The 288,358-nt window shown below is 45.9% G+C and overlaps 1 protein-coding gene across 1 annotated transcript; it reads left to right on the top strand.

The window, feature by feature from the left end:
• Window positions 1–10,392: 10,392 nt before the first annotated feature.
• Window positions 10,393–179,601, top strand: KBTBD2 (kelch repeat and BTB domain containing 2). The gene is made up of 4 exons (XM_078688246.1): window positions 10,393–10,553; window positions 82,935–83,465; window positions 165,818–165,983; window positions 176,860–179,601. The coding sequence occupies exons 2-4, from the start codon at window positions 83,296–83,298 to the stop codon at window positions 178,393–178,395; spliced, it is 1,872 nt and encodes a 623-aa protein (XP_078544372.1). The 5' UTR covers window positions 10,393–10,553; window positions 82,935–83,295; the 3' UTR covers window positions 178,396–179,601.
• The last annotated feature ends 108,757 nt before the right edge of the window (window positions 179,602–288,358 follow it).

Raw genomic sequence — 288,358 nt, forward strand, 5'->3', positions numbered from 1 at the left:
GAGGACGAAGCTCCGAAGAGAACATAACCAGCCGTGTTGGAAGGAGGCACACACATCGGTGAGGGGAAGAAACGGAAGCAACTGCCGCCGTGTGATGCATTGGAAACAATCATCAACGTGCGTGAGAGGGGGGAACAAAGCGCAGGAAAAGCGGAGCGCTTACGAGGACGCGAGGGAAAGAGAGCGGGAAAGCTCAAGGGCGGCAAATAAATCCCAGAAAAACAAAACCATTAATAATTTGCACCAATAAGTTCACATAAAGTCAAACAATAACCAGAAACAAATAGAAGGCACTTATCTGACTGAGAGCAGGAAGAAAAGAGGGCTGTTCGCAGTCAGTACTGATGTTATACCTATGACTGCGCTCTCATTGGTTTATGGTTTTTTGACTTTGTGTGTTCCCATTGGCCAGCGGTTCGCTCTGCCCTCTAGGAACTGTAGTTTTTGTACTTATCTTGGCTGCTATTTAAATAAATGCAAGATAAGAAAGCATAATAGGAGCCTCCGGTCTTGCCAAAAAATGACCTACAACCATCTTTCAAAAAAAAGGTCTGCATGCGGTCTGACTTAAGTGTTTTTTCTTCCCATTGTATGTTTGCTGGGAAATTTCCTGACTTGAATATGTAACAGGAAATCGGTCAAGCAGAGAACGTTCCAATTGTAGTCTGTGTGGCGTGACTTCTAGAAGTCACAAACACAGGAAAAACCTGCACTTGAAGGAAATGTGTGTGTTATTTGGGTGGGACATAACGGAAAAGCAGGAAGCTTTTTCTATTGTTAACATTATATTGAAGTTTTGGATGTTCGCCAAAATTATTATTATTAGACTAGACTCGCAGTGTGTGTAATTTGAGACTGACTTGTGCTTTTCTTATAGCACGGTCACTCTCCCACTGTATTAGTTTGAGCATATGCAACAAATGTTTGTACTCCCTCTGTTGCAGATGTGATGATTAAATGATTTTCACTGCTTAAAGGATTTTCCCCACACCACAACTGCTACTCAATTCAAATATCCTATGTATGTTACTAGCACAATGTCGATCTCTTGAAACGTTCAGACATTGCGGACTATAAATGTTTTCATCTTTTAAACGCCCTAGAGTTATACTGATGCAAACCACAAATGAAGTAGTTCACACTAGCCTCCTTGTGGTACTTATTATGTCGTCTAACTTCCATTTCCAAACGTGCGCAAGGTAATATTTTATTACACCTATTGTAAGGCACTATGTGTGGTACTTCAGAGTCTGGCAGCGCTGAAAGCGCTGAAATAAAAATGTTAAAAGTGCCAAGTGGAAGCCTGCTAGTTTAAGTTTATCGATTATGGGAACGAAGCCGAACGTTGAGCATCCAATTGAGACTATGTGAGTGATAACCTAGGCACAGGTGTTGGAGTGAGGAGCTCGCCTAGAATGCGAAATATCTGAAAAACTGCCAATCGAACCGTACTTCCGAGGCTCCAAATAAGGAAGTTATAATTTAAGATATAGAACAATGCAAGCTATAAGGACGTGTTTGACTACCTGGCTCATCATTTCGTTTTATCATTTTTTCTAGAATTAAAAATTGCCAGAACCAGACGTAACTGAGGCGCAATCTGAGAGCGAGCCGCAGGTCTTCCTAGGCGATTTCAATCTCCACTGGGGCTCTGTGGAAGACTCGGCTGCCAACAAGCTTGCAACCTTTCTCTAACCTAACGATCTTGCACAGCACTGCTCGAAAATTACACATGCCAAGGGCTCAATTCTGGACCTTGTGATTTCCAAATCAGACCAGATTACCACTGCTTCACCCATCCGTGTTGACTGGTCTGACCATTTTCTCATTCCCTTCTGTTTTCACCTCTCTCACATTTTAACTCTTGGCCAACCCAAAAGAGCCTCTACGTGGTTCCGCAACACAAAAAACATTGATCTTGAGACTCTATGTGATTCTGGTATGGAGTCTCTTCCTAGTCTAGACCCCAATACAGATGTCAACGATCTCACTCCCCTTTGCCTCTCAATCCTTGCAGTTGAAATCGACAAGGTTGCTCCACTCCAAAGCAAAAGGAAAAGACCCACCCCATCAGCTCCTTGGTTCAACAAAGCTCTCTATGACGAAAGGAAAAACCTTAGAATCTTGGAGAAGCACTGGAGACAATCTCCATCCAACCCCAACCTCTCTCTTTTACATTCCGCAAGATCCATATACCACAAGCACATCTTCCAGGAAAAAACATCACATTTCAGATCCCTCCTCGATTCAGCTAAAAACAGACCCAAAAAACTTTTCAACCTCATCAAAAACCCTAATTGTTCTCCCCAAACCATCAAGCCTGAGGATGCTTCTAAGAAATCAACTGAGTTCGCTATATTCTTCGATCAAAAGGTAAAATCTCTGGTGGAACAGGTCAACCACCCCACCCCCATCGAGGAGCGAAAATCCGTAGTCACTTGGCAGAACTTTGCCGCCATCTCAGAGGTTGATCTCCTCAAATGCATCCGCGAAACCAAACCCTCCAACCATTCCTCCGACCCCATTCCCAGTGGCATCGCCATTGATTTCTATACTAACACTCTCTCCTACTGGACCAGGCTAGTCAATCTCTTCCTCAGTCAAGGATCCCTCCCAATTGTCCTCAAAACAGGACAGGTTACCCCCTTCTAAAAAAAAACCTCTGCAGATGCAATTGACCTCAATAACTTCCACCCCATCACCAATCTCCCTTTTCTTTCAAATATCACAGAAAAATGTTTTGCAAAACAACTCTCCCAACACATTATGGACAATAATCTCTTCGACATGTTCCATTCGGGCTTTATTCAAAACTGCAGCACAGAAACAACCCTGCTGCAAGTGATCGATGATGCGCTGCATATTCTCGACTCGGGGGAATCGTGCCTTCTGATTCTTCTTGACCTCTCTGCAGCTTTTGACACTGTTAATCACAACACCCTCCTTAACATTCTTCAACAGAGAATGGGCGTAGAAGGCACAGTACTCAAATGGTTTGCCTCTTTCCTCTCGGACAGATCCCAAATGATCAAGATTGCAAACAGTCTCTCTTCTCCACTGGTGGTTGGTCAAGGTGTCCCTCAAGGTTCTATCCTTGCTCCCACTCTGTTCAATCTCTATCTGGAATCATTAGGGAACCTTTTAAGCAAATCTGGAATCCTCTTCCATCTCTATGCGGATGACACCCAAATCTACCTCAAGGTGTCTTCCTGTCATGATCTCTCACTACTCAGCTCTACTCTCAATACTATTCACAACTGGATGTTAGTTCACCAACTCATTCTCAATCCCTCCAAAACAGAATTCCTCCTCTTATCTAGCTCTCTCTCTCCGCCTCCTGTTCAATCCTGGATGGATCAATCAAATCTACTCAACAGTAAACCCATCATTGTGGACTGCGCTAAATCCTTAGGTGTCATACTTGACAAAAGACTCAACCTAATCTCACACATCAACTGTATGGCCAAGAGCGCACGTTATCAACTGCGCCTTTTATGGGGGATTCGTCGGTTCTTCCCGGAGAAGGACCTAAAAATCTTGGTCCAATCACTAGTTCTCTCTAGACTGGATTGTTGTAATTCTCTTCTGACTGGCCTTCCCAAATCTCACCTCTCCCCCCTCAAATCCGTCCTCCATTCAACAGCTCGCTTCATTACAGGGTCCGAACGTAGTGACCACATCACTCCTATCCTGTCTTCTCTCCGATGGCTTCCCATCGAGGCTAGAGCTATCTACAAAACAGCGTGCATCCCTCACAAAGCTTTGCACTCTTCCTCGCCTCGCTATCTGGCGAATAAACTCAAACTGTCTGGAGGCTCAAGACCTTCTCGGAATGCGAAAAAGTTCCTTCTTGAACCCCCCTCCTTCAAAAGGGAAAAATTGTTGGCACAATCGTTCTCAGGTAATGCAGTGAGAATCAAAAATTTGCTAGCATTCGCGCCAAGAATTTTCAATTCTATTAAGGACACGGAGGCGAGGATTATGCTTCTCAATCTTTACTGCAAAAACACAGCAGCCAATGAAAATGCATATTTTCATCATAACAGTATAACAAAACTACATTTCCCATGATGCACATATGTATAGGCACGCCCCCACAGTCCATAAGAACCCTTAGCGTGCTGCCATCTTCCTCTTTCTTTGAAGCGAACAAGTCCAAACGATAACTTGAATAATTGTACAACTCCTCCAACGTGGAAGAAAATATGGTCCTCAAGAATATGCTCCTGACAGCCGTCTTCGTCTAGTCAGACTTCTTTTCTGATCCTGAAACAAAGGAAATGAAACCACCGTAATCACTGAATATATGGGTGGGCAAGCTTGTTACACTTAACCAAGCCGGGTGGGATAATCCTCGCCTCCGTGTCCTTAATAGAATTGAAAGTTCTTGGCGCGAATGCTAGCAAATTTTTGATTCTATTACAGGACCGGAGGCTTCAGATTATGCTAGTTTAACGCTCTTTAAAAACCACAGAAGTAATATCACCCACCGGCTTATAATAAAAAGTCTTAAATGTCGACTCAGAGGACCAATCTGCACAACGCATAATGTCCTGAATGTTAGAACCCAACATGAATGTTTTTGAAGCCATTGCGCCTCTCGCAGAATGAGCACCAAATATTTGTGTGTCAATACCAGCTTCTTGCATTATGAATCGAAGCCATCTGGCAATGGTGGCGGCTGCCACAGGTTTATAAGGTTTCTGCAGTGCAATCAACAATTGACTACAACCCTGAGGCCTTAAGGCCCTCGTGCATTCCTCATATGTCTTTAAACATTGTACCACACATAATTTTTCATTTTCTGGAAAAGCATTATAATTAACATATCTTGACAATGTTTTAGTACGACCTGTAATATGAAATGAAACCCCTTCAGGGGTAAATACTCTACCTGTAACGTCAAGCGCTCTGACATCCGAGGAACGTCTGCACGACGACAGGCAAAGCAGCATGGCCATCTTGGCAGATAGCTACTTCCTAGATAGGAGTGCATTAATAGGCCATTTGTTGAATAAAGATATCACTAAGGAAACGTCCCACAGACCCCTATATTTGGAAACGTCCCACAGACCCCTATATTTGGGCTGGGGAGGGTTGGCAACCCTAATACCTTTAAGCAATTTGCATACTACCAGGTGCATACCTACCGGTACTCCTGAAGAGGCCCCAGCAACAGCGATTCCGACTCCGGAAGTAACCTTGGAAGATCGCAACTCCATTGTAACAATTTGAGGAACCACGACTGGGACGTACACCACGGCGTCACCATGACCAACTCCGCCCGTTGCCTGATGACCTGCGTCATCACTCTGGGGATCAGCAAGAACGGGGGAAACGCATACTGTATCGCATTCGACCAGTCCTGCAGAAAGGCATCTGTCGCCTTCGCCAATAGATCCGGCCTCCAGCTGAAAAACTGGGGAATCTGGTAAGTGAGTCTGGAGGCAAAGAGGTCCGTCTGGAATGGACCCCAAATCTTCTGAAGCCACTGGAAGACTTCGGGATGCAACTTCCAGTCGCTGAAGTCCCTGAGGTGCCTGGAGCTCCAATCCGCCACCTGATTGGACTGACCCGGAATGCATTCTGCCATCACTGAGATCTGATTCGTGAGACCGTAATGCCAAAAATATTTGGCAATCTGCACAAGAAGAGACTATCTCGTGCCGCCCAACTTGTTGATGTATCTCACCGCTGACACATTGTCCATGCGGAGGAGGATACAACATGAGGTCTGCCTCGGGGATAGCGTCTGAATTGCGAACGACCCTGCAAGCAGTTCTAAGCAATTGATGTACAAGTAAAGTTCTTGCGAAGACCATCTGCCGCCCGTGGAGATGTCCTCGCAGCGTGCGCCCCAGCCCCATCGGCTGGCGTCTGACTCGATTACCACCTCTGGCTGAGATCCGAAGATTGCTCTGCCGTTCCAGGCGTCCACATGGCCTAGCCACCACTGTAGCTCTGACCTGACTTCCCGAGACAGTGGGATGACGTCCGAATAGGACAGTCCCTTCTGGAGATGTTTGATTTTTAGGCGTTGAAGGGCCCTGTAATGAAGAGGGCCCGGGAATATCGCTTGAATAGATGAGGCCAATATCCCCACTACTCTTGCTATCGCCCTGAGCGTGACTGTTTGACTGTTCAATAACTTTAGGATCTCCTTCTTGAGGTCCTTCAGTTTCGTCTTTGGAAGGCACAGTTGGGCCGACTGTGAGTCTATCGTGAATCCGAGGAAGTCTATTTTCTGAGTTGGCATAATCACCGACTTCTTCGGATTGATAACAAAACCTAGGCTCTGAAGCAGCGATGTCGTAAGGACGAGGTGCTGCCTGAGTGTTGCTCGATTCTGTGCCATGATCAAGATGTCGTTGAGGTATATTATGAGCCATATACCCCTTTCTCTGAGGTGGGCCACCACTGGTTTCATCACCTTGGTGAAGCACCAAGGAGCTGAGGAGAGCCCGAAAGGAAGAGCCAAATATTCGTAGCATCGGCCGTTCTAGCTGAACTAGAGGAACCTGCGATGCGGCGGGAAGATTGGAATGGATAGGTATGCGTCCTTGAGATCTAACCTGACCATCCAATCTTCTTCCTGCAGCAAATCTGCTAGAAGATGGATACCTTCCATCTTGAAATGGTTGTACGTTAGGAATTGGTTGAATTCTTTGAGATTCAGAACCAGTCTGTTTCCACCTCCTTTCTTCTGTACAATAAAGATGTTGCTGCAGAAGCCGTGAGGCCCCCTGGATGGTGCTATCGCGTGCTTCCGTAGCAACTCTGCAATCTCCTCATCTATAAAACTGTGATCTTGTTGGGAAAAATGGAGATTTGCTGGGGGACTTGACTGAAATGGACGAGAGTAAAACTCTAACTGAAAACCCTGTACGGTTTGCAAAACCCAGGAGTCTTGAGTTAGCTCCTGCCACTGACGTAGACAGTGTTGAGTGCGACCCCCCCAAAGAAGGAAGAGAAAGGTCTACAACGCTCACCTGTGGGCTGCTGGGCCTTGAAGTTCGCCCTGGTGTTGCCGGACTGGAAACGCCCTCTGTTGAACCTGGTGAACCTGCGGGATGGGTAGAAGGTACCTCCATGAGTGAAATCATAGTCATTTCTTCCGCGACCGAAGTCGCCTCTCTGGGAACCTTGGTGACCACCACGGCCTGACGAGCGGCCCCCGCTTCGCCCGGCCCGATTAAAAACACCCTGGTTGAACACTCGTTTTATCCCAGATTGCGCTTTATCGAGGGTAGTAAAGGTACCGACATACTTTGCAACGTCCTTGACGAAGCGCTCCCCAAAGAGCTGTCCCGCCGCAAGGGGTCCGGGTTCTGCTTCCGCCAGCTCCATAAGGTTGCTGTCCATCCGGATCAGAAGTGACTTCCGTCTTTCCGATGAGATTGCGCAATTTGCGTTGCCTATGAGGCATATAGCCCGTTGGGTCCAACCTGTCAAAATATCAGGATCTATCGAGAGAGAGGACTCCTTGGCTGCCAAGGCCATTTCCAGGATTTTGGCCAAAGGGCCCACAACATCCAGCAGTTTATCCTGGCATCCCCGCCAGGCGCGGTCGATGCCACGTTTGGGGTCCTTTGAGAATTTTCGAGCTGTTTCCTGATAGGGCGCAGAGCCCCCGCTAAAGCCTGTTGAACAGTCTAGTGAATGCTTTGGACATCTCAGTCCAGTCCTCTGTGAACAGTCTGCGGGACCGTGGTCTCCATAGCCCTGTTCACAGAGGACTGGACTGAGACGTCCAAAGCATTCACTAGGTTGTCCTCTAACACAGCCTCCTGCTGTCCGTCATATGTCTCCTCCTCAGCATACTCTTCTGGGTATTGCTCCCAATCATCCATTATTAGGGGTGGCTTTAAGTATGAACAATCTAAGTAAATACCACTGAACTTATCAGTATATGCCAGACTCTTTCACAGCCACAAGGAGGGTAATGGGGGTGGGGGGGTCAGCCCACCAGCACACAGAAATATTCACTACAGATCCCCTCAGCAAAGCTGTATTCCAAGGGGTCAGAGACCCAGGCCAATGCAGTAATATAAAGAGTGTGTGCCCACTCTCATCAGGCCAGAATTTTACAACCTGGGACAGGCGTTTTCTGGATCAGAGCGATCACCGTGAAAAAACGCGTTTGAAGTGTGGGAAAATTCGCGCTGCTAACGCGCTGCCCAAACGCGACTGAAATCCGCCCACAAGATAGCCCAATTTCAGCGCGTCGCCGCCGAGAGCCACCCGGCCTTTACAGCGTCATCGGGCGATGAGGGGAGCCCTTGTGCATGCGCGAGAAGCGCGCGACTGATGTGGGAAGGCCAAACAAACCCCGGGAACAAAAAGCTCACTGAAATTACGGTGACGGTCTACCCCCGGTCAGCGACCGTAGCATCAACACCCCTGAAAACGGCACGAACCTCACACATAAGCCACAGAGGAATGAAAAGAAAGCGGGCTGACGAGACGCGTTTCCAACTCCGCGCTCGCCCACTAATGCACCATTCCCTCGAAACAACAGTAATACCATACAATGAAGATAAAGGCAATTTCAAAGAAATACCCAATCCATTTAAAATTAGATTCAAAGACAATCTGAAGCCTCCGGTCCTGTAATAGAATCTGGAACTCGCTTCCTCCTTTGCTCCGTGCCATCACCTCCATCCAGATCTTCAAAGCGGACCTCAAATCTCTTTTATTCCAAATACACTTTCAGAACTAATTCCCTCCTTCTCAGACCCCACCAGGAAGTTCTTTAGTCATTGTGAATTTGTCACAAATATTTTTATTTTTGTTTGTACATCCTGTGCTTCTGCGTTTGAAATTCTGTTCCTTTTGCCTGCGTTGTTTTGATTCTATGGCCTGCTATTGTTCGCCAGGAAGTTCTTTAGTCATTGTATAATTTGTCATATTTATTCTTATTTTTGCTTGTACAGTCTGTGTCTGCTGTGCTTGAGATTGTGTGCCTTTTGCCTGCGTCGCTCCGATTCTATGGCCTGCTATTTTTGTTTGTTTAATTCCTGCAACAGTTCTCTCGTGTAACGTAACTGGTTCTATTGTACAGTGCTCTCACACCTTCGGGTAAAGCCCGCGCTTTATAAAAATGCATTAAATAAAATAAAATAAAACCCAAGCACGGTCAGTCTCGGTCTTGTCCGGTCACTGTGAAGCAGCGACAACCTACCCGATTATTCCTTCGCAACTGTGATTTCATATATACGTGGTTGACCAACCAACGAGAAAACTGATAAGCTCGGCGTGATTGGCAGTTGTGCTCCTACTGGTGATTCATATGTTCCTACTACCGCTTTAAGACACTCGCCTACGCGCCATTCATAAAAACGTTTACACTTCCTGCACGGAAGATCTTGGAAAGTAGCCAATTTGATGTAAATCAAACTCGAAAGTGCACTGGTCATTGAAATAAAAAACGGATCTCGTAACGGAAGTCGCTTTTAGGCTGGTTTTGGACACATTACAATAAAGGTCGCTTCAGGTCAATATGAACAAAATCAGAACCAGATATGGGTTTTAACAGAAATAATGGCCACACCTGAGGTTGTTTTAACGAGCGTTTGTTTGTAGATCTGAGAAAAAACGGTAAATATTATTTTAGTACACATTTTTTAAACCAAGTTTCGTTATTACACAAACATGCCAATCGCAGAAATGTATATTCTTCATGGCGAAACCTGCGGGTTACAACCACATTTTCAAGATGGTAATTTTTTTTGCGCTGTGCATTGGACTTCCCTGGGTTCCCTTTCCATGTTATCACAGCCAGCATCTTTCATTTTGGCAGTGGTGCCAGTATATCTTCAAGATACTGAGTTTATTATAAGACCAGATTGCTGGCTTCACCAGCTATGGTCACCTTCGGGTCAGTCACTTTTTATACGATCTGTAGCGATCAACCTATATGAGCATCCCGAGACATTTTGACTGACCTTATGATGGCCACCACCAAATAGAAACCGCATAAGCCCCGCAGGCAAGGTTACTTATAAAACACGTATGTATAAAGCACAAGACGGAGAGTATCAGACCCATTCCCTCCTATTTCCAAACGTCATCGCTGACAAGTATATTTTTTTAAATAACGAAAATAAACATCACCGTCTAGCCTCTATGAATGCTTTCTAGGACAAGAACGCAAGCGTGATAAGCGCCTACAAATATGACAACACGTAAAAAGGTGAGGTAGGCGCTTGTGTACTACGCCTTCTCGGAGAGACCAACGCGAGGCGCAGGTACCCGTGACAAAGGTGCTGGGAAAGGTGGCGGGTTTAAGGTTCCCACGCTGAGCTCGTCCGTTTACACACACAGTGCGGGGAGGGGCCGGAAGAAGGAGGGAGGAGGGGCTGTCACAGAGGGGAAGCGAAGGCCTCTGCGCCAGAGGAAGAAGGGGGAACTTGCGCGCGCATAGAGCGTGAGTCACTTCCCTCCGTCGCCTAACCATTGATTCCTCCGCCCCCAGCCCCTTCAACCTCCGGGCTCAGCAACGATACACGGAGCAGCGACGCCTCGGACCGGCAGCATCAGCGGCCTAGCGCGCGGTGAGTTGTTCCGCCAAGCGCGTCCTTGCTCCTCTTTAGGGAGACCGACTTCGAGGCACATACTCTCCCATCAGTTTCTTGAGGGGGGGGGGTATGTTTGTTGACCAGGCTGGAGTGCAGTCTTCTTTATACAGTTAATCTTGTTTTATTTCTATTTCTGCGCTGGTGAATGCCTTGTTTCCTGGTATATGCTGCTTACTCAATGACTACAGGGGGCTCCACCCGCAGCCCCTTTAGGAGGAGCCTAGAGCGTGGGCGTTCAGTGTGACTTGTGTTTGTTTGAATGCGAAAGGGTGGTCAGTCTTTGGAGGAAAGCAATCGGGTTGCGGAGTTGTGTGCGTGGTCGGGAAGTAAACAGTGTTTTAGTGGAAAACGGAGTCTTTATTTCTTCTCCCTTCAGGGAAGTAGCAGGATGGGGCGTACTGTCCCGGCCTCAGCAGTTTAGTGTGGGTCGTTTTCCACATCCTCAAAAGTTGCTCACGGATGTAGCGCCGAAAGGCGGACCAGTTTACCACATTACTACACCACCGAGGCAGCGGCAAACTCTATCAGATTATATATTCTTTAGGTCTGGTTAATTGGTGCACTGAGCCTTCTGATAATCTTGATTAGGCACCATTCTCCACTGTAGTAATTTTGACAACCGATCTGCATAACTTTGTTTTATTTGCACTATCTATAAAACTAGAACACATATATTGTGTAAGTTAGTTAACCATTTTCTGTCGCAGTCTTCTAAAGTAAGTTAGTGTATTGAAGTTTACTGTGAGGGTGATACTTGAATGGAAGTAAGGAAGAGTATGTAAATATATTAAGGGTGTGGTAAGAGTAATCTCAGCGAAGAGGTCATGGGCTATTAGGATGTCAGAAGTTAATTAAGTGATTGGTCTGAATTTTTGTTGAGAGGTGGAAGTACCCCCATCAAGTTTAAGAGATAAGGTTTTACAACATCATGGAGGATAAATTGATGTTATCAAAAATAAAGGTTAAAGACGACCAATATTGGTGGCCTGGTATGAATTCTTGCTTTGAAAGGTCAGTTTATGACTGTTTTGAGTGTTGTGATGCTGATAAATCCCAAGTTACTCTCCAGCCTCTGTTAAACCTCACAGCATATTCTGTTTGCCTTGGCGAGCTTTGGGGATTGGCGTTTTAGGGCCTACACTCGGGGCCGGTTCCAGGATTTGCGGGGCCCTGTGCCAAAAGGTAATGTGCGAGGCCCCTCTAAATTTCTTAAGTGACCCCTTGAGCCCATTCAGAGACACTGCGGGAGGCTCTTTGTCCAGCATTTTAGCGCCTCCACAAATTTAACTTTCAGCCCACTAGCAATTCTCACACCTTCTGCCTGATAGGTGTGAGAATTGCTTGTGGGCTGAAAGTTAAAACCGTGGGGGCGCTAAAATCCTGGACAAAGGGCCTCCTGCAGTGTCTTTGAATGGTCTCCTTGCAATTGGTACAAGAGGAAACGTCTCCCTCCCCTAGGCCTCCAGACACCATCCCTGAGAGGCCCGGGGAGGGCCCCTCCTCCTAATTGCAAGGAGACACCTTTCTTTCAGTTGCATTGACAGGGAAACAACAGGACAAGCGATCGGTGCGGGGCCCCATGGTGGTAGGCTTAGTGCGAGGCCCTGGGCAGCTGCAGACACTGCCCATGCCTAGCGCTGGCCCTGCCTACACTTGATATTTATGAGTATCCAAGTATGTAATCCTGCTATTAGATTTTTGTTTCCAAAGTGTCCTTTGCATTGCGAACATTTTGGCTGATATGGGGTTGATGTTCCTATGTGGGCTTTACAAAAGTGAAGGGTTAATAAAGTCATTCTGGGGATGTAATTAGGTAGCAATCAAGTTGAAGTGGTGCATCGGATTTGACTGAAAGATGAAGTGTCTTGTTGTGGTTCCGATATGAGCAAACCTGTCAAATTATGGGTTCTTTGGCAGTCGCTGCTTGCATGACTTGAAGGTGAGAGGGCGGGTGGAGGGGTCGCGGCGGGGTTCATGCGGGGGGGTGGGGGAGATTTAGAAAAAAATAAACAAAGAAAAGTACCTTATCGGGTCCCGCGCCACCTCCGCTCCTGGCCAGGTCCCGCGTTTTCCTGCTGCTTTCCTGCTCTCCTGCCTCTGACAGGAACAGGAAGCAGGCAGCCTCCCTGCCTTCCCCTAAGCCAATCGCAACGATGCAATGGTAGCATTGTGATTGGTGGGGACAGCGCCCATCCGGGCGCCTATGGGTAGGCCATTTTCTCTATGTAGGCTGCATGCAGCTTATATAGAGAAAATGCAGAGTGCGCATGACTGGTTTGGTAAGCCCCAGAGGGCCGACCAAACAGTCAGGGCCCACAGCATTGGGCAAGCCATTCCTCCCCATTTCGCCTGCCCCACTGAGGCATACCCTTCTGCTTTCTCGCAGAGCAAAAAGCAGAAACATAAAATGGTATTTTAATGTTTCTGCTTCTCGCACTGCGAGAAAGCAGTAGGGCGATGCTCCTCCGCCCTAATGAAGGAGCCACCCAGATTTTGCATTATGATTTGCCAAATTTAAAGCCTCAAAAGAAAAATTTGTGGTATAAAAAAGCAGAATTTGCGATATTTTAGCAACAGGCTCTAAATGTGCCTTTCACAGAAATACTGTGGCCCATATTTAGAGTCCGCAAACCAGCACTATAGAGCTGAGAAGAGGGGTATATTACACTAGAGGTAGTTCAGATTTCAGTGTCAATGCTTCACACTCTCTGGCACTATCCTGCCATCTTGCTTCCAGTTTTAAAGAGCTGAATGCCAATATTCCTTGTAAGGTTAGCCAATGCCGGAAGTTGACTTACCCATTGTCCCATGCTGTATGTTGTGAGTGGAAGAAAATGTGTATGATGCAACAGTTCAGTTGATTCAGAGAACTGGTTGAGATCTCCCTTTAAATATTTAATTTTTACGAATTAAAAAAGGTCGTTGCTATCTCAGGCCTAAAAATGATAGTTTTTCGGTCTGATGTTAGTCATTAGCTTTTGATTTTACTCAAAGTATGTGTGATATATTTATGGAAGTTTTAATGCCAGCGCTCTTCAATTGGTCTGTTGTCATGCACATTCCCATACCCTCGTACACTACAGCTTCTTTAATGTGGCAATGAGTTAGACCACTTCAGCCATTGGGTAAGTTCACTGTGTGTGCTTTTTCACAAAGAGCACATCCGCCCTCAAAGTAGTTCCTTTCAGTGCCAGCGCTATCAGAATGGTTTTTGGTTAATAGCTATGTATCCGATAGAGACATCTAGCTGCAGATTCCTTAACTTTTGATTTCTCCCCAGGTGCCAGACTGGAGCCGGAAAATTTTCATCAGTCCCTTTGCCGCCGGGGGACGACTCCTCTTGACTCTGTGATGTCAACTCCAGTTGTGACGTCTGTGGAGTCATATAAGTCCTCCCCGGCGCACGGAGGTCAGTTTCTTCTTTTCCGCGCTGCAACGCAGATCCAGAAAAGCGGATCCTCAGGCCGTTTTTCCTAGCCAATTTCGACAGTTTTTTGCCGGATTTCAGTTTCGATGCTTCACACTCTGGCACTATCCTGCCATCTTGCTTCCCAGTTTTAAAGAGCTGAATGCTATGATCGATCATCCGACTTCGACATTGATTTCGGCTGTAACAGTGTGCCTTTCTCCAATGTCATTGCCGTTAGGCCCTGTGGGTCCTGTTCTCGACAAATGTCGGTATGGATCCACATACCGTTTTGTGGTGTTTGGGAGAACATCACGACTCCAAGGATTGCAGCTCCTGCAGAGGCTAAAAGAGTAGGCGCTCAAGGAACACTGTATGAAGTTGCTGGCAGCATGTCTGTTGCGGTCCTCGGAGACTTTGCGGTCTCTGTTGTCTTGTCATGTGTAGGTCAGTTCGCAAAGCTGTTCTAGGAGCCAGAGTCATTCTCCAGGACATTGTACTTCAGAAACGTTCGAGGGTAAGCGCAGGCGTATGAAGTCCCAGCTTCCCCTGACTTCACTGCATGGAGATTCAGTCTCCCACAGCTCCTCGCGCTCACCAGTTGAGGAGGCCGTTTGCGACTCCACCTTGTGTCTCCCCGTCTTTTCGGGAGCAGGGGCTGCGATGGCCCAGATGAGAGAGTATTATAACTCTCTACATCTCACCTTTGGGGACCCACCTTCCACTAAAGCACTCATTGGCCTCAAGGAGGTAGGGGGAACACACGTCGGTGTGTTGGTTGACCGTTGGTTTGGCGTCGGCCGACTCTGCTACGATGCACGTGCACAGCCCTTCGGGGGACTTCACCTTCGGCGTCCATGATTGATTAGCCAAATTCGACATTGACTTCGGCTGTGCTGATCAGTCTCACTCCTTCCAGTCGTCGTTGAATCGCTACCTCCTCAGTGTTGGAAATTTGCCATTTTCAATTCCTCCTCAAGTTGAGACTTTCGGGAGTCGCCTCGTGGCAGGTGATGCAAGGGAGTCACAGCTGATTCAAGTTCCTCCTTTGCAGATGTGTTGAGGAGAGTAGCTGCAGTTTTGGACTTGTCGTTGCCTACGGCGGAGAATTCCACCAACCCTTTGATTGATATCCCTTATCAAGGACAGTCTGGGGAAGAGCCTGTTCTTCCATACAGCAAGACCCTGTTTGATATATTGTTCGATACTTGGGCCAAGCCTTACACAGGGGACTCGGTGGACTGTGCTATATCTTGCAGGCATCTGTCTGCTCCAGGAGATTCAGTTTGTCTCCTTAAACCACTCATAGCCTGGTAGTGCAGGCAGCTACAGCCTCTCAAGATATGTATTCTTCACCTAAGACTCCACTAAAGAGGCACTCCAGGAGTCAAGATGCATGTGGTAAGCACATCTTTAGTTCTGCTTTAAGATCTACCAACACATCTTGTGTTTTAGGACGTTTTCCCCACGCTCTGTGAGATACCTTGCAGACTATGTTGCCATCACCACTGGATAACATCCTTCTTGATGTTGAAAGCTTGATTAGAGATGGGCAACAGGCACCTAAGCTAATAATCGGGTGCGGCATGGATACTACTGATTCGGTAGGCCGGGCTATGGCACCTTTGTTGGCGCTTCAGCGTCATGCATAGTTAAGATTAAGAACTTAAGGTTCTTCAGAGGCTGTGCAGGTGACTTTAGTCGATATGCCCTTTAACGGCGCCTATCTTTTGAGCTCAGACCGATTCAGCATTGAGGCCCTACCATGATAACAGAAGTGATACAGAGTCTTAGTTACTCTTTCTCTGATATGTTCTTTAATTGTGAGCCAGTATTAAAGTACTCAAAGAGCTTAACTTGTTAGGACATTGATGGGTCCTTCTTTTGATTACACCTGGTTCGTGTTTCTGTGCAGATGTTATTGTTTCACTGCCGTTTGTAACAGTTTAAGTGGTATAATGATACCTGAGGTATATTTTTTCTCTTTTTCCTCTGATAGTTGGCTTCATGCTCAGTTGGCCATTTGCAGTTGATGTGCCTTCCAGTTAGTAAGTTTACCTTTTCACTTCTTTCAAAGCAGTTTGGTATGCAGGTGTGCATTACTGCTGATGTGCAGTATTTCTTATAGAGACATATTTCTTATGCCAAATTTGAGACCTTGTAAACAGAGTGTATACTTGTTTTTTTAGGTCTCGCCTAGCGATGCAGCGTATGCGCTGTCGCTTTGGCGAGATCTATTGTTGTCGATTTAAGCTTTGGAAGGGGTACAGGAGATGTGCACATGCCCGGTCAGGCGACGTGCACAGGTCTCTTCCAAAGGGGGACAGGAGATGTGCATGCGCCTGGACAGGCAATGTGCAAGTGTCACTCATGGCAACAGCTTTTTAAATTTTATTTAAGTGAAAACATGATGGCAACAGCTTGTTTAGGTTTCTCAGAAGGAAAGTAATTTGTACCGAATGGGAAAGCGGCAGTTAGTGGCTCCGGTGGGCAGCGGTATTAAAAGTAGCAGCGCCCGCGAGCCGGGCGGCTGCGGGTGGAGGCTGCCAGCGGGAGCGGCAGGTAATTGGAATGTCTTCGTGCATGGAGTGCCGGCACCAAAGCAGGGCGCAGCCGTGGGGGAAGCGCTACGCACCCCCTTCCTTCCCTGACAGCCACAGACTCTCAGAGTGCTATTTAAGGAAGCTGGTTTTCCATATTCATCGGTCTCATAAACATCGGACATCTTGTGTGCCAGGCAGGAGGCTGACATCCAGCCAGTGATGCCACAGCGTGGACAGCCCCCGGGCATCCACTCCTGCGATTCCACGTCATTCATAAACCGAGTCGGTGGTGACTTGCTGTGCCTCGGTCAAAGTCCAGAGTTTAATTCAGTACCTTCAACTCAAGCTAGAGGCCAGTGCTCTAACCCGCACTACTCTTCCTCATCCTGTCCCACGATTCCAACGTGATCACTGCTGATCCCAGCACTGCCTCCCCCGGAAGCATCGGCGATCTGAAACCTCTGCTGCAGACCCCAGCAGTGCCTCCCACGCCAGGCACTGCAGACAGGTCCCAGCAGTGCTTTCATTGCAACCACTGCAAACATCCCACTGGTGCCTGCACTGCAATCACTGCAGATCCCATTACTACTTTAATTGTAAGCACTGCCGTTCCAAACAGTGACTTTACTGAGAGCAATGCAGGTTCCAGCAGCGCATCCACTGCAAGCGCTGCAGACAGATCGCAGCGCTGCAGTCAGCGTTGACACAAATAACAGAGATGTTCTAGAACAGCAGACATCCTTTGCGAGGGGACACCGGAAACATTAATGTCGAGTCCCGAAGGCCCAATCTGGATTCTTGTGTCCAGATTATTTCTGGCAGCAGCGCAAGGGTTGCTATTTCACTATGTCCGTTCTCGAAGTGTCACCATGAATGTTGCGCCCCGTTTTTTTGGCCCTTGTATAGAGTTCTGCGCCCATTTCTGGAAACTCCTCCAATTTGAGGTGCATGTACAGTGCTGGAGGCCACTTCTCCAGAAACAAAGGGTCCCTAAGTAGAACTGCCAATATACTGCAAGCTCTGCCCCGGAAGTATTACACATTGACCCCTACGAGGCGTCATCATTATGCACCAATGGACAGCAGTAAACATGTCTGCAGGGAGTGGCACTGGCAAGAAAGACGCACAGCAATTATACACTGACAATTTAAACAAGCATTTGCAGTGCAATAGGTCTCGCATTTACATGAGTTTTACCTATTGGCATTGTAAAGGACAATGACTGACTTTCATTTATGTTTTCGTTTTTAAAATGTAAATTAAAGGCATTGTCATTTACAATGCTAATAGCTTAAACCCGCGTAAATGCGAGACCTATGAATTGCAAATGCCTGTTTACGAATACTTTGAATTTCCTCTTCAGTACAATTTTGATCTCTTGTTACTTTAACGCAGTCCTTTTTGCTACTTTAGCGGGGTGCACTTTGCATTGTGTTAAAGTGGTGCATGGATGGCCTTTGTGTTAGCCAAAAATTATCCATGCTTCCCGGTGAGGGGGTTATGTCTGCTTTATTATGTGATGCATTCCTTACCTGCACTTAGAAATGTGTTCCCTGGTGCCCTTTTTTGTTGGTCATTAGGTTTGCAATTCAAGGTGTCTGATTTGTGGTGTTCTGGATACTCCAAGTCTTAGTCTCCCCTATTCTTGAAGGTGAAATTTACTCCTGTTCAATTTTGGAACATGGTTGTCCCGTGTGCTCTGCTTCTAAGGTTTTTTGTGATGCAGTGTCTGAATATTTACCTTAAAGTGGTTTACAACCATGTCTTCGATGGTTGAAAGATTTCTGTTTTTATCAGAAGAGCAGGTTTGCTTCTTGATCTTTCTTCACTTTAGAAACCTCCTGGATATTTCCATGCCCCTTCGGCTATTGATAGTCATACATTTCTTGCCAGGAGGTTGGATGTTTTGTCTCATTGGAGACATTTTCTCTATTAGACGTTTGTTATTTTCTGTGCCTTATAGACCTTTAAGGGATCATAGTGTGAACATATGGTCGGGTGCTTCGTGTGTTTTTATAGAACCAGTTATACGTATTTGAGCGCTTGTCTGCCTTACAATCAGATTGGATTTGAGCTTATATGCCTTGTGGACCAAACTGGGTTCACTTTTTGTGTATTTTCCAGGGATTTGTTTTATTTTATTCATCGTGAACGTCTAGGAGGCCAAGTGTGGTCGTAAGTGCTTGCTACTGGCAAGGGCTTATTTTCATGTGGGTTTTATTTAGGTAGTACCAGCCTATTAGGATACTTTTGACAGGCAGTATTATTTTAATGCTAAGTCGCTCAAGCTTTTTATTGAGGGTGTGATATCTATCTTGATATTATATTGTATTTTTTTTCGTACCGGTTTTTCAGTTCCGTTTATCTGTGTGTGTATGCATAGTTTACAGGTGTGTGTTGCATATGTGTTTACACATAGAAAGATATAGCTCTGCTATATGTAATAAAGTTATATAATAATCTTAAAAAGAAAAAATGTTATGAGACGTGATTGCCTCTCTCCTCACTGTAAGTTTTTCGTCAGGATCTATATGTATGCTTGGAATGTGGATATATAGATCTGGGTACAATGGATCAATATTTATAGCAGATTCATATCTGTTTAATTGCCATCTTTTCGTCATTGCGGGTATTATGCATTGTGTGAACGCTGGTAGAAATTTTGTTTAACAAAAAAAAAGAGGGTTTCTTTGTTTTGGAAATTGACTTGCCGTTTATCTGTTTTAATGCTTTGGTTGATCTTCACGGCCTTGCAATGAATAGGTTTATTCATCTTGGTTTTAATGGGAATGGGTTTTGGAAGCCCTCCGTTTTTGGAATTATCAGGACAGATTTCCTGCAGGTATTTCTTTACTGATGAGAATGCGGGTTTCATGGCCTTCATTTTGCTTTTAGTCCAAGGACTCACTTACCCTTTGGGGATTAGATGCGATTGTTTGACTATTGTCCGATGTCTTCTGATGGGGTACTTTCCGGTTTCACTTGAGACTTTGGTTTACTTGTGCCTGCGGGGTTGTTCTTATTTACATTGTCTATGGTCATTGCCATAGGTTTCATGGAGAGCCGTGCTCTGTCTTGTTTAATTCCTACATAAGTCTGGTCTGTGTCAATTTCGACCAGCTGGTTCACTCTGAGAGCTTTGATAGGATCAGTTCGTCCACCCTTCTCCATGTGGGTATAGCAGTGTGATTTGTTTAAAAAGTTAGACATCTAGCCACACATTCCTTATCAGATGAACAAGTTACTTAACTTCTGTAACATATTATCTGGTAGAGACCTAGTCTAGCCGCAGATTCCTTAACACTTGCCCATCCTCACCGCTCTGCGAGCAATATGCACTGTGAGGGTTATACCCCTTTTCAATACTGGTTTTATATACTAGTGATCCACGTTTCACATAATTGTGCAATTCAACAGACCAATTGGTCTTACTACTTAAATATTGACTTGGTATTGCCATACCTTTAATTTCCAATTGCTTCATCACAATGTTGGGTCTTTTCTTATGGGCCTTGTCTGGGTATTATTATACCATTTATTTCTATTTTAAAGATACATTGATATTTTTGTCACACTGTGTCCACAGCCAGTTTCTATAGTGGCTACGCATTTTGGTGCATAAGGCTTAACAGAAGAAACTGACGTTCGCATGTTGGAGGGGATTTATACGACTTCACCACTCAACGTCCCCACAAAGTCATAAGCCGCCGTCCTCTGGCGCCTGCGGAAAATTCAGAAGGTAAGTAATCTGCGGCTAGACTATGTCGCTACCAGATAATAACTTTCCGAAGGCAAGTAACTTGTTCTTCCAGTGCATTAGTGTATATTTTCGTACAGATTAAATAATTTTGCACCTTGCAGTGAAAAGACCTATGAAACGACCTCTGAGTAGGTAGCATTTTGTAATTTGGCTGGTGGAATAGGACAGATTTCTGCACAATAAATGTTGCAGGAATATAATGCAGGCACTGGTAAAAGCAAATGGGTATATTGTGCTAACATCTGCAAATTGAATTTCATTGTGCATATATTTGCATGGGGTATCATTATAGCCCTTGTGTTGGCTTTGGCAATGTTTGTACAGTGTGTGTGTATATATATCGATACAAAAGGGGGGATGATGGACGGAGCGTTTGAGCAAATCAAACACTCACCCCCAGTCAACTGATCTGGGTTTAATCCATCACCATTCTTTAGCCCACTCAGCCACCCCAGTTCAGACATGGCCATTATGCAAATCAGTCTGACCCTGTGCCCCATGGGAACAGTCCAGCCCGAACTGCCAAGCCATGTCTTCCCTGGACCGGAAACAAGCATCCTGGGACCGGTTTCGGATTCATAATCCTCATCAGCCAGGCTATCTTGAATCCAGTGGCCAAGTGAGCAAGGGACTCACGTCTGAGCATACCCTGCCACACTTAGGGCGAACAAAGCGATACAAAAGGGTATGATGGACGGAGCGTTTGAGCAAATCAAACACTCACCCCCAGTCAACTGATCTGTGTATATATAGCGTCATGTGATCAAGGCTGAGGGACGGCCGAAACGCAACTAGATTTTGTGGGGAAATAAATAACTAAACTAAGCACAACTTGGGTCTGCGCTCGCTCTTTCAAGAAGGTGTGTGTGTGTGTATGTATATGTATATGTATATATATATATATATATATATATATATATATATATATATATATATTCATACAATTAATCCGTTCCTCAAAACAGACGTACTCGGACACCTCCAGTTGCGATTATTCACCAGGAAACAACGCGTTTCACCTTACGGCTTGATCACGTTTCAGCTGTTGTCATGTAAAGTGCTCATTTTTATCCTACATCCAAAATCGACATGGGACTCTCACCCCATACGTGTGGAATATAGTCTGTAAACATGGCCGCCATTTTACAAAGATAAATGAATCATTGTAACTTCTAAGTTGGCACATAAATAGACATGATTAATTCACAATATCTTTAAATTAGGCTAAAAAAATATATACGAACTCTAACGCACAAAAATAATGCTTAGGTTCGAAAACTGAACATAAACCACCTAAATAATACCAATTGCTTCGGACTAATGACATTTCTCACGATTCATGACTTTTTATATATTTCAAACTGTAGTGTGTCCGCCTGCATTTCAATAAAGTTTTTTTCAAATTGGACACAATGTAACTTTATCGGTCTTTCAAATGCCATTCTGCCGATACTAGACATAGTGCATTGTAAGTGGCGAAAACATTGTGAGAAACGTTCCAGAAAGTGTTCAGGTCCAGGTGGGCTTTTATCATATGTCCATTATATGAGCCAATGCTGCCCAAGTGGGCACAAGTTCGTGGTCTCCACTTTTCAAACCCATACTAGATTTTCAAAGTAATAGCCATGACCAGACTGAAGCCAAATATAACCTGAAAATTAAAAACAGTAAAATCAGAATGCAAAGTTGAGACAACTTCATATATACAGCATTTTCATTCAATAAGGTGTACCGCCAATTCCTCATTTGAATTTAATCCATTTGGAGTCATACAGTCAAAATCAATTATATACCGTGACTCCATTTTTCGTAAGGTCAACTCTCAGTTGCCCCCTCTGATTCCCAAATCAACCATGTCTATTACTACCATCCTCAACAGATTGTCATTTTGAAAATGGCAGTCAAAGAAATGACGTGCTACAGGGTACTGTGGATTGTTCTTTTTAATTAAACGTACATGCTCCATCAGGCGTTTCTTCGCTCGATGTATTGTACTGCCCACTTACCATTTGTCGCATGGGCAGACCAACACATAAACGCAGTAGGTAGTATTACAAGTCAATGATTTGGGAATTACAAACTTTATCTGAATTAGGGATACTCAGTCTCACAATCTCTACTCTTACGGCATGTCTTACAGCTTCTACGTGAAGAAATAACAGCAGTTAAACCCATATACCACGTCGGGATGGGTGTAGAATGTATATAAAAGACAATTCCCAACAGGTATCGATTCAAGGCACTTCAAATAATGTATGCAATCAGCATTACAAAAACAAGAAACAAGGAGACTCGTGCAATTTAAGAGCTTGTAATTCACTAGTTCTTAAGGGGTGTTTCATATAAAATTACAGATATGCAGCACTGTACAGAGGGAATCCTGTGACAACCCGAAAACACTTGGTGAATAGTGATATATACAGCTTGGTGAAAGGTGATGGTGCAAGTGCTGAACGTGAACAGCGTGAAATGGCGCAAAGTGACAAAAATATATACAGTGTAGGCTCAGCAGGGATTGGTTTTGGTCACTTTAGTCATAAATTAAACATTTTTCAGGAGCCAAGTGTAAAATGCGCCATGAAGTTGCGCTGTAATGTCGACGGCGTTTCGATCCCAGTGAGTCGGGATCTTCTTCAGGACCAGTTTATCGGGTCGTGGTGGTGCTTGTCTGCATGATGGCAGGCCGCTTGTGGTCATGGGTAGAGGTCGATATGACAGCGGGTTCCGTTTTAAAGCGAGCCGATGGCTGCGGTGTTCCTGGGTCCAAAGGCGGGGGCAATTGGAAGAAGATCTGGATATAAGGCTCGAACCGGCGTGGACAGATTATGGATAGACAGCGCCTGAATAAATCTGGGTGGCTGTATGCAGGGGTAGCTAGGGGCGGTCGGGTAGCTCGAAATGAATTGGAGCAGTTCCGTGAAACTGCTCCAATTCATTTCGAGCTACCCGACCGCCCCTAGCTACCCCTGCATACAGCCGCCCAGATTTATTCAGGCACTGTCTATCCATAATCTGTCCACGCCGGTTGACAGTACTGATGACAGTACTTAGGTTGTTTGTTCAGTGATAATATGAAGTCTCTTGACAGCTGAATAGTAGTGGTTACCTGGGCAATATGTCTGGCCCCTGGCCCGTCCTTAGCGCGGACGGGCTGGACTATGGCTGGACTATGGCTGGACTATGGCTGGACTATGGCTGGACTATGGCTGGACTATGGCTGGACTATGGCGCAGGGACGGCGCGGACGGTGCGCGTATCCGCTGCGCTTATTTGGCGACATCTGGTTATGTAGAGCACGGGCTCTGTCAGCTCCGCCTCCACACCCTCGCCCAATCACTGCACAAGACTGGGAGGGAACCCGGAAGAAGGTACCGCCCTGCGCCCTCCACAACAAACAAGCCTAGCGCTTGCGGTGGAACGGGGCTACAGAGGCGAAAGTGAGCAGTAAAATCGTTTTTAAAAGTAAGTGCCTCAGTGAATTTTTAAAAACAAAATACAAGAAACAAATGGCATTAAAACATTCCAGGTCACGCTGCAGTAGGTCAGGGTGCGCGCGTCATCCTGTGTAAAAAATATTTCTAATGTAAAAATAGTTTGTAAATAATTATCCTGCACCTTCATCAGTCTTGTGATGTTGTGTCCTAGGAGATATATATATTTTTTGTTTTAAACATGCTTGGTACTTTTTTGTTCGAGCCTAGCGCATGCGCTGCTCTATGGAAGGCTTAATGTAATCAGTATAAACTTTTCAGTGTGGCTCAGATTCGCCCCCCCCCCCCACCCCCCCGCATTTGGTTGGCTGTTGCCTGTCATTGTGTTTTTGTACCCTGCCAATGGTTAAACGCGGGCAAATGTCTCCTGGACGTTTCTATAGACCAATTTGGTTATGTTGTTTGTCTGCTGTTCTTTGCAACAATTGGGCATGAGGCATAGGAAGGAGCGCACGTGGCTCGGAGCAAGCCTTCCCCCCCTCAAATGCTATTCACTTGTTGGAGGCTCGTGGGAACATCAGCGCCCTTTGTAAAGGGTAGCTAATCACAAACACAACGAAGATTCCGATGGCTAGCATACAAGGTTGTGGCAAAGTACACCGGGTTAGTAGTGTCATGGTCGTTTTTTACACAACAATTCCAAACAAGCATTCGCATAGCCAATAGGTCTCGCCTCTGGGACCTTATAAGTGTTTAGCCATGCAACACTTGATGTTGTTGCACAAAGGATATTGTGTTGGTGCTCTCATTGACAGTGCCGGCAGGGACAATACGTGGTGCAAATGACAGTGGACTCTTGATGAGGGCCCTGGCACTTATATTTTTACAAACTAAGTACTGACGGAGACGCACCTAAATGGTTGCACATGTATTGCAGTAAGAGTAGTTGGAGCGCAACCAAACCGCTCAAAATGAAAACTACATACTAAAAACATACTTAATTCGAGACCGCGCCAAACTAAAACAAAAAAGCAATGTCTGGTAAACCAAGAAACAATGCAGCATAAGGCCGGTAAACCATGAAACCATGCCCCATTGAGATGTATGAGGGGCGATTGATCCTTGTATAAGGTCACCGAAGAATTATGGATATGAGGCATTACATTTAATTAAAAATCAACAGTGCTTTAAGTATACTTAAATAATTGAGACTTATTTAAGACCATTATTTACAACAAGGGGTGGTGATGGACAGAGTCTCTGAATTAAGCAGAGTACTCTCACCCAGTCAAGAGATCAGGGCTAGATCCAACACCGTTTTTTAGCTCATTGCACCATCCCAGTTTCAGAACCTGGCTGTATGCAAATTAGTCTGTCCCTGGCCCAGTGCATCATGGGAACAGGGCAGACCAGACTACAAAAGCCAATTCTTACACTGGGAAGGAAACAAGCTTCCGGGGACCGGTTTCTGGCATTTCAGCCGTCTTCGGCCCGGCTTGCTTGAATCCTGATGGTGCAATGAGCAAGGGACTCACATCTGAGTATACCCTTCCACGCTTAGGGTGGACAAAATTATTTACAACAAGGGGTGGTGATGGACAGAGTCTCTGAATTAAGCAGAGTACTCTCACCCAGTCAAGAGATCAGGGCTAGATCCAACACCGTTTTTTAGCTCATTGCACCATCCCAGTTTCAGAACCTGGCTGTATGCAAATTAGTCTGTCCCTGGCCCAGTGCATCATGGGAACAGGGCAGACCAGACTACAAAAGCCAATTCTTACACTGGGAAGGAAACAAGCTTCCGGGGACCGGTTTCTGGCATTTCAGCCGTCTTCGGCCCGGCTTGCTTGAATCCTGATGGTGCAATGAGCAAGGGACTCACATCTGAGTATACACTTCCACGCTTAGGGTGGACAAGTCTTCAGGGACTGGTCCACAAACCGAGGGGGTCATAACACGTTCAAGAATGCGAATGTAATAAAGGCACAATGTCAATTAATAAGAGCAGCCTTCAGGCAGAGTGAACAAAACCTTGGTGTTTCTTATTTAAAAATCTAAACACGGTATTAGCACAAAGTCTAAGGGAGGCTGAGAATTATGGAAGGTAAACGCGGACGAAGTGCGAAATCTGCAACAAAAACGTACTTGCTGCTCGTAAAATCACAGCCGAAAAATGTTTAATCTGAAATAAATATTTTTCCATTATGGAAACACCTAATTTAACCAAACAAAATTTGTTACTTTACTAGGTTTGGATAAACATAAGGTGAGCTAAGAGTAGCTCCTGAGCATACTAGTTGAAGAACCCTGATATAAGGACTTCTTCGATATCATAATCCTTTAACCTGCTTAGTTACCATAAAGCCAGAACTGCTATCAGCTTCTTTGTGCCTCTGGATTTCTGTGCCATAGATGTCAATAAGCTGCGTTGGACCTAAGCAGTTTGACTTTTTGCTATTTACTGTTTGTCTAGGATTATCGGACTGCTTTTGACCGCTTGTGCTAGTGTAAGCTGTGCAGCCGAGGAGTGCAGTGTTGAATGTCCAGAGTTGTGCTAGATCCATATATCCAGTTCAGGCTTTCAAACTTGCTCTCAAGTAGCAAAGGTTACTAGAAGCCGAAGCAGCAATAAAGCGAATGCTGCTAGAATATTGCTGCTTTCTTCTGTCTGTGATTGGTGCGGTAATTCTCTTACAAGCCCTGCAGTGCCTGCTGTGATGCTGGAGAGCACGGCTTTCGGGAGCTAGTGGTGTACTCCTTGAAGGCCATTCCTGGCCTTAGAAGTTACTCGATGTGTTGAAGCGCCCCAGTTCATAAAAGGGTTGTGGTTGTGGTATTGAAGTGGTTTGCTTTTGCTGTTCCTCTTTTGTTGATTAGTTCTTTGTAAGGCAAACAGATGGCGAATGTATCCTGGAATTCTTGCGCATTCCGTAAATAAGACAACAGACAACTCAAAATTGCTACATAAGACCTGTGGTCATTAATGATTGGTCATGACACACTGATGTCCTGCTGAAATTTTGCTGGCAATACAAGTGCCCCTCCCTTTTGTCATGAAACGTATTTGACTAAAAATGATGCCTTTTGATCGCACAATTTCATGCAGTCACAAGTTCAACATATTTGCTTTTCAGGAAACCTGGTTTACTGGACCAGTTAGGCTTTGCTTTCTTGATTTAAAGCATTTTTAGTCTGATATAGAGAGGTCGACTGGAACTGGATTATTAATTGGCATGTCCGCCTCTCTGACCATGTCTAGTAGGCAAGTTATTTTTTAACATCTCGGTGCTCCTGGCAGTTCGGATTTCTTTCACAGTTGATTAAGAGTATAGTAACATCATATCTTAAATTGTAGTGTATACTGCTTCTTTCTATTCAGTTGCCAAAAACAAAACTGTACAGGTGGAGAACGCATAGTATTCATCGAGTAGAATTGCCATTAAGTCTTTTGCATCTTGAGTTATTTTGAGCAGCAGCTTCAGTGCCAATGTGCAGGCTCCATTTATAATCTACTGATTGAGAAATATAAAGAGGAGGGCATTGCACCCTTGCCATTATTTTGAAATCCAAAATCCGATTTTAGTGACCATGGTGCTGGGGTGAGCGTTCTTTGCCATTAAGGTATATGTTCATTAAGTGCAGTTGCCTTGAGTCAGTGTCAGTTTTCTGTATACCTGATTGTCTGAAGAGGCACCAGTATGTCCACTGCGCATTAGTGTTCTATAAATTAATAAAAATGCACGTGGGGTTAAGTAATACGTCTCAGAACATTTGTTATTGCCATGGATAGGTAGGAGCCTGGAAACATCTGATAACATTACCTAGTCATGTGATATTGCAACTTATAGCTAGAATTATATGTCCCCTCTAATGATTAGAACACTGAGAATGTGTGCAGGATTCTGAGGTTAGTTCGTGTCAGTTGAATGGCAGTGATTTGGGAAAATAAAGAACATTCCTACTCAATATCTGTGGTGTAATATGGTATCAGGATGTTATATTTTGTGGATGAGGTCCAGAGGGACAGAGTAGTCTGTCTGTTGTCATATAAGTCATAAATCTTGGGCTGACAAAAAAAACTGTGGATCATCTGCATTGCCACGCATAAAGAAAGAAAGGTGATCGCTGTCAGTGAAGTGGCAGTGGCGCACACTCTTATTCAAGGAGCCCTCGAAAAGGAGATGAAGGGTAATTTCTTCAATTTAAAATGTATACTCTGCAAACAGGAGATCACGATAACTCTGAGGCAGTGGCCATCTTATAGTACGGCATTTTAGCAGTTCCCCACAGAATTCAATGGGAGTAGCTATTTTGAAACCAGGCAATTGGATATAGGTCATGTAATTAAGCCATTTTGAAGCCAGACTCTTGGCCATTCTTTAACAATTCAAATTAATAAAGAAAACCTATAAATAAAATAATGTACAAACATATATACTCGCACACAAGTTGGTAAACAAGGAAACTAAATCAACATCAATTACTAAAATGGATAAAATACATTTAATGGAAGAGGAAGAAAGGGTTTGTAGCACATTAATTTGCGAGACAAATGCAATTTAACATGACAGAACAACAAACGGTTGCACCTAAGTGGGAAAGATGGAAAAGGAGGTGTGAACATTCTTTAAAAGCCACATGCAAAAACATTCGGTTGAGCAAGCAAGGGACTTACTACTCAATCTAGTAGGTGATGAAGTAGACGACCTAATTGTGACTTTCTCTGAACAGGAGTCAAACCTATATAGAGATAGAAGCCTCATAAAATGTCTCAATGAACAATGTGACCAGCATAGAAACATAGATTTCAAAAGATACAATTCAATATGGCGTGTCAAGGTGAGGAAGAATCTATGAATGATAGTCGTAGAGTTAAGAAAACTTGTAACATTTTGTAAATTTGAAAGGATTATGAGAAAGCGATAAGGTTCCGAATAGTTGAACTTTTTAACTCCACAGAGTTAAGAAAAATATTAAAGACATACGATTTACCCAAAATTCTTAAAATGGCTCAAACGGATACGAGCAAAGACCAATACTGCTAATGTTGAGCAAGGGGAATTAAAATAATAGAGCAAGTAAGAGAGGTGTCAAAAAACTTTGAAAGTGAGACAGGAAAATTTGAGAGTGAGAAGAAAGGAAAGAAACAACGTTACAAATGTCGATTGCAAATTCCACATGAGGAAACTTATCATTAGTGTCAGGGCAACAGTGGCAGAAATGCAGATAGTTCAATCATTTTGCAAGTGTGTGTAATGCAAAATCAGAAAGCTTGGAAAAAGGAAATGTTAGAGACTGGAAGAAGCAAGGGAACAGTAGATGTGTAAGATAAATGGGAAATCACAAACAGTACTCCAGACAGGATTTGATTACGGAAGAAAATCAGATGGAAAGGATGCATGATGCTGAAGTGCATGAAAACGTAGAGGCTGGCCAAATTTGTCTGATTCAAGGGACCATATTAAACGTTTCCAGTTGACATTTTCTTGCAGGCCAGTATAAGGTTCCATTTGTTCTAGATAATGGCACAACTTATAATGTCTGTTTCAGAATTTGGTAAACTGCCTTACAAACCAACACTGAATCTGTCGGGGGTTAATGTTTTTCAATGGGGAGCGAGGCATTTGGTAGCCAGCATGGGAAAATTCAAGGATAATATTGCTTACGGAAATGTTACTTGTGAACAGGTAATTCATGTTCTACAAAGAGAAGTAACTGGAACCTTGTTTGCTAAGTAACATTGCAGCACAAGTGATGATTCTCTGAGGTGGCTGATGCTGTACCTGTGACACACGGGAGCAGCGTGGGATGGACAGGGAAGCCTCAATGCAGCGGGCGTGCACCAGTCTGCTCATGAGCGCCCGGGTGCTTTTCCCCTGGTGGGAAAGACTTGTCCTGCGGGGTCAACTTTTATGACGACCCCCCCTTCCCATTTCGCCTTTTGGAGTTACACCCCATTGCTGAGAAGCCCACATCTTCTAAGTGCAGGTGGCTGTGAGGCCTTGAACGTGTCCAAAATTACGGGTGCTGGGACCTGCGAGTGCCGGGGGCATCGAAGCGATGAAGTTACTGAAGGCTGCATAACTGGAAGCGGGTGCGCAGTCAACACCTGGACACCCTTTTTGTCTCAGACTGGTGACAGGCGGGCGGCGCGGGACAGACCTGGAGTCCGCGCTACCACTGGCCCACTCTGCTGTAGTTCTATACCAGGTAAGTGTGGAGTCTTCAGACACAGCATACAACTGTAGCAGATTAGCACAGGGTGTACACTACGGCCCCTACAGACAACCTTCAGGGCTGTAGCAAGTTCCCCTGATGTCAGCTAGCAGGGGAGTTCGGGTTGCAGTGAGGCCTACCTGGCAGCAGCATTGAGTGGATCTGCTGAGCAACTCACCAAGGCGTTAAGGTGTCTACACTAACCTAGGGGCAAATGTGAAGTGTGCTTTGCTTTGAGGCAGCCCTGAGACAATTGTATCTAACATCTGGTTTGTCCATGCATCAGAACCCCCCCCCCAGCCACCCCCACAACATGAGATTTTTCCCCTAGACCTAGGCGCCATCTGTGCCTGTGACTCCGATTGTCCTCTTCAAAGAACCACCTCCACCCTCTCCGGAGTACTGACTAGAAGCTGTCATGGTGGCGCACCAGAGCAAAAAGGATGCTAATAATACGGACATTCTTTCTAAATCAGTCTTTATGAGATCTGACCAGGCCAGAGACCCTGCATCTCCTCAGAGACCCCCTCCATTATAATCTTAGGAGAGCCACATGAATGACGATGCCCCAGTTATCCTCTGGTTCTTGGAAACCCTTTTCCTCCTGCTGCTAGATGACATAGCGGCACAGCAGGAAGTAGCGAGGGATATCAAAGAAGTCTGATGTGAGATGGGAGATATGGGACCCATGATGGACGCCTTGGACCAGAAAGGTGATTCGAAAAAGGAAGAGCTCAAGGCTGATTGAAGTGAGCTGACAGAGCTCGGTGACCCCAATCCAGACCTCCAATTTCCCATGGAGGACATGGTGAACAGGTCACGTAGATCCAACATTCGAATCAAAAGCGTTCCGCTGCATGTAGATTCTGGAAAACTGGAAGAGTATGTCTTTTATTTTGCTACATAGTACCAAAACTCACTGACAAAGCAATAGTCCTTGAACACACCCACAGAGCAGGCCGCCCCTCAAATGCCTCTGTTACCGCCCAGGACATATTGACCTGTCTACACTACTGTCCCCAGAAATAAATGATAATGTCTGTAATTAGAGACCAGGGGTCGGTCATCTTTGAAGGGACAAAAGTTTGGATCTACCAATACTTATCCCTCCCCTACTGTGCAACGGCGCAGATCGCTAAAGTCGGCCACCATATTCCTCAGGGAGAATGGAATCCAATATAAATATGGTCATCCATTCCACCGTATATTTGTCTGGAATGACGAGACATGTGGTGTGCAATCTTTTTTTTTTTTTTTTTCTTTCTTTTTTTTCCCCAAAAACCTTTATTAACATCAAAAGGAGAGACAAGTCGAGGCCTACAACCAAGCCGGCCGGCCGCAATGTGCGAAGCAAGCAGAGGTCTCAAGACAAACATTACAGAATCAGTCCGCACAGAGCAGAGGCCGTACAATCGTAGAAGGGAAGAAGAAACGTAAGAATCAAAGGGCTAAGACACAGGAGTAAATAGGCTTAATTTTATAATATGGGGAAAAAGGCGCATGACAGGCTCACTTTCAATGTGGGGACATCCGATATCTCGTAACCAACCTCAACAGTTATAAGGGGGCACGGAGACGCAGCACAGGGGGGACAAAACAATGTATTCGAGAAAATCAGGATATGTGAGACATACTCGGCCCCAGAGCATTATCCTCGTAACATGCCCGCCACCCAAGACACAACCAAGCCAAAACAGAGGGATCGGAAAAACAGTGCATCAAAACCAGCCCGTCATGATAACCTCTAGGAAACGGGGAGGAAAAGGGGAAGGGGAAGGGAAAGGAAAGGGGAGGGAGGACAAGAAAAACAATGAAAAAAAGGGAGGGAAGGAAATAGAAAAACGAAAGGAAGATGACACGCCGACACAGGCCCCCCGTGGCGGGAAAATAGGAGACAACAGGAGTAGCAGCACAAGTGAGGGTAAGGCGATCGAGGAGAAAGGCAGCCTAGACACAGCAGGAGAATTAACGACGCCACACACCCCACCCGAAACACCCCACAGGAGGTCAGGACAGACGCGGCCTCACGAAAAAGAGACACAAAAGGGCCATAGAACTAGAAAACAAACAAAAAGTAGAACCCAACCCACCCGTCCCACCCTGCACCCCTGTAGAAGGCTATGGCCTACCCTTCAAACAGCGTGCCTGTCGCCCTAAACCAGAACCCGAAATATAGCAAGAAGAAAGAAAGAAGGAAGAACAAGAAAAAGGAGGAACAGAAGCAGAAAGAAGAATACAGGAGGGAGGAGCAGGATAACAACAATCAGAGTGGTCGGCCGCCGCCCTCCGCCCAACCAGACAAGCACAGCCAATAACAGACCAGGACGACACCCCATCCTGCGCCACAAAACATAACGAGAAGGGGCCCTTCCACGTTTATATGGTTAGAAACAATTGTGCTACCAAATCGTATACCAGAAATCCAACAGGAGTTGTACATATCACCCCCAACCCTTTCGAGCGACAAACCCCACCCACCACATGTCAATGTAAAACCAAGTACTAAATACGAGATCAGCATGTAATCGAGTAAAATGGTGACCAGCATAACTACATGGGGGGTAGACAGGTCCGAAAGGGAGCAGAAGTCCAAACAGAAAGTGTAGAAGCATCAACAATCGCAATACGAGTAATGAAAAACAGGAGTTCAGTTTCACCACTGGAGCGGGCGGGGTGGTTTCTGGTATCGACACAGGCAAAGTCATCGGAGCAGGCACAGGATGCAGTCCACCGGTAGTTCCAGATAGTAATGTCGAACAGGGCCGCGGCACAGCGTCCAAGTCCCCGGGGCCCGAACCCCGAAAAACAGGGCGCCCCAAAGTCACCGGCACACTACACGATCTTCGATCAGTGGTGGAAACACTCAAGTCAATCGTGGGGGGTGAGGCAATGGAGTCAGTGAAACAGGAGGGCGATAAGAAGAAACGGCCTCCCAAAATGGCGGCAGATCGTGGCGGACCCACCGAGACGCCCGGGGCCAGGGATGCGTGCAGGGATCTCAGGGCTGCCAGGATATCTCTGACCGTTGGCTCACGCCCACCGGATCCAATCCCCGCACAATTAGGCAACACAAGCCCGCTGCCACCGGGTGATCCTTGTTCAAGAGGGCCGGCCGCCATTTAGTGAATCAGCCCAATCGCCGCCCACCAAGTTCCCCGGAAAAAACAGTTCGAAAATGTAGGACTTTACAAGCTCCGGGGGTCCCAGCAAGGGCGGCCCGATGCCAAAAGGATGTTTTCGCCCAACACGGGTCTCCGCCAGCACCGGCACCGGCGCCCCAAATAAGCGGAGTCCGGGCACCGAGGACCAGGGCCGCCGGACAAAGCAGCGGCGGGGGGAGACCCCTTCACAGAATCAGGTCCTGGGGCTTCTCACCCACATCGGCCGCGCGGCCACCAGGACCGGCCCGGGTCGGGATCTTCGCACAACCGCTCCCATCACTGGTTCTCGCTCTCGGCCGGGGCCGAGAGCCGACGGATCACACCGGCTAGGTCCCGGTCTAAGTCTCGCGGCGGCCCCGATCTCGCAGAGGCCACAACTCCGGAGCCGCTGCACATCGAGACCCCTGGGCCAGATGGTAAGTACAAACAAGTCGTTCTGTTTCCAATTCCATAAAAATGTGTCGTCCCCGGACAGGATAGAAGACAGGATAGGCAATCAGGACGGAGGGCTGCGGGAGCCGAGCTAAAGGGCGACCATTACGCTCGCGAGCTAGGCTCCTCTGGTGTGCAATCTTGATGAAGCCCATCCGATTTTTGGGGATGGAACACTTGCTAGAAGGTCCTCAAGGCGGTCAGTCACCCAGTGCGGAGGAAGAACTGCAAATCTTCAGATGCTGATATTCGTAGGGATAGGTCTACATTGTTATAGCCGCTACATCATCGGGAACTCTTCAGATCACACCTCAGACTAATATGGCCAATTAGTATTGCGACCGCACCACCTCCATGTGGGAAGTAGACTATCTACATTGCCTGACACAGGGACATCCTTATCCCTTTTTCACCTGCAGCCGACGGAACCCCCTACGCTGCTGCCTACTCACAATAGTATCACCCCTTGGTGTAGATTTCCGTTATCCTGTTGCTCCCATACTTGTGTACTCACACCAGCGACATAGACCCTGACAACATAACTTGCTTTACTCGGACAACTAGAGCAATTGGTCTCCCTAGTTTGTCTGTTATCCCACTTACGCTAGGTTCGACACTCAGCCCATTCTGCTGACTCGCCCACAAATAAATTGCCTTTCTGCCAGGTTAGGTGGGCCTCCCCGTACAGTGCCATCTAGGTCCCACTGACTCACCAATAAATCTGACGCCATGGTCCAGGTTGAAAGACTCCAATTGTGATGTTTGTCCTTGCGTCAGCCACTACACATACACAGACATTGGGTTGGTTGCCCTGCCGAACCATGCCTAGATTTCAGTTACCCTGCACACACCCAGCGCAAGCACGTTGCCATACCTGTGGTGTCTCAACCCCAAATTATTGGCCTTCGAGCCACCATTACAGAAATCTGGAACACCATACAGGCTTACCTTACTACCAATGATAACCCAGATAATGCCGTAGCACTACTTTAGGAAACTCTAAAGGCAGTGGTGAGGAGTGCTTTTTTAGCTAAAGCCGCAAATCACAATAAAGATAGACAAGACAAGCGTACTGCATTGGAGGAGCAAGTGCTGGCCCTAGAGGATACTCACAGACAATCCGGTTCACATAATATAAGGCACCAACTAACATTAGCCAGGAAGCAACATTAAGCCCTAGCTATAGATTCAGCATTATATGCCCTCCTTCGCACTAAGCAGAAGTATTATGCAGAGGGCAATATGGCAGGGTGGCTACTCGCTCATCGCCTGAAGGCCCAAAACGAGCTCCATAGGGTTGCAGAGATTCAGGGTAAGCTTGGCTCTAGTGAACGCTATGACAAAGAAATGGCAGCAACATTTGAACGCTTCTATGCTGGCTTATACTCAGTGGAACAGCTGGCTTATACTCAGTGGAACAGCTAAGTCCCACAGAGGCCACTGACTACATAAGGCATTCTCCCCTGACCGGTCTACCCGCTAGCAATGCTCTCAGTCTAGAACAGGACATAACAGTGGACGAAGCCCGTAGGACCATAGGGAAATTTTAGCTAGACAAGGTGCCTGTACAGGATGGTCTCACTTCTGATTTCTATAAAATGTTTACTGTGCACTTAGTGCCCATCTTGACCCGCCTGTAGAACTCATTTAGTGAACAGTGTACCCTCACTGACACAATGAAGGCAGCCAACATCACGGTCCTCTTTAAACCTGAGAAAGACACACTGCTCCTCATTCAGACCCATCTCACTTCTAAATATAGATGCTAAAATCTTTACCAGTATAGTAGGTGCTCACTTGGGCCCATCAGTTTTGGATCAGGCTATGCTTATTCATGGGAGAAGCTGCAGTGATATTACTAAGCGGATCCCGTGTCCCGACCGACCCTGAAAACGTTTTTCACCGAGTGTACTGGCTTTTTCTCCGGTTGGTTCTTCAAAGGACGGGTCTGGGTCGTGCTTCTGAAAATGGATGTGGTCCAGCTATGCGGGCCCTACTGCTTCAGGGAGGGACAATTGGTTGCTGTCCAAGCCCTTCCCCATTTTAAGGAGGACACCTCTGGGATGCCCTCTGCTCCCACTTTTATTTGTCCTCTCCATGGAGCCCCTCGCCGAGCAGATCCGTGTACTCCCTCAAATTGAGTGTATAATCATGGGAAACCAGGTTAACAAACTGGCTCTATAAGTTGATGACGTCCTAGTGGCCATCACTCAACCCTGAATTTCCTTACCACAGAAGGTGCAGGAACTAGAAACATTTGTTAGGGTCTTTGGCTTTAAGATTAATGTGCGGTAATCCCAGGCCCTCAACCTCACCATACCACTGAATGAGAGGACCCACCTGGAGAGCCTCTTTGCCTTTCCTTGGGCAACTCTGGGGTACAATACCTGAGTATCCAAATGTATCCTAGTATAGAGCAAGCATTGGCATAGCCAATAGGTCTCGCCTTTGGGACCTTTAAATAGTTTAGCTGTGCAGCACATTATCCTGGGTGCTGCGCCGCCAAAGATTGAAATGTTCCCTTTGAAACAGGTCAGCTTTTTTTTTAACTTTCTGACAGTCTGCCAATGGAAGACCCATTTTTGAAGGTGTTGCCGACAGTTATTATACAGTCCCAGAACGAAGGTTACAGTATGTGTTGATTAAGGAAATTAACTCTGACCTAGTTGGAAAATTCCCCAGAAGAGAGCACTGTGTCCCAAAAACTTGAATTCCCAATGTGATTTCAACGTGAGAATATTTTATTTGTTTGCAATTCTAAAAAAGGAATTTATAGCTGATCATGAAAGGACTTGTCCATGAGTTAACTTGAACTGTGTAGCAGAAGATATTGTCCAAAGTCTTTAATAACTAAGATGGAGTGTGTTTTGGACGAACTTAGATTGTCCCCGCAAAGCCAGTGCAGAAGTCAAAATACTGGTAAGAATGACCTAGTACATAACAAGAGTAAGCACACACCCTTTCCCTGTTTAGATTCACCCTTAAACAGGTTCTACGTGTAAGAAAGGAGCGGAATCAGTGCAAAGTGTACAGAGTTCAACTACAGGTCAGAGGACACTGGCCGCGGCAGTGAGAGCTGCTAATAAAGGAAGTCATGAGTGCCAATTACGTGTCGTATCTTCTCTATGGAATCATGGGGGCTGTGGTACCTACCAGGATTGCGACGCGTATGGGGAGCGCGTCTTGTTCCAGCAAGGATTCATGGGCACTGTGGTCCCACAGATGGGTAAGGAATGTTTGAAATCGCAGTTAAAGCGAGCTTCTGCAGCGTTTATACAAATAGCGATTAGAGGCCAAGAAAACAGTCACTGATGCTAACACAAAGGGTATTCAACATCATTAGTATGTTGTAGCAAGGATCCATGGGAAATGTGGTGCGCATGCCACAAGATTAGTGCAAAGTGCTTTGTTGTTGGGGAACGAACTCAAGCAGCGGCAATCCACAAAAAAGTTGTAAATACTAAACAATGAATGTGTGAAATGGATAAGCACAAAGCGCTTTGTCAGGGAACTAACGCAAGCAGTGGCAATCCCCAAAACAAGCTGTAAATGCTAAACAGGATAAGCTCGTTGTCGGGGAACGATAACCAGCTACTACAAGCCACTCAAAAAAGTGCTCACAGAGTATCCTAAATAAAAGTAATGGCACATGTGACTGGGCAGCCCTCATAGGGGGTTACAAAACACCAAAAGAAGGGCCTATTAAGCATATTCACCGAACAAAAGTATGCATTTACGAAGGGCAGTAATAGGCACCAATGAAAAGGATGCGAGGTGCTCAAAGCCCAGATGGTAGATACAGAATCTCTAGAAGAGACTGGACATGCGCTGCCTAGGCGAGACCTGAAAAAACAGCGAAACACACTTATGCATCCAATCCTATCGGGTGGGAGGGGTGTGTGAAGGGTAGGCTTAGGAGGGCTGGTCCATATCATGGCTTGGTTAGATAGCGACCATCAAGAAGAAAAAACAAATCAAATAATATCACAAACAACAACACAAATACAAAAGAGCAGTCATAAAGTTATACAATAAGGATGAAAGCAAACGTGGTCCACAAATAATCGTGAACCGCTCGGTTGGGCACACTACACTGGAGCTAGAATCTGAGGTGTCTACTGAGGGACTGATCTCAGGGAGCATGGGACTACAGTGATTGATTGTCAACAACGAATGGAGAGGTATCTTTAAAAGGGGTGCATATCCAACCTCTACTTTCGTTCCAGGGGGCTCATATTTTTGTCCACTTGCCCGGACAACCTCTGCTTTCATACACCGCTCTTTCAGCCTGCATGCACCAGTCCACGTCAGACTCCCATTCCGAACACTTCAAATCCACTTCCCCTTTCCACGTTCTCGCGATGTTGCGTTTAGCAACCATGCAACCCAGGGAGACCCCCAGTCGCTCCGGCCTGGTCAGGTCAGTGGCATCCCATATATTCGAAAGACATAGCCTCTGGGTAGCCTCAATCTCATTACAGCAAATCAAGGATAAGGCTGAGATGATCTCCCCCCCCCCCCCAATAACTCCAAAGCGTTGGACATTCCCACCATTGATGCAAATAGGTGCCAACCTGGCCACATCCACGTGGGCATACTGGAGAATTAAGCAGACCCATTTTAACCAAGACGGAGCTCGATTAGTAAATTCTAAGCAGCAATTTCAGCAAAGCGAGGACCTCCCGCCACTCCTCCTCGACCATATCCCCCACGTCTGCCTGCCATTTTGTACGGACTTTCACAAGAAGGTCAGGTGAATTATTAAGGATTTTTCGGTAGGTTAGAGAGATGGCCTTATCTGGAAGGTAGTCATCTAGGAGTCTATCTTCCAAAGGGGAGGACACCGGTAGCTCGTCTCCCTTGGAAAGCGCCTTCGACAAGGCGCTGCGCACCTGAAGATAACGGAAAGCTTCGTTCTCATGCAGGTGACATTTCTGCTGCAGCTCACTAAACGGCACTAGTCCACCCGCAACCCACAAATCACCCAACTTGGACAGTCCAATCAGGTCCCACTTATCAAACCCTAGCTGACTCCAAAGCAGGCTCAAGCGACCGGAATCAAACAGTGGTGTCGCTTGCGTAAGTCTACCCTTCCATCCGAGGGCTGAATTTGCCACGTGCCAGATGCACAGTCGTAGAGATCGGAGTGGATTTAGGTTCCAATTTTGATTCCCCATACAATGCACTCAAGTATGTACCAGGCAGCATATTGTGCCTGCTCATCCGATATGCAGGGTCGGTAATGGGCCGATGCATCCAGTGATTGAGAACATTAAGTTGTGAAGCCCAGTAGTAGGTTCTGATGGCTGGTAGCGCTATGCCGCCATAATGCCAGCTCTTGGTGAGTTTGGCGAGTGCGATTCGGGGTGGTCCATCGCTCCATAACAGGATGCGAACTTCAGAGTTTATGGAGGCAAATAATTGAGGCGGGACTAAGTGTGGTGTATTCTGTACCCCATACAGAAAGCGGGGGAGCGCCATCATTTTGTAGTGGGCTGCCCTCCAAGAGCGTTAGAGGAAGGGTCTTCCAATGCTGTACATCAGCTTTGAGGTGCTGGAGGGAGTGCAGCAGATTACGTTGATGGAAGACCTCCGCATCTGCCATGATATAAATACCCAAATATTGAAAGCCCTCCATCACAACTTTGGCCCTACAGCCCGGTGGGAGTCTGGTGGGGTGAATGCTGAGGATATATATCAGGGACCTATCCCAGTTAATGATATAGCCGGAATATTTTTGAAAAAGAGTAAATCTATAGAGTACGTAATGAATCGGCAATCTGGGCCTAGCCAAATAAAGCAAAATATTGTCCGCATAGAGGGACACTTTCTCCATCCAATCCGCTGACAAATTAAGCCCCCGAATGGTGGGATCTCCCCTGAGACAAATGGCAAGAGGCTCAAGCGCTAGGGCAAATAACAAGGGAGATAAAGGGCACCCCGTCTCGTGCCCCGCCCCAACTAAAAAACCACTGACCTACTACCATTCACCGCAATTCTCGCCAGGGGTTCAGAGTAGAGGAGACGCACCCATGACAAACAAGCATTGGCATAGCCAATAGGTCTCGCCTTTGGAACCTTATAAGTGGACTACTGTTAACAAGTAGGCAGACCTATTACATTGCAAATGCTTGTACTTGCAGAGTCCAAGGTAGATAGATGTGAGACACATTCCACAGTTGTCTCGGGAGGAGGTGGGACTTACGTGTGTAAAGAAGAGCACATGGTTGTTTGAGGAGGAGCAGGCCTCACAGGGAGTGAGGGAGAGCACACGGTTGTATGAGGAGGAGCTGGGCCTCCCAGGGAGTGAGGGAGAACAGTTGTCTGCGAAGGAGTCGGGCCTCACAGGGAGTGAAGAAGAGCCGTTTTTTGACGCCCTAGGAGTACAGGCGTCTCTAGCCATCTATGCTTGTGTATGCACACCCCTTTGCCTATGCTTAATTTATGCTTGTAGTGGCGGCGGGTGGCCACCTGCACTCATGCTCCCGGCCATACAAGAGTGAGTACATTGGCAAAACAGAAGCTGTCTTCACGTGCTGTGCCTCCTGTTAAGCGCTCTGTGAACCCTGCGATTCCGCTGCGCTCAGCTTCTTGTTTCCCTAATTGAAAGATTACTAGTTAATTACTCTCCGAGCCTGATGCTCGACCTAAAAATCAGACGAGGTGGAGGGAGGGGACAATAAAAGTCTGCGATGTGGAAAGCCACAATTAAAACCGCTGCACTCGATACTTGTGTCCCTAATTGTAAGATTTACTTATTTATTACTCTCCGAGCCTGATGCTCGACCTAAATATCAGACGAGGTGGAGGGAGGGGCTGATAAAGTCCGCAATGAGCCCGATTTGAGTCGAAAGTAACAATTAAAAAAAAAAAAAATCACTGTTGGTTTGCGAATGTTGGAAAGTTAAAAATGATTTATCACTAATACCTAATGAAAAAAAAACAAGTCTGCCAATTCAGGGGCCATGCGCAGGAATACTTTCATTTATTTCAGGGAGATGGTGGCTATTCCAGTTACCACGTAAATAGCTGTTCTATTGCTGGAAAATATACCCCCCCCCCCCCGCACTACAACTCCAGTGGTATCTAGTGGTTCGTTTGAGGGAAAGAAACAGAGGCTTCAGTCATACGTCACCGCTTCCGCCTTCAATCTGGCAGGATCCGCCTGCAACCTGCTGGCCAGTATTCAGAGAGCAGCTTGTGACGTCATCGAGGGTGTGACTGCGCGGAATGTTTACCTGTGCGAGGACGTTCTCATCTGTGCACGTGACACCTCGCTTTATTTGCAGCAGGCGGGCTCGTGCTATTGGCGCGCCTGTGAAATGTTTGGCACTTTGCAAATTTCCATAGCAAAAAAGTGGCGCGCACGTCACGCCTGTGTTGGCACAATCGTAGCTCCTCCCACGGCCTATTGGTGTCGATTACGCGCTTGGTGCGCGTAATAGACACCAATAGGCCATGGGAGGAGCTATGCGCGTGCTTTGGGCCAATTGCGTGCAGCCTTTTGCAATAAGACGCAAGCAAAGGCCAATGGGGTAACACTATACAAAAAAGCACACGCACGAGCGTTTCACAGTCCAAAGTGACTGCTGAAACCCCGTTTTTCCATTACAAAATGCCTCGCGCTGCGCGAAGTACTGCTACGCAGTGCAACGCTAGGCGCGAGACCTAAAAACGATCACCAAAACCATCTCTCTCCAACGTGGCGAAGAGGAAAGTCCATTCATTCGATTATATCAAACGCCATTTTGGCGTCCAAGGCCATAATAAGAGTCCTCCTGTATAGTGGTAGCTCACCCCAAACAAACTGCGCCCTATGGTGCGTTTTAAGTTGGGAAATTAATTCTCTTTCAATACTGAGGGTCCCTGAGGGCCAAATATCCCAACGGTTATTTCCAGTGTGCGCCAGGGAGCTGTGTTGCAGACAGGGTGTTCAGAAGCCATGCCCCTTTTTACACCTCTCTCCAACGCAGCTCTGTGGCGCTTACTGGAGGTACCTAGTGGGCTAGTTTGACCCTAGGGACCCTTAGGACTGAAGGGGCTTAATCTCTCAACTTAGAACGGTGCCAGGGTGTGTTTACACAATGGTGAAGGGAGGGGATGGGGCCTGACGTGATGTGTGGAAACACGCCCTGTTGCGGGTTTTAAGTTGGGGAAAAAATTCCACTTCAAACCTGAGGGACCGTGGGGGCCAAGTAGCCCACCAGGTGCTTCCAGGAAGCACCACTGCGCTGTGTTGCAGAGAAGTGGTGTAGGCCGTGTCCCTTTTTAGGCCGAGCTGGAGTTAGCATCCAAAGGATGCGTCCAGCTGGAGACCTAATGTTGCCTGTCTCGGGGGAAGGAAGGACAAGAGGGTGCCACGCGCTTCTCTTGTCCTGGATTTCACTGCGTGCACGCGCACCCACACTCACGCATGCGCACATCACAGCCACACGCATACACAGCCACACGCATACACAGGCACACACACACACACACCCCCCCCCCGTCGCCGCCGCACCTACACACACACTAGCGCACCTACACGCACACACAGAGACCCCCCACACACACACACCAGCGCACCTACACACACGCACGCACACATACAAAGACCCCCCTCATCCCCCCGCCGCCGTCATCGCACACATACACACACACACACACACACACACCAGCACCGAACCCCACTCACCGGCTACGCAGGATTTCTCTTCTCTGGGGCGGCCCCGGGGCTCTCCCTAGCTCACGGGAGCCCCGGGCCGCGGGAGGACTCTGGCTGCCCACCGGGATGGAGCAAAGAAGCAATCATAGCCCAGCAGCAGGCGGGACTTCCTTCTTTCTTCTGGCCCGGCCCACGTCTTCTCTCCCGTTGCCTGGCTTCCTGCCTCAGGGGTCCGCCAATGGCAGCGCGGCCCCGAGCAGGGAGGCGGGCACAGCATATCCTCGTTTAATCAACGTGTTCAGTTATTACAGTTGGTACAGAACATATAACAGATTACGGCTGTCTCTCTCGACGGAGGGTGGCGGGCCGAATATCATGTGTATGACCTGGGCTCGCGCTGGAAAATTCACTTATCATCGGTCTTACCACAGGTGTTGTACAAAATAACATCTCTTCACGCCGCATACATGCAGTGATTAAGGGAATGTGAGCTGCAGAAGAGGGAGGAGCAGTAGGCGGAGTGCGTGCACCTGCAGGTACGGGGGCAGCATACAGCTTTCCTGGCAGCGGTGTGGAAGCTGGTCCGTCATTACTGCGGTGTCCGCGGGTCTGTGGTGGTATAAGCGTATGTAAGTAGCAACACGACCTACAGTGATGTCATTGTCTTCAGAGACACGGATGCCTGCAGTGTTTGTGGCAGCATCAATGTCTGCGGCGACAGCGTTCTATGACAGCTTGTCCTATAGAGACATCACTGCCTTAAGTGACATCACTCGTCTACAGTTTGTTTAGTATCTGTGGTGTCATAAGGGTATGTCGAGACTCTATTACCTACAGTTTTGGCACCGCTTTCTGCAGTACCTTCGGTATGAACAGAGATATAAGTGCATGTAGCGTCAATACAGTCTATAGTGGCGTCACTTTCGGTGTCATCGTCGCCTGCAGTGTCTGTAGCAGTATCATGAGCGTTTATAAGGACACTTTACCTGTAGTCATCACATTACGTCTTCAGTGACTTCCTAGTACGCAGCGATGATCTTGCCTGTAGTGGCATCACTTCCTGTAGTAGAATAACTCTCTTCAGTGGCGTCATCGCCTACAGTAATGTTATTACCTGTAGTGTGCTATCACTGACGGCAATGGCACAAATGTCTCTCACAGGGTTAATATGTTCAGAGGCACCATTTGGTAGTGACATTATCGTCAACAATGGCATCCCTGTCTGCTCTGACATCTCTGATGACCATGAAATCACTGTATTGCACGAGGGCACCTGTTCGTTGTAACATGGCAGTGGTATCACAAGCTATAGTGACATCATGGCCACCAGTGTCCTCACAGCCTTCAGTGACATCAGTGTGCATGGGGGTTAGGGGAGCAACGTCACTCTTTGAAATATGACAGAATCGGCAGGTAATGGCAGTCCATGCAGAGATGTTACCCTGAGATGAAAAGAGTTAAACCAAGCATTTGCAATGCAATAGGTCTCGCATTTATGCGATTTTGAGCTATTGGCTTTCCAACTAACAATGCCTTTTATATTTTTTTAAACATAAATAAAAGGCATTGTCATTTACAGTGCTATTAGCTTAAACTAGGGAAACTGCGAGACCTATTGCATTGCAAATGCTTGTTACATCTCTCTGCTACGCAGCTCTGTGCCGCTTACTGGATGTACTACGAATTACGATTTACTCACCTGTTATCAGAAGAGAACCCGGTGCCGCATCTCTTAGCGCAGCACAGAACCTGAAAAGTAATTCTAACCATACTTACCAGTAACTTGTATTTCCTTCCATAGGAATCCATAGTCTGGTTTTCACCAGAAAAGTTTCTAAGTGTTGATTTTCACAAACTACAAATATTCCTTAAAAATCGCCTGTATGACTTAAACACATTCTTTCAACTGTTTACAGGAAATGCGTCCGTGCTGGATCCAGGATCCACCACTGAGTAAGAAAAAGTAACGAGAACACTACTTACCTGCGAAGTGAATTTCCTCCCATAGGATAACATTGGTAATTCTATGTGAAAAAGTTTGTCAACTTTTAAAATACAATAATATTCCTTAAAAATCACTACTGTAACCAAACACAACGCTTTTACTTAACTATTTACAGGAGATGTCCAAGGACTGAATCTAGGATCCAGTCGTATGGTTAGAAAAGTAATCCATAAAGTAACTAATTGCATTTAACAAGAAATTCACATTGAGCTCAATGTTGCATTGTATTTGAAATTGTGTTGCCCATTGTAACAACTGTAAGTACTGTACTTAAGTCTATTGCCTATTTCCAAAGTATTTAAACTAGAGTAATTCATTCTGAGAAGGTATATTTTGTAATGTAATATATAATGTAATTATAATGTAATTTAAAAAATAAAATATCTAAAAATAGTGTAAAAAAATGTAGTACATCAGTAGCAAAAAAATAAATATAACAATTAATACATTTAAAAATAGTCATTTACAAAACCTTTGAAATTCACTGAAAAAAACCATAGGTTTCAGAGATGTTATAGTTAGGAATTAGCATTTAAAAAACCTTCGAAATTCACTGAAAAAGCATAGCTCATCGAGCCTCTGATGACGAGCAAACGGCTCAGAAACGCGTCAGGCGAAGAACGACTGAGAGCTGACACCGGCATACTGATGTGTCTTCTACCCGCTGGATTGCCTGAGGGCATAGTATTTTTCAATGAATACGCGGCGGCCCCGCCGCGGAGGCATGCACCACCCGAGTACTGGGGGGTCACGGGACTTTGAATCACCGAAGCCTGATGTGAAGCGGTACCAAGGGATTAATGGACACATAGTATTCTGGGGCCCATACAGGGCTGTATATTTTTAAGCTGTGGCGCTCCCATCCAGGGAATCAACACAATGCAGCGTTCACACTCATTTGAGTTTTTTTCAATCCACAATTAACAGTGGGAGTGTTGAGCGCCAAGGACAGTCGAGCCTCAGATGACGAGCAAACGTCTCAAACGCGTCAGGCGAAGAACGACTGAGAGCTGACACCGGCATACTGATGTGTCTTTTACCCGCTGGATTGCGGTGCCGCTCGTGTGCTGCCTCGCCTGAGGGCATGGTGTTTTTTTCTACATATATATTGCATCATCCATCGCTGTGATCTGTACCTGTTTGTGCTCGTGTTCTCATCGGGATCCTTGTGCTGCAGGACTGTGGAGTTCGATTTAATAGGACGGTTTGGCTGATTCCGCCCTGTACAGACCCACTCTTCGTTTCGCTGGCTGGTGGACTATTGGCCGATTATCGCTTTGCGATTAGTTTCTTTGGACCCGGAAGGAGTTTCCCATTATCCAGCCCCCCGCGACCGGAAGTGTTTGAGGATTGCAACGCGGCGTGGCTCGCTGAAGGATAGGCGTTGTGGAGGTCTGCTGGGAGTCTGAGGACCTGAGTGATTCTCCCCGACATCGTCTAAGGTGAGCCGTTTGCCGCACATTGCTGCCCTTTGGTCATTTGCGGGTTGAAGAGAAAGAGGGAACGAGAGCTGTATAACCGTTGGCGTGTTAGACATTACTCGTGAGGTTTTACGTACAAGTGCTACACAACATTATTCCGATATATAAGATGGGGATGGCAGCTGACATATTCAGAGACAGAGAGCAAGCAGCTGACGCTCCTTTTTTTTTTTTTATTTGCCGGCTATCTCTAATGGAGGAAAAGCTTAAGGGAAGGTGATTGAATCAGACGTTGTAAAAACTAAATTGAAGAGGCTAGAAAAATTGCTCCGAACGGAGCTTACAAAGTGGTGGGAGAAGAAGAGTTTGGAAAAATACAAGGAAGTGGGGAGAGTGCCCCGAGGTTTGAGGGTACTAATAGCACCCTCATTCGAGAATCCCAACCCCCTTATGTTGAAGGAGTGGGCCCATAACAATTTAGAAGCCTCAATGAACATGGTGTGTATGCTGGCGAAGTACGCAGAAATTGACAGGATAGAATTATTGGCCCAAATAGAAGCGCTTAACTTGGAACTAGATGCTATGGAACAACAAGAAGCAATCACTAAAGGGCGGGAAGATATACAGAAACGCCTGGTAAAACAGGAAAGCGTAATTAAAACACGCAAAGCTTTCAAGTTTGTAAGGGATAAATCCGACTATGAAAATGGCAAAATATTTACTTTTTCAAGGAAATTTGATTCGGTAAAAAGACTAGCCTTAACCAACACGGCGCCCATAATTCAAACACCGGTACAAAAGGGGGTGGTGATGGACGGAGCATCTGAATCAATCAAACACTCACACCCAGTCAAGAGATCTGGGTTTAATCCATCACCGTTCTTTATCCCACTCTGCCACCCCAGTTCAGACATGGCTATATGCAAATCAGTCTGACCCTGTGCCTCATGGGAACAGTCCAGCCCGAACTGCCAAGCCATGTCTTCCCTGGACGGGAAACAAGCTTCCGAGGACCAGTTTCTGGCATTCCAGCCGTCTTCAGCCCGGCTTGCTTGAATCCAGTGGCAAAGTGAGCAAGGGACTCGCGTCTGAGCATACCCTGCCACACTTATGGCGGCCAAAAGCGGTACAAAAGGGGGTGGTGATGGACGGAGCATCTGAATCAATCAATCAAACACTCACACTCAGTCAAGAGATCTGGGTTTAATCCATCACCGTTCTTTAGCCCACTCTGCCACCCCAGTTCAGACATGGCTATATGCAAATCAGTCTGACCCTGTGCCTCATGGGAACAGTCCAGCCCGAACTGCCAAGCCGTGTCTTCCCTGGACCGGAAACAAGCTTCCGAGGACCGGTTTCTGGCATTCCAGCCGTCTTCAGCCCGGCTTGCTTGAATCCAGTGGCAAAGTGAGCAAGGGACTCACGTCTGAGCATACACCACTGGAGTCAAGCTATCCAGGCTGAATGAAGGCTGATAGCCAGAAACCGGTCCTTGGATGCTTGATTCCGGTCTGGGAAAGACATGGCTTGGTAGTTCGGACTGGACTGTTCCCATGAGGCACAGGGTCAGAGCTGATTTTCATATAGCCAGTGTCTAACCCAGGGTGGTGTGGAGTGCAAAAAAACGATGGATTTAGGCCCAGATCCTTGTACTGGGGTGAATGTATGACATTGTTCTACATTCTGTCCATCAACTGTTTTTTGCATAATTCAAACACCAGCAACTCAACCTACCATTGCCCCTGCTTTATCAGAAACGGATTTAAGTTCTGTATACAGCAGCAGCACAGGTTCTGAAGATGAAAATAATGTTCAACAAGCTGATGTCAGCAGCTTTACTCCATCAGAGGAATTGGGGTTTATGGTGGAAGATCGATGCAACACTTTGCGTTCCAGGGGCACACAACAAGTGAAAGGCACCACAGACGCAACAAATGCCGCAAGGAGAGGAGGAAGCGCCGGCGGCTTCATGAAAAAGAAAAGAGCGAAGGGGAATCCTCAATGAATGTAGTGAGGTGTATTGTTCCCCTCACACCACATCAATTAGTGAAACATCGAATATGGAAGAGGAAGAAAAAAATGATGAAAGCAATGAAAAAATTGAAAAAGAAAAAATAGAATAAAATGTTAAAACAAATAATGAAAACACAGTGATTAATTTAACAGACCTGGACCTAAATATTGTGGAAAATCAGCTTTTGGCCTTGGGTCTCTCCTTTTGCCCTAAAAAGTTTCCAGTATGTCCAATCCAGGATTGATGTTTTAAAATTTATTCGAAAACTCAAACTCTTGAAATTTCATATGATGAATAAAAAGTGATCATGCCACTAATATTTTACAAGAATCTCAACCTAGTAGGACTTTTACTATATCCGATACCACGGCCTTGAGAACTGCACACTCTCTTTTAGACTTGGAGGATGAGACTGTTGATAATACTCAAGCAGTGCTGAAGTCCATGGGAATTACGAGTGGCAGTGCTGCGAAAAGTCCTTTTTGTCCTCGATCTACATTTGTCCCAATGATGTCTAGGGACGCCATTGACATTTTTTGTGATCGAATGATTGAGGATTTGAAGAAGTTGAATCATGTTGTGGCAAAAAATCAAAAGCATAGGAGCTACAAAGACAAACAGTATTCTAATCTCATGCGTAAAATCAACAATCATGGAAACATTATAGTGAATAAGGCTGACAAAGGTGGAAATGTTGTTCTATGGCCACAGAGGCTGAGAGACCGCTCAATAATCCATTTTGTTACAGGAAGGCCTCTTTTAACCCCTTCCATGCTCATGACGAGCTCAGCTCGTCCTGCAGTACAGTGCTCCTGTGCTCATGACGAGCTGAGCTCGTCATGACCACACCCGTTTTTATTGCTGTCCAGCACAGGAGGGGAAAGCAGCGATGTGGTTAATGAACTGAACAAAGTGAAACAATTAGTCCACGCTAACTTGACACAGTGGAAAAGAGAAGGGTTAAGTAGCAAAAAGGAGTTTGAATTTTTAAAGAAAGATCACCCGATAACTCCCACACTTTATTTGCTGCCTAAAATCCACAAAGGTATTTCTCCTATACCGGGGCGACCGATTATCTCAGCTCAGAATGGGTTATTGGAGGCAATATCTAAGTATGTGGACTTTTTTTTCACGGTTTTATGGAGGCTCTTCCGACTTACATAAGAGACACGAATGACTTTTTGAATAAATTGAATGGAATCATTTGGAAACCTGAGTATCGGTTCCTGGTAATGGACATTTCATCTCTCTATACGTCTATAAATTATAGTGATGGTCTAAGAGCGATTGAATATTTTTTGTGTGATAAGGACATTAGATTCTATGAACACAGTAAGATGTTGATCAAAATGATTGATTTATGCCTGAAAAATAATTATTTTCTATTCAACAACGAGGTGTATCAGCAGCTGTGGGGTGTGGCCATGGGAGCCTGCTTCTCCCCTAGTTACGCGTGTTTACACGTGGGCTGGTGGGAGAATCATGTTCTGGGCCAACCCCGGGTTGTCTGAATGAAACAGAGACGGGGATCATCAACATGTGGCAGTTCATAGATGATGTCTTTATAATTTGGCAGGGTTGTAAGGCTTCTGCTGAAGACTTTGTTAAAGAGATTAATAGCAACGCATTGAATCTGGAGTTTACAGCCACTATAAGTAGTATCAAAGTTGATTTTCTTGATGTTGAAGTGTATATTGCCAATGAGGTTAATGCACAGAAAGGTCACGGCAGGGAATTCTATTTTACATGCCCAGAGTAATCATCCTCGCAATTTAATTAAAAGTATTCCATATGGGGAATTTTTAAGAATTCAGAGAATCTCTAATAATGAGGCGGACTTGAACATCTGTCTGGAGGAGTCTTTTCAAAGATTCTTAGTCGGGGGTTATGATAAAAAATTAACTGACCAATTCCATGAGGAAAGTGATGGCCAAAACCCCTATTGCCTCTGCAAACACTGCGGTCACTACCATTATGCCAGCAGGAATAGAGGAAAGTGGGGCTGAGAAAACTAAAATCAGGCTTATCACTACTTTCAATTGCCAGGAACGCAAAATTAGACAAATTGTTAAATCCAACTGGCCGATCCTTATGACAGATATCACATTAGCCCCCCTACTGGAGGATAATCCAGCTATAACATTTCGAAGAGCACCATCAATGAGGGATGCCTTGGTTAAACCAAGTCCTGAAGTTACTATTAAATCGAATTGGTTATCCAATAGAACTGGATTTTTTAAATGCAGCTCCTGTAGAACATGCAAATTCGGAGTGAATACCACAGAGTATCAAGAAGCATTTTCAGAGACTATTAGATTAACAAATCTATACACATGCAAGACAGATCATGCAGTTTGTCTTACAGTGTACTTGTAATCTACAGTACATTGGAAGTACGAAACTTCAGGTGTTTAACCGAATCTTACAACATTTACGGGCAATAGTCAACTCAGATTCTAGTTATACAGTGGCGCGTCATTTCAAATTAGTTCACAACAACAATCTTAATGATTTGAAATATTTTGTTATTGACGCAGTGCCTGTCTCCAAGAGAGGAGGAGATAGAGAAAAAAGATTAAGACAGTTGGAGAGCCACTATATAATACTTCTTAACAGCAAAATCCTGAATGGCCACAACATGGGGGAGAACCTACATAACTTTCTGTAACATGTCTGATTACATCCTGGAAACTTATTTAGGTTTTTGGGGATAATAATGAAGGTCCTTTTTGATTAGCTTCTTCTTTATTGCAATAATATTATATAGCTTTTAGACCTCAGCTTTTATCAATATGTTATTAGCACGATTTTATAATGGTTTTACCGATTTTTATGGTTTTACCTATTTAATGCGTGCTGAGGATGATACTGTTTTGATTGGAAGGGGGCGTTGCAATTAGAAATTAATTGAACATTTTAAAGTTTAAAGGCTATACTTTAAAACATGATTTTTTAAAGAAGCTTTGATGAAATGTATAAATTACCTGTAAAGAATTACCGGCTAGGGTCTGTTATCCTATATCACTGTATGCACTTTCTCCCAAAAACTTTCCTGCTGCTATTTTAAAGCAACATCGATGATTTAGCCGAGTTTACATCATATTGCACTTTATTGCACTTGGCACTTTACACATTATTATACGTATGCTGTTACTGTTTTGATATTCTTGCTCATTATATTTTGATTCACGAGTATGTACAATTAATTTTTGCACTCATTATATGTTATGTGGTTTTAATTATATTGTGTGTGATACCTTTTAAGAAATCCCTCCTAATTACATGTTATACCCAACACTTTTCTTAGGGCACTTGCCCTTAATTGTTGAAACTGCTATACTAGTCCAGCTCTTCGATCTTTTTGGGCTGCATATGAGTTAATAATCCAGGGTGTATAAGAGCGATGATTTTTCCTCTGGATTAGCAGTAAGAGTTATTGTCAGATTAACAATTTCATTAATGATGTAATGATTATATTGTATTGTCTGGCAAACCTATAAGATGAAGTATTGTGGGAATATGAATAAGTATGTTTTTCATTTCTATGATGGGTAGGAGGTGGAGTTACGAAAGGTGTGCACAGTATTTAAACCGCATGCGTCTCTGGGTATGTTATGTGATCATGCTGCTACCCATCTTGGAATAAAGCACTTCTTTTTTGCATCATCCATCTCTGTGGTCTGTACCTGTTTGTGCTCGTGTTCTCATCGGGATCCTTGTGCTGCAGGACTGTGGAGTTCGAGATATATATATGAAGTATGTAAAGCTCCAAAAGTCCGCAAGCACAGCAGGTAAAGCCACACGAACAAACAGGAACCAGCAAGACCCTGGATGGTGCAATATTTGTTTTATTTAGATTTTAAGCCCAGCACCAGTCCGCCATGACGCGTTTCGGCTAGAGATAGCCTTGATCACATGACGACGTCATGGAGGCTGACCACCCATTTAAAGTGCAATAGTGCCATCACATGTAATGGATAGTGAAAAAATACTGTTACAATTTTTTCACAAAAGTTTGATTGCTGCATAAATGCCGTTATTTGCACAAAAAATACAAATCAGTAATTTAAAAATTAATACCTGTAAAATACATATTTCAAACCTGAATGTAAAACCTCATTGACCATAAAGTAATAGTGTACGTTAATGGCAACATTATATCAATATACAGTAAAAACCTCTAAAATTAGTATAAAAGTTAAAACCTATAAATATTCACATATAAATATTGCCATTTTAAAGTCCATCAAAATGAAGCACCCTTCGTATAATAAGTGGGGCAGCAGTGGATAAATGCAACAGGATGACAAGTAATCCTAATTGTCACACATTGATATCTAATCAAGGGAAATAATGCCCAAGTGGGCTGTACACTGGCACTGAGGTAGATGATAAAATTGAATATGTGCAAATATGCGTAATTAGTGCAAACATGTCAAGATGGCAATAAAGTGCTACCAAGAAAAAGTGCAAAATTGTTAAATCAATAGATTTAAAAAACAGTTACAAAAAAGGTCAGAAAGGGTCCAGGATGCATGTTAAAATTACAATACCCTGGCCTAAACTCAAAACTCAAAAATTGCAGAACAAGCATAGTACTGATGCGAAAGTGCAATGTGCATATCACAGAATAGACCGTTGCTATAGATAGGTGTGGCAGTCCTCCCCAGTATTAAGCCCTTGCGGTGTCTTGGTGTCTATATCTATATCTATCTGGTCTTTAGGCTCCTTCCGAATGCTTGCAGTGTGGAGCTTCGTCAGGTGCTGAGGGGGAGGGAGTTTGTTCCAGGTTTTGGCCTTAATGTAGGAGAAGGATCTGCCTCCCATTCTGGCTCTTTGGATATGGGGGATTTCGGCCAAGGCTAGGTGAGCCGAGGTTTCTCTTGGGGGGGGGGGGGGGGGGGGGGCGCGTAGGAGGAGAGTCTTTCGTTGAGGTATTGGGACCTGGTGTTGTGGAGGGCTTTGTAGGCATGTGTGAGCAGCTTGAAGGTCACTTTTTTGACGGCGAGCCAGTGGAGGTCTCGTAGGTGCTGGGTAATGTGGTCTTGTCGTGCGACGAAAATAAATACTTAACCGTTTTCTTTTTTCTTTTAGTAAGTAAGTACAAAACAAAATCTGAATTTTATGACTTAAAATGAAAGAGTTTATTTGGTGAGTACATATTTTAAATTTAGGGGCATCAAACCATGGTTAGGAATGTCATATTATTATTCAAAGTCCCCATTGGGTGAATGTCGCCTACAATTAGTAAGTACATTATCAAAGGGCAGCCCACTTTAAATGTAGTTCCAAGTTCACTGGGTATGTTTTCAAAGTAGCTAAACCCCAAGTGGGTGAATCGTTCGCATCCTAATTCATATCCACACCTCCTAATCACTTTTATTAAGTCATGCTCCAAGTGGGCGACCATGCAGTTGTTATACACACAACTCTTTGTCTAATTGATTTCACCCTGCGGGAGTTCTAAACACACTATTATCATTCAAACGTTCATGTTTAAGTACCCAACTATATTATTCTTTTAAATCGAACATAATGAAATTAAAGACCACCTAGAAATCATAATATTCCATATACATGGAAAGTGATACTAACATAGTGTCAAAACCTAAAGTTACACATAATAAAGTTTCTTTAAACGAATGAAAAAAGATACATTATAATGTAACCATGAGATTAATTCATTATCTTAAATAAAGGCACTCTACTCATGGCTACTGCAGGACAGTGAGGATATTTTACAAATGCACATATAAATCTTCATCTGAATCAATCCATTCGGAATTCTGCTATTTAAGACTACTATATATCACAATTCTAGTCTCTTTAATTGTAGCTTCCTTTTCCCGCCTCTGGAATTATTTGGGATTTAGTCTAGAACATAATAGACCAGTTCATTTGCATTGCCTCTATGATCATGTATATGATGGGCAACTGAGTAGCTATTGTCCTTATTGGCTATAGTTCATAGGTGTTGTATTCTGACATTGACCATATGGATAGTACTCCCTGCGTTCATTTTCGGACACGAACATTGTAGCACATAGACCACATACTCACTTCTGCAGTTCACGTCTTTGTGTATGGTTATAAGAGTATTGTTAGGGGTGTCTGGATTTCCTTGGTGTTTTGCCTGTAATGACCGGCTTTGCATCTATGGCATTTCTGAAATCCCGAACTTCCCCTTAACCATGTCTCCTCTTGGCTCTTTTGCGAGCGATTCAGCACTAGTTAATTTCGCCTGTCTGAATGACATTAAAGGGAATTCTAGGTATGTTTTGAACAATAACAGGGTCACTTCTAATGAGTTTCCAATGCTTGGATAGAGTGCCCCTAAGTTTTTGATGATAAACAGAGTATCCAGTAATCAATCTGGTTTGACCAGGGTCTCCTACAGCTGAGACTTTTTCAGAGTTTTGAACTGTAGATCCTCACTTTTTAGCATTTGCTTTCTCCTTAACTATATGTAAGACTGGCTTATTATACCCTCTCATTCGGAGTCTTTCATTTAGCTCATCCTGTATCCCTTTTCAGTGTCTCTTCATCACTACAATTGAGTCTCATGCGAAGAGTCTCCGCATAGGGAATGCTGTTTTTTAGTTTGGTCGGGTGGTAGCTACTTGAATGCAGTATAGAGTTCCCTGATGTAGGCTTCCTAAATGTTTTTGTGTGAGTTGCATTGTCCTTCACATATAGATCTAGATCTAGAAAATGTACCTCTTACGTACTTATTTTAGTAGTAAAGGAGAGGTTCAAATTGTTATTTTGTTTAATTTATCTGCAAATTATCTTGTGGTTTCAGGTGTTTCTTTCCATAAAATAAACAGGTCATCATTTCCCTACCCAGTTCCTGAGGCGGAAAGCTCACACTCTAGCGCACAGCCGACCTGAACGCTGTCACGCTTTTTCATCTTTCTCAGCGGCCGCCATCAGACCAGGCGTGCACGCTGACCACGCCCACTTTAGGCCACGCCCCCCGATCGCGCTACTAAAGCGCTGACTGCTAGCGCTTCTGCACATTTCCCTACCCAGTTCCTGAGGCGGAAAGCCGGGAGCTGGAGGTACTATTGTATTGCTAAATAATCTGTGTTTTGAAAAGGAAAACTTTACATCTTAATCGCTTTTAAACTGTGTGGTGTCACTTACTGTTGTGCTTTTAAAACCTTGAAATACCGCCAGCAACTGCTCACACTCTAGCGCACAGCCGACCTGAACGCTGTCACGCTTTTTTCATCTTTCTCAGCGGCCGCCATCAGACCAGGCGTGCACGCTGACCACGCCCACTTTAGGCCATGCCCCCCGATCGCGCTACTAAAGCGCTGACTGCTAGCGCTTCTGCACATTTCCCTACCCAGTTCCTGAGGCGGAAAGCCGGGAGCTGGAGGTATTATTGTATTGCTAAATAATCTGTGTATAGAAAAGGAAAACTTTACATCTTAATCGCTTTTAAACTGTGTGGTGTCACTTACTGTTGTGCTTTTAAAACCTTGAAACACCGCCAGCAACTGCTCACACTCTAGCGCACAGCCGACCTGAACGCTGTCACGCTTTTTTCATCTTTCTCAGCGGCCGCCATCAGACCAGGCGTGCACGCTGACCACGCCCACTTTAGGCCACACACCCCCCCCCTCTGGCTTAAAAATGTGCATGCACAGGAAGCGCAGCGGACGAGCGCAGCGGGAGCGCCGTATGCGCGCCGAAGGCGCGCCAAAGGCAAGCCCGTCTGTGCCCGTCCGGGCCCGAACGGACCCAGGCTCAGGGACTCTGCCAGATCCACCCCCCAGTCGTCTGACATATTCAGCAGACACGCTCCTGGATCTCCGACCTGAAAAAAACCAAGGCTGTCGTTACATTCACGATACAGGTAAACCCTTCACAAGCTGCCCGCGTTGCTATCCAACCACTCAGACCACAGCCAATCCCAGTCTACAACTGGGTCTTCTCAACTGTCGTTCTCTCCCCAAGCACGCACTCGAAATCAATGAGTTGAACGAAGATCAAGGCTTGGATGCACTATTTCTTACAGAAACCTGGCTTTCTGACAGCACCGATGCGGACGCTGTATCCGCCCTTCCCCCCAGGTTACCTCATCCAAACCCTCCATAGACCAAAAGGAAGAGGAGGTGGGTTGGCCATAATCTACCGGGAACAGCTTACCTGCAGAACTAGTGACGCCCAAATTGATAACTCCGAAAGCTGTCACTTCTCCCTTCAATCTTCCCCGATGCATTCCCTTTCGGGACTCCTGATCTATCGGCCCCCAGGTACTCTTGGGAAATTTCTCAATGCAGTCACCGAAACGGCTTCTCAACTAGCCGCCTCTGTTTCCAACTTTCTCATCGTGGGCGACTTGAACCTTCACTTCACAGACCCCACTGACCGATCTGCCTCGGACCTACTAGTGGACCTGCTGTCACTTAATATCAGGTTGGTCAATAATGAACCCACCCATGATAAGGGACACCTACTAGATCCCGTCCTCACTAATGCCAATATCACCACCAGTCCACCTTTGTCACTGCCATGGACTGATCATCTTCTAGTCCCCTTCTCATGGGAGGCCCCTATTGTGCCTACCCAGACTGCAAAAGTCAATGACAGACGATGGCATAAACTCATACCATCAGAATGGGCGGACATCCTCTCTAAGACTACCCCAGTGCTGTCCTCGGACGCCACAACGGCCGATGAACAGTTTTGCTCCTGGATCACGTCCTCCCTGGATATCCTTATCCCCAAAACCACCACCCTCAGACACAATAAACGTTTACCCTCAGCCCCATGGTATACTCCAGTGCTCAAGTCGCTGCGGCAGGACTGCAAAAGAGCGGAGCGGTCATGGAGGAGGGAGAAATCCAACGCTAACAAGGACGCCTACTCCACCTCCCTATCAGCTTACAAATCTGCGATCGACAAGACAAAAAGCCGATTCTTCCAGGAACGAATCGAAAAAGCTGCCTGTTCAAGCAAAGAAACCTATACCATCCTGAAAGAACTGCTTAAGGTCCCTGACCCCGCCCCTAGAAACCCCCCAGATCCAAAGGCAGACCAGGAAAAATGTAGTCAGCTAGCCAGCTTTTTTCAAGAAAAAATCCAAAAATTCTTGACTCCATCCCCCCGACTAATCCTAGCGAGACCGACGAGCCCCCCGACACTTTGATCGCCCCTCGCCTAACCTCGTGGGGACAAATAACCCTCGAGGAAGTAGAGATCACGCTCACATCCATCAAAAGCGGATCTCCCAGGGACCCCGCACCGCTACGGACCCTTAAGGAAGTCGCTCCCACTATCATCCCCCGCCTCACTAAACTGATTAACGCTTCTTTTCAACAGGGAGTCGTCCCCCCTAGTTGGAAAGCGGCAGTCGTTAAGGCGCTGCTAAAAAAACCCTCCCTGGACCCAGCTGAACTGGCCAACTACCGACCAATATCCCTCCTCCCCGGGACCAGTAAGGTTGCCGAGAAACTGGTGAATAAGAAACTCTCCCAGTTTCTTGAATCCAATAACCTGCTAAAAAACTCGCAGACAGGTTTCCGCCCAGGACAGGGCACCGACATCGCCCTCCTGGCTGCAGTGGAGGAGGCCAGAGCGCTCTTAGACGAGGGAGGATCAGTGGCAGTGATCCTCCTCGACCTGAGCGCGGCCTTCGACACCGTCAACCACCAACTTCTGGTCAAACGGCTCAAGAAGATAGGAGTAGAAGGCACCGCTCTATCCTGGCTTTCCTCCTTTCTGGCCCAACGCTCCTTCCAGATCTGGGAAAATAACACCCGCTCCTCCGACACACCCCTCCAATGTGGTGTGCCTCAGGGCTCCTCCCTGAGCCCCACACTGTTTAACATCTATATGTCCCCATTGGAGGAGGTTGTCATCCCGTTCGGAGTGAGCATTGTCAGTTATGCGGATGACACACAACTAGTTGTCTCCCTTTCCCACCCCAGTCAACAGCCAGTGGACCTATTCAATTGTTTGACGCAGATCCAAGGGTGGATGAACAACTCAGCCCTAAAGCTGAATGGTTCTAAAACTGACATTCTCCTTCTGGGTCAGAAAGGACTCACCTTCCCTGTGAACATCTGGCCACCCTGTCTGGGACCCCCCCCTGTCCCTAAACAGGAAGTAAAAAGCCTGGGAGTATGGATCGAAACGGACCTTTCATTCACCACGCAGGCCAAAAAAGTAGCAGGCACCTGCTTCGGGCTACTCAAATCGATGAGAATGATCCTGCTCTTTCCACCCACATCGCAAAGACTTCTCATCCAAGGCCTCATACTGTCCAGGCTTGACTATAGCAATGCTATATACCTGGGCGCACCCGAAGCAACCCTAAACACACTGCAGAAAATCCAAAACGCGGCCGCCCGGATCCTCACGCATACTCCTGTCAGAGCCTCAGCCAAACCTGCCCTAAAACTCCTTCACTGGCTCCCAGTGAGGGAACGAGTAACATTCAAAGCCTTAAGCCTGGCCCATAGGCTACTGCAGAATCAGGGCCCCCCCATTCTGAGGAAATTTATACAACCTTACAAAGCCCCTAGATCGCTTCGATCGGACAAGGAGTCCCTCATCACCGTGCCTAGATTCAAGAAAGCCCGCACGGGTGGTAGACGTTTCTCGATCCACACAGCGCGTCTATGGAACGCCCTTCCACGAGACCTGCGGAAAGAACCGAACTACCTGAGATTCAGGAAACGACTCAAAACTCACCTCTTTCCTTAAACTTGAACCACCCCGATTCAAAATTTGCTCCTGTTTAATACTGCTTCTGTTTTAATACTACTATTTCCCTCTTTCCACCCCCAGCCCCCACTGGTGTAGGGTTCTTCAGCGCTGGGATACCTCAGGGTGACTACGCGCTCTATAAAATTTTTTAATAATAATAATAAATCTAGCCCACAGGACTATGTTCTCAGACCATTCTTGGGCGTGTTCTACACGAGCACCTGCTCCTCCCACCAGCCCATATGCAAAGGAGCGTAACTGGGCCAAAGCAGGTACCCAAGGCCTTCCTCCTGACCTGTCTGTTTCCTCTCCAAAAAGGGAAAAATTATTGTTGAGACACAACTTAGTCATTTCGATGAGCATCTATGTGTAGTGATGAAGGTGTAGTGGTCTAGTGTCTAAATCGTGTTTTAAAGCTCTAATGCCATCAAGGTTTGTAATATATAATGCAGTGACATCCATAGTCATTAGAACATAGGAGTCATCCCACGCTATATTGTATATCCTACGAAGGAAATCACAAGTATCCATTCTAAAGGATGGTAGGTTACGTACATGCTGTTGACGGAAGTGATCTATATATCTCGAGGCATTCTCAAATAATCCCCCTATAGCTGAAATTATGGATCTCCCAAGTGGATTCTGTGCATTTGTATGAACCTTTGGAATGAGATATAGAATTGGAGTAACTGGGTGTTCAAATTCCTCCTGTGATTTCAACTTCTCCATTTAGATAAATCACTGTGGAATTTTTCTTTTGTTTCTTTTCGACTGATTTGACTGACCCTTACACTAACATTCTTTGTCTTGAAGTTGTTTATTAGCCTCACTTACGTACATATCAAGCGGCCACAGGACTATATTGCCTCCCTTGTCCGACCATTGCACTACTACATCTTTCCTTCACTTTATTGATAATCTGAGAATACCTATATGTTTGATTTGTGTCAATACTCCTAAAGTCTTGACTTGACTCAATAGCTAATTCCATCAGATCTGAAATTACTAATACAGCAAAGAAATCTAAGGAGTCTCTAGGCATCACAGGTAAAAAGATAGATTTCGATTTGAAGGGGGGGTGGGGGTGTGTGTTCCTTATTAACCCACAACTCTTTAATTCAGCCTCCCTTAAACCTTAAAATTACCCTCAGCCTCCAAAAATTCCCTTGCCACCCTAAACCCAAAAAAATCCCTTGCTACCCATAAACACCTACCTTAAAAAGTACCCTTACCACCCAATAACCTCACCCACCCCTAAACCCTAGAAATGCCCTTGCTGTGTTTGTGCTCACACACACACTTGAACCACGTAAAACCATTACCACGCATGTGTCTGTACCATGAATACACCTTTAGCATGCATACAGTTCCAACGAAAATGTAAGTATTTTAGGATTTTGCAAGTAGTATAAGTAGTAACGTATATAATACACCTACTTGCGAAATACTTACATTTTCGTTGTAACTGCATGCATGTGGTTCAGGCTGCGCTGTAAAGGCTGTTTCCCCACCTAACTATATGGTGGAAGAGGACCTAGATCAGTGGTTTATAGCAGATGAGGTGGCTCTACATATGCATGGAGTTCTAGAGAGGAGTTGAGGGCCTAGTCAGTGGACGTAGATTTTCTTATTGGCTCTAGATGAAGCTGACCAGATGAAATCTGCCCTCTTGAAGAAATCCCTTAATTCAAAGATTTTGTTTAACCCCAGAAAAGTTTTGCTTGCAGTTCAGCAATAACCAGAAGCAGACACACCAGTCACTGGTTGATTTTTGTGGAATCTTCCAGTATGGTGCTGAACGATTGGCTGAAGGGCAGCAAAGTAAAATAACTATGATGGGCTTACAATTTGATGTTGAAAGAGTACATTTGGATTCCTTATTTTACAGAGCTACGCCAGCACCCTATATACAGTAAGCTCACTGTGTCCAGAGAGCTTGGGAGGGAATCTAACCTCTGGATCCGCACTAGAGTGGCCAGGAAGGTATTTGGGGGTGACCACAAAGGGTGGTTCAAGCTCCTCTCTACAGAGGGAGGCTAGGATAATGCAGAGAAATCCCCAAAAGGGCCTCAAAAGGTTTTGGAGGCAAAGAAGTCCCATTCTCCTTTAGAACCGAGTTGATGGGTAGGTTTTAATGGGTGGAAGCCCAGATAGCCCTTTTACCCTCCCCTTTCTTAGGACTCAAGAGAAGCCGCCGGTGGGCACTCCAAAGGAGTGGCCAGTGTAACCTTAGGTGAGGCTGTCCCCAGTTGGAGAGGGTAGATAGTATCCCTTAGTTAGAAGGTGGAAACAGGAGGTAAGCTGGTGAAACCGGAGAATTGTAGCCTTCAATTGCGGTAGGTCTGAGTGAATGTGGTCCCTGTCACTGCTCTTCAGGATACCTGCGCCAGCCAGACTATGGTGGTAGCAGGGCTTCTTCCCCCCCCCCCCCCCCCAGAACAAAGACAGGACAGCTTTTTAGGGTGGGCCAGGCTCATAGGCAGGGCTTTTTGCATTCTGTGGTCATGTTATTCTTAAAATTGGAAGGGGGTAATTGGCATGAGTAGGGTCCTTGCCTGTCCCAGATGCATATTGACTGCATCTTTGGCAATGAGATCCCACTGATGTGAAAAAAGCAGGTACTGGATGTCGCCCAGGTCACCCCTGAAACCGAGATTTCTAGGGGTTTTGTCACTAAATGTAGGGTGCGGTGACCCGGATGATAATTGAGGGGGTAAGAGGTGGTTCCTCTCCACAGTGGTAGAACTGTTTGAGGGAAGGGCACCCCAAGACTGACCCTAGTGAGGCCCTTTTGATATGGAGGTGCTGCCTGCGTAGTCTCCGAGACAGAGGACAGTAGAGTAGTGCCAGGAAAATCCATGCATGACACAGTTAGTGGATTACCCTGAGAGAGGGATTGTGTGCCATTCCATAACTCCCTGTATTTTTCACCTTTTGCTAGTCCCTATATTTCTTAAAGCGTTGAAACTTTGTGCAGCTCAGCCCTGCTAGCCAGTAGTTAAATTGCCTATGCAAAGCAGGCAGGGACCAGCCAGACTGGAGTACAATGATTATGTTGGATCATTTAAGCTCCCTTTACTTTCAGGCAAGTCATACAACCCAACAGTTTCAAAATCTCCATGAGGCAGTCCACTCTCACTGGATCTCTTATATGAAAAAGTGTGTCTGCATAAACAGAGACCATATGCTCCTTTGTGCCTACTTCTTTAGCCTTAACTATAGGAGGCATCATTTCCATGCTAGTGGTTCAAATGCCAGGGTAAAATGGAGTGGGGGACCATCATCTGCCACAGCAGCATCTCTTTCCAGCATCCCGATACCACGATATTGGTTTTGACACATGCAATTGTTTGTTTATAGAGCTGCTTTAGTCTCCCATTTATGTCGTCCAAAGTTTAGGCACTGCTGTACCCTGAACAAGTGGCCTCAACAGACCGCATTAAAGGTCTTCTTTCGTTTAGAGAAATCTACTCCGGATCTTTTCCCCTCTGAGTTTCCCCCAATGACCTGATCCAACTGCTTCAAATTAAGGGCAGTCCTTTGTGGTATAAACCAACAGTGGTTGCTGTGCATGAAGTCCATCACAATGGTCAACAGTCTGTCCGCTAGAACGTCCCCAAATAGATTTGTGACAATGTTAAGTATAATGTGTGTTCACTATCCTGTAATGCTGCATTGAGCATCACATTGAATGAACCCTGCATAGCAAGGTTTCTTCAGGATGCTGGTGCCCTGAGAAGCCACCAAAGTAGTCCTTTCAAAGTCTTTGTCAGCATTTAGAATAGAGAACACGCTCCCGTACAGCAATCACAGTTCATGGAGAAGTAGCAACTCCCCTTTTCCACTTTGAATGTCTCATATAAGCAGTTCATAAAAATTGAGGTGTCATGAGGGGCACCAAGACAGCCCTGTGCCTGTCCTTACCTGTCTGACTCACCCACCCAAACTGGCAACTCTTGTCTTGTGCTATCGATTGGCTCCACAGATCGCCAGAAATACATTGATGGTCTCCACCCCCCCCGCCACCCCCCCTCCTGTTGCTTTCCTCCTACTCCACCACCAGTTAGCCACTTACATCAAACCACAGTGAAGAGGATCATCAACGACTTAACGGAAATAAGGCGGGGTATATATTGCAGGGCTCCCATCTGTATTTGCCAATGACAGGAACCCTTTTCTTCACTGATATAATATCAGGCTGTTGTGCCATGACCCCTGTATCATTTACACCATTGCTGCCTTTAGTGCAGCTATCCAGAGTGCAGTCTGCGACACCCTTGGTCCATCCTGGATGGCCTGAGCTGTTGTCTCATGGAACACTTCTTGTGCATCCTGTAGCAGGTTTGCATGAGCTGGGCCTTAGGTGAGTGTAAACCCCCCATCCCTTCTTTAGACCTTGGAAGCTGTTAGTTTCAAGGTCCTCGATGTAACTTAGACCAGCAGAAACTAACTGACGAAGCGGGATCAAAAAGTGAGTCTTGTCACTGGTGCCAGAAGCGATGCTGAAAATTGAATCCGGTTTTGCACCAATGTAAGGATAGGAACATATGAAACTGATGCGAACATCTCCGAGTACCTCCATGCATTAGAGTAAGTAAGGGGAACATATGGTAAACTACATGTCTTAGAAAAATATTTGCCTCAATCATTTGAGCAGCTGTTGTAGGCTGACTCCAGCTTCATTTTTAGGCCCAACCTTAGCCAAGACCTTTTGATTTGACTAAACGTATATGTATAATGCACACAAAGGGGCTTTCAGCTACCTCTCTTTATTCATTGGTCTATTGTGCCATTCACATGCTGCTTTTGCACACTCTAGTACACAGCATGTGGCAGTGGGTCAACCTACTTCAGCCACTGGTTAACTTCTAATGTAATGTTGATCTACTGTTAACAGGGACGGCTCATTGCACTGGTTCTACAGCAGCAATCACAACTGGGAATTTATTGTCTTGGAACATTGCGGGGCTTTGTTCCAAAATGGATTGCGGTATATGGTCTGGTTTTGTCAGCCAATACGATGTCTGCATTTTCCAAGAAACCTGGGCTGTAGATCCTGTATTTGCGCTTGGTTATTTGAATTTTTACCTCCCAGCCACCAAGGGTCCTAAAGGGCGACCTATGGGGGGACTTACGATATGGGTGCGCCAGGCTCTCATGGTTGATGTGAGAAATATTGAGCTTCATCAAAAAGATATCCAGCTCATTCGATTAAAGGGTAACTCATCTACCTCCATGGACATTTATAATATATATGCCAGAGGGGGAAATGTAAGAAAATCTGAGGTCCTTTTGTCTTTGTACAACTTATTAGAAACTCACTCATCAGGGAATAATATATTAATAGCTGGTGATCTAAATCGCACTTTTGAGCCCTTAGACATTGGTGATGTACAACTGGGTATGGAAGAAGACACCTTATGGGATATTCCCGCTCTCACTACAGTTCCAATAACTCGCTGGACTGAGGATATCCTTGGCCTAAACGCTATGTGTCTTGAACATGGGTTAAGGGCCTTGAATGGTCGGACAAAGTCTGACAGAGTACCAGCTATGACTTTCAACAATGGAAGAAACAAGAGCCGTATTGACTACGTAATATGTAGTATGTCCCTATGGCCAAAGGTCATTGATATGGTTGTTTTGGAAAGGTTAGAGAGCGATCATGACCCTTTATGTGTCCTTCATAACTGGTGGAAGTCTGATGCCGCCTTAAATACCTGTGCTGAACCTCTCCCGCCACTGACTATACCCACAAATGATATGCGCAGGCTGAGGTGGACCAGTGTTAAAACTGACCCGCTGGCTTTAGAAAAAATAAATATGGCAACTGATAAGGCCATTGTGGCCCTTGAGGGTGTGGTCGGGTTACCCCCTACCCAAAACATGGTTACTCAGGTCCACAACGACCTTTTCAAAGAAATACAATGCCATTTTTTAAAACCGAATATTAATAAAAAGCCAGGGAATCATAAGCCAGCCAAATGGTATAACCAAGACTGCAAGGGGGCCAGGGCCCGCTTATGGGTCGCGATTAAAAATAAAAACAAGGAGGCCATCAGGACAGCTAGGACACAATATAAATCTTCCATAGTTAAGGCAAAAAAAAAAGATTGGGACGAAGCCCATTGGAATATGTTACAGAGTGCCAGTGACCAAAACCACTCTAGGTTATTTTGGCACATAGTTAAATGGGGCCATGACAGGATTGAAGACGCCACCACAAATAACGTCCCCCAGGATGCCTGGGTTAAATTTTTTAGTGAACAATATGCTTCGAGCGACCTGTCTACGGATAGCGCATGTGAACCCTTTGCCACGTCGGAAGCTGACACCTTTACGCAGCACGAAATATTGATGGCACTTAAAACTGTCCATCATGGTCGTGCTCCTGGCATTGACGGTGTACCCGCAGACGTTTTTTTAAACGATACTGCAAGGTGGTCTAAATATATACATCTGTTAATCAATCACATTGCCAGAGGTGCAGACATTCCTGTAACATGGAGGGGTGCTGTTATCATCCCGATATACAAGAAAGGGGATCGCGCTCTGCCTAGTAATTACCGCCCGATTAGTTTGATCGATACTGTTAAAAAAATAGTTGGTCGTGTAATTGTCAACAGGCTGCTTGATTGGGTTGAGGATAATAACATCTTATCCCCCTTTCAGGCTGGCTTTAGCAGGGCAACCAGCACTGTGGACCAAGTCTTCCGTCTTCAGCTGATCCAGTGGAGGACCGTGGTGCTAGGTGGAGGCAGCCTGTACGCAGCATTTGTTGATCTGCGGGCTGCCTTCGACCTGGTCCCGAGGTCAAAACTGTGGGAAGTTCTTGTGACACTTGGGGTCCCCGGGGAATTGTTGTCCTTAATCATGCGGTTGCATGAGGGCAATTATGCAAAAATTCGCTGGGGCGGGTATGGTAATGACACCGTTGAATTCCCAGTTGAGCGTGGGGTTAGGCAGGGTTGTTCAATGGCGCCTACTCTGTTCACTCTTTTTATTAATGGTGTGGTTTCCTCTATGCAGTCCCAGGCAGTGGACGCTCCCTTCCTTGCAGGTGAAAAAGTTCCAATTTTAATGTTCGCCGATGATACCTTAATTTTATCAAAAACACCAGCTGGGTTGCAAAAAGCATTGGCAATATTTGATGATTTCTGTGTAGCTCATGGACTGGAGGTAAATGGGTCCAAGACAAAACTCATGGCCTTCAATCCACACAGAAATTTTAAACCTAATATTTCGTTGAGCGGTCGTACCCTGGAGGTTGTAAAATCCTTTACCTACCTAGGGATCCACATTTCCAACGATAACAGGTGGCGGTCACACCTTAATATTGCTACATTAAGGCACAAGCAAATAGCTGGCACAATCATCAAAGAGCAAAGGAAATCGCTCACTAAGCCCATCAAACCACCTTTGATAATCTACGAGGCAAAAGCAATAGGGTCTGCCCTGTATGGTGCAGAACTATGGGGGTATGAAAACCTTCAGGAGCTCCAAACCTCTGAAAATAAATTTTATAGGAATCTGATAGGCGTCCCTCAGAGCAGCCCGCAATTGCCTCTACGATATGAATTAGGTAGGAGAGCAATCTCTGATAAAGCTAAATTACGCCCGATTTTATACTGGCGTAGGCTTTGGACCACGCCAGAGCTCTCTCACTATGCGAATGGGTTTAAAGATGTTGTCACAAGTGACTGCTACAACAAAATTAAATGGTTTAAATCATTGAAGATTGCCTTGTTCGATATAGGACTTAATGCTCTCTGGGTTGACCCAGCTGGGGCTCTATTCCCTTCCAAGTCCACTATAAAAAGTATCTATTGGGAACATGTTGTTAATAAAAGTATGCTTAGTCTACATAGTGGGTCTATGACCACCTGCTACCTAGAGACCAAGTTGTACCCAATTTATGAAATGTATTGGGATTATATATTAAAGCCCATGGACAGGAAACTGCTTTTCCAACTGAGGGTAGGTTCTCTGCCTTTATCTAACTTAACATCTAAATGGAAAGCAGGAGGTGCGTCAACTTGTCCTGTCTGTGGGGTAGGTAATGAGACTCTTGGTCACTTTCTGTTCTCCTGTCCAAGGTACTCCATTCCTAGGCGAGTTTGGTTGGCTCCAATGTGTAGGAACCTAGGTACAAAAAATAGCATGGTAGCATTGCGGATTTTAAGAACTACATCTGCTAACTGGATTATAATTGCCATTGCAAAGTACCTGGGGTGGGCTTGGGTTATAAGACAGAGAACGATTAGAGGATAATAATTTATTCTGTCGTTCACATGAATTGTTAGTTACACGTCTATTCTCTGTAATAATTTATGATATATTCAGAGACTGCTAGGCTACAGTCTATTCTCTGAAAAAAATTGATTATTTGGTCAGAGACTGCTAGACTTGTATCTATCTTTTATTTATTATAATATATTTAATTTTAACGTATCATCGGTTAGAAACTCTACGATATATTTTTTAAAAAAAATTGTTCATTTGTGATTACTATTTTGGCACTTTTTCATATTAATCCTGCTTTTGATAATTCTCTTTTCATGTACTGTGTTTTTAAATACTAACTGTGTGCTTAAGTCTAATATGACGTTGCAATTTAATTGTTTTTTATTATATGTATGTTTGTCTGCTTTTATGAGTAATACTCGAAATAAAGCACTTTTGAAATTGAAATTGCTCGTGGAACCACTCCCAACGATCGTCGTCTCAATCAAAATAGTCTTTTAAGTCCCACAAGAAAAAGAAGTCCAAGTGGAAGTGTTTTTTTTACTTCTCCGCACAGTTCAGCTGTAGAGTCGGCCCTTAAGGCCTCGCTCAGCGGTGGAGCCTGTGTCCTGGTCGGCTCCGTGCCTATCAGAGTTTCCCAGAGCTGGATTGGCCCCATCCCAACTCAGTTTTGCGGTTATGCCTTTCAGATTTGAGTGGCCCGGCCCCTCTGACGCACCTTCGGACCCCATGGGTACAGTAGGGATCCTCACTGGCTCTTCACCAGCGAGTTTGCCCTCTGTCAGCCTGGTGCTGAATCCAGAGCAGCATGGTATGCAAGATCACAACCTTCCTCTACATCCGTTCTAATGCCACTGCTCCTGGCACTGCCATTGCCTGGCCCCATCGTTATACCCGACTTCAACATGGAGCCAGATGGGAGGATGCCTGTCGCCAACTCCGGCACTTACTGATACCATGCCTTAAGAGTCTGAGCCAGTGCCTTTTCATTTTGACGGGCCTGGAGAGGGTTCCTAATGGGAGGGGACTGAAGACCCTTATCGTTACCATCAACCCCTTAATGAGATAGATGACTACTGGTATGAGGAACTGGCGAATGCCAGTGGTTTGGACACCTTACCAGACACTGTCCTCACGTGGCTTTGGAAGAGGGTGCCTCATTTGCAATCGTGATGCGGAGGGCAGCTGAGGTCTTGGACCTTTCAGTTGTCCCCATTGACTTTCTGGGGATGTCCAAGCTTCACGTATGGACATGTCATGCCCTTTGATGGCTCTCTCCTTTTAGGTGAGAAGACAGACTCTGTGCTGAAGTGCTTTTATGGTATATCTATAGCCTCTCACCAACACCAGTCCACCTTCTGCCCCTTATGTGGATATTGTAGGGGCTACCAACTGCATCCTTTCCTGTCCAGCCACCAAGGCCAACAGGGTTCCCAGCCCTTTTGTGGCCACGAATCACGTGGGAACACCCCAGTCAGAGGTCGGATAAGGCCAGCCCCCTCCCCCTCTTCCCCCAACAGCTGTAGCCTCCAAACTCCTTTAGTTTGCTCTCCTACCACAAGGGGCACCTAGTGGGGAGGCAGGATTCGCCCTTTCCTGCCTCACTACAAGTCGATAACATCTGACAAGTGGGTCCAGAAGAGCTACTTCATCCTTTTTCTGTTGCCACCTCCTCCAATGCCACCTAATTACTTCCGGCTGATTTCCGGTTCCTTGCTCCATCAGAAAGTGTTAGCTCTTTTGCCATTAAGAGGTTGCCGGCATCCGAAGTAGGTTGTGGTTGCTATTCCTGCTACTTTCTGTGTCCATTAAGGACAGAGGCCCCATCCCTAACCTAATCTTGCCCCTTCTCAACTGCTTCCTGCTCTGATCCTTAGTGCCCTGCAGACTGGATGGTGGAGTTGGACTTGCAGGACGCACAGTTCTACACCCCAGTCCTGCAGACCCACATGCACTATCCGTGAATCACGGTAGGCAGAGAGTATTTTCAGTTTGCCATGCTCCTCTGTGGCCTCCTCAGGGTGTTCATGAAGGAGATTGGGGTGTTTGCAGAAGTCTGGGGTTCCAATCTTCTCCTACCTTGATCATTGGCTGTTAAAGGCGGACTAGCTCAAGGCAGTAGTCTTCCACCTCCAGACTAACGGCAAACCTCCTGCATTCGCTGGGGTTTACCATCAACATGCCGAAGGCATACCTGACTCCCTCTCAGAAGCTCCCTTTCATCAAGGCTGTTCTGGGCACACTGTAGTTTTGGGCATGTCCTCCCAAAATTGTGAGTCCATGATTTTCTGGCTATAATTCTGATGTTTAAACCTCTATCCTGGATTATGGCGAGACTGGCTTTAAGGCTGTTGGGCCTCATGGCCTCCTATCCTTCTTGTGATACATGCCCTGTGGCACATGAGTGCTCTGTAGTGGGACCTGAAGTTTCAGTGGCACAGCATCAGGGAAATCTTTCCGACCTGGTTCAGTTCTCTGAGGACTTGCAAAAGACCTGCAGTGGTGGTAAATGAACTGCGATTGGGTCAGCCGCATACCCCTCTTCCTTCTCCAACCAGAATGAACTGTAGCTTGGGACGACCATCTGGTAGAGGTGGAGATCAGAGGGCTCTGGTCTCAAGCGCAGTCTGGGCTTCACATCACCCTGCTGGAGCTCTGGGCTATTCTGTGATCTGATTTACTTTGAAAGCCTTTCTTCCTTCGAACAAGGGCAGGCTAGTTCAGGTCTTCAAGGACAACACCACCGCTATGTGGCATTGCAGCAAGCAGGGTGAGGTGGGATCATGGACCCTTTGTCAGGGAGGCCTGCCTCTCTGGACATGGCTGGAATGTGGGGGGGATTCCCCAGGTGGTATGTCACCTGGCGGGCTATGTGAATGCCAGGGTAGACTAACTCAGCCATTGATGCGCAACAGATCAGAATTGCGTCCCTACACAGAGGTGGTGCACAATCTCCACTTTCATGTGTGGAGAATGAGCGGCAACAGTTTACAGCTTTTGACCCGATGCACCTCTCCCCCTATTTTTTCTCGACCCCAGCAGGGCTCTGCTTTGGGCACTGTTAAAGATTATCTGTCTGAAAGAGAAGACAATGCGGAAACTGACCATCTCACGATGGATGGTGAAGACCTGCTGCGCATTGGCCAAAAAGCAACCCCTTACGGGCTTGCACGCTTATTCTGCTGGAGCCAAGGCTGCAACCACTGCGTTAGCGTGCACCATCCCTGTCCTGGACATCTGTCAGGCAGCAACGTGGATGTCATTTCACACGTTTACAAAGCATTACTGTCTAGATGGTCTGGTCCGTCGTTCAGTCCTGTAGGTCTTTTGAATTTCATTTGTTTTACAGAGCCGGCTCCGGGAAGGAATTGCTTGGGTATCTATTCTGAGGTAAAGAATCTGTGGCTATAAATCTCTCTCTATCTGATGAACAAGTTAATTACCTTCCTTAACTCCTAACCTGGTAGAAACTAGTCTCCGATTCCTTACCAGCCATTCCATCCTCCCCATGCCTTATAAATACTCTCAAGTATGTCAGCATTTCTCATGGCTGAATTTCTGGCGTGGGAAGTTGTGAAAATAAACTGACCTCAGTGCATTGGGGTGGTGTGCACAGGAGTGCACGTCCCTTCCGGCGTGGCTGATGTGGAGCCAAATAATGTCCCGTACCGGTGGACAGGGGTACTGCTCGAATATTGTTTGAGCCAATCTGACGCCTGGGGAATATTGTACTGTAAGAAAATCGGTGGCTAGATAGACTATACCAGATATCGGGTTACCGAAGGTAAGTAAATGGTTCTTTATTTCCTTCTTTCCTTTCTACTTTTCTTTCCTTCTTCCTTCTCCTTTCTTTCCTCCTTTCTTGCTTTGTTTCGCCGTTATTTCTTTCTTTCTTTTCTTCCTTCCATCTTTCTTTCTTCCATCCTTTCTTTTCAGCTTTTTTCCTCCCCTGTCCTTACATCTGTCTAGCCTTTTTCCAGTCTTTCTTTCGTTCTAGCCTTTCTTTCTTGCCTCTTTCTTTACTTTAATTTTTCTTTCTTTCCTTCCAGCTTTCCTCTCACCCTAGGTTTGTTAGCAAAGGCCATTTGGTTTTACTATAATTATATCTGACCTTTAATTATAGGGGTTTTCAGGCATACTTCATCCATTTGTCTGTGGTTATCTTATTCACATTCATCAGAGGGCAGTGCGTCAGCCCACTTTAGCCATTGGCTGATTTCACTATCAGTAATTCCCGTCATTTCCAAGGTATGGTAATGTCTGCTACTTTGAGACCCAAAAAACACTTTGACTTGCGTCAGTGTTTTTTTTCTATATTTTTTTTGTACGAGGCCCTAAGCAGCTTCCTGAAAAATAAATCTTTGCGTGGGACGCTTATACAGACCTTCGCCTTGCTGTTCTTTTTATAAGGATTTTTAACTACTCGCGGGTCCCGCATCGCCCAGGCTGATCATACCGGAGTTTGGCCCCTGCTGGGTGAGTGACAGGGCTGCGAGCGCTGGGACCGGGACTCGCTCTCCCAGGAGTCCCGGCAATCCCGACGCCGAGACACCTGGCCCCCTCTCCCTGACCGCCCGCCCCGCCTTCATTACTTCAAAAGACTCTGCCTGCTGCCTGCTTCGTGGGACGCTTATACAGACCTTCGCCTTGCTGTTCTTTTTATAAGGATTTTTAACTACTCCTCGCGGAACCCGCTTCGCGGGTCCCGCATCGCCCAGGCTGATCATACCGGAGTTTGGCCCCTGCTGGGTGAGTGACAGGGCTGCGAGCGCTGGGACCCGGACTCGCTCTCCCAGGAGTCACGGCAATCCCGAGGCCGAGACACCTGGCCCGCTCTCCCTGACCGCCCCGCCCTCACTTTTCCGTCCTCACGCCCATAAGTAACGGAGAACCCCGCTGCGCGGGAGCGCGCGGAGTGCCCGGGGCTAAGCCCGGGCAAAGGGCGGACCCTCTGTGGCCCTCGGAGGCCCGAGGAGTCTGGGCTGGGCCCGACCCCCTGTTCGTTTATTACACCATTGATCACACTGGGGGTAAGTCTACCCTGGACCTTCATTTGGCGGCGTCCTTATCCATTACTAATGTCATTGGCAGTACTAAGCATAGACGCTGAAATGTCGGACAGAACTGGGGGGTGTTCAACGGAACTTTGGATAATTATTTTACTAAGACCCCCACTGATGTCCACAAGGAACTCACCTTAGCCGAGCGGAGCGCCGCCGTTCCATAGAAAGTATGAAGAATACATCCCTGATTGAGTCATCCTTACTTGCTGCTCCTACAATTGAACTGAGTCATAGAGACAATAATAGCGTAATTATATTGGACAGCGGGCCTTCTGTACCCAGAGTTTGTACTCCTACATCTAGCACCGGCCCGAAGTCAACTGTGAATGGCTTGTTGTCTTCTAACCCTACTAGCTCTCTTATCGTAACTAAGGCACTGATTACTCCTACTCCAAAAACCAGGTAAAATTATTATAAACAGAGCGAAGAAAAACTTGCCGCAAAGAAACTTTGGCCCACCCCCTACTAAAGAAAGGAGGAAAAGGGGAGAACCCCATAAACAAAAGTTGAGTCATGCGGACTTTGGCATAAAAGTAAAGGTCCCCACAGGGAGTGATAAGGCCCCAATAGTTGGTCCTGACGTATGAGTACCAATGCCAGTATCCCCACCCCCTATTCATTTAGGTGAAGAGACTGGTACTGATATACTCCATGTTGACATAGAGCCTCAAGTAATACATAATAAGGTCACTTTGGAAAGTATCGAGTGTATAATTAGGAGCTTTTCTCTAACAATTATAGAGAGACTAAAAAAGGTGGAAGAAAGATTGGGGAAAATAGAGCAGGAACTGGGAAAAAAGGAGGCCCCTCTTAAGGCTGCTGCAAATATCACTGCGCAACTTACTACACTGCCTACCCAAACCATTACTTCAGTTCCCCCCCTGTACCAAACACTTCAGCTTGACAGAAACCCCCCGAAATTAAAAACAAAAAGCAATCTAATCTACCTTTTCAATCCGCCAACAAATAAATCCGACCTGACTCCAGCTACCTTTGTTAGCAGATCATCAAAGGATATGGGAAACGCATTCTTGGGGATACCTACAAGGGAGGACAGAAATTTTAGGCATACACGGGGATGCAAAACAGGGCCCCCCTTCCAGAACTCCCACCGGAAGCAGTGCCTTTCGTGGTGGTTCTTACAGGGGTGCCTGAACTGGAAGGAAATAAGCGGGAGGGATTTGCCCAGCTGAAGAATAAAATCATGCATTGGCTGAGTTTATACAGACCAATTGCAAGTAACATCAGCGGCGATATTGTACATGTTCGCCGCCTTCAGTGGTTGGGGGGTAGACCCAAGGATATTCTGGGGGATGTGGTGGTAGTGAATTTTAGAGATCAAAATGCTGTCCATTAGATATTAAACTGGCCCTCAGGGAACAGCAACAATTGCATCATTCCTAGACCACTGACGTACTTTTACCCAAGATCCTTGGTATTCTCACATCAGCACCAACTCCCTCAACTCCCGCAAATACAAGCTTATTCTAATCCTTTCCCCCCAAATATACAGAATGCCAGGAATCCCCCATATATGCCCTATCCAGTATCGGTTCCCGATCCCTATAGATGGAACTTTGTACCCCCCAGGTCCAACACAACCACGAATAGGAGAATGGACCATTTAAAACCATTCACACCATTGGAGACCACAAATAGGTTTGAGATATTTAACGGGTTAGACGATTGCGATTGAAGTTTCTGGAGCCCAGGGGCTGAGGGAAGTGGAATTTATACCCATAGCATGGAGGGTAGTGTTAATGAAACTGATGTGATGATCACCCGAGACAAAATTATACCCATTGTAAATTATCCAAGTAGTTTGATGGGAAATTTTGAGGCAGAAGCCTCGAGAATGATTGTTAAAATCCATAGACCCATGGGGCATGTTAGTCCCCCGGGTTGTCTTACCCCTTTTGAGGAAGTTCATTTGCAACACAATCCGACCCAAATGGAACACCTCAATGACCCTGGGGAGCAGGGATCCTCTGGTTATTGTTGGGATCATGCCAATGGACGTACCAGATGTTGCTCGGTCAATGCAGAGGAGCATTTAGGGGTGCCCTTGAAGTAAATCACTGCTCTAAGTGCCAATCTACCCCCTATGGTATCTTTGCCATCATCTACCAACACTCCGCCTTCAACTGTATCACTGAATAGGTCCGTGCACCCTCCCCATATTGAAACTAACATTGTTGATGAAGGTGTTGTCCCAGGAAAAGGATATAATTTAATGAGCTGGAACATCGCAGGGTGGTGTAATAAGGCCGACCGCCTCGGCTGGTCGGATTTGTTAACTAAATTCGATATTCTCTGTCTCCAGGAGACGTGGTGTATCGATGATATCTCCCTGGATGGTTTTGTTGCCTATAATTGTCCGGCCCTGAGCTCTAATATGGGTAGAGCCAGAGGTGGACTGGTGATTCTGCTGTCAGTGAGCCTTCCGGTACGAGTCAAAACCCACATGACAGTCGGATCACACTCACAGGTACTATGGCTGCAGCACCATGGTGGCCGGAATGTCTTAATGATTAACCACTATAATAATATGTTTAATCATTCCAGCTCCTTAGTGGTTGACGAACTTGATGCTGCAGTCGACAACCTGTGTGGACAAACCTGTGTACCCTTTGATATCCTATGGGGAGGAGGTTTTAACATTCATATGTGCCCTTACTCTTCTTCGAGGGTGTGTGGGTTTGGTGGGGAGGATGAGGGGGACCAGGCTCACTTCCTACACACGACCTATGGTGACTCACTCAATACTCTTCTGTCTAAACTGGATCTATTGATATTGTCGCCCAAGAAAGATAATGAAGGCAATTTGGTACCAACGTTTGTGGGAAGGAATTCCGCTACTATTATTGATTATCTTATTGCTTCGGCAAGTTTGACCACCATGTGCAGCCCCCCGGAAGTAGTAGACCTGGCTCTTAGTGATCATAATTGCCTTACTACACACTTGTTGATATGGGGGGAAAAGGCTGATGTGTCTTATGGAACTGTGGCGGATTTAATCCCGCATAGACCGAATGGTCCCAGGATTAAGTGGGGGAGGAAAAATGAGGAAAAGTTGCTGGTTGAAATTGTGTCTGCATGCCTCCAGGAGGTGGAATGTTGTCTTGATCCTACTACAGGCTTAACGTGTATTTTAGCTGGGTTTGAGTCTATTAATGCGATCACGAAAAAGATCCTGAGCTCCAGTAAGGTAAAGGGACATGGAGCCCCCAATGGGTGGTTTAATAAGGCATGTACAAAATCTTTGCAAAATCTGAAAAATGCCCTTACTATTAAACCCAGGGATAGGGAAACGGTTAGATCCCTAAGGCACACTTACAAAATGCATCTGAATTTAAGGAAGCAGGAATTAAGGGAGGAAGCTTGGGACAAGATGTCCAAGGCAGTAGAACTTCGGGACACCAAGTTATTTTGGAATACTGTCAATAGTCCATTTTTACATAACGAGGCACACCCCGTACTTTCTGCCCAAGTAAGTGAGGATAACTGGGTATCCCACTTCTCTAGCATATTCAACCCAGAAGGGACATCACTAGTGAGAGATGTGGTTGCAGATTTTTGTCCACCTACACCGCTTAATATCACTATCGATGAGGTGGATATTGCCATCCGGGGTAGCAAGGGAGGGAAGGCACCTGGCCCTGATGGGGTCCCTATTGATCTTTACAAAGCTGATGTATTGCTTTGGAGCCCCTTGTTGACCAAGGTTTTTAACGCTGTTGCCATGGTCTCAGCACCACAGACATGGGGAGAGTCGATTATTATTCCCATCTATAACAAGCATTTACAATGCAATGGTTTTGCCTTTGTGAAAGTTAGAGCTATTGGCATTGCTCTTGACATTATTTTTATTTGTTTTTTTTAAAAACATAAATAAATGGCATTGTCATTTACAATGCAACTAGCTTTATCTCTCGCAAATGACACCCACAGAGAGCCCCCCCACCAAACACACAGACCCCCCCCACACACACACAGCCCCCCACACACACACCCACACAGACCCCCCCACACACACAGCCACACAAAGCCCCCCCACACACCCTCACACAGAGCCCTCCACACACACCCACACAGAGCCCCCCACACACACCCACACAGAGCCCCCCCACACACTGCGACCCCCCCCACACACATTGCAAGCCCTACACACTGCGAGCCCCCCCACACACTGCGACCCCCATTTCAATAGATGTGTGATGCTTACCTGGTACTAAATTGGCCCCTGCATGGCTGAAAGGTTGAAATGGTGTAGGAGGCAAGGGGACATGTATATAGAGCTTACTACCCCTGATGTAGTGCTTTGATGTGATCGAATTGAGGAGGGGACACTGGAGGAGCAGGTGGATAGTGTAGCATGTCACAAGAGGGGACCCATGTTTTCGACCTGTGCTCGGATCCCTGGGCAGCTGCATACATTGCCCATGCTTAGCTCTCCCCATGCCCCCTTTACTGGGGTCACCACCAGTTTCATCTCAGGCCCAATGAGTGCCCCCCTAATTATTTCTAGGGACGCCCACTCCGGTCAAGTGGGAACGGTAACAGATTAGTGGACCCAGGGAAAGCAAAGTGATCCGGGTAGTGCCAAGCAGACCCAAAGAGTACCGAGCACACCAATGGAGGGATGGGTTCTTAGAATGCTGTGTGGGTGAGGGGGGGGGTCTGATTGGAGCGAGGGGGGGTCTGAAAGCAGTGTGTTTTATTGATTGCGACAAAAATAACTTGCTAGGTCGTTGGCAGTGGTCCAGATATGTACTGCCGCGGCCGTTTTCAGTCTGTGTTTATTTGTTGAAGTTCTCTTTTATGCGTTAGGAAACGAATGCATGTGAGACTTATGAAATTTATCGTTATTAGCTGCTCTTCACTTGTTAACGGCAGGAGGGCAAGGAACTTGTTTTTTTGGGGGGGGGGGGGAAGGGGGGCAGTTTTACACCTGCTGTAGAAAGCCTCTTTTCAGGTGCAATTTTGGCAGCACTGGTTGAACAAACTCTTTTCGTTATGGCACGAAGCGTTGCTATTTGGGAATTTCAATGAGTCTGCGGAGAGGCTAATTCAGATGTGTCGGGAATGTTGTGTGTTTCAGGTTCTGAAGTGCAAAGCCTTTCTAAGTGAAGTGCTTGCGGTGGGGGAGGGGTTAAAGATTTTGGACCCTCCGCGGCTCGGGCCTCCTCTTATGATAAATTATCCAGATATTTTGACTGTGGAAAGTGCAGAGTTTATTCATTATTCAGAAAGGCTGTAAATAATATAGAAGTTTGTGCCGCGGCGCCCTGTCGCTCTGCTCCCCCGTCTCTTCCAGTTAAACACCAAGCCTCTATTTTAGTGCTCCAGAGCCTGCCGGGGCGAGGCTGTGCCGTTTTAGCCTTCCACCGTCACTCAGCTGCGGTGTCAGAGGGACTTGTTGAAAGCAAGCCATGGGAAGCGAATTGTTGCCATTCTGCGTGCATCGGACCTGCGCGTTCCCATGTTCGGTGCTCAGGCCTCGGATTACGGCCGAGTTCCTGTGGAGAGAGCCGTCGCGGTGCCTGTGCAGTCCAGCTGACTCACAAACAAAACAGAGAAGTACCTGCCTCGTCACTTACCCTCCCTCCCCAGACGAGGGTACAGAGCAGTGACATCAAGAGCAGCGCAGCCCCAGACTAGTGGCAGAACCCCCACCCCCCGCCCGGTGCACGCATTCCAAATGTGCCCCAGTGGAGCATTTACCGCCATACTTCTTCTCCTGGGCCGCCGTTCTGGCGGGGGCTCCTTGCGACGGCGGCAATCTGTTGGGCACTTCTCCGGTCTCCCTCTTCAGCATGGGAGACCGGCAACGTCCTCCGCTTCTCCCGGGGCTCCCTCCAGGCAGGCCACGGGAGCCCCGCGTGGGCCGCCATACTTATTCTCCTGGGCCGCCGTCTTCCTTCTTCCCCCGGGCTGCGGGGGGGGCGGGCACTTCCGGCCGGCCGCTCTAGGATTGGCCGGTGCACAAGTCATTCAGTGTAAAAACTCCATACCAGAACACCCACATGAGAAAACATTAAATAAAAGAATGAGGGAGAGCTCTCTCTACAAATAGAAAAAGAGAGCGGGGAAGAGATCAGGAAGGGGAAATTGCATTTAGGTCCCATACCCTGGAAGAGTGGGCGTGCTACGGATCGGCATGGAAGAGGGGCGGGATAGGGGGCGGGAAAGGCGAGCACGCCCACGAGAGCAGGAAGGCGGGTGCCGGCTCAATGCCGGACCAGATTCGGGGGCGTTCCCGGCTTTTGGCTGACGTAGCGTGACGTAGGCAAAGTGGAAAAATTCTCGGGAACGCCCCCGAATCTGGTCCGGGATTGACTGACAGAGCCATCTCCCAATGGCTAGCCTCCATTTATGGAGCTAGCCAATGGGAGGAGGGGGCGGATACCCGACTCCAAAGAGGAAAACATTAGATTTTGCTAGCGCATGCGTACTTCGTACGCATTGCCAAGCAAAACCTAAAAAGGGGGATAGAGGCGAGGCCAAGAACTACCGCCCTATCTCCCTCCTCGACTCTTCCATGAAAATAATGAGTAGGGTGTTATTGATCCGCCTGGAGGAATGGGTTGAAGAGAACGGCATCCTTGCGGACTCCCAGTTTGGATTTCGTAAGGGGTTGGGCACCATAGAACAGTGTATTAACCTAGACCTTATTATAGGCAAGTACACGCGTGCCAAGCAGGGTTCGCTGTTCCTATGTTTTGCGGATCTCTCGTGCGTTTGATCTGGTAAACCATGGACTACTATGGACAACCTTATTGAATATGGGGGCCCCACCTGAAATTATTCATTTCTTGGCGCGCCTATATAGCAATTTGTCCGCTAAGATTCGTTTTGGGCAAATGGGTGAATGTACCTCTAGTGTCCGAGTAGGGTCTGGCATTAGGCAAGGATGTGTTCTCGCCCCCCTTCTTTTCTCCCTTTTTGGGTTTCGCCTGCCGAAAGGCTGCGCTCTGCGCAGCTTTTCAGCGCAGGTGAAATCCTATGTCTACACTAAGCACTTCGGGAACGTCCCCCGGCTCTCATTGGCTAGCTCCATAAATGGAGGCTAGCCATTGAGTGCCGGATCTGTCCGTCAAGGCCGGACCAGATTCGGGGGCGTTCCCGAGATTTTTTCCCTGGGCGGAGATGCGCTGTCCATTCCCGCCCCCTCCGTGTGCCTCCCCGCCCCACCCTCGCTGTCCTGTGCACGTTTCCTGCAGTCCGTGTCCCCTCCCGCCGTCCGTGTCCTCTCCCGCCCCCCTCCCGCCCTCCGTGTCGTCTCCCGCCCCCCTCCCGCCCTCCGTGTCGTCTCCCGCCCCCCTCCCGCCCTCCGTGTCGTCTCCCGCCCCCCTCCCGCCCTCCGTGTCATCTCCCGCCCTCCGTGTCGTCTCCCGCCCCCCTCCCGCCCTCCGTGTCATCTCCGTGTCATCTCCCGCCCTCCGTGTCGTCTCCCGCCCCCCTCCCGCCCTCCGTGTCGTCTCCCGCCCCCCTCCCGCCCTCCGTGTCGTCTCCCGCCCTCCGTGTCATCTCCCGCCCCCCTCCCGCCCTCCGTGTCATCTCCCGCCCTCCGTGTCGTCTCCAGCCCCCCTCCCGCCCTCCGTGTCATCTCCGTGTCATCTCCCGCCCTCCGTGTCGTCTCCCGACCCCTGTGTCCTCGTAGGTGCTTGAGGCTCGTGTTATGTGTAAATTAACGGGAAACCGCGTCTGTGTGTACAAAAAGCAGGTGTGCAGCTGCCGTCTGCTGTGGGTTGCAGGTTGTGTTAGATGTGTGGGGGCGGGGGTGCTCAGTTTGCCGCGGTCTGGGCTGGGGGGGGGGAGGCAGGAGGGGCCCCGGGCTCTTCGGGATCCCAGCTTTGATCCGTCGTTAGTCAGGCTGCTCCAAGGATGAGCTCACTTCCCCGGGGATTGTCCGCCAGATGTGCGGCTGTCAGAGGGTGGATTACACGGGAGGAGGCACATCTGTGCGGCTCGAGGAAACCCCTCACTTCCCAGCTCTTGGTGCAGGCTGCCGCCCTTCTCCTCCCAGCCAGGCCCCGGATGACTGTGCCTGAGACTGGGTGAGGAGGCTGGCAGAGGAGGGGCCCTCCCTCCCTTCAGCTGTGATGGGGGAGGCTGAACAGACCTCTCCACATACCAGCCCGCCTCGGATCAGGCTGGGAGCTCGCGCCTCTCAGGCAGCGGAGCTCGGGAGGCCGGCAGGACCGACCGAGGGACAGACCGCTGCCACCACCGGGGTCAACTCTGTAAGTAGCACCTGTGCGACACAACTTTGTCCTTCTTTCATTTCTTTTGATCTCCTTTTGTCTAACCAAAACACAGCGGGTGCTGTTGGAGCCCAAGCATCTTCATTTGAAGTCTGAGCACGAACATAACCCACTGACAGAACTGCATTGTAGTGCAATTGCTCATATATAGTGCTTAGTACCCCTCATGGGGCATTTAAGCGCTTTCTGGCGAGTAGCAGACCACTCCGGAAGCCAACATTAGTGGCAACTCCATTGGTCATAGCATTGCTACCCCTAGCCCTTTGAGGATGGGAGGACTCTTCAAAGTTACAACAATATTATATATGCATGCAGCATAATGAATGACCGTGCCACTCTTTGCGGATAAAGTATGTGGCACGTTTATGCTGTTCGGGCCCCAGCATCTGTGCATTTGAAGTCTGAGCACGGACAGAACACACTGGCAGAACTGTATTGCAGTGTAATTGCGCTTATATAGCGCTTAGTACCCCTGATGGGACATTCAAGCGCTTTCTGGCGAGTAGCAGACAACTCCGGAAACCAACGTTATTGTTTCATCCAGTGGTCATTGACTACTGTGCATTATTGGTCTTGGTGTTATGCTGCCAAGAGACCCGCTCTTTGCATTTACTGCAGTGCTTGTAGTTGATGGAGTTCATAGAAGTTGTGTGTGAACATTAGTGGCAGCTGTGAGTACGTGCAGATGGTTGGTGGGGTGAATAGACAGGTAGAGCAGACTAGGTCTTGTTAGTTAGCAGTGATGCAGTTTAAGACCGGAAGTTGCTATACTCTGCGAGAGGAGGGCGGTGCAACATCTGACCACTTCCACGTTTCGCCTTTGGAAAAGTTAGAGCTATTAGCAATGTAAAAGACAATGCCATTTATTTATCTGTTTTCAAAACCAACACATAAATACAAATTTTGTCATTTACAATGCCAATAGCTCAAACTTTTCCAAAGGCGAAACCTTTGCATTGTAAATGCTTGTTATTAATGCCATGGAGTCGGAATTGCGTTCAGTTAGTGCCGATGCTCCGTCTGCTGATGGTCTATCTATCCCGGTTCTGCTTTACGCAGACAACACGGTACTGTTATCCAGAACCCCTGTCGGGCTGCAAAGACTCATGGATAGATTCTTGGATTTTATTAATGGGAGAAAACTTAAGATTAACAATTCGAAAACTTTTATTCTGGCTTGTGGCAAAAAAATCTAAAAATTAAGACCATTTTCATTTAAAGATGAAATCATTCAAGTGGTTGATAAATTTTGCTTTTTAGGTATCACTTTTAACAATGGGGGTAGATGGTTTCATGAGATGACTAATGTTAGGGCCAAAATGAGTAAATGTGCATTTGGTATTTTTAAGTTTGCCTCTAAACTGGGCTCAAGGCGCCTATTTGATATGATGTATATCTACCGTCACAGATGTGTAGCTCTGGCCCTCTATGGGTCAGGGGTATGGGGACACTGTAATCATAACATGCTCCAAGTTGAAGAAAACAATTTCATTAAGAAACTCCTCTGTTTACCACCCTCAGCCTCTACCAGTTTGATCCATCAGGAGGTTGCTCTGGAGCACTTATCAGATCTTATTAGCCTTAGACCCCTACTGGTATGGAGGTCCATCTGGTTTAAAGAACAAACTAGTTTCACGAGGAAGATTATTAATGACTGCCTCCACTTGGACAAGTATAACCTGATTCCCTGGCTCAAGTATATTGTTTCCTCATTTAAAGAAGTTTTTAAGCTGGATGTCCGTAAAAATCATTCCAGTGTATCGGACATCCCAAAAAAGGAGCTAAAACAAGTGTATATGAGGGCCAAGGAAAAAAGGCGTAGTGCTACCACCAGCCAGTATTCCACGCACAGTTTTTATAACAAATACAACCTGGCTGAATCTGGCTTTGACAACTATCTAAAAATGGTAACTTTACGTACACATCAGTATGTACTTACCAGACTACGGATGGGGTCTGTTTATTTGCTTGTTGCCTACCCACATATTAAGACGCATACCGTAGTCCCATGCCCATGTGATGGGACATCAAAGCAGAGTACCGAGCACTTTTTATTGATTTGCCCCTTTTACCTCCAACTTCGTATCACTTACTTGAAACCACTATTTAAAAAATATAAGGTATCTTCTATGAATTCGGCCATGAGCCTTTTATTTTCTCTTGTTGAATCTGATGTGTGCTTCTTTACCGCTGTATATATTTTAAAATCCATATCTGCTAGGAAATGTATATCTCTGTAATTTTAACATCTGCAAAACCAAATTTTTCAAATGTCGTTATGTGATGTACTGTATGCACTTTTATGATTATTTTTAAAATGATCGAATAAAGTTTTTGAATTGAATTGAAATCTTTGTAGAAACCATGAGGAAACTAAATTACCAATACGCTGACCGACCACGCCAGACCTATTGTTTTGTTTTATGCAGGAATCTCCGTAATATGCTGGAGGAGTTGTGACTGTGCATAGAATCTACTTTATTCCATGCCTTAATGCTGGAACAGTTAGCGAGGATTCTTTTTTTATTTTTGCATGTTTTGTATAACCCGCGACTTCCCTTTTGAGTTTCAGAGCACCATGCAACATATAGATTACAATAAAATTTTACAATGCTGTTTTAAATGGGTGTAAACCTTTTGCATACACAATTTACAGTCAGTTGGTCTCATAAAACAGGCCATTACATACTTGCACATACCGATGTGCTACGTGTTCGGGATGGTTATGATGTCATCCCAGCTGAAGTTATCAATTGATGCTCCATACTTAAAGTATGGTTACTGGAAAGCGCGAACGTCTTCAATTAAACAGTTATTGGTCTGGTGATTAAAATGTCTGTATTTATATGTATTCGCATGGTTATGTTTAGTACCGGGGCAACGAGATTATTAAAAGCTTGGAAAGTTGGCCATTCTTTAATTTACATTTTGGTAATAATTAGCCCGAGATATTTTGAAATGTCTGATTTTATTGTAGCTGCAGTGTCTTGAATGAATAGTAAAACTTTTTTTTTCCCTTTCCTTTTAGCTTGTGACAGAAGCTGCCTATCGGACGTTTTCGTGCATCTACCTCGCCCCTCACCATTTTTTTTTTTGGGCTAAATGTGCTGTGACATAGCATCTGCAGGCTCCTTATCAAAGCCTCTGGGGAGTGAATTGTGACAACTAATCAATGCAGAATGACCTAGGACCTCCTGCTCGGAAGTCTGCAACGCTCTGATTCAGCAGCCTGTGAGATCCTCGCAAAATGTGTCACTCGGAGCTCTAATCACATTGCAGGTGGAAGCTACTGCGCAATTTTCTTCCGCTCCTGAAAACGCAGGCTGAACTGTTAATATACGGTCCTGGCTTTTCTGATTTGGAGCTGGGAATATTAATGGAAAACAGTCATGTCCAGTCAGGACGAAAGGCAGATCAATACGGAGTATGCTGTGTCCTTGCTGGAGCAGTTGAAATTGTTCTATGAACAACAGTTGTTAACTGATATAGTATTAATTGTGGAGGGCACTGAATTTCCATGTCATAAAATGGTCCTTGCCACCTGCAGCTCTTATTTCAGGTAGGTGCAAGATCTTGTTTTCGCAGTTGTTAAACTAAAGGTATTAATTGCCAGCGATTGCAAGCCTGAAAAATCTACACAAATGATGCTTGAGTAACAGCATCTGAAGGTCATGCTGGTGGGGGGGGGGGAAATAGGGGTTTCTGAGAAGTAACCTATTGCAGAAAAAGCAAATTAATTCATTTTGATGAGGAAACCTCTGTCCAAATTCTTTAAAAATTTTTTTTTTTTTTTATGTTTTCTTCATTTCAGCTTTTGCTTTCCACCCGCTTGTTTTCTGGTGCTCGGTTTGGTCTTGCATACCCTCCACCCATACTATTCTGTGGGTTATATATAAGCCTGGGCAGAGTTTGCGAAGTTCCGCTACTCGGAACTCCGCAAAGTGCAAAAAAAAAACTGCAGCGCTTCGCCAGCAGTGGAGTGCGTTAAATAAATGCTGTTCGCTGTGATTTTCAGTGCCAGGTGCCTGTCCGCACTGTGCAATCACCATGCACAGCGCAAGCGGGTGCTGCTTCCTTTCTGCGCTTGAGTAGATTTTTAGTCGAGCGGCAGCTTTCTCAACGCAAACAGATGGTTTCTCAATGCGAGCATACGCTACCACTCTCAATGAGATCTGACCACCCGCGTTGAGAAATCTTGCAAGGACGTTGATTTTCCGTGCTCGCCAACTTGATGTTGACGATAGCGAATGAGGAAAAATCTTGCCGGCAGGTGGATTTTCCTCGCTCGCACTCGCCAACTTGACGTTGACTAACAGGAGCACAGAAAAAAAACTCCGCTCCGCGAACTGGAGTTTTTGGGAACTACGCGGAGTGCGGAAAACACTGCAAACGGAGTTGGGTTCACCCCCCAGACTTGGTTATAAAGGGCAGTTTCTGTCTCTAGAGGAAGAGACATTTCATGTTTGTGTTCTTTCGGAGATTTTTATGCAGCAGAGATATCTGTGCTATACCCTTCATAAGCCTCTATGTGGACAAAAAACGGACTTTCTATAACTAGTCTGTATGAAGGGGCATTATACAGGGAGCAGGGCTTGGGAGGGTCGGGAAAGGTATGATCTGCAAACACATGCTCTCTTATTGAGTGCTGCAACTAAAAGAAAGAAGTAAACTCTGAAGCACAACCAGTGGTAGTTGACTGGGCAAGGAAGCAGTACTTGGGCCAAGCTCCAGGGGACATACTAATGCAGAGGAAGTAAAGCCGGCCCATGCGGGCCAAAGTGAAGCTAGGAGATGAGCGATGACAAAGTCAACCAATTGTAGGTAATGGACAGCTATAAGCCTCCTGTAAGTAAACAAAATCTTCCAAGCGGCAGCAAATGTGCTGTCTTAGGTAAGATTTAAAAAGCAGAATGCGGTGTTTAAGACACCAGCATCCTGCCTTTGTTCTGCACATGTGCAGACTGTCCATGCTAGAGGCTGAGGGCTTTGGTGATCGTGTAATGACAAATGTGTAGTTACTTACAATACAGACCAGTGTAAAGACATCAAACTCTTCTTAAGTGAAAAATAAACAGACATTCACACATTGCACATTGGCGACACCTAGCCGCTTCTCTTAAACTCACCCCTTCTAATAGCATCCTGTAATGATAATCTATCAAAGCCCTATTTCTAATGAATCCCAGAAAGATGATCAAGTCCCTCAAAGCCACCTCCTATGAAAATATTTTAAACATGTCCTTTTAGATGTGTCTGGAGTAGCACTCACCCCTACTCACTGTTGTCAGTGCCTCACTTGCTCAGGTCATCTTCCAAGTAGCTCTCATGACAGTCCAGATCTGCCCACTCCTAGAGAAAACGACTTTAGGGCCAGATGACCTGTCCAATTATACATCACTTATCAAACTTTTATCGGAAAGATAATTAAAAACAGTACATTTAACTCCAATATCACTTCAGTGTCCATCTACAGCATGACTGCTCAGCTTGCTTCAGCTCACTCTGCAGCATGGAGACAGCTACTTTAACCCATTGTAAGTGGTGCCAACCTGACCACAAATGATTTCTCCTGCCTCCTGATATTTATAAACCTGTCAGCTGCCTTTACCACAGTCTAATATCCCACCTTCATCCATACCCTTAATTCTGAGATTCACTGGCAGTATGCTACAATGCTTCTCCTCCTACTTTTTGTACTGACAACACTTCATTTTCATGGGCTCTTTGAAGTCCCAGAAGAGCCCCATTACCTGTGCTTTCCCCCAGAGTTCAATACATGGTACGCTCTAGGACTCTACTCATCGATAACCACTTTAGGCTCCACTAATGTGCCCAAGATGCACAATTCTACTTGACATTTTCCTCTGCATTAGACATCCAGCACCTCCAACACTGCCTGCACCTCATCCAGACCTGGATATCTCGCACATACCTGAATCACCCCACCAAGACAGACTTCCTGGTATTTGCCCAGAAATAGTGTAAACCAGACTCAATGACATGAACTTTGATTTCCTTAAACCCCAACTTTCACCCAATGGCAAGTTACTTGCACCTGGATTCCAACCTCCATCTCGAGTACATTACCAAGAAAACAGATGGCCTGATTCCATTGTCTCTACTGAACAAAATGAAACTGTTCTTTTCAGAGAGCAACTTCAGAACTGCTTCTCTAAGACATACTGTCACATCAGGATGGTGAAATCTTCCATGGCCTCCTGGCTATCACACTGGCACACCACCCCTTAAGCACATCATACAGGTCGCAGCATGTATCATGCAGGGCCTGAAGACATATGACCACATAATTTCGATCTTGAGGGAGCTTTAGTGACTCCCGATGCCAGCTTGCACCATCTCAAAACCAGTTGCATCATTTACAAAGCCATTACAACCTGTATCCCCGCCTGTCAGGCTGACAAGCTCACCATGTCTGGTAGGTCTGAGCACACCCAAAGCTATAACACAACCAGACTGGAGACAGTGTGAAAATGAAAAAAAATAGGTATTTTTCATTTATGCAACCAGGATCTGGAACAAAATCTGTTTCCACCAGGACAGCCCCAAATCTGCTCCAATTCAGGAAAGAATTGGATAGATGTTTATTTACAGAATACTGCAGCATGATGCAGTAACAGTCCACAAGCCTACTACCTCTCAAATTCCTTTTTGACTCTATACTTGTCTTTGACCCTGTACAGCCCTCTTCTGCCTTTGTCCTGTTTCCTGCTATACAAATACCACATCACTACATGCCTACATAGAAGAACATGAATTATAAAAAGGGGTTCATGAGGTGGTTGGTGTTACTCGTTGAACTGAATCGTGCAATGCAGTGTGTTGTTGCTCGATGTTGACGTATCTGAGGCTTCACTTTTGAGCCACTTGGGCCCTCTGTAGTGGCTGGTACATCTGGTTGGGTCAGCCCTTGTAATGTAATTTAATTTAAAGGCAAGTAGAGGGATCTAGAAACCTCCATACAGAGTTGCTAGTAACCACTATTAAAGTGAGACCTCGGCATGGGGCGCTTTCACAAAATAAAAATAAAAAAGAATCTGTTTGTCAAGTTGACAAACAGCTTTTTTTTGTAAAAGTGCCCCATGCCACAGTTTTACTTTAATAGCGGCCGCACACCTTTCTTTAGACATGGCTTGTCTAAAGAAAGGGGCGTGGCTGACATAAAAGTGAAAGCGCCGTATGGGGCACTGACTAAACTGAGGAGGGGGTTACTGAGGAGGTACTCGTAAGCCTATTAACAAATCAAAAGCCAAAATTTAGGAAGGACCGTCACAGCAGCCCATTGAAAAGATGTCCGGGAAGTGGGCGGAGCTTCAAGTCAATACCTGAATACAGCATGCCTCGCAGAGCAGCGCATGCGTTGTCCAGGCTCAACCTAAAACGTGATGGATGGAATGCTTGAATTAATCTATCTACGCTACTATTAATAACTTGGTGCTCCATCCCAGTCCATCGTTTTCTTTTTCTTTTTTTGTGTGGCCATCATGTCACCTCAGATTAGACCCAGCCATGAGCAAACCAGCCTTGGTTCTGCTCTAATCCGTAAAGAACAACCTGAACTGCCAAGTCAGGTCCTCTGTGAAGCGGTACTCCAGCACTCCCAGACTAATTTCAGCTTATTGAGGCCTCTAGATTTTGTTGCAATTTGATTCCAAAAGCACAGTATGTATGTATGTGCACTGTACATGGTCAAAGCCCAAAATAAAGTCTACGAGTTAGAGGAGTGGAAGCTGGGTTGTGGATGATTTTGATGTAGTTTTGGTTGAAGAGGCGAGTCTACATCTCTTTCCTAATTTGGATAGTGTTGGGGTGGTCCTGTTGGATACGGAGTGGGTTCCAGATGCTGTGTACATAGATGGAAAACGCCTACTGTCTTGTTTTTTTCTTTTTTACACTTAGTGTACAGCGTCCTGGCTATGGGCGTGCTGGGATCCACCAGAATTGGTGAACTTGTCTGCAAGATGAGCATGGCTGCTGTTTGTGATAAATTTGTAAGTGGTGTGGTGCAGCTGGTTTTGAAGATAGTGCGGGCCGGCATGGGTAGCCAATGGAGGATCTCCTTCATGATGGGAGTGAAGTGAACATGTTTCTTCAGGCCCTGGATGAGACCGGTCGGATGCCCCTAAGTGGTATCAGTTTAGAGTCTGGGAGGTCACGGAGAAGGTCATTACCACTATCTAGGTGAATGAATGAATGAATGAAATAGGTCTTATTGGGCGCAACTTCGCCCAAAGGGCATCAAGGCGCCAGACATAACAGCGTGAACAGACAGACATATAACAGAAGTCTTTAAGCACAGGTCCAGGGTCTACGGATAAGAGTCCCGGAAGAGCCAAGTTTTCAGTTGTTTACGAAACAACCCCGGCAGAGGTTGAGAGGCCAGTTCTGGAGGAAGGAAGTTCCAGAGTCTGGGCTCCAGGGTGGAAAAGCCTCTGCCTCCCTATCTAGCCTTTGCAAATCTCGGAATCGTAAGAACATTTTTAGAAGAGGATCGAAGCACTCTACTTGGGCGGTAAGGCTGGAGAAGGGAGCAGACACCTTCAGAACCATAGCCATAAAAGGCCCCGTGGGCAAGACAGAGAAGTTTAAAAGATCTTCTAGCCTGGACAGGAAGCCAGTGGAGGTCTTTCCGGGCCTGAGATTTCGAAGCAAGCCGGGGAAGATCCAGGACCATCCTGGCCGCCGCGTTTTGAACCATTTGGAGGCGGTGGACCGTAGATTTGTTCATGCCTCCATAAAGAGCATTACAGTAGTCTAGTCTCGAAGAGACCAGAGCCACTGTTCCTTGTTTCCTGGCCGCCGGAGAGAGATAGGATGACATTTTTCTGAGGGTCCTGATGATACCACAGCAGGTAGATACGGTCCTGCTGACTTGAAGGTCAAAGGAGATAGAGGTATCGAACAGGACCCCCAGGTTTCTGGCCGAATGAGAAGGGACTGGACAGTCTCCAAGGGAGGGCGGCCACCATTCATTAGACCATAGGTCCTGTCTTCCCCCAAAAATCAGGACATCCGTTTTGTCTCCGTTAAGTTTAAGGAATTTCGAATCATCCACTGGCAGACTGCTTCCATACATGCCCTAAACTTGGAGGCAGTCTCAGCCACTGACTAGGAAAGGGAGACCAGGATTTGGGTGTCGTCAGCGTATGACAACACCTCAAGTAGGATGTATGACATTACAACGCATGCTTTTACATCGCATGCTTTTACAACGCATACCATTACAACGCATAGTGCTTTTAGGCGCTGGATAGTGAATTGTTTAATTTACTATTCCAACTCCAGTCCCCGTGGATAGTAGGGAAGGTGTTGGATAGTACATTAAACACATTCCCTATCCTAGAGCGCCCCCCCAGCGCAATGCGTTGTAATGGTTTGCGTTGTAAAAGTTGCGTCGTAAAGGTTGTTCACCCCTCAAGTAGTACAAGAGTACAAAGGCTTGAAGAAAATATGAAGTACCTTCCTGGAAGCAATGGTTTAACTTTCTTTATACAAGAGAGCTGGTACCAAGGTCTGTTTTTTTTGGGGGGAGGGAGGGGCGCGGTCTGCTTTTTGGTCAGTGCGTTGCTTGAGGGTAAGGTGTAAGTATCCAGGGCAAATCCAAGTGATTTGGCATTCCGTGAAAGTCGAGGTTAGAAGAAGTCTAGGTTCTTTTCATTGAGCCAGCTTTGTACTTTATCTTTATTTTTCGTTTCAAATGAAAGGAATTTTATCTTGATTGAGTTGAAGGCACTGTCCATCGAGGTCTGGATTATGTGAAAGCAGTTTTTGAGGAGTTGGATAACTAAAGTAGAGGAGACTTTTAAGTAGAGTTGTGTATCATGATCCACCAAGTGGCCCGATGCGTAGGTAGAAGATGACATTGAGCACGGACCCACATCTGGGCATACTTGTTGCACCTGGAGTATCACAATGAAAAATACAAAAAAATTGATAGATGAAATGCTTGTATTAATCTCAGCCAGTGGTAATTACTTTGGCTGAAATTGGTCAGGGTTTGCTTGTCTTTCCATCTGGACGAGACATGGCCTGTCAATTTGGGCTGGACTACTCTTATTGGAGCAGTACCAAGTCTGACTTGTATAAGATGTGTGTCCACAATGGAATTGTGTGTGTGGGGGGGGGAACAATGGTATGAAATGCAGGCCAGTACAATCATCAGTGGTTGAACTAATTTTGGTATTCCTTTTATAACCTTGTTTTTGCAGTGCTGTTCTATTCTGAAAGCAAAAAAACACACAATTGATGGACGGAATGCAGACCAAATCAAAACATTCACCCCCAATCAAGAGATCTGGGTTAAATCCATCATTCTTTTCTCACCATGCCACCCCAGTTTAGACCTGGCCATATGCAAATCAGTCTTGACCCTGTGCCTCATAGAAACAGTCCAGCCCGAACTGCCAAGCCAGGTCCTCCCTGGACCGGAAACAAGCATCCTAGGAACGGTTTCGGGGTTTCACCCCTCTTCCAAAACGATGGATTTAGGCCCCCAATTCTGTACTGTGGTGAATGTATGACCTCGTTCTGCATTCTGTCCATCAATTGTTCTTTTTGCAGTTGTATTCTGAAAGGCACCGAGTTGATCTTGCGACCTTCCATACAAACATACATGATAATGAAGGTTAGTGTTGTCTCTCCCAGGTGCATTGCGGGGTTGGATATTGGACCCCCTGCCTAACCAGTATCCACTTAGTAATGTACTCTATAGTATCAGGGTCTTCACACCTTCAGCGCGGCGCGAATTTTCGCGCTGTGCTGAAGGTTCTAATGAGCCAACGGGCTCATGACGGAACGGTTCCGTCATGAGCACAGCTCAACCGACGCTCATGACGGAACCGTTCCGTCATGAGCATCGAAGGGGTTAAAGGATCTTAACTTCTGTCTGTTATTACTACACTTATCTAAGAGTCTCAACGGCTCTGCCAACGTTTGTGCAGATTAATCAAATGGCACCAAAATTAGGAATTGCACATGTTTTGACACCCTTTCCCACCCCCCTTTGTAACTGCATCCCCTTCCTGATGGATCTACATAGAACTCAACATACTAAGAGCAAGCTGAACATGTCTGCCGAATTTCAGCCTGATTCTCCAAACACCAACATCATTTTGTATTTCAAAGACTTTACTATACACTCCCCTTCAACTTTACCGCCTGCCTGATCTCCGTTAATTCTACTGCTTGCAGCAAGCTTAATTTGCTAATTGTCACATTTTACACAGATTTTTCAAATGATGGTAACTTTATTTGGAAAAAACTTTTATTGTCCCTCATTTACACCTGTCCACCAAAGGCATCTGTGAAGTATTGCATTACTGCCAAGTTTGGCATAAATCCATTCAGTTATTTTTAGGTCGAGCCTGGCCAGCGCATCCGCTGCTCTGGGAGCCATGCTGTATTGGGAGTATGAACGTAAAGCCCCACCCACTCTCCGCCCATATTTGCCATTGGCTTGTGTCATTGTCCTTCGTAAATGCTGGCTTCTGATTTCTTTTTAGGCTTGTTAGTCCCTCCTTAGTACCACTGTGTCTTTATTTGTAACCTCCCATGAGGACTGTCCCTTTTACTTCGGTTGTTAAATGGTATGTCTTGTTTAGTCAGTAAGAAGTATCTTTTTTAATGAGCTTATATTGCTGCAGGATGGTCTCTTGTGCAGTTGTGACCACAGGCTTGTTTAACTCGTAGCAAAGTGAGAGCTCTTTGGGGGCCATAGGAGACAGAAGGGGGGCAACTCAGTGATGCCTTTAGGGAGGTCAAAGGTGCGTGATGTAAATTCTGCTAGATCTGGTGTGTTTATTTTCTGAACAAGCATCTATGTTAAACATGAATATGCTTTAGGTTTGCACCTCCCTTGACTTGCTAAAAAACCATGACTTCTACAAAGGGCTCCTACCCTCTCTTCTCAATTTGTTCCTCTGTGAAATGGATCCAAAAAAGAAAAACTCTGTGGCTGCAAATGTCTTTTTGGACACACTCTCCCGTAACCTCAAGCGCCAGCCCGACTGGAAGGTATTGGAGCGCTTTACTGAGTAGTTATCTCGTAACAGAGTGGCAGCTTGCTGCGCTTTGTTCCTCGGCTCAGATTACCTGTAAAAGGGTGTGCTTTCACCCCTAGATTAACGTTGCTCTTGCTCATTTACTTTTCTCCCCCTGTCCGCCATATTGCTCTATCGTTTGCCTCCCTGTGCCCTCCGTGCCCCTTCCCACTGCACCATAATGTTTGCTTCCCCACACCCGCAACCTCAGTTTTGCATCCACCCACCCTCCGTCTCTGTTCTTTCTGATACCTTTTGTGTGCAACCACACACACGCGCATTTGGAATGCAATAGGTCTTGCATTTGCGGGAGTTTAAGCTATTGGCATTGTAAATGACAATGCCTTTTATTTGTTTAAAAAAAAAAAGCATTGTTATTTACAATGCCAACAGGTCAAACTCAAAATGTGAGACCTATTGCATGGCAGATGCTTGTTTATTGTTGTGGTGAGCAAATGTTTTTATGGGACCTAAAACAGGACGGAACAGCGCAATATTTGGAATTAGCTGCATATGTTAAGCAAGGTCAAAATTTATTGCCGATCCAAATCAAAAATTGCCCTTTCTGTGGAATTGTAGCAGAATGTGGAGGACTGCTACTGTGGATTTATATATTTATCGATGTACTTAAAAACAAAGAAGTTAATGACGTTTAGGCTATAAAACCTAACCAGCATTGGCATAGCCAATGGGTCTCGCTTTTGGGACCTTATAAGTATTAACTGTTGCATGGTTAAACACTTACAAGGTCCCAAAGTCGAGACCTATGGGCTATGCCAATGCTTGGTGTTGCATGTTGGGACTTGAGGTCCTATTTAACACATTGTGGTAAATAAATAAATAATACCCTATTTTTGAATGAATAAATGAATAACAGATAGCTCAAATAAATAAGAGTCAAGATTCGAGGTAGTAGGAGTTTGCAGGTTTATTACAGCATAAAGGACAGGAACAGGACAACCTGCACAGGAATAGGATGGCAAGGCCCAGCAGCGCTGCCGGGGTCAGGATCGGGACAAAGGGAACAACTTTTTAATAACCGTGCATGAGCATATATACATAACGCAAACACATAGCATTACATTGCAATAGGCGTAGCAGTGGGTGGAGCAAAAGACGTGACGCGTAGCAGTCGCGAAAGATAAGGGTGAAAAGAGGTGTAACAGGGCGTATACATAGACATGTGATGCAAACGTAACAGAATATGTCATGAATGGGGCGGAAACCATGGAGGGGGCTACCTGAGGAGCCGGGACCTCTAACCTGATGGTGCGCACAAACTGGCAATGACGTGTTTACTAGGAGAAGCTGGGGGCTATGAACTCTGTGCTAGGAGCAGAGACTGAAGTCTGGAGAGTCAGGGCGACATGTACCTAAACAGCATCTAGTATCTGATGTTTAGAGAACATGTTGATTATAAACTAGAAGTCAGGAGGGGAAAGGCTAACTTGATTCTAAGACTGGACCATGCATTATTCTACATGTAGTGCGTGATAAAGAATATTAAATGACCATTAAATGCAGTATTTCTCTAACGTGGAGACGTGAAGGCTAGACAATGACGGAAACTATCGATGCGATTCAGTAGCTTTAGGAATGCAGAGAAGGAGGACTGAACTGATAACTGGAATCATAACATATTCTTGGCAGACTCAGAGGCAGAGCCAGGGTGAGCCGGGCACTGCAAGGCAGGAAGTAAGTGAAGGGTCGAGGATACAGGTGGGGGCTGTATCGCTCCTCAGCGAGGTTTCAGGAGACAGGAGCTGAATCTGGTGTCCGGGCCCTTTTGAGGCCTAGAAACGGGGACTTTTCAATAGAATAACGTGCACACTGAGAAACGTGGCAACGTAGCTTTACATAGGCCTGATATTCGTAGTATTCACGAGAACTGGAAACTGGCATACTAGAGGTGGACACAACTATAATTGCGTCATTAATCGAACATAGGGAATGCATATGCATATTTAATCATGCACACATAACATATGATGGATGACACGTAGGGACACAGAACATGGCAAAATTTACTTTTCCACATTCCCTCCTTGTCACTACGTTTCCATCAGGAAACATCAATATTCATGATACCATCTATCATTTCATACAGTATCATTTGCTCGTCTCGAATTATCCTGGAACGGGATTTAGAACGGGGCTTGGGACTAGGAATACAAGAGGTAGCACAAATGCCGCAAATCGCAGGGCCACATTGTATACAGAGGCAGCAGCTGAATATGATCGCTACTGCAATACCTAGAAAGGACAAGACTTTCCATCCCCAGGCGGAAATTATATTCCAGAACCAACCGGACCATGTCCAGGTGCCTGGATCTTGGTGTAACAGATGGGCAATTTTATGGAGTCTGGTTATAGCTGAATAAACAGACGGCGCGTTATTTGGAATGAAAATGCAGCAACTAGATCCGATGACTCTACAGGCCCCGCCCCTATCGGCCAGTATGACGTCAAGGACGAGACGATTCTGTAAAACGACAAATCTCATAGCAGATTGCTCTTCAGTTAAGTTACCTAGAGCAGAGGCAGTCTCATTTACTACAGCTTCGAGGGTTCTGGTTAACCTACGGATTAGCTTACTATTCTGGATAGGTCCTATAAAGAAAAAGAAACCTCTGTTGAAATCTGTATACTGTTCTAGAGCAGTTTCAGTATAATCGACAATTGGGGACTCCCTTCTATGTCTAATGTGTACTAGATGTGTGTTTCTATGATAATCAGGTGGGGCTAGGAAAACTGGTGGCAGTAGGAAGGCAATGTAACAGGTTCCCTCCCAATCGAGGGGCAGACGAACATATGCAGTTTGACCACAAATAAAATAAGAATGACGTGAAGCTTTGAAAATAGATTTCCCACTGTCACTATACTTGACAATAGTAGTACAATCACTATGTCCTACATGTACGGAACCATTATTTCGGACACATAATTCGCCTTTGACTGGTAGTACTGAAATAGCAGGTAAGTCTGGAGTAGGATCAGACTGAACATTCAAGACCATGAAATTCGAAGAATAGTTACCTAAATTATACACTTCATTTTCTAGATCTAACCCGGTTCTGTGGGGAAGACCTTGCTTATCTGGGAAACATGTGCTGTTAAGAAAAGACATATCTGTTGAGGATGATGTTAACGTGGACCATGCTCCACATGAACCATTATGTGAAAACGGATAAGGAAAGAGTGGCAGAACTCCCTTCGGTGTCTGGAAAGGGGGGAGTCGACCACATACCCAACAATTAGTGGCATTGCTGGTCTGATGTGAGTAATGTAACATGCGGATGAAAGAATTATTTTTCATAGCGAGGCGGTAAGAGAGTTCATGAGGAGGCAGATCACTAAACGTGTGCTCTACTGTAGCATTAGCAGACTTATTTACATGAGAAACTGGGAAACACAGGTAAAATGCGTAACTGGTGCAGGAAATCATAATGCTGAGAAATAATATGAAACATAGAAAAACGATACATCGAATTGAGTTTTGACTAACTCTCTCACTATGGGGGTCTATTTTATACATGTCAGAAACAGTTTAACCGTTTCACCTAGGGGAGGACTTAGACAATCAAACTGGCTGACTTATTTTACTAGACCGAAGTTTTAACTTATACTCCTGTTGCGGAGTTTTCTCTAACAGGGGAGGGTTTGTAGCAATGTCTTTTGCGGGACAGTCCTTGAGAACAATATTTTGGCAATCCTTCAAATCCTGGGAAATGTTCTTTGAGACGGGTTTCAGTCCATAAAACTTTTTTATATGTGAAAGGTGCACCCAGCCTTTGCGACCCTCCAACTTCACGGCTGTACGGGTGGCGAGGAGGACCTGTCGGGGCTCCTTCCAGCGTGGCTCCAGCGGACTTGAGCGGTCAAAATTGCGGACAAGGACCATGGATCCTGGAACGATTTCATGCGGTGCCACCTCGGTATTGTCTGGAAATGCGGCGGCAACCTGTGAACGACAAGAGTTGAGGGCAGACATCAAGGAAGCTAGGTAATCTGTCAGCATATTACTTGAAACATCGGTAATACTTCGGGGTCTAGGAGTACCCCACATGTTAGGGGGGCGGCCGAAAACGACCTCATACGGGGACAGACCTGATCTGGAATGTGCGACCATGCGCATATAAAATAAAGCGACTGGCAGAGCTACTAGCCAGTCCACACCTTTCTCTTTACACACTTTAGCGATGCGGATTTTCAGGGTCTGGTTATGTCTCTCTACGAGACCGGCTGCTTCAGGATGGCGTACACAATGGAACTTCCACTGGTACCCTAACAAAAGGGAAACATGCTTCATCAACTCAGATGAGAATGGCTGGCCGTTGTCAGAATATACGACTCTAGGGAGTCCATAACGGGGGAAGAACTCACGAACCAACTGCTTGGCAGTGGTCGCGGCTGTGTAATCTGGGACTGGATATGCTTCTGTCCACCTGGACAAAGCGCATACAACTACAAGGACATACTTGAAACCTCGACATCGCTCCATCTGAATATAATCCATCTGGAGGACTTCAAAAGGGTGGTCAGGAGGCTGGAATCCACCTTGTTCCACCGGGACACTTTTACCTGGATTAAACTGACAACATATCATACAGGTACGGACTTTCTGCTTGGCTGCAGCTCGTAAATGCTTGTTGAACCAGATGTTCTGGATACTGTCTAACATAGCTTTTTCTCCTAAATGTGCTGGACTATGTGCGGTATTAATAATGACTTGAACCATAGAGTCGGGGAGAAACCATGTGGCTCTACCCTTCGTTAACCATCCTTGATCTGTCTGGACCCCTCCTTGTTCGGACCATTTCTTGATTTCTTCGGGAGTAGCATGTAACTGGATATCTATGACATCTTGAGTAGGGTCCTTAACTGTCATGCATGTAGTCGGATCTGGAGTGTGTGTTATGTTAACTGGAATGTCTGGAGTCTGTGCTGTAAGCTTGGCTGTGCGATCTGCTAGATCGTTACCTTGAGAAATAATGTCAGTAACTTTCGTATGTGCTTTGCACTTCATGATAGCGATAGATGTCGGTAAATGTATGGCATCTAACAGAGCTTGAATAAGGAGACCATGCTGAATCTTGGTTCCATGAGAAGTCATGAAACCTCTCTCCTGCCAGAGCACTCCAAAGTCGTGTACGACTCCAAATGCGTAACGTGAATCTGTGTAAACATTAACTTTCAAGTTCTTGGCGTGTATGCAGGCTTGTGTCAGAGCAACTAGCTCTGCTGCTTGAGCGGACAGGGTGTCGATACGGTGTGTTTCAATAACTTCAGTGTCAGTAGTCACTGCATACGCGGCGACTAGTTCTCCTGTACTTGTTCTCATACATGAACCATCCACATAAAGTGTCAGGTCGGGGTCTGGTAACGGAACATCTGTCAGATCTTGTCTTGGTTTGGTCATAATGTTAACTACTTCCACACAGTCATGTGTGGCCGAATTCGAAGTAACTGATGGTAACAGTGTAGCAGGGTTCAGGATGTTGCAGCGTCTGATTTCTATGTGTGGCTGGAACAGTGTCAATTCATAACCTGTTAAACGTGCAATTGTCAAGTGCTGAGTTTGTGTTCGGTTTAAAAGAACTTCCACGGAGTGTGGAACTTGTACTGTCAAGGAATGTCCTAATACTATGGAATCACTTTGTCTGATAGCTAGGGCTGCGGCTGCAACTGACTTGAGGCACGCAGGCAGAGCCTGGGCTACAGGATCTAATGTGCTTGAAAAATAAGCACAGGGCTTGTATTGTCCTGCTTGATCTTGTGTGAGAACAGATAATGCTGTACCTTCGCGTTCAGTGACGAAAAGTGTAAAAGGCTTACTGTAGTTCGGTGTAGCTAGAACTGGAGCCTGGCATAGGGCTTTCTTTAACTCATTGAAGCTAAGTGTATGTTCAGATGTCCAAGGGAGGACAGTCGATACGGCTGCCTCCTGTGTCGTTAACTGTATCAGTGGCTTGGCTAGAAATGCATACTGAGGAATCCATTGTCTGCAGTAAGAAGTAAGGCCGATAAAAGCACGTACCTCCTTCTGGGTCTTGGGCTGAGGAAGACTCGCTATTAACTGGATACGGTCTGGTGTCAACTGCCTACCCCTCTTGGACAGTAAGTGTCCTAAGTAGACCACTTGCTGGACACAGAATTGAAGCTTCGAAGGGGACACCTTGTGCCCCATCTCGGCTAGGAAATACAAGACTGTAAGGGATGCTCGCTCGCAAGCACGTTCAGAACGGGCTGTGATCAGGAGATCATCGACATACTGGAGCAGGGCAGTGTCAGTTGGCATGTGAATGTTGTCTAGTTGTCTCTTAAGTGCTTGACTGTAAATGCTAGGGCTTTCTGTGAAACCTTGAGGAGCGCGTGTGAACATATAGCTCCTTCCATTTAAACAAAATCCGAAAAGGAACTGGCTGTCTGGATGAATAGGGACACTGAAAAATGCGTTCTTGAGGTCGATTACAGTAAAGAACGTGGCTTCGGAATCAATGGCTGTCAATAGGGAAGAGATATCTGGAACGACTGGGTACTGAGGAATAATACATTTATTAAGTTCTCGTAGGTCAATCACTAATCGATATACTGGGGGTGCATTTGGATCAGTACGTTTCATGACTGGAATGATCGGAGAATTGCATACGTTGGAGTCAGTTTCTACAACCACTCCTTGAGCCATGAGCTCGTCAATAATTTTGGATAAGGCTGCTACAGCCTCAGGTGGCAATCTGTACTGTCTGATTCGTGGTAACACTACACCTGGCTTGAGAGTCACACGATAGGGTGTGATTTGCATATAACCAACATCAGTTGGACCTTGCGCCCATAGATGCTGCGGAACATTAGACAATCTGGGATCAAAATCTCGTAATACATAGTGACCCTTAAAGTCACGTAGGAACAATCGTATTCCCTCTGGGGAACAGCATATAACTGCACCTAACTCTTTCAGTGTTTTAATGCCTAATAGGTTTTCTGGACATGACTTAGTAAGTAACAGATCAGTGGTACGGGACAATGGACCTACTTCTAGAGTAACTGGCTTTGATATTTCATTTACAATGGGTTTTCCTGAAAATCCAAGGGAAACATTTCTTGAGCCTGAGAGCGGAGCCCCTGGAACTTCGGCGTGACTAATTGTGGTCCTACTTGCCCCTGTATCAATCAAAAACTTTCTGTCTTTCCCTAATACTTGACTGTGAACATAGGGACCTTCTTGATCTACAGGTATCTCGATGAGAGGCAAGCCTACCTCCCTCTCTAGGCTGTTTCATGAATACTGCTGGTACTCTGGATACTCAGACTGTGCATACTGGTACATCTGCTGTGTAACGTGCTGTGTTGCAGCGATAGGCTGCGGTGCGGTAACTGTCTGTGGTGCATTCTGCGGCTGAGGAATCTGTGAAACTTGTTCTTGTCTAGGCGGACGTGGTCTTTCTTTAGTCTTACCAGTAGCTATGTTGTGTTTCAGAACTGCACACTCATTTATAAAATGACCTGGCTGTTTACAATAATTGCAGTTCCCTTTAACGGGAGCTGCAGGATGACTGGCTTGATTCGGACCCCTCTTCTGACTGTCTTGAGGAACAGATTGTGCAACTAGTACTTTCATTTTCGTGTCTTTCATACGTTTTCTCTCGTGTTCTTGTTCTTCCCTGATCCTATTCTGGTGGTATTGGAGCATCTGCAACATCTGGGACGGGGTATTAGCTTGCCAGGTACTTTCGACTTTCAAAACTCGATTTTTAATTTGTGGACTTGAATTCTCGACTAATTTAGTAACAAAAAGGTGAGGGTACGACTCACTACTTGTCTTGAGGCCACTGTTGATGCTAAAACATTTCTCAAATCTAGAATAAAAATCACTAATATCTTCGTCTTGTTTCTGTTTACAGGCTGAGATTGCATCCCAGTCTTCTTTTCTAGTTGTCAATAATCTAGGTAAAACTTGTATTAATAATTCTGGTAATTCTTTACATTTCGCTCCAAGACCGGTACCTGGTACTCGTGCCTTGTCTTCAGCTTCTAGAACTGCCCAATCGATCTTTTTCTCTCCCACCTCCCATTCTTTTTCCTTGAGCTTTTCATACACCCCTGCGGGCAGCAGGACCTTTAGCATTTTAATTATATCTGGATACGTGTATTCTCCCATACGGAGCATGTCTTTTAATTCTCTATGGAACCCTGCTGGATCTTTATCATGACAGGGAATTAATTTCTTCATCTCTAGGAGTTCCATCTTTGTAATCGGAGTGTAAACAAACACTCGTTCTAGTTCGCCACCCGTTCCTCTAACTGGGTGGACTTCTAGTAACGGATTCTGTCTCTCCATGTAAAATGGTTTACTTTCTGGGGGTGAGACATGAACAAAATGCGGGTTCAGAAACGTTCTATATTTGTGACGCTGTTCTAGAATGACACTAATTAAGTCGGTACCTAAACCTTTCCATCTATACTGGAGTAACTCGTTCAGGATATCGTGTAACGGACCTGGATCAGAGTGCTGACCCTCATACAATGTAATGAGGTGCTGAATCATATACATACCCGCCAGTCGTTGCTCGGCTGGGGGCATTTTCAGAAACATTTGTGCCACTATTTCGTCTGGAAAAGTGGTAGAATCAGTAATCCATCGGACTGCTGATCGGACTAGTTCTTGTTCATGCATGGTACTTAACTCACTATAACCGATTCGTGATTTCAGAATGTGATCGGTAGCTTGAAACACTTGTTCTAGAGAACCTTGTTCTGGTGCTGGATGATGGAAAATAGACTTGTGTTCTAGGCGTAAATGGCGATCTGGAAATCTAGATTTTCCTACATACGCTATTCTGTCAGGATTCTCGTCCTCTACCTCTTCAGTATCAGAGTTACTTTCTTTCTCGCTTACTTGTGCTGCTTTACGCTGTTCGTGTAACTTTATTATTTCTTTACGGATTTTCTTGTACATACTCTCCATAGCACCGACGGTCTTGTGCTTACCCTCGGCTATATTATCACTCCACTTTGTCAGGGTTTTCATTTCAGCCGGATCTTTAGACGGGTAATCTTGTTCTCTTATTAGACAATTGATCAGAAACTTTAATATCATGAGCTGGGTCTCAGCTTTCCTTTGAGACATGGCCTCGCCAATGCTTTCTGGATCATCCCCTGTACGGATGAAACGATATATTCTGTCTAGATCTTCTTTCATATTCGGTAAGGTGACTAGATACTCGGCCACCTTTCTTACGCGGAATGAATATAAAACCATATTATCCTCGCCTGGGACTGGATCATAGCCGCATTCGGCAAGGGATTTTCTTATTTCTGCAACAGACTGATGTCTGGGCGTACGCTGTGATGCTTGTATATGTAATTCGGCTGTCGTTAAACGCTTGTGTGGCGGCGGGGTTTGAGGAGGACCTCCCCCTGCGGCCCCTAAACTAGAGTCGTCTACTGAGGCTCTTCGTCCTGGCAGAGTGGGAAATGGAAATGTAGGCTGGACTTGTATGGCGGGCTGGACCGGGGGTACCGTAACAGGTACTCCGGTGTCTGGTGGAGCGGGAAGTGCCTGATTTACAGGGACTGGCGGAGCGCGAACAGGATTTGCATATTCTGGGACTGTGTCGTCCAAATAGGACGAAATAAAAATATCAGCTGCGGTCGGTTTGTGACGCAGCTTGGTCGGAACTAATGGTGGCGGGAAATTACTGGATGCCTCTGGGGTCGCTTTTGGCAAGCCCTCGGCAAGGAGAGGATACATACCCTTAATAAGGGCATGCCTCTGTCTGTCTGACTGTTTGGCTTTGACTTGTTCACCTATCTCGATTAGTTCTTTTTCATGGGCTCGTTCCAAGGATTCTCTACTTAATTCTGACTTTCTGATTTCTTTTTCGGTTCTTTTATGAGCTTCTTTGCGCCATAACTCGATGGCATCTTTCTGTGACTGTCTGGCTTTCTTTTTCCATAATGCCTCTTCTACTCGCATGATGCACTCGGCATCCCATGTACCCGATACGGGCCATCTATACTTTTCTTCTAACTGTTTGGTATACTCTACCCATAAATCTAGATACAGTATGGCGCTTATGCCATGCTTCTGATACATAAAATGACCTGGACTGTCCCTAGGCGGGACAGGAACTGCTGCTTCCAGCAGACCCTTTCTGGTTTTTAACTGACGTAACTTAGAAAACAAAGGCATGACTGGACTATAATCTAGACACAATACAATACACAATGAACACGATACTTATCCCCATTCATACCACGACATTAAAATACATGAACATTTAAAAATAACAGTTCGAACAGAATACTACCTGGAATACGGAACACAGAATACATGAATTTTCTCGAGAACAGAACTGACTAGAACAGGAACTAGATGCACTGCTGAAACAGTACGAAACTTACCGGTCTCATAAAGAGACACGTCAGGACCCGCATCCACCGAAGTGGACACTTCGTTTGTGGGTCTGTGTACCACCAACCCACGGACCAGAGTCAATTAAATTGACCCTGTCTAGATACTACCCCAGTAACGGTACTCACCGGGCAGCAAGAACGGAAGGCCTCAGACTGGACGGGACTGCCTCGATGTCGGACGGACGAACTTCGGACTTCTGTTACGGGTGGGCCTCCGGATACCTCGGACCTTGAACTCTCGGCTTGGGCTCTGGTCGGGACTCGCCGCGTTCCTCCACCGTCTCGTTTGGATGCTGGACCGCCTCCTCCGTCTCCTCCGTGGGCCTGAGGGATACTTGAAGCAGAAATATCTGCCGGTGCGCAGAAGAGTTCCGTCACGACTGCAGAGGGTCAGGGGGTCGGCGTGGCTTCACCGACGCGTGGGGAAAGGGCAAGTCCCTGTTCGGGCGCCATTATGTGGTAAATAAATAAATAATACCCTATTTTTGAATGAATAAATGAATAACAGATAGCTCAAATAAATAAGAGTCAAGATTCGAGGTAGTAGGAGTTTGCAGGTTTATTACAGCATAAAGGACAGGAACAGGACAACCTGCACAGGAATAGGATGGCAAGGCCCAGCAGCGCTGCCGGGGTCAGGATCGGGACAAAGGGAACAACTTTTTAATAACAGTGCATGAGCATATATACATAACGCAAACACATAGCATTACATTGCAATAGGCGTAGCAGTGGGTGGAGCAAAAGACGTGACGCGTAGCAGTCGCGAAAGATAAGGGTGAAAAGAGGTGTAACAGGGCGTATACATAGACATGTGATGCAAACGTAACAGAATATGTCATGAATGGGGCGGAAACCATGGAGGGGGCTACCTGAGGAGCCGGGACCTCTAACCTGATGGTGCGCACAAACTGGCAATGACGTGTTTACTAGGAGAAGCTGGGGGCTATGAACTCTGTGCTAGGAGCAGAGACTGAAGTCTGGAGAGTCAGGGCGACATGTACCTAAACAGCATCTAGTATCTGATGTTTAGAGAACATGTTGATATAAACTAGAAGTCAGGAGGGGAAAGGCTAACTTGATTCTAAGACTGGACCATGCATTATTCTACATGTAGTGCGTGATAAAGAATATTAAATGACCATTAAATGCAGTATTTCTCTAACGTGGAGACGTGAAGGCTAGACAATGACGGAAACTATCGATGCGATTCAGTAGCTTTAGGAATGCAGAGAAGGAGGACTGAACTGATAACTGGAATCATAACATATTCTTGGCAGACTCAGAGGCAGAGCCAGGGTGAGCCGGGCACTGCAAGGCAGGAAGTAAGTGAAGGGTCGAGGATACAGGTGGGGGCTGTATCGCTCCTCAGCGAGGTTTCAGGAGACAGGAGCTGAATCTGGTGTCCGGGCCCTTTTGAGGCCTAGAAACGGGGACTTTTCAATAGAATAACGTGCACACTGAGAAACGTGGCAACGTAGCTTTACATAGGCCTGATATTCGTAGTATTCACGAGAACTGGAAACTGGCATACTAGAGGTGGACACAACTATAATTGCGTCATTAATCGAACATAGGGAATGCATATGCATATTTAATCATGCACACATAACATATGATGGATGACACGTAGGGACACAGAACATGGCAAAATTTACTTTTCCACAACATTTTGAAGCCAGTACTACATATCCCAAAATTCAAAAATGTTTCTGACATGACAAGGTAGTCCCGCGTGGAACTACGAGCCTTTGTGTTTTCTCTTACCCAACAGTAGCCTCTTAGTGATTACTCTGTGTAAGTTTATCCATGTCTACTGTTAAAGGTAATAGTGTTCCCAAGATAGCAGGAAGCCTGTGGTGTCCTCTTTCTACACCAATTATTACGAGGCTCATTGACCGCCTTCTGACCAGCCCATTCCAAGAGACATTTAACTACCGGAGGTGTAGACCAATCATGAAAGGCCACATCTTTTGGATGGCCCTTCCCTTAAAAAAAAAAGTAGCTGTGGTGTAATAGTAAAATAGTGTACAGGAAGCGTAAATGTCTTTGCCTGCGCATATCCGGACAGCAGCCGCTTTGCATCTTGCTAAGTTTACTAGAAAGATTGGCGGGACGTGCAACCCTCTCTGTGAATACAAAGAAACCGATCATTTTGAAATAGTGATTCGTTGAGTTTTCACTGCTATATTAGACCGGAAAATAATATAAAAGTCAAATACGTTTTCTTTTCTTTATTCAGCATAAGAATATGCTTTGAGTTGAGAAAGAAAGAAAATAATTGCGTCAACGAAAAAAATTAAATGGGAAGTTTTTCATTTAATTGTGCGCAAGTGAAATACTTTCAGTAGCATATTTTTAAACTTTCGAAGTGTGTTCTTCACTTGTCATTAAATATATGCTTCAAAACGACTTGCATTGCTGTCCTTTGCCTCGATTTGCCACTTCATCTGGAATTTACTTTTATTGTCCCTTATCCAGGTTTGCAAAAGATGGCTCCCTATTTCCTCCTGAGGGCGATACCATGTTTGATATGTGTCTGGGTTTGCAATTCCTGCAACTCGAATGCGTGCCACATAAGGTGTAAAATAATATATAGCGATCGCTTTTCTTGTTAGTATCCCACCGAACGACCGAAGAAAATGAGCTCGAAGGTGGGAATTTGAAGATCTTTTCCCCCCTTCCTCCGAGTCTGATGGTAGTCTACTCAAAAACCTGCCCATGGTGTGCTCCGGAAATGTTTTGTAGTCTCTTTGGTGATGCTACAAGTGTGTGTGAAGGAAGGACTGCTGGAATCATGGGGGCCTGGGAAGGTAATGGTTTATTTTATTCATTTCCCTTGATGCTGAGCTATTAGGTAACAAGCCTAATTTAAAACATTTATTCTTTTTGTAAAGCCCTGGTGAGGAAAAGTTAAGTGAAGGGATAAAAGTACAAGGTCTGTAATGAATTGCAACCGTAATCTCACTGGAGAGCCATGGTCATTAAGTGAACAAGCCTGTGAGTGGTGCGTGCGTGTGCCACAGCAAGACATCTGGTTTCAATTATCGCGCCCACGTCTGGGCACGATAATTCAAACCAGATGGGGTGCCTCTGCGCACACAATAGGCAGTGGGCAGAGCAAAGGCGGGACGCCCGCTTTTGCCCAATTACATGCTGTCTTTGTTAAAAAGACGCACGCAAAGGCCAATCGCCTGGGACATAACCCAAAGCACATGCACAAGCGTGTGGTGAGATTTCTAAAGCCCTTGCATAAAGTCGAGCAGCTCATGTGCACTGCGCTCGGCGCGACCTAAAAAAACACAAAAATTCACCAATTATGGTTAGCTCTCCGTCCATAACTTGCACAGGAGCCATGCAAACCATTACGTGCACACAAAATGCAGTGCTTATGACCTCACCCTTGATATTACAAATGCTATTGCAAATGTGATATGTAAAACACATGGCTTGTGCTTCTTTAGAGGTCTTAAAAGTGGGACACAGTGGGCCAACATTTGAGGCCCATTTGCTGGTAAAAATTGTAAGAGATGACAAACCTAAATTGGAAGTATAGTTTCCTGTCCAAGGTGTTGATGATGGCGTCCCAGTATGGCTCCAAGAAACTATTTGTTTTAAAGTCTAGAACTTTTCCAGTTAAAGATGAGTTGACAACCGAAGAAACCCCGGTTTGTCTAACCCAAAGCCAATGGTGTTTTTTTAAGGTCGCCACTGTAGTGGATAAGGCAAATGGAGGATGATCCCATAGGGAGCATAAACCAATAAATGTCAAATCTTTTAATTTGGTGAAGCCATAGGATTTTGTTATATGTATCCGTCTTTAAGACATCGATTAATGCCAGCCTATATTGTGCCAATTCGGGTTGAGACCAGAGCTTTCTCCAGAGCAGTAAGAGACTGAGTCTGGCTTTATCGATGACAGGGTTCCTGCCCATATCAAGCATTAATGGAAGCAAAGGAGTAGTTGCTGGAAGGCGGGCCAGGCTTCTAAGCAAAACCCAAGGGGATGATGGACGGAGTGTTGAACGTTGCAAGCACTCACCCCCAGTCAACTGATCTGGGTTTAATCCACCATCATTCTTTAGCTCACTCCGCCACCCCAGTTCAGACATTGCTATATGCAAATTAGTCTGACCCTGTGCCTCATGGAAACAGTCCAGCCCGAACTGCCAAGCTATGTCTTCCCTGGACCGGAAACCAGCACCCTGGGACCGGTTTAGGGCTCACAGCCCTCATCAGCCAGGCTATCTTGAACCCAGTGGCAAAGGGAGCAAGGGACCCACGTCTGGCCATACCCCATGCCACTGGAGTCGAGCTTTCCTGCCTAATGAGGGCTGAAAGCCCGAAACCGGCCCTAGGATGCTTGTCTCCAGTCCATGGAGGGCCTGGCCTGGCAGTTCGGGCTGGACTGTTCCCATTGGACGCAGGGTCAAGACTGATTTGCATATGCCTGGGTCTAAACTGGAATGGCATGGTGAGCAAAAAAATGATGGATTCAGGTCCAGATCTCTGTAATGGGGTGAATGTATGACATTGTTCTGCATTCTGTCGATCAATTGTTCTTTTTGCATTTGTCACCCCGAGTGGGACGGGTATGCCCAGACGTGGGTCCCGTGTACTCCATGCCACTATAGTCAAGCTATCGTGGCTGATGAGGGCTGAAAGCCCGAAACTGGTCCTAGGATGCTTGTTTTCAGGTCAGGGAGGACCTGGCCTGGCAGTTCAGGCTGGACTGTTCCCACCAGGCGCAGCGTCAAGACTGATTGATATATGTCTGGGTCCAAACTGGAATGGCATGGTGAGCAAAAAAACGATGGATTTAGGCCCAGAGCTCTGCACTGGTGTGAATGTATGACATTGTTCTGCATTCTGTCCATGCATTCTGTCCATCAATTGTTCTTTTTGCATGGGCCATGCTTTTTAAACTTTTATTCTCAGAGCTTACAAGAGATGGTACCGGAACCGAAAGACCTGGTCTGTAGTGTTTAGCCTCCTATGAAATCCGGTCTTGAAGGGAGATAGGACATCATTATAGTCAATCCAAATCCTTTATTCTGCAAATAGGAGGTGTACAAAGATTTGCTGTGTACAGTCAGTTACACTAATTGCCCGGTAGTTACATGGCAAGACTTTGTCTACTTTCTTATGTATCAGGATAACTTCAGCTCGCCTCAAGGATTCTGGAATAGGAGGTCCACCTGTAATGGTGTTAGCCAGGAGACTATATCTAGACCAATTCTTCCTGTCCTGCAAAAAAAAAATCTGCCGGGATACCGTCCAGGCCAGGGCCCTTACTCTAGTTAACGCCTCCAAGGCAAGAGTGATTTCTGCCGAAGTAGTACGCTTGAGTGGCGAATACAAAGCTTTAAAATACTCAAACCAAACAGATGGGGCTACAACATTTTGTACAGTAATTGAGCGTCCCTCTCTACCCCATTTTATTGAAGCCCAGAATTTGGTTGAGTCTTTAGCAAGGCAGGCCGATTTCAGGTCCAGTCATCTCCCATCATTGCATTCCCAGTTTCCTGCCTGAATGAATTTTAGGGGTATCCATGGTTCTCCGTGCCTCGCCCAAATGACGACCAAGGCACCTACACTCACTGTTATACCAAATTACCTCTAGTTAGTCTATTCCGGTGTCTGCTGGCCGGGATAGTGAAATAAATTAAAATTTTCTTTACAAAATGTATTATGAATGTAAGTTGTGGCTCTATCCCCCTTGCAGTCCTTCTGTACATCTCTGCTAAGCTTAACTGCAGGTCGGTACCAATTACAGTTAGATGGTCTGGGTCTCTATTAACTGAGACCTTTTAGTACGGTATTGTTAGAGGGATGAATATCTCTAGTGCTAACTGCAAATATGTACTGATTTATCATCCCGGGGCAAAGTGATTTCATAGTAAGACCGAGGATTGGGAGTGCTTTCAGCCCTATGGGCAGCCAACAATCATATCAATAAGCCATGACCATAGATGAAGTTAAATTAAAATGTAGTCACTTTGACTTGAGAAAGGTGGATTATTAAAAGTACTGGCCCCCTTCCTATCCGATTTGTTTCTTCCATTTATGATCTCACCCTATGTTCTAGTGTAAGTGACTTTAACTGAAGGGCTGCCTCTGTCTATTTGTGTATCGGGAGCAAGTCAAGCTGTGGTGCACACCAAATCTCACCCTCATCCAGCCCAAGATATGTCATCAGTGTACAGGGGCTCGAAGTTGGAATTAAATGTCACCTACTATAATTGGATGCAATTCTCCTCGATGTTTCTCCAAGAATTCTTCCAGGTTAGAGATGGTTTGTGACTTCAGACCTCTCTTAACTCCTCTGGCGTAAACATTCTAAATGTCCATGTAGTTTGAATTACCTTGCTTAGTAAGAACAGCGAGGATATCAGGACAATTAATTTGAAGATGTTTTTACAGTGATGTCCAGATCTAATCTCATCCATGTCTTCGAGCCTCCCACTGGTCGCCCTACAGAGCCATGTACGGAGGGAATTGAAAAACTGGGACAGCCTGGTTTAAAAATTGCTTCCAAGGCCCAGGTTTCCTATAGCAGGCAGATGATATTTAGCTCCATAAAATGATTCCAGTCCGATGACATGCCTTTTGATTTTATGTCAGGCATGTTCCATGAAATAATAAAGGCTGAGTCCAAAGTCTGAGGGACAGTGGAAAGAGGATGAACATCTACCATTATCCTGGCCTCACATTTCAAAATGGCAGGAGAGGGGGTTTACCAAAGTGGCCAGTGGGGGCAACAGGAGGGCGAGCATCCTGTAGAGAGAGAGGAGTTGGAGGGTAAGTTAGTCACACTCTGATCGCTATTATCGGGATCCTACTATCAAGGAAACGTTTAAGGCAATCCATTTCACATGGGAAATTCTCTTGCATGGTGACTAGAGGGGGGGCTTATGTCAATTTTTGGAATGATTATGCTCCTGTTGCCTATACTTACAGCGGATATTTGTATCAAACGGGGTAGATGTCCTTATCTTGAATGCCACTAGGGCATCTGCTAAATCTCTGCTAGGGAGAAGAAAAAAGATAGTATCATAGTTGGAGCCGATTTGCGGCCGTCTAGTGGCACCCAACATGTCCTCTTATTAGGGAGCGACAACCTCTCACTTTCTGAATCCAATGTATGGATTTGTTTGAGCGAGTCCTCTTTTGTTACGGATTTGGGCATGTTTGGGGATATTGGTCATTAATATTGATCTTCCATGTGGCGCTGAGGTGTCAATCTGCGAGCTACTGTTTGCAATGCTCATCCTACGGCGCAGCTACCAGTCGGCTGCCTGCCTAGGTTCAGATGGAATATAAGTAGATTGGGTGACTCAATTGAAACCGGCTTAAAATCTCCCACTCGGCTTTTCATGCAAATTAGGAACGGACCTATGCTCTTTACTATGAGGCGGGTGACCAGGCTCAGAAAAGTTGATGTGCATTCTCAGACTTCCCCTCGGAACTGAATTTAGAGTGCATAGATGTTACAACATTTCATTTAAAAGGGTGGACAGATGACATACCATGGATTTGAGTTCCCCCACCACGTTTTTAGGTCGAGCCTAGAGCAGCGCATGCGCTGCTTGCTCGACTTTAGTAAGGGGCTTTTCAAAGTGCTACCCGACGGCCCCCAGCTTGCGGTTACGTTCACAAGCACGCGCGCCTCGCTCCGCCTCTCCTATTATTGCTGCGTGCGCATCCCTCGCGTGTGTGTTCTCTTCTTTGTGCATTCTCTGACCTGCGAGTTTTTTTTACAGCTGCGCGACCATTACTTTTACGGCCGCGCGGCCAATGGTTGTTTAGGACTGGTGCCCTGTATATAATATTACACACCAATGGCCACAGTAAATCACGAAAATGTGTTACGTGCTTGTTTTGTAAATCGGCTCTGTAGGAGATTTTTAGAAGTGTTAGCAAATGGAAATCCATAACTTCCACTTCATGATGACAGAATCCAAAACAGACCCAGAATAACCCCAAGAAGCCTCTTCTAGGTCGGGGCGCATTCCTGCCGCGCATCCCCTCTGTGCTACTCAATGCTTCGGAAGGAAGTTGCTGGAAGATGGCGCCGCCTGCATTTCCTTCCCAGTAGAGCCTTGGATTGTAAACCACTGTTTCTTTTGTGTAATTATGCCTTCGACGCTCCTGCGGAGGGCCAGTTGCACGCTCGGCTCAGTATAATTGTTTGTTGCCGCACTTCTAGGTTGTAATTGGGTTTTGCCGGAGTGTGGCTTGGGTAGAGCGAGCAACATTCCCTTTTCACTAATTCTAAGTTGCAGCAGTTTGCAAACAAACCTGACAGCTCATCTTCTCATTTCCTGCAATTTGCCGGTCTGAATTGTTGGAAAAGGCCAACAAGGCCACACAGAACTATGTATTTAAGGAAATCATGGACAGTAGGCCTGATCTGCAGAGACCAAGTTCACTCTCAATGGAAAGTTCTAGAAGCCAGGAGTTTGTCTTGCTGGGACGGATTAGCGATGACAAACAGGGGTGGAGTTCACTATTGACTAAGATGCGTGCAATGGGCTAGACACAGTCTATACACTAAATAAATTAGGGATTCATTAATATTTCTGATTGCACAATTTGACATGGGCAAAATTATTTAAGCGTGATTCTTGTAGCCATCAGTAATGACTAACCAGGCTGGTAGTTGGGCCTAAATGATGAACATGTACCACACCACACATCCATTTGCACGTCCGAGATGGCTGCTCTAGAGCGAAACCAAACATTCTCTAGCTTGCCAGAACCTGTATAGGAACACTTGCGTCTTTTTCAGGTTTCCGACGCTCCGCTGCCCATGACTTTGCACGATTTCACTATTGGTGAGCTAGCACCTGCAAAGTACGGCAAAAAATGGGCTTTTTGTGATCCCATTTTTTAACCACGCAATGCCATTTTACCACCGCTTTGAAGGAGGGGCTCTCAGTCTGGGATCACACTGACTGAGCACACTGTTGTGGTTACTTGTGTGACTGGGTGAGCGCAGACCTTCTTCTATTGCTCTAACGGCAACAACAAAAGCAAATTACTTCCTCAGACTGCTGCAATTGAATATGCTAAACAGAACACAGTGGCTAGTCAGGTTTACTTTGTAATTATTTAGAACACACCCAGCCTGTCTATGCTGCGTGAGCCACAAGTTTGTTCAGAAAGAATTTATTTTCATTTTTAATTTGATTTCGTTGATTTTTCATATGACATCAAAGGCACATTCATCAAAACAATCGAATCAACAAACCGATATTTATGTGCGCAATATATACAAGTGAGAAAATTATTCACAATAGATGCTCAAAGTTCAGGACACCAAGAAACAAATTACTCTATACAATGCATATTGAAACATACAAAACATTTCATGAAAAGAACCAGTCCTTTAAATTGTATACCAATGGATAGGCGGAAACAGAAATGCAATTCGAACTGCCTGCCTATCTCAAAAGGATGGTGCTTTGAGTATCTTTTTTGGCTGGAGGACGAGTGGATGTTATCAGCTGGCCAATACTCCGATTCTTTTTCAGGGCAAAAAGTGGTAGACCAACGTCAGGTAAGATTTCTTCGACCAAATGCCAACATTTCCTGATGATTTTCTGCAGCGGATGGGTGTGGGGACCGAAAGTAGACACACACACGATCCTTTGGGTCGGTGATCTTGATCTTTTTTCTAAGAGATACTCCCTAGGAGTCCATCTTGCTCTTTTCATAGAGTGCTTCAACAACTTGCGTGGATATCCTCTTTCCTGTAATTTCGCAATCAATGCTTGACCGTGTACATCAAAGTGCTGTACTGACGAGCAGTTCTGCCTCACTCTGAGGAACTGCCCGTAGGGGAGGTTGTTCTTGAGACTTCTCGGGTGGTAGCTCCTATAATGCAAAGCATTATTTTTGTCAGTCTTTTTTTGATATAAGGAGCATGACAATCCATCTGTTGTCGCGGATACTTCCACATCCAAAAATGGCAGGGATTTCGGATCATAGCACAGGCTGAACTTAATGTCAGGACTCCTGTTCCACCTACGTTCCTCCCTCCCGCATTCAAGCTCAAGTGCAGGTAGGATTGGTGACAACACCCGCCGCACTAATTTGTACTCTTGGGGCAAATTCGACTTGAAGAGCTCTGATCTTCACTGACCCTTGCTTTTTCAGAAAGTTCCTACTGTGAGAAGCCACTTTCCCCCTTGCAGCTCCTGCGTGCTCACTGCAGGTAACTTTTCAATCCTTCTTGACTAGTCAGAGAGGCCACTACTATGTTATCGCAACATAACATTTACACCAAGCTCTATGTTTTACAGAAAAGGATTCACCCAGTCCACGTCCTGAGGAGAACCTTGCAATCATCATTGGTTCGAAACGCGTTGACCCCCCCGCCTGTGATAAGGAAGAAGGGTGCAGCCAGGGAATAATTAATAATACTGTCTTTATCCCCAGCTGTCCAATCCTTAAAACACCTCACCACAGGTCCTTTTGAGATAGGCAGGCAGTTCGATTTGCATTTCTGTTTCCGCCTATCCATTGGTATACAATTTAAAGGACTGGTTCTTTTTATGAAATGTTTTGTATGTTTCAATATGCATTGTATACAGTAATTTGTTTCTTGGTGTCCTGAACTTTGACCTGAACTTTGAGCATCTATTGTGAATAATTTTCTCACTTGTATATATTGCGCACATAAATGTCTGTTTGTTGATTCGATTGTTTTGATCAATGTGCCTTTGATGTCATATGAAAAATCAAATTAAAAATGAAAATAAATTCTTTCTGAACAAACTTGTGGCTCACGCAGCATAGACAGGCTGGGTGTGTTCTAAATAATTACAAAGTAAACCTGACTAGCCACTGTGTTCTGTTTAGCAATTGTTGAGGTCCAGGCTGGTCAGTGACAGGACCCAAAACCTTCTTTTGTTGATTGCAATTGAATATGCGTCAGCTCGACTTACTCTGTCCAAAATGTCAAACATGAGTAATAGCGTTAAGGCTTTTAAGTGGCCGGTGTGATCATAAATCAAGTCATGTTCCGGTGGTTCAGTACATATTTTTATGTATTTGTTTTGCCCGCAAACACTCTTTGAAGTGGTGTTTGTACCATGCAAAACATATAGCAGAGCATTTTTGCATGAAAGCATTGCTCTAAAGCCACTGCATGTCCCATCACTCTAAAGGCATTTGTAGCCAAAGTTGCTCATTTTGCTGTTGTGTGTCGTAATTGCAGCTAGGGTATTAGGTTGGGCCGAACTGGGTGATCGATGCATGTGAGCTGTAGATCACATGCTTTGCATAGCTCGCCATCTAATGTTGGGTCCGGATGCTTGCACTTTGTTTTTGTTCGAAGAAGTCTTTTCCAGTCACGAGGTAGGTGATTCCTCCTTTTGGCGATGGTGTGCATGGGCATTGGCTCCATTGTTAGATTGTTTATTTTCCGCCATCGGGTTCGGATGGGAATTGCTGTACTCCAGTTCGGCACTGTTACCTTCGACACGCAATCCACTACCCTCGATGGTATTGGTTCTCAATTGCGTTTCTCATTTCCTGGGTATTGTTTTGACTCAGATCTTTGATCGGAAAACTCGTGGAAGGCCGTTGGGCCTACCCGCGTCGGGCTCTCTAGCAGTCGATGGAACAGACTCCATTCAAGCTCTGTCCAGGGTGTTGCGCCAAGTTTCCGCGCATTAACCTGCACAAAGTGTGCAACCTCTGTTTATCCCCGGAACACCACAAGAAAGATTGCGAGGCGTGCCAATCGTTTTGATCGAAGAAGACGCTTCGTGACCGTCTGGCTTGACATCACGAGATGCAACACCAAAGCGGCTCTGTACCACACATCTTCAGCGAAGATTCCGACCGAAAATAAACACAAGCTCAACAAGCCGAGAAAGAACACCACATATCCAAGGCCGACTCTGACATGGAAGAAGAGGAGCAAGTTACACTGGGTCAGCGTACCATGAGTACAGAAACCCCCTTGGCCCAACAACACAAGACAAAAAAGGCTCCGGTCCTTCCTCTGCCTATGGGCCAAGGTCAACACCGGAGAAAGGTTTCGAGATCTGCGGCCGCGGCACCGAAACACAGAGAAGCCTTCCGGCTGGGGACAGTCGGCCCCATGCCGGCGCCGACCGAAATCCTCAGTGCCGAAACTCAAGCATGTCCCGGTCCATGTTCCATCTTTGGCGCAGACTAAATCTGAGGTACCGAAGATTTCGGAGCCGAAGCTTTCATCACCGAAAACGACATGTAAAGATAAAAAGACTCCGCCAAAAGAGCCTCGGTCCGGTGTTCCACCTTCGGAACCGAAACAGAAATAGCTGGTTATTAACCTAGATGCTGGACATATTCATGCCAAACTGCATGAAAAAAGAAAACTCGGCCAACCGGATGAGCACCACATGCCCCTGAAGAAAAGGAATGTGGGTACTAACCCTTCACCACCTTATGTTTCACCTCCTTCACCTACTAATCCAGAATTACTTATCACACCCACTAATTCACCACCACCACAATCACCTAACCCGCAGGATGAAGGGTAAGGGTATGGGGATGAGGATATGCCACAAGATGTTGACCCAGGGGAGGATTATGACACTGACCCACACACAGATACTGACCCTGACTTATACCCGTCTAGGCCATCACTCCCTGATGACAATATAGGCTACATTGAGCTTCTTAACAGGGCTGCTCATTACCATGGGGTGGAACTACATAAGGAGGGTTTAGAGGAGCACTATTTGTTTAAGACCCTAAGTTCCTCTAAAAAAAACTACACCTACACTGCCAATGCTTAAGGGAATGCTTTAACATGTAGATGAGGTTTTCCAAAGATCCTATAAGGGCAAGAACCATCACGCCCAGGGTTGAAAAGAAATATAAACCAGCACCTACTGAACCTACCTACATCAAGGGTCAGCTGCTCTTAGACTCTTATGGTTTCGAATGCTTGTAAGAGAGTTAACTCAGACCATAGGCGAGGCCCCTCCTCCTGATAAGGAGTCCAAGTTAATTAATGCCTCTGACAAAAGGGTAGCCTCACAAGCAGCTAATCACTGGCGCATTACCAATGCTCAGGTTTTGTTAGCCAGATAAGATGGGACTCATTACGATGAGTTAGAAAAACGTATGCAATTTCTGCCTGATGACCATAATTCTAAGGCAAATGATCTTATCCAGGAGGGCAAACTGATCACCAATACCTCCATCAACTGCCCCCTAGATGCAGCAGACAGCAGCGCGCGCAGTAAACACCAGCGTACTGCTATGCAGACATGCATGGTTGAGAATTTCAGGGTTCAAACCTGAGGTACAGGCCTCCATTCTCAACCAGCCATTTGACAGGGAACACCTCTTTGCTCCAGCAGTTGACACCTCGCTGGAAAAGATGAATAAAGGCACTGAGGTCGCAAAGTCCTTGGGGGCTTTGCAGTTACCTGCGAATAGGGGTTCCTTTCAGCGCTCCTTTTACAGGGGTGGCTCGCAAACAACAAGCAGTGACTTCCTTCTGCAAGTACCTCCGGTTCATAGTAGCAGGCCAGCATATAATTTCAAGGGGCTCCTATTCGGAGTAACTACTGCTCCCATGTTTTTCACCAAGTGCCTGGCAGTAGTCGCAGCTCATCTACGAAGACAACACATTCACGTCTTCTCATATTTGGACGACTGGCTCGTGAAAGCCAGCTTGCAAAAAAGCTGTCTACGTCACCCTCACAAAACAGTGCAAATGCTCCACGATCTTGGATTCATGGTAAATCTGTCCAAATCCCATCTACATCCATCCAACACACAGGCGTATTGGGTGCCACAATATCTAGGTCCGCTACAGGATTGGTGTAGGCCAAAGCCAAAGGCTATGGCCTACATCAATCCGGACAGAATCCGCAACATACAAACTTTACTCTGTCGGTTTCAGCCTCAACACTCATGAGCAGCTTGAGTGTTCATGCAGTTACTACGGATGATGGCGTCTTGCGTAAGGGACCATTAGAATGCAAGACTCCAGATGCGTCCCCTTCGGGAGTGCTTAGCAGGTCAGTGGAATCCGGCTCAGGGTCTCTTATCAGATCTAGTGTTGGTGGACGGCCGCACCCATCGGTCTCTGCAGTGGTGGAATACACAAAACCTTTCGAAAGGGCGTCCCTTCATAGACCCGGTTCACAGATAGTACTAACAGCAGACGCTTCGCTCACTGGTTTGGGAGCTCATATCCAGATGCATACAATTCAGGGCATGTGGAGCCTGCAGCAAAAGCAGCTTCACATAAATCATCCAGAGCTACTAGCGATTTTTCTAGCGCCAAAGCATTTCGAGTACATCTAGTAGGCAATGCTGTCCTGATCCGTACAGACATGACAGCAATGTAGTACATACAAAAACAGGGGTGGGGGACACTCTCTCCAGCTGTCACAACTAGCACAGACCATCTGGAGATAGGCTATACGTGACAAAATATATCTCCTTGCAAAACACCTTCCAGGAGTAAACAATCAGATTGCAGATCTGCTCAGTCGTCAAAGACAACAGATTCACGAATGAGATCTCCACCCTCAAGTTCTCCTCCCATCCTTCTAAATGTGGGGGTTTCCCTACATAGATCTGTTTGCCACAAACCTAAATGCAAAATGCCCAAGTTTCGCATCCAGGCATCCACACCCATTGTCCAAAGGAAATGCACTATGGATGAATTGGTCAGGGATAGTTGCCTACGCTTTTCCGCCTCACCCACTCATTCCATAAGTGGTTCGGAAGCTCAGACAGGCATCCCTGGCACTAATTCTAGTTGCTCCCATGTGGGCTCGGCAACCCTGGTTCACAACACTGTTGGAGCTCACAGTAGTTTCTTACCAAAAACTAAATCTCACTCCCAATCTTTACACTCAGAGCCATGGAGAAATGAGACCTCCAGATCCCAGTCATCTCAATCTTGCGATCTGGCACTTGAAATCTTAGTTTGGCTACCTTAATCTCCCGCCAGACTGCCTGAACATCATCAAAGAGGCTAGATGTCCTTCCACAAGATCATGCTATGCAGCAAAGTGGAATCGATTTGTGATACACTGCAATAACAATCCAATTGATCCGCTGGACGCTTCAGTTAAAAACATAATTTGCTATTTATTACATATGCAGCATTCCAATTTAGCGTACTCTTCCATACGCTTACATCTTGCTGCAATAGTTGTATACTTACAGAACAGACATCTGTCTCTCTTTGGTGTGCCTGTTATTAACCATTTATGGAGGGACTTAAGTCATTCCTCCAAGACTTCCACCTGGTCCAGTGTAGAGTCTCAACATTGTCCTTACCCGACTGATGGGTCCACCCTTTGAGCAATTGCATAGATGTGATCTGCAATTTCTCACTTTGAAAGTAGCTTTCCTCATATCTATCAAAACACCGAGGAGAGTGGGTGAGCTTCAGGCACCAACCATAGAAGAACCATTTTTACAAGTACACCAACAGAAAGTGGTTCTTCCTACCAACCCTAAATTCCTACCAAAGGTCGTTTCTGCCTTTCATATCAACCAATGTGTTGAGTTGCCTGTGTTCTTCCCTCAACCAGATTCAGTGGCAGAGCGTGCTTTACACACTTAGATGTGAAAAGATCCCTATGTTACTATGTAGAAAGGACAAAACCTTTCTGAAAGACAAAACTATTTGTAGCTTTTGCGCCCCCACATAAAGGCGATCCCATATCAAAATCCGGCATTGCAAGGTGGATAATGAAGTGCATGCAGACCTGCTCTGCAAAGGCAAAACTAACACTGACCATTCCCCCAGAGCACACTCCACACGCAAACTAGGGTCTTCTATGGCATTCTTAGGGAATATACCCATAGATGACATGTGCAAAGCTGCAACATGGTCTACACCTCACACATTCACAAAACATTATTGTGTAGGTGTGTTAGGAAGACCGCAAGCCAGTGTGGGCCACGCAGTTTTACGGACACTCTTTCAGATGACTGCAACAGCTACAGGTTAGCCACCGCTTTGAGAGATAACTGCAGTTTCTCCAGTATTAGGGGTGTCTTTCATAGATTCACATGCTTGAATAATTCCCCGTCGTCGAAGTGGGAGTCCCACGGTACATAAAATAGTAGTAGGAAACCTATGTACATTAAGTACATATCTATTTATATGTATATTTTAAATATATAGGTATCAAAATATATCTGAAAGAAATAAAACCTTAGAGTACCAAAGAACAACATTGTCCCATAGAAAGCATAGAGACAGAGTTCACTTTAGTAGCATATCCATGTCATTATAATAGTCCACATTCCAGCCAATCAGGCTGTAGCACCCTCTAGAACCTTCTCCTCAGAAGCTCAAGCCCTCAGATTTTCTACCGCACGTCGTGTGAAGGGAGTCTCCCTGAGCTCTGCTCAGTTTTCATCAATCTTCATATCTTCTCAACGTGTCTTCTACAAAAAGATCTTTATTCCGGCCTTGTGCTACCTGTGGAAAACTTTGCCTTTTCTCTGAGGACCCTCATAAAAAATGCATCTATTGCCTGTACCCGGACCATGAGGTGAGGAGTTGCAAGTTTTGCAGAACCTTTTCAGCTAAGACTCTGAAAGATAGAGAGGCCCGTCTCCTTCTGTGGCTACAGAGGTTGAAGACGTTCGACAACCCCGTGTCTGATTTACAGAGTGTCTTCCTGTCAATCCAAGACCTCTCTGAAGCGTGGGTCAGAGACTGAGCTTCCTTCTCCATTCCTTAAAAAGAAGAAGCTTGTGGACACTGCAAAGTCCGTCTCCCCACGGGAACTGCCAGCCTCTACGCCTGCGGGACCTTGTTCTCTGGCGTCGCAGTCCCACTCTGTGCCCTCGTCCTCCAAAACGAGTGCCGGCTCGTCGACGCGCCCGTCAACGACGACGAGATCCGTCGACGTGATACCTACTTCAACAACGACATGCTCTGTGTCGACAAAGACGACGACGACTACATCGTCGACGATGGCCAACGAGGTTTGGCCTATTTCTTCAATTGTGAAAATCTCGTTGACGTAGAAATCTGTCTCGTCGTCGACCCAACCTAAGCGACACTCGTCGTCGAAGACTTCGTCGACGCTACCTGCTTTGTCGATGATGGCCTCGTCGACGTCGAGTACCTAGTCGACATCTACCTTGTCGTCGAAGACTTCGTCGACGACCATGACATCTCTGTCGACTGCAGCGTCGTCGACGGCGAAAGCCTTGACTTAGTCGACGGCATCCACCTCATCGTCGACGCCTGGAACATCGACGACGAATCCCTCGGTGACGGCAATTTTCACTGACAACTGCAACCACCTTCACTGTGGTCACTGCAACTACTGTTAAAAGTCCTGCTCCCACTGGTTTTGAGCCCTGTCCAGCACGGGTCAGGTCCTCCGGCTCAATTGTTAGCGACCGCAGAGGAGGAATCTTCTGATGGCTCCTACGCTGATGACAACTTTCGTCCCGCAAGTAGCCCGTCGGAGCTTCATATCAAATATCAGGATGAGGATAACTATGAGCGGGAGTCGCACATCTCAGTTCATGATGACCAACAGGATCTGGAACATGGAATTCCTATGGCGCAGTAGCCGATGTCTTTCATCACAAATCTGCAACACATGCTGGACGACTATAATCGTTGTTTTCCATCTTCGTCGCAAGCTTCTCCAACGCCTCCTCCAGCGCAGGAACCCGTTCAAGTTGCGCCGCCACGGTCCCCTGTTCCACAGGACCCTGGTACTGATGATGACGTTCATGTGGATACGGACCAAGATGATGACGCTGTCCTAGCAGATTGGGATAATTATCAAGCCCCGATTCCGTCTCCTCCGCCTACCTCCCCTCTGGCTTCTCCCCCAGTGGATATTGGGGGTTTCCACCTTTTAATGATGAGGGCCGCAAAATGTTTCCACCTGCCTATGGTCGTCAAACAGCAAGACTGTTTTCTTTATGATTTTAAGGATCAACCTTTAAAGCAAGTGCATACCATTCCAATAATTGATTTCATTTGGAAGGAGGGACTTAAACTCATGGAACGGCCTAATTCCATTCCTGCCGTGCTTCCACGCCTAGACAAAAAAAATATAAGGATTCAACCTGCCTGCTCTGTCTCTCAACCGAAGGCAGACTCTGTCATTACACAGGCTGCCCAGAAGAGGTCACGTAACCCAGCTTCTCCTTTATCGTCACTGCCGGACCAGGAAGGTCGCCGCCTGGATACCATCTGTAAAAAGTTCACCACGATGGCCGCAACTACAGTCAGAGCGGCAAATTCCTTAGCCATCCTCAGCAGATACGACCGACAAATGTGGTCGGAGATCGCAGCTCTAGTCGACCTGATTCCTGAATCATCCAGGGCAGAGCCACAAAAGATCGTGCAGGAGGGCGAAAAGATATAGTCCGAAATTATAGACTGTGCAATTGATATTTCCTCAACTGGTTTTGTCGTGTATTTCTATAGGTTCTGATTCGATCCCCCTATTCCTGACCCTATTCTGGTTAAACTTACTAGCTAGTTAACTAACAGTCAGCCCATGAGGCAAGAAATCCCCCATGATGCAGATACCGTTATCTGACGCAGTCACACTACGGCACAGGAACGTTTTATCTGATTAGGTCATAACGCTTGAGATCTAATTAGACAAGCGATATTCCTCCAGCCCCTGATAAGGCATACGACGTTCTCATAACAAATCAAACCTATGACAACCTGGATAATCCGTGCGGCCATTGTTTTGATTTCACAGAGAACTTTAGTAAAGAATGTGCTAACGAGCAAGTCGTATGACATCTTTATTGACGTACCTATGTCCATCCTTACGTCAATCTCGGCACCTTTAAGGTATAAATATTGCCGACCTTGCCCTATGCAAACACACGCGTGGTGACAAGACGGAGCAGCCATACTTGCCGAAGCCGAGAGCAGAAGCAGACCCCGCAGGCAGCAGCCCCGCCTTCCTGACGCGCTGAGAGACGCGCTGCTATCTCAAGCCGAGAGACCCAGCACCGGCGCTTCTGGGCAGCCCTCGCAGGCAGCCTGGAATATCGAGAGCAGAGAAAGAGATACCATTCCTCATTCATCCTAAATTCCAGGTACAGAACTGAATAACCCCTCCTAGAGAATTCTTTAGTTATTCACTTGGCAAAAACAAACTTAAACTAAACTGTAACTTTCTATTCCCGCCCACGCATTAGACTTAGGTCAGGTACACGGGGTAGGCGTATTTAGAAACACCAGTTGAGTAAGTTTAGTCAAATGTATATGTGTATGTAAATATATTTTAATCATTTTAAACATCATATGGCTCAGAAACCATATCAATGTTTTTACAGTATTATTTTATACTATTGCTTCTAATGTATGCACTTTACTTAACTATAAGTATCGCAATAATATCGATCCATTTCTCTTGTACGAGAAAAGAGACTGATCAATAAATAACACCTTTTTATTGAACACGCCCGTCTCTTCCTTTTCTCTACATTCTGATGAGACTAAGAATGCACGTACTGACTGAGTAAAATAATTGCCTTGTGCTCACACGACTCTCGAGATTGACTCTTGATTAGGGGAGAGCAAAGTTGTCATGTTCTATGGTTGTCAGAAACTAAATCATTTCTTGTCTAATCAGGGGAGTTCATCCTTCCTTGAACATTCGAGAAAGTTTCTAGCGAACTCTGAGCTTAGCTGGCAAACCCAAAAATTAAGTCTAGTTTCGACAGTAGTAGACCTAGTTAACGTCTGGCCTAGGCCTTTACTGCTGTAGGTACTATTCCAATGCGCAGAGCCTATTGGGAAAATAGGAGCTACACTACATGGCGCCCAACGCGTTTGGAAAGGGCGATAAAACTAACGTAAGACATTTAGAGTAACTCAGTCGTGCTTTCTCACTCAGACCCCTTTTCCCAAATACTCCAAAGACGTCTGGAGTGGGTGAAAGGTTATTATATCCTCCAAAACCTCGCAGGAGGGAACTCCTATGTATGGTTCTTGGTATAGTCAACGTTGAAGGATAAAACAGTTCCAAAATATTGTGCACCTAATCTTTGTTCCATAAAGAAACCTGATCTGCAAACAAACATAATACCATCCTGTCTGTAAAATGGCAGAGAGTGATGATGAAAGAGAGGCAGTTAGATTAGCAACTGAACTCGCAGATGCTGATGCTACCATGCAAGCAGCAGCAAGGATATAATACTCATTCCGGTCATCAAAAGGAGATCTATAACCTTAAAACTTATAGAAAATGGACTGACACCTAGAGGTGGCACAGTCATATTCGTAATCGAGGCAAACGAATATCGGCAGACAGAGGTATACTATTCATGGATACATTTTCCAGCAGCAAATGCTGTAACAAAGTACTTCCACTATTACAAAATAGAGGAACCTCCTAATGAGTATACTCCTTTCGAGGAGGTGGAAGTACCACTCAAATTCCAAGAGCATTTGCTCTTATTTGATGGCGCCCTAAAACATAATAATCACATTACAAGGCTCGGTCCTTTAGGAAGACCAGGAGCAACGTGGCCGGTCTTAGCCGGATACACACCACATCCAGACATCGACGAGATGACTGCACCAGAGCTATTAATACAGCTAAAACAACTACTAAAAATTCACAGACAATTAGTTCAGTATGTAATGCGGACTTCAACAATTCAGCCAGCGATTAAAATTCCACAGCTGACCCCTCACCAGGGGAACACAAATAAAATCACACCACAGAACATCCAATCCTGCCTAGGTAAAGTTCCAGCTAAACGGGAACAGATACCATTCTGGTTGGCACAGAAAATCACCCAAATAGAGGCGGTGTTTCCTGACACCACCCCATTAGAAAAGCACAGGATTCTGACTATATGTCTCCCAATGGGAATCGCATCACACATTGAGGACTGTGACACTTGGGGTACGGTCTTTGCTTCAATCTACACAAAAACGCACGGTGTTCCATCCATTTCGGTAATACCAGATGTGCTAAAACAAATTCAAGATGAATACGGTCCAGAACCTGCTTTAACTCTTGGTATGAAATTACTGAAAGACTTCAAGCAGGTCTCGGCTATATTACTAGCCAACATAAAGGGTGAAGCAGCAAACGTGGCGATCCGCCAGAGGTTAAAAGAGACAGATATAGCAGACCAACCAGCTGAAATTGCCAGAATCATAGAAAAATCCTATGAAGAACTAGGCAGAGATAGTCTAGGTGGAATACCAGTAAAACCGCAACTGACTACAAGTCCAGAAAAAATATTTTTTAATAAGAATTCACCAAAAAAGAACTGGGATGGAAATAAACAATCCAATCCTAAAGAAAAGAAATTCCAGTCCAGAGGAAGGTCTCCTAGGCGAAGAGAGAAATCTCCAAACCCGAGACAAAGGTCACCTCAGAGTGAACCCTCTGGGAATAGATATAACCTTAGAAATAGGGATAATATTAAAAAACCTGATAGATATCAAGACATTGATACACGTCCGTCTCAATCTTTTCAGAATTCCTCGCAGAAATCGGAAAGAAGAGGACGATCAGAAGAGCACGCCAAGTCCAAAGACAAGGAACCTGCTCAACTGAAAAAGAAATCACAATTTCCAAAAAAGAAGGTAGCCAGTATCAAGGTAGTTAACAATGCCGAGAATACTGAGGACACAACTGAAAAACGGAGAATGGGCTCAGACAATGCTAGACAGCGCAGCAGAGGTGAGCATAGCTCGCAAAGTCCTTATGAATCATCTGGAGACAGTGGACACGAATGAATACCTTCAAGTGGAAACTGCAGATACCAGAGTTAGCAAGCCCCACAAAATATACGAGATAACATTACGTATAGAGGGAGATAAGACTAGGAAAATAAGGGGACTATTTTGGGATAACCTATCCAAGGGCTATGACATCCTTCTAGCTGAAAAAGACTGGCCACCGGAGTTTGTCAGGGAGTGCCCTCATGGCGAAGAAGTAATTATGCCTGCCTTCTCGAATCAAATACCGATTCATAAAAAATACACACTTGCTAGAAAGTGGGCAGTGGCCTTTGCACCTGCTTTATATAAAAATCACGTAGGATGGGATGAGGATTCTCCTCCTCACAAAGTCCAGTTAAAATCACAACCTACTGCACAAAGGCAGTACCCAATTAAGCAAGAAGCTAAAAAACAAGTAAATGAAATACTAGATCAGCTAGAATACCAGGGGGTGATTGAAACTTGCACCTCACAAATGAACAATCCTTTGTTTCCGGTCTCCAAACCAGACAATTCGTACCGTCTAGTTTTGGATTACCGACACCTTAACACATGTTGCAAAACTTTTGCAGTGCAAAACTCACACAGTGCTGCACTAATGAATAACATAGTGCGCAAAAAATACAAAACAACCTTGGACATCTCCAACGGATTCTTTTGTCAAAACATAGCACCAGAGAGCAGATATTTAACAGCCTTCTCAGTAAATGGCACTCAAAAACAATTCTGTCGGTTAGCCCAGGGGTACAAGAACAGCCCGGGGGTATTCTCAGCGAGAGTAACAGAATTACTACAACTATATGATGATGAAGCATTATCTTATGTCGATGACATTTACTTAACAGATGATGACTTGGAAACTCACTTGAAAAGAGTGAACACCATAATACTTGGTTTCGCTGCAGAGGGTTACAAATTCAACTTCAAAAAGTCCAGAATTGCCCATCTGAAAATCCAGTACGGAGGATATGAATTATCAAGTATTGCCTGGTTAACAGTTTTTTAAGAACTAGAAGAATTAAAAAAAAAAATCTAAAATATGAAAAAACGTATCCTCTGCCAATCGACATTCTGCCTCTACGACATTACGCCTGTGTAATCTATACAGACGGACATGCTCAACCCTCAGTTTGGGGAGAACATGCATACAATCCCACATGTGAGATTACAAAAGAAGTGTGGCGCGGAGGTAAACTAAGACCTCTATTAACAAAATCACACTCAGTAGAAACTAATTCAGAACTACAAACTGAAATAATAGCTTTGAAAATGGCGCTAGATAATGCGGATCGCGAATTCCCGACACTTATAGTGTCAGATTCATATTTCTGCGTCAAAGCATATAACAAGGATTTGCAGAAATGGATTCAGAACGGTTACAAAGATGACACAGATGCACCAATAAAGCAGAGACTGCTCTGGGAACAAGTAGCTCTTTTGAAAAAAGAACTACCAAAGACTCACGTGACACACTCACTGAGTCACCAGCGTGATGGCGTTCACGTTGTAGGGAATTCATTGGCTGAAACAGCCGCAGCGGCAGCCAGTAAACCGGCTCCCGTAGATCGAAAAAAGCGTACATTAAAATACATTGACGGCGAAACATTGCTGGCGGTGAAAACGTCATCAAAAGGCGACTGCTCAGCGTTACCGATCAACTATCCACTCAATTATACATACATAATCGATGCAAACTCCGTCCCTTTTGCTCGAATCCCTGGAGTGGGGGATAGAGTGATTCCAAACATGGACAGGAGACACTTGTTAATCGCAGACGCACACATGGGCGAGGGTCTCAGACACCTTAAATTAAAAGATTCTCTGGAAGAATTACAATCACGGTACTGGTGGCCAGGCATGAGCCTGCACTACACCATGTTTGTAAAAAACTGCCCAAACTGCAACAGAGATCGCAGTGGGGAGAGAAGCAGTTTAATACCTCGTCGTATCAAGGCAGATAATATTACCAACAAAAAGAATGGCTTGCGATTAACATACACAGGCTAGTTCCACTTATAATGTAGATCCACAGCACTCGGCTGACGTCCGGACTGTTATACAAGATTTGCGAGTCTAAATGGCATATACGCTAAGAGCATGCTACGTTCGACCATTTTTTTTTCACTCAGGCAAACCAGCCTGGGGGGGGAAAGAATGGCCAAATGAGCACAGCCCAGCGGGAATCTTCTCACTTCCTTCCTGAGGGTACGGGACGGTGTAAAGAAAAAACCAAGGCATAAAGCAATCTATAACGGAAAGGATATTAGGTTCGGGAGCTGGGTGGGTCAAACATCTAATAAGTGTCCAACGTAGTCTAAATAACTTGCCAAGAAATTCTCTGAAGGGATTCAGTCCGTACGAATTATTATTCGGAACTAGGATGTTGATCTCTGACCTTGATAGTCAGACTTCAGTGGTAACAGAAAAAAGCTTTGATGTCAAAGACCGTTTGGCTATTTTGCAGGACTTAAACAAAACAAGAAAAGACCTGAGCAACATACAGTTGAAAGAACAGCCAACGACCACTGAAGAATCACCACCTGTCCCAGCAAGACCTGTCTGGATTCCAAAAGTCGGGGATCTAGTCAGGGAGAAGATCGCGGTAAAGAAGGAATTTGGGCCTTCTTACAGAAAAGCAGTTCCTGTATTGTCTGTCAACGGGACAAGATCAGTTGTACTACCGCCACTTGCTGGAAAAAAGGAGAACCGAGTTGTATCCATCGACCTGGTAAAACCACAACATGTGGCCGATAACCAACAGTAGGCCAAGTGGACTCCCAATAAGTAGCAGAACACCAAGGTTTGCTACCAGTACAGAGGTCCTATCAAAGAGGCTCATCACATTCGAAACGCCTAAAGAAGAACAACAAGGACTATGCAACAATGCAATAGAACTTAGACCTCTGAAAACCCAAATAAAGACATTTAGCAGAGACACACCAATCTATACAGAAGTACCAAGTGAAAATGCGAGAAACAAAAATCCTGAACCAATTGGAACAATTGACAGAACTGCATCCGGTTACTTCATCAACTTCGATGATTCCTCTGAAGGCTTCAGCGAACAAAAGACACAGCCATCATCAAAATCCTTTAAAGACAAAGCGAAGGAACTTTTGAAACAACTGAAAGAAACATATCTGGTTTCTCCATGGATTGAATTTTGGGTGGGTTTTGGTGCATTTATCCTCACACTTTGGCTCATCATGGTATTTACCTTGGGACGCTTCATTGAGGGAAAATATGCTAAAATGGACACAGCAAGTCAGAACATCAACTTGGTCCTCAAACCACACACATCTTCACACGTCGAGAAAAGAGAACTTTCTTCAGAACTTTCTTCAGCCAACTTCACAGCAATTCCAATATCTGGTGGGGTAGCCTGGGACAACACTGACTATGAAATTTATGGTCCGGTCGAGATCCTGAAATATCCACACCAAATCAAGATCTCCTTGAGTGACTTTGCAAAACCAAACTCATTTGCTGATGATTGGGACTTTGAAAGTATAAACAATATGATGTCTGACTTAGTAATGTCTGCTAAATTTACAAAACATGATTATTTGCAGGGTTCTACAAATTATGACAGCATGTACTGCTATAACCATTATGGTAACCATTTCTTGCATAAATCTGCACAACCTAGAAATGTTTTAAATTTTAATCAATGGGAACATTGTGCTACACCTCCAAAAGGGAGCTCTAGAACCGTGTATGGCAAATATTCATATTTTTCAGGTTTTAACATAACTAATGCTGAAACATTTTATTACAAATTGTCAAACAAGACAGGGATGAAAACCATGATAACCAACACAAAATTGATATATTCAGATTCTTTCTTTGAAAAAATGAATACTTTTGGATTTGATTATTGGGACAAACATGTTGATTTGAAAAGTGTTTGGGGTACAAAAGAATGGCAAGTACAGGGTATAGAAGCTTTGTTTAGAGCCTGCATGATCCCAGAACAAATGATATTTTTAAATGACACCGTTCAACAAACCACCTGTCTTGGCTTAGCCAAAATCAAAGATTTAAATAACCTGTCTATTCCAAAGCCAACAATGTTTAGCAATAACTCTGAAACAGATGAAGAAATAGACATAAACCATATACTTAACCAAAACAGAACACATCCTGATTGGAAACAATGGTTGATCTGGCCCACAGATACAAATAACTGTCAAGATAGATTCCTGAATAAAACACAGGGTTTCAAAATGAACAGGCCAGACCCTAGATATCCCCAAAGACATCACCCAGGGATAATAACAACCTACAGTGTGGGCAAATTATGCCTTCAATGGCTACAAACTTCCACACTGCCTGAAATTAAGCAACACCTAACTTTACTTACTGATGGTGCTGACTTGCGTGATTTCATAATGGGACCACGCAAACAGCGTCAAAAGCGTTTCATAGCAGCCTCTGTATATGCAGCATATAATGAGGCCTGGAAGGTTACTCAAATTGAGACAGCAGAAAGAATACGGGAAATTGACCGTATTAATTTGGAAAAATCACTTTCTGTAGTGGACAATGGGTTAATGACTCTGTCCTCCAGAATTTTTTCATTGGACAGCATTGTGTCTTCAGCAATCGATATATTATCGCAAGACTTACTGTTATTACAACATGGTCAGTCACAATTGCGTTCTATTGTACAGCTTGGCTGGACGTTACAAAATCTGCGTTCAGGCTATGTGCCTTGGCGTTTAATCAACACAACGTCACTATTTCAAATCTTTAACCTTACTGATAGACAAATCGGTATGGCGCAGAAGGGTGCTGATTATACAATCTTGAGCATTGAAAAACTAGAAAGATTACCGTTGACAATGTCAGAACGACCTGTCAGTGAATGGATAATCCACGGAATCATAAATATTCCAATCTCAACCTTCAGGTTTCAATACTGCCAAAAATATATACAGGCTGGCATGTACGAGAAATTGGGAAAGGGGTACCTTAAAACAACATGGAACCTGCCCTATTCACATGCATGTGTCAGTAACAAAGGACAGAAAGTGTTTCTTAGTGGCAACAATTGTGCTATGTCACTAAGCGGCACGCTTCTGTGTAACGGTATTAGTTTGCACGGAGCCTGTGAAGGGAATTCATACAACCTTTCATGTCACCAGCAAGGCGCACCTGCAACTGAAATAGAACCATTCTTTCAAAGACTCTATAATGGGAGTTACATTCTTATTGTAGACCGCAGATGTTGTAGTCTTATGCCCGGGACTCCTTATCTCGTCACTACGACTGCGAAGGTCAAGTGCTGTGGACGTTCTTTGTTCCCCAGCTCCTTTCCAGACAGGGAGGCGAGGGCATGGCCCAGTTTGAAAATTACTTCTATTCGAATAGACACTTTAAGCAGAATGAAAACAGTGCTTCTTCAGACGCCTACAAGGCTCACGTCATCTAAAGAAACGTATGATCTACAAGTCGCAAGGACGACTGCAGAGATACATACATTATTATCAACTAATTCCCCCGTACATTTCGCGGAAATCCTGAGCGAAATCTTAAATATTTCTGATACCACAAAAGGTATTTAAGACAGTATTTTCGATGGCATTAACACCATTCAAAGCCATACTGGGTATTTTTCCAGACTTCGTCCATTCGATTTTTGGCGGACTTCCCCTGATCCTAGGACTAATTGCAGGAATCCTATTCCTAGTCCTTATTTTTCGTTATGGCAACCCATGTCACAGATCAAACTCTCGCGACAATGGAAGATACGATCCTAGCCATTGGATACCGGGACCGGATATCAAAAATCCTGGGACTATCCCGGCTTAGAGACCTAAACATGACTTGGTTTCTATCATTTCGACCAATGTGGCAAAGGTGTGTTTTACCTGTACTAAGGTGTCTGCTATGCGGAGAAGAATGCGTGTTAGACACCTGTCTGACGCTACAATCGGATGCGCCGGTGGATGCAGATACACTGTTGGTTCCTACCAAGGTTCACGCACTGTGCTGCCCTCAAAGGCTGCCAATTCTGATGACGGCATTCCTGGAATCTTCACCACTGCGATTGAAGAGTAGTGAAGTTCAAGATGAAAGCAGCATCGAACAGGTACGACCTTCTGTCAGCAATGCAAATCAGAATGTCAATGGAGACAATCATGCGCATGAATGCATGGTTACCCCTATTTCCGACTTAGTGGAACTTTCCCATGAAGCTGTTGACAGTTTTTTCGAAAGCCTGAATGATATGATGTTCTCTCCGGAACAGAAATAGAGACTTTTGAGTAAACTCGCACACGGCGTTCCCTGAATTCGGCCTTCAACTTTAAAAATAAAGTCACATGAACAATTACAATCCAGTTCACGGACAGCAACTTTTTTCAGCAAGCCCCTAAAATATTTTTCTATATATTTTTTCCCGGGACACTGATTTTCTGCTTAAAGTAAGAGACTATTCCTAGAGAACTAAGATTTCTATTTTAGATACTTTATAGACTTTATAGACTTTAGCTGCCCGCTGGTATGTTCGCAATAGATTTTATGTGATGAAATGGTTTCGACTTTTTTTCTGTATAGCCATATTAAGAGCCATTTCATGTGTATTTCTCATATACCAACAATCAATAATGCATAACAATGCGTGTTCACTTTTGCATCTAATTCATAGCTTCAGTGCATACAATATATATGACTGCAATTTTTCAGTATATTTGAAAATTTCGAAATGCATTTATGTATTTTGGGGTGGTAAGGTATACACTATACTCTATAGTATGTTGTACTATGTTATACTATGCATAGATTAGTAGATATGACCATAGTTAGCGTGGAGTGGGTGTCGTGTATTTCTATAGGTTCTGATTCGATCCCCCTATTCCTGACCCTATTCTGGTTAAACTTACTAGCTAGTTAACTAACAGTCAGCCCATGAGGCAAGAAATCCCCCATGATGCAGATACCGTTATCTGACGCAGTCACACTACGGCACAGGAACGTGTTATCTGATTAGGTCATAACGCTTGAGATCTAATTAGACAAGCGATATTCCTCCAGCCCCTGATGAGGCATACGACGTTCTCATAACAAATCAAACCTATGACAACCTGGATAATCCGTGCGGCCATTGTTTTGATTTCACAGAGAACTTTAGTAAAGAATGTGCTAACGAGCAAGTCTTATGACATCTTTATTGACGTACCTATGTCCATCCTTACGTCAATCTCGGCACCTTTAAGGTGTAAATATTGCCGACCTTGCCCTATGCAAACACACGCGTGGTGACAAGACGGAGCAGCCATACTTGCCGAAGCCGAGAGCAGAAGCAGACCCCGCAGGCAGCAGCCCCGCCTTCCTGACGCGCTGAGAGACGCGCTGCTATCTCAAGCCGAGAGACCCAGCACCGGCGCTTCTGGGCAGCCCTCGCAGGCAGCCTGGAATATCGAGAGCAGAGAAAGAGATACCATTCCTCATTCATCCTAAATTCCAGGTACAGAACTGAATAACCCCTCCTAGAGAATTCTTTAGTTATTCACTTGGCAAAAACAAACTTAAACTAAACTGTAACTTTCTATTCCCGCCCACGCATTAGACTTAGGTCAGGTACACGGGGTAGGCGTATTTAGAAACACCAGTTGAGTACGTTTAGTCAAATGTATATGTGTATGTAAATATATTTTAATCATTTTAAACATCATATGGCTCAGAAACCATATCAATGTTTTTACAGTATTATTTTATACTATTGCTTCTAATGTATGCACTTTACTTAACTATAAGTATCGCAATAATATCGATCCATTTCTCTTGTACGAGAAAAGAGACTGATCAATAAATAACACCTTTTTATTGAACACGCCCGTCTCTTCCTTTTCTCTACATTCTGATGAGACTAAGAATGCACGTACTGACTGAGTAAAATAATTGCCTTGTGCTCACACGACTCTCGAGATTGACTCTTGATTAGGGGAGAGCAAAGTTGTCATGTTCTATGGTTGTCAGAAACTAAATCCCTTCTTGTCTAATCAGGGGAGTTCATCCTTCCTTGAACATTCGAGAAAGTTTCTAGCGAACTCTGAGCTTAGCTGGCAAACCCAAAAATTAAGTCTAGTTTCGACAGTAGTAGACCTAGTTAACGTCTGGCCTAGGCCTTTACTGCTGTAGGTACTATTCCAATGCGCAGAGCCTATTGGGAAAATAGGAGCTACACTACAGTTTCAGACAGCTTGCAGGTGCTGCCGTGTTAAGAAGACAGGGCTGGCTTAAGGCTATGTCTTTTCGGCCTGAGGTACAGGCTAAAGTACTCGATTTACCTTTCGATGGAGAGTCCATCAAGAAAGATACAGACACTGCTCGAGCCCTCGGTTCTCTCCAGTACATGAAACGGCCATTTCGTGGAGCACGTGGCAGGGGCACATCCTCTAATTTTCGAGGCTCATCCCAGTACCGCTCCTATGCTGATAACAAACAGCGTTATTCCAGCCAAAACCAGAATAGACAGTCCGATTCCAGGCCTTATAGGCGGGAAACCACCTACAGGGGAGGTAACTCCTCTAAAAAACACAATGACTTTTCACGATCCAAGCCTTTTCCTGCTCAGCGAATTGCATGTCGAATATCTCACTACTTCAACGATTGGTCGAAAATAACTTCAGGCCAGTGGGTCTTGGATGTCATCTCAAAGGGCCACGCTCTGGAATTCCTCAAGTTTCCACCCAACCACCCGCCCTCTGGTCCCCCACCTGCACACTTGAAGGAACTGTTTGCACAGGTTGCGGTTATGATCCAAAAGGGAGCAGTCGAAGTGGTTCCTCGATTACAACAGGGAACAGGCTTTTATTCCTGCTTTTTTCTTATCAGGAAGAAATCTGGGGAGTGGCGCCCGATATTGGACCTCCGAGCCCTCAAGTTCATCAAATCCCAAACATTTCGAATGCTGACCTTGCTGGAAATTTTGCAGTTCCTGAACCCCGGAGAGTTCCTCTCCACAATCGACCTCCAGGATGCATATTTTCATGTGCCAATCCATCAAAGACACAGAAAGTACCTCCGTTTCAAGGTTGGATCAAAACACTCCCAATTCAAGGATCTGTCTTTTGGCCTTCGTTCCGCTCCGAGAGTCTTCACAAATATCATGGATCCGGTTGCAGCGTATCTACACATACAAGGCATACAAATCTACACTTATTTGGACAACTGCTTGATAAAGGCACCAACCTTTCTCGTAGCACAACAACACACTCAGACTTTCCTGTCAGTCTTCAAAACCTTGGGTCTTTCCATCAACCACGAGAAATCGCATGTTCATCCAGCACAGCAAAGAGTCTTTCCGGGAGCACTGGTCGTCACTCATCTAGCAAAGGTGTTTGTTTCTCAAGAGCGCCAAGATTGCATTGCCAAATTGGTGGCTCTTCTACGCTCAAGAAAGTCAGTTTCTGTCCGAATGTTAAAATCCTTTCTGGGCATGACCTCGTCCTGCATACCGCTAATCCCCAATTGCAGGTTACACATGAGAGTTCTCCAAGAAGAATTAGACAAACAATGGAGGCAAGTCATTCAACAACAAAGTCTTCCTGACCCCTCGCATTCAAGGCGCGCTGGAATGGTGGGCTCACCTTCCGAACATTGCGACAGGGCGTACGTTTCAGGAAACAGCCCCCATGCTTCCCCCTACAACGGACGCTTCCTTAGAGGGTTGGGGTGCGCACCTCGAAGGGTTATCGGTCAACGGCAAGTGGACTGCGGACCAGCGCCAGTGGCACATCAATCGGCTGGAACTCTTGGCCATCTTCCTCGCCCTGAAATCATTCCGTCTGCTGGTGGAAGGTGAGTCTCTGTTGGTGCGTACGGACAACACCATCAGTATGCACTACCTCAACAAGCAAGGGGGTACGAGCTCTCTTCTGCTCTCCAGACAGGCACAACAAATCTGGGAATGGGCAATACAACATCGAGTCCAATTAACTGCAGTTCACGTTCCGGGCGTCTCCAACGCCCTTGCAGACTCTGTCGATCGGCCACAGACAATCACGAGTGCGAACTCCATCAGCCAACTCTGGAGTATATCTTTCACCGGTGGGGCAAGCCAGAGCTGGATCTCTTTGCGACTCCGCTCAACCGCAAATGCCTACGTTACGCAAGCTGGCATCCCCACAAAGGGTCGAGCGGAAATGCATTTTCGATCAACTGGTCGAAAGGATTCATGTACGCTTTTCCGCCGATCCCTCTTCTACCTAGCCTCCTGCGCAGGATGAGAACGCAACCTTGTCGGATCATGTTGATTGCGCCCAGGTGGCCGCGTCGACCGTGGTTCACGGATCTCCTTCTTCTTTCCCAGTGCGATCCGATCCCTCTCCGCCACCTGCCGCACCTCTCGCCATGAACCACGGGCAGATTTGCCATCCAGACCCGGCATCTCTTCAGCTTCACGCTTGGAACCTGAGCACCACGAGTTTGCCCATCTGAATATTGTTCCTGACTGCAGAAAAGTCCTTGCTCATGCACGGGCATTTTCCACCATCAAAACCTATAAATTGAAATGGAGGCGGTTTTGTGTTTGGTGCCACTCGGAGAAAATTGATCCTATGCTCACCATCCCAGAGCAAATATTGCCTTTCTTCATCGTTTTGGCTAAGTCGGGACTTTTACATTCCACTCTCAAGGTCTTCCTGGCTGCCCTTTCCCGTTTTCGACATGATGGTTCCGCATCCCTGTACTCCTCTCGGATCATTCGTCAATTCTTTAAAGGTCTCTTCCGGATGTTTCCACCTGTCCGGCATCCTCCACCTTCTTGGCGTCTGAATCTTGTCTTAGCCCAGCTTCTTAAGCCACCATTTGAACCTATCCATTCAGCTGATCTAAAATTCCTTACTTGGAAAGTTTCTCTCCTCCTCGCACTCACGTCCTCAAGGCGAGTGAGCGACATGCAGGCTTTTACCATTCAGCCACCATTTCTTCATTTTTCAAAGGACACTGTTGTATTACGTACAAACCCTAAGTTTATACCAAAGGTCCCTTCATACTTCCACCTTCATGAACCTGTACTACTCAAAACTTGTTTCCCTAACCCTCAGTCTCCCGCTGAGCGTACTCTTCATTCACTGGACCTGAAACGATGCCTCAAATTCTATATCCAACGCACTGCTGCCTTTCGAAAATCAGACCAGCTCTTTGTGGCTTATGGACGGCTGCGCAAAGGACATCCTGTTACTAAACAAACCATTGCTCGGTGGATTTCTTCTGCCATCTCCTACTGCCATCAACGGGCTGGCAAGCCTCTTTCCGCTCCGGTGCGAGCACACTCGACAAGGGCGGTGGCTTCCTCTACGGCCCTATTTGCTGGAGGGCCTCTGCATCAGATATGTAGGGTGGCAATGTAGTCCAGCAGGCTCACATTCACGAGGCACTACTGTCTGGAGACAGCTGACGCTGCAGACACTGCTGTGGGTCAAGGGGTGCTGCAAAATCTCTTCAAATAAAGGTGAGCCTCTGTTGCTTCCTGCCTCCTGTCATAAAAGGTTTTCTTGTGCATTGTTGTAAATGTTGCAAATGTGTATTTATATCATTACCTTTTCTTTATTACCTTTTATGACTTCGAGTATTATGGCGTACTGCTTTCTATTTTTATTTAAGCATGTGAATCTATGAAAGACACCCCTAATACTGGAGAAGAACAAAAGTTACTTACCTGTAAACTGAGGTTCTCCAGTATTGGTGTTTTTCATAGATTCACATGCGACGCACCCTTCCTCCCCTCAGAGGCTCTCTTCTCCTTATGCACTTTTAGTCACTCTAGTGCTACGAAAATCTGAGGGCTTGAGCTTCTGAGAATGTTCTAGAGGGTGCTACAGCCTGATTGGCTGGAATGTGGACTATTATAATGACATGGATATGCTACTAAAGTGAACTCTGTCTCTATGCTTTCTATGGGCCAATGTTGTTCTATGGTACTCTAAGGTTTTATTTCTTTTAGATATATTTTGATATCTATTTATATGTGTATATATAGGTATGTACTTTATGTATATATGTTTCTTACTACTATTTTATGTACCGTGGGACTCCCACTTCGACGACCGGGAATTATTCAAGCATGTGAATCTATGAAAGACGCCAATACTGGAGAACCACAGTTTACAGGTAAGTAACTTTTGTTAATAGTCTATGCAAAACATGTGATATACAACTCGCATGCCTCGAATGGAAAATGCTATTTACCCAGTATGCATCTGTTCTTGGCATGTAGAGCTGTAGATTCACATGCGCCCACCTGCCTCCCCAGGTACCTATACCTTTTGCAGTAATATCTTACTTGTATACGTATATACATGGACATCTATTACTACTCTTACTAACTCCATTATCACCCTCTGCGGCAAACAATCTAACAATGGAGCCAATGCCCATGCACACTATCACCGAAAGGAAGAGTCACCTACCTTGTGACTGGAAAAGGCTTCGTCGGACAAAAACAAAGTGCAAACATCCTGACCCAAAACTAGATGGCGGACTATGCAAAGCATGTGCATCTACAGCTCTGCATGCCAAGAACCGATGCATACTGGGTAAGCAGCATTTTCCTTTCCATGTGATGTGTGCAATGGGACGATCTGTGTCTGCACTTCAAGTGGGAGGAATCTATTGCTGCACGGGATAGAGTATGTCTGTGTGGCTGGTTTCAGCATTCTCGACCCACTGGTTAGGTCTGCATCAGCTAAATCTGGGACTGTAGATGATTCCTTTAGTTGTGTATCTGTGGGTTGGTTTTTGAAATAGTTAGCTATATTTGGAGCATTGCGCTTGCCCTTGGGATCTGTTCTAACACTTGCTTTGGGGACACACAGGCGTTTTAATTTGGGAATAGCACCCAGGTTGTCATGGGAGGCTACAGTATTTGCGTGGTTCCTGTCAGGTCTGTCTTCCACTGGAGGTAATGTATCTGAGCTAATGAGTGTCTCCACATCCTTATTTAGCCAGTTGATCTCCCTAAGCATACAATTATCAGGTTTACTGGAACTTTTGGAGTGTTTGACGATGCCCTGTTCTAGATCTGACTCTTTTTCCAGAGCCCATTTTACTAAACACTTAATGAGCTGATTGAGAGGATACAAAGGAACATACAATGGTGTTAGTCTACAGAAATGCAGGCACAGGGTATAATTTTTAGGTAATGAAGTATGTTTGTTTATTGACTACAATGCGACGAGAAACAAATAAGTCACCAACAAGATCAGCCTCCATTCAGAAACTTCCAGGCCATATGACATTAAAGGGGCACAGCAAGTTTGAAAAAAGTACCTTTGCAAGCTTAATCCAGAAAGTACAGTCACGAGGGGTGGGCCAGCCTCCTCCGGACTCTGGCGGGGCGCCCGTACTTGTCTCAGGCTTTGCCCCGTGCACGTCCCACACAGCGGGACTGCAACGCACTTAACTAGCACTAAATGGCCAGAGGTGAGATTACAAGTGGGGATTCTGGTACATGTAGTCCCCTGCGGTCGCAGTCTGCGACAGCTCTCCCCTGGATGGAGGCAGATGTGCTGGATGCTCTTAAGATGCAACCCCCAGCGATGACAAATGGGAAAAGGTGATGGGACCTTGAAACGGGTTTGTGGACCTTAGGCTCAAGTATCTGCAAACACTGCAGCAAAACGTCCTTTTTATTTTATTTTTATTTTTCTCTACCTTCAAAGAATTTTTTTTCGTTTTTTTTTTCAGGATGTAGTGACTTAGTTCTGTAATAGCGATCAAAGCAGATTTTTCGGTGTTGTCAGTCTGACGCTTTGGGCTTTGGACTTGAAATGGATAAGGGAAAAACACTCCCTCGTCCAGATAGATTTGAATATTTTTTTTATTTAACCTGTGGGTGTCTGACCTTCCACAGACTTTCAATCTACATACCTCTAACTTCATAAAACCTTCCAGCCTATCCTGAAATGTTTTTTAAAAAAGCACTTCTTTGACAAAAGTTCAGATTTCTTGTAAAGTGAGGTGTAATTGCTTTCAGCTGTTTATTTAGAGGAGAGCAAAGAATCCGATATTGAATTGACAGGTTTTTTTTTTACATATCTCCTTCCGGAAAAATTTCAGGGTGATCTTGGCTGAGTAAAAAAAGGGGTGGGCCCAGGGCCTGAACCCAGCTATGCTGTGCACAGCCAAATGGCTTGAAAAGAAGGTGTTTGAAGTTAGGCACAACATTACACAAGCATTTGCAATGCAATAGGTCTCGCAGTTGTGAGAGTTTGAGCTATTAGCATTGTAAATGGCAATGCCTTTTAGTTGCGTGTTGGTTTTTAAAATATAAATGAAAGGCATTGTCATTTACAATGCCAATAGCTTAAACTCTCTCAAATGCGAGACCTATTGCATTGCAAATGCTTGTTAATAAAAGTGTTTTTGTTGGCAAATAAAATTCACTCTTGCAGTATGTATGTTACAGCTTTGAATCTCGGTCGAGCGGATTCAGCCGTTTACCCTTCTGAGGTCTTTAAAACAAGGTTATTTAATTTGTCCAATAACACTCGTTATTGCAATGACTGTTTACCTCAGAATTCAAGCATTACATAGAAACACACATTTTATTTTTTACAGGAATCTTACAAGACTGTCAAATAAAAAATAAACAAATAGTTATAGTTTGCTTCGTTCCAAAAAAGTGAGTAGTGAGGAGCAGAGATTTGATCGAAATTAAACATTATATTGTCTATACAGGGGTTTTTGCCACTTTCATTAACCCTTTTGGCTCCGGGGCCTGACCCATTTCCTTTTTTTACAGTTCATTCAAAATAAAACTGGATAGGGTTAGGTCTTTATTTATTATACAACCTCCCCAGGCTGTTTCCCACTGCTTTCGCACCCTGGGCACAAAACGTTGCTGTATCGCTGCTTTGTGCCTTTTTTTTCTTTTTTAATGAACTGAAAATCAATATTCTCATAGCTAACTTTTTGTGTCTTGGCTGAAAACTCAGCATGATAATAAAAACAAATTGTGAGTTTCAGCACACAATCGTGTTTTCTTGCAGCACTTAAAATAGCTATCCGATATTTGTGGTTGGAACCCGCTTTATGTGATTTAAAAGCACGTTTTCGCACTTCGTGTGCCTCCAAGTAACCGTTCTGACTCATGAATTTCAAGATGGCCGAAATAATTTTTTTAAGTTCCTTTATAGCCATTTGCGGGGAAAATTCAGAATTATTGACAGGAGTAACATGTCTTGAATCGTGATTTAAATTAAAAAAGATATACAAAAGTGTTGACGTTTTCAAGCCTGCTCACACCTTCTTAAACGCATACTTGTCAAAAAAAAAATACTGAGCGTATTTACAGCAAACCAACAAAAGCATGCTTTCCGAGTGTTTTTATTTTTATCCCAACTTTATTGTAAATCTATTTAGCCGTTTAGCTGTAGTTGTGAGTAAAATTTTGTATGGGTGCAAAAATAGGAAACGCCTCATTATCACCCTTCACACTTTCTACCTTCACAAATCTACATCAAATTTGTCATACCAAACCTTATCTGCGTGTTGCCATAATTGGTGAAGATTGTCCATGGGGTCAGAAAATATAGGTAAATCGAGAACATGTAAAGAGTGGATGAACAATAACAGTGGTGACTACTACTGTGATATATATATATATATATATATATATATATATATATATATATATATATATATATATATATATATATTCACTGAAAAAACCATAGGTTTCAGGCCTTGTATAGTTAGGAATTAGCATTTAAAAAACCTTTGAAATTCACTGAAAAAAACATAGGTTTCAGGAGTTATATAGTTAGGAATTAGCTTTTAAAAAAACCTTTGAAATTCACTCAAAAAACTATAGGTTTTAGTGGTGTTATAGTTAGCTGGACATTTTACTCTTACAAAACCATTGAAATTGCTCCTATATAGTTAGTTGTACTAACTATATTTCGCGCACCCGCAATCCACTGCTGATGATGTCACATATTCGATCATTCATGACATGGTCAGTGACATCACTGATGACATCTCAAATGACATCACTGATGACCTCATCCAGTGAATGTGGTTTGCTTCGTTATTTAAATATGCATTATATATATAGCAATTTGCATTGAAGAATAAGTGGATATATATAAATAAATATTTGGATGGAGGATTTAGTAGCAGTGTAATTGACTGTTTACTTGACCAATTTATAATGTCTCACTAAATATAGTGGATAGGGACTAAACTGTGTGAATATCTGTATCACTTTGTCAGTTGTTGTGTAAACTGATTCTACAGTTGGTTACTAGCTATGTGAAAGTCTATATTAGTTATTGATTAGTTAATTGAGTATTTGTATGGGAGTGTGAAAGTGTGTGTGGTTCGGTGGGGGGTGTGTGACTGTCCAAAGATGTGTGAATAGTTGATTCAGTAGATATATGAAGTTAAAACTACATGTTCTAACAGTTGTTTGGGTGAGTGAATATCTTTATGGGTGTGGTGATGAGCAAATATATTTCTCAATGGTACAGGTCCAACAAACTAGAAAAATAAAAGGCAGTGTATGTGTCAGTTGTATATAAATAAGTATACATAAGACGCAATGATTACATAAGACGCAATGATTTTGTGAGTGACTGTATGGATAACTGTATACTTGTAATAATGATTTTATAATTCACTAAGTATGACTTACTATCTAAATGAATAGAAGAAGTGGTGTTTGTATAAGTGTTTTGCTAAGTAAATATGTAAGTATGATCCATTGTTTGCATAAGTGAGTAGGATGACTTCATATGTGAATAGGATGCGTGCTGTTTAATGTCGATATAGATGTATAAGTATTTTTGATAGTGTTCTATTGTTCATTGACAGCATGTATGAGTGAATCCATAGGTAAGTGATTAGATGTGTGTTTTTATATCTATGAATCTCTGAGTGGATTTTTAGATACTTGTATTGCTGTGACAATGGGTTTAAATATGATACTCTGTATTTTACAAAGAGTGATAAAAATTGTAATAGTGTATGAAAAGGTGTATGTGATTGTCACGTGGATGATGTCATCAGTGATGTCATTTGAGATGTCATCAGTGATGTCACTGACCATGTCATGAATGATGTAATATGTGACATCATCAGCAGTGGATTGCGGGTGCGCGAAATATAGTTAGTACAACTAACTATATAGGAGCAATTTCAATGGTTTTGTATGAGTAAAATGTCCAGCTAACTATAACACCACTAAAACTTATAGTTTTTTGAGTGAATTTCAAAGGTTTTTTAAAAGCGAATTCCTAACTATATAACTCCTGAAACCTGTTTTTTTCAGTGAATTTCAAAGGTTTTTTAAATGCTAATTCCTAACTATATAAAGCCTGAAACCTATGGTTTTTTCAGTGAATTCGCAAGGTTTTTTAAATGCTAATTCCTAACTGTATAAGGCCTGAAACCTATGGTTTTTTCATTTAATTCGCAAGGTTTTTTAAATGCTAATTCTATTAGCGGATAACGTTTTTATATATTAAAACGTTTTTTAAATCTCAAATGCCTGCTTTGCCAACAGTTTTTAAGCACAGGCTCTTTTGTCTCTGGTGGCCATCTTGGGAGACTGCATATCAGAATTTCTTTAATGAAATATAAGAGGATTTGAGAAGTCACTCAAAATGTGCACTAATTTTTCTTTCTTCAGCACTAATCAGAATTTCTATGGCAAAATGAACCCCCTCATTTTGTTCCTTTGCAAATTAAATGTTTTAAGTGTTAACACTTTATTCCAATCAAGATGACTTCAGGCGTGCCATACTTTTGTCATAAGTAAGACTGTTAGCGCTGTAGTTTTTCTTTAGAAAACTCTGGGACATTCTGCCATCGGGCTATAGTTGGGCTACATCTGGCTGATATTTGGGCTACATTTGTTTTTTTTGGTCTCTGGTGGCCATCATTGGGCTACATTTGGGCTCTAACATATATATAGCCCAATGTAGCCCAATATATATTTTTCAAAGTTAATTTTCGTAAAAACCGCTGGAGCACATATCTTGAGACATTGCAAAGGCACATCGGGCTACCAGTCCCTACAATTTTGCCAAGTTTGGTGGAAAGCCATTCACCCGTTCGGGCTAAAAGTGAGTCCAACCGCCCTATGGAAATTTACATGGGCAAAACACGTTTTGGGACCCCCTTTTATCTCGGCCCCCGCTTGACGAATCCCCCCCAAACTTTCAGGGAAGGACCGGAGCGCCGCGAGGCAAAGTTAAGGAAAATTTCAGGAAGATTCCTCAACCGGCGCCAAAGTTATTCCCAATAGAATGTTGCGATTTCCCTATGGAAAACAATCCTAACTATATATACCTACTGGCTATCGCCAGTAGGTTTTATATATATATATATATTCACTGAAAAAACCATAGGTTAGAGACCATATATAGTTAGGAATTAGCATTTAAAAAACCTTGAAAATTCACTGAAAAAACCATAGGTAATAGACCATATATAGTTAGGAATTAGCATTTAAAAAACCTTATTTTACTCACACAAAACCATTGAAATTCCATATATAGTTAGTTGCACTAACTATATATCGCGCACCCGCAATCCACTGCTGATGATGTCACATATTACATCATTCATGACATGGTCAGTGACCTCACTGATGACATCACTGATGACATCTCAAATGACATCACTGATGACATCACTGATGACATCACTGATGACATCATCCAGTGACTGTGTTTCTGTAAAGTTTAAATATGTTTGATATATTGAAGAATGAGTGGATGTATAAGTGTCTGGATGAAGGATTTAGTAGGTGCGTGACTGACTGTATGAGTGAGTGAATAAATGTGTCGTACTAAATGCATGGGTTAGTGACTAAACTGTCTGAATGTGTGCATCAGTATGTCTGTTGTGATGTAAACTGCTGCATGTGTTGATCATTAGCTATACGAGAGGCTATATGTGTTATTGATTGGTTGCCCAAGTATTTGTATGGGAGATTGAGTTTGTGTGGGGGTGGCTGGGAGGTGTGTGACTCTGTGCATAGATGTGTGAGCAGTTGATTCACTAGGTGTATGAGTTCAAGAGTGCATGTGGAAACAGCTACATGGGCGGTGACTGTGTGCAGGAGTGTATTGATGAGTGAATGGATATCTCAATGCTACATGTCATAGTAAGTACATATGTAAAACACAGTACATGTGAGAGTTGGCATATATAAATAACTGTGCATGAGAGCCACTGAATGTGTGAGTGGCTGTATGGATCATTGTGAACTTGTATCAGGGATTGTATAAGAGAGTAAATATGTGTTAGTATATGTTTGAATAAGTAAGGTGTGTATAACTGTATAGTTGAGGAAATGGAGGTGAGATTGTTTCTTTGCATGACTGACTAGGTGTGTGAGTAACTCCATGGATGAGTGACAGTGTGTGAGTGTCTGTATACACTGAGTGTATCTAAGGTTATATTAGAGTCTGAAGAGGTTTATCGTATTAGCACAAGAATGATGTCAAATGAGATGTCATCAGTGATGTCATCAGTGATGTCATCAGTGATGTCATCAGTGATGTCATCAGTGATGTCATCAGTGATGTCATTTGAGATGTCATCAGTGATGTCATCAGTGATGTCACTGACCATGTCATGAATGATGTAATATGTGACATCATCAGCAGTGGATTGCGGGTGCGCGATATATAGTTAGTGCAACTAACTATATATGGAATTTCAATGGTTTTGTGTGAGTAAAATAAGGTTTTTTAAATGCTAATTCCTAACTATATATGGTCTATAACCTATGGTTTTTTCAGTGAATTTTCAAGGTTTTTTAAATGCTAATTCCTAACTATATATGGTCTCTAACCTATGGTTTTTTCAGTGAATTTCAATGGTTTTTTAATAGCAAATATCATAAGCTGTCGAATGTCAAGTACGTGGTAAGTAAAAACATTTTCGTGTTTATGCACACTGATCTGCTTTGAATGCTGCCCCCCCCCCCCCCTCATTTCTATTAGGAGTACTCTCTCTTTGCAGATAGTGAAGGGTAGTTAACGCAGGCCTTTGCCCCCGTTGTAATCCGTCGTGCCTGCTTCTCTCTCCATTTGATTGATTGTTATCCAAGCATTTACTGTTTTAGAATTGGTTCTCTTTGGTTCATTCTCTATTTACAAACAAGCACAGAGTCGCAATACTCTGTTTAGTCTTTGCAGATAGTGAAAAATCGTGTAAAAAAACAAAAGGAATCGAGCGAAATCAGTAGGCCACTAATGGAATCTCTTTTTGACCTCGCTAAAATAGAAACATTAGGAACAACCCCTCATGAGAAATACGAAACTAGTGAGATGAACTGAACTCCACACCATGATGGCTGCAAGACAGCTCGGCTCCGCCACCCACCCCGCCCAAAATAACGATAAACTCTATGCAAATATTACAAATATATACAACACACCAGCAAAGTAACAGGGTAAAACATTTTATTAAATAACTATTTACATAACTATTTTATACTTTTTGTTGCCCGATCCGGCTAGCTCAATCGATCGAGCATGAAACTCATGCACTCTGATAGTTCAAAGTTTTGAGGAGTGCTTGTTAGACTGTCTGAAGCTTATTTGCACCTGCTACAGCTTCACTATTCTCAATGTAAGTGGGGACTGTTTGAGGACGTGACTGCATTTGAAAACAATGTGATGCGGTGCCTCCCTGAACCGCTTGACGGAGGCCCCCGAGGGACGGTGTGATGGCGCGGACTCAGAGGGGGCGCTTGGCTCCGGCCCCCTCCCCAAGTCGTGTTGCCCTGGTGTGGCCTGAGATCGCCCCCGACATAGGTGGCCGGCTCCCGGGGTCAAGCGGAACTTTTTGCCTTTTGGTGACTCTTCCATTCTTGACCTTGTCCCACACTCCGTTTGACCTGAAGACACGCTGTAGTGGGGCGCCCCTTTACCGTTTCAGTTGCCATTCCGCCCGCTTTTGCTACACTGTGCCTCTTCCGCTATTCAGCTGTTTACCGCCTGCTCTTGCGACTACAGCGTTTCGCTCACCATGTAGTTGAGTTGCTCCCGCTCTTGTGGTGCAGCGATAGGCGGCTGCCACAGGACTCTCAAAATGGCGGCCGGCTCTTCAGATTTGGGCGTGGTCCACTAAAATGGCCCTGCGACACCTTGGAACTCGGACGCTTGTCTGCTAGGGCTTGGGCTCCATTCTCGAAAGCGTCCCCTCAGCCTTGAAGATTCTACAAAAGTCTTGGGGGCCCCCGACTCCCGCAGGCTTCTGGTGGGGAGCGGCTGCCATGATTGCTCGTGGAATGGCCACGACGGAGCTACGAGATGGTGGTGCTCTCATGCTGACGCCAGCTTCAGTCTGAAACATCCAGAAACACTGTAGACTACCAATTCGATCAGTTCCGGTAGCGCCCCAACGTGACCCGGTAGAGAAGAACTTGCCCTCCCCTCTTTGACTGATGGTTCTTGTTGCCTGTCCCTTCTGTTGTCATTTAACAGAACTATTTAGCCTGCTGAAAGGGGTTGTGTTCCGACCGCTGGTTGGTGGAGACATTTTGACTATATTCTGGACCTGCGTTGTCGCGTAATGCGTCATATGACGCGCCGCGTTAGCGCATCCGGAAGTGTTCCGGGGCGCGAAGCGCAGCTTCCCGGAAGCGATCCGGGGCGCGGCGCGCAGCGCGTAACGTAAGCATAACAGGTCATGTGACTTGTTAATAAAACTTTTCATTGGTTTTCATTTCACTTTTCTTATTCTGATGAAAGGCTTGGTCATATGACCTAAAAATTACGCTTTTTATTGCTTTCGAACATTATTTTTTCTTAAACATATATGTTATAATGTTCCAGGCTAATGTACTTTCCCGGAAAATTTACAACTGTCCTGCAAGTAAAATATATTCCTTTTTCGAGAAAAAGGGCGTTTCTTCGTCCCATGACGGAGCCGTTGAGCAAAAGAGGCTCGGCCTGCTGTCTTAGTCGCCGATACGCCTGAATATCAGATTCTCATCGATCACTTTATGTTGCAGGAGTAGAAAACACAACAGCCCTTGACCATTTATCTTTACTGCGTTCCTGCGTATTATACCTTTTACCCTTCATGTAATTGGACTGCTTTATTTCACTTGCCTTTTACTGATTCGAAAACAGTGACTATTATTAAAAACTTTACCAATGTAAATACTACTACCATGTTTTCTTTTAAAAACCTTTATTGTGAAAATGTCAGTATACAAATACGGGCCTATAACCACGTGGGCCGGCCACGGAGCAAACTGTAATCGTATATGATGAGGAGACATTTACACTGTAGAGGAACGTAACGGGCGGGCCATTAGGTTGCAAGAACTAAGGTGTCTAACAGTTGCGGAATCGGTGGACGTACATTTTATAATTAAAATACGACAGGGCCAGTTACAATAAAATTATCTAGATATACATTTGCGGGCAAGTACCATGGGTGACGTTAATTCGAACTTTCAATAACACATCAGAACTTAATATCAATAGGGATGTCGAAATATTCAATCAATTCTCGTCCCCGCCCGCCATGTGCTTCAAAACTGCATACGTATCTCGTGATATCAAGGTTGTGCAACCAGTACACAACAAGGAGTTACGAGTCCCATTTATTCCGGCGCCATTTTGGGCGAGGACGGGCAGGTCCAGGATATAGTCAAAATGTCTCCACCAACCATCGACTATGATGATGTTCATATGCTGTATTTATTAGAGTAACACTCATCTGTCCACATGAAATTAATTTGCCACAATTACCCTAACTATATTTTTTTTCGGTTCCTCTGGAGAGTACATCGTGGCAGATGAGGCAGGTAACGTACCGGGCATTTACCTTTTTTGCATGTAGAGGAAAGGAAAAAAAATTCGAGCGTCCGAGTTCTAAGGTGTCCCAGGGCCATTTTAGTGGACCAGGCCCAAATCCAAAGAACAGGCCGCCATTTTGAGAGTCCTGTTGCAGCCGCCTGTCGCTGTAGCAGCAAGAGCGGGCGAAACTGAGCTAGACGGCGCTCCACTGAAGGAACTTGCTGTGGACCTTCCATCTTTTCAACACACACCAGTGCGGCAACTTGCAAGACACCACCTCGGTGCCATCCAGATCTCGGCGCCCCACTGCAGATGAAGTGCCTCCACATGGAGGGAGAGACTCGTTTGCGCCGCCTCCCCCCCGCTTCTCAGAACTCTCAACTATGACACCACCTCTGTGCCATCCGGATCTTGGCGCGTTGTGCTGCCTTCGGCCTATTCGCCGCAAGTGCGCACGCAACTCAGCTGCATAGCGAGTGAAACACCAAGGGGCGCCCCACTGCAGCCGAGGAACCTCCATCTTGGGGGCGACGCACAGCATCACATTGCTTTCCAATGCAATCAGATCCTCAAACAGCCCCCACTGACTGACGCGAACTCACAGGCCAACGGGGCGCCCCACGCCGACTTTCGGCGCAGCATTGTAGGATGGCCACACCAGTGCGGCAACTTGCTGGACACCACCTCGGTGCCATCCGGATCTTGGCGCGTTGTGCTGCCTTCGGCCTATTCGCACATCGGTCCGCTACTGACGCCGCCTCACATGCCAACGGATTTTCTACGCTTTTTATAGCCCTATGCCGCATAACAGGTCATGTGACTTGTTTATAAAACTTTTCTATGGTTCATTTTACTTTTGGTTTCCTAATGATGGAAGGCTTGATCATATGACCTAAAAATAACACTTTTCATTGGATTAAAACATTTTTTTTCCCCAAACGATGAAAGCCCCACCTTGTTTCTGGATGTTTCAGACTGAAGCTGACGTCAGCATGAAAGCACCACCATCTCGTGGCTCCGTCGTGGTCATTCCGCGAGCAATCATGGCAGCCGCTCCCCACCGGAAGCCTGCAGGAGTCGGGGGCTCCCAAGACTTTTGTAGAATCTTCAAGGCTGAGGGGACGCTTTCGAGAATGGGGTCCAAGACCTAGCAGACAAGCGTCCGAGTTCCAAGGTGTCCCAGGGCCATTTCAGTGGACCAGGCCCAAAAAGGAAAGAGCCTGCCGCCATTTTGAGTCCTGTGGCAGCCGCCTATCGCTGCACCGCAAGAGTGGGCGCAACTCAGCTGAATGGCGGATTTTGGCACAGTGTACCAAAAGCGGGCGGAATGGCAACTGAAACGGTAAAGGGTCGCCCCACTACAGCAGACGAGCCTCCACCTGGGGAGGCCTGTTCAAGCCGCCTCACCCCCCCCCCCCCCCCCCCCCCCCGGGGCGCCCCACGCCGTTATTCGGAGCAGCATTGTAGGATACCAAAACCAGTGCGGCAACTTACTGGACATCACCTGGGTGCCATCCACATCTCAGCGCGTTCTGCTGCCTTGGGACTATTCGCACAACAGACCGCTACTGACGAGGCACCCCCCGGGACACCCCACGCCGTTTTTCGGAGCTGCATTGTAGGATACCAAAAACCAGTGCGGCACCCAGGTAACATCACCTGGGTGCCGTCCAGAACTCAGCACGTTGTGCTGCCTTGGGACTATTCGCACAAAACACAGCTACTGACCATTGTTGCTTCTTTTTTCAATTTTTTTTTAAATGTATTTACTTTTTTTGTTGCGTTGTATATATTTATAAGTTATTAAGGTTTTATAATCCTACTACTTTGTTGGAGTGCTATATATTTTTAATGTGACACATAATTGTAAAAACTTTGATGTACAAAGAGGCATCCCTGGAATCTTCCGCTTCAGGCTCGGTCCCCTCCCCAATCACAATACAGGATGGTTTTCAGATAGTAGGAACGCGTGTGGTGTGACGGATCTCATCGGGTGGGGGCCTTGATCTACTGTAACTCCTTTGAAGAGGGGTGATTCTTTACAGCTGGGGCCATAAACTACATCTGCAGGGCTAGGTGATAGCCTGGGACCGGCCTGGACAATCGGACACATAGGAAGAGGAGTGTCAGAGGGTGCGGTAGTGAATAGGGCGAAAGGGAGGTGTCGAGCGGGCACAGGGTGTGATTCTCAAGGAAGAGCAGCGCAGATGGGGGGAGGTTTATTGCCCATGCATAAGACAGAGAGCGGGGGTGACCAGTGCCTGGGGGAGATGCTTGCGAGGGTGGGGAGCCATGCTAAGGATCGACAGCGTGCAGAGAGTGGGTCTGGTCAAGGCATCTAAAATGGCTGCCGTGCACGACAAAAGTGTGGCATTTGAAAAAAGGCAAGATGGCGCAGACAATGTTTATCAACACTTCCTGATTTCCTTCGAATCGAACGTTAACAGACGTTATCTCTCCCACACTACCGGTCCCCCTGGGCTTAAACGCCGAGATAGTAGGGACTGCATCCCGTGGAGATAGGCCGAGACGTCACTCAGCAGAAAAAAATAAATAAATCAAAAAAAGTCTATAAACATACAATAAGTTAAAAGTCAATCATTCTTGTTTCCTTGTAGTACGCTCCCCAGTCCGCTTTCCGTTACGCGTACCGGGCGCACCCCACGAAAAAAAACCGATTTTATTTATTTTTTTATTTTTTTTTGCCGCACCCCACGAAAAAAAACCGATTTTATTTATTTTTTTATTTTTTTTTGCCCCGCGGGGCCCTTTTAAAGCCTCCACATCAAACCTAGGGGGTCAGGGAGGATCTACTATGCCCCCTTATGGTCATTTGCCCCTTCGCTTTGGCCTCCTCTTGTCTCTCGATCCTACCGAGAGACAAGATGGCGGCCGCTACGGACTGTTTGGAATGTTTACAGACACCGGAGAGCCAATCAGCTTCGCTTCGCAAAGCTCCGTAACGCGAAAAGTACGCGAACCGGATCGCTGCCCGGAGCGCTGTTACAGATATATATCTTTTTTTGAACGTTAATTTCTCAAAATCCACTGGAGCACATATATTGAGACCTAGCAAAGGCACATCGGGCTACCAGTCCCTACAATTTTGCCAAGTTTCGTGCAAATCCATTCAGCCGTTCGGGCTAAAAGTGAGGCCAACCGCCCTATGGAAATTAACATGGGAAAAACGCGTTTTGGGACCCCCCTTTTTTCTCGGCCCCCCTTGACGAACCCCCCCCCCCCAAATTTTCAGGGGCTGCTCAGAAACCAAATGTTCCATTTTCCTGAAAATTTCAGCCAATTCCGTCCACAAACGCCAAAGTTATTAGACATAGAGTTTTCTAAAATCCCATAGAGAAAAAATCCTAACTATATATACCTACTGGCGACCGCCAGTAGGTATAATTAATATATATATATATATATATATATATATATATATATATATATATATATATATATATATATATATATATATATATATATAAAAATATATATATACATACACACACACACACACCAAACCTCCTTCCAAAAAAAGAGCCAGCGACCCAGGAGGAAACGGTAGGCAACACTTTTAATCAGCACAATATGCAAATGCATTTCGGCAGCCTTCTGCCTTCTTCAGCGCCCAAAACGATCAGTGAGTGAAGTCTCAAGCTGCATGTCAGTCCCTCTTTTGAATGCTTGCTGCTGCAAGCCAGCTCCACCCCCAGTAATCAACTCCACGCACCTGTGAGCAGTCCTGAGTGTAGCTCAAAACTGCAAGTCCCATAATACAACATAGTGAGGTCCGGGACCAACGGTGCAGGAGTAAATCACCAATTAGTGAAAAATGTCATTCCGGGGGGGGCAGGGAACAGCGTGAGCCCCAAAGAAACTAGTATGGAAGTCCCGCTTTGGTGTGCCAGTTGTCCAGTGTCACCTCCGGTCCCCCAATACCACCGCAGCCACCTCGACCAGGGAGCCAATTGAGCAGGGGATGAACCACAATGTGCTCTACCCGGCATGGGATTATATATATCCTGAAATAAAAAGTAAACCAAATTGGTTGAAACCTAAAGATGGATTCTATAAATGCTCCACATGCCGTGCGTGCAAGTTTGGAATCAACACAACAGAATACCATACTCCATTCAGTCCTATACCACACAAGATAGAGGGGAATTTCAATTGTAAAACTGAATTCGCAGTTTACGTTCTCTCGTGTACCTGTGGGCTTAACTACATTGGTAGTACAAAGCTGCAGGTTCACGAGAGAATTCTCCAACATCTACGTGCCATTTTGCATAGTGACCCCAATTATCCAGTGGCACGCCACTTTAAACAGGTACACGGAAACAACCTATCCTGTCTAAAGTATTATGTGGTATCTTCCGTCCCCAAACCACGCAGAGGAGGGAACAGAGAGGCTTTGCTGAGGAGGTTAGAAACCAAATTTATCCTTAACTTCGATAGCAAATGCCCAAACGGTCTGAATAACACCGAAGACATGTATACGTGCCTGTAATATGTGTATCCTGTTTGTTCTATTGAAATGCATGGAATGTATTTTATATTCCAGAATGTGTCGCTGGCTTTGATGTAGATAACCCTATATATTTAATTTTTTTCTTTTCATCACATGCACATTGTTATTTTGAGTTACAGATGGGAATATTGGGTAGTTTCCGTTATTTGATGTATGAGGACTGCCAATTCCTAATCTCACTTATTCACACTTTGGCTAAAACAATTTGATCAGATGCAAGACATCATTTGTATGAGAGAAAGGATCTCTTTAAGTATAGCTGTAGATCATAAGAACTGTTTCTCATAAAACCAGTTGGTGTCATTTTGCTATACATCTGTATTAGGTGTCATGTCCTAGCCTTGGTCGGGTTGTTAAGATACATTTTTTTCTTACAATCATTTTATCTATACACGTAACAACACATTTTTTGCACATGGTACTTTGCAAAAAAAAATTTTTTTTGCTAGAAAAAATTATACTTAAAAAGAATTATAAAAATTATAAATACTGCTGCTATGCTCTGCAAGTGTTTTGCATATTCCCGAACTGTTTTGTAGACTCACGTATTAGCGAGTAAAGACATGCATTATGCAGTTATGTTAAAATCGCACTATTGCACTTTATATGTATATATGGATTTATCCAGGAATTTTCAATTTGCCAATGGGACTATTTTTTTGAAATTAGAATGTGGTTTCAATTGAATGTTTTTCATGACGCTAGGTTTAAAACTAATCAATTTTCCGTTCTATTTAATTATATAGTCGGAAATGTTATTGTAGGTCATGATAATTTGTCCTGAGGGCATAATGAATCAAATACATGAGCAACATTTGATCGACTGTTTTGTTCAAATCATGCAGTCTGTTTGCTATGTTTATGACTAACTTGCTAAACATGTGACCTAAATGGGAAGGGCATATTATTTAAAAATGGCTTCAATCGTTCACAGCCTTTATGTGATCAAGGGCGCCTGAGCCCGAAACGCGTCATCTGTTGAATGCTGCTGAGAAGGTTATAATAAAACATCTTGCCTAACAAGGAAGTGGTTCGCTTCTCCTTCGCCGCCGAGGTTTTGGTGGAAGTGGACGGAGTGGAATATTTGTGATATATATATATATATTCATATTCAAGAAAGAAGTGGCTCAAATAGAGAGATTCACCAAAACACAAAAATATATTTCCACAACGTTTCAGCTTCCGCCTTCCTCAGGTAGTTTCAAGATGGTAAGCTCAGGGGCTGCACAGATGACAGCTACATTTTCAAAAAGCATCATGAGTGAAGATTCCAGTTGAGATCCTTGATCCTCATTCTTCAAGGGTGTATGTGTGTGTATACATATATATTATAGTATCCATCCTACTGGCGGTGGCCAGTAGGTATAGTTAGAGCCTAGTTTCCATGGGAAATGTGTTTTTTGCTTTGCCTCCGTTTGACAGAAGCAGTCTTGAAAGTTTCAGGATCATTCTTCAAGTGGGGGGGCAAGAAAAAAGGGTGGGTCCCAAAACTCGTTTTCCCCCATGCAATTTCCCAATGGGATTTTAGACACCACCAAGCCCGAATCGATTAACGGAATTACATTTGTTAACTGATATCTGTTCAGTAGTTGCGGAGTTATTAAAGTTATAGTTGGGAAATATAATATTTTTTAAAACTTAAAAATACACTGAAAAAAACAAAGGTTACATGGACGTTATGGTTAGATTCTGAATTTACAAGCACAAAACCATGATAATTCAGCTGTTAGTTAGTTGTTTCAAGTACCTATAACTAGTGCCCACTCCATGCATAGTTTTCTCATCAATAATTCTTATTGAAAATGTTGCAGTGATATGATATGATGCCATAGAAGTAGTCATCAGTGATGTTATATGTGGGACAATTAGCTGTGCCTGGCGAGAACCCAAGTTTTAGTTACCTTGGGGCACGTGTAATAGCTACCTGAAATAACAGCTGAATTTCTATGGTTTTGTTTGTGTAAATTCAGTGTCAACGTTATAACGTCCCTGTAACCTTTGATTTCTTTTTTTTTCAGTGTAGGTTTGTGTGTGTGTATATATGTGTATATATATATAAATATATATATATATATATATATATATATATATATATATATATATATATATACACACAACCCCACCATAGAGACATTATAACATTGACAATGAATCTACATGCACAAAACATAGAAATTCAGTTGTTATAGTTAGTTATTTTTTACATGTGTGTGTATATATATATACATATATATATATATATATATGTATCCATTGAAATGAGATCAGAACCAACATTTAAAAACCAAAGAAATTTGCCCGTTTTGTGAACTAATTAGAACTTGTGCCTCTTTCGTGCACTGTTTATATTAAATGACAACATTGGCATCTCAAATGTTTTTTCCAGTTAATTTCAATTTTTTTTATTTTTAATGAATAGTCTCTTATTTCCATACCCAACTAAAAAATGACCAACATTTTTTTACGCCGTGTGTATTACTTGGGTATGATCCGGTTAATGTTTTCATGGAGAAGGGATTTTTGTTTCCGAATAACTTTGGCACCGCTCACCAAATCTGGGCACAATTTCCCAAAATACCTCATTTGATTTAGGTTCTACAAGTATGTTGCAGAGCAGTCAAGTGGGCTACCAGAATGTGAGGTAAAAAAAAGCGACACTTTTTCATTCCCTTAGAATTTCCTCTTGCTCCAATACAAAAACTGGCTTCAGAATTGCACTAAACTTGACATGAATGCAGACATTTACTTGGGAAAATGCCTTTTCTTGGTTGGGTGTAAATCCTTTCACTATTATTAATCAATTGTTACATTAACCCATCCAAACATCAAAAGTATCAGGCCATGGAATCTCTCACCAGTACTTTGTAAAATCTACTCATAAGCTTTGAGCATCACAATGTGATAATGGCGGGAGACTTCAATATAAGAGACGTGGGTCAGACCCCTGTTGCACACCAAAGTAAGAAGTTGGGCCCTCTGATTTCACTTCTCACAAATTTTAATCTACAATCCACACATGGGACAAAAAAAACCAGCCATCCCACATGGATCGCTAAACCGACCTTCAGGAATGTTTCCACCATTGACTATATTTTCACCAATTAATGGCTGGCCCATAAATTATGTGATTTCACTGTGGACGATAGAGATGAAAGTGACCACAGACCTCTAAGCGCCTCTTTCAATTTGGCGCAGGAACAGGTGGAAGCCCAGGAAATAATCGGAGTAACCACAGGCGACTAACGTCATCTTATTCTCAAAAGAATAAAATGGACGACTAACCTCAGTCATAGCCTGTTGGAGTATGTAGCTAAAAGGGAGGCATAACTAAACACACAAGACATAAAGAACATCACACATTTTTGGGAAACATGGACCATGGATTTACTGAAGAACTTGGGTAATACCAACCAAGCGAGAAGCTATCTAAAACACTCCTGGTTAAGACGTCAAAAACCGCGGAGCTTGACTCAAAGCAAACAAGCCCTTAACAAGGCAATCAAGGCAAAAAAGAAAGGCATCTACGGGTCACAGATGTCCTCCATCCCTGCTTTGCGAGCCACTTACAAGAAGAAAAGTCTGGGAGTTGAAAAGACAGATGACCGAAAAGAAATGGCTCAAAGTGTTCTCCCTAATTAAAGAAAAAGACAACAGTAAGCTATGGCGATACATTAATAGCCTGAGCCCCAGAAGCGAGCACAAGGAAAACAGTGTGGCAGGCATTGTGTGGGAGCAGTATGTGAAGGGGCTGTACACCTGCGGGGTAAACAAGAAGGACCCCCGCAGCTCAGAGTGGTCGCAGGTGGCAGCTGTAACTATTAAATCTCAGAGCGCGCTGAAAGTCATCACAGGGCCCAGTCAGCCCGTCGGATACACAGAGGAGGACACTGTAGGGTACATTAGAGCCATAAGATCAGATGGGGCCCCTGGCCCAAATGGCATTCCAGCCCAGGTCTTCAAAACTGCCCCTGTCTTTTTTGCATCCATACTCACCCCGCTATATAATCATTCATTCTCTACAACAACTTTACCAACATCTTGGAAAGGCTCGGTCCTATTTCCAATTCATAAGAAGGGTGACCACTCGAACCCGGCTAACTACAGACTCATAGCCCTTCTCGATATAGAAGCCGAGGTATATGCCCGCCTATTACTCAGGGACTTAGAGGCCTGGGTAGATAAGAACGGCATTCTCCCGCCTTCTCAGACTGGCTTTAGGGCCAATAGTTCCACCTTGGACAATATCATAACGCTGTCCTACCTCTCGAAGCAAGCCGTTTTGCGGAATAAATTGCCCCTGTTTTGTTGTTTTATTGACTATTCCTCTGCCTTTGATCGAGTAAACAGAAGTCGGCTATGGGCAAAAATTGAATTCTGGGGGATCCCTAAAGCCCTGCTCAAAGCCATAAAAGCCCTCTGAGCGGACATGGGTTCGGGATGAAATTAACCCCAACAATCACAACATCAAGAATTGAAACTAATTCTGGACTAAAGCAGGGATGTGTCTTGGCCCCCCTACTCTTCAACTTGTATACAGCGGACATGGGGCAAGCCCTGAAAGATGCCAATTTGGTACCTCCGAGACTGTGGAAGCTGGTCTTGGGAACACTCCAGTATGCAAATGACACGGTGGTCATGGACCACACCAGGGTGGGGCTCCAAAGAGCATTAAACAGTCTTGCAATATAAAACGAGGAAAACAGCCTACGAATCAACGAGAGCAAGACAAAGATAGTAATCTTTGGTAAATACCATCACAAAAAACAAGCAACATGGTCTTTGGGTGAGCACCGAATCAGTACAGCCACATGCCATAATTATCTGGGCGTATGGGTGCAAGGACACGCACAGCGGGTCACAGAAACGCTGACAGACCTGGGATTCTTCCTACACTGGGGGAAATCCTCAATGGAACCAGAGCAAGTGAAGATCTTCCTGGGTGCACAGATCAACCCCATACAGCGCAAGGTGTTCCCCAGCGACAAGAGAACACTGGCCCTGCTCAAGGCGACACGCCACTATCACAAGGGGCGAGCTCTGACAGTGAGGACAGCGAGCAAGATAATGGGGATGATGGCGTCCTGCATACACCTGGTCCCTAATATACGGGTCCACATGAGACCATTCCAGGAATGGCTGCAACAGCAATGGTCACAAGCTACAGGAAGTTGGGAAGATCTATTGGTATAACGCACGCTGTGCAGGAGGAGATAACATGGTGGAACAGGTAGAACATAACAATAGGGAAGCCTTTAACACACCAACCCCAACGGTGACCATCACCACAGACGCATCCCAGATGGGATGGGGAGCACACATGAACAAGCACAAGGTGAGGGGTCTGTGGACTCCAGCAGATGCGGTCAGACACATCAACTACCTGGAACTGAAGACAGTATTCCTCGCCCTGAAGGCATTCCAGAAACAACTGTACAACCAGAGAGTGTTGGTACAAACAGACAACACAACAACGATGTTCTTAATCAACAAACGGGGAGGAACACAATCCGTCTCACTATCCAACCTAGCGCAAGAAATATGGAGATGGGCCATCCTACTCAAAATAGACCTGATAGCCATACACCTACAAGGGAAGGACAATGTGGAAGCAGACCGGCTCAGCAGACCGACTTCAGCATCCACGAGTGGGAGCTCAATGCACAGGAAACGCAAAGGCTATTCTGGAGGTGGGGGAACACAGAAGATAGACCTATTTGCTACACACCAGAATGCAAAATGCTGATACTTAGCATCCAGGAAACCAGGGGAACGATCCCATGGGAATGCCCTATGGATAAGCTGGTCGAAAACATTTGTCTACGTTTTTCCCCCGATACCACTGATACACAGGGTACTCAACCAGTGCAGAACCAGCAACATGACACTGATACTGGTGGCACCACAGTGGGCAAGGCAGACCTGGTACTCACAAATAATGGAAATGGCACATGGACCACCCCACAAGTTCGGGAAATAAAAAGACTTACTCTCCATGGAAAACGGAGAAGTACTACACCCAGAGCCGCCAGAGAGCCTCAGCCTAGCTGCATGGCTCCTGAAGACATAGTTTGCACACCTAAGGCTACCGGAGACCACCCTGCGGGTGCTACGAGAGGCAAGGAGGCCTATCACACGAAGGTGCTAGGTGGCAAAGTGGAAGAGGTTCACACAATGGTGCAGCAAGAAAAAACTACACAAGAAGATGACAAGGGAATCCACGGTGCTAAGATATCTCACACACCTGCTGAAAGCAAAACTGAGTTCATCCTTGCTAAGAGTACCCCTAGCAGCGATAGTAGCCTACACAAGAGGAGAGACAGGAAAGAGCTTCTTTACATCACAAGCAGTAAAAAGTTTCCTGGAAGGGGCAAAAAGGCGCACCACCTAAGAGGATGCCTCCACCGGCATGGATCCTCAATTTGGTCCTAACAGAACTCATGAAAGCGCCCTTTGAACCCATCCATAAGGCCTCACTACAAATGCTAACAATGAAGACAGCCTTTCTAGTGGCAATCACGTCGCTGTGCAGGGTGAGCGAACTGCAAGCGCTGACGCTACAAGAACCGTACATTCAAATACACTGTGATAGGGTGGTAATGAGAACTGACCCACACTGTATGCCAAAGGTGGTGTCTAGGTTTCACATGAACCAGACAGTACAAATACCGAGCTTCTTTCAGAAACCATCCACAAGCGCAGAGAGGGCACTGCACACTCTGGCCGCTAGAAGAGCAGTAATGCATTACATGGAAAGAACTAAGGAGCACAGGAAAACAAAGCAGTTCTTTGTGTCCTTCGCAAGCAGTTTCCTGGGTAGCCCAGTAACGAAGGGAACCATCGCACGATGGATCGCACAAACTATACATTTCTGCCACAAACAGGCAAGCCAATAACTAGCAGAGTGGGCACGAGCCCACTCTACCAGGAAGAAGGGAGCAACAATAGCCTTCCTGGCTAACACACCCATTCAAGACCTATCCCTGGCAGATACATGGGCTTCAGTGCACACGTTCACTAAGCACTACTGTGTGGATATACAGATGAACAAGGAAGCACAAGTAGGACAGAAGGTGCTTCACCATATATTCAACAACCAACGCTCATCTTCCACCCAGCCGCCACAAACATAATAAACCGCTACAAAGTCTATGCACAGCATAGTGAATCCAGAAAGATTCACGTTGCAAAACGAATAGTTTCTTACCTGTCGGTGTAGTTTTGCACCTTGAAGATCTGTCTGGATTCACTAGCGAACCCACCCACCTCCGCCAGAAAGATAAGGCAGGAGAAGAAGGTGGAAATACAAGGACAACATACAAACAGACACCTTAAAAGACAAACCGGAAAAATAATTTACTTGGAGGAAGAACTAGAAAACATTGCCAAAGGATTCACAAACAGAATTCAAAAACAAGAAAAAAGAATCAGAAGATGGCTTCCAAAGGTGGGAGCTTCCGCAGGAAGCTTTCCTGATGTCTCAGGAAGTACACCAAAAGGTGAGACATCGACGCCCACCTGGGCTACGAAAAAAAAGAAAGAAAGAAAAGACTAGATTCCACTAGACCGCGGAATAATGCACAGCATAGTGAATCCAGAAAGATCTTCAAGCTGCAAAACTACACCGACAGGTAAACTATTCGTTTTGTGCGGACTCATGTTTCAGTGAAACCTGGCAGACCCAGTAAACCTTCCTCAGGACAGCAAATACTCTTTTCACCAAGATTGCAGATTTTGCCAAACCACCATGACACCTTGTGTAAACAATTATCGCAGTTTATCTATTTCTATAACCATTCGCATTCAATCACACACCTCACCTACACCTAAAGGTCATTTCACTTCATATAAAACTTTTCTTAATTCCCATCTGTTCCTGGAATCCGGACTGGTGTATTTAAGTATCCTTCTCTTCATCAGGGTAATTAGAATAAAGATAGTCATAGTCCATTATACCTGATATCCACCAATACATACATACACTGATCACGCAATTATAGAGAAAGCAATTCAAACTAACTAAAGTATTTCGATTACCTGCATAACACATGTCTCCAGTATGTGTGTCTCAAAGTACCAGCATCTAACACCCCACCAATTCAAAGATAGTTCATGTACTTCCAATTTGTTACACACACAATAGAATCTCATAAGGTAAACACATGCGCTGGTCCTACAAAAAATCCAAACGAATTGAGCTATTCTTCACTTCCTGTCCCAGGCCAAACTCACACATTTGCTATCCAACTTACCTTCACAGCATTGTATCCTGGTGTGGTATAATTTTTATTTTTTATAAAGTAAATGTTTTCCAACTTAACCAAAGGTCCTAAATATCCGTCAAAATTGCGACGTAGTGAGGGAGGACTCGAGATTATCGCTGAACCAGCATTACTTGGGTGGCCATCTTTTAATTGGTCCGTTTGTTTCAACAGGGCAAGTCCGTCTTGCAGGTCACAGATTCCAAATACAGCGAAATTAGTCTGCCTGGTTTCCTTTTGTAAGGCCTGCAATGTTCTGAAGAGTTGCCGGGGGGAGGGGTGGGGGGTGGGGGGGGATGGATGAAGTTTATCATAGGGGAACCACCAGTGTCCTCCCACATCTAACACTACATTCTAATTTGAAGTAGGCACTGTACCCACAACAAATCCAGAGACCAAAGTCTGCTAGGACGAAAGCAAGGTCATTCAGCAACCATACAGGGGATACACAAGAATTGTCTTGGCACAGTGTGCCCCGAGTGGTGCATGTGGCTTAGCAGACGGGGTGATATCCACAGGATGCTTTAGTCCCAACTGTGAATATTCTGTGGAGTTAAGATAAATTGTCATCTCCCCATCTAGGTTAGCCTATTTGCTCTTGGGAGGCGTTTCCCACCTATTCCTGGGCTTGAATGCTGACTGGGAGCTGACTGAAACTTATGGTAAATTGCCTTTTTGCAGTTCAGGCATATAAAGGGTAATTTCTCGAAAGTTAATTTTGCTTAATATTTATCTAAAATGTGACTACGCCATTGAATTGGATTGTTAATAGCAATTTAAATTAATTGTTTGATTATTTTTCTAGCTGGTCCAATTACAGATTATATAGTATTAGTATTTTAATCTGTACTCTGATTTTCTGTGCAAGAGAGGCCTGCCACAGTGAAAATAGCTTTTAAGGCATAGTCACTGCAGGCACATGATAACATTAAGTTTCGACATAGCCTATTTTTAAATACCAGGCACCTTAACTTGTGATCTTCAAGACGATCTAGGACTGACTAAGTAATATTTAAGATGGATGTTTTTACCTGTTAAAAAGGCTTATTTTAACAGGTCTTACTACAGGTTTTAGACTAACTGTCAGCACTTTCGTGTTTTTTTACTTGAACTGTGCACTCAGTACAGCAGTGGGAGTACCTGGCACTGGGAGTTAAAATTTAGTATTGTAAGTCCAGCCCTATAATATTTGGTTAAGAGCAACTTTCCCCAAATATATTTAGGAAGGGTTACAAAGTCGTATTTTTGAATTGCAGAAAGTGCTGCCCTGAGGGTGCAGCTCAGGGCAAAACATCTAGGAATACCCATCTTTCAGGCTACAATGGTAGGCCTGAAGCCATGTTTTCCTTTGTCATCCAAGATTTCACATTATGTGCCGCAGTCCACAGGTGAAAATGTTTCATACCATGAGGGTATTAATCCTCACTATATTCTATGGCTTTAAAGAGAAGTTAAAGAAGCCAATCTGGGATTAGCCACTTTCCACATATTTAATGAATCGGAGCACATACACTGGGCAGCCGTGCTCCAGAGTGCAGAGTCTAAAAACCAGCAATACAATTCAGCAAAAAGGAGCAATTACCCAGTCTCTCTTCACTTTTTTTTGGGTAAGTTGTCTTCTGCCATTGGTCTGTTTGAGTGTCATTTATACTGCGTGGCCGTCCATGACATCACGGAGATCGTGGATCAGTACACTTCAGCCATTACGTCTTTTGCACTGTAAATGACAACACTTGTATGACAACATGCATATCTGCCTGAAAATGTGTGTGCCTCAGTGCTAGGGATGGTGGACCAGTCCATTTAGTTTTACGTTTTTCTCTTTTTTTAGGGCTCGCCTGCTGATGCGCTTCAGCGCATAGCTGGCGAAGCTCTATTGTGGCTTAAACAGAGGTTCACCACCACTGGCGATTTCACTGGCGATTGCATGCAGTGCATGTGCTTTTTAGGTCATTGCGCAAGCGCAAGCCCTAAAAAGCGCGTGCACAATGCCACCAGCCGCCTGCCTGCCTCGCATTACCACATCAAAGGCAGCCCTCCCAGCGCATTTCTCACCTCCTAATTATTCACGGCCGGCCGGCAGTACTTTCAGCAGGCCGTGTCTCCTTTTAAAACTTGTTTAACTTGTTCTCGCTTGCCTACCTCTTTCCTCTTGACGAACATTTTAGTGACTAAGCAGCTTTACCTGGCAAAATCTATCCCCTCCAATTAACTCTTAATGTGCTTCCTCTCCAATAAAGTCTACAAATTAAAATAAACCTTAAGAGGGAGACTGAAACTCTTCTCCCATGAAAATGTTCCGTTCTCAGTATTGTGTGTTATATCCAGCACATGTGCGCCCCCTCCCTTCCCAGCACGGCTGATTCTTGTCAGACACACTGCCGATACAAATAAGGTGAATAGTCTGATTAGTTCGTCATGATTCCTGCCTTCATGCCTGTGGCTATTAAGCACCCACCTACCTGAAGTGCAGAGACCCGAGTTCAGCTCCTTCCTCCCCCGAAAATGCAGTTTCGAAGTCCATAATGAAAGCATTACGAGTCAAATTTTTTTATTGTATTTTTCATTCCCTGGCAGTCTGACATTCTGCATTGAATAATTGCTGCGTTTTTTGTGAGTCGCTGTGTTTATAATCAGAAGTATGTGACAGCGTTCGCCGCCGCTTGGATTACTTTTTCACCCTGGATTTATTGTGCTAATAGTCACAATATAATGTATCTTGTATTTGCCGCGTAGCTGTGGCTTGATTTCTTGTTTTTCCTGCCATATGGTAGCACTGTATGTTCACTTAGAAGTAATAGCTGCATGTGCTAGCTATACTGCCTTGACCCACATACAGCGTATATACACTTGTTTTTAGAAATACAATTTAGATCCTTATTATTTTTACTTTGTTCCTTCGCCGTTTTAATGGATCCTTCAAGCTCACACCAGCCATGCCCTCTTCTGATGGCTCTTCCTGTTTCAGAGATTGGAGGTAGGGCATACGATGAAACACAGCAGAAGTATGGTTAGTGCTTTTGATTGAGGGAATCCACCAGAAGTGAAATCCTAAATAGTATGGGACATATGGTATTATTAAGTGCATAATCACCTATAATGCTTTGTCTAGCTACGTCGAAGTGATGTGGTTGATTTCCCAACTTTTCTTGGGCCACTTTATAGAAATGATGAATAGTAGCATTAATGAGCACCTTACTGTTGACTGGCAGTTACATCTTCTAAACCCATCTCCAGTGCAACCATTGTCTTTTGGCCTGGTGCCTCCGAAACTGCGCTCCAGATAGAGCTGATTTTCTTAGGAGGTTTGTTCTTTGCCCATGATCTGGAGCCCAGTGTTTTGATTTCCTCCCAAGTGTGGAATAGTGCGTAATTTCTGTTGTTAGGGTGCCCTGCCTCCTTGGCTATAAAAGCATGCTCAGGAACATTGAGAACGTGGTTCTGCGAGAGCAGACATGCTATCTATTCACATGAAGAGTATCAATCTATGCACCCATGTACAATTCACTAAACCATTGAACTGTATAACATATTGGTATATTCAGTGGTTGAAATGGAAAAAAAGAAATGCTGTGCCAGAGTACCTGCTTGTTTCTGAGAACATGGGACATTATATGTGTTTAGCCATGCAACAGTTGACGTTGCACCAAGGATATTGTGCTGCATATCAAATACTTATAAGGTCCCAAAGGCGAGACCTATTGGCTATGCCAATGCTTGTTTTTTTAGACCCCCTTTCATTTACTCTTTTTATTTTCATTTTTAGAAGATGCTGCAGTTCATCTGATTGTGGTAATGGGCTGGGGACAATCATTAAATGGTGTATCATTGATGTACCAATCGAAGATGTTTTCTAAACCTGGCAGCTATGATGGATCTTTAAAATAATACACTGTGCAATACCATTGCAAACTGCCCCGCTACCATATTTCATTTTATTTGTTATTGCAAGCATGAAACTTCAATTTAGGTTGCAGCTAGTTATCTTGCACATGTTGAGTTTTGTGTGTTTTATTATGGTTGTGTAAGTGGGTAAATGTAAGCATGATTAAGTGGGTGGCTGAATGGATGCATGAGTGTAAGGAGCAGTGGTAGATGACATACATGGTGAATTTTTTGTTCCTAAATCCACCAGTGATTGAAGAGGCGGTTTCATTTATATGCCAGTTCTATTTCGATTACTGGTGCTTGTTAAGCTAACTTTGTTTTGTAAACCATAACTTCACTAACTATTTTTTTCCAGTAGACCTTTAAGCTTTTCTGACTAAAGCTAACTATAACTTCTCTTTAGCTAAACCTTGTGTTTTTTTCTCGAATTATAGGTCGACAACACACAGAAAGCACTCAAAGCCTTTTGTGAAGCAGTAATTGCACATTCCAAATCCCCGGTCCTCCACCTGACATTGTGGGCAACCCGATTTGTATACCTCTTTTCTTGAAGAAAAGGGTTGTAAGGAAGAGCCTTGCCCCGTTCTCACCACAGGTTAAGGTCACTTCAGTCGTTCGACAATGGACTGAAAGTTTTTCTTGTGGCTTCAGATGATGAGAGATATGCTAATGTTTACATTAGAAGCCAGAGTCTTTACAGAAGAATACTCTAAACAAAGCATGTGACTAGTGAGCATAATGTGCTATGAAAAACTAATAATGTATGTGGCAAAAGGCACAGTGTGACCCTTCTCGCCTTTGTATCTTCTTCAACCTCTTGCTGGCCGTCCTACATACCTCCCTGCTTGCAGATCACGTCTGTGTAAAGCATCAGATCTGCTTTTGGTTTCCAACACCATGGAGCAAGGAAAGCGTTGCAAACATACCATTTTGTCTCTTGCCCAACTAACTGTTGATAGTAGAGTCAGTGTCTCAATGTGATTGATTTCCCAAGACCAGATTGTAAATCCTCTTCACTATAGCCACCGTTAGAACTACATTAGAGAGCCACAACAGCTTTCACACTCATCAAGCCCTGATGGTATGTTGATGTTTTGCACAACACTAGGGTTGATGGCAAATCTGTATCCAGCTAGCTTTAGTTAAGCATTCGAAAATCTATAATATCATGTAGTTATCATAGACCAGTGCACACAGTGAGACTGGATTTGTGCTTGGGTTCTGCTAAGGCCTGTCATTGCAGGTGTTTGTCCTTAAAAGGAAGAGTGGTGAGCAGCAACTTGTTAGGACTAAATGCAAACCAAAAACCTCTGAATCGAATTCCTTGGTACAATACTTACATTTTTGGGGAGAGATAGATGGACTAGGTGATTATTCTACATATCTTCTCAAAGGTGTTTTTAAGAAAACCATTAAGTCATATTCATTGCATCTTTTCCACCTCCATGAGCTTCTCTTACCAAGCAACTGCACTTCCTCAATGGACCCAGAGCTATAAAGATTACTCTTGATAAATCATCTTGGGATTATGGAGCACTTTACTGTTTACCCAACAGTGTTGATAGTCTCTTGAACACATTTTCTAAAGCGGTCATAAACAACAAAAGGACATATCGATCAACCTTTATCAATAGGTTCCACAGTTGCAGAAAAGTGGGCATTTTAGATGCTTTTGTACAGCATATTTAACAGATGGCTCATAATGTGAGAAACGTTTTACACTTTATTTATAAGATTGCATAATTTTTGTATTGTACAAGGATTATGATAAAGCAAATAAAATGTAATGTAAAATTAGAAGTAAAATATGAAACTACCGGGTGTCTACCTTCTCAACTGTGTGGTGTGATATTTTTTTTTTATTTTATTTAGTGTTTTTTACTTGGCACATCATTATTGTTCTAAATGTGTTAATGGTAATTGTTGGAAACTAGTCATTGGCAGTAAGTACTAAATTAGCCCGCGTGTTTAGCAATTGAGAGCATTTGTGATGATATTCAAATTAACTTCTAGTGTAAACAAATAAAACGTTTTAGTGGAACCTCTCACTGTCCACTAGCTCTCTATTTACGGTATAACTCGAAGCTTTTATTACATTTTTTTGATATATATATTTTTTTACAAACCAAGCCATTTATTTAACTTTTAACCTTTAACAATAACATGTTATGTGATGGAATTGTGATTTAAACATAGTGTTTGCTGCTCTGTTGATTTGTTTACTAACCTGTTAAACTACTTCTGTTTCCAGGGCTATGTTCATGAGTGGATTAAGTGAAAGCAAGCAGACACATGTACATCTGAGAAATGTGGATTCATCTTCGTTACAGATCATAATAACTTATGCATACACGGGTAACCTGGCAATAAAAGAGAGCACTGTAGAGCAGCTATATGAGACTGCGTGTTTCTTGCAGGTAAGGCCCTCAAACAGTAAAGAACATGCCTAAATAGTACAGCAGCACTGAACGCAGTATTTGACACTCACAATACCTTTAAAATAAAGTGGTATGAGGAACAGTCTTAAAGTATCTCTCTAACCAACCCTAGCAGGTGCATGAAAAATAACTCTTCTGGTAGATATAGGCCAAGTTGTACAACTTGCAAAACACATGAACCATTACCTGTAAAAAATCTAATAAATATTCTTTCTAAAGATTTCTCATCTAGTTTACAACAAATATTTAAATATTAGCATCACATATTGCCAGTTCATGCTAGCCCAGAGTGTTTTTCCAACCAGTCGTGTGGTAAGGGTTTCTTGGATCATAATGCAAGCATGCCATTTTTTTCGAGTAGTGACCCCCATCACATTTCTGATGTGAGCTACATCTTGTTTCTGACCAACTTCACATTTACTCCACACGTCACCTATTCTCTTCCCAGCTTTAGGAAATCGTGTTCAAAATGCTTCAGTGTGTTTGAGTAATGTTGCAAGACCTCAAAACTGCCTGGCATATATGACAAAATGTACTTTTTTGACAGACTGATTTATGATGCTTATATTTTTTTAAAGGTTATACAATAAAAACAATAACATGGTCAATAACCTAAACAAATAACTTGCACAAAAAAATTATTTGGGTTCTTGCTTTTTGGAATAATATTGGATTGAATATCAGATTATGTGCCCTTGTATTTAGAAACTGCTGTATACCGCCACCATATTAATAGCTAGGGATTAAGTGAGAAATGATACAATAATTTTATTAGAGAGACATGCCTATTAACTCTCTAACTCCAATGATTACCGCAACCGTACCATTACCTCTTTTGTCTTTCTACTCTGCACTGTTACTACTACAAGGGGCAAATGGATTTACTGTTAATTTAATATATTTTAATTGAGGTAATGCCATTAAATACATTTGAAAATAATGGAATACACTGGAATACACGTTAATTACAATTCGTACGATTTACCATTGGTATGGGTTAGTTTTATGGTTAACATTAAGATAATCATTGTTTTAAAATAATTTTCTGAGAAACTATATCTAACATATTGTCAGAATATAACTTTTTTTTCCACTGCACTGTTATGCTGATGTCCCTTTGGAAGAATGCCTCAGAACATTCCATGCAGATGTATCGAATTTCATTTCTTTGGTTTTTAACTGCGTTGACTTCATTGTTAAAATTCACTGCGAAAAGGGGCAAGGCCTTAAACCAGAGATGCTAATCTGTGTAAATCAGTGCTGTTCCTGTACCAACACTTGCATGAATGTGAATCCGCTGGAACACTAGATATGATTACATCTGGAGATCTTGCCTCACAAGTGCTCAGAAGTTTTACAGTGCCTTTTAGGATACATGACCCTCAATAAAGTATTAGAACACTCCTTCGCCCTGGCCTAATTGCTCTGCTTTTTCTGGCGAGACTGCATGTTTCAGACTTGGGCACAGTGTGAGTAAATGTATGTTCTTAATCTTTAGCTGGCATGGGCTTAGCCCTACCTTGCCAGTTTCCTGTAATCTCCTGAGTTGTATATCGAAAGTGATTACCCTAGAAATGGGTGTCCTAGCTGTGGGAAACTTGATCACACAGAACCAACCTAGAGTGAAAACAAGCAAACTTTTAATAGTTTACAAAATTTGAAAAGATTTTACCTAGATCTTATGAAAGAAGGAAGAGTGCTACTAGATTGAGAGAAAAGTAGCCGCTGCCAAAACTGCCCTTTTTACAAGTCAGAATGATCACATTAGCAGATTAGAATTTTAAAAACGCGTGGAAGTTGAGCGAGAGAGAGGAGCAATGTCATATAGTTGTCGGAAGACAAGCTACACAAGGATGTGTGGGAAAAACATAAGGCTTTAAAAATACCGTGTTAGTGTTTCTGTGCAGATAATCAATGAAGGATGGAAAGATTGACCAGAGTATGGGATTTGTTGCTCAATCCTAGGATGAGGCCGGCATCCGCGTTCTGGATTAGTTTCTGAATTTCTGAAGGATGTGACTAAGCAAACATAGAAAAAGGGAATTGCAGTAATCCAACCTGGAGATAAGTGCTTCAACCAAAGTTTATCTGGAGCAGCTGGGCAGTAAGAAAGTTGTTTTTCTATTGGCTTTCAGTCTTAAGGTGAGCTTAATAATGTATGCCTAAAAGTTAAGCTTTTCATTGAATATTATGGCAAGGTTTTGAGTGTAGGTAAAAGTATGAGGGGCTCCAAGAGTGTCAGGCCTACAGCAGTAGGACCAGATGGAGGGCTTTTCAAAAAGGATAACCTATGTCTTATTCAATTATGTTTGAGAGAGTTGGAATTCGTCCAGCCGGCTATCGAGCAGAGGCACACTTTGAACGGGCTCTGTAGGAAATTCAGATGGCAAACTTGTAAAATCTACGCATCATGCACAAAAGCGTGGCATCTAAGTTCATAACATGATATTAGGGCGTCGGATGGAGCCACATAGATGTTAAAAAACATATGATGCTGCATATAGATTGCTGCAATTGATGGGCTTAAATGTGGAATGATAGTCAGCCATGGTCACAACTTGGGACAGCTCTTGAAAAAAAAAAAATAGGAGAGCCCGTTGTAGATTCTGCAGGTGACACTAATGGCATCCAATCTACAAAGTAAGATGCCATTAGAGACTGTATCAAAGGCTGCGTAAAGGTCCAGAAGGGTGAGGGCAGCCACCCATATCTAGAATACTCCTGATGTTATTGAAAGATACACCTAATGCGGGCTCCTTGCTAAGGTGGGGTAGAAACCAGGATTGGAAGGTAGCCAGTAAGAAGTGTTCATCAGTGTGTTTTCAGATTCTGTAACACACCTTTCCGCAATCTTATCCATTGAAGGTAGCTAAGAAGCCAGCTAGTAGTTTGAAATAAGTCTGGTCAAGAGTAAGGTTTGTATTTTGTTTTAAATTTATTTGACTAAAGGAATTACCAAAGAAGCCTTTCAAGCTGTCGGCACAGTACCTAAATTAAGATAAGTATAGCAAAGGGAAGTTATGTAGCGAGTGAAGGAGGGAGGAGGCCACAGATTTAAGTGTTTTAGCCCAGCAAGACTCAAAAAGAAAACCTGAGAAAATAGCGTTTATCTTGGTGAGACTATAATCGGAGTGTGTACCAAGTCAATGTTGATGAGACGGGGGATCAGTTTCCCAGAAGAATTAGAATTCAAATGCATTGATTCTGATGATGTCAAAGTGTCATTAGATAGAGAACTTAGTAACTCAATGATTTAATACATTAATTTGGTGTAAGCAAAATGTAATTAGAAAACCCCCTTATCTGGGGGAACGTCCTTGAAGCCAAATACTGCTCATCAATAAATGGAATAAAGTGCTCTTGCAGCTTTTCACCAATTTTTAATCTATCCAATTTGATTGGACCCTCTACGTGGAAAATGTTTTTCACTGCCCTGAGACATTGTTGCTAAATTGTAGTTTAATTATAGTGACCATTCCAAATATCCTTATTTTTTCAGTTTTAGTAGAATAAATTTGATTGGGGTAAGCGGTGTCAAATATAATTGAAACTGTAATCAAAAATAGATAAAATAATTATAGTAAATGCAATAGTTGTGTGTTGGGGTTGCTAGCAGGGCTTTAAGGTTTCCTTGTGTGAAACAAAACAATTTATAATAATTTAATTCACTAAGCTATTTACATTAGAAATCTTCTTTTTGCTTATTGTTAGGCTGAGCGCTTATATGTGAAATAAATGCATTAATATTAAGTCGTTTTTTTTAAATTTAAGATTAAGAGACAAGAAAATTACCTTAACTTCCATTTAATTCATTTCAATATATATAATGTGGGTATTTATCAAAGCTTATGGTGTAAAGTAAGGTGAACAGTAAAATAAATTTCAGGGCACTTTATGTAATAGCTTTCGTAACGGGTTAAATTAAAGAACAGCAGCCTAATCCTTGCCTCCGGGTCCTGACATAGAATTAAAATATCTACATTAATCATAATGTGAGAGGAGATAGTGTTACAGTAATTTTAATGTTAAAAATATACTGACTAGGTTAAATGTTTGAGATAATGGAAGCTTTTAGTTACTGAAATATATTCCGCCTTTGCACCCTCACATTCTTTAACGTTATGATTATATGAAGGATAGTTGGATACTTGTATATTGTGAAACACATTGAGAACATGTGCAGCCAAATAGCATCTGATGAAGCCAATATCCTAAAAAGAATTAAGCTGTCTTTTGGGTATGCCAGATGCATTATATATACTGGCAGGTTAAATCAATTGGAAATTGAGTGCCTAGATCTCAAATTTGCTAACCTCTTGATCCAAATATGGAAAGTGCTTTTAACTCGAAATGTTTCAGTTCTTATATTTGTTTAGTCTGTTTGATTTTTCTCAGTTCTAGTGGTGCTTGTCCATTCTTTTTATTCACTTTCCATTGGTGTTCACAGAAATAACTTGTCCCTTGTAAACTATTAATTTTTTGCATGCATATGATCTTCAGTGTGTTGCAGCACTTGAATTATTTTCATTGTTACTACTTAGCTTAATTGTGCCAGAGAGAATCAATAGGTCTTCACAGCTAAATATGCCTTCTGTATTATCGAAGGGATTCGTTTATGGATTAACTGAATGTACGACATTTAGCTTGTGGAGTTTTTACCTACCTTTTTCTAAGATTTTTTTGTTGTATCCCACTTAGTTAGATTCTTAACATCTCGAGCAGGCTTGCTGTGTGTTTCCAAAACAGGTTCTGTAAGCTCCAACACTTTGCTGATAAACGTTTGTCTCCTTCTCATACTGAAGAGCCTTCAGATATGTGGGTTTTGCCCTTCTATTACACTTCCCTGTGCATGCTAACCAAGAACTAGAAATCTGATCCCTTCTGAAGAAAATGTCTCATCATACATTCAGTATTTGCAACTGTTGAAATGCTTTTTTGGATGTGCTAAATCCATTTTACGAGTAGGTAAACTTTTACCAGCTCCGGACATGGCTTTCTCAATAGATATTGATTTGCAAATTGGAAGGTGTGTGTTCTAGTCAACTCTAATGAATTACGAATTGGTATGTGATTTATCAATGTTTTTGACCCTAATCAAGTCGCAAAACTTTGAAAAATGACTCGCTCCTGATTTTGGGTGGTAATGCTTTTGCAGATTTATGAACCTTTACCCAAAAAAAAAAAAAGGGTTTGGGATGGTCATTAGTCCAGGATCGGAATGCGACCCACACATTTTATGAACCAACCTTTTAGTACATACGTCAGTTCTCAAAATTGTTGACTGGTCACAAAAATACTGGTTGCGGGTTGCAATCAGATTTTTGCTACCAGTCCCTTGCTTGTTTAAATTAAGCTTCAGTATGATCTGACAGCTGAATAAAAATTGGTCTTTTTTTTTTTACGTAGAAGACCATTAAATACTTCATTTCCTGCACACACAAAAACTGAAAATAGATTGTCCATTTGACACTAGATAGCCTTGCACTTCTCATATGTTCCTAGCACTCCAATGCCATGACCCTTCTGGAACTGCCTAACCTCAACTGGTAAAAGCTGTCCCAATCATTGAAATAGTAAGAGTAACTTTTTAAAAAAAAATGATTTCTTACATTTTTATTTTTTAAATAATTTAGTTGACTCAAGATGCAGAGATCAATATATTTATCAGAAAGTTTATCACATAATGTATGTCACTTACTGCATTTGAAAAATGGCAATCATTAGTTTGCAGCATATTGTGCTACAGAGTCAGAGTAGTGCGCTTGAGTCTTTGAGATAAAAATAACTTGTATCATAAATCCCAGATTTTAGGCTGAACAATCTGTTCTAACTAGATTTGAGAGTGAGTGCTCATTGTAGGTGGCATACGTGTAGTAATAAAGTATTATGTGTTGTATGGTGGTGAAAATGTGTCCGCGTAGATAGAAAGAGAAAAATAATAAGGTATTTAAAGGAATAATGAGAGAGTTTGAAGGAAATGAAGACCGAGGTTGTGGCACTCGCCAGTAAAATAACCTTTAGCAATATTATGACATCCATGTGGGACTGGAAGTAGTGGAGATTTGTTTGACTTAATAGAGGTGATTTTTATGTACTTAATCGATGTCAAAAGGATACACCCATGTTGTGTTCATTGTAGATTGTTATTATATAGGTGGAGCTCGATTTTATTCCAGAGTTGTTTGGGTGAGCAAATTGAGTGGTTTTTTGAGGAGTACATATTATCGACACTTCTTGTGAAGCAGAACCAGGCCCACGAAATTTGGAAAAAAGTTAATTTGTTTTTCCACTCTGATGGTATGCTTTTGAGACCATGAGCCGAGAAAAGATCAATCAGTAAAAGTTCAGATTTTTTTTTTTAATGGCAAAGTAGGTATAAATGCATAGCTACCCAAGGCTACAATAGTGGGGTTTAATTCCATGTGGATGTGAAGGATTTTTTTCGCAAAAGCGTCTGTTTTTTGGACCAGAGGGCTTTGCTGTATATGCAGTAGTACAACATATTGTTTAGGTCCTCATTTTCTTCTCCACAGTTCTAGCGTTGATTGGAATCTAGTAGACCCAGTCTGTGTAGTGTATTTGGAGTCCAATAAGCATTTTCAATAGTCCAGAATCTATCCTTCTACCTTACTGTAGGCAAGTGCCCCTTTTTGTACAATCACCCTTACTTTTTGCTCCAGATGCTGTTGGTTATGACTGATAGTGCGCTGGAGTCTGCTGCCAAGACCCTAGTGCCTGTGCTCCCTCCTAAACCTGTAATGTTCAGCTTGGTAACCCCAAATTGGCAAAAGCTGCGCCAAGGTGTTACGCCGTCGCCCCCACCCCCCTCCCTTTTCAACCAAGCCTACACTGTAGCATAGATCCCTGAGTCATGGAGAGAATCGACCCTATAAAAAAGGAACTCAACCATCCCTTCTAACTACAGACTTATAGCCGTGTTAGATTAAGAGGCCAGGGTCTATGCCCGGTGTCTTTTCAAATTGCTAGAAGAATGGGTTGTAGAAAATATCTTGCCTTTCTTCCAAACTGGGTTCCGCACTGATGCTTCCACAATCGACAGTATCACAGCACTAGCCATCCTGAGTCACTGAACAGCTAAAAAAAAGGTCAACCCCCTCGCTACTTCTTTCACCGACTTCAGTGCATCTTTCTACAAAGTGGTCCCAAAGCACTCTTTGAAGAAAATTAAATACTTGGGGGAGACCCCGGCTACTCCTTGGAGCTCCTCTCTCTCTACACACAAACACATGGGTACGGGTGCGAACAGGCCCCTCAACCAGATCTTCAAAAATTACTAACAACGGTGGCCTGATGCAAGGGTGCGTCCTTGCCCCCTTCCTTTTCATCCTCCATACAGCCAATCTGTGGAGTTTCTTGGAGCCTAGCTGCATGGTTCCACCACATCTGGGCCATTCAAAACTACACCTATTACATTATACTGATGACACCGTCATAATAGACCACACCAAAACCGGAATCTAACTCGCCTTGAACAGGCTACAGGAATAAAACTAGGCCAACGTTCTCAATCAACCAGGGCAAGACCAAAGTCCTGGTTCTTGGTCATCACACAAAATGAAATTCCTAACCTGGAGTATGGGAGTCCATCCATCAAAACAACAATTAAGTATAATTATCTAGGGGTCTGGTTCAGCGAGCCCTCCAGACCCTTGGTCTACCTAGCCGCCTTGGAAAAGAAAGCCATAACACACAGCTTGATCAGTTTCAACCAGACCTTGAACAGCGCCTAAGCCGACCTCATACTAAAGGTAATAAAAGCCACTCTTCTCTTGGCCTTACACTACATGCAACAGGCCTTCCCAGAGTAGTGTGTGGCTAACCAAGACCACACCCAACATTGGGCCTACAAGTGATTTTTTTAACTCCCCACATACATACAGAGGGTGGGACTGCGGCTAGAGTTCGGACTCCCAAAACAATCACTGACAAGAGATGCTGACACTCTGAAATTCTATATAAGGGTATTAGAAGCTCAGGAAAACACTCTAAAAGCCTGCTTAAAAGAAACGTTTGAGAGCCCAGGGAATCCTTGGTACCAACCAGCTCAAAATGCAATAAGCTCACTTCAAATCGAAAGCACACCTCTAAAATCGGATTGTATCCCCTATACAGCCTGGAAAATTGTCATAAACAGGCAGGTTAAATTAACCTCATATCTGTTAGACATCCGGTCCTCAAAGGCTTCAACCATCTTATCTCCCTTGAATGAGTCTTATCTACCAGGGAAGCCTCAACCATACCTCTTAGATAGCCTAAACTGACACCCGCAGAAATATCTTGGTTCGAGGCATGTGAGCTGTAGATCACATGCTTTGCATACTCGTTCCATCTAGTGTTTGGTCCAGGTGTTTGCATGTTGTTTTTCTTTGAAGAAGTCTTTCCAGTCACGAGGTAATGTGACTCCTCCTTTCGGTGATAGCGCATATGGCCATCGACTCCATTGTTAGATTGTTTTTTTCCGCCATCGGGTTTGGATGTGCATTGCTACTCTCCTGTTCCAAACCGTTCTTCGGGTTACCCTCGGTGCGCAGTCCACTCTACCCGCATCAGTATTGTTTCGTACACGTATCCCACTTCTCAGCGTATCAGTTGAAGAAAATGTCTATTTCGATCAGAAGACTCGTGGAAGGCCGTTGGGCCTGACCGCGTCGACGCGGTCCACCTCACAGTCGATAGAATTGACTCCATTCAAATTTTGGCCTCGGTGCCACGCAAAGTATCCACGCACCGATTCGCGCGAAGTGTACTGCTTGTGCTTATCTCCGGAGCACAACGAACAGGACTGCTCCACGATCGTCTGGCTCAGCGTCGTGAAATACACGCTGGACATCTTCGGTGAAGGATCCGAGCAAGAAGAATTCGAAGCACAAGGGGCCCAAGAAGAGAAGGAAGAACCTGTATCTATTCCGGAATCAGACTCTGAGATTTAGGACTACAGACTGCAAGGTCAACGTCCCGTGAGTACCGAACATCTATTGCCCGAAATCCAATTCAGACCAAATAAAAGGCTTCGGTACCATATCCTGCCCACTCTCTGCATCAAGAGATGTTTCTAACGCCCTGCCTCCCGTCTCGGCACCCAAACACATCATTAAGCCTTCCGGCTCGGGATCGAGCTGGCCAAAGTCAGGCACCGAGCCGAAACCCTCTACGCCAAAATCGAAAACTGCTTTGGAATCCAAACCTCCTGCGCTGAAAAGTCAAAAATGCTCCTTCGAAGCTGCAGGATCTGATTTTTGACATCCCACCTCCCAAATCTGACCCAAAACAAAAGGAACTTTACATTAATCCTCTTCAAAGAGGAAGAATGTCAGTACTAACCCTTCTCCTCCACCACGTTCCCCTACACATTCACCACCTTCTCCAGCATTATAAAATATACTTATCTCTCTACCACCACAGCCTGATGATGATGATGATGATGATGATGATGATGATGATGATGATGTAGGCACTCATGTACCTGTAGATCCCTGGAAAGACTACAATACTGATTCACCTACAGACAATGACCCAGACCTTTACCCTGCCAAGCCTTCCCCTCCTTATAACAATGTAAGTTTTTTAGAATGACTTGCCAGAGCTGCAGGATCTCATGGCGTACAATTACACAAAGAATTCATAGAGGAAGATTTCTTGTTTAAAACCTTGAGTAGTACACACAGATAGACTCTCCTTATGCTCAAAGGCATGATGAGACATGCCGATGATGTATTCAAAGACCCTGTTCGTGCTCGCAGTGGTGGTACGTCCATGGGGCTTGCGTGGTGTCGCTGAAGTAGATGTTACTTCTTGCGAAGATGGGGTCGAGGGTACGTCCTGCCTTGTGGGTGGGGGTGGTGACGAGTTGTTTCAGTCTGAGGTTGTCCAGGAGGGTGGAGGAGGTGGGGTCGCTGAGGTTAGGCGTGGACAGCTGGCAGTTGTTTCTTCCGCGGTTGAGTGTGAGGAGGGCAGCTGAGTCGTAGCGGTGGGTGATCGAGAGCCAGGGTCCCTGGCGCTGGTCGTGGTTGGGTCAAGGACGGGCGCAGATGGACTTGCCATTGGTGTGCCTTCGGCGTGCCCGCACAGCGGCTGCCATTAAATAGGGATGGGGGAAGGGAAGCGCAGCTGGGAGGTAGGAGCGGGAACTGGCAGGCGGAAGGGGCCGCGGGGCAGTGGCAGCAGCAGCAGGAAAGGGAAACGGGTAGAAAAACAAAACAGGCAGAGAATGACAAGGCAACAATTAACAGATTACAAATAAAGGTACAGAGGCACAATAAGGGTAGGACAGAAAAACGGACACCGTGACAACAGACAGAAGAGCAAGGCTCTCCCTCTGGACCACCAGGGTTGAGGCGCAGGCAGGAGCCTGCAGGTGGAGGAAGTCCTCGAACACCTACCTGCACAGGGCACTGCACAGGCAGCTTCACACCAGCGGAGCTGCAGGGGGAGAGAGAGAGCAGGTCTCTAACCAGGAGCCCCGCTGGTGTCCACTTTCCAGAGTATTGCCTGATATTGTGGTGTTGCTTGAAGAGATGAAGAGCCTGTTGCAAAAAAACGTGTAGATCAAGGGTGGGGAGGAAGTTTCAGAACATAGGAGCAGAGCAAAAGGTTTGCTGTCTTGCATTTTTTTCATCTCAAGTTTGATGAGGTTCCATTCCATTTGAGCCATACTACTTTAACTCTGTGTGAAATGAGTCTTGATCATTATATATTTAGTTTCTGATTTCACCTTAAAATATTTGAATCACTGAAATGCCTTCTACACTAAACTCCAAACTTATGTGTATACATATAAACATATTGCATTTAAAAAATGTTGCCATAACTAATTATGCTCTATTTTGAATTACAGGTGGATGATGTATTGCATCGCTGTAGAGAATATTTAATCAAGAAAATAAATGCCGAAAACTGTGTGCGATTGTTGAGTTTCGCTGACCTGTTTAGCTGTGAAGAGTTGAAACAGAGTGCAAAAAGGATGGTGGAACACAAATTTACTGCTGTTTGCCACCAGGAAGCTTTCATGCAGCTGTCCAGTGACCTTCTGATAGACCTTGTAAGTAGTGACAATTTAAATGTGGAGAAAGAAGAGACTGTTCGTGAGGCTGCAATGTCCTGGCTGGAGTACAACACTGTTTCACGTTCGCAGTATTTGTCCACTGTTCTTAGCCACATCAGGATCGATGCTCTCTCAGAAGTGATTCAGCGTGAGTGGTTCCAGGGTCTGCCACCAAACGATAAATCTGTGGTAGTTCAAGGCTTGTACAAGTCTATGCCCAGGTTCTTCAAGCCAAGACTTGGCATGACAAAAGAAGAAATGATAATATTCATCGAAGCTGCTGCTGAAAACTCTGGTGGTTATTACTCGTCGGTCTGTTACAGTCCCCAAGCAGAAAAGGTTTACAAGCTTTGCAATCCTCCCGCTGATTTGCACAAAGTTGGTACTCTTGTAACTCCTGACAATGACATCTACATAGCAGGTGGCCAAGTTCCTCTGAAAAATGCAAAAAGCAATCACAGCAAAGCAAGCAAACTGCAAGCTGCATTTAGAACGGTGAATTGTTTTTACTGGTTTAATGCACAGCAAAATGCTTGGATTCCAAAGACCCCAATGAAGTTTGTTCGCCTAAAGCCTTCCTTAGTCTGCTGCGAAGGGTATATCTATGCAATTGGAGGAGATAGTGTAGGTGGCGAACTCAATAGAAGAACTGTTGAAAGGTATGACTCTGAGAAGGATGAGTGGACTATGGTAAGCCCATTGCCCTGTGCATGGCAGTGGAATGCTGCAGTAGTTGTACATGACTGTATTTACGTTATGGCACACAATTTAACATACTGTTATTTTCCAAGGTCAAGTACATGGGTGGAAATGGCCACACGGCAAACTAGTAGATGCTTTGCTTCAGCTGCTGATTTTGGTGATAACATTTTTTATGTTGGAGGGTTGCATATTGGCAACAATTCTGGTATAAGGGTTCCAACCAGCACTGTTGATGGGTCATCTGTAACAGTGGAAGTGTACGATGTGAATAAAAATGAGTGGAGGATGGCCGCCAATATCCCTGCAAAGCGATACTCTGACCCTTGTGTCCGCGCTGTGGTTATCTCCAATTCGTTATGTGTCTTCATCCGAGAAACGCACATGAACGAAAGAGCCAAATATGCCATCTACCAGTATGATATGGAAGTTGATCAGTGGTTTTTGCGGCAACAAATATCTGAGCGTGTGTTTTGGGATTTAGGCAAAGACTTTCGCTGCACCGTAGGGAAGCTCTACCCATCTTGCCTTGAAGTATCTCCATGGAAACCTCCAACATATCTCTTCTCACCGGACGGGAACGATGAATTTGAGCTGGACGGAGAGATGGTAACTCTGCCACCTGTATAGCTTCTGGGGATTAAAAGACTTGACTCAGGAGATTTTCTTGCATAAAGCATTCATGAACTGAGACTCATTTTGTTTATGAAAGAATTGGGCTGGAAACCATCAGACTTCTTGTTAATACGTTTTTATTTTTATGCCCTATTAACATGTTTGTAGCCGTTAATGTTCTGTACAAATTAGTGAATTTTTATGGGGACATAGGCTTCCATAATCAAAAATATTTTATCAAATAATTGACAGAAACCTTTGTGTATATTATGCCAGCTTACGCATTTGAATTGTGTGTAATGCATTGATCCTTGCCCTTTGAAGGGTTTCCGTTAAGGAAGAGTTTACTTCAAGGCAGTTACTATTTCTAGGGTGGTATGTAAAACAAAATGCTCTGCAGATTCTTCCATTTATTTTTGAACTTCTTAATAAGTGCTGGACTGGTTATTGAATGGTCTCAAGGTTGAATTCCGGTGCACTTATCACTGATGTGTTGATAAATAAATTCCATGAAAGAAAAACCTGAATAATAACCAAATCCCATTTGGTCTGCCAGTTATAGCAAGGGTGGATCTCTGTTTTATGGTAACATGCAGAGCAAATCATGGCTGCAGGTTCAGTCACTGTTATTAGGTGCATGTTCTCTGTTTTCACTAACCTATCTGTACCTGTCCTTTTAGAACACAGGTCTTCCAAGCAGCTGGTAATTTACCAGATGTGGACTTAAGTTGCTGGGCTTGCAATAGAATTGCTAGCCCCTCATAGTGCGGGTCTATGTGGAGCGCGTTAATCAAACTCCTCCACACTCTGTAATACAGTTACATGGGCTCATGCATATTACTTCCTGCTGCTGATGTATTTTCCATCGTAAAACAAAGTTTTAGTTTGGAATAACCAGGTCGTTTTGTTAATTTAATAACATGCATTACTGTAGTGTGATTGTGTTTAGATATTCTGTAGCTATCATTTTTTTATTTGACCTTTTCTGGGGGGGTGGGAGGAGAGTGAACTGTTCAGGAATATTCTGTACTCTGTGCAGGCGAGCAGATGCCTAGTGCTGCTCTGGCATTAATCCCAGGAACCACTAGCAGTAGTGAGGCGCCACCTCCAATCTTACATGAGCACAGGTGCTTCATGACAAACCCTACTAGCATGTTCAGCTGCATCCTGTTCTGGCACTGTATTTTGAATGACATTAATTTATTAAAAAAAGAAACCGAACATTGTTGTGGTGTTTACTTGGTGGTGCAGTTGTACATGTTCAAAGAGCCATGTTATTATTTCAATAGGAGCCTGTCTGGCTTGTTACTGTGAATGAACCACCGATTTTTCATATTTAAGAACAGCTTGTTGCCAAGACTATAAGTTCATTCGTCTAGTTGGTAGTTAGAGCATATATACAAAAAATGCATGTTTCTTTATTCAAGGTTTTCCTGTTTTGTATATTTAGCTGCTGTTCCTTTTCTCATTTGGGGAAGTGGTGTGTTTTTCACTCAGTTGCTACAAGGTTTTTCTGAACAGCTTTTCCAGTCTCTGATACAATATATAATCGGAATGCATAGGAATATGTCACATTATACCAATTACAGCAGCTGCTCAGAACTAGTGCTGGTTAGGTGTGCGGTTTGTTACAGCAAAATCATTTCCAGAGGAATGCTAGGCTTGGCAGAGAAAATCTGCATATTTCCCTTTGTTTCACAAATAGGCACATGATGGCAAAAAAAGGTTCAGTCTTGTCATTAATAATCTAATAGAAATCTAGCTGCAGATTCCTTACCTTAGAACTTTCAGGTCTCTGGCTGAATCCGTAAGATTTTGATAGCAGTAGCCCTGTGCGCCGATGGGTCAGTTGACTCCACGTGATGACGTAGGTATTGTCTATATAGGCGCCACCTCAGTTCGCTGACTTCAATTCTTTTCTTTCCATACCAGCCAGCGCAGAGCGTTAAAAGAGAGCTACCCCCTTTTACTGGTAAACAGCCTTTTTTTGCTTTTTTGACGACTTTTCACAGTGTGTAGGTATGTCAAGTAAAAAGACCTCTGGGTCCAAACCGTGCGGTGCCTCTCTTCGCGCCTTGTTGGGTACCGACCCCCACCTCATGTCTTTGATGCCTGCAGCACGACCACGACCCAAAGTCGTCCTCCGACTGCCGGACCATGGCGGCTAAAGCTTTGAGGGAGCACTCCCAAAAGCTGCTCGCAGCCCGGAGTCCGGTGCCTTGGAGATCTCCCCGGGGATCTCATTCCCGCTCCGGTCTGTCGAGAGGAAGGTCCGAGCACCGTTCCGGGGTTCCATGTCATCATCTTATTCGAAGGCATTAAGGTTGGGTGAGGAGCAGCATAAAACACATAAGCCGAAGCATGCTTCAACTTCGCCCGGTTCGTCTCCTGATGCTGAAGGAGGACGGAGGCCTTAGTCTTATCTTCTACCTTTAAGCCCACAACTACGTCCTCCGAAAAGAAAAGTTCAAGATACTCACTCTTGCCCAAGTCCTGCCTGCCCTGGACACAGGAGACTGGATGGAAGGGTTGGACCTGCGAGTCACCTATTTCCATATTCCCGTCCTGCCCGCTCATCGCCGCTACCTGCGGTTTACAGTGGATCACAAGCACTTTCAGTTTACTGTGCTCTCCTTCGGCCTGAACCAGTGCCCCGCAGGTGTCCACCAAGGTGATGGCAGTGGTTGTAGCTCATCTGCGAAGGTCAGGGGTTTCAGCCTGCCCCCCCAACTAGATGACTGGTTGTTGAAGGCGGGCTCGCCCCAGGTTTTCATCTCCCACCTCCAGACTATGGCGAACCTCCTGCATTCACTGGGGTTCACTCGCAGCGTGCCGAAGTCACACCGGACTCCCTCTCAGACGCTCTCCTTCATCTGAGCAGTTCTAGACAAGATGCAGTTTTGAGCCTATACTCCTGAGCGACGAGCCAGGATATTCCGGCTACGATACCAGCGGTTCAGCCTCTATCCTGAATCTCAATGAGTGTGAGGCTGCTGGCCCTCAAGGCCTCTTACATCCTGCTAGCTGGTGGATCATGCCAGATGGCACATGTGGACTCTGCATTGGGACCTGAAGTTCCAGTGGGCGTAGGATCGTGGGAAACTTGCCGACCTAGTTCAGATGTTGGAGGGCACTGGGAAAGAGCTGCAGTGCTGACTGACAAACCGCTATTGGGTCGGAGGCAGACCCCTCTCCCTTCCTATTCCAGATCTTACAGTTGTGACGGATGCATCACTTTTGAGAGGGGGCGTCCATCTGAGAGAGGTGGAGATCAAAGGGCTCTGGTCTCTGGCAGAAGCATCCACATCAACGTTCTGAAGCTTTGAGCGATTTGTTTAGCACTGAAAGCCTTCTTAACATCTCTTAAGGCTAGTTCAGGTGTTCATTGACACCACCACCGCCCTGTGGTACTGCAAAAAACAAGGCGGGGTGCGGTCGAGGACCCTTTGTCAGGAGGCCCTGTGCTTCCGGCCTTGGCTAGAACAGCAGGGAATTTCCCTTGTGGTTCAACACCTGGCCGGTTCCCTGAATACCATGGCAGACTAACTCCGCCGTCTGTGCCTCACGGCTCAAGAATGGAATCTCCATTCAGAGGTGGTGCAGGGTCTTTTTAAGCAGTGGTGAGAGCCTTGGTTAGATTGGTTTGCATCTGAAGAAACACACAATATCATCAGATTTGTGTGTTGGAGTTTCCAAGGTGGCTCCTGCTCGGCGACGCTTTTCATCTCGAGTGGAGCACTGGCCTCCTGTATGCCTTTCTGCCCACACCACTCCTGTCCAGAGTGCTCCAGTAGATCGGGAGCGACCAGGCTCACGTCTTCCTTGTGGCTCCGACTAGGCATGGAGAGTTTGGTATCCCAAGCTCAGGCTCCCCCTTCGGGAGGATCTTCTGTCGCAGCAGCAGGGAAGGGTCCTTCACCCGAACTTGTCCACCCACCGCCTCCTTGCGTGGCGATTGAGCAGCGACAGTTGACGGCTTTTGACCTTTTTCCTGAAGTCTGTGAAGTTACTTTGGAAGCTAGGCATCCCTCCACAAAGTCGCTATATGCCTGTCAAAGGCAAAAAGTTTAAAAATATTGTACAGAACGGTCTGTTGACCCCCTGTCTACCTCCCTCATTGACGTTCTTATTTTCATTCTTTTTGGCCCAGCAGGGTTCTGCTCTGGGCACTCTGAAGGGTTACCTTTCGGCCCTTACTGCTTTTTTACGGTTGCCAGATGAACCATCACTTTTTAAATCTCCCATTGTACATAGATTCTTGAAGGGGCTCACATATGTTCCCCCTCACCATTTATAATGCCCCAGTGGGACCTTAAGCTAGCTCTCCCCCCTATGGCTGCTTACTATCAAAACCGCATTCTTCGTGGCAATAACTTCTACCAAGAGGGTGAGCAAATTGTAGGCTGTATCCTCTCAGCCTCATTACCTGGCCCGCTCTCCGGACAAAGTAGTGCCCCACACTAGGTCTCCTTTTTTGCCTAAGGTGGTGACACCTTCCCATCTAGGGCAAGCTGTCACCTTGCCCACCTTCTATGCTCCTCCGCATCCTTCTAAGGTGGAAGAGCGTCTCCACTGTCCGGACCCAAAAAGAGTGTTCTCGTTCTACATTGATTGTACAAAAGAATTTCAGATGGATGGCAAACTATTAGTATGGTGGAGCAAAGAAGGGTCATACCGTGCAGAGGAGGACCATCTCTCGTTGGGTTATCCTCTGCAGAAAAATCTGTAATGCTTTGTCAAAAAAAGTCATCTGAAGGTCTGCGTGCTCATTCAACCAGAGATAAGGCAGTCACTACAGCTCTTCCAGTCCTTAACATCTGCCAGGCGGCTACGTGAGCATCCCTGCACACGTTTGCCAAACATTGCCAGGATAATCCAGTCCATAGGGAAGGCCTCTTCAGCTATTCAGTCTTACAGGACTTTTTGGTCTAATACTTTTCTGCAGTCCCTCCTCCGGAGATGGTATTGCTTGGGTATCTGTTTTAAGGTAAGGAATATGCGGCTAGATGGCGCTTTCAGAGAGACAACTTACTTACCTTCGGTAACACCTGATCTGGTAGAAACATGTTCTAGCTGCAGATTCCTTACTGACCCACCCATCCTCCCTGCACTGCGGATCAGTTGTTAGTGTCGGGGATGTTTCCCTTCTGGGCCTTAGTTGTTTTTTTTAACACACCATGGTCAGTGACTTCATGTCTCCGTGCTTCAGGCGTGGAAAGTCGTGAAAAGTACGGAGGTCAGTGCTCTGAGGTGATGCCTATATAGGCGACGCAGACTAAATGACGAACCCAATGCCCACGCTGTCACGCGCAGTTGACAGACGCCAACTATGGTTGCGCAGGGGCACTGCTATCAAAATCTTCCGGATCCAACCTAATGCCTGGAAGTTCTACGGTTAGGAATCTGCGGCTAGATCATGTCTCTACCAGATAAAGCATACCAAAGGTAAGTAACTTGTCCAATAGAATATTTTCGATAGGTAAGTAGGGTTGGGCTCTGGGGCTGTCATATTTGGCATGAGAGAGCTTGTGGAAATGTCTACCCCACACCTGCCCAGATGAGTGTGTAGCGCACTTAGACTCCCAAGCCTAGTTTTTCTTCGATCTATCTACTGAAAGTCAGCAAGAGCCAGTGCTGTGATATTCAAGGTACAAACTCTACGCTGATGGTACACTACCTTGAAACGCACACCTTACTATTCCTGCCACTGTCTACCTTCCAGCCCTCTTGCTCTCTTTCTCACGTATTTCCCTCCCTCTTTCTGTCTCTCTCATTTTAACTGCCTCCTTGCTTTTGGGCCCAAAAACTGGAGCTGCTTACCCAAGTCTTTAATGTTAAAGTATCAGTCCATACACTGTCTTCTAATTCTTTTTTTTTTCTTCTTCTAGCAGGAGACGGAGATTTTACAGCTCAGAGCTATCCTGTTTTTGGATTTCCTGTATGCCACCTACCAGATCCTCTGAGAAATTCAACGTATATATGCATGTAGAAGTTGTTTTAACCAGCAGTGAAAAAAAGTCTGAAACATAGACCCCTTCTACTCCTGCAAAGGCCATGGGGGTACACCAGTTCAGAGGATCCTTCAGGAGAGGGGATACTGCAAACAGAACGCCAACCGGCAGGTGGGCATTCACATCCATGCAACAGGAGCCCCAAAGTACCACACACACACACCAATGCCACACTATTAATGGCAACGTCCAGCAAGGCAGTTCTTTTGGGGGAAGATAAGAACAAGAGGGCATCCTTCCAGAGGGGTAGCATCAGCAGGCAAATGACTGTCACCACACAACCATACCACGAGACACCTGTGGGGGTGTAAGGATACGGGGATTCCGCATGGAGTGGAGGACAATTACATCAGACAACTAGATTTTAAAACGTCACTAATACTGTACATAACTCATCACAAGACCTCCACACATACCCCCCAAAAACCAACCGCTTCAGGGGACAGATCTCACCACTCAAAAAGGAAGTCAAAGAGTTCCTCCAAAAAATACCTATAGAAAGGGTTCCCCCAGGGGAGCAGATATTGGGATTTACTCACCTTACATTCTGGTTCTAAGACCAGACTTAACACTAAGACCAATCCTAGACATCAGATTTCTAAACCAGTTCAAACAAACTCAACATTTCAAGATGACAGCACTGCAAGGAGTACTAACCCTCCTAAGGAAATTAGACTACATGGCCACCTTAGATTTAAAGGAGGCTTACTTACATGTATGTATGAACTAAGGATACAAAAAGTACCTCAGGTTCGTCCTAGACAAGGTACATTACAAGTACAGGGTGCTGCCATTCAGCATAAAATAAGCACCAAGAGTAGTTACAAAGTTTCTATCAGCTGGGGCAGCCCACCTAAGAAGGCAAGGAATCCATGTCTGTCTGTATATAGACGACTGGCTTGTAAAGGCACAATAAAAGGAAAAATGCCGCAAACACATGCATACAGTTATTGGCAAACTTTAACCCTTTGGTTTCACCATAAACCACAAGGGATCATCACGATAACTGGAACAAGTGAAAGTGTTCCTGGGAGCAACGATAAACTCAATGACATACAAGCATACCCAGTCCAGAAGAGAGCAGAGGTGTTGGCTCGCCTTTACTAGAGTGGTCGGTCTCTGTGAGGACTGTCATGAAACTTATGGGCATGATGGCATCGTGCATCTCACTAATACTGCATGTGAGATTACTCATGTGCCCCATTCACTAATAGATCTGCAGTGGACTGTCACAAGCCACAGGGAGCTGGGTGGATCTCTCAGTTATCACAGCAAAGATACCAAAGGAAATACAATGGTGGAACCCGAAAAATCTGAGCATAGGGAGGCCATTCAAAACACCAGCTTCCACTGTGACTATAATGACTGATGCATTCCACAAGGTTTGCGGAGCGCACACAGGCAACCTGAAGGTTAGAGGGTATGGAACAAAATGTATGCCCTTAAACACAGACTATCTAGAAATTAAGACAATCTTTTCTTGCCTTCAAAGCATTCCAAGCACACATAATAGGTAAGACTACTCATCCAAACGACAACACAACAACCAAGTTCTACCACGATATGCAGGGAAGAACAAAGTAATTTACCCTTTCTAAATTAGCTCAGGAAATATGGACGTGGGAAATCCAAAGACAGATCGAATATCAAACAGTTCACCTACTAGGGATACAAAACATCGCGACAGAGTGAGCAAGAAAGTAAGCACCTCCCACAAATTGGAGATAAAACAGGAGGTACCAAGCAAAATTTTCAAAGCTTGGGGCACACCAAGCATAGATCTCTGCAAGCCCACAAAACGCAAAATGCCAAGGCTTCGCCTAGGTTTCCACATCACCAGCCCAAAGGGAATGCCCTGTCATTAGACTGGTCAGGGAAATTGGCATAGGCCTTTCCATTGATGTTCCCCCTCCCCCGAATACTGGACAAGGCCATACAGCCGGGAACAACGCACATCCTCATAGCCCCATAGTGGGCCACACAGACCTGGTATTCAGTCCTGCTGGAGATGACCAAGGGACGCAGGATCCCATTCAAGCCAGAGCAAGATCTACTAACATTGCAAAACACAAGTGTATCATCCGGAACCAGCCACACTCCGCCTAGTAGCATGGCTCCTGAATACTTGGAATTCAGGCACCTCCAACTACCCCCAGGACAGTGGAAGTTCTTAGGGAGACTAGAAAACAGAGAGGAAGAAAATGCTACTTGAATAAATGGAACTGACGCATCCACTGATGCTCAAGCAACCCAAGCATGGAAACAAGGACAGAACCAGACGGTATTAACATACCTCATGCACCTGATAGACAGTGGACTGGCATAAGCATCACTAAAGGTACATCAAGCAGCAGTAGTAGCTTATGCCAGAGGTACACCAAAGACCAGTCTCTTCACACTTCCAGTAGTGAAAAGATTCTTAGAGTGTTCAAAAAATGTTGCACCACCAAGAACAATACCAGCCATCCCCAATGTGAAATCTAAACACGGTGCTAACACAACTGATGATGGAGCCTTTTGAATGAATGTAATACTTTACATCCACTATGCATGGCTTCACAATGTGGTTCTTACAATGACCACGCTGTTACCACGTGTGCCATTACATCGGTAGTCGTTTCAGCGCCTTGCTGCAGGGGGGCGCGCTGAATTTGGGAATAGTATTAATTCCTATTCCAGTTTGCGCAACATTAGGAAAAGTGTTAGATTTAAACTCCAACACATTCCCTGGTATTGCTCGCCCCCCTACAGCAAGTCATTGATACCACTTCTGATGTAATGGCATGTGTGGTAACAACGCGGTCGTCGTAACGACCACGTTGTAAAGTCACTGCGTTATGTACAGCATTGTTAACGCGGCTTCCCCTTTTGAACCTATGCACAAGACTGATTTAAAGTATCTAACCCTTAAAACAACATTTCTCTTATCGATCATATCTCTACGCAGAGTCAGCGAGCTACTAGCTCTAACAATACAGCAACCTTACCTGCAGATCCACAAGGACAAGATGGTGTTTGGAACAAATCCCCAGTTCCTACCAAAGGTGGTGACACAATTCCATGACAACTAAAGTATCCAAGTACCAGTTTTCTTCCAAGAGCCAATAACAGATATAAAGGGTGCTTGGCACACTGGACGTGCAGAGGGCAGTAATGTTCTACCTACATTGTTATTCAGCATTTGTAATTATTATTCAGCATTTGTAAAGCTCATAGCTTACCCTAGGGCATCCCAGCACTAGCGACTCAACAGAGGAAAACGAGTGGGGTTATGTGGCCGATTGTTGAAATAACCAGGTTTTAAGAAGTTTTTAAATGGAAAATGGTGGGGTTGATGCAAAGGTGTGGGGCAGTGTGTTCAAGAGTTTTGCCACATTATAGGAAAAGGATATTCCGCCTCTTACCCTCCTGATTTTAGGAACGACTACAGGGTTGAGATTAGCCGATCGCCGGCCTTTCTTGGGGTGATGAGGGAGCTGTTGATGGCAGGGCCAGTTCCCCACATGGTCTTATGGGCCATGCAGAGAGCCTTGAATTTTACTCTTAAGGGGATTGGCTGCCAGTGTAGGGTCTTTAGGGCTGGCCTGGCTGACTCCATTTTTTGAATCCCAAACAGCATCCTGCGTGACTTGGAGCTTCCTTAATGTTGCTTTGGGAACTCCTAAGTAAAGAGAGTTGCCATAGTCAAGTCGTGATGGGACCAAGGCCTGAATCGGGATTCTTTTTGCAGCCATTGGAAGGATAGGGAAGACCTTCCTAAGTACTCTGAGCGTTCCAAACAGGCCCGCGTCACCCTCACTGCTTGGTGGTCAAACTTGAGAGAATTGTCTAACCAAACGGCCAGCCTTTTTATCCTAGTTCTTCGGAGTAAGGTGGTGGTGGTGGTGGTGGTGGGAAGGGTGTGGGGGGGGGGGGGGGGGGTGTTCGGTCACAGGCACTTGGGCCATATCTGTTTGAGATCCATGCTTGAGTTGATACCTAGGAGCATGAGTTCTGTTTTTCCTCGGTTATGTTTGAGACAGGAGTGCTCCATGGAAGAGGCCACTTTCTTCAGACCTGTTTCAAAGTCAGAGGGGAAGTTACGAGGACCGTTAAGAGTGATGACCAGCTGCGTGTCTTCCGCATAGGTGACCATTTTAATCCAGTGAGGAAAGAGGATATCAGCGAGTGGCTGCATATACACGTTAAATAGTGTGGGGCTCAACGAAGATCCCTGCGGGACTCCGCAGCTGAGCGCTAGTCTCCTAGACGTTGAGTCCCCTGAAAAGACCTGAAAGGTTCTATTGTCTAGGTATGATTGTATCCAGGTGATGGCCTTATCTAGGATCCCTAGCCTCCTGAGTCTCTCTACATGAAACAAAAGGTATTCGTAAGGGATGCCAATTTCTCTCCTTTACCAGAGCAAGGAAGAAATCTCCAGTAACCAAGGTAACAATTGCATGATGTATAGCGACTACTATGCAAACCTGCTGCAACAAAGTGGGAAAAAACATGATCTTTGTGCCCAAAAGCGCATTCAGTCAGTAAGAGGGGCACAACATTTGCATTCCTAGCAAATGTACGCATTGATGAAATCTGCACAGCAGCAATCTGGTCATCTCCACACATCTTCACAAACACTACTATGTGGACGGCAAAATTAATAAGGAGGCAAAGGTGAGAAAGAAGATACTAAAACAACTGTTTGTCAGCACAACCACATTCCAACCCAAATTAATTCCTATTCCTACTCCAGTTTGCGCAACATTAGGAAAAGTGTTAGATTTAAACTCCAACACATTCCCTGGTATTGCTCGCCCCCTACAGCAAGTCATTGATACCACTTCTGATGTAATGGCATGTGTGGTAACAACGCGGTCGTCGTAACGACCACGTTGTAAAGTCACTGCGTTATGTACAGCATTGTTAACGCGGCTTCCCCTTTTGAACCTATGCACAAGACTGATTTAAAGTATCTAACCCTTAAAACAACACTACTATGTGGACGGCAAAATTAATAAGGAGGCAAAGGTGAGAAAAGATACTAAAACAACTGTTTGTCAGCACAACCACATTCCAACCCAAATAAACCAAGGGACAGGATACCTCTACATATTCTAATGCACAGTATGTAAATCCAGAAAAGTATTCAAGCTGCATAACGAAATGGTTACTTACCAGTAGAAGTAGTTTTTCACCTTGAAGAATTTTCTGGATTCACAAAAGACAGAAATAAAACAAATGTTTCTGGACCCAGCCACTAGATTGCAGAATAATGCACAGCATGTGTGTTGGGATGCACTGTCTCTTTAATGCTGTCTCCACGAGCGCGCTCGTGAAGTGTGCAGTGCTGTGGTACGTGGAACTCCTGGGACGGCAGTTGCTGCCGGGAGAGCTGGTGTTTGGACGTGAATAAAGGAAGTCCACTTCAACTCAGTGTGGCTTGTCTTCCTTTCACTGGCGACGATGTCCAGCGCCTCGCTTCTTCCCAGTGTTGCTGTGTGTTCACGGAGCAGGTCCGCTCTCATCTGAAGCGTCGGAAAAGACTTCAAAGAAAAGAAAAGCGGCACGGCTTCCACACGGCAACAGTGTAGCCTTGGACTGTGAGTCATTCAAAGACTTTAATTATTCTCTCCTTCCTGCTGCCTATTTGCCCTGACAAGTTATCACTTGCGCGAACCTGCATAATTTAAAACGGCAAGCGGACGCGCCTGCTCCCGCTCGAGCTCAATGCGCGATCTGTCATTTCTCTGAAATTCTGATGCGCGTTAGCACCTGCATGTTCTTTGTGACGCGCGCGAGAATTCTCAGCACATGCTGGTTGTTCCTGAGTGCATTGTGACGTTTTGATCACCATCCTGGGCACATTTCAGAATTTGGGCACTATGACATCATAAAGCACAGCTGAAGATCTGTAACAATTTATCAAGGACTATATTAAAAAAAAAAAAAAGATAACAATCTATTGAAGCAGGTGAATATTTCCAAGAGCACACATAAAAAAAAAAAGGGGCAAAGAAATTTTTAGGGGTCTGCAATTTTTCTCAATAGGAATTTTGTGGCAGCAGCTCCCCACGCAAATGGAAAAGGTAGCCTCGCCACCTCCCTTTTTACAGTCTTCAGGACCTCCACCTATGCCCTGGAAGCAATGGAAATCTACATTTGACGCCTACATTGAAGCCATTGATGGCGATACTTTCACTTCTAAAAAAAAGAAAGCGCTATTAGTATACAATTTGGGACCTGAAGGAAGGTCCATTCTAGAAACCTTACCTCTTGAAGAAGTGAGGATATCAATTTCGAGTGATGATGGTGATGCACAAGTTTTAGATGAATATGCTTCTCTTGTCAAAACTCTGGACAAAAGATTTCGTCCCAAATGAAATACTGTCTTGGAATGTCATAAGTTTTTGCAACGTGCGCAGATGCCTGGAGAGTCCATCGATGATTTTGTTGCTGCTTTGAGGATTCTGGCAGTCAATTGCAACTACAGGGAGTTTAGGGATGAAATTATCAGAGATCAACTCATTGAGCGCACTAATGACAAGAAGGTGCGTGAAAAACTTTTATCTTCTGGTGACCCTGATTTGGAGACTGCGTTGACTTTAGCCAAATCTGTCGAACATTCTCAGTTCTGTTTAAAAGAAATGAGTACTCCTGCATCAACTGTTGTGACTCCAGCTGAATCTTCTGACATCAATGTCATCACCACTAAAGCAGCAGTCAAAACTTCTGAACGCAGGACATCGAATCCCAATGCCTTTCGTTCTCCAGCGCCTGCCAACAGACCCAGGAATGATGTACAAGGATTGTCTTGTTATCGCTGTGGTTGTTCTCAAGGTAAAAGTTCAGGTCTCCAAGGAGGATGTAGTCGGTGGAGGTCAGGGCTTGCGTGCTGATCAAGTCGGCGATAGAGTCGCTGAACTAGGGGCGGGGTCCGTAGATGACGGTGCCTCTGAGGGTGGAGTTAGGATCTGTGTGGATCTGGAAATGCATGTGTTCGTCGGTGCTGAGCGCGTCGTCGGTGCTAGTCGAGACCCTGATGCTGTTCTTGTGGACGATGGCGATTCCTCCTCTGACGGTGCGGTCTCTGCGGGTGATCTTGTAGCCGTCTGGGATGGCTATGGCGATGTCTGGTGCGGAGGAGTCGTTAAACCAGGTCTCTGTCAGGAAGGCTATGTTCGGGGATGTTGTGTCGGGCAGGTCCCAGAGCTCGACGGCATGCTTGAGTGCAGAGCAGATGTTCAGTAGTATGCTTCGGAGATGGTTGGGGTCTTTCTTGGAGGGTGGTTTGTCGGCTCTGAGGCTGGTGTAGCTGCAGTTCCGGCAGGTGAAGGGGCCGTGTGTGCATTTTGGGGCAGCCTTGAAGCATGTGTCGCTCCGAACAGAGTTTAGAGTGCTGGCGTTGTAGGGGCGGCGGTCGTCGTGGCTGGGGCCAGGGGTTCGGGCGCAGACGGGCTTCCCTTAGGTGCGCCAGCGGCCAGCATATATGGGGAGGTGTGAGGGAGGAGCAGCTGGGAGGCAGGGGCAGCGAATGGGCAGTGGGATGTCGGGGGCGGGGCTGCAGGGGACGCAGCGGCGAGAGCGGTGAGTGACAACGAAGGTAACAGAAGGAAAAAAGGGGCACAAAATGGAGGGGAAAACGAGTGGCACAGAGGGCAAAAAGGTGCAAAAAACGAGTGGAACAGAAGGCAAAAGGGGCACAGAAACGAGGGGAAATCGAGTGGCATAGAGGGAAGAAGGGCACAAAAAACGAGTGGAACAGTGTGCAGAAGGGCACAAAAAACGAGTGGAACAGAAGGCAAAAGGGGCACAAAAACAAGGGAGGAACAAGTGGCACAGAAGGCAGAAGGGCACAAAAGAGTTGAACAGAAGGCAAAAGGGGCACAAAAATGAGGGGAAAACGAGTGGCACAGAGGGCACAAAAAATGAGTGGAACAGAGGGTAGAAGGGCACAAAAAACGAGGGATAAACGAGTGGCACAGAGGGCAGAAGGGCACAAATACCGGAAAAACGAGTGGCACAGAGGCAAAATACAGACCACAGAAATACAGGGGCAGCTAAGAACAAAAGGCAGAACGGGCAGAGAGGCACGGCGGCAGTGAGGGGAACAGAAGGGCAAACCTGGCAGAGACACGGTGGCAGCGAGGGAACAGAAGGGAAAACCAGGCAGAGACACGGGGGCAGCGAGGGTTTCAGAAGGAAAGACCGTGCAGAGAGAGCACGGGGACAGCGAGAGGAACAGAGGGAAGAAAAAGGGGCACGGACCACGTACAGGCAGCAGGGGAAGAAAGACCGCAGCAGTCACAGACACAACAATGAAGATACAGGCAATACAATAAAAGCAAAAAAAGCGGAGGATGAACAAACCTACCTACGGCCTACCTCTGGCCACCAGGGATAAGGCGCAGGTGGTAGCCTGTGGGTGGTGGAGGGCCTCTAACTTCCTCAGCAGCGGCAGCTGGGGCAGGGAGACACAGGCGGTGCTGTGCAGAGGGGGAGCGACCTACCTTTTGGGGTCAAGGGTTCCTTTTTTAGTGTTGCAAATGACTTCTGTCGATGGCAAACACTTTATGGGCTTAGAACCCATCATTTGCTTACTATTTGGTGGCTTTTTGTCACTCATTAGCTTTCTGCTTATTCAATGTCTTACCTGTTTCAGGTTTGTCCCTCACCTAGAGCATAGCCTCTTTACTCTCTTTTTGACTGGTTGACTTATCTTAATGCTGATCACATTTAGAGAAATACTTTTTTTGTTGCGTGTTTAGCTTTAGTTGTATATGTTCTGGATACTCTTGCTATGCATCGTCTGGCATGGGTGTTTGCAACTTGATTTTCTTGGCACATGTTTCGAATCAAAAGGCCTGCTGTGACTCCTCTCTTGCTCTGGGACCTGTGTATTCTCCTTCAGGGGATCTCCGTAGCTCATCCTAAGCATTGAATAGTTCTGCCCACATGCGTGATTCTGTAGCACTACTTTGAATAAATAGTCCTTTTGGTTCCATTTTCACTTTACTTCAGGAAGACCAAGTCTTTTCACATGACATGGAATAATTTTGCAGCTAATATAATAGGTTGTGTTAGCCCATCCTACTAGAAAACTAGGTGACTTTGAAAAAACCTCACTCACAAACGTTTTTTTTTAGGTCTCGCCTAGGCAGCTCATGCGCTGTCTCTTTGAGACATACAGTGTTCAGAATATGGGCTTGAAGCCCATCCCATCTTTCCTATTGGCTCCTTTTCCTGTCCTTGGTAAATACAGGCTTTTCATTGGTGAAATAGCTTACTAGTTCCTACTTTTCAGATTTTTTAACCTCCCATACGGACTCCCCCTGTTACATGGCCTGTTAAGCTGCATGTTATTTATTAGACTTGTGAGCACAATTTAAGCGGTTATCAAGCAGTGCTCGAGGACTGCTGATGGCTGCCTTTCCTTTCGTGAGCACGCTTCAAAGCGGGTCACTCTTATGCTTTATTTCTTTCCCCCTCGTTATTCACTTTAGAAGCCCTCCCCTCACTCTCAGAGCAGAAATACATTTCCCCTCATGCATCCAGCATGTATTTTGCCCATGCTTTCTAAGCGCTCCTAATTACAGTTTTTCCTTTTGTTTGGCCAAGCCTCTTTATTTTTTGTATCGGGCAACAACTGGAGCCCACCTTGGAGCTTCAAAGTCAACCTCTCCCACCCTCCCGAATTGCGTTGAGAGATCCCCCGCCCCTCCTCAGAGCAACACTGCAGCGTTTTCCTCAACCCACCCTTTCCCTGTGCATGGAGTGATAGTGACATGGATGGTGCCTCGCTCCATGCACACAACCAACAGGATTTTTTAAACTGGCGAAAGCTGCAATAAAACATTTAGCAACTTTTGGGTTAAAAAACTCAAATCTTCCACCTAAATCTAAAGTGTTGGCATTTATGCCCTGGATATCCCTCCACTCCCCCACTTTCTCTCGAAATTCAGATCAGTGATTTCTTCTCATTGGTCTCTGCATCCCCTTAATGCCTCTCACTAACATTTACGCATGTCTCCGCTCCTCACGCCCATGTTTCTCCATCCCTCGCACACCCCAATCCTACTTGCATGCATGTGCACCCTCCATCGTTCCATCCTTCGTTAACCTGTCAATTTTCACTTGTCTCCATTACGAGCAGGAGGCAATGGGCATGGTCATCTAGAGGCATGCAGGCCATAATATTCATGGCAAGGGCTGTATGGGAGCCGATCTAGGTGACCGACTTGGCTCTTAGAGCCAGACCAGCAGAGCCGGAAACAAATTGTCATACAAATACTCTGATTCACGGACTCTACCTACCTGCCTCCTGTTTCTTTTTATTGCTCGCTTTGTCTCCACTTTGTCTCTTTTCTCCTCCCCCTTTATCTTTCTTTCTCTTCCACTGCTGTAGTTTGCTTTTAACCCCCGGTGGCCCATTGCCTCTCCTATTCTGTGCCTTTGTCTGTACACCCTATCCTGAGCTACTTGATACAGTGATAATGCAGCCAGCGTCTTCTGCCTACACAGATCCCGTCTGTAGTTTCTGCCTCCCCTGCATCCCTTTTAGACATTCATATAGCATTTCCCAGATCTCCTAGGGTGCAACAGAGTAGAGGCTGGCCAGTGCCACCTGCCTCTTGCATTTTGATTGTAGATATGGAAATAACAAGCAGCTCCGCTTTTCTTCTCAGTTAATGCACCCAGAGGAGTTTGTAGAATGTTCTAATAGTACATAAGAGGGAGATACAGGAGGCAAAAGTTGCAGCTTCTTGGCTCCGCATACTTTTGGCTTGAGAGTCACAGAAGACCTTAAGCTGCTGCAGAGCGGACCATCTGGCGTGAGCCTTCAGTGGCTTGCCCACCTGGATGGGGTTCGTCACAAAATCTGGCCAAACAGCACAAATGACCACAGGGCATTTTTTTTTATAAAGGCAATGGCTGCTTCATTAGTACAGGTCTGTACGTCACCATAGTGATGCATATACATGAATACATTACCCTGCCCCACTAATCCAAATTCTCAAACGCCTACCACCCTTAATCAACACTATGCTCTCTATATCCCCCAGCCGACAAATTGCATCGACATTCAAACATCACAACTCCTCAGACCCTTGCCTGTTCTGACGAGCTGGTATTCTATTGCTCCCCGTCACTATTATGTTACTACTGGCCATCTTCCTTCCAGGAAATGTCGACCGATGCCTGTACTCCCAATCCAACCCAAGTTGTATATGTCCTCACGGCGGTGTACTAGCCCTCTCCAAATAGTGCATCATCATTGCCTTCTATTGCAACCAGAAAAACACTTAACAAGTGTTTTCCTAGCCCCACTCCCCATTTGAACTTTGTGCACAGTGCTGCAGTAGCTGACCTCTCCAACAGCCCCCAACCAACGTACACCCTGAGATTGCAACTCTACCCCCAAAGATTTCAGCAGTAACTACATAATCTTCAACAGGTAATACTCTTTCCCCATTAGCACGAGAGAAACGCCATTCATCCAAAACACATTGGAATCTTGTGCAGTCCTTGCATGTTGGATGACCTCTGCATCGCTCAGTTGACTTTCCTGTGTGATTTCTTTAACGCATTACGCTTCACTGAATCTCACCAGACCCATCTCTGCCCATGCAACGAAGGTATCTGACCTTAAAGGCTGGATGTGCAACAAGTCCACTTTCATAACTTTTAACAACAACGAGCCTGATAACTAGACAAGATACATTTTACGTAAGCTAATTGTCAGAATATCCTAACAAGAATTTACAATGCACCAGGTCTTGCATATATGCTAGTTTGAGCTATTGGCATTGTAAATGGCCATGCCTTTTATGTTTTGGTTTTAAAACAAATAAAATGCATTGTCATTTACAATGCCAATAGATTAAACTCATGTAAATGCTAGGCCTGTTGCATTGCAAATGATTGTTTGGGAAGTGTAGTCAGGCGAACAGAGCAACCAGGAAATATACAGCGACTACCTTTTCTGCACTCCAGGATAAATCGCAATGTCAGAGTTAAGCTGGCAACCGACTTGTTTTATCGCTTGTTAGTAACCTGTGCAAAGATTAAGCCTCCTCCACCCTACTACTGCTTGAGCCTCAGGGGGACGGGGTAGGCCTGGCTTCCTGTTGCCATGTCACCTAAAAGGTCGCCCGCGGGCTGTCCAGAGGAAATGACATATTAACAAAAGTTGTTGGGGCACGTAACCTGCTGTACGAGCCGTTCGCAGTGTATTGATTAGCTGGCAGAAAACCAATAGAGCCCTTCAGCTGGCGGGACAAACCAGCACTGCTCTGCACCTTCAAACCATCCTGAAGACTTGTTCTGGAAATCGCACCGTATTTCACAAGTGAAGACTTTACAAGATATTTTACTTTTACTTTGACGGACGTGTTAATGTAATAACGTTTTTTAATAAAATATGTATTATTCTTTGCCTGAATGAAATTTAAGTTGAGATCATAAGATAGTATCAAAAAGTAATTCAGAATCAATTAGATTAATTTCCAGTTTATTGCATAACTTTTTGTTTTTTCTTCTGAAATTGACCAACTCGAACATGGCCACTACATGTGCAGGCCGCTACCTCTTGACAATTGAGTGGTTTTCTGCCTGTCCTTCTGTTTCCTGTGCAGTGCCTTGTTATGACGGAAGTATGAATCAATGGGGTGATATGTGTTTTTACAGCTGGAGCTCTTTAGTCACCTGAGGGAGAGTTGAGGAGGCACTAGGGGTCTCTAGGGTGTGGCGCACCACATCGCTCGGCTTTTTGGGGCTTTAAGTGCTGAAAGGACTTGGGTGTTGGGGAACTTATTTACTAGCAGCAAATGTTCAGGAAGGGCGGAGCGGTAGAACTGCCAGTGCCTGGCCGGACAGAGTAGTTTACGCACTGGGAGTGCTGTGACTGGAGCATGCACCCTTCTCAAGCTGGGAAGGGGACAGCGAGGAGTGGGTTTGTCATGCATTGGTCAGTGTGTATGTGGATGGTGGCTACAACAGAATCTGCCCATCTCTGAGCTCTGCTTACAGGGGTTGTTGGGCTCGCCTTGCTTCATGAAGCTGTGCAGCCTGGACAAAGGTAAGGGTATATCGAAGCAGGGTGTATCGTTGGAGAGGTGTTGGTTTGTGGGGGCATCACTGGTGAGGTGTAGGTATGACTTGGTGCTGGCGCAGGAGGAAACATTCAGACTACTAGTGCAGCTAGGGCGGAGTGGCAGGTCGACACATACCTTGTACAGCCCATGCTGTGCACCAAGAAAAATAGTACTCACTGACCATATAAAGCATACCATATAACACCACAAGTAAAAGGTCCAGTCCTTGGAGGTTACAAATGCAGACAAGGCGGTACCAAGTAGGAACTAGTAAGCTTATTTACCAATGAAAAGCAACGATTTAGGAAGGCCGGTAACAGGAGCCATTTGAAAAGATGGGCGAAGCTTGTAGTCCATATCCAATACAGCATGCCTCGCAGAGCGAGCAGTGCATGCGCGCTGCCGCTAGGCTTGACCTAACTAGCACTACCCAGTGTCAATTCCGCCAACCACAGCAACAGCTGTTCCCATCTCATGCTGCTCTGGCTCCACCAGTATAGAGGTCCCCCTACAACTTCACAGGGACACCTAGTAACAGTGTATGGTACTGCACCCTTTCCTTGCTTCATGGATTTTCTTTTATTGATTATGCTACTGCTGGGATAGTTTCTAACAAAAAAATCACATCCAACTCCAATAATGCAAGATTGCAAATGCTTGTTTTAAAGGAAGAGTAGTGGAAGAAACCAAGGCAATGTAGGCAAAGACACAGAAGCTGTGTTCTGATCTAAATGGAGACTGTGCCTTTAAGAGCTCTCAGTCCGCCAGTGTCCCATTATGCCTTGTAGTTTGCTTTCTCCCTCAGTTTTGCAGCATGAAACATTTTTGGTGGATCCACATGCTGTGGATTATTCCAACTTGTTGTGGTTGGTCTCTGAATTCTGTGTTGTCCTCGTTCTCTTGTTTTGTATTTTTTTTTTTACTGGATGTCCGCCACAATTTGGTGTGGTCCATCCTCCATGTCAGCTGTACGCCTAGGAAACTCCACAGCGAGGTAGCCATCATCAGATTTTATTTTTTTGGGCCTTCGGGCTGATGCGAGGAGGTAGCTCCTGGATGGACAGGAAAATAAGCTTTTTTCAAGGCAAACCGAAGAAGAACCAGAGGGAACCGAAGACAATAGTGGTTCTACACCTAAGATATATGGGTTTTCAACCCTTGCAGACCACAAGGTTGTCAACTATCTTTCGGCCTTTCTTCGCCTTCCTGATCAGCCTTCTCTTTTCAAGTTCCCTATTGTAAATCGCTCCCTTAAGGGCATTACTCGCCTGTTTCCTAATATTCTTTCCGTAATGCCTCTGTGGGACTTGAATCTTGTTCTTACCTACCTTATGTGCGCTCCTTTTAAGCCGCTACGGAAGTATCCTTTCAGACTAGTGACACTCAAAACTGCCTTTTGATGTCCATCAACTCTGCTCGCAAGGTGAGTGAGCTTCAGGCTCTTTCTTCTAAACCTCCTTTCCTGGCTGTTCATCCGGACAAGTTTGTCCTTCGAACTAGACCTTTTCTCCCCAAAGTGGTTACCTCTTTCCACATAGGACAGACCATCACTTTGCCCACCTTCTTTCCTCTCCCGCATCCTTATAAAGAGGAGGAGAGGCTCCACCATCTGGATCCAAAACGTGCACTTTTCATTTTATCTGGATTGCACAAAACAATTCCAGGTGGATGAACAGCCCTTTGTTGGCTATGTGGGCACCAAGAAAGGTCGGGCCGTGCAGAAACGAACCATCTCTCGATGGGTCGTTCATTGCATTAAGATTTGTTATTCCTTGGTGAAAAAGGAACCTCCAGTAGGGTTGCGTGCTTACTCCACCAGGGTGACGGCAGCTACTACTGCTTTGGGACGTGAAGGCCCTCTTCATGACATCTGCCTGGCAGCTACGTGGGCTTTATTGCACATGCTCACTAAACATTACAGCCAAGTCCGGAGAAAGCTTCTTTTGCTGTTCAGTTCTCCAGGACTTTCTGGTGTGAACTTTGTTAGCAGACCCACCTCCGTGATTGGTATTGCTGGGGTATCTATTCTAAGCTAAGTAATCTATAACTAATAGTCTCTTTCAGATTGTAATTGTGCTTGTAAAGCGCATCATTCATCCTGGGTAGGATATCACGGCGCTAAGATTGCTAGAGTCTGTGGCAAGATGGTACAGGAGTTTTAGAGGGATTTGTCAGGTTTGGGGAAAAGTAGAGTTTTAAATTTTTTCCTGAAGGTGAGATAACAATCTGTGAGCCTAAGATCTGTAGGCAAATCATTCCAGATGTTCGCGGCCAGGTGGGAGAAGGAGGGACCGCCCATCCTGATGAACAAGTTACTTACCTTTGGTAACGATATGTCTTCAAGAGACATACAATAGTTATTGATTCCTTACCGCCCCGCCCATCCTCCCTGTTCTGCGAACTGACTTCTAGAGTAAGGGACTCCCTTTCATGCACTAGTTTTGTGCACCAGTGGTTAGTCTCTTGCACGGCTCTGCGCTTCTGGCATGGAATGTCTTGTAAAGAACTGATGTCAGCACGCAGGGGCGGTGTCTAAGTAGATACTGTGATGTCATTACGGCGATCACGACGCCAATGACAAGCGCGGAGTCTACCGACTCCACCTAATGACGCGCAGGGGTACTGCTGAATAAAAATTCTCCAGATCCAGTCTGACACCTGGGGTAATTCTAAGATAAGGAATCCATAACTAATATATGTCTCTTACAGTTATTATCATTATCGAAGGTAAGTAACTTGTTCATCGGGGACAGTCTCAAAAGGGTTGGACTCCAAAATCAAAAAGCCTACTTATACTTCGAAGACAGCACAGGGCAAACAGAAGCCTAAAGAGCCAATCAGATATAAACAGAGATAACACAAGACGCAAACATTCAGGAACCAGTCTCTACTCTGAAAGGAGATCGAGTGCACAGGAGAGACAAGTCAGCCCATGAGGGAGATACTTCAGCACCAAAAAAGTGAATACTGGCAGTTAACTCCAAGAAGAAAACGTTAGATGTTGAGGTAAAGAAAGGGCACCTTGAGGCAGAAATGGAGGCATTAATCAACAGGTAAGGCCTGGATGCCTTCAAAAACCCATCCAAGTCAAATGCAATCACTCCATATGTGGAGATGAAATACAGGCATAGGACGCTGCGTACATCAGGAGATCAGCGGCTACTGATGCCATCATTTTCTCCAGGTTCTGCAAACGAGCCAATTCACCGACATCAGTGGGCCCACCACCTGAAAGGCTAGTGGGTGGTCAGGAAGGTGGAGCATTTGGCTGCAGTCCAGAGGAGAATTGTTAATTCCAGTGCCCTCTTCAACAGAGTTTCCGACCAGTAGTGGGGGGAAATGGAGGGTCTTCTGCAACACCTCCCAAGGCAATATCAAAAGAGGGAAAGCACTTTTTAGGAGGGAAGGAACATCTGTAATATCTGCTTAAAATCATCACGCAATACTGCAGACATTGCTGCGTGGCAACTCCGCAGGAGGCACAGTTGGTTAAGGTTGTTAGTTTTGTTGGAGGTGCAAGCGGCTATTGTGAACATGCCCTTCACAGGGAATTCCCTTATTGGAATGGCAGTCGATGATTCCCTTCAGAGAAGGAAGGCCAATAAAACAGTTAAGTCCATGGGTGCACTGCAATTCAGAGATCCATTCAGAAGAGCAAATGTCCCACTAAGGAGAATGGCTTACCAAAGTCGTTCCCAACCCTCACCCTGCCATATGTCTTTTACTCCACAGTAGCTAAGCCACAGCATTCTAGCAAAGTGGCAATACATCAGACAGCAGAGACCACCCTTTCATCTGAATGATGAAGTCTGGGCGTGCGGAAGAGGTACAGCACAGAGTCGTCGTACACTCCAGCAGGTGGTTCCACAGAACACACGCTCTTACACTCATCAACAGAAGGAGGAAGGATTATAGACTTTGTCTGGAAATGGCACATCATGTTCTGCAACAAGTGGCATGGGTACTGTATGAACCTCTTAAAACCACAACCCAACATCTAACCACAAGTGAGACCCCAAAGCAAGGACACCATACACTTGGAAAAGGAAGTCCCTGACCTACAACTGGAAAGGGCTATAGAAAACATGCAACTGTCAGAAGGAGGACAAGGAGTGTACTCTTGTCTACTTACTAGGGCTAACAGCAGACACATCCTTAAGAACCTATCTGCATTTCGGGGCCCTGGACAGGTACATAAAGACAAGTTTCAGACGACAATGCTGCAAAAGGTTTCTCCACTTATCAGAAAAGAGGACTGCATGACCACAATAGACCTCAAGGATGCGTACCTACATGTGTCAAATAACAGAAGACACTGGAGGTTCTTGAGATTTGTAATAGACAAAGTTCACTTCCTGAGTCTTGGGCGAGTTGTTCATAAAGGCAGGGTTGAACCAGCAAGGCAAATACAACACAAACAAGGTCATACAAACACTGCACAGACTACATTAGCTTGTAATCGTAGTAGGAGGCTGGCTTAGTATATGTTGCTCTCTTATGTAAATGTAGCACACTGCGCTAATCCAGACAACCCTTATGGTGGTTTTAGTAGTCTTAGACAACCTTAGAAACTCTCGAAGTGGTAGCTGAGAAGAGCAGCTTTCAGTCTTAGTCCAGAAGGAGTGTAAAGCAGCTTGTTTTACTGGTACTTAATCTTATGGTGTAGGTTAAGTGAAAAAGAACCACAGTGTAGTTATAAAAATATTTATTCTAAACACTCAGTAACACATTGCAATATCTCCTACCCGCAGATATAACCACAATTCACACAATACTTTGATAATAGAATACGTATGTAGCACAAATACACAGTGGTCTCCAGGGGGAGACAAACCATAAGCTAAAATAGTGGAATGTGAACAGCGACCTAAGTTGAGACTGGATCCAGAAGACGTAGAAGAGCCAGGAACTCAAGAAACCACCCAAGGTAAGTACCCAGGAACCCTACAGAGTATGTGTGCAGAGTGGAAACACAAGCACGTACTCAATACAAGTCAATGGGTAAGTCGCAGTTGCAGTTTTTAAGAAGGACCTTTCCCAGAGGACCCTGAAGAAACCCTGTGGAAAATGGAAGATTGGAGAGTCACCCACCTGTGGATACCGCAGGAACCAGGATACCTACACCAGGGAAGCTGGGTGCATAGGTGTGAAGTGACCTCGGAAACCGCTGTAGACCACAATGGAGGAGTTAGTGAAGATACTTCTGGCTAAGAAGTTGAGTCCAGTGGAACCCAAAGGCGGATTCAAGATGAGAGGTACCTGCAAGCAGAGGAGACAGAGTCTATGCCACTCCGGAGTGGCCAGGAGGCACAGAAGACAAATGCCGACCGATATCGAAGATGCAGGAGAGTTGACTGTGCCCTTGAAGCTGCAGGTGTGTGGACCAGGCATTGCTGTAGAAGACCAGGAGCTGTTTACGAGCTGTTCCACGTCGGATGCCAAGGACCAGCGGTGTCAGTCGTGAGCACCAACAAGCCTTGGCATCAGCAACAAACGTATGTAAAAAGTGTGCGTTGTCTGGACCAGCAAGGTCCAAGTGACTCACCACAAGTAGGTTAGTCAGAGCAGGCCCGAGCAAACATGGAAGCCCACTGGAACCAAAGAAGACCCTCAAGAGGACCCATGGGTCGAAGGCACAGGAGTCTCAATAGGACCTCGAGCAGCTCACCAAAGGATGAAGGCCCAGGGTGCAGAGGATGCGGTGCAGGCGAAAATCTTAGTTTCTGACGATGCTTGAGGCTGGAGCTTCTTGGAAACCTAAGGTCTATGGATAAGAGCGTCAATAAGCCTTTGCAGCGGCTAGTCAAGGCGGTGCACAGGGGTACTGCTCCAGCGGTTCTGACGATAGATACTGGATTCAAACTTTCTGTAAAGGCAATGCAGGCCTCGAGGGAGTTGCAGAACGACCACCTGTGTTGCTGAACATTTCGGAGTCCATGGGAGCTCAGGAACAGGAGGCTTTGTTGCGCGGCCTGCAGATGCAGGGAAGTGACTCCTTCACTTCAAGGGAGAGTCCTTCGGGTGTCTTGGATGGCCACAGGCATGTAGAAGAACCTGTATGGAGCACAGGCACAGATGACGTGGAACTCCATCAGGACAACTAGACCAGAGGCAGTAGGAGTATTCCCAGTTGCAGTCTCAGTTCCCAAAGCAAAGTCCAGCAAAGTTCAAAGTGCCCAGACGGTCGAAGATGAAGTGGTTTCGGATCTGAATCTGACCAACCACCCACAGATAAGCCCTTAATTATGCTAAAGAAAGGGTTGGGACGACCGGAGGGACTGGTCAGTGGGGAGGATACTCCCCACTGACCCGTGGGTAGTGGGGAGGATACTCCCATGTCCTTTGTCCAGTTTTGCCCCAGAGCGGGAGTCAACGGCTACCTGAACTGGTTCCTACTGGAGTATGCAAGGAGGGCACCAAATGTGCCCTTCAAACAGTCTAGTGACCCTGGCGAGAGCCCTTACTCTGTACCAATACACTAAGTCCTGTCTGGGCGGTGTTCACACCTCCCTGTGATAGGAAACCTATTGTCCTGCCTTACCCAGCTTGAGCTTGGCTCAGCAACAGGAGAGCAGAATCGTGTCTCTGGTCGGCTGCAGCCATAGTTTGCTGTTTGGGTCTAGAAGGCTGGTACCGGGAGCACTGAGGGCCTCCCGGAGGAGCTTTATGGTGCACGCAATCATACTCCACCACTGTTTACTTTGTTGGGGTATGATTCCAACATGTTTGATACCAAACACAACAGGGTTCTTTACAGCCAGTTTAGAGTTAGCCATTGCGTAATGATGTATGGCCACTCTATGTATCGCAATGGCTGATGCACATACAACCCGGAAGAATGGACTCCGTGAGTGGTAGGGGTGTCCTGCTCATGCCTGCTCAAACTTATAACCGAGCACCCTGCCTTCAGAATTGAAAGTCCTGCCTTAGGGTTGGCTTATAGGTTTTAAGTGCAGAGACCTCCGATATAAGTAAACTTATATCTGTTGTAGGTGATGCTAGCACCAACTTAGACAGGCTGCACTGGCTGGCATGTAGTCACAATTTGAGTGGTTTCTCATGGATGGCATACGACATGAAGCCCATGGGGGACCCTTGATGTACACCAGTAGCCAATCTGGGTGTACCTAAGTACTCACCATGTCCAATTTAGGGAAGAAGCACAGAGGCTGGGGTCCTGATTAGGAGGTTCCCAGTCAGACTTGTCATAACCAGCATAACATCAGGAAAATGTGGGGGGGTGTAACCAGGCTAGAAGGTTCCTACCTTCCTACAATCATCCATAATACCAGAGAGAAAAAGGAAATTACCTTGGTGCCAGACTGCACTCAGAAATGGAAAAAGCCTTCCATGTAGAGAGGAGAGTCCTAGCAATGACAGAACAAACTTGCCTCCTCCATTAGAGGCAAGCTCTGATAGTGAGGTTGGTAAGGCAACTCATAGGCCTGATGATCTCATGCATATTGTTAATACCAAACACCACACTTCACTTGAGAAAGATCCAGGAATAGTAACAGATACTGATCACGGGCAACAGAGTTTGGAAGATCTAGTGTTGTAGCAGAAGGACACCACAAGGAAATCCAATGGTGGAGCAGCCACATTATCACAGTAGACTGACCTTTCAGACAACCAGCTCCCACTCATACTATTATTACAGGTGCATGCTCCATGGGGTGGAGATCACTCATACATGAGAAACAAGGGACCAAAGAAGAAATTCAGACCCCTTCTGGATCTAAAACTTGCAAAGAAATGTATACGGAAATGTCTACATTTTATCAAATCTATCTGTATCTCTAAGAGATTGGCTTTGCACTGTCACATACTTCCATGTGCCTGTGGCCAAGCAGCTTCACAGGTTCCAGCGGTTTGTAGTTGGCAATAATACTCATCGGTACTATGTCCTTTCTTTCGGCCTTAAGTCTGCTCCGAGGAACTTCTCAAAGTGCATGGATTCCATTGCAGCACGTCTCAGGGGACACAAGATCGTTGTCTGTCTGTATCTGGTTGACTGGCTGCCATATGAATCTCTACTCTCAATCACTTAAGGCGGCACATCATTCAAGAGAAATCAACATCAGCTTCATTGCAGTCCCTGCTCTATCTGCGAGCAGTGTCCTGGCCACTATAAAAGCAGAAGTGTTACATTTAAAGGAGAGACGGTTAAAACTGTACTTTTGAAATGTCAGTCTGTTGAAAGCAACTCATCTGACAACAAGGTAGGTGTTGTCACTAATAGTTGCCATGGCATGCTGCATCTTTCCAGTTCTCATTGCTCACCTCCATGTGCCCATTGTAGGAATGTATGGAAAGACCTATGGTTTCAATTATCTGGCAATTGGGAAGACAAGATCATTCTTTCTCCCATGTTAGCCCAGTCATCTGTTGAAGTTCCTGACTCTAATGACTTTTAGTCAAGATGTTCCATCCCAGACAATTATCGATGCCTCCCTCTTAGGCAGGGGGTGTACACAAAGATCTCCTTCAAATACAATGAACTTGTTTTGCATAGGAAACAATATCCCATTTCAATCTGCTGAGGGCTGAACACCTGGCACTGAAAGCCTTCTGTGTCTTTCAGGACTGACTTCCTCCTTGTTCAGATGAACAGTGCAACTACTACTGTCCAAATACAATGTCTTAGCTAAAAAATGAGGGCCATCAAGAATTGGTTAATAGCCATGACATTAAGGATTGCTGGAACCCATCTCCCAGGAGTCAAATCACTTTGAGGGAACTCTCTAAAAAGATCTATTCATAAAAACCCTCTATTCTTCATAACTTCTTCTGCGACAGGTGCTTCTTTCAGATCGCTTTGCTACCTCAATAGAATCTAAAATGCCCAGGCTTCACCTCAAAGTTATACCATCCATTGACAAAGGGGAATGCCCTATAGATCAACTGTTCCAGCAGCTGTCTTTGTTTTTCTTCAGTTTCCCCCCACTCCACCCCCCCCCCCGATACCAGCGGTTATCATCAAACTAACTTATTCGAGACCTAAAATTAATTTAATAGCACCGGAGTAGCCCCGTCTGTGGTGGCGTCACAGAGCTTTACCTGCCAGAAATACCACAGCAGAAGCAGCAGTGCTGAATGACTCTTCTGCACAAATTCAGAGGTCAGATGCTGCATCCCAACCTGCCATCCTTGAGTTCAGCAGCCTGGCTCCTGAACTTCTCCAATATGGACTTTTGAATCTTCAGCGGGATTGTGTGGACAATCCAAGAGAAGCTAAATGTCCATCCACAAGAGCTTCCTACTCTTTCAAATTAAAGAGATTTTGCAACTTGTGTTCTGGTAACAAATCTGATCCGTCTAATAGACAAAAAAAGGGTGCCTTCAAATTTATTGGGAGAAGACAATACCAAGGGAACAAGTAACTAAACAGAAAAATGTGCCAACGCCACATGATAAACATGGGTATAACTCCAGTTTTGTACGATCTATGATAAATATTCATAAATCAGACATTCTGAAAATTCATTCACAGTCATTTGTTTTTGTATAATATTCCCTTTTACGTATTTTACAGAGCAACTAAAATGGATTTTACACCAGTGAGCAGTAGGATACAAAAGTCTGCTCTAAATGCAAATTCCTGCCGTGCTAGAACAAATTTGAATCGAATTTGAGCTTAGGTGCAATCAGTCTACCGCCTACAAAATATATTGCACTGTATAAGGTCTGATATGGGGCAAAACTGCTTGGGAAGGCCTGTTGGCCATATAACATAGAAGGAATTAATTTGCTCTTGTAACATACATGATAGCAGATACTCATTTACTTTGAAGTTTGACACTGAGCCTGCAAAGAGCATATGCCACTGAGGTTCCTTTATGCTTCATCTTCGCCAGATGGTATCCTGGTGAACCATTCTCAGGAAGCCATATGCCCAGATATTTGTAGCATGGAGAGTACCTTAACTGGCATAGGCCAGTGCACGTCAGTGAGAAAAAAAAGAGGGGGAGGGTTTTGTGATGATAACCCCGTCAGGTGTGTGAGGTCACTCGTGGTGGACCCTAGGAAGAAGCACCTAGAGTAGTCAGATGATCTCTATAAGTAGATCTGTCTACGTCGTGCCCTGTTAATGTTTGTTGCAAAGGCTATTCTGCGCTGGTTGTGCCCGCATCTTTGTAAGGTTAAGAAGGGTGCTCGTTCCTGTGCATCGACCCACGCCAGCGGCTGCCTGGAAGGCAGCCGTGGGTCATCACGAACCCCCCCCCCCCTCTCTTTTTTCCTCACTGACGTGCACTTTCACACCTCTTATTTTTAAGTCCTGAAGAAACGCTACCGATCACTAGGACTTACTCAGCGTGAAACATGTCGACCTTGTGATTAGTTACACTGGCACATTGAGCCCTAACGTAACTCACTAACCCTTTGTTTTTTTTCACCTACCAGGGCCACCACAAGAATAAATCACCCATCAGTGAATACCCCTAGGTAGTTTTAATCTTCCTTGCACGCACCACACCACCATTCATTGCTGGATCCTTTCCCGCTCCTTCCCCGCCCCCACACCTGCACTCATCAAACGACTTCTTCACTTTAAAATATCTCAGCGAAAGAGACCCTTCGGGGGCCCGTTAGACATTGCAGTGCCGGCCTGACGAGGAGCAAATAAAAAGCCCGATGATGAAGCATGACATCCTTCTGGGTGTGTGAGGGCGAACAAGAGGCAAGACTTGGCCCTCCCCTTCGGGATTGGATCCTTGAAACTGGGGATATACATCTGCCTCTTTTCCTTTTTTTCACCACTTTTTCTCTTATCTCTTCTCTACTCCAGTCTTTCTCTCCCCTTCCAATTTAGGTAACATACATGCACCCATTATCACGGAACAGTGTCCTTATTGATCTTGCTACTTTCAAATTTGTACATGTATGTTCAGGATCTTTGGGGGGAAATGATCTTCGCTTCCAAGGACTTCCCCGATGTCTGCAGTATAGAGTCTAAACAATAGAGGGCAAGGACAAAGCCCCTCTTTCAAGTCCCTGTTCATTCAGATCTTTTTTTGACCGTAAGCCCTTTTTCAATATTGACCTTGAGGTATGAAAGTATAGGAAGATTGTAGCTTGAAGGAGAGTGGATGAAATGTCCCAAAATGCTAACTACCTCCACAATATGTGTCAATCATCCTTGTGGCTGTATAATCAATCAAACCGGTATATAGTCCTGGTCCTTGAATCTTTGGCTTAATGGGCTAAGTAGGAAATTATTACGATGTTTTGAATAGTTCTACAAAATGGTCTAAATCAAAGTTTGGAAGAAAGAGATGATGCTCTTACTAGCTGCCCAGGTTTCGAGTTCTTGTAATAAAATCTTTGCGTATGCTTTGCCTTCTGTTTCTAGTAATGGAATTTGACGATAATTGGAAGAATTTGATCTGCTCCCCTTATTTTCGTAAATTGGGTGTAGGATTGACTCCCACCAGGAGTCTACAACTGAATGTTCTTGGAAAGAGGCACTGGGCAAGAGGGTCAGCCATGATTCCCAATATTCTCATTGAATTTAAAAACTGAGGATGGTATACCATTTACCCCCAGGTTGCCACTCGAACTTTGTCCATTTAGAACATGAATGACTCTTTTTGGGTTAATGATGTTATCACTGGATTTTTTTTAAATGCTTTTCATTACTTTGAGGTGAAACATCCCTCTTAAGGGGGAGATGATCATCATGGTAGAGATGCAAGATAAAATTCTCCCACGTATACAAACATTTTTATATTTTCTCATGATGGTTGATCCTCCCTATTTAAGTCGTTGACGAAGCTCTAAAAAAGACTTTGATCTTTATTGCTTAGGTGAGTGTAAATCCTGTGCCATTGGCTTTCAATATATTTAGGCCCTGAATACAAGTGGGCAAGTAAATTCTGACTGTCCGATTACGAGTCCTGCTGTATTTAATGCATCCAATAACTATCAGATGCGTTAAACACCTCAGCTGTCGTTGAATTTCGGCAAGTTATTCCTACCGAAATGTAACTGGTGAAATTGAACAGTATTTACCGTAGCATAAGGCTTTTGGTGTGTTAAACACCAAAATCCATGTTAGTCCCCACAAACTCGTGATGGTATTATTTATCACGCAAAAACCAACAGAAGAGTGGCTACTAGGAAAAAATGGGGAGGGGGGAAGGGAAAAAGGGGCACACAAAAGGTTGTTAAAAGGACCCTCACTCACTAACCTGGTGTGCCACAATGCCTGCGGCTGCAGCGGAGCAGGTTTTTTGTGAGGGATTTAGTGCAAGTTAAAAAGTCGCCAAAAGTACCTATAGAATTATTTTTTCGAGGTGATTTGGTTACTATTAAAGACGGGTGGCGGATCTTTGCTGGCCTTTAAGTGTAGCCAGGAGGATCCGATTTAAATAAGGACGTGAATAATGGTCGACATGTTTTTGCTTGAATGTGCACTTTTTGCAAAGCTTTCATCAGGACCTAGAAGAAGACCATGGCGGTAGATGCACGCTAAGGCGTATCCTAACCTCTGGTCTGGTGTAGTGGCAAAACTCACGGTTTTACCACAAGGCTCTCCAGGGGTTTCCTAGATCAGTCATAGCTAGAGAAAAAAAGATGCGGATTGCATCATGGGTCCAGAGGCGGGGGAACTGCCAGGGAGACTTTCCATTCACGCTGTATCCCACCGTACACCTAGACGTGTGCGCCTTGGCCCGAATTCACGTCCTTATTTAAATCGGATCCTCCTGGCTACACTTAAAGGCCAGCAAAGATCCGTCACTCGTTTTTAATAGTAACCCAATCACCTCAAATAAATCATTCTGTAGGTACTTTTGGCAACTTTTTAACTTGCACTAAATCCCTCACAAAAAACCTTCTCCGCTGCAGCCGCAGGCGTTGTAGCACACCAGGGAGGCACTCTGCCTCCTTGGTGGGGACCCCATGTTGAAGCATGTCACCAACCAGGTTGGTGAGTGAGGGTCCTTTTAACAACCTTGTGTGTGCCCCTTTTTCCCTTCCCCCCTCCCCATTTTTTCCTAGTAGCCACTCTTCTGTTGGTTTTTGCATATTTCCTCGAGGGACTAAGAGTGCCTCTCTCCCTCACTCTCTTGTTGTTTTGTTTGGCATTATTTATCACACACAATAAATAACGTACCCTGTAGTATCGTTATTTTTTATGTGTGATAAATAACACCTAATCTTGTAATCAGGGCCTTAGTCTCTTCTTCCAGCAGCTTCTTTTTATAGTTCTTTCTGCATATTTGTAATTTCTCTATAAGTGAGGGTGTAGGGATTCCGATGTCATTTGGGAGTCGCAGTTGCGACCTCTCGCCTGACCCTTGCAAAACCTGATGCTCCCCTGGCCTCAGATGTAGCAGAGATGCAGCTTATTATTACACACAGAAGATAAACCGGGCTTGCAGCCCTATTCACTTTAAGCGCTGGAATGGACTGACCTCTGTTGCTGGGAGTCCCATGAAGCAAATGCCCTCATCCACCTGTGCTTCAAATGGACATTGCAGTTTGCATGTTGTCCCCTGCTCAGAAGGGGGTGAGAAAGCCAACTGGGACAGAGGGTCGGAGTTGGGATTGGGAATCTGCTCTCAAATGTATTTTAGCTAACATCTTGCTTGTTAAATGAATTTTCTAGGAAACGCTGTGAGTTCTGCTGAGGGACGGAAGTGTCCGATAGAGACATCTAGTCTTAGATTCCTTAACTTAGAATAATCTCCCAAGTGTCAGACTGGATCCGGAGAAGCAGTACCTCTGCGCACCGGGGGACGGTGTCACATTGCTCTGCCCGGACATCGTACACGTTCATGATGTCAGTAAAGCCATATAAGTTCCTCCTGGCACGCTGACGTCCGTTTCCTTCTTTTCCGTGTCCCAACGCGGATCCAGGGGAAGCGGTTCCTCAGGCCTTCTTGGCGCTTTTTAGCATCCGGGACAGTGTGCTATGCCTACGGGCTTTATGTCGTGTGGATCCCGTATGCAGCAGATGTCGGCGATGGATCCACATGAGATCTGAATGTGGTGCTTGGGAGAGCACCACGACTCAGAGGAGTGTGACGCCTGCCGGCAGCTTAAACCGAAGTCCCTGCGGGAAGGTCGGATGAAGTTGTTGTCCGCCCGGATGTCCTCGCGCCGCCGGTCTTCATCTCGAGCAACTCATGCAGGTAAGCACAAAAAGAAGTCACGGAGGTCGCTGGCCTCACGTAAACATGACATCGGCGCCTGCTGGTCCCGGTCTTTTTTTCAGGACACTGGTCCTCAGGAGTCGCCCCCACCATATCCTGGTGCTGGGGTAACTAGAGCCCAGATGGAAGCCTATTCTCTGGCTTTGCTATCCATCTTTGGGTGATCCCCTCTACCTGGCGCGCCTGTGGTCCCCACAGAGGCCCTGGCTCCGGTTCCGGAGTCGCTGCGACTTCGGGACACGGCCCAGAGGGGCATCCCAGTTTGGCATCCAGCCCTCCTGTGACGTCTCCGCACAGCCCTCTGAGGCTCCCTGTGCCGTCATCGGATGCGGCTGCAGCGCAGCGCACGACTCCTAGTCGACACTGTTCCTCTCAGCAGATCCCCATCTCGGTGGAGGTCAAGTCGACGCCGAGCGGCCGCGTCCTCTTCGGTTGTCGGCGACGTCTGACAACGCCGGTGCTGTACCCTGCTGCTCCTCTGTTGGTGGAAGAGTATGAGGCCCCTGAGGGTTCACCAGCCCCTGGTCGTATCGATGCTTCTTGGAGCAGGTGCACACGTGGCACTGGCAGACCATTGATCGCCCTCAGGTGCAGAGCCTGTACAGTCTGGTGGACGGGTTAGCCTCCAACCATCCCCTACGGATGCCTTGTTGTCGGCACCTGGAAGGCCATGGAGGCTAGTGCGGCGTTTGCAAGGGCTATTCACACAGCTGCAGGTATCTTACAGATGCATCCTCCCTCAGTCTGTCTGCTTTCTGATCCCTTGTTGGATCTACTTCACCAGGGCGTCGTGGAGATGGAGCCCTTGCTGCCTTTTGGGGGGTCGTTATTTGACACCCTTCTTGGGATATGGGCAAGACCCTCATCAAGAGACCCTGTGGATTGTGCTATTGCACATCGTCAACGCCCAGCTCCAGGTGACCCTGCTTGCTTGTCCCTCCATCCTATAACACGTAGTTCAGGCAGCCTTGGTCTCAGGACCCTCCTCTCCTCCTTTGTTGCTCCCTCCCACTCAGGAGTCTCGCTTGTTGGAGTTGGGTCGCTGCGATGTCGTTGTGTCCACCAGTTCGGACCTTCGGTCTTTGAACACGTCTTGCATGTTTGCACAAGCTACCTTTCCCCTTTGGGACTCAGTCGAGTGTCTCCTTCCATCTCTTCCAGAGGGCTCTCGAGCTGACCTGGCTCGGCTGCTTCATGATGGCTGTGAAATGGCACAGTTTTCCATTCGGTCGGCCATGGACACCACTGGCTCTGTTGGTCGGGCTATGGCCAGGTCAGTTGCTCTGCTGTGCCATGCCTTGCTACGCAATGGCAGTTTCCATGAAAATGTTCAAGTGCATCTTGGGGATCTGCCTTTTGATGGGGTCACCCTTTTCGACATTCATGCTGACTCAGCAGTCCAACGTCTCATGTCTGGGTTTCCATCAATTCTGTGGTTTCCAGTCCTTGTTGCAGACTTTTACTTTTCGTTGCAGTATTGTCACTGGTTTTTAGGTCTCGTGACCTACAATGCGCGCAAGCGCATTTGGGATCGAGAATTCAAGTGCTCGATCGACTAGTGAAACCACTGCGGTTTCTTCACAGTGCATGTGAGGTCACTTGGCCACAAAAGCGGGTCACGTGACCACACAAGCACGCGCATCTCCCTATTCCGCCTGCATCAACTTCTCCTCCCGTCGCTCGTATTCCCGCCCCCCCCCCACCAGGCTCTCCCGCGCTCCGGCCTCTGAGAGCTTCAAAGCTTCAAAGCTTCCCCGCCCACTGCTTTACACTTCACGGCCGGCAGGCCGTGAGATCCATTCCTTGCTTCCCGTGCTCCGGCCTCCGAGAGCTTCAAAGCTTCAAAGCTTCCCCGCCCACTGCTTCACACTTCACGGCCGGCAGGCCGTGAGATCCATTCCTTTAATACAGTTGGAAAAGCCCAGCCATCTGCAGTTTTACCGTCACCCTAGAGAGAGAAATCATAGTTTACCTTTGCAGCATTTTAGGTTTTAAATTTTATTTGGTTTTTGGGCTATTGTATATTGTGCTAACTCGAACCTAAAGTATTGCACAGTTTTACATAGCCACTAGTTATTTTTTTCCTCTTATTAATCGTTGTGGCTTTGCATTATCTCCCTTAATGCAATGTATTGCTGGTTTTGACTCACTTAATTCCATGGATATAATTATCACATTGCTTAAACGTTGGGTTTGTGGTGAGCTTACCTTGAAACACTGTACTTGTTTAATAGGGTCATTTAGTTGTACATAATGTCTTCTGTGTTATATCTACAGTAACAAAAATACTTATAACACTTTTTTATTGCAACCTTTTAGCATGCTGCACAGCAGCCACACTGCTCTACAACACATCCTAAAAACATTGCCAGAGCCAATAGCTCTGGCTAAACACTTATGAGCACCTAAACACGAGACCTATTGGCAATGCCAATGCTTGTTTTTCTGGTATTCGTCTCTGGGTTCAGGACTTTATTACCCGGACGCACTAATTTGCCCTTCTTTGGTACAGCTAGTCTGCTGTTTCTCCATTTCTTTTTGAGTCCTCTGGCTACGAGCTCATCTCAAGAGGTGTCCCTTGCTTTTTATAGAGCTGAGACAAACCCTATGTGGGGTATCCATTGGCTATTGTATAGCTACTCTTCCTTGCACGGGCAGATTCGAAGTCTCCTGCGGAGTCTGCTTCAGATGGTTATCCTCTGTCCCTCTGGGGAATTGTCCTATGGATCATTCTGTAGGCTTCTCTCTTTGGTCCGTTTTTCCTACTGTTGTAGGACGTCCCCCTCTGGTGCGACCCACAGGATTGGCATTGCTCTCTCCTGGGGCTTGTACGTTGTGGTCTACAGTTGGTCCGTAGAACTCCTGTGCCCCTGTGGATGCAGACTTCTCCAGAGTGGTGTTGGTTTTCCCCAACGCCTGGCTCACCCTGGCATATTCTTTCAGCTTTTCGCTGTACTCTTTTGGCCTACGTTGGCTGACTTCGACGTCAGCAAGTATCCCTAGTGGGCATATTGTTCTGTTCCGCAACAGTTCTTCCGTATTCTGTGCAGGCGCGACATGTGGGTACACACTGGATATGTTCGTTGTCATGGGGTGCCTGCGGTATACCTTGTGTCACTGACTTGGCTGTGTTCTTTCTCGTGGTATTGTCTACTCTCCAATCCCTGGTGTGGGTGAAGTACTTGGGTCTTTTCTAGAGGTTCAGACCCTGTCTGGTTTTTGCCTTTAGGCAGTGGAGTCCACTCCACACACGCCTCTGCTGCACGTTACCTTGTCCCTAATTCCCTATACACTTCCCAGTCAGGGGCTCATGTCCCTCTGCTCATTGTCGTGCAGGAGTTCGGGTACTTCTGCTCTGGGTCTCAGCTGCTGTTATCAGTGGGAGTATTCTTGTTGGGATACTCCTTGTCTTTATATAGTATCTGTATATGGCTATATATCCATTTTTCTGACGCTCTATGTGTGTACATTAATAACGCTTTTCTCGTTAATGTAGTGGTCAGTATCCCGCCTTTCATGCGGGAGACCAAGGTTCCTTCCACGATGGGTTCGGCGCCTTGGTATTCGTCTGAATTGAGGACCCTGAGGAAGGGATGCAAGAGGCTAGAGCGGTCCTGGAGAAGAGACTGGAGTGAAACGAGCCGGAAACAATATCGTGTGGCTCTGAGCAGTTATAAATCTGCTATTCGGGTGGCAAAATCGGGATTCTTTGAAGAGAGAATAGGCTCTGCGGCCAACTCTTCCAAAGAGTCGTTCAGGGTCATAAAGGAACTACTGAATATCCCCGAACCTCAGGTCATCCACGAGGACCCACGCAAAAAATGCATAGAATTGGCCTCCTTTTTTAAATCCAAAATCGACAACATACTGGCTTCCCTTCCCCGCCAGGGGGAGGCTTCTTCCTTGGATGATAACTTCAGTTCCCAACTTAGGATGCGATCAGTGGAGCTGGCCTCTCTCGGTCCGGTCACTACGGAGGAAGCTCTCTCGGTTTTGAGGACCATGAAGAGTGGTTCCCCGAAAGACCCAGCACCTATTAAATATCTTAAACAGGTGGCTTCTACCATCGGCGGCCCAGTGACGGACCTTATAAACTTGTCCCTCACTCAAGGGATAGTCCCCCCCAGTTGGAAAGGGGCGGTGGTTAAGGCTCTTTTGAAAAAGCCTAACCTGGATCCCGCCAACCTCGCCAACTTTAGGCCGATCTCCTTGCTGCCGGGTATTAGTAAGGTGGCTGAGAAGTTGGTAAACAGTCGCCTGTCGGACTTCCTGGAAGCTAACTCCCTCCTGGGCGATTCCCAAACGGGTTTTCGTCCCGGTCAGGGGACTGACACCGCCCTGTTGGCGGTCGTGGAGAATGCAAGGAGCATTTTGGATTCGGGGGGATCAGTGGCAGTGATCCTCCTGGACCTCAGTGCTGCTTTTGACACCGTGGACCATCAGGTGCTTCTCCAACGGCTGTCGGGGGTGGGGGTCACCGGTGTGGCTCTCAAATGGTTTGCTTCCTTCTTGGAAGGTCGGACATTTGAGGTGTGGGAAGGCCATGAAAAATCATCTACAATCCCTCTCCAGTGTGGGGTGCCACAGGGCTCTTCATTGAGCCCTACCTTATTCAACATTTACATGGCCCCCCTGGAGAGTGTGGTACTGCCGCTGGGTATTAAAATCATCAGCTACGCTGATGATACTCAGCTGGTGGTTGGCCTTTCCCAGTCGGCGCATCATCCCGACCGGCTGCACTCGTGTCTGGAGAAGATCTACACGTGGATGTGCAGCTCAGCGCTAAAGTTGAACGGCTCCAAGACGGAACTCATGCTGCTGGGGAACTCCTCTCCATCTTTGTCCCCCAGCAGCTGGCCTGACTGTCTGGGACCGGTACCCACCCCCAAGCAGGAGATCAAGAGCTTGGGGGTGTGGCTGGAGCGGGGCCTTTCGTTTAAAACGCATGCTAAAAAGACTGCTGGCGTGTGTTTTGGCCTGCTCCGCTCAGCCCGGAAGATCTTACCTTTGCTCCCAGCGTCCACTAGGAGGCTTCTCATCCAGGGATTGATCATCTCGCGGCTGGATTTCAGCAACGCGTTATTCCTGGGTGCACCTGAATCTACCCTGAACAAACTGCAGCAAGTGCAGAATGCTGCCGCCAGGCTCTTGACGGGTCTCCCCAGGCGTCAGTCTGCTCGCCCGGCGCTGAGGGCTCTGCATTGGCTCCCTGTTAGGGACAGGGTGAAATTCAAATCACTCTGTATAGCCCATAAAGTTCTGCATGGGGTAGGCCCACCTATTCTGGGGGAGATGGTCCAGCCTTACAAGGCTCCTCGCTCTCTTCGCTCCGACCATCAACATCTTCTTCAGGTCGGGAGGGTGAAGAGGGCTAGAACTGGTGGCAGAAGGTTTTCGATAAATGTGGCCACTTTGTGGAATTCACTGCCCCTACAACTTCGTTCGGAAGCTAGTCTTCTCCGGTTCCGCAAACTTTTAAAGACGTTTCTGTTTTCTGCTTAAACCCTGCATTATTCTTTGGTAGTGTTATTATCTGGCGAGCGCTGGGATGCCTATTTGGTAACCAGGCGCTATACAAAACTCAGAATAATAATAATAATAATAATGGAAAGGCTGATATTGCCTTTATAAGTCTTGGCATCACACACATGCCATTAGTACCTATTGTACAGCCTTTTATTTCGTATATATGTATGTGTCGATGTATATGTCTGCCTTGTGATATACACACAATGCGAGGGCAAGCATGCTAGGTTTTTCCTTGCTGTGGTTTCTAGGGTTTTTTGCCCCAGGTTACGTCTCTCTCTCTCTCTGTCATGGGAGCGAGCCTTATGTGTGTGTCAGGCTTTTGCCGGTATCTCTTCGCCATTGTACCTCTGGGTATGGTTGGCAGTTTGACTTCTCTCTCTCTCTGTGCCGACGCATACGTGCTGTTGATGCTCCATTTCATTGGGCTTTTCATTTGTGTGGTTCTCGATGCACACTACCTGCTTATGTGTGTTCCTGTCCTCCGTGTCCATATCTCTCTTGGGACTCCAGGTTCTGTGTCTCTCTATATGGTGACATCTGTCCCCTCACATGTCATCTTGTGACATCTACTGTTGTGCGTGCTCAGTTGGATGCTCTGACATACTGTTTTGCCCCTTCTCGGGGTCGTTGTCTCTTGCAACTCTATGGGATTCTGTGCTCAGTTCACTGCCTTTTGCAGTACTTTATGAACTATCTTCCATTATGCACTGACCATTTTGGTTCTGCGATTTCCTTCCTTCCTTCCTTACTGTCTGGACGAGAGAGTTCTCGTGCCGTCCTCGGACGGCTTGTGGTGCCTTTGCCTCCCCTTGTTCATGCTCCCTTACAGAGCATAATGGACCTGGTGTCAGCCACGCTGGCATTGCCGCTCCCACAGTGTTTTAGTCAGTGTTATTGACGGGTTAGTTCTTTTTGGAACTTGGTGGGTTTCAGTCACAGACTCTACTCCACTGGGGTATGGCTTTGGTATCTATTCTAAGTTAAGGAATCTGTGGCTAGATGAATGAATTACTTACCAGTGGCGTCACTAGGGTTGGTGTCACCCAGTGCGGTAACTCATGGTGTCACCCGTGCGGTCCGCACCCCCCTAGTGATGCCACTGTGTCACGGTGCTGCAGCGTGCCACTGCGTTTTAATACTTTTGAACCGTTTGAGCTAGGAACAACATTTTCTTTCTTGTTAAGGCCTGCAGATTATGCAGCAGATGACGGATTAGGTGGCAAATGTGGCAAAAACAATAATTATGCGAAAAACTAATTACAGTGGCCCTGAGTGCAGCAAAGATGTCCCTCATTAATGTTCTTTTTTTCTGGTGGTCAAGCGACCTTTTGAAAGTAGGTCAGTTGGGAATTATGATGGTTGTCTGAGGACTAGTTTGCAGGTAGTTTCAGACATTCGGCAGCTAGCTCGTGCCACTCTCTCTGTCTTCTTGTACAGCGCGCGCGCCTCCCTGCCTTTCATCGCGGGATGCAGTGCACTTCCACAATCTCTCGCAACTCCAACTCTGATATCCTCCAACACGTTATCTCGGGCCTCGGAGGACAACAAACAGCCCTTTGCATTCTCGGGGAAACGTGCACAGCTGGGGAAGCATTTAGACACAACCTTATTATTATGAACAAACAGGCAATGTAAACAAACCTACGGCGCGCAGGTATATCAAACGCAGAGGAAACAAAATGAAGGGCAGGCCTTGCTTAAGTTGCTCACTCTGGGAGTGAGAAAAACATTTTCCTGCAAAAAGGCGAGCAGAGAGACAAAGAAAAACAGCGCAAGTCTGCAGGCTTAAAAGAGAAACATGCTGCGGAGGAAAATCCCTCGATGAATCATGGTGGGCGTCGGGATGAGCAGCCTGTGGGCCAGTCGTAGTTTATGGGTTTTTTTCAGATTTATAGAGTGTGTGCTTGGTTTTACAGTTAACGAAGTAATGAGAACAATAGTGACCCTAATAACGTTAATAATAAACCTCCTAGATGGCATGCTGTACCTGCCTGGGATCTGGGCACCGGGCTCCCCTGTGCAGGCTGGTCCGTGGGCGGGGCGGGGGTCCCATTATTTTGCATTTTGGTGTCACCCCTGTGATGGTGTCACCTAGTGCGGTCCGCACCCCCCGCACCTCCCTAGTGACGCCACTGTTACTTACCGTGGTAACGATGTATCTGGTAGAGACACAGTCTAGCCGCAGATTCCTTAAAGCCATCCAGTCTCTGTGAGGGCCTTTTCTGGTTGGGTTCTTACCCGCTTACCTTATTACTGGTGGCCTTCATCGTCTTTGCGGTGCGGTTTATTTCACCTCCCTTCGGGCAGGATCTCTCATTCTGTTTTATCTGTTGCTTCTCCACCCAATCTCGAACTTGGGTGGTGAGTTTCTATGTACTTCCATGCTTCTTCACCCTGGTTCTTCCAGTGTGGAGGTTAATAGTGTTCTTCCACCGTCATCTGTTTTTACCCGTTTTGTTTGGGTCTCTTTAACTGTGTTACACTTACTTGGTTTGGGGATCTATTTGACTATTCTATAGTCAATAGGTTGCTTATGGGGTGTGTAGTTGAACATTCTCTGTTGTTCCAGACATGCGGTTCATTATCATGAGTCATGTTCTTCAAGTCTTGTTGCCCTTTACAGTTACATCCTGTGGTTGCAGACTGCCCTATCGTTTGTCATGTCATGAATTTCCAATTATGTTTTTGCCTCATTGGAGGACGTGGATCTTCGCTTCTGCGAGACTGTTTCTAGGGGCAAGTACTCTGTTTTCTCCCTTCAGTCCCTTACAGTATATACATTCCTTTCTCTGATTTACATGGTGATGTTTCTAATCCTTCTATGTTTTTTGTCATTGCAGTTTAAATTCTTTGTTCTTTTTGGCACACTGTTCCCACATTCTCACAGTATTTGTGGTGGCTCCGCATTTTGGTGCGGAAAAGTTTCACCGAGGAAAACTGACGTCATCGTTTCGGAAGACACTTATATGGCTCCACTGACGTCATGTCCGTAGACTACATCAGGGCGGAGCCATGTGATGCTATTCCCTAGCACATAGAGGTACGGCTGAGAAAAAAAATTCTCCGGATCCAGTCTAACGCCTGGGGGTATATTCTAAGTTATGGAATCTGCTGCTAGACTGTGTTTCTACCAGATACATTGTTACCGAAGGTAAGTAACTCGTTCAACATGAGCACTACAAGCGAAGTAGGGAAAGCCAATGAATAAGATTTCAGTTTCTTTTAAACTATATTAACCTGAATTTAGTTTTTAAAATTATCCTATATATAAATTGGCTACCAACCAAAGATTTACACAAAATTCTCATTTGTGAAGGACGCCGGGGCAGTACTGAGCTCAAGCATCAAAGACTTAAAGGGCCTCACCGCTCCTTTGCATACAGAGGTTATAGCTCAAACAAAAGAAGTAGCTACCACCCTAATACCAGCAAACAACGGGGATCTAATCATGAATAAAGAAGCATGAGAGACACAAGTCTATCACAGAATTACAGCACACGTAAGGGGAAGTCTTGCTCCGTCAACACAAACATTCTCATACAAACAGGGATTCCTGCCACAAGCATGCCCATGCCAAGCACTGACCACAAAGGCACTACATCTCCAAGCATGCTGGAGGTGACCGAGGCACTGCTTGAACCAAAAGTTATAGTCCTGCCCAAAAGTCCAATTTGTCCCTAGAACTCGAGCCTTACATGCCTTCTACAACAGCTGCAACTAGACTAGAAGATGCACCAAGCAGCTACCTATCAGCCAACTGCGAAGGACCTTGCTTGCCTGTCACTCGCCTGAACAACCACAGATTAACTCCAAGGTGAAACAACTACTGGATAAGAAAGAGGAAGGGGCAGTAAGCACTCCTAGTGTTTCAACCCTCAACATAGCAGAATTCCGGGTAGGGATTCATCATGATAAAACTGACTGTGGCACAGAGAAGACAGACACTGAAATTGCAGACAGAGGAAATTGACAAAGCTGAAACAAGTAGTATATCATTCCTTGCAACAGAAGAATGGGAAAGGCTGGTAGCCTCATACTCCCCAGACATATCACAGGAGGATAGCAACAAAACCCATCGAGGCAGGGATACAGAGGAAATGCCAACAGGAACAGAACATTTATGGTCGTCTCTACTAGAAACTTTGCTCTCAACAAAAGCAATGCAGTACCATTCAGACATAATTGGACATCCAATTATCTCTTCTCAATTTCTAGGCAATACATGCCTCAAACATTGACAGCAAACTAACTGACATAAGTAACATGATAAAGAGGACCCAAGCCGAAACACAAATATTCCAGCCACCTTGCACTTGCTTCACTATTGTCGACAGAGTCTCAAAATTACCATCCCTGATGGGGTAGCTCCTCTCTGATAAAAAAAATTCAACAAGCAATGCAAGAACTGAACATCATGCCAGCCAAGAAAAGGACACCACAGGAGTAACCTCTAACCTCACAGGGGCAACGTCTCAACCGTACCAGGAGCAACAACCTTTCAATGAGCCCCTTAAATGCAGGGGGACGCCGGATCAGACCACCCCTAAGAGGAGTTGTAAGTTATCAAAACACACCAGTAAAAAGGCCTACGGTGCAGGAGTAGGCACAGGCCTTGAACAAAGTTTCAATGACCACCCTGAAGCAAGTTCTGGGCAAACAGATACAGTCAATCGGTGCCCTAAAGCAACAGGCAATTGAACTAACAGTTGCCACAGCCCGTCAGGGATGCCTGATGGAGAAGAAGAAGCGGGTAAAAAATGGCATGAAATAAAACATCGCCGGAAACAGAGGAGGAAAGAGAGGAACAAGAATACCTACTTAATGGCATATTTTCAAGCGGGCACTGAGACCCCAACAGGCAAAAGCTCTGTACAGAGGTTAACCTGGGCATCAAAAACCTCACTGGCCATGGAAACTTCTTCTAGCTAGCCGATCCAAATGAATGTTGAGTGCATAGAACTCGGAAGGAATAGTAGCAAAGACTGCCAGGCCAACCACATCCCTGGACAAACAGAGGGGGACCAAAACAAGGTCAACTATTCAGCTCAAACATTCTATGGTCTGAAGAGCCGAACTTCTACAGAAATAATCCCCTTGAATCAGGTTGAATTGCCTGCCTTAGCAACCATCTCAAGCCGCCATTGCCAAGAGGAGCCTAAGACTTGTACCATCCTGCTCATCCCTGAGTACAAGTCCAAAGGCCGGGGCGACATATTGAACAGAGGGAATATTTTGCTATTACTAACATCCATCAGCAACCTGGCAATTATAGCATCACAAGATATGAAGTCTATAGAGATCAAGGATCTCAAACATCTCAGACCAAGAGGTAACAAAGACAACCTGGCCCTCACAAAAAACGGCGAAGAAAATCACGAATGAGGAAAGTCACTAAATGCATGAGGGATTCGAATAAAACCCAACTTAAGTACTGACTATCCACAGCCTTTGCTCCAAAACAAACAAGAGCAGGGAGGCTGCAGGCTCATGCATTTGCAGAACATGAGGAAGACTTAATCTGTGCTTAAAGGGGCACGAAGTACCTCTGTATCACAAACAGAGACTAAAGCCTGGAGCCCTCTGCAACCAAGGGAAAGCACCAGAACAGATGGCTGGACCTGGATAGCAACAACAATCAACTCATGGACCAAGAACACCTGACAGGGAATTAATCAACTCGCAACAGTTACCTCTCAGTTACGATTATGCTCTTGGAACATAAATGGATTAGGAAATAAAATCACAGGAATGCAGCTCTTGTATTTTCAAAAATTCAACCTCATCCTCCTACAAGAGACCTGGCTAGACCAACCATATCAACTACAAGTCTATGAAACATGCTATCTCCCGGCTGCTCAAAGGAGTGCTTACAATCTACACTTCAATCAAGAGTATAAATACAATCAAGGAACTGGACACTAAAACAACAACAACCAATGCCATTAAAGCAATAATAATGGACTTGGGAGGAGACAACACTAACCAACAATTAATGCTGTTAAATATATATCCTCCCACGTGACAAAAAAACTGAGATGAAACTCCTGGGTTCTGAATTAACAAGTATACTTTCAGAGGAGACCACCGCAAATCCTATTGTAACAGGCGACTTCAACATGCATCTTTTGGGGCCCCCAGATAGGGACCACCTAGTGAAAGAACAATTTTTGGCATGGGGCATCCCAGACCAAGAAGACTTCAAATGGGGCAAACAAACCAGGCTAGCAAAAGAACTTTTAAAGGACCTAGAATGTTTGAGCCTGGTGGCATCAAACTGCATTTTCCCAGGGGCTTTTGTATCACTACCATTGATCAGTAAAATCCCAGACTTTCAGATAGTAATATCAGACCTCAGCGATCCTTTACCACAAGAGATTACGTTGAATATACAAGGCATAGCACTAACCCAGCCATTGGGGGATCTGACTTCAAAGTATACAGTCAACTGCAGAAGAATTAAATGTAAAACGCACAATTTGGAAAGCTTTCTGGCCGAGGAAAAAATATTTGGGAGGAAAACAAATTGATGAATACAAGCATTTTAATTTGCTGGGGAAACCTCACCAAAAGCCTCGGCATAGTCCATACAAAAAGAGAAGAGTCTTGTTTAACCACAGGACTAAATTTCCAATGGAGGATCCCTCTTGCGTCACAAAGCACGCAATGTGATCACCTTTCAACTACGCAAAATATGCGTCTAAGGCACCTCAAGAAAGAAATAAATAGATCAGTGCGAAGGCTTTGTCAAACAGGCCCAGATGATGGCATCCAAAGGAACTAAGGAATCTAAAAATCAGCAAGAAGAAACTTATCTGGCAACCAAAAAGGGCAACAGAAGATAGGTTATGGGCTGAACTATTACATGAAACAAAAACCCAAGATTTTGGCGCACAGTAAATAGTCTACAGAACCCAAGGGCACCTGGAATTAACTCACATCTGACAGAAGAAGACTGGGCTAATTATCTCTGGCAAAGAAGTCGATATTAATCATGGAGAACAAAGAGCTGGGAGTTACTTATTCAATTTGAACAAACCGCTGGAAGATGTTCACGTTGTATTCATGAGCATACATATCATTAACAGGATAGGGAAAGGCAGCTTAGAAGGGGTACTGGGTCCTAACGGTATTTCACCGATTTGTACAAACAAGACTATCGATAATTGGGCAGCAGCATTACTACCACTCTTCAAACAGATTATTGAAGTGGAAAGAATACCAGACTCCTGGAAGGGGTCAATCATTTCCCCAATTTATAAGAAAGGCAGCAAGAATGAAGCAAAAAACTACAGGCTGGTCGCCTTAATAGACAGTGACGCCAAATACTTGCTGGTCTTCTATTGGAAGAACTTACAGATTGGGCGACCGAAATGGCAATAATCCCTCTCAATCAAGCAGGATTTCGCAAACTCACTGGAACAACACACATACTTGCCTTATACCTTCTGATAGATACACCTCACAGGGACCTCTGACAGACCGTACTTATTACATGCCTCAGTATCCCACTATATTAGGACAACTTGGGCACCACAACGTACTCAACCACCTAGGCATGAGTTAGTGCACCTGATGTATTATATGGGAAATGGCGGGCACTTGGTGCGGTGGTTATATACCGGGATCAGATCACACGCAGCGATAACCCTCACTACATTACGGGACACCTGGGTACGGGAGACCGGAGAGGAGTTAACAGATAAGATGTGGCAAACGGAACTTGAACACCCTAAAAGAGTCTCACGGAATGTGAAATTTAAATGTATTCAGACCATGGTTCTTCATAGAACGTACCTGACCCCGGAGAAGATCCATCGGTTGTTCCCGGACTCTCCCCATTGTTTCCCCCGGTGCCGCGCAGATGAGGCGGGCCTCCTTCATATGCTCTGGACGTGCCCACAACTGAGGAGATACTGGGGGGAGGTGTGTCAGACACTGAGAGAGGTTACACATGTGCAGGTGCGAGAGACCGCGTTATATTGCTTAGTAGGAGCACGCCACCGCCCTAAAACACTGAAAGTTAAATTGAGATTTGTAGACCAGGCCCTCCTCTTAGCGATCAGAGCGCTTACAATGAGATGGAAATCCCCTAGAGAACCTAGTGTGGAGACATGGAAGAGGGATGTGGTGAAGTGGGGGCAGGTGGAGAGTATCACCCTTAAGAGAGAGGAGGACACTGGGAAGCGGTAAAACCCTATGGCAATGGACTCGGAGGTCCTGCTGTTGGACTTAGATAGACTGGAGCCGGCGCAGTCCCAGGGTGAGAGGTCGCAGGATGCCCACTGAGGTACAACAGCTGGGGATTGCTCATACCAAGGCCAGTTGAGGTGTATCTGTTTGTGTATTGTTATTGCATTAGAGTGGTCAATATTGTGGACTGGAGTATTGTACCATTATAAAGACAATTACGCTCAGGAGATGGGTGGGATAGTTTGGGAGGGTGCGGGTCTCTCCCTTCAGCCTCGGTGGCAGTATAGACGCTTTCTGTTGAATTGCCCGTGGAAGGCTGGGTAACGCCACATGCCGAGAGGCCACACTGAGGTTATAGAGATTACATGGATCTGGCACGGCAAAGGGGGATTACTGCTGTTTTACCTATTGTTGGGGTGAAAATAGAAAACCGTGATTGCTAAATGGATGATGATTATAGGTATGTTTTTCCCATATATGTACAATCACGAATAAAGAAATTAAATTTTTTTTTTTTTAAATACCTTCTGATAGATGCTGTTAGACATGGCAACCTGCCACTCTTCGTTTGCTTCATTGATTATTCATCCGCTTTTGATAACATTGACATGAAGAAACTATGGGATAAATTACTCAAAAGAAAAATAGCACTGAGTCTCCTGACTTATTTGATTCTCCTTCTTACCAATACGTGAGTACAAATAAAGTTGGCATCAAGCGACCGCCTATCCAGAAAGATACCACCGGCGAAGGGGCTGAAACAAGGCTGTGTTCTGGCACCGACTCTATTTAATCTTTTTATGTCGGACCTCCCGCTCGAGCTAGACAAATGCAATTCCCACACCCCAAAGGGAGGACTTACCCTTTCCAATTTACTTTACGCTGACAATCTGGTACTGATCATCGGCACTACGGTCTCTGTCAACAACAGACTATGTATAAATCTAGATAAATCTAAAGTGATGAGACTGAATCAGAAAAAGAATGCACACAGACACCGCAGGCAACTGGGACGACTCCCATTGGAAACTGTTGACGAGTATAAGTACCTGGGTGTTGTAATGGACAGTAAATGTAGCTACTTGCAACAAAAATAAGCAAGAGCAAGAAGAGGTAATGCAACGGCGGTTGCATTAAAAAATATTAAACCCAGGGGGCGTGGCTTGGCGGCGATGTGAGCGGACGTGTGCCTGCGGAGCTCCCGCTGCCGTTGGGCCTATCATCAGCTATTAAGGCGGATTTCGGGGGTCCGGATTCACCACCCTCCTCCCTGGTACCCCTGACCAGCTGGGCACCGCATCTGGCCGCAGGAAACCTCTGCGATCCGCCTGTGCGCCGGCGGGAACGGGCGGCCGACTCCCTGAGAGGAAGTTCACCGGGTCCGTCCGCCATCTTGGGTCCGCGGAGGAGGCGACCCGCAGCGGTGCTTTGGAGGCCCTGAGGCTGCCGGCGATCCCTACCCGGAGCGACCCCCGCCCTTCCCGCACTGCCTCTCAGCGGCGATCTCACCTGTGCCGCGGCGGTAAGGAGGGGTGACGGAGAGGGGGCCCCGGAGCGGCTTGCGGTTCTGAGGCAACCATCCCCCGCGCTGCAAAGAGTGGGGCGGTGAAGCGGCGGAATCTGGACTCAGGCCCCAGGGTGGGTCGGAGACTTTGCTAGCCTCCAGCGGACTGCCTGGAGAGCCCGGCCCTGCAGAGCCGAGGCGGGAAGCGGAGGGGACGACCAGTACGGCGGACTACGGCTGGGGGTGCCCCCGGGGCACTTTGGAGAGCGGACGTCGCCTGCCTTCAGGGAGGCGCCGGATCAGCGCGCTTTCGCGGCGGTTCTTCCCTAGGAGGTGAAAGCGGGCCTGGGGCAACTGTGTGTGTCCCTTCCTGGTGCTGGCCCCCTCTGGAGGACTAGGAGCCCCCGCTGGAGGAACACGAGGGGACCTGCTGCTAGACCTGCTGCTATACCTGGCTGGACGTGCATAGGGGGCGGAGAAGCTGTGGCCTAGGGCTCCCTGGACTGTCTGCTGTGCCACGTGGGGTGTGCTGTTGCGAGGCCGGGGCCCCTGAGTGCGAGTCTGTGCGCGGGTGCCTTCTGCCGCCTCCCTTTGCGCTTTGCGCTTTCGCCCGAGCAGCCTGCGGCGGACGAGGCCCCTGACGCGGCTTGGAAGACGCCCTGTAGCCCACGCTAAGGATGACGCGCACGAACAGGACCAACAGGGCGGACTCTGCACCGGCCTCCAAGGGAAACCCGGTGACGGCCATGTGGGGCAAAGCGGGAGCGCCGGCGGCCAGTGGTGGCCCACCTGCGGAGATTGCGGATTCCCCCCCGGTCACACAGGCGTTCATGGCCGCCTTCATGACCGACCTTAAGACGGAGATCGGGTCCCTGCGGTCGGAGGTCCACTCGTGTGTCACGGAACTTCGGAAAGACGTCACAGACTTGGGGGACCGTGTGGACAGCCTGGAGAGGACAGCGGACACGCGCACCGAGGACCAGGAACAACTATGGCAGCGTCTAACGGCCCTGGAGCAACAGAACATTGAACTCCAAATCAAGCAGGAGGATTTGGAGAACCGGGGCAGGCGGAACAACCTCCGCATCCGTGGCGTGCCGCTCGGAGAAGAAGGGGAGGACATGATGGACTTTGTGGCGCAACTCCTCCACGAGGTGCGGGGCGACGAGGACGTATCACCCCCCCACACTGGACCGGGCTCATCGAGTGGCGGCGCCTGCAGGGAGATCGGGGCTCCTCCCGGACATCATCACGAGGGTGCATTTTTTTGTGGAGAAGGAGGAGATTTGGAAGCGTGCTAGGGACAAACCGGACCTGCAATACAAGGGCCACAGGATCCAGATCTTTCAGGATTTGGCGCCCAACACCTTGAAGAGGCGACGCGCTTTCCGCCCAGTGACGGAGAAACTGCGGTCCCTGAACATCTCGTATCAGTGGGGCCACCCCTTTGCACTTATCTTTCAATGGGAGGGTAGGCGTAAATCCCTGCGATCCTACGATGAGGCGGCGCGACTCCTCAACATTGCAGGCTCTCCACCGGGGACCCCCTCCAGGCGCCCTCCGAGCAAGAGGACACAGCTTACCCCGGACTGGACCACGGTGCCGAGGAGACAGCGTGCGACACCTGCTGACGTACCAACAACGAGCCAAGCCAGGCAGGAGGTCATTGCCCACATTAGAGCGCTGGAAGAGGCGGAGATCGACCGTGCAGACCGCTCGCCTACGGGACGGTCCTCCACACCGTGAGATGGACAGCATACCTAAGTCGCTCTACCTGAGGTACTGTTCTCTTATCCCCCTCCGGAGGGCGGGGATGGTTGTGGGACGGGGGGGGGTGGCTTGGACTCCTGAACTCCTTTTGCCGGGCCTAGGAGGGTGGGGGCTCCATACCCTCTAGTGTTCCCGGCCAGCCATGTCCCACCGAGGCTGTCTCCTGGGGAGTGACATCCCGATGGACATTCAAACCCGAGGGTGTAGGATGCCCTACTGCGGAGACAGTGCACTTTGGCCCAGTTGGCCTAGTCTTTGCGGCCTAGGCCGTTGGTCCTTCAGATTGCTGAATGTTTGGCTTTCTTGTTCGACTTTCCTTTTTCTCTTTTTTCTATCTTTTCTTCCTTTCTCTGTTTGCTATGGGGGACAGGGGGTGGAGGTTGGGGCGGAGGGCGGGGGTGGGCCCTCTGGGTGGGGCTCTGGGATGGTGGGTGCTCTGCTGCGCGTAGCTCTGCGTACTGACCTTGGGGACCTCCATGATGGCGAGTGATTCGGCCAGACCCCTTAAGATTTTATCACTCAATGTTAAGGGCCTTAACTCGCCCAATAAGCGTCAACAGCTCTGGCATTACTTCCTGCAGCATGACCCGGACATCATTTTCATTCAGGAGACCCACCTTCTCCAGGCAGATACAAAACGCATGGCGCACCCTAGATACCCCCTCCAATTCTGGGCTTCGGCAGATACGAAAACAGCTGGGGTGGCGGTTTTGTGCAAAGCTGGCATCAGGCGGGGCACTGACAAGCTCTTCCGGGGTGGTGACGGACGCTTCCTCAAGGTTTCGGTCGAGGTAGGCTCTCGCCGTCTTACGTTGTGCAATGTGTATGCGCCCAACCTGGCACAGGATCGCTTCATTCGGGACCTCTTACATGCTCACGTCCTTCGGGGCGGACCCTCGCTCATCTTAGGGGGCGACCTTAATTTGGTGTGGTGCCCTGCGCTGGACCGGAGTGCGGGCTCCTTTCATGGATCGGGGGCGATGTCCTCAGCGCTGCGTAAACAGTTGGGCGACTTGGGTCTCTTCGACGCTTGGCGCTACTTCTTCCCCGACAAACGGGACTACTCTTTTTATTCGAGTGCGCATCGCTCTTATTCCCGCATCGATCACTTGTTCGTATCGCATGACCTGATATGTGATGTGGTGGATGTGGACATGTCGGACATTTCCATCTCGGACCATGCGCACGTGGAGTTACGCCTCCGTGACCTGCGGAGTGGTCCCCCCAGGGAACGAAAGTGGCGCCTGCCCCCTCACCTCCTCAGAGATACTGCGGCGGTAGATGACATCCGCACGGCCATCGCCTCCTACTTTGAGTTTAACGATCTGCCGGAAACGCCGTTCCCGGTAGTGTGGGACGCCTTCAAGGCTACTATTCGGGGTCATATCACTTCTCTTGAGATAGCGAGAGCGCGAGAAAGACGGGCAGTGGAGGAGGGCCTGGTGGTGGCCTTGAGGGAGGCGGAGGCGCGACACCAAGAGGGGTCCACTCTGAAAGCGCGGAGGCATCTGGCGAACCTGCGGGGGCAATTGCGCATGCTACGTGCGAACCGTGCGGAGAAATCTCTATTAGCATTAAAGCGCGTACATTTTGACGGTGGGGACAAGGTGGGGAAGCTTCTGGCGAGACGTCTGAGGGTCAAGGCGGCCAGATCCCACATAGCGAACGTGCTGCTCCCGGACGGGTCTCGGGCAACGGCGATGGAGGCTAAACTGCAGGCGTTCAGGGACTATTACACCTCCTTGTACACGGCAGATCCAGCCGGCGCTACCCCGCCGGAGGAGGTCCTGGAACACTACGGCGGGACGCGCTTGCATCCCGACGTGGCGGGTAGGTTGGAGGAGCCGCTTTCACTTACCGAGGTGACTGAGGCCATCAAGGATCTGAACTTGGGGAAGACGCCGGGCCCTGACGGCCTACCGCTTTCTTTTTACCGGATCTTCCGGGAGCAGCTAGGTCCTTACCTCCTCAGGCTTTTTGCTTCCTTCGATGGTGGCCAGGGTCCCTCCCCGGACATGGGGATGGCGGAAATAGCTCTAATCCCTAAGCCTGGGAAAGATCCGGCGCTTTGCTCGTCATATCGCCCGATTGCGCTGCTCAATACTGATTTTAAAATTTACACGAAGATGCTGGCCAAGAGACTTGACCCCCACATGCCGGAACTCGTGGACCCTGATCAGGTGGGCTTCATCCGGGGCCGCCAAGGGGCAGACAACGTGCGGAGATTGGCACACTTGGTAGGGAAGGTGCATCATTGGCACATTCCGGCGTGCCTCCTGTCACTAGACGCTGAGAAGGCGTTTGACCGCGTGGATTGGGGGTTCCTCCAGGCGGTCCTCTGCAGGATAGGTCTCGGCCCAAGGATGGTAGCCAGGATCATGGCACCTTATGTGGAGCCGAGGGCAAGGGTCAGGGTGAATGGGAGGTTGACAGATCCGTTTGCCATTGGCAGAGGGACACGGCAGGGCTGCCCTCTCTCGCCATTGCTGTTCGCCCTGGCGATTGAACCACTGGCGGACCTGATCAGGCGACACCCGGACATCTGCGGCGTTCAGATGGGGGGGCAGACCCATAAGGTGGCGTTATACGCAGACGACCTTATCCTCACTCTAACGGAACCGCAACGGTCCTTGCCGGCGCTTCATGAGGTGCTCTGTTCCTTCGAAGGCGCCTCAGGTTTAAAAATTAATCACGATAAATCGTGGGTGCTTAACCTCACGATCCCTCCGACCGAGGTTCCCCCCCTGGAGGTGCTGTGCCCCTACCGGTGGACGGACCAGCATATCCGATACCTCGGCCTCTCCCTGACTCCCTCTTTGAACGGCTGGTCGGCACTCAACTGGGCGGAATGCCGCAAATCAGTTCTCGCTGACCTGCAACGGTGGAAACCTCTTACCCCCTCGTGGCTGGGCAGCTTGAATGCGGTCAAAATGTCTATCCTGCCCAAACTACTCTACCTGTTCCAATGCCTTCCTACGCCCATCCCTCTGCTGAAGATTAGAGCCTTGCAAAGGGACTGTACTAAATTCATCTGGGGGGGCAAGAGACCCCGCTTCTCCCAGACACTCCTCATGGCCCCGCGGGATCGTGGAGGGCTGGGATGCCCAAATCTGGTGGACTATTACTGGGCCACCCACTTGCGGTTTGTCATTGAATGGGGTGTTCGACGGAGTGAGAAGGGGTGGCTGCATCTGGACCGGGCGGTCACGGGTCGCACGATCTGGAACCTCGCTTGGACCCATAGGGCGGGAAGGGCCCCTAGCGCTTATTTGGCGGTTCCCACTAGAACGGTCCTGGACGTGTGGGACAGGGTGGCGGTGCGAAGGGGCCTGACGACTTTCCCCTCACCCCACACCCCCATAGAGGATAATCCGTGGTTCCCGCCGGCTAATCACACTACCGCCTTTCGCAGGTGGACGCGTGAAGACTGCAAAGTCCTTACGGATCTCTTTGACGGCAGCTCCATTAAGTCCTTTGGCCATTGTAGAGAGGAGTTCCATCTTCCCCCAGAGGCTGAATTACAGTTTCTGCAGTTGCGTCACTGGGCCCTGTCGGATGCGATGTACCCGGGGGCCACTCGGGCCTTCACCCCATTCGAGAAGCTGGCCCGCTCCGGTGCGGGCGCGAAGGGCCTTATATCAAAAATTTATCGGATTCTGCAACATCCTTCCGCACCCCCTGCACACCCGTATCAACGTCGTTGGCAGGAGACTCTAGGTGCTGATATTGACCAGGCGCAGTGGACCCGCCTCTGGAGGGATGTTCCTAAGGTGTACCGCAGTGTGCCGCACCAGGAAAATGCGTACAAGGTAATGACGCTGTGGTATTATACGCCCCAACGACTGCACAAGATGTTTCCCTCTGTGTCGCCCGGTTGTTGGAGATGCGATCATGTGCCAGGTGACTTCATGCACATTTGGTGGACCTGCCCAGTAATCGCTATCTTTTGGAAGGAGGTGTTGAGCCACATTCGGGGGGTGCTGGGATTTCCCCTGCCTGATGCTGCTAGCACGATACTGCTGGGACTCAAGCCTGTTGACCTGCTGGCCCTGACCCGCAGTGATTGGACCTTAGCGATGCAAATGTTGGGTGCCGCCAGGCAACTTATTGCTCTATACTGGAAGAAGGTGGAGGCCCCCCCTCTAGCTGTGTGGTTCGGCAGACTGTGGCATGTCATTACTATGGAATTGCTCTCGGCCAGGCTGCAGTCTCGCACGACCCGCTTTGAAAAGGTTTGGAGGCCACTAGTGGCTTACCTTTGCAGGAGCGAATTCGCTAGGAATATGCCCCCATCGCTGCGAGCATTGCAATTGGTGGAAGATGTGGCGCTCCCCTATGCTCCTCGCAATTTGTAACGCCCCCACTGCAGCGACTGTCTCCTCTACTTCCGCCCTACTCCTCCCCTGCTCTTCTTCTCTTCACCTTCTAACCTCTGCTTTCCTCTTTTGACGGCCTTCTCTTGGGCCTCTGGTTGACTGTTGGGCCCCTGAGGCCGGTTACTTGTTTCTGTTTGATATGTTTGCATTTGCCCGCTCCGCGGGAAGATTTGTGAGGCGGGGTATCACTGGGGTGTGCCGGGCAGCGCTTTTTGACCCCCTTCTTGATCGACTTCGTGGGATCTTGCTGGACTTTGATGTGCAGATCGATGAGTGCGATTGGACGTTCCGATTTATGCAAACTTCGCACCACGAATTCTTTCACGCGGCCGGCCCCATGAGGGTTGTAGGCTTATCGCTGTGTCACTGTGACCCTTTTCTTATGTGTGTCTCGAACTGAGGCTTAATAAACAGAAGTTGAAATAAAAAAAAAAATATTAAACCCAAAATAACCGGTCCAAGTCTCACGTCTTTGCTACAAGTGATCCAGGCGAAGTTCATCCCCACTATTACCTATTGGAACAAGTGCCTACAAGGAAAAGTCGCAGGCACATTGGACAGTACGGTAGCTAGGGCCATGAGAATAATATTCAATCTACCTAAATATACTTCGTCGGCACAAATAAGATTAGAATTTGGCTTGCAGAAACAACAAATAGCATGCAAGGGTGCCTATGCCAAATGCTGGCACAAAATCAAAGGAGTTGAATCTGGGACTCTGAACATGCATCTTTGGAATGAGCTCAAGTTAAAAAAAAGGCAGATCTCAATTAACTGACTGGCCCTACGAGATCTCAGGGAGAGTGCTGGGTCCCATAAAAGCTTGAAAGAAATGGTAAATAAAACGGTAAAAATGATGTCCCTAGTGGAGGAGAAAGCTGCATTAAAGAAAAGGGCATACAGCTGGTTTGTTTTACAGAACTTCCCCTCAATCTTACTTAGGTGCAGGCTTTGCGAAAGTAACAAAGGAAAAACATCTTTGCCTGCGGCTAGGTATCCTACCATCACTGCCCCATTTGCCCCCATGGAAACGACCACAGATAACAACCAATACCCTTCCGGTCTTTGGCCCGACTTTCCCTTTATCTCTTATTCCATCTTCCCCCTCGTCCACTCCCTTCTCACTCCCCCTCTCCTCCTTTCCCTCTCTACTTGTCTCGCCCAGAGTACACATGATCTCTACCCTAGCTAATGAGGAGATCGGCCTTGGTTCATTCCCTGACCGTCACCTGCCCAGCTGGTCCTTGGGCACAGTTTCTCCCTGTCTCGCCCACCACGCATCTTATTTCTGGCGCTCTGCTTTCTCCTCGTCGCCTTTCTTTCCAGCTTTCGGACCAATGCTTGGAGCTTCTTAGAGAGCTATTGAGGATACTGGCTCTGGATTATCTCCCTGGCCGTCACCTACCCACTCGGTCTATACAATGTGTCCTGCTCTATCCCTGGTCATCATCGTCTGCCCCCACTTCCTTTCCCCTGATCGGAACTGGTGTCCGGTGTCGGCCCCCTCCCACACTCGTGCTGCAGGGTCCTACTGCCCACTATCCAGGGCACGACATCTCCCCCCTTGTTGCAAAACAAACATTTTCTGACATTACCTCCTTTCACTGACCGAGAACATATGAGAGAGAGAGAGAGATTCTCTAGGTGAACCTTCCCATTACATCTCTTCAATCAGTCTCTTTGGCCTCTTGCATTACCTTCTCTGCCGTGTCTCTCCATCGTCCATTCGTGCACCTTCATCTTGTCTAGTTTCCTTTTGCACTGATGTCTGCTCATCTTCTTCTTTGATCTTCACTTCCTTGAAGTGCGAGCTGTTTCGTGTGATGTGGTAACGCCCTGCTGATGCTGTTATCATGGACCCTTTCATTGTCACTGTCAGCGGATCCTTGGAGAACGGGCTGTCTGACTTCCTCAGCTGTCTTTGTCGCACTACCACTGTGTCTCCTTCTTTTAGTTGTGCCGGAGTGGCATGCCTCCTTGCATCAGCGTATGCTTTCATTTTCACCTTTGCTTCTTTGTCTTTGGCAGCTATGTTGCTTTGCTCCTTTCCTGATGTCTCTTCCATCTGCGGTATCCTCGTCCTGCTCAGGCGGCCTAGCACGAGCTCAGCGGGGCACCGCCCTGTGGAGCAGTGAGGAGTGTTTCTGTAGTCCCTTAGTATCTGGCACAAGGCCTGTCCTATCGATATCTGAGTTCTCTTAGCTCGTTGTACAGCCTTCTTGATCGTTCCCATGAATCTTTCTGCCATCCCATTCGCCTGTGGCCACAGAGGCGTTATTTTCCAGTGGCGGATCCCTAGGTAGTCCATTAATTTTCTGAACTCTTCTCCTGAGAAGGGCGGGCCATTTTCAGTCTTTAGAGTTTGTGGAGATCCCCATGCTGCAAAAACATCATCCATGACTGGCAGCGTCGCGTTTGCTGACGTTGACGCCACTTGCCGTACGATGGGAAATCTGGAGAATTCGTCTATTATCACTAACAGGTAGTTTCCTGTCTCCAGGGGGTCATAGAAATCGGCTGCCAATTCGGTCCACACCGCCTTCGGTAGTTCTGATATCTGCAGCGGTTCCGGCTTGGACGGCTGTCCTGTCACTTGGCAGACGTGGCAGTGTGTGACTGCGGCCTCAACCATGTTGTCTAGTCCCGGAAACCACCCTTTTTCCCGTAGCATTTTCTTTGTTGCTACCATGCCTCTGTGTGATTCATGTACCAGGTCTACCGTCTGTCTCCTCAGTGCCCTGGGCATTACTATTCTTGTTCCTCTCATCATTATGCCATTCTTGGTCTCTGAGAGCTCTTCGTGGATCTTTTTGAACGCCAACATTTCCTCTTCTATTACTCCTTCTTCCATAATGCTGTTGCTGTTGACATGCCTCCACCTCTGTTGTCTTGTCACCTTCTTGATCGCTTGCATTGTGGGATGTCGTTTTGTTTCTTGCTCCAAGTCCTCCATCCTTATCGATGCCGGAGTGTTGTGTTTCAGTATAAAGTTCAGGTATTCTTCCGCCATTGATGTTGCCTCAAGTGCGTGTGGTAGAGGATGTCTTGACATGTAGTCCGCCGGGTTGTGTTCCTTTCCTGGTTTGTGTATGATCTTGAAGTTGTAATCCATTAGTCGTATTCCCCACCTCTCTATTCGGGGCGGTATCTTTGCGTTGGGATTTCCATAGATCGTTACCAGTGCCTGGTGATCTGTTATTATCGTGAAGGGTTTCCCGTATATGAAGGGCGTGGCTTGGACGCCGATGTAGGCGGCAGCGGACTCCGGAGCTCCTCCGCGGCCGCCCTTCTCCTGCATTCATCCTGCACACAATACTGGGTCCCCTACCCCAGAAAGGGCTCCCCCTGAACCTCGTGCCCTTGCTGGAAAGAGAGGCACAGGAAATCGCATCCCACGAGCGGTGCAAGAGAGCTTTTCGGCGAGTTTGGAGACTCTCGAGCCCCATGCCTACAAAATGGCGGCCGGAGCGCAAGGAGAGAGCGCCTGACGAGGCTCCCCCTTGAGAGCGAGGAGGCCCTTGTCGTCCGGAAAAAAGAGCGGAGGGTGCGGGACCATCGCCCACACGAATATAGCAGGTGGGAAACCAGCAGCGTTGCCCTGAGAGACCCCACAAGTGGCAAGAAGGTGGATTGCCTGACCCTAAGATGGCAGCGCCCGCAAGGCTCCAGGGGGAACATTTCCACAGTGAGCAAAGTACCGGAGTTTGAGCCGCGGAGAAGTGCAATTCCCTAGTTGGAGTAGTGCCATGGGAGCCTCCACTGGTGCGGAGTGAGAGTAGGTGTTCTCGACCATGGTGATTTTCTGCTGATGACGCGGTCGAACGGGGGCCTTACGTGTGGAGCCCTGGACTCAAACTCGCCCAAACTCTGGCCTATGTAGGCACTGACCTCCTAGGGACCTCACTGCACCCCATGGAAGCGGAGGAGGAGGGGAAGCGATTCGAAGCGACGAGCGGTGGAGGTTCCTCGCCTTGTGAACCCGACCGACGTGCGATGGTGATCGCAGAATAACGCAGAGACCTCAGCGGTGCTCCTTGAGGTCGGTGGCGAGTCTGACGGGAGCAAGAGGTGGCACAGGTCATTATAGCTGTGGGCCATTAGGAGCGGGCACCCCAATACCAGAGAGAGGTTCCCACGTGGTTTATACTGACTGCTGCATGAGAAACTAAAGAAGTGTGCTTCAACTGTTCTGACCTGGGTTGTTGGGAAGCCCTGAGACACGGCAAGGAGGCGCTGCGAGACCGGTCACTCATTCATATCCCCAAGATGGTCAGGGGGAACAGGAGGAAAGGCTTTGAAGCGCTACGACTCGATGATCCAGGGCACGCCGTGGAAGATGAGGGCACGGCGACTGGCTCTGGCGCCTCCGCGCAACCACAAGATCCTTCATTGAGTGACATCATGCAGGCTATTGTGGCCTCGAGGGAGGCCTTGGAGAAAAGGATGGACTCCATAGGCTCCGACCTCTCTCTCTTGAAGGATGACCACAGAAAGCTGAAAGAACGGGTGGCGACTACCGAGACGGCCATGAAAGACGTTCCAAATGAGGTTGATGCACTGAAGAAGACACTGTCTGAGGTGGTGCAGAGAGTCCGTGTGCTGGAGGCTCGAGCGGAGGACAGCGAAGGGCGTTCTCGACGGAATAACCTCAGATTAGTGGGAATTCCGGAGCCTGCAGAGGGATCAGATGCTGTCCGATTTGTGGAAACCTGGTTAAAAGCGGAGGTGGCCCCTGAGGGCCTTTCCCCCTTTTTTGCGCTGGAAAGGGCCCACAGAGTTCCGGCACGACCACCTAAGCCTGGGGCCCCGCAGCGACAATGGTGGTAAGACTCCTACACTACCAAGATCGGGACCACATCCTGCAGAAAGCCAGGGAGTTACAGAATCTGCAAATCGACAACAGTAAAGTTATGATCTTCCCGGATTTCACCAGAGAAGTACAACGGCAAAGGGCCTCCTTTATAGTGGTAAAGCGGAAATTAAGGACCCTGCACCTTCCTTATGCAATGCTGTTCCCAGCCCAGCTAAGGATATCGGCCGAGGGATCCACGCACTTCTTCCTCATGCCACAGGCAGCCTGGGACTGGCTGGAGGCCCGTGGGGGGCCCGGTGGGCGCTCCTCGGTTGCGGCCTCGCCTCCTCGTTGCTCCCCCGTCACGACACCAGCACGACGGCCCGGCTCTCCTACGGACTGGCGCCAAGAACGAGACAAGGCAGTCCTGGCGGTGGCGGCCATCACCCAGGGAGACCTCAGCCCAGCCAGCAGCACTCCGGAACGCCCAAGGAGTGGGGACCTGAGCCCGGGTTCCAGTAGTGCCCAGGGACTGTCGGAGGCTGATCTACCCGAGGTCACCCCACAGACAGCAGACGGAGTATTTGGCTGACTGCATGGACGATAAGACTGCCTTCATGAGGTACCGGGAGTACATGCTGGGCCCTGGGGCTTCAGCTATAAGAGGGGGGAGATGTTTGCTGAAAGATTTGCGGTTCTTTTATGGTGACCTGGTTCAAGGAGATGAACACATGGGAGGGGGAGACGTCCGGACCCTTTGGTTTGACGTTTCAAGCAGCCTGAACTGACTTAAACGATATAAGAGTTTCTTCTTACTTGGTTTGGATGGGGATGCCACGTTGGACGCCTGTCCTGGGGAGGGGGAGTTTGGGAGGTTTTGATTGTTTTATTTGTGGGATATGGATCAGGGGACCTGGGCGTGTCAGAGAGGAATTTGGGATGGAATGTTATAAAGAACGCTATCCGCAATGGGACCCGCATTAGGCTACGCATGTCTCACGTGGAATGTACGGGGTATGCACACTATGCTTAGGCGCCACAAGATTCACTCCTTTCTAATACGAAGGGGTATTCAAATCGCCTTTCTACAGGAAACACACCTCATGGCAAAAGAAGGGAAAGCTCTGCAACGCCGGTGGAGGGGCCAAGTTTTTCACACTACATTCTCGGCCTACGCCAGGGGGGTTTTAATCTGGATAAGGGCTGGGGTTCCTTTTCAATGTACAACACAATTGATTGACCCAGAAGGCAGATATGTAGTGATACAGGGACAATTCGATGGTAGGAATTTAACGCTGGGATGTGTGTATGCCCCTAATGTAGAACAGCCCGCCTTCTTCTCCTCACTGTCCCGTAAATTGGCTTCAGTCCTGGTGGGTCCATTGTTGCTTGGAGGAGATTTTAACTGTGTTGCAGATATTGCCCTAGATCGCTCACACCCCCCACTACCAAATGCACCGGCAGGCAAGCTGGCAGTTGCGCGCTCTACCTGGCAGCAAAAATGGGGATTGATTGACACCTGGACGGTTCAGCATCCTATAGATAGGGATTACTCCTTTTTCTCCGCCCTTCACGAATTGCATGTGCGTATAGATGCATTCCTTTGCTCCCCCGATGTGCATGGTGCGATTTACACTAGTGAGTATCTCACTCGCACCATTTCTGATCATAACCCGCTGATGGCCATTTCTCCTGAGGCGGAAAGCCGGGAGTAGGCTAAGCTTGCGATCATTTTTAAATAGTGTTTGTTGTACTTTTAAAACCTACCTGACTTTGGATCCTGCCTCTCTTGGGGTCACACGCTCCTACTTGTCACCGTGCAACGGATCTAGCGCTGACACGGGACCTTGCGCATACACAGAACACCCCGCCGCCATCACCGGCGAGGCCGCTGGCCACGCCCCTCTCGAGGCCACGCCCCCCGCCCATTGTATTTAACTGACGCTGAATACGAGCACCATCAGAAACCATTTCTCCTGAGGCGGAAAGCCGGGAGTAGGCTAAGCTTGCGATCATTTTTAAATAGTGTTTGTTGTACTTTTAAAACCTACCTGACTTTGGATCCTGCCTCCCTTGGGGTCACACGCTCCTACTTGTCACCGTGCAGCGGATCTAGCGCTGACACGGGACCTTGCGCATACACAGAACACCCCGCCGCCATCACCGGCGAGGCCGCTGGCCACGCCCCTCTCGAGGCCACGCCCACCCTAACCGTCCTCCGGCACACATAAAAATGTGTAACTTCAGGAAGCGCAGCGGACAAGCGCAGCGGGCGCGCCGTTCGCGCGCCGAAGGCGTGCCTAAGGCAAGCCCGTCTGCGTCCGTCCGCGACGGGCCGGGACTAGGGACTATGACCCCTGGTACTACACTCTTTGATCCACCTCACACTTATTCTAGGGAGGCTCTCCTTAGCCTCAGGTCATCGCATTGTTCACACTGTACTACTATGAATCCTCATTGTGCTCCTTTAACCTGCCCGATTTGCTTTCTCTCCCTAACATCCTTGCCCTCCCTAACCAATATAGCCTCATCTGATTTTCTTCCAACACGCCCAAAACCTACATCTATAGACCTGCCTCAGGCGCGGACGCTGATCAGCTTAAATTGTAGATCATTAGTTAAACATAAGAGAGAGATCTTTGATCTACTCGTCTCGGTGGAACCTGCAGCCTTATTTCTCACTGAGACATGGCTAAAAGACTATTCTGGCCCGGATATTGCTGCTGCTCTCCCTGATAACTATACATATGTTGGAAAAAACAGATCAATGAAAGATGGTGGAGGGATAGCCATAATCTATAATAGACTGTACTCCTGCAAATGGTAAGACTTTGAATTACCGAATAGTGAAGCTGGTCTTTTCAAACTTTCGCTATCTCCCAACTTTACTTTGTCTGGGATGCTCATTTATCGCCCTCCTGGCCCAGCGAGTTCCTGGGCCTCCACTTTTCCTGAATACGTAGCACCTCTAATTCAGAATTCAACTAACTTTTCAATCATCGGTGATCTGAACCTGCATTTGAATGATTTTTCCTGTTCCACCAGCATCAATCTTTTACAGGACTTGGCTGCTCTAAACATTATTTTACATAATCTGGTCCTACTCATAAAGCAGGGAACCTTCTGGACCCCATTCTTTCTAATTTAGAAACTATTATATGTGAGGCTCCTTTACCTATTGTATGGTCCGATCACTACATGGTGACTTTCTCTGTTACCATTGGTTGTCTACCGAACACCCTCTCTAATTCTACTGAATCTAGGCCAACCAGAAATTGGAACAAGCTGGATCTTAAGAAACTCAAGACCTTTCACGGAAGTCACTAGTATTGAAGCAGCTGATGCCGTCAATGCCTGGCTTGTATATGCTGCCGATGCATGCATACCGCAGCGCATGCAAAAGCACAACCTTCATCACCCGCCTGCACCCTGGTTTACTGCTGCTTTAAAAAAAGAAAAAAACATCTGCAAAAACCTTGAACGCAAATGGCGCATAAAATATGATCTGTGTTCCAAACAAATTTACAAAGCTGCCTTAACTAAATATCATTCTCTGTGCAAAACTGCAAAAGTTGAACATGTCAACTTAACTATTCTTGAGGCACAAAATCGTCCTAAAGCACTTTTTAAGGTAGTACAAAAGCTCTCGGGCGCATTGTGTCAGCCCAAACCACCTTGTCTAGATACTGCACAGTGCAACTCTCTGGCTGAATTTTTTATCGCCAAAATTGATACCATTTACTCTGATTTTGAAAAACCTGCCTCTCCCCCTTCTCTGCTCCACCCACCTGTCCCAAGCACATGTTGTGATCGAGTGACTTTAGACGATAGGTCCCTTACCCCTGCACAGCAGATCCCTCCCACAGTATCTAACCCTATGATCTCCTATGATTCAGGGGTCCCAAGGGATTTCATTCCTCCTGCTTCACAGTTGATCGACACTTGGGATCCTCTTATTATCAATATTCTCTCTGATATTATCAGTAAAATCAAATCCGGCTCCCCACTGGATCCTTTTCCCCCCCAAATATTAAAAATGTTGGACAATTCTTCCCTTGAACTCATTGTGGATCTTCTTAATTTCTCCCTTAGAGAAGCTACAGTACCCTCTGCATGGAAACATGCAATGATAGTGCCTCTATTAAAAAAAGCTAACGCTGACCCTAGCATTCCATCTAACTTCCGCCCCATTTCACTTCTCCCGGTTTTTTCAAAAATTATGGAAAAGCACATCAACTCTCAACTCTCTTTACATGTTGAATCTAGGGGAATTCTACATTCATCCCAATCCGGTTTTAGGTCCGGTTTCTCGACGGAATCTACTCTGTTGGGGGTCTCTGAAAACATCCGATACCAAGTGGATAGGGGGGAAACCGTGGCACTCATTTTGCTTGATTTAAGTGCCGCATTTGACACGGTTTCCCACCCTATTCTTATCAATGCCCTTGGATCATCTGGCATCACCGGCTCAGCCCTCAACTGGTTTGCTAGCTTTCTTTCAGACCGTACCTTCCATGTCTTCTCTTCCTCTTCAACTTCCCAAACCTATAAATCGGCGTACGGTGTTCCACAAGGTTCCATCCTGAGCCCCTTGATTTTCAATTTGTATGTCAGACCTTTGGCTACTATTGCGGAGCAAGCTGGGCTCACCATTTACTCGTACGCCGATGATACCCAGGTCATCTACTCTCTCTCTACGGGTTCTCACTCCTCTTCTTCTTCCCTCTGCGCAGGACTCAGTAACATTGCAGCTTGGATGTATGATAACAAACTGAAATTGAATGGGGGGAAAACAGAGCTTCTTCTGTTCGGCCATAACACCACCCTATGGGGACCCCAACATTGGCCCTCTCAAATGGGTACTCTACCCATTCCATCTAAAACAGCTCGCAACCTCGGCGTCATTTTTGACGACCAGCTATCTATGAAGAACCACGTGGTTAAGACTTCCTCCACTTGTATCACCATCATTAAGTGGTTGCGTAAGATCATCTGGATGCTCCCCCAGGATACTCAGAGAACCGTGGTCCAGGCCTTAATCACCTCTAGACTGGACTACGGGAACATTCTTCTCCTGGGAGCCTGCAAAGAGGTGATTCGAAAATTACAGACAGTCCAGAATATGGCGGCGCGACTGCTCTGTAAACTCCCTAATACATCCCCTACCTCCAATTCTCTACGCACTCTGCACTGGCTCCGCATTGAAAGCCGCACAAAATGTAAGGCCCTTTGCTTCATGTACAGAATAAATGCTTGCCTGGCTCCTCCCTACCTTAACTCTTTGGTTCAGCACTACTGTCCCCCCCGCACTCTTCGATCATCTAATCAGCACTTGTTTTCGGTTCCTAGAATCAAAAGATCCAGAATGGGCGGCCGCTCCTTCGCCTGGCTGGCCCCTTCACTTTGGAATTCCCTTCCTCTTCTGTTACGAACTGAACCCGGCTACCTTAAGTTTCGCAGACAGGTAAAAACATGGCTATTTAACCTGTAACAACCTCCTTTCTGATTCTCCCCCTCTCATTTTGGTTTTAGCGCCGGGAAACCTACGGGTAGCTGAGCGCTTTATAAACTTAATTATAATAATAATAATAATAATGGCCCAGTTAAAGTGGTCGCGACTGCGCCCTAGAATACCTACCTGGAGATTGCGCCCAGAGGCGCTTGAGGACCAGGTCTTCCAAACCACTCTAGCCTCGAGCATAGAAAACTACTTCCAGATTAATGAGGGGTCTGCGGGGTCGGTAAATATTGAATGGGATGCCTTCAAAACGGTGGTGCGAGGGAACTGTATTGCGGCGGTATCAGGGACTCGGAAGACCTTATTACAAGACATCCAAAGGGAAGATAAGAGGTTGCGTACCCTGGAGAAAGAGCGACCTGAACACCCGGATAAACAGGAAGAATTATTAGAGGCTAGAGAGGCGGCTGCGGCAACGGTAGAACGCCTTCGCTGTTTTGATCACAAATCCTATCTCATACGGGCACATTCTGAGCGCGATAAATCGGGAGCCCTCCTGGCCTGGCTGGCAAACCCTGCTTGCCGTGGCTCAGTTATATTAGAACTGAGGGATCAATCGGGTGGGGCCCGTTTTGATCAGCAGGGGATAAATGAGTTGTTCTTTGATTTTTATACCGAGCTCTACCGTAGCAGGGTGCTCCCATCGGAGGTCGACTTACAGAGCTTCATGGGAGATCTGCCCTTGCCGGAATTGGAGGACGGCGATGCTACATTGTTGGGTAGGAACATCGAGGTGAGAGAGGTGAGGGCAGCTATCAAAAGTATGGCACGGAACAAAACACCGGGTTCCGATGGCCTCCCGGCGGAGTTCTATATCACTTACGTCGACCTCCTGGCTCCCCGACTGACGTGGCTCTACAATGAAGCTAAGAGGCTGGGTATTTTGCCGACCTCTACGGTGGAGGCGGTCATTGTTCCGTTGTTGAAACCGGGCAAGCAGCCCTGGGATAGATCGCCGTATCGCCCTTTGTCTATGCTCAACCTAGATTATAAAATCTTGAGCAAAATTCTGGCGACTCGGTTGCTCCCCTATATGTCCACACTGATTCACGTAGATCAATCCGGGTTCATTCCTACCCGCAATACTGCGCTTAATATACGACGGCTCCTACACATTTTGGAGGCCGATACTTATGAGGTAGACGAAGCCGCAGTGTTTGCTGTTGACATCAAAAAAGCTTTTGATAGCTTAGAGTGGGACTACCTCTTTCACGTGATGCGTCGGATGGGACTGGGTCCGGATTTTGTGAATTGGATAGCTCTCCTGTATAAGGATGCAAAGGCCAGGGTCCGGACAGGGGGAGTGATTTCGGAGGCATGTGCAGTGGGTAGGGGCACGCGCCAGGGCTGCCCCCTCTCACCATTGTCATTTGCTATAGCGGTGGAGCCTTTGGCAGCGCATGCTAGGTCAGGACAGGCTTATCGGGGGTTGGATGTCTACGGGCAGGTGCATCATATCGCGCTCTATGCTGATGACCTCCTGATGTTTCTGGCGGATACGGGGGAATCCTTGCGGGGAGCAAAGTCCCTGCTGCGGGCACTGAGTAAGGTAGCCGGATTAAGGGTCAACTGGACGAAGTTGTGTCTATTCACAACTTGAGAACGTAGGGAGTGCTCGCAAACTACGGAAGGAGTGACCTGGGAGGGGAGATGCCTTCCCTATTTAGGCACGGCGATTTACCATGCATGGGGGAACATACTGGAAGGGAACGTGGGGAAGGTGATCAGGAGTGCCAGAGCAAACTTTGAGTTTTGAGGCACGCTCCCGCTGTCTGTAATGGGGAGAGTGGCACTTCTTAAGATGGTGACTCTCCCGAGACTACTCTACTTCTTTAGGACTCTTCCGGTCTGGATACCAGTTAGCTACTTCCGAAGGCTCCAGATGATGATTACTTCCTTCTTGTGGGGGTCGGGCAGACGCAGGGTGGCACTCAGGACGCTAATGAGACCCCGGGCGGAGGGGGGGTCTAGCGGTCCCGGACTTTGAGACGTACTATTTGGTGGCCCAACTTCAGTGGCTCACACAATGGGTGGCGAGGGCCACCATAGAGGGGGGTGAGCCAGGCGAACCGACGGGCCCCGTGCAAGTGTTGTCTCGTATAGTTCTGTGCCTCCCTCTCGGAGCTCTACACCTTACTCAAGAATTTGCCACGGCCCGAAAGTGTTGGAATAGGTACCTAAAACGGGGAGGGATGCGGCTCCCATACACACCCGAGATTCCACTGAAATTTTGCAGGGCACTCCCACACGGGGGCACATGGCGAGGGTTGGAGGCCTGGGAACAACAGGGTCTAAAGAATATAGGCGACTTATATGAAGATGGCTCGTTGATGCCATTTGACATTCTGCGAGAACGTTTCGAACTACCTGGAGGTGACTTTCTGGTACATGCTGCGCTAACAACGGCGATCCGCAAACATTGGAAACTGGACGTGACGGAACAACCGACAGCTATGGGTTGCCAATATGTAGTGGTTGCTGCGGGGACTATCAAAGCCGTCACGTGCCTGTATAGACGCATGACCCTGGAGGCTCTGGCCCCTCTGATAGCCTTGAAAACTAAATGGGAAGTGGATATAGAGAAGGAAATTCCTGACACGGCGTGGAATGGAATTGTGGAAAGGGCTTGGAAGGGTACGCACAACGCACGGTTCCAGCTGGTGCATTTTCACCTCCTACACAGGGCATACCTGACCCCAGCCCGCCTACATAAATATCTCCCGTCCCATTCAGCGGCCTGTCCACGATGCCCAATGGAGGTTGCTGATTTCAAACACATGTTATGGTACTGTCCAGCACTTGATTCCTTTTGGCAGGGGGTGACGGAGCTGTTACGAGATGCTACAGAACGAGACTTGCACGCCTCAATGGCACACTGTATATTGCACTGGTTTCCCCACACCTCCAAGAACAAAATTACTAGTAAGTTTCTTGACCTGGGGTTGATCTTAGCGAAAAGAACTATAACTTCCCAATGGAAGGCGAACAAGGGTCCCAGTGTAGAGAAATGGAAAGCTGACTTCAGTAGGGGGGCCCGATGCGAAGGGGAAGCCCGGCTACAATTGGCACTTAGGACAGGCACTAGAGAGGGCGAGAACCTGGGAAAGATTAGTCATAGAACTCACACTCCCGACCGATGAGGATGAGGAGACCCCCACCCATAGCCCTGTGGCAAGGTTGCCATAAAGCAGAGTGCGACCTGAAGGGAACTTAGATTCTCGACTGCTGCCTCCTTCCCGGGACAAGAGGTGACACATTTTACATGACTCCGTTGGTCTCATTGCTGGTTAGGCCCAGAGGGGCAGGCATGACCCAAGAAAGCAGTACTCTGTCACGCCTGGGGGAGGGAGTGGGGAGTGGGGTGTTTTGTTTTGATTCATCGTTTGAGTGGGGGGTGGGAAGTAGCGGGGGAGAGGTAGAAGCTGGGGTCGAGATCGGTGACGTCATTTAAGATATACGGTCCTCCACCTGTTTGCTTTCACAGATATTGCACTCTGGACACCAGAAGACTGACTTTGTGCAAAATTTTGGGAGATGATAAACCCCACCGGATGTATGTATTATAATGGGCGACTGATTATGAGGGGATTGTTAACCTAATGTTTTGCCTATGCTTGCTGCTCTTATGCTGTCAAAACAATAAAAATTATGTTAAAAAAAAGGGTTTCCCGTATATGAACATTTGATAATGCTCACATGCCCATACTACTGCCAGACTCTCTTTCTCCGGGTGAGAGTATGCCTTTTCGATGTCCGACAGGCTCTTGCTTCCGTAGGCTACTACACACCTTGGTGACTCCTTGCCTGGTTGGTGTTGTGCTAGTATTGCACCCAACCCCACTGGGCAGGCGTCCACCGTCAATTCGGTGCACAGCAACGGATCAAAGTATGCAAGGTGATCTACTGCTGTCACTGCGTGCCTGATTGTTTCAAATGCTTTTCCGCATTCTTCTGTCCATACGAAGGTCTGGCCTTGTTTAGTTAGTTCTGTCAGTGGCGTGCTCACCGTGGCAAAGTCCTTTATGTATCTTGCGCAGTAGCTAGCAAGGCCGAGGAATGACCTTACTTCTGCAACGTCGCATGGATGTTTTCTAGCGTGTCCACTTTGCTGCGATCTGGTCGCATTACTTTTTTAGAAAAAATGCGTCAAAGAACACCAGTTCATCTCGCCCCAGTTCGCACTTGTCCTCATTTAGCGTCAGCCCTGCCTGCTCCAGCTGGGAGCATACATCTCGCAGTGCTTTGTCTTGTTCATCATCTGACTTGCCGAACACCAGAATGTCGTCACTGTAGTTCAGACTGTTTTTCACTGGCCTTATTATTTGCTGGATTGTCTCTTGGAATATTTCAGCAGCCGATGATATTCCAAAACTCAGACGTTTGTTTCGGAGGAGACCCAAGTGCGTGGAAAATGTCGTGATATATCTGGACTGAGGGTCGAGTTCCAGCTGATGATATCCCTTGCACAGGTCTAGTTTGGAGAAACGTCTTGTGCCTGTTAGGCAACTGATCATATCATCGAGGTGAGGTCCAGGGTGTCTTTCGCGTTCAATTGCTGTGTTCGGTATTCTCATGTCGACGCAGATGCAAATCTTGGACGTGTTCTTCTTTGGCACTGCCACTATTGGCGACACCCATGGTGTTGGTCCCTCGGCTGACTCTATGATGTCCTGCCCTAGCAGCGCTTCAATCTCTTCCTCTACCTGCGGTTGTAGGTGGATTGGTACTCGCCGGTGATGTTGAGCTACTGGTTTTACTGCTTCATTGATGTGCAGTGTTATTTGTCGTCCTTTTAGCTTTCCTAGTCCTTGGAGGAGTTTGGGATATTCCTGCAGGATGCTTTTCTTCTCTGATATGTTTTATGTCATTTCGAGGAGGTCCATTACCTGCGCTGTGACATTGCTCAATAGGCACGGTGCCGAAATGTCACCTTTCAACACATGTATTTCTTCTTTCAGCGTTTGACCTTTGTAACTCAGATTTTCTGTGAATTTTCCCATGTTCATCACTGGTTTTCTTGACCCCCACGTGAATACCTCAACTTTTGATGGCATCAACACTGGTTTTACTTCCATCTTCTTATATTCCGATACACACATGATATTACATGTTGCTCCGCTGTCTAGCACAAAGCGTGTTTTGTGTTGTCCCACCTCTATGGTCACGGTCTCCGTCTTCTTGATGTTATCTTTGTTCACCAAGTGGATGCTTTCTCTATTTGTGCCCTCATCGGTGGGCATGGCAGTATTGTCGGACATGAGGTACAGTCGTTCTACCTTTTCTTCTCCTGACTCTATCGATGAGATTCTGTTTGTTGTTTCTACATGTCTGACATGTCTGCTCGTCGTCATCCTCGGTCTTCCCGGTCTTCCTTTTTTGCTTCTGAACTGCAGTCCCAAGCATGCGCTGGCAAAATGTTTGCTCCTGTTGCATTTTCTGCAAGTTTGGCCCATAGCTGGGCACGCGCCTTTATGTGGGAATTCCAGTCCGCATCTGTAGCAAGTTGCGTCAGGTTGCTTCTTTGTCGCCTGTTCATTGAGTCCTTTTTTCCAACTGTTTGTGCGGTTGTTCTCTGCCATGCGGTGTGCCTGTTCTATTCGCCGTTCCTTTTCCCGCTCCATTTGCTTCGCTTGCACCGTTGCTCTTGCCTCTGCTCTTGCCAATGACAGGATCTTCTCCAGTGAGGTTGGTTCCTTCAGGATTCTCGCACGGAAGTCTGTGTCACGACATCCTTCAATGATGCGCAGGCGAATCGCTTGTTCGTTGTCGTACTTGTTGAATTCGCAGTGGGTCACTAGCTTGCGCAGTCGCGTCGCGAACTCATCCAGCGATTCATCCGTGTGTTGAAATGCTATTGTGAAAGTATATCTCTCAAAATCAACATTTCTCTGTGGATCAAATTTGCTTGAGAGGCATTTTATTAGCCCTTTGTTTGTCTACGTCTCATCTTCTGGTAGTGTTACTAGTAGGTCATCCACTTCATCACCAACCAGATTTAGGAACAGATCCAGTTGTTTGGCCTCTGTTACATCCGTGGCTCGCATGTACCGCTCAAACTTTTTAATCCATCGCTCCCATCTGATCCCTACTTGCGGTTCTGATAGAGTGAATGGAAGAGGTCTGCGGTACTGGGCGCTTTGCTTTTCTCTCCTTTCTTCAGTCATCTTTTCCTGGCAACCCTTCTACACTTTTTTTTACCTCCTGTTTTTGTTTGCAGTGTCTTGTGCCTGTTTTTCTGTGTCTTGTGCTCTTATTGGCACTTTTCCTTTTCTACTGTCTTTCCTTCTTTCTTTTCTTCTATTTATTTGCACTGTCTTGTGCTTGTTTTTTCCCCTCTTGTGCTCTTAGTGGCACTTTTCCTTTTCTGCTGTCTTTCCTTCTTTTTTTTCTTTTTATTCTGATATTTGTTTGTTTATTTGTTTGTTCTTTGCACTTTTCTTTACTCCTGCTTTTATTTGTACTGTTGTGTGCTTGTGTTTTCTGTCTCTTGTGCTCTTCTCAGCACTTTCTTTCGTTTTTTATTTATTTTCACCTGTTCTTAAAATGGCTGCCGCTTCTTTGGGCTCTGCTATTGGTTCGTTTGCCTTCTTCTAAGATGGCCGCCGAAATCTCACGCGATTTTGGAGCCAATCCCGGTATTGCCTGACCTTAAGATGGCCGCCCAATTTTTGTCAGCACTGATTGGCCACTGCGCCTGACCTTGAAATGGCCGCTCTCGCGAGAGTTTGCACGTTATTTTCAGTTTCTTACGCGCGCTTTGCCAGATCGGGTCTCTTACCGGCGCTGCTCCTGCCAGGCAGATCGGATCTTTACCGGCGCTGTTGTCACGGCCGTGGTGGACTATCGCGTCGTGACTTCTTTCCTCATGCGAACCAGGGTGGGCCCCTGGTCTCGCTTTTCCTGGTCCGTCGGGTGTCGGACACGCGTGTGATTGGTTTTACTCCTTCGTCGCCAGATGTTGTGTCCTCTTGCTTCAATCATGACAGGAGACCGCCAGTCGTTCAAGGTAATGTTTATTCTTATTATTATCTCACAGCGTCTATACAATGCGTCGTGTTCTATCCCTGGTCATCATCGTCTGCCCCTACTTCCTTTCCCCTGACCGGAACTGGTGTGTCGGCCCCCTCCCACACTTGTGCTGCAGGGTCCTAGTGCCCACTATCCAGGGCACGACATCCTCGTCCTCTCCCTTCTCACTCCACCTCTCCCCTATCCCTCTCTATTTGTCTCTCCGGACATTGGACACAGCTCTTCCTCGTCTTTCTGCTATGGCTCCTTCCTCGCCTCCTTTCTTAGAAATTCTCTCAATCTTGTTGTTTGTTTACTGTACGCTACTGTAACTGATGTAATTTGTAACGCAATGTTCCTCTGTTATAGCGCTCTGATACCTACAGGTCTAGCCAACGCTCTATAATCCTTTTGATGTACCTTCTAATGCAACGTTCTCCTGGTCATGCGCTCTGATATTTCCGGGTCTAGATAGCGCTCTATAACCTTCACAAATCAAATCAACTAAAAACTGTTTTTTCCTGAACGGTGAGACCTGAGCAACATGTCTGATGACCGGTGAAGCTGCTTGACACCTAATGAGGAGATGGGCCCTAGTTTTCACCCTTGACCCTCACCTACCCCACCGGACATTGAGCATTGTTTCTTGTCGTCTCCCCACTATTACTCTTTCCTCCCCTCCTTCCTACGAATTATTGAAACATTGTTTGTGTACTGTACCTTACTATGCTCTTGTATCTGATGTAACTTGTAACGCTACGATCCTAAATGTAAAGCACTCTGATATCCACTTGGGTCAAGTTTGCGCTATATAAAACTTTATAAATAAATAAATAAACTATCCGTTATGTGGAGAATCAAGAGGATGTGCTACATTTACTGTGCATATGCGGGAGATTAAATAAGGAATGCAGACATATTAAAACCTGCCCTGAAGATCATGGGGATGAGAACATGCAGGCAGACAGTGAAAGCATGCTTCGAAGGTGGGGATGTCCAGCTAGCCTACCATCTGGGCCAATTTATCGGTATAGCGGAAAAAATGTTAAACACCAATACCTAGCTCACCAATTGGGCTCTCACAATAGGCTTCTAAGAGTCAGCCACTACTGTTTCACCAACCAAGAAAGTCACCTCATTCTTCGCTGATTCTGCATCTTGCCCGCTTTGGCTGCTGGGAGCCCCTCTTAACACTCTGTGTTCCCAAAACGTGCTACCTAGGAGGGGAAAACGTGTAATTTGCGGGATCCACACATTGTCAACAATCTTGTTCTTCAGTAGTACTGAAGTTTTTGACTTTTAAATTTTAACTAATCCTTTTAACAACATCAGAACGCCACTTCAGGCTAAAATGAACTGCAAATGCTGGCATACAACCAAGGCTTTCAACTTGGAAAATCTGACTATTACAGTTTTACTGACGTAAAGGTTCTAACCAAATTTTAATTATGGTCTTACAACATGGAGACATTAGGTATTGTTGTTTTACTGTTGCAATGTTTTTAAGTAATCACACAATTAAAGATATTATTATTATATATAAATTTGCTGCTGAAATAAAAATAGTAAATCAACAATTCTGCCCCATTAAATATTCAAGTTGCAAAGTCTCGCACACAGAAACTACCTCCCAGTTCATCACGTGGGTAGGTGCATTTGTTACAAAACTTTAACAACTAGGCGGACTCTCTGAGGACATACAAGGATTCATATAGCCCATCCTAATCAGGGAAGACCCACTCAAGTTAAAGACTCCAGAGTGTCTCTGTACAGCCCAGTCAGAGACTGATGCACTAGAGAATTACTGACAGTATGAAAGCCATCGTACTCCAGTATGCCCAGTGCCTTCCCAGTGTACCAATAGCTGCTGCTCATTGAGAGAGTGTTGACCATATTGGACTCGAATTTAGGTAAATAAAGGGGCGTATTAGAAGGGGACAGTCCCCCTGTGTGGCCTAGAAGCATTGTGGTGTAATGTATGACATGAATATTGCTACATACCTGGTGCAAGACCGACAGAGTGACTGCCCTAGTATCTTTCTTGAGCTTTTAGAGATCTACAACTAATTTTACCCACACCAGACACTAGGATTGTTGTTTTTATTGTTTTCAAATATTTTTTTCCCATCCTACTGAGCCAGTGGGAAATGCAGGTGTGAGACAAATACAAATACAAAAAGTGCTTTGGAGGACAAACGTGCTTTACAAGCAGAGATGCATTACTGTAGATTCTCTTTTACAAGAGAGGGATACATCATAGAAAAGGGTGCTTTACAGTAGGGAATGAATTACAGGAGAGAGTTGCATTGCAGGAGACATGCTTTGTAGGAAGAGTGGTGCAGGCACTTACGAAAACATGAGCTTAACAAGGAGAACTATATTACGTGAATGTGATTTATTTGGCAGACGTGCTTTACATGAGATAGGTGCTTTGCAGGTGAGAGATATTTTAGATAACAGGTTCTTTAAAGGATACCATTATTTTGCACAAGGTGTGTGTGTGTGTATACCAGACAGATGTCCCTTACAGAAGAGGGGTGCTCTACGGGAAAGCATTCGCTTTGAGGGAAGATTGATGTATAAAGCAGAGGTGCTTTACCCAAGAAAGGGTTTAATTTTTACATTAGAGGCGTGCCTTACACAAGAACAGGTGTTTACAGGGAAGGTTCTTCACATTATGTGTGCTTTACAGCTATAGTACTTTACAGGAGTGAGATGCTATACAGGAATGTGGGAGAGGAACTTGACTGGAGATGGTGCTTTAGACAGGAGAGGTGCTTTAGAGAGAGGTGTCTTTAGAGAATAGGGGTGCCAAGGGGAGTGTGGATCTTTAGAGTAGAGGGATACTTTAGAGAAAATGAATCATTTACAGGAAATACATGGTTTAAATGATAATGCTCTACAGGAGAGAGGTTATTTATAGAAGAAGGGTGCTTGGGGTACTTGTCTTCTCCAAGTGTCAAAGTATTTACCATGCGCTCAAGGCTCCTCTGTTCTCTACCCTGACATTTCACTATTACCCAGGATTCCACTGCTACCTGTGTAAGGCGACGGTAGATGCCTGGTTACTCCTGCCAGAATTTCTGGTGGTTGGAGGATGCTGGCCTCGAGGGTGTGGGTTGGTGGGACATCTGGTTTCCTGGATTCGACTGCGAGTTAGTGGTTAGTTGGAATTCAGTTTGACTAGTGGGGGGTGTGCCTAGTTTTGATGCTGAAATTGCTTTGGTGTTTTCTTTTCTGTACTTTAATTTCTGTTTTGTGAATCTCAGTATACAGTAGGCACCACAAGCACTGTTAGCTGTGAGTCTGCTGTAGAAGACTGAGACGAGAGAGTCCCTTTGGATTGAATGATTGCTTTTATTTCCTACGTATGTGATCATTGTTTTTCTTGTTCTCATCTACTGTGGGTATTTACTGTGTGGGGATCCTCTATGGTATCTTATGTGTACTTGATAAAAACACAATTAAGAATGTTTACAGGATTCCATGTTGTACCTCTTTTATGTGAGAGAGAGGCAGGTACTGATGCTTCATAGGTTATACCAGTTTTATGTAAAAATGACTTTCATTAATGCTGCCCACTCTGTCTTTCCTACACTAAGAAAGCTGTCACTTGTGCTTCCTGAGTTGTGTGTTTTAATTTTGTGAAGAAAACATGCTGAGGTGCTGTTGTTCAAGACCTTGTTGTGTCTGGAAATCTTGTAATACTGGTTTGTGTTCGGTGTGATGGAAACCTGCAATGCTGCTCCTGAATCTGCTGGGGATGGTGAACTTTTGCACTTCCACCGCCACTACTGTACCCGCACTCTAAGAGGAAAGCTTACATTACTGATGCATGTGGGTGAAATGTATTCTGTCTGAGGTAATCCTGCACACCTGTCTGTGGTGCACCTGTTTTATGTATATATGAAATCTGGATCACAGCGATTGTGCAGTACCTGTTGTGAAGTTTGTCCTGCTGTTGCGCACGTCATACTTAGTCACCAAGCGGGAAACCTCCTTGGCTGTTACTTCACCTTTTCATTATGTGGTTTGTGGCCAAATATTTTTATGGGCCCCGGTCAACAGTTTTATCTGCTCTCAGGTTTAGGATCATACATTATCTGGAAGGACTGAAGCTTCAGGGATGAGGTTCCAGGGACAGCAAAGGAATCAACAAGATGGCAGTAAATGACACATGATAAAAATGAGAGAAATGGGGAATGATGAGGCAAAGGAAGAAAGAGAAGGATAGAACAAGAAACAATGAAAATAGGGAATTATGAAGTGGAGGGGAAGTTTAGAGTGAAAAGAAAATGGAGAGAAAGGGGAATAAAAAGAATGGTAGAGTAAGAGAACGAAAGGTGGGAAAAGACATAAAAACAGAAAAGGCAGGCAGAAAACAAAACGTTATGTAAACGCAAGTTAGAAAGAAAGTCCGGAATGGGCAAGAATCTAATCAGAGATCGTTTGTACTCATACATTAATGCATGATGCAAATCAATATTGAGTTGCTCTGCCTGTTTAGGTTCTGTAATTCCAGGGTGCACTGCCAATCAGATTGTGGGCACACACTGAAAACTAATGAAATCTAATTACTTTGCTACATGTGTTTTCCCGGGACCACAGCAGAGGTGTGAGAAATCCTAAGGTTTCAGTTTTTGGAGACCAAGGCACAATGCAAACCTGGAAATTGCAAGTGCATCATGTGTCAGGATTGAGATGCCATGTGTGAACTCTCAATGGTTGGATAGGTTAACATATCTGAGCATGAGTGGTCTCTACGGGAGTCCGACAAACACTGGCTCCACATGGACAGGGCAATAGTGGGAAGGGCGATCTGGGATGTGCTTTGGAAACACAAGAAAGATAGGCCTGCCAATGCCTATATTAGTACTCCAACACGTACAACCCTCAAGGTTTGGGACATGGTCACGAGTGGCGGGGGTGGACGTCCTTCCCTTCTCCTTACACTCCAATCCATCTCAACCCAGTTTTCCCCAGCATTTCAAGAGGGGCCGTTTGACATATGGAGGGAGGGGGGATGCCTGATGATTTCAGACCTGTTTCGCAATCATAATATCCTCCCCTTCGAGAACTGCCAAAGGGACTTCCACGCACCTTCTGATGAAGACTTTCACTACCTCCAGCTTAAACACTGGGTAACACACCCACAGATCAGGGTGGCAGCCACACAGGATCGCACACCGATCGCGAACTTTGTGTCGAAAGTGGGCTCCATGAAGGGAGTGATCTCTTTCCATTACAGTCTTCTTTCAACAATACACTTCCCAAGGGCACGCTATATGAGTTTTTGGGAACAGGGGGTCAGGAGGGACATCTCTGAGAAAGAGTGGGAGCACTTAGGGTCAGATATCGCTAAGAGCAAGCACTCCCTGGACCTGAGCGAAGCACACTCTAAAACTCTCTTTGACTGGTACTTGTACCCCACTAAATTAAAAAAGATATTTTCGGACTTCTCCAAGCTCTGCTGATGAGGCTGTGTCCTCCTTGGGGACCTTCACTACATTTGGTGGGACTGCACCACAATAAAAACATTTTGGGAGGAAATGTTGGCACATATTAAAGATATGCTGGGGTACCCTACCACGACATCCATGGAGGGAGTCCTCTTGGGCCTCAGACATCCAGATCTGGAACACCAAACAAAAGCAGATAAGGCAATTATGTGGGCTTGCATTGGGGCAGCCAAAACGGCGACAGCTGCCGCATGGAAAAAGAGGGAGGCTCCTGCCCTGTCTCAATGGCACTCCCGCCTCTGGAGAATTCTCTCGATGGAAAGGTAAGCAGAAACCTTCAGAGTCGATTATAAAAATGTTGAACATAAATGTGGCCCGCTGGTCGTGTACCTTACACAGGCTCTTCCTCTGGCAGTGTGACCACCCTCTTTAAGGGATTGCACCTGTTCCATATCTTTTTTTGTTTTTTTTTTGTTTTTTGTAAGACCTTTATTTAGTAGATCACATCAAACATTTCTCGCCTACAACCCAGCGGGCCGGCAAACAATCAAAACATTGTTAGTTTATAGAACAAAGACACAGCCCAGTGCCGTCAACCCGGGGGTACGGCGGCGTCGCAGAGAGCAAGTAACCTGTTCCATATCTAAGATAAATCAAGCATAGCCACTAATGGCCCACTGTTCGTAGGGGAATAATACCAGAGAATGGGTCCCTGACTCCGGCAGCGACACATGGCAGCCTGCATTCTGATAGAGCAGTAAGACTATTTTGCCGACACCACCATAGTTGTTCAAGGGTTGGGTTGGGGGGAGGGGGCTGGTTGGGTAATGGTTTTAGTTCCTAGGTTTCAGTTTACTCTAAGCGTGAGATTAATATGGAAGGCGAACACGTGACAGCTATGTGGGGATAAGGGCACTCACAAATGAAGACTTTGTACTCTCACTAGAGTGTAAAGAGACTGTGAGGTTTGTACTTTATATACCAGGCAATGTCCCCCGATTTGATAGGCTTGCTCAATAAAATGATTTTTGACAAAAACATAATATCTCAGCATTATAACCGCTCTCTCAATGTCTCAATAAAGTGAATACAGTTCATGCTGTAAACCCAAGTGAGATGATTGTGTCTCGGCATACGATAGTTGATCATTTATATCAAGCACAGCTAATCCAATAGAAGAGTCCTGGTGCTCGAGCTTACAAAGTGGAAAGATAAATTCTGGGTATTTTGGTGATTGTCTGGCATTTAGAGATATTAATTGGTCATGCTTGCAGCTCTGAGGCTATAGTTAGGCATATGATGGTTAATCCCAGGCATTTGAGATTATACTTGTGCATGCCAGGTTCTAATCGGCACTTATGTTCCTATTTAGGCATATGATCACTTTCAAGGATTTTGCATCTGGATTTAGCTACGTTATTAATTTACTCCTGGTAAATCATTGCAGCTCTGTTTGTAATGTTTAAGCAGCAACTAAACAATTCATTTTTCTGATTTAATTACGTTTTTGTTATTTAACATTTAAATAATCTTGCATTTATTACATGTTTTTATCAGGGATGTTACTTCTGTGATACCATCAAGGATAAAGGTAATCTGATGTCATCACCTGAAAGGATGTGTGATGTCGTATCCTGCGATGTCATCGGGGTCAATGGGCACGTGATCTCCCTTCTGCTACCGCTGGCATTTTGATAATTTGACATCCATGGTGAGGGGTCCCCTTACTAATGTTTTTTTAATTTCCTGAAGCAGTTCATTAGACATCATAAGCTCTCGAGTACACCATTTGTTTTTGTTGCTGTGATTCTGATGGATTTGGCTTTTGAAGTTCTGAGCCACATGAGGCGATGAGATAAAAGTGCAGGGCTTTGAGAACTCCTTATAAAGGGATTCGATCAGTTCAAATCGAAATTATGGTTCTAGATGATGTTGCCCCAATAGCTTTTCTTTCGATAATATATCCTGAAATGTTTTCCACCTGGTCAATTCCTCCTTGGCATCAGAGGACCATTTGAGTCTGAGTAGTTTATTATCCATTTGGCCATGGCCAAGGTGAAATAGGTTGGTGGCTCTTGAGGGTGCAAGATTAAAGGTTACTAATCTAGGGCTATGATTAAGGCACACTGTTTTTGTTTTTACTGATAGAGAATCCTAGACGGCTGGATACCTTAGGAAATAAAATGTTTTCTTCCGCCAACCTGGCACTACGGTCTGTGAACACTGTGTGTCTTTTGGGGTGTAATTCCCATGCGATGTGGGATTCGGTTGCGTAGGTGCTGCCCATGGTTCTGCAGGAGGCCCAGGCCCTACTTTCCTAAGCTTTATCAGATGGGAGAAATGTAGCCAAGTTCACAATCCGATGTAGTCTGGACACAACTGACTTGCTGAACAGAGCAGTTTCTTCATCGGTGGCCTTGCATTGTCATGCCTGGCTCAGAGCAACTTTCTTTTCTAGGGATGTCCAAGCGTCTCTTATGAGCATGCCCTTTGATGGCTTCTGTTTCTTTGGAGACAAGGTGGACTCAGCGCTCAAGCGCTTCAAGGATAGCAGGGCTATGGCCAGGTCCTTAGGTCTTTCCACTGCCTCTTGCCAACCCCAGTCGTCCTTGCCCTCCTTTTGTGGCCACAAAAGGGGCTTCCAGATGCATCTTTTCCTGACCATCAACGACCAGGCCAAGCTTCTCCGCCTCTGTGTGGCTGAGCATGCGGTACCCATAGACCCTATGGCTCGAGCTTCCAAAGGTTGGGCCAGTCCACTACCCCTCCGGCAACTGCAGCCTCCAAACCCTTTTAGTTTGCCCTCTTACCTTCATGGGCATCTAGTGAGAGGCAGGATACACCATCACCTGCTCCACTGGAAGTCAATAACATCAGACCACTGGGTTCTTCAGATAGACCAAAGGGCCAAGAGAGCCACAGAGAGGGTGTCAATGCCAGAACTAGGTCGTGGTTGTTATTCCCGCTACTTTCTGGTGCCCAAGAAGGGCGGAGGCATTCTTCCTATCTTAGAATTGCATCCTATCAATTTCTTCCTCAAAAAGGAGAAGTACAAAATGCTCAAGCTTTAAGAAACAGAACAGAGGCAGCACCAAGGATAAAGTAGCCAGGACCATGTAGTGTCAATAAATAAATTCTTTTATTTTTCTCATTTATAGGACAGCCAACGCGTTTCGCTCCCAACCATGGGAGCTTCGTCAGGGCTGAAAACAACACAGAAGTACACAAATATTAATAACACATACTAACATGACATTTACAATAAACAAACAAGGTTTAAAGAAAATACATTGCAGTTGTGCTTTGAACAAGACGAGATGGCCAAACTAAAAAGAAGGTCACAATGATAATCCTATATATATTTCTTGAAGAACATCTTGCATTCAGATCCAAATATCTAAACACAAAAGTCATGCAACTTAATGGTTTATATAGGACATTGGTAACCAGAACCAATTGTGAAAAGTTATGAAAAAGAATTACCTCAGGTAACGCAGATAAAAATAGCCATTGAATGAAACCCGAGTAAGAAGAAGAAAGAAATGAGGAAAGCAAGGGAAGGTGAAGCAGATAAAAATAGCCATTGAGTAAAACCCAAGTGAGGACAGGGCAAGAGTTGACACTATACACAAGACGTTCTCACCAAGTATGTTGGTCAGAACTTGAAGCGACGATGAATAACGTCAATGGAGTCGTTCGATCTAAACAGTACAGAAGCTGAAAGTAGTACAAGAAGTTAATTAATATATGGGAAATGATCCAAAAGTCACGCCCTAACAGGTTTTAAAAGGCACCAGAACTCCTTACCCTATGGCAAACTTTCGATATCCGGATAATATTCTAGCCACGTCAAGGGTATATATTTAAAAGACACAATTCATCCAAGAAGTTCCACTGAATCAAAAGAAAATAAAGAGGATTTCAATCAATTCACATCAAGATTTTAGTATTAAAAGGCTGGTTGCTGGTATGCCATATTGCATATTAGCCATGTCAAGGGTATATACTTAAAAGACATAATTCGTCCAAGCGGTTCCACTAAATCAAAAAAAAGATAAAGAGGATTTCAATCAATACATGCCAAATTTATAGTATTAAAAAGCTGGTTACTATTGAGCCATTTTGTGCAGGCTAGTCACAAAGGACAATATTATCTATATGAACATAACACGCGGCGATAGGGATTCCTACTTCAATCAATATTATAAATTTACTCACAAAATTAGTTGTAAAATTTCTGGTATCCAAAGAACAGTAAATGCGCAGACCATAATAAGCTGCCACCAAAATTGCTGTAATGAAAAATGAAAAGAAAGGGGAGTACTGTATATACATACATTATAAATCACGACCCCACACAATAATATCATTTATCCAAAACAGTAAATCACATGAGGGCGTATCGCCTGGAACCTAAAGGTCCAGCTGTAAAGTAAAAGGCTCACAATACCAGCGTGTGCAGACCCCAAGAATTTCGTGACATTTTTAAAAATACCCTAGGGGCTAAAGAAAGGGTAGTACTATATATACATTCATTGTAAATCACAACCCCACACAATAACATTATTTCTCCAAACCGTAAATCACATGAGGGCGTATCTATTGGAACCTGAAGGTCCTGCTGTAAAGTGAAGGCTCACAGTCCCAGCATGTGCAGACCCCAAGAGTTTCGTGACGTTTTCAACATACCCAGGGGCTAAGGGATACCAAAAACGTTTTTACCCCGACACCCACGAAGAAAATAAAAAGCGGGTGCATGGAAGACACACTGCAGGCTAGAAAAACGCTGCTGACACAGTGCTTACTTTTCAAATGATACAAGAGGCGGTAGCATTCAGAGCCCACCCCCCTTAAGACCAAGTGATTAGAAACGGTTACTCGGCGCGTGCCAAGGGACGGAGCGTTTGAAACCCAACCCCCCTTAGAACCACGGAAATGACAAACAGGTCCCCCGAATACCGGTATCCCATCCCTATGGATAGAAGTTGATAACTAGCAGATTGACCAAAGTGTGACGCAAACTCACCTGAAGAGCCCCTTCTCAGAGCGATGTCCCCATGACGGATTCAATCGGCAGTGACCCGCCCGGTCTGGTACGCTTTTAAACGCCCCGCGTATCAGTCACATGGTGTACAATAACATACACCTGTGTTTGTGTAGTTACCACGAGAATCTCGTGGCTACTACACAAACACAGGTGTATGTTATTGTACACCATGTGACTGATACGCGGGGCGTTTAAAAGCGTACCAGACCGGGCGGGTCACTGCCGATTGAATCCGTCATGGGGACATCGCTCTGAGAAGGGGCTCTTCAGGTGAGTTTGCGTCACACTTTGGTCAATCTGCTAGTTATCAACTTCTATCCATAGGGATGGGATACCGGTATTCGGGGGACCTGTTTGTCATTTCCGTGGTTCTAAGGGGGGTTGGGTTTCAAACGCTCCGTCCCTTGGCACGCGCCGAGTAACCGTTTCTAATCACTTGGTCTTAAGGGGGGTGGGCTCTGAATGCTACCGCCTCTTGTATCATTTGAAAAGTAAGCACTGTGTCAGCAGCGTTTTTCTAGCCTGCAGTGTGTCTTCCATGCACCCGCTTTTTATTTTCTTCGTGGGTGTCGGGGTAAAAACGTTTTTGGTATCCCTTAGCCCCTGGGTATGTTGAAAACGTCACGAAACTCTTGGGGTCTGCACATGCTGGGACTGTGAGCCTTCACTTTACAGCAGGACCTTCAGGTTCCAATAGATACGCCCTCATGTGATTTACGGTTTGGAGAAATAATGTTATTGTGTGGGGTTGTGATTTACAATGAATGTATATATAGTACTACCCTTTCTTTAGCCCCTAGGGTATTTTTAAAAATGTCACGAAATTCTTGGGGTCTGCACACGCTGGTATTGTGAGCCTTTTACTTTACAGCTGGACCTTTAGGTTCCAGGCGATACGCCCTCATGTGATTTACTGTTTTGGATAAATGATATTATTGTGTGGGGTCGTGATTTATAATGTATGTATATACAGTACTCCCCTTTCTTTTCATTTTTCATTACAGCAATTTTGGTGGCAGCTTATTATGGTCTGCGCATTTACTGTTCTTTGGATACCAGAAATGTTACAACTAATTTTGTGAGTAAATTTATAATATTGATTGAAGTAGGAATCCCTATCGCCGCGTGTTATGTTCATATAGATAATATTGTCCTTTGTGACTAGCCTGCACAAAATGGCTCAATAGTAACCAGCTTTTTAATACTATAAATTTGGCATGTATTGATTGAAATCCTCTTTATCTTTTTTTTGATTTAGTGGAACCGCTTGGACGAATTATGTCTTTTAAGTATATACCCTTGACATGGCTAATATGCAATATGGCATACCAGCAACCAGCCTTTTAATACTAAAATCTTGATGTGAATTGATTGAAATCCTCTTTATTTTCTTTTGATTCAGTGGAACTTCTTGGATGAATTGTGTCTTTTAAATATATACCCTTGACGTGGCTAGAATATTATCCGGATATCGAAAGTTTGCCATAGGGTAAGGAGTTCTGGTGCCTTTTAAAACCTGTTAGGGCGTGACTTTTGGATCATTTCCCATATATTAATTAACTTCTTGTACTACTTTCAGCTTCTGTACTGTTTAGATCGAACGACTCCATTGACGTTATTCATCGTCGCTTCAAGTTCTGACCAACATACTTGGTGAGAACGTCTTGTGTATAGTGTCAACTCTTGCCCTGTCCTCACTTGGGTTTTACTCAATGGCTATTTTTATCTGCTTCACCTTCCCTTGCTTTCCTCATTTCTTTCTTCTTCTTACTCGGGTTTCATTCAATGGCTATTTTTATCTGCGTTACCTGAGGTAATTCTTTTTCATAACTTTTCACAATTGGTTCTGGTTACCAATGTCCTATATAAACCATTAAGTTGCATGACTTTTGTGTTTAGATATTTGGATCTGAATGCAAGATGTTCTTCAAGAAATATATATAGGATTATCATTGTGACCTTCTTTTTAGTTTGGCCATCTCGTCTTGTTCAAAGCACAACTGCAATGTATTTTCTTTAAACCTTGTTTGTTTATTGTAAATGTCATGTTAGTATGTGTTATTAATATTTGTGTACTTCTGTGTTGTTTTCAGCCCTGACGAAGCTCCCATGGTTGGGAGCGAAACGCGTTGGCTGTCCTATAAATGAGAAAAATAAAAGAATTTATTTATTGACACTACATGGTCCTGGCTACTTTATCCTTGGTGCTGCCTCTGTTCTGTTTCTTAAGTCTTTGTCTGGATTTCCAGTAGGACCAAAACCGCAGCAGGTCCTGGAGGTTATCAGCACAACACCAAATTGGATATTAGAGGGACATCGGAAAATAGAGGTGCTGTCTAAAAGATCCGCTGTGGAACATTTTTCTTTGGACCAAAATGCTCAAGCTCGCTCAAGTCCTGTCTGCTCTGGACCCGGGAGACTGGACAGTAGCGATGGACTTAGAGGACACACACTTCCACATTTCCATCTTGCCTGCCCACAGGTGTTATCTACGGTTAACGATAGGCCACAAGCACTTTCCGTTTGCCGTGCTCCCTTTTGGTCTTACACATTGCCCTTTGTGTGTTCACCAATGTGATGGTGATGGTTGAAGCTCATTTGCGGGGTTCAAAATTGCCAGTCTTCCCCTATCTTGAATACTAGCTGTTGAAGACGGGCTCCCCCTAGGCTGTCGTCAACCACCTCCAGTCTACGGTAGACCTCTTGCACTCGCTGGGGTTCACTATCAACATGCCGAAGTCACACCTGACTCCCTCTCAGATGCTCCTTTTCATTAGAGCTGTTCTGGACACAGACACAGAGCAGTTTCGGGAGTATCCTCCAGAATGGCAAGTGCAGGATGTTTCAGCATCTAACCTGAATTTTGGTGAGATTGACTCTAAGGCTTCTGGGACTCATGGCCTCCTGCATCCTACTTGTGGCACATGCCTGCTGGCATATGCAGGGTGTGCAGTGAGACCTGAAGTTCCGGTGGGCGCAGCATCAGGGGAATCTCTCCGACATGGTCCAGATCTCAGAGGGAACTGCAAAAGATCTGCAGTAGTGGTTAACGAACCACAATTGGGTCAGTGGCGGGCACCTCTCCTTCCCCAACCAGATCAAGCAGTAGTGACACCTGCGTCACTCCTGCGATGGGGCAGCCATCTGGGAGATGTGGAGATCAGAGGCCCCTGGTCTCTGACGGAATTTGGACTCCACATCAACTTTCTGGAGCTCCAGATGATCCGGCTGGCATTAAAAGCCTTCCTACCCTCCATCACAGTAACTAGTACAAGTGTTCACATACACCACTGCCATATGGTACTGCAACAAACTGGACAGGGTGGGGTTGTGGATCCTTTATCAAGAGGCTCTGCATCTTTGGAAATAGCTGGAACATCAGGGCATATCTGTGGTGGTTCAACACCTGTCAGGCGCTCTGAATACCAGAGTGGATAAATCAGCCATAGATGCTTACCGGATCACAAATAGCATCTCCATCCAGAGATGGTGCAAGGTCTCTTTAAGCATTGGGGATAGGCTTGGCTATTTCTGTTCACCACTACTTAGAACGGGCAATGTCACCAGTTCTATGTGCTGGATTTTCCAAGGCGGCTCGCGCTCTGACACACTTTTCATCTCAAGTGAAGCACGGGCCTCTGTATGGCTTTCTGCCCATACCACTCCTTGCCAGAGTTCTCAAGGAGATCAGGAACGACCAGGCCCAAGTCATCCTTGTGGCTCCTGGCTGGGTTTGGAGAGTTTGGTATTCTGAACTGTTGAGCATGGTCATATGTCCTCTGATCGGGGTGCCCCTTTGGGATGATCTTCTTTTGCAGCAACCTGTCAATGGTCCACTTCATTCATGGAGATTGAGCAGCTGTAGTTGACAGCTTTCATCCTTCTGACCAAAGTCTGCAATGTTATCTTGGCAGCCAGGTTTCCCTCCTTCAACACTGTATACTCCAGCTGTTGGGGCAAGTTTGTGGTATGGTGTGCAGAGAAACCGACTGACCCACTTTCTGCTCCACTCTCTCTGGTACTTCTCTTCATCCTTTCTCTTGCCCAGCAAGGCTCTGCTCTGGGCACCTTAAAGGGCTATCTTTCTGCCTACTTAGCCTTTCTATAGTTGCCAGATCAGCCATCTCTTTTTAAAGTTCCGGTTGTAAATAGGTTCTTGAAGGCTTTGCAACACGTTTCCACCTTTGCCCTTCATCATGCCTCAGTGGGACCTTAATCAAGTCTTAACGTTTCTGATGTGCGCTCCCTGTGAGCCATTGCTCAACTGCCCTCTCAGGCTGTTTACCATCAAGAGAGCCTTTCTGGTGGCAATAACATCTGCCCGAAGGGTCAGTGAGCTTCCGACTTTGTCATCCAATCCTCCGTAACTGAATATCTACCCACAAGCTGGTTCTTCGCACTAGAGCTTTTTTCTGCAGAATGTTGTCACTCCTTTTCATGTAGGCCAGTCCATCGCCCTGCCTTCCTTTTACGCTCCAGCACTTCACTCCAAGGAAGAGGAGCGACTTCACCGCCAGGACCCAAAAAGAGCGTTGTCGTTCTACTTTGCCCACACAAAAAGAGTTCTGGGTGGAAGACCAACTCTTCGTGAGGAATGTCGAAGTAAAGAAGGGAAAGGTCATGCAGAAACAGACTATCTTCCAATGGATTATGCTCTGCATTAAAAGTTGTTACGCATTGGCCAAGAAGCAACCCCCTTAAGGGTTTGCATGCTCCTTCCACCAGAGCTAAGGCTGCGACCACTACGTTAGCATGTGGAGATCCTGTACTGGATATCCGCCAGGCAGCAATGAGGACTTCTCTGGACATGTTCACGAAGCATTACTGCCTGGACAGTGTGATCTGTCAGGATGGGCACTTTGCTTGTTCTGTCCAGCAGTACTTTCTAGTGTGGAACAGTTTCACAGACCCCCCCTCTGGGGGGTATCTGTTACGAGGTAAGGAATCTGCGACTAGTAGACTTTATCAGATTAACAAATTACTTTCCTTCAGTAATGTCTTATCTGGTAGAGACTCTGCTTAGCCACAGCTCCCTTACCGACCCACCCATCCTCCCGCTCTGTGAACTGATTTCTAGGGACAGGCTGGTTCCCCTTTCAGGGGCCTAGTTTTCCACACCAGTGGTCAGTGGGCATCTTGCCTCCTCTCTCCTGGCGTGGAAAGTCATTAAAAGAAACTAATGTCAGTGCATTGGGGTTGCGCCTATATAGGCACTGCGCACGTCACTTCCAGCGCAGACAATGCAACATGGAGCCAAATGACGCCACCCACCAACTCACAGGGGTAGTGTTCATGAAAACTTTCTGGCCAGTCTGACACTTGGGGATAATCCTAAGGTAAGAAATCTGCCACTAGATAGAGTCTCTACCAGATAAGGCGATACTGAAGGTAAGTAACTTGTTAATTGGTTTCTTTTCACGAAGGAAGAAGTCAAGAATCATTATTGATAGAGCTTAACATAGGCAGAGAAGGTCAGGGGGCAGTGTCAAGTTCTTTTGGGATAGAAGGAATGTCAGTGACCCCCACCCCGCCCTTCACTTTCATGATATTTCATTATGAACATTTTGTGAAAAAAACACTCCTATGAAATCCAACTTTAGCTTTACCCTCAAATGTCTTCATGCTATTGTTTGGTCTTACTATTTGAAGCCATGAGCAAGCAATTCCCAGAGTGATTACTATTGCAGCTCCTAATCTGCGAGTGTAGCTTTGTTCTTGGTTGACATCGGAGAGTGTTGTTGAACGTGACTGTTTGGAGAGTATGGACCGCTGGACCTAGCGAAGTATGAAGCCACGCTTTATTTGAGGGGACAAGAACAGCAGTGCTCTCCCAGCATGCTCAATAACAACCTATTGCAGCAGTAAGGTACGGTAAGGTAAAATTTATTGTGCAGTTAATTAAAACCATTACAAACAATCTCTGTTTTACATAGTTTCATGCTAAAAAAGAGAGGACAATAAATTACAATAATAGTTCAATGCTAAAAGGCTATTTGTTCAGAATACAAGATAAAAACTATAAAACATGTGGTTAATAAATTATAACCCTCAAATAAACATGAAGGCTAGCCTAGAAATTCCCCTATCAGAACCCTCTCTACTGCAGGGGATGTTGGGAGGGGAATAAAGTACCAAACGTACGGATTATTAAGAGTCTTAATATGGCGACCAGGGGGCCATTGGAACGATTTCATTACTCAGTGCCCATATGAGGTTGTTCTAGTCTTAAGAGCAGTTAGCCAGATCTATATATGTGAGGTAACCTTGCAGATATATTAGACAAAAAAAACCAGGGCATGATTTAAGTTTGTACTTAGATGCTTAATTTAGATATATTTCCGATGTTAGTCGTCTTGACACTCTCGGCCCAGCATGGGCTAAGAGATAGAGAGTACTTAATTCCAAAATTATCCTTAAGGGGGGGTGCAGTGCCTCAAAGATCTGCACTTGTGGCTTAGCTCGGAATGCAAAGTGTACTTAAATTGTGGATATTTCTAGAAACAGAGCTCCTTGCCAGAATAAGCCTGGCAAAGGACTAAAAAGTGAGGAGGACTTATTACGAGAAAGGGCATTGACAGTTGTTGCAGAGCAGCTAGGATTAGCCCCCCCCAGGAGTAAATTAAGCTTGCTCAGTCTCCCTTTCCACCCGGCTAGTTATTAGAACCATTGGTGCAAGGGGGCGGCATGAGATAACCCACCGCTTGATCTTAAGCTATGCTTGTTTCGAACCATCCAAAGTTTAAAACATGATACCAAAAAATATTCATTAAAACACAGTGTTTTTAAGATCGCGACCGTCGCCCCTTCAGATGTAGTGTCTTGGATCAAAAAGCTCCAATTGCCGACACTGTTCTTCCTGTTTCTTCATTGGGGCATTCAGGAGCTTTTTTTCGAGTGGGTCATGAAAGTGTGTTCTCCTCTGCATCCGTACTCCTGCCTACATGAAGTTCTGTTTGTTGTTGAATCGAGCTTTGGCAGCTGCTAGGAATTTTACCATACGGTAGCTCAATTGGATATCATCGCCGCAAAAGCATGCCAGCACCGCTTGCCTACAAGACCGTATCTGTTTTCTGTTGAAGAACGGTCCCAGGAGGGCCCATCGAACTTGTGGTAGTTCCCTGCAAATGGCTATCAGATGCACTATATTTTATTCACCTTCACCGCAAAGACGACACTTTACTGGTGTCTGGGCCCGTAGCCAAGGGGGTAGATGATTTGCAGAGGGTAGCAGATCTAGGCGCAATTTCCAAAATTTCTCTTTAGTTTTTTTTGAGAAGCCAGTCTGGAGGTATCCTTGAGGCAAGGGTTTAATGTAGGATTGTACTGTAAGCCAGCCATGTTAACGCTCTACCAGGGACACTTTATCCTGCCAGAGTGATTCTTTCCTGATGGTCTTGTTTACCACTTTTTTTAAGCCTGCCGGGGCCCCTGGAAATTCCCAAAGCTGTCTTAGCCCCAGCTGGTTGATGGTAGCCTCCAAATAAAGCCTTGCAGGGCAAGTTTCTTTGGTTTGTAGCTCCTTTCACAGGAGAGCATTTCGCGTTTTAGATTCTCCCCTGCTTAATTTTTGCCAGCTTTTTATATAGGATCCTTTGCATGCCAGCTCTTCTCTTTGGAGCCCGAATTCAAGTCTCATCTGTGCGGTAGATGTATAACTTGGTAGATGGTATAACTTGGCAAGCCAAAGATCATACGCAGTGCTCTTGCTACGGTGCCTTAAAGTGTGTTTGAGAGGTAACTCCCATCCCTCCTTCACTAGACACATGGGACCCCTAACTGGATGTCCAAACAGAAGTTCAAAAGGGCTGTAGCTAACCCCCTTCAGAGGAACCTCTCTGTAGGCAAAGAGAAGCCAGGGTAGTAGGACATCCCATTTTCGCCTACGTTTTTCTGGGATGCCCATGATCATACCCTTCAGGGTCTTGTTGAACCTTTCAACAAGCCCATTGCATTGAGGATTCTAGGGTGTAGGGAATTTTTAATTCACTCTACACTCTTTCAACATTGCAGTTATGTAACTTGACATGAAGTTTGTACCTCTGTCAGTCAAGACCTCCTTAGGAAAGCCCACTCTGGAAAAATTTCCCAAGAGTGCCCTTGCTACTACTTGAGCTGTAGTGGTTCTAAGGGGAATAGCTTTTGGGTATCCAGTGGCATGGTCCACCACCACTAGGATATAACTGTGCCAAGATGCAGTTGGAGGGTTCACGGGACTAACAATGGAAGAGGGATTAAGGGGGCCTTTGTGATGACACCTGACTTACCACTGGCTTGGCAAGTTGCAAAGGAGCGACAAAACTCCTTAGTGTCGTCGGAGATATGGGGCTAGTGTAAGTGAGGGACAAGCCTGTCCCAAGTCTTGCTTTGCCCTAAGTGTCTTGCCAGAGGAATATCATGTGCAAGGGTGAGTAGGAAACCTTTAAACCTCTGGGGTATTACCAGCCTCCTGGTAGCACCAGGCTTGGGGTCTCTACCCTCTGAGTAAAGAAGTCCTTCATCCCCGTAGATCCTATGGGACCCACTGATATTCACTGTAGCCTCAGCAGCAGCTTGCTGTCTGAGGGGTTTAAGAGAGAGGCAGGTCTGCTGCTCCAAACTCAAGTCTGCCCTTGAATGGCCCCTGCCCCCAAGAACTCCACCTGATCGGGCCCATGTTCCTCTCAGGCAGTACCTTCATAGGGGCTAGGATCATCTCCCTCAAGAGACTGATCTTCACTCTGAGTCTTCCAGGAGGACAAAACCTTACCCTTCCTGCTCCTTTTCTTGGGAAGAATCTGGTCCATTGTTCCAGGATCCAGTGCCTGTTCAGTGGTAAGATGTTTGGCCTGATGCCTGGTGACAGCAAACACACTTGCAGAGATGCCCAACATTTCTGCATGAGTCCTGAGCTCCAATTCATCCCAGGCTGAAGTTTCTAAATCATTGTGCAACAAACAATCTACAGGTAGGTTTGAATATACTACAACCTTCTTAGGTCCTGTTACCCCTCCCCAGCTGAGATTCACAACTGCCAAAGAATGGTCAATCCTGACATTGCTGGCATTGGTCACCTGTTACACTTGTCCAAGTATGATCTGGTCAGGAGACACAAGGTACTCTGTCACCATAGTGATGCTGGCTCCTGTGCCCCTGTAGGCCATTGCCTCTTTTCCATTTATTAAAGGCTGTTGTCTGTACTTGTCCAAGTTAGTGGGACTTACCAATAAGGTGGCAAGATCCATGCCACCATCACAGACCAAATCAGCCTGAGCTTGAGCCCTAACTAGTCAGAACCCATCTCAGAACCGAAGGTAAACCCCACTAATCCCCACTAATCCCTTGTTTCCTGTACCACCACTTGTACTTGTGCTAGGGGGGGAGCGGTTGCCTTATGGGCGTTGGTAGTAGGAGTGGTCTCCTTGGCTTTGGACAATCAGCATCCTTTGTCCAATGGGTTTTCACCTTACAAAAGCAACACCAAGGTTTCTTTTTGCCTTTCTTGGATGTTTGTGACCCCCCCCTCACCCCCCCCCCTCGATGCGGGTTTTTGGGCCCATGGGAAGACTCTTTTTTATATTTGCCCTTGTCCCCACCCTTATCTTGAGTTTTAGACAAATCTTGCTTCTTCTGGTCACCTCCATTGCCTTGGTTTTACTGCTTCACCCTGTCTGCCTTCTTTCCCAATTCTTGGAGAGAGGTCAGATCAGAGTCCACCAGGTACTGGTGCAAAAGCTGGTTCTGATGATTATTAAGGATCAGCTCCCTCATAATCAAACTATACAATGCTTGGTAGTCATGCACTTTGCTTCCATGTACCCAGCCTTCCAGAGCCTAAATGGCACTATCCACAAAATCTACCAATCCTGGGTTTTAGCTTTCTGGGTGTCTCTGAACTTAATCCTATACTGTTCAGTGGTTACGCCAAACCCATCTATGAGAGCACTCTTCAGTACTGAGTAATTATATTATCAGCATCCTCGTCTCTAACAGTGAGGAGCTTATCTCTATCAATGTCAGCAAAGGAGAGCCACAAGATAGCTGCTCACTGCTCCTGGGGGACCTTCTGAACTTTACAGGCCCTTTCCAAGGCAATCATCCATTTGTGGATGTCACCCCCAACATGGTAGGGAGGGACTATCTTGCTCAGGTTCCTATTGTCAAAATAAGTTTCTCTAACTCTAGGGACACTGTTGCTGTCACCATGGTTCTCTAGTCCCAATTTCTTCCTAGCTCTATGGACTTCTAGGGACTCTTTGTCAAGGGGCATCTGCTCTTGCCTGAGCCTAAGCCTTGCTTTCTCAAATTCAACAAGTTGGTATTACTTACCCAAAGAGTGTTCCCTCTTACTAGATACAGAGGCCCCCTACTGTCTGTCCTGAAGCATTGGATTCTGCAGAGGAGGATCTGGACCTCCTTGGTCTACTCTGCACTCTCCCAGGAGGCACAAAGGGGGCATCCTCTGGGCGACCTGTAGTATCCTCTGAGAGTACAACAAAAGAGAAACTTAAACGGCAGACTGTAGTTTCCGCGCCTCACTCTAGTTCCATATGCTGTAAGAGTCCTGCGTGCAGTGCCCATAGATAGAGGAAATCTATATCTTTAGTAAGGGGTGCTATCACCAGCTTACACAGGTTGCAATGGCAGGCCTGCAGTTACAGTTTGAATGGTCTCCTATGGGTGGCATAATACATGCTTCAGCCCATGGGGGACCTCTGGGGTACCTTGGGTACCGTAGTACCATATACTAGGGACTGATAAGGGTACCCCAGTATCCAATCTGGGATGTACCTAAGTACTGAACACAACAGTTTAGGGAGGAAGCAAAGAGACGGGTCCTGATTAGCAGGATCCCAGTCAGACTAGTCAAAAACAGCTTAGCACCTGGCAAAAAGTGGGGGTAACCATAAAAGCAGATCCTACTTTCCTACACTAGTCTACCCAGTAGCAAAGCTTCAGGTCCGGACTCTATTCCTTCAGATTTCTATGAAGGTCTTTTTATTGTCCTATCACCCTTTCCTGTTATTGACGTTGAACTCATTTGATAGAGGTGGCTGTTGACGTAAATGCCATTGTATTCACATGGTCAATATTTGTAATAGCAGTGAAATGGAAACGTTGATCTATGCGATTACATCATGTGCTCTGCTGCTTCAGCTTTGTTAATGGTTGTTTCTCCTATCAGTGGGGTGGCAGGTTAGGGCCCAAATCAGGTAAAGGTCTGCGCAGTCGTGTTACAAATCTATGCATACGATCAACTTTTCAGTGCTAGTTTCTGAGCATCAAAACTTGATCCTTGCACTGCTCCAACCCGTTTTGCGTCGTGAAGGCCAATCCACTCAAAATGCATGAAAAGATGGTAATGTTTGTAGCAAATACCACTTGGGTTTTTTTACACTATACCAAGTGAACGATATGGGTCTGACCTGGGTTTGAATCTAAGCCTAAATTTCTGCTGGGGATGCGTCAATAGGGGGGATTGGACAGCCTGCTTTCTTCAGTTCACCAGAAAAGGCCTCTGGCAAAATCATATTGGAGTCGCTGTGGGTTTTTTTTTTCTTTCTTTTTTTTTGAGTTCTGAGTACCACTTATTAGCACGAAAAAGTTTATTTCTGTATTGTGAAATTTGTTTTCACGTGAAGGTATGGAATGTAGAACTATAGCGTTAACGTATACTGACCATGTGGCACAGCATATCAGTCAATGATTTGAGGCCATTTACGAAAATATATGACCACTCTATTTTTGACACATTTACAAATGACCAGGACTGGAGTTGCAGGCACGTAGAAAATGTCTGTTTATCATAGGCGTTATTGTGTTTGGCGACACTACTGGTATTTCCTCTGCCTGCGATTTAAAAGTCTTTCGGATACGAGATAGGAAGGCAGCCCTCGGTATGGCCCAGGCCTCCGAAACATGCGGTGAGGCGTCGGTCACAAGTTATGGTCTCGGCAGCCTTTCATGTTGGGAGATCGCCAAAGCAAGCATCATTACATTATTTACAGCACTTAAAAGTGGGATTTTGGTAAAGTGCTGTAACTTATTATTAGTTGGGTGACCGATTCGAGTTTTCTTGACAACTTGTTCTTCTGGAGACTACGGGTTCTTCCGGAGACTACGGGCTCTCAAGGAAGTCTGTATAATAAATATCCCATTGGGGAAAGGATTGGTGGGTGAATAGAGTAGTGCGGTGGGTAAGCCTGGTGTTGACAGTTTACATTTTAACTGGCATATTTAGGTTACATATGGACCTAACTAGAGGCATTCTACTCCCATAAGATTAGGGCTCCTGGTTTTATGGTATTTATATTTTTGTAATTTCAGTCTGTATTTATCCATATTTATTTTTTGCTAATTTTACCTGTATTTATCCATATTTATTTTAGACTTTGTGAAAAAAAATTGTAATATGTACATTTCTGCCTTTATATAACCAGTTAATGTGCACTAGTGCCCGGACGGTAAAATGATATCTCCACACTCAGATGGTAAAATATGCACTTGTAAGGAAATATGTACATTTTAGTATCATACAGACAGGAAAATAAATGGTTTTCTGTCTCCCTGTATCTGTAAAAATCTGTAAAAACGGAAAACAGGAAGCTTTACATAAGATATGCAGGCATGGGTTCATTCTAATTGACGGTCCAGCAGCAAGCAAGGAATCTGCACTTGAAACCGTCGAGTCATTTAGTCGTTTATTTTGAGAACGTCCTGTTTTTTTGCTTTGAGGAGGCAGTAGGGCGTGTTTTGCCATCAGCTTAGGTCTGCCCTACCTTAGCCAAGCATCTCCGGCTGTGACTCACGGCTTCGTCATGACATTGGCATCACAAAGTGTCAGTCTGTGCCTCAAGGGCTAACTGCAGGCACTTCCACAGTTTCGCTCTTCACTGACTGTATTTGCTGTTCATGCTCGTGCACGGAACTACATTTATAAGTCCACATAAGCAGCTGCAGTGCAAACTTGCGAACGTGCTCCGAGAACAAAGCTCCTTTTCAGGTTGTGACATTTATAGAAATGGCGGGAGCATTTTAGGACTGGCGCCAAAATGTTGACTCATGCGGAGTCACAATGTGACTATCAGATTATGACTCAGTGCATCCGGAAACCTCCACTCCCTAAATGTGTTTGAATGTCATAGTAATGAATGAATGCGTGTGTGACGTGGCCAAAGACTGATGAAGGGGTGGAGAAGGGGTTTTGTTTGCTATACATACGCCTCGCAGACTATATCACCCTATGACTTTTAACTACATTAACATCTGGTCAGATATTGTGCTCAAAAGAGTTTATAGACAAAATTCATCGTTGGATAAGTTAGAGAAAAAACACGTGCCTTTCTTATATCCTAAAAGTAAGCAAAACTTGAAGGCTTCTGATATATTTCTTTTAGTATTTTCCCCTTAAAGCCCTTTGACTGTTTTTGCATGCAATCAATAAAGTCGGATATCATATAGCTCTAGTCTGATCAGGGGGATTTTCTTCTTTCGGATATTAAGGACACTGCATTGCTTTTTCAATTCACCCCACATTTTATCTGTTGCAACCTTCTATTTCGTTCTCTGTGACCCACACATGGGTCTGTACTCTGTAATTGCGCCTTACTCCTGGTATGCAGTGCCCACTAATCATTCTGCTTCCCTCACTATCCCTTTCAAGGTTAGTATACGTTTCTGTGGGTCTAGCTTGACAGCGCACTTGTCATTTGACCTCATGTAATCACTAGAAGAAGGTTTTTAAGATGCTGCTACAGTGCTTAATTTGTAAAATAAGTGCAGGAGATATCATTTTTGTTCATGAGCCTGTGGCACGTGCTATAGAAATCGGGGTGCCAAACACCAATGCTTGATTCCACCTCACGTCTCTATAAACCACCACCAAACACTGCCTGCTCTTTAGCTCAGCCATGCAGGTTCTTTTTAATCTCTGCATTACCTATCAGTCACTGTTTTACCAACTTTCTCTTCCTTCTTTATTCCCCGTTTTGTGTGTTTCTCTCTCTTGCTCTGGATCAAAACTTGTTCAGGAAAAATCTGAGTCGGTCCCCGAAAAATGGGCACTTGTGGGCCACACCTGCAACTACTGGCTCAAATTAAGTACTACTAAGAAAGGTGCATTGGATCCACCTACATGTTATTTCCTTTAACTTCCGCATTGTCTTGGGTACAAGTTGTTTGCATCCACTGTAAAACAGTGCTCTGCCACCACCCCTCTCTGACGCCTGAGTAGGAACGCATGAGTTTACAAAGTCCTAGCCTTCCCACATTGGACCAGGAAAACCAGGCACCTGGCAACAAGGAAGGGTCGCACCACTTGCACATCAGCTGTCCGCCACCCAGTGGTAGCCACTGCTTGACTGCTGCACATCGAGAGTCCATTTCTTACGTGATTGCTCTGAGCCATGCCAGTGGACTGGGGGCCACCCCAACCTGCCCGGGAGGAGAAGAGAGCTGGGTTTTTCTCCCGTGCTGTCAAAGCAACTGATGCGATGCCCAATGGGGGAGGAGGGTGCATGCAGGGAAAACTGAGCTGCTGGGACTGCTTCCCTTCAGACCTTCTCGAAGCAATTTGCACTGGCTATAAGGGGCCATTGCGTCTCTGCCGAGAGGAGACCAGGTTCTCTTGTGGCCCTGGCTAATTCTTATCCTGGCTGCCCTACTGCCCAAGTTTTGCAAAATCCGGGAGGGCTAGGATCGGGCATGGGAGGGCCTTTGGGGAATCCCAGCCTAGGGAAGTACTGGGATTCAGTTTCCCCAGGGTTTGTGCTGGAGCAGGGTGAGTTCTGTCTCTGAAGGGTTATCTGATTCATCATGCCCCTTTCGGAGGAGCTGTATTGCTCGCGTGTTCTGGTTCCTAGTGCGTCAGTCAGGTCCTCCTGGGTGGAGGAGCCTGTCCGCACCCGGTTCTCGCCCAAGCACCTGGCAGCCATGGACCTCTCTGCCGGACAAGGCTCATGCGTGGAGGGCCAGACCCTGTGCCTTGGGTTCCAGCTGGGAGGTGGGCGAGGGTTTTGGCTCAGATGCTCAGGCCAGAAACCTGGTAACAACCTTTACTTCAAGTTTGATCCTCATCCCTGTGCCCCACCATGGCCATTGCTGACTCCGGTGGGTCCAATCTAAGGACCTCACTAAACGATTCAATGGGTACAAGTGACATGTGGCAAACAAAGGACAGGGACTTAATCAGCCCAAGCTTATGGCCCGACCTCATTGGTAATTCCTCGTTCAGTGGAAATAATTGCAATGCCTATCAAAAATGGGGTTCAGAGGGTTACCCACACCTATAAGTGAAAGGTAGACACACGCTGATCCGTTCAGCTTGCAGCATCAGACATCTAAGTGATTCACAGACATGGTATTGTTTGTTCTTTTGTGACTGAATGCCACTTGTCCTTCTAAAAAGTTGAACGCTGACCGCTGGCGGTCACAGAACGATTTATCATGGAGGTATCACTTCTGTTTTTGAAATCAGCCAGCCAAATCGCTTCACCAGCTAAGAATGGCCTTACACCACCACCACCTACAGAATTGAAGAGCTATCAATCTGTCATACAGTGTCTGGGCTGGGTGAGGTTTCTGTGCTGAGTCAAACTAAGCTGCAGGCTCCACTCCTGTTGGTGCCTTTCTGTCAGTTCCTTTGAGGTTCAGCTTTGCAACCATACTCCCCCCCGAAACAAAAGACTTTGGTTTCCCAGAAGCTACTTGGCGGGTCACGGGAATAGCACTGCCGGAACACTAGTTGCCATTATTTATGGACGGAACTAAGACAATATTTGATAGTCTTCAAACCTCGACTTTTGTTCTTGATTATTGAAAACATTCTTGAATGTTCCGAGAAGGCAGGCTCATTGGACAGGACTGGAAGGCAGTGGATCTGGGCCTCTGGTGGCTGGGGCAAGCTGGCCCATGCCCTGGCAGCACCCATAGCCCATCCACACAATGTATGTGATGACAGGGCAGGTAGTGCAAATATGCTCCAAAGCTGCTTATTTCTCCTTAGGTATTTTTCATGCGCAGTTGTGATGGTGCATCACAGAACATACGTCATACTGAAGGGGGCTTTTTTGAAAGGGCCTTGCACTGCTGGCATTTTCACTTCTAACAACATCAAAAGAAATGCAGCGGCTGCGCTAGAGTCTTGTATAGAAGGCCCATATTGTGCCAATAATATTCCTTGGCATACCTCCCCTCAGTTGTCTGTCATCAATCAGGCCTGCCATGGCTTGCACTGCTTAGCTCACTTCTGAATGCGGCAGTACACATTACACTAGTCTTTAACCCCTTCGGGGCGGATGACGAGCTCAGCTCGTCATGGGCGTAACCTGCGCTACGCGGATGACGAGCTGAGCTCGTCACGTAACGCGGGATTTTTAAAATCGCAGCGCGCAGCGGGAAAACCGCTAGCACGCATGCGGTTAACACCATTCCCTATGTGTAATAGTTCTTTGATGCCCACTATGGCTACGCTGTGCTTTTCACTGGCTTTCCTGACAACATACCTCTGACTGCATAGTAAATCATACATGCTGCATTTGCATGGCCTCATGCAGGGGTTATTGAGACCAGAGCCACTGGAGCTGTCTCAACATATGTAACACACATGGTAATCAACTCCAGTATGAGAGCCCAAATGTGTGTCAAATAGAAGCCCACTCACATGCTCCAGTATCCAAGGGTATGCTTGCCTAAACGAGACACATCTCTGCCGATACCATAGGTTTCAATGAGCCAATATGTATTTTCTGCTTAGGGATATATGGAACCCAAGTGTAGAATATCATGCACTCAGCAGCACTGACAGGTACAGTACTCATGTTACTTAGTGGACCAGTACTCGTGAATCGAGATGTATGTAATGTACTCATTTACTGGTGCCTGCTTTGAAGAGGGCCTCTGGGTAGCATCACCTTACTTAGTATGGTATGGGAATTGTGTAGGTGCATAGCATCATCCAATCCGGCTACCACTGTGTAGTTAAGTAGTGATGCGGGTCAGCACATGGTTCTGCATAATGGCCAACAGGTGCATGTGTAAGGCATTCACATGTATGTTTGACTGAGCCAGCCTTACCTATATGTATGATCCAAGGATGCCAACTGTGCCATCTGAACACTTACAACCTGAAAGGATGAATAGCAAATAGCCTTGCTTATGTACTGTATTGTTGTTGCTTATCAAATATATGTAGTAAGGTAAATGATGTGATTTATTTGTTATGTCTTGTAGCTGGATCGCCCATCCTCATACACGGAATCTGAGATGGCCAACTTCAAAATCCCCAACTTCATCTGTGCGTGCCTTCATCTGTGCTATTTGCGTACTGCAAGGAGTGAGTGTGATGTCAAATTATGTGGGAATTTCCAGACTCAATATGCATTCTCATCACAATTAAACTTTTGGAAGGAGAGAAATAGGCCATGGAAAGTTGTGGTGACGTGTGGCATGTCTATTAGCCTCTGACTACTGTTGAGGAGAACACTTTGCCTTTCTGGGATGGACCACATGATAGTTGATTGACAGGGGAACCATGATCCCAGTGTCAGACATTGCTAATGTATCTAGTAGAGGATGGACATCAGAAATTGATGTGGCTGTGAACTCTACAGAATGCATGTCAATTGCATATGCCATGATATTGGGAGCATGTATTGAGTGGCGGCACGGTCCACCATGGAGTTCCTATAGGTCAAATATGAGAAGGTTCATACGCCTCTGTGTAATGTTGGATACGTTTTCTGCATCCATAGGTACATGTCATACCTGCCAAGTTATCTCTTTAGGTAGCAATGTGTCCTGATGACTCCTTGCCTTATCAATTACTAAACGTTGTGAGACAAGACATGTGCTATCAAGTCCTAGTACTTCTGAATGTGTGTAGGAGAGTAGGGTCTGCAATCCTATGATCACCCAGATTTTTTTGCTTTTTGCTGCACTGGTTTACGACTTTCCCTAGCTGTGGGCCTGCTAATCAGACCCACAGCCTAGCTGTTCTCTCTATCCAAATTGTACTCAGGTACTGAATGGGCACTGGGCCCTCTCCAAGTCCCTGTACCCAGGGCTGAGGTGTACCCAGAAGTCTCCCAGGGGCTGAAGCATGTATTATGCCACCCCTGGGCTGACTATCTAAACTGACACAACTGGCTGCACGACAGCTGGGGCAAGGTGGTGTACTCACCCTTTGCTTTAGATATAGTATACCTATATCTAACCCTAAAATGGACACACAGATCTCCTATCAGTCACTCCTATGGCAGGCCTTAACAATCCTGAAGGCAGAGTGCTTGGAATCGTGTGAGATGGTGCTCTGGCATGAGCTGAGCCTGTCTGCGGCTTTCGGGATCCATCCCTTAGCCGTTTCCATGATATCGCATACCATATACTCTTAAGTGCATTATAATCCTCGCGGTTATATGCCAACTCTGGTATCGCTTTATCAAAACATGTCGAGTAAGGTGTCATACGAATTGGAATACTAACCCCTCACCAATTCTGGCGACGGGGTTAGCATTCCACCCTTCTAGAGGGACACGACATGTATGTAACCCCTAACCCCGGTTAAAGTCAAACAGAGCCTCAGCTCCACAAAATGGATGCTGCCACCGAGACACAAGTCTGCCCTCCTGCTGCTGGGAGTCCTCCCAGAGCAGGAGATAAGGACAAAGGGTTTCCTGCCAGGGGCGGTGCCAGCACCGTCCCAGACAGGGTTTTGTGTATTGTAGGTAGGCAGGGCTTTAGAGGAAGGTGACTGCACGTGGCACCCCGGTGCTCACTGTGCATAGGCTGGCTGGAACCAGTTCCAGGGTCACTCCAGACCCTGTGCTGGGGAAAAGCCCGCCAAGGAAGTGGGTTTAACCACCCCCCTCCTAGTCCCACCCCTAGGGCAGGACTTAGTCGCGTGCCAGCCCCTTTTTACAGGATAAAGGTAGGAACTGGCCCCCTTCCAAATCAGATCATCTTTGAATCCTGAAACTACTTTCCACGAAAGGAACTCAAGACTTCTTCCTAAGATTTCTCCCTTGTGACTAAGGAGTAGTCACCCTGCATCCGCAGGCACCATCTTAAGAACACTGCGGTCTGCTGCAAGTCTCTCCTCCGGATCAAGACTGCCCAGCTCGACGAGAACCGGCTTCCCTGGCACCTCTGACCTCTACCTACATCATCAGTCACGCTGAGATTCGTGGGTGTGACGAGACCTCGAGGGATCGGCCATCTTCAAGACTGCATGACTTCTTTCCAGCAAGCCCGCCGAGTAATTTCCTGGTGAGTGCTTCGGGGTCCGAGAAGCCCCGACCCTGAGCAGCTCCAGCACCGAAGTGCAGCCTCCCAGCATCTCCACGATCTGCGTGGGGCCCTTCTGCTTTTTGCTGCTCACCGCGTTGTTTGGCTACTAGCCCGCTGGCTTGTGGCCTTCTGAGCGACGCCCGACGACATTTCTGCTGCTGGTCTGGTTGCTCCAGGCTGGCCCTTGCTCCCTTCCAAAAGAGGAGCACCCCGGACCCTCCTGGTCCACTCAAGACGCCATTTTGAGTCCACCGCGTGGGCTTGAATTAGCCAAGGCTTGTTGCCCAATCCTGGGTAACTTCGACGCCGACAGCTTCATCCATCGTGGGACAGCTCGCCTCTCCATCCTGGTCGCCGACAACGCCTCCTGGTCCGTGAGATCTGCAGAGCCAGCGTCGCCCACTCACCTAGTCGAGGTGACTTCGCCCGGTGCCATCCTGGTGCCCACTTAATCACTGGCTAGTGATTCAAGAACTTGGTCCCCTCTGCTTTCAGGTTTTCTTCTTCCTTGATCCAGGCTTGGATCCATCGAACTTTTCTTCACTGGTCGCCTGCCAGCAACTTCCTTCTTCCAGGCTCCTGGTCCGGCAACGAGATCCCCGACGTCTTTTCAGACCTATGCAGCTGCAGCCCCTGGGCTAGGTAACTTCGGCACTCCGGTGTCCCAGCATAGCCTCACTATCCTAGGGTCAGGATCCACTGTCGTTTTCTTCCTACCAGGTCGGGTTCGCCCGTGAACACTAACTTTGCCTTTACTAGCTTCCATAGACTTTGTCCCGCATCCCGCGTGAGAGTGCACACTCTGCACCCGAGTCCCCTAGGCCTCCTAGAAGTAATCTAACGATTCTATAGTCAAGTCCTAGCGAGTCCAAAGCCTATTAGTACTGTACTTACCTGCTAGTAATTTCGCATTCCACTTTTTAAGTATATGGTTTTTCGTGCCCCTCGGGCATTTGTGTATAACGTGCTAACTTAAGTATTTTCATAAGAGTTTTGTTGTGTGCTTAGCACCCTGTCCTCATAAAGAGTACAGGGTTGTTGTGATTCTAATAAATACACTGTTTATTTTCATAACACTTGTGTGGTGTCCTTTCACTGGGTGTTCAAGGGGTAATGTGATGGTAAAACAGCTGGCTTAACACGCCCTCTAGAGTCTTATCCTTAGACTGCTCGTATCCATGCTACTAGGATAGCTGGTCTATAAGGTTGACTTACAACCAATCATCAATAAGGGTTGTTTGGACTGATATATAGTGATCACTAGAATAGTGAACACTGCACATCAGGCCAACTTCTCACATTGGTGAGCAGCGGTTGGGATTTGAGCTTGCTGTTGTTTTACCACACATGCCCTAAGAATATCTTGTGAAAGATCACATAAGTACTAAAGGTACATATAACTTAGCTTAGAATACTCTGAGTTCTACTGAACCAGCTGTTGTAGCTCCTAGGGCCTAGCACACCCTAAACTACAACTCTAGCAAGGGATCAGTAGGCAAACATATAGTGTAGGTAAGTGCACCACTTACACCTCACTAGAAAAGCATGTCTACCCAGGGAGATTCTACTGAGACTCCCCTGGTCAGTGTTGACCCTCCACAGGTCACTTCAAGATATGCAGCTCTCAGTTTCCAGGAGATGAGACAGATCTGTGTCTCCAGAAAACTGAAGCAGGGGTCTAACCCCACCATTCCCTTTCTGATAGGTCTCTTAGAGACATATGATGCCAGAAAGCTTTCTCAGTTACATGAGAACATGCCAGCCTTAGAGGGGACCTCTGGGGATCCAGACCTCCCCAACACTGCTACTGCAGTTGAGGAGGAGGAGGATCAGGAGGAACTCTCTGGGGATGAGGTAGACAAAGGTCTTGAGGTAGTCAGAAGGCTAACCAGGGCCAACTTAGACTTACTTGGGCTAGGATCTGGGGGACCCCCAGTACTAACCCGAAGTGGGCCTAACCTTGGAGTTAGGAGAGATAGATCTCTTTCTAGGGACTCCAATAGATCTCTGCACTCTAATGCCTCTTCTCAGGGGAGAAGGAATCCTCCACAGAGGAGATTTACTTCCCCTCAGAGAAGGGAGCATGAAGCTAGGATGAGACAAGCTGAACTGAGGATTGAAAGGGAAGAAATTGCCCTGGCCAAAGAGAAGCTTGCCCTGGCAAGAGAGCAGCAGATGAGTGGGTTAGCTCCCACTGGTGGCAGCAATCTCCCAAGAGATAGAGAGAAGGGTTTAGATACTAAACACCTGACTAAAATAGTGCCCCCCTTTAAGCAAGGGGATGATATCCAGAAATGGATGGCTGCTCTGGAGAGGGCCTGCACTGTGCAGTGCATTCCCCAGAGTCAGTGGGCAGCTATACTGTGGCTCTCCTTTGATGGTAAAGGTAGAGATAAGCTCCTCACTACAAGAGTAGAGGATGCTAACAATTACCAGGTCCTGAAGAATACACTGGTTGATGGGTTTGGTTTAACCACTGAGCAGTACAGGTTGCTGTTCAGATACACCCAGAAAACTCAGTCTCAGGACTGGTCTGACTTTGTGGATTGTGCCACTAAGGCTTTGGAGGGCTGGTTGCTGGGTAGCAAGGTTACAGATTACACAGGATTGTATAATCTAATGATGAGAGAACAAATTTTAAACAATTGTCAGAACCAGTTGTTGCACCAGCACCTTGTTGATTCAGATCTGACCTCTCCCCAAGAATTGGGAAAGAAGGCAGACAAATGGGTCAGGACAAGGATCAAGCAGAACCAGAACCAGAACCAGAACCAGGGGGGTCAGAAGAAAGCAGACCAGAAGGGTAATGTTAAGAATGAGCAAAATGACCAGAAGTCTTCACCAGGTCCCCAACAAACCAAAGAGGGTGGGGGTCAGGCTTCCCAGAAGAAGAAGACTCAAGAAGGCCAGTCAAAAAGGTGGTGCCAGTACTGTAAAAGTAAATCTCACTGGTTTAGTGAGTGCACCAAAAGAGGAGGACAAACTCCTGCCACTACAGCCCCTAAGGCAACTGCACCCCCTAGTACAGTCAGTAGTGGTAGTGTACCTCCCAAGGCATTAGTTGGGTTAACCTTGGGAACTGAGGGGTCTGACAACTTAGTTGGCACACTCACTCAGGCTGTCCTTGTCTGTACAGGGGATATGGATATAACCCCTGAAATAAGTCCCAATACTTTGGGCAAATACAGGCAGACACCTTTGATAAATGGCAAAATGGCTCAGGCCTATAGGGACACTTGTGCCAGTGTCACCATGGTGACACCTAACTTTGTGGACCATGGACAGATCATGCCAGGTACTGATTTCCTGGTGACCAATGCCAGCAATGTCACTACTAGTCATAGTGTGGCAATTGTGGCTTTCTCCTGGGGTGGAGTGAAGGGACAAAAGAAAGTTGTAGTCAGTTCAGACCTCCCAGTTGATTGTTTGTTGGGCAATGATTTGGAGTCATCACAATGGTCAGAAGTGGAGCAGAGGACTCACATGGAAATGTTAGGCTTGCCAGCACATGTGCTTGCTGTGACTAGGTCACAGGCCAGAAAATGCCCCACTGAACAGGTGCTGGATCCTGAAATTATGGACCAGACACCTTCCAAGAAGAAGAGCAGTAAGGGTAAGGCTTTGCCTTCCCCCTTGCCCCAGGTTGAGGATCAAGTCTCTGAGAAGGCTGATCTGGAAGAGCTGAGGGAAACTGAGCCTAAAGAGCTTGAACTTGATCAAGTTGAGTTTCTGGGCTCAGGGGGACCCTCCAGAGCAGACCTGGGGAAGGAACAGTTGAGCTGCCCTTCCCTTGAACCCCTCAGACAGCAGGCTGCTGCTGAGGCTGCAGGGAATGCCACAGGTGCCCACAGGGTATACTGGGAAGATGGACTCCTGTACTCTGAGTCAAGAGACCCCAAGCCTGGTGCAACCAGGAGGCTGGTCATCCCCTTGTCTCTGAGAGGTTTCCTTCTCACCTTGGCCCATGAGATTCCCCTTGCAGGTCACTTAGGTCAGACAAAGACTTGGGACAGGCTTGTCTCACACTTTCACTGGCCCCATATGAATGAGAATACCAAGGAGTTTTGTCGCTCCTGTGTCACTTGCCAAGCCAGTGGTAAGAAGTCAGGTGGCACAACAAAGGCCCCCCTCATACCACTACCTGTGGTGGGGGTTCCCTTTGAAAGAGTGGGGATTGACATTGTTGGTCCAATGGAACCCCAGACAGCATCGGGGCACAAGTTTATACTGGTGGTAGTGGATCATGCCACCAGGTATCCTGAAGCTATTCCCCTTAGGACCACTACAGCACCTGTAGTGGCAAGAGCCCTAGTTGGAGTGTTCTCCAGAGTGGGTTTCCCTAAGGAGGTCGTTTCTGACAGAGGTACAAACTTCATGTCAGGATATCTGACTGCAATGTGGAAGGAGTGTGGTGTGAACTACAAGTTCACCACACCCTACCACCCACAATGCAATGGGCTTGTTGAGAGATTCAACAGGACCCTCAAAGGGATGATTCATGGGCTACCTGAAACTCTTAGGAGAAGATGGGATGTCCTGATCCCCTGCCTCTTGTTTGCTTACAGAGAGGTCCCACAGAAAGGGGTTGGCTACAGCCCTTTTGAGCTTCTGTATGGACATCCTGTAAGAGGACCCCTGTGTTTGGTGAAGGAAGGATGGGAGAGACCTCTCAAAAAGCCTGCAACCAACATAGTGGACTATGTACTTGGTCTCCGCTCCAGGATGGCTGAGTATATGGAAAAGGCATCTAAAAACCTTGAGGCCAGCCAAGAACTTCAAAAAGCTTGGCATGACCAAAAGGCTGTTCTGACTGTGTACCAGCCAGGGCAGAAGGTGTGGGTGCTGGAGCCAGTGGCCCCAGCAGCTCTGAAAGACAAATGGTCTGGGCCCCACACCATCATTGAGCAAAAGGGAGAGGTTACCTACTTGGTGGACCTTGGAACTCCCAGGAGCCCTTTCAGAGTGCTCCATGTTAACAGGCTCAAGGCATATGTTGACAGGAAGGACATGAGCTTGCTCATGGCCACAGATGAGGGACAGGAGGAAGAGAGTGACCCTCTCCCAGACCTGCTCACTCAGAATCCTGATGATGGATCAGTTGATGGTGTTGTCTTTTGTGGCAGCCTCACTGAACATCAGCAACAGGATTGCAGGCAAGTTCTGCAATCCTACAGACATATGTTCTCTCTGACACCCAGCCAAACTGATTGGTGTACCCATGATGTTGACACTGGAGACAGCCTGCCTGTCAAGAGTAAAATCTACAGACAGCCTGATCATGTTAGAGACTGCATCAAAACTGAAGTGCAGAAAATGTTGGAGCTGGGAGTCATTGAGCCCTCAGATAGCCCTTGGGCTAGCCCAGTAGTTCTAGTGCCAAAGCCTCACACCCAGGGTGGTAAGAAAGAGATGAGGTTTTGCGTAGACTACAGAGGCCTCAATGCAGTCACTAAGACTGATGCCCACCCATTACCAAGAGCAGATGAACTTATAGATAAATTGGCTTCTGCCAACTTCTTAAGTACATTTGATTTGACAGCTGGGTATTGGCAAATCAGGTTAGCTGAGGAGGCCAAACCCAAGACAGCATTTTCTACCCCTGGAGGGCATTATCAATTTGTGGTAATGCCCTTTGGACTGAAAAATGCACCTGCCACCTTCCAAAGGTTGGTGAATCAAGTCCTCACTGGGCTGGATGACTTCTGTGCAGCTTATCTTGATGATATTGCTGTCTTTAGCTCCACCTGGGAGGATCACCTGGTCCACCTGAGGAAAGTGTTAGAGGCCCTGCAAAAGGCAGGCCTCACTATCAAGGCCACAAAGTGCCAGATAGGGCAGACACAGGTTGTGTACCTGGGCCACCTTGTGGGTGGAGGCCAGGTTCAGCCCCTGGAGAGTAAGATACAGGCCATCAAGGACTGGACTCCTCCAATCACCCAGACTCAGGTTCGAGCTTTCTTGGGGCTGACTGGGTACTATAGGAAGTTTGTCAGAAATTATGGGTCCATAGTGACCCCTCTTAATGACCTGACAAGCAAAAAGATGCCAAAGAAAGTTCAGTGGACAGCAAGCTGTCAGAAAGCATTCAATGACCTAAAGCAGGCCATGTGCACAGCACCTATCCTAAAGAGTCCAGATTACTCCAAGCCATTCATTGTCCAAACAGATGCTTCTGAGTTGGGTGTGGGGGCTGTTCTGTCTCAACTGAATTTTGATGGTAATGATCAGCCTATTGCTTTCATTAGTAGGAGGTTGACACCCAGAGAGAAAAATTGGTCAGCCATTGAGAGGGAGGCCTTTGCTGTGGTCTGGGCCCTGAAGAAGCTGAGGGCCTACTTGTTTGGCACTCACTTCACCATTCAGACAGACCATAAGCCCCTCTTGTGGCTAAATCAGATGAAGGGTGAAAACCCCAAACTGCTTAGGTGGTCCATTTCCCTACAGGGGATGGATTTTACAGTGGAGCATAGACCTGGTACTGATCACAGCAATGCTGATGGGCTCTCCAGGTATTTCCACTTAGAGCAAGAAGACTCACCTGGTCAAGGTTAGTTTATTGTCCCAAAGTTTGGGGGGGGGTCATGTAGGAGAGTAGGGTCTGCAATCCTATGATCACCCAGATTTTTTTGCTTTTTGCTGCACTGGTTTACGACTTTCCCTAGCTGTGGGCCTGCTAATCAGACCCACAGCCTAGCTGTTCTCTCTATCCAAATTGTACTCAGGTACTGAATGGGCACTGGGCCCTCTCCAAGTCCCTGTACCCAGGGCTGAGGTGTACCCAGAAGTCTCCCAGGGGCTGAAGCATGTATTATGCCACCCCTGGGCTGACTAACTAAACTGACACAACTGGCTGCACGACAGCTGGGGCAAGGTGGTGTACTCACCCTTTGCTTTAGATATAGTATACCTATATCTAACCCTAAAATGGACACACAGATCTCCTATCAGTCACTCCTATGGCAGGCCTTAACAATCCTGAAGGCAGAGTGCTTGGAATCGTGTGAGATGGTGCTCTGGCATGAGCTGAGCCTGTCTGCGGCTTTCGGGATCCATCCCTTAGCCGTTTCCATGATATCGCATACCATATACTCTTAAGTGCATTATAATCCTCGCGGTTATATGCCAACTCTGGTATCGCTTTATCAAAACATGTCGAGTAAGGTGTCATACGAATTGGAATACTAACCCCTCGCCAATTCTGGCGACGGGGTTAGCATTCCACCCTTCTAGAGGGACACGACATGTATGTAACCCCTAACCCCGGTTAAAGTCAAACAGAGCCTCAGCTCCACAAAATGGATGCTGCCACCGAGACACAAGTCTGCCCTCCTGCTGCTGGGAGTCCTCCCAGAGCAGGAGATAAGGACAAAGGGTTTCCTGCCAGGGGCGGTGCCAGCACCGTCCCAGACAGGGTTTTGTGTATTGTAGGTAGGCAGGGCTTTAGAGGAAGGTGACTGCACGTGGCACCCCGGTGCTCACTGTGCATAGGCTGGCTGGAACCAGTTCCAGGGTCACTCCAGACCCTGTGCTGGGGAAAAGCCCGCCAAGGAAGTGGGTGTAACCACCCCCCTCCTAGTCCCACCCCTAGGGCAGGACTTAGTCGCGTGCCAGCCCCTTTTTACAGGATAAAGGTAGGAACTGGCCCCCTTCCAAATCAGATCATCTTTGAATCCTGAAACTACTTTCCACGAAAGGAACTCAAGACTTCTTCCTAAGATTTCTCCCTTGTGACTAAGGAGTAGTCACCCTGCATCCGCAGGCACCATCTTAAGAACACTGCGGTCTGCTGCAAGTCTCTCCTCCGGATCAAGACTGCCCAGCTCGACGAGAACCGGCTTCCCTGGCACCTCTGACCTCTACCTACATCATCAGTCACGCTGAGATTCGTGGGTGTGACGAGACCTCGAGGGACCGGCCATCTTCAAGACTGCACGACTTCTTTCCAGCAAGCCCGCCGAGTAATTTCCTGGTGAGTGCTTCGGGGTCCGAGAAGCCCCGACCCTGAGCAGCTCCAGCACCGAAGTGCAGCCTCCCAGCATCTCCACGATCTGCGTGGGGCCCTTCTGCTTTTTGCTGCTCACCGCGTTGTTTGGCTACTAGCCCGCTGGCTTGTGGCCTTCTGAGCGACGCCCGACGACATTTCTGCTGCTGGTCTGGTTGCTCCAGGCTGGCCCTTGCTCCCTTCCAAAAGAGGAGCACCCCGGACCCTCCTGGTCCACTCAAGACGCCATTTTGAGTCCACCGCGTGGGCTTGAATTAGCCAAGGCTTGTTGCCCAATCCT

Source organism: Lissotriton helveticus, chromosome 4_1, assembly GCF_964261635.1.
Source record: "Lissotriton helveticus chromosome 4_1, aLisHel1.1, whole genome shotgun sequence".
NCBI classification, from domain to species: Eukaryota; Metazoa; Chordata; class Amphibia; order Caudata; family Salamandridae; genus Lissotriton; species Lissotriton helveticus.

Bases quoted from the DNA above. Each gene is read 5' to 3' on its own strand.
- KBTBD2 (XM_078688246.1), top strand. From the start codon at position 83,296: ATGTCCAGTCAGGACGAAAGGCAGATCAATACGGAGTATGCTGTGTCC. The intron at 83,466-165,817 runs GTAGGTGCAAGA...TTCTGTTTCCAG, and splicing joins ACCTGCAGCTCTTATTTCAG to GGCTATGTTCATGAGTGGAT. The intron at 165,984-176,859 runs GTAAGGCCCTCA...TTTGAATTACAG, and splicing joins AGACTGCGTGTTTCTTGCAG to GTGGATGATGTATTGCATCG.